The sequence below is a fragment of the Vanellus vanellus genome, assembly GCF_965231255.1.
Source record: "Vanellus vanellus genome assembly, chromosome: 23".
NCBI classification, from domain to species: Eukaryota; Metazoa; Chordata; class Aves; order Charadriiformes; family Charadriidae; genus Vanellus; species Vanellus vanellus.
This window is the reverse complement of record NC_138928.1, coordinates 5634965-5916660: the sequence shown is the minus strand read 5'-3', so window position 1 is coordinate 5916660 and position 281696 is coordinate 5634965. Positions and strand designations below refer to the sequence as shown.

The following is a 281696-nucleotide window of genomic DNA, read 5'->3' as shown; positions in this document are numbered from 1 at the left end:
CCCGGCAGGTCCGGGTGCGGTATTGAAAACCTCCGTTTCTTTGTATATGTTATACCGACGGAAATGGTGAACTTAACTTCCAAGTCCGAGGCTGGGCCACTGCCGGTGTTTCCGTCGGGCCAAACACGGCCCGAGGAAGCGCCCGCGGAGCTGCTGCGGCACTCGCGGCGTTGCGCAAAGCTTCGCTTTTCACTCCGACCATTTCTGCTTTGCAGTTGTCGCGGAAAGGAGTAGTCATGACTAAGTAACTAATTTACCAACCCTACTTTCAGGGGGTTTAAGACTATTTCTAGTGCTTCTTGCACTCTTGCGTTCCGTGAATGAATCACAGCGGCACAAGCGGTTTCAAAGCAAATGGCACTCAGCGCCCATTTTTCTTAATGAGCGGAGACGCATGCGGCAGCGCCGCTGACCCCGCCGGCCGTGGCCTGATTTATAAGCTGCTTCATACTCCGTCACTGAAGCTTAAGGATCCCTTAAGTCTCTTTCTCCTCTGCAAGACAAATAAAAGGCTGTAATTGCAAATTCGAATGAAAGTCAGAGCTGCTAAAGACACCGAACCCAAAACAAACAAAGAAAAAAATGAAAGGATTGTTTGGGGGGTTTTGTTGCTGTTCTCGGTAGAAGAATTATTGTTGATTTTTATGAAAAGTTCATCCTGGAGGCAGTAGGCAGTTGCATTACTTTAGCAAGATTGAGCTGTTTAAAATTTCAGGGTTGTCCGCCAAAAAAATAATAATAGGAAGTTGTATGGAGAGGAATGTGCTGACAGCAGTAATGTTTGGGCAATAATTCATGTGTTGTAGATGATGCTCTGGAAAGCTGCCCGGCTGGCTAATGCAGATTGGGGATGCTCTCGTGCTGATGGCTGTACAATTGATTGGCGTTTCTGCTCCATCATGAAATCAGCTTGCAAATGAGATGGAGCTGCCTTCAGAGGGCAGGGCCGGGCAGAGCGCTCCGGCCCGCGGCTCCCTCTGCGGGGCAGAGTCCGGTTCGTGTCCGAGGAAACCTCTGGGTTGTTGGCCCGCTTCGATGGGAGCCCCTCTCCGCTGTTCCGTTGGCGTTCAGGTGAGGGCAGCTGGCCGGGGCTTGGGCTGGAGGATGAGGTGACATTCTCTGGCAGCAGTGGGGGTGACGGCTCCTCCCAGGAACACTAACTGGAACAGCCTTTGGTGTCAGCCCTGCGCCGCGGGGTCTCTCGTGATACGAGCACGTCGTTGCTCTGAGCACAATGATGCTCTGGGACCTGTTCGTCCCTTTTCTTCTGGCTGTCGCGGGGCTCCGCGTGGTGTTACGCTGCAGGATTCTGCGAACAGACCGTGTCCCACATGCTCTCGGGCGGCCGCACTCCGTCTCGGGCACAGTTTGTGTGTTCCAGGTTCGGTTCAGCTCAGTCCCGGGTTACGCAGCAGCACGACAAAGGCTCCTTCGTTCTCCCACCGCCGCAGTCTGGTTTTGTGCTTCTCCACAAGCCCCCAAACAGGGATTGCCTGTTGTTAACAATTTCTGAGTTGCTCTAAACCCTACCAAGGGGACTTAATACGAGACAGAAGATCTGTCGGTGATATTACATTTAAAATTATTTTCTCATGGGTTCTTTTCTTTAGAAGGGGTTGAAATGACAGATAACTGTTGTGTTATTTTAGCTCTGTGAACAACGCTTAAAAGTCCCAGTCAGCGTGCACACAGCCAACTTAAATGCAAATTGCACACCACCGGCAACTTTATTACACATGAAAAACAAATTTCACTGAGCTCATAAGTTATCAGAGGGAGAACAATAGTCTATTCCCACTCCTGAGCAGCAGCACAAGAGGAGGCAGCGCTGTCCTTGAGAGACCTGGCCACCGGCCATGCTGCAAAACAGGCTCTTGGGTACCTCCTGGCATTGTGTGGAGCATCTTCATTAATAATTAACAAATAAGCAACACCTGAGGAATAACTAAGGCTGTTTATCGACGCGAGTGCCTTGCTCTGTATCGCTGCTTGTTGGCATTTTCGCTGTTTAACCCCAGCCAGCTGCTGGGAACGGGGCTGCCGGTTGTGCCCACTCCCGCGTGAGCTGCCGGACTGTGCGGATTGGAAAAATCAGCATTTGCTGCAGTGCTGCAGGGTTAAGGGAGACCCTACCGCATCTTCCTAAACGATTTACACCCGGGGTTATTTAACAGCATCTGGCCCAGCCGTGCGACCGGGCACCTCTCTGAGCCGCGAGCGGGTGCCCGACGGCGTGGGCTGAGAGCTCATTAAAATGATCTTACTGACTTCGTCGGGTTTGAGGTGAGAGCCTTCTCCAGCAGAAATATCTTGAGGTGTGAATATCCCAATTTGGTGTAGAACCTCAGCACGTTCAGACCATCGGGGGATTAATATTTTTCCTCGCAACTACTTGGGAACACGATTGGGATCAGTTGCAGCTGTGAATGTCTAATTACCGCTGCAAATGGCTCCTCCACAGTCCGAATAGCTTTATTCTGGCATTTGTTGGTTTCCAGATCGTCCAGGCACAAAAAGTATAAGGCCTTTTAAAGCCTGACTGAAAACTTGACTTAAGCCCCCGGAAATAATAAAAAGAAAGTAAAGAACACAGTAAAGCTGCAGAAAAGGATTAAGAGGGGAAAAAAGCCAACAGGGACAAGTCATTCTGGCTATGTGTGATGGGGTGATATAATGCCTATGCTGTCCCTGGAGCCAGGGACTGCTTCCAGGTCTATACACAATCACTTTTTTTTTCTTTTTTTTAAATCTGCAGCCATTCTTCTAGATTTTTGTGCTATACTGGCATCATTTAAGAAGGACCTAAAGTTTAAGAGCAAAGATATTCCTTCTTTTATCTATTTCCCAGAAGTATTTTGTGTGTAATAAAGAGCCTGAAAATGTTCTGCTGCCTCTGAAGTCTTCGCCAAGAAAACAGGCAAACTCTCCAAAACAACAACAGAAATCTGGGTTTGGTTTGGTGAGGGGTTTTGGTGTTTGTTTTTTTTTTTTTTTTTTTTTACAAACAATTTATTCCCTTTCTCTGCTGGTGCCCCCTGGAAGGTAACCGTGGGTGTAACCGTCGCTGTTCCTCATGAGCATCTCTGGCTGCTGTCCTCTCTCCCGTTGGAAGAGGACTGAGTGTCCCTGAGGCTGCTGGTGGCGGTGGCAGCCAACACCCCCGCCCGGGGCACTGCCGCCTGTTCCTCCGCGCACGGGTCTGAATGCGTTCCAATGTCAGATCGTGTTAAAAGGGTTATAAATTCTTCTGGCAGGAGGCTGCATTTTAGAATTGATGAGTGTGATCAGCAAACTATTCAAATAAGTATGGTTATTATTAAAACCCTGCTAGGAACAGGATGACATGCAGAGAAACTAATGCAAAGCAATTTCTCCTTCATTTCTGAGCCTTACCCTGTTTTAATGTAGGCTAATAACATTAGTTTTTAATTGTTTCTTTGGGTAGATTGACTGCTTTTGTATTTGTGTGTTTCCACAAGTTGGGACTCGTATGGCTTGTGTGGGAAGTGGCCGTGCGTGTACAGACGAACACATCGTGCTAGCCAAAGGCGTTTGAAAACCATCCAGGGCTTAGGACTGGGAGGCTGAAATGGGGAAAAAAATCTCGCAGCTTTCCCATTACTAATATCTACATTTTTATGAGCTTGGTTGTAATATAATTCCCACCTACTGGGACAATTCCTGAGCTGTTTGTTCAATATTTATCTGGTTCTGAGTCAGACAAAACTCCCCGATCTCCAGGCAACACAAATTACCATGGATCCCGTAACGCCGCCGTCGGTGACTGGTCTCGGCTCAGGGCAGCATAATGGCCGAGATTTTCCCTTTTCTGTGCAGCAGTTAACGTGACACCAATTGTACTACATGTGTGTCCGAACGTTAGAACGGGATCTAGCTCCTGCTTCTGTAAAGCCAACAAATAACGGAGTAATGTGTTGAGCAAACCGTGCAGCATCGCTCCGGGGACGGTCCCGGAGAGGGGCACAGCCCACACGGGAACAGCCCCGGAACCGTCCTCCCTGATGGGGGAGCGGCAGCACAAGCGCCAGGAGCAGCAAGGACAGTTTCAAATTGCTCAACTGGGCAGAGCGTTTGCGTCTCGGGAAGGAGTTTGTGTGCAGCCGAAGCAAATGCTCCCCCGCTGGTAGGAGTGGGTCTGAGCTGGGGACTGCGACAGAGGAAAAGCCCCAGCGGACACATCGGCTATCAAAAAAGGTCTCTCTGGGCCCTTCTGGTACGTGCTGAGTGTCCTTCAGTCTTGTTTCAACCTTTTAAATTTATAGGCTCACATTTCCTGAATGGCTTAAGGTGTTTTTGTATAACTGCAGTAACAGAAAACCCTCTGGGCAGCAGCAACCAGTTGGGTCCCAAACCGGGAGTCCCAAGTGCCTCCTCCCAAACCCAGGGCTTCACTGCACGCTGGGGAATTCCGGCCCGGTTTTCAGCCCAGAAATCATGAGAAACGTACAATACAGGTCTCTGTTTTCCCTACATGGGTAATTTTTGATGTGATAATAATCTGTTTCCTGAAAAAAAAAAGAAAAAAAAAAGTTAGAGAATAGAGAACTGGGGAATTAAATGTACAACAAAGCGTGAGCGAAACTCCTGAGAGCATCCCGAGGAAGCTCTGGGTCTCGCCCCGCGCAGCTGCGCGCCGCTCTGGCCAGCACGCTCCCCCGCTGCTCTGAGCGCTGCTTTCGTTCAAGGGGGCTTTAAAACGTGACATTTAAAAGGATGAAGCCCCGTGGCACGGGTTGAGAGCCGCCGTTGCCAGAAGGATGCTCTGGCAGACACGTTCCAAATGCGACTCCTTAAAGATGATGGGCACTTTTGTAAAACTCTCCCCATTTATCTGCAAAACTGCGGCAGATCAAGACCTATGAATTATTAGTGTAATGAGATTAGGCATACATTTATGCTACATGGTCTTAAGTTGTTTTAAATTCCGAAGATGAGATAGGGTCAAGCAGGAAAGGGCAATGCGGCAGAGCGCCGGTGGCAGGCTGCGTGAGTGACTTGTCTTCCTATTAACATTGTCACATCCCTGTTGGGTGCGTTTCCCATTTCCCTCTCTCCCTGGGAGTTGGCTGGGAAACTTAATCTCCAAAATTGGCAAGGAGAGAAATTTTGTGTTTGTGAGGACTCGGACTGTAGGAGGCATGGAGACAGAGGGAAGGAGAAAGGACAGAGGAGAACATGAGGTAGAAAAAGAATAGGAAAAAAAGATGAAAAGGAGGGGTAGGGTGAAGGAGGCGTTGCTGTCCCCACTACACGGAGTGAGCACAAGTGCTTTGGGCATTTCCTCTTATAAAGATTTTTGTAGCCTCTGAATATTGGCAGGAGCACGTGTATCCCCAGCACCCTCCCACTCTTCTGATTTTCTTCCTGGAGAAGCGGAGATGAAGCCCCCTGAGGAGAGCTCTCAACTGAAGAGACATGAGAGCATCAATTTTTCTCTCATTAACCAGAACCGCTCGGAGGCTTGTGCCGCGCGGTTTCCCGAAGGTCGTCCTCCGCGTGGCAGGATGGAGCACGGCCATGTGTGAGATGTTCCACAGCCTGCAGCTGTCCCCGAAACTGCGCTGCCAAAGAGAAATAAACATGCAACAAGATAAAAACAACAACACAAAAATTAACAAAACACCTCGAGACTGCTGGGTTTTGCTGAGCAGATCCACTACCGGCAAAGCCGACGTGCTCCAGGTCCCGCTCGTGGCCTTCGCTCGGCTGTAGACCCGCTCTGACCAGGGATGGACCAGGGACCCATCACCATGTGAGAGGGCTTCGGGACCCCCTGCTTGCACGCCTACGCATCGGGTTGCAATTTTACCCTTCCAAATGACAAAATCCCAGGGCAGGGCAGCTTTCCGGCTTCTCCAGGTCCACTGGCTTCTCCCCCAGCTTCTCCCCCAGCTTCTCCCCCGGCTTCTCCCCTGGTCCTCCTGGCAGAATTGCCAGACGTTTGAAAACCAACCCCCTGGAGCTGCTGTGAGCAGCGCCTTGTGGGGGACAGGTTTTGTTTTGTTTTGTTTTCAGAAATTTGCAAATTCCAAAGAACAGTCTCTCTACGAACTAGAGGGAGGGGGGGGTCACTTTTTAAAAAACAAAACAAAACAAAACAACAAAAAACCCCGAAGCATTCTGAATCTCAGCATTAACTCAACAAAAGGCATTTCCCACTCGCTGGGGGCAGAGGGAGAACGTTAGAGAGAGTTGGGTGGTTTTCTGCAAAAGATCTGCCGATTTGCAGTCAATAGATCATCCTTTTTTTAACACATGAGCGTGCATGAGCAGCTTCTCCAGATACTAAACTTTCTGTGAAATGTTTTTATTTATGTTCCTAAACACTGTTTATTAAAAACAAATAAAAACAAACCAGAAGGTCATATTCAAAAGCAGGGAAAATAGCAGCAACACAGGCTCTGGGACAGCGCTGTCACCTTCTGTAAAAGGGAATTGCTCCAACGGGCTCTTACCGCCACCGTTTTGCCTATTTAACGTTAGCAACTTTCGTCGTGATTTTGTTTATTTGCAGTAGTGTGATGATTTCCCACCCCATTGCTGTGGTTTAGGCAAGTCTGGGAAATAAGCGCGAGAACTTCGTATGCTTCAATTTTTCTTGTCCTCTGCTCTTTATTCACCTTGAACATGAGCACTTCTCCGGTTCCCCAATTAAATATACATACGGTAGTGTTCTTGGGGGGATGCATAAGGGGAGTGACAAGGAGGGAAAGCATTTTAAAATGAATTATAGATCAGGATTTTGATAAAAACAACACTCACCGTACGCTGCCTGGCTGCACAGGACTGTATGCTGCTGCAGCCCTCGCAGGGTTAAAGGCGACGACCTCTTGCCTGACAGCGAGTCCATCCACAGCCTGGTAAACGTGTCTTTCCCGAGAGTCCACAGCCTAAATCAGAGCAACCGCGAAGAAAAATGGAAAAGGCTTAAAATATAACAACCTCTAGGATATTTTGGTAAATGATCATGATGTAAAATTGTGTCGAGATGGATTGGTGAAAGGATAGACAGTTATAAAGCTAAAGAAATGATGTCTCTGAAACTAATTCTAAATTAATGACGCCTTGTAGATCTTTACTGCCTTCCTTCTGAGCAACTCAAGCTGACATACCGGCATTTATTAATTAGAATTCATTTTACAAGAGAACAAGCTGAGGATGAGAACGGAGAAGTCGCTCTTGGCCCATCATCAGTCAGATGTCAGGGATGGAGGCAGCAATAAAAAACAGGAACGCCGCCTGCTCGAAGCCCGTGGTGATGCTGATCAGAAAGGCAGGAGAAATAAATTCTGCACAAAGGTGGAAACAACACTCTGGTCAAGTAAGATTTATTTTGCTCAGAGTTGAAGTCAATGGGAGGGAGGAAGGAGGTAACAGATCTGTGCCACGAAGAGAAGCCCAATGTGAAAACCCGCACGGGGTGTAACCCTGTTGCTGAATTAATTACAGTATGATGAACTCTGTAGCTGTGCTGCGCTCTGTTCATTTATCTAAAATATCTCATCCCGACTACACTTAGTAGATAACAGACTCTAATCTTACCGTTCTTCATGTTTATTTGTACCTGTTTATGGGTTTAATTAAAACCAAAATATTTTAAAATAAATGAACATAAATGAGAAGTGATGAAGATGAGACGAGAAACGTGAGGGCAGAGGAAGGCCGAGGTAGGGAGGAGGGCTCTGCACAGCCCTGGCCGTGTTTCACTCAGCTTTGAGGAACCATCAGGTAAAATTAATATTTAACAACGTAGACTGTACAGACTAATTTCTGTACTGGGACCAGACTGGATTCTTTCTTGATCAGGTTTAACAGGAAAGGGTTTAAATTGCGGTTCCTGAACTGAAGAGCTAGGACATTAATCTAAACTATTACACAAGCCAGAAAAAAAGTCGATTTTTTTTAATGATGAAATAGCTTATCTGGTAGAAGATCTCCTCCCAGGCTGACACATTACCCACAACTGAAAGTCTACATGAAATTAATAAAATTATAATAGGGGGGGGAAAAATTGCAGATTGACCAAAACTCTAATTAGCTTCTGTGTCCTCTTGGGATTGAACTCTCATGGTCAGGCTTTCTTTTGATTAAACACTGTCTCGTTGGAGATACCCAACTTTCCAAGACAGATGGTGGGAAACCCGTAACAGAGCTGCAAGGCTCAGAGAAGCACGCTGCAAACTTTTTAATCCCTTACATCAAATCCGCCCTGTCCCTGCCCGCAGCGGCGCAGGCCGCAGCCCGGCCCGAGCGTCTCTGGGGTGAGGGTTTGAGGGGTTTGGCTGCTCCGGGGTTTGCTCCTACGGGGAGGGGTCCTCCATTGGCACCGGTACTCCCGAAGTCAGCGGAGCTGGGTCACCCACAGCCAGTGGGGATCCCGCCGTTCGTTCTCCCGTGAGGCCAGCGCGCGTGCCGCACCGGGGCCGGCGGCATTGGCAGAGGCGTGGGCACGCGGGAACCAAGGCCCACGGCACGGCTGGTGGGACGGCGCGGAGCAGGACGGCGTGGCTGCAGCTTGCCAAGCTGCGCTGCCGGTCACCGCTGTCATAATCCTCTGTTTGGGTAGCGCGCTCGCCACGTCTGTCTTTTGATATGATACGGAGCCACCAAGGCAAGATTTGCTCAGACCGAACAACAGTTCATGCGGAACCAGAGCCAAGAAAGATAAACCCTGCTACCAGCGTTATCCTTGCTTTGCCATAGATGGATCCTTTCCTGGTGGAGACTGGTCATCTGTCAGCCCTGCTAAAGTCCCAAGGAAATTAAGCTAAATTATGTAAATGTTATGGATCACCATTCTAAACACTTCAGTGCTCAGTTCATTCCTTCTTCCCTGAAGAGTGTCATTTGGTAAAACAAAATAGCTCTTAATTAACTGCCTGCCTCTTTCAAATGGGGCAACTACTTGATGGTACGGGAAGGATCAAACAGCAAGCTTGATCTTAAAATAAAAAGGAAAAAAATTGAAGAGCCTTTAGTATAGTTAACCAGATTTTGTCCTCTTCTGCACTAATGGCTCGGATCGCAGTTACCCACTGACTCCTGATGTCTTCCCTGGCAAACTGGGGCAGCATTCAGGCAGGTGCCAAACTACAGTATTAAAATGCAACAGAATGAAAGTGAAATATTAGTTTCCCTTCTCACAGCCAGCCCCAGTCTGCCTTTGAAGAAAGTGAGCCGTATGAAAAATGGATGAAAGGGTTCTTTGGGAGATTGCAGCATTTGCCTACAGCAGAGTCTGATATTTGGGGACAGATTGACAAAAGTGTTCAGGCACTTGGAGGGCTTTACCAACTCCCTGTGTAAAGCTAACGAAGCTTTAGGTGCCCATCTAATGAAGGCAAAAATGATCAGTCTCTGTTATTCCCATCCTTTGTCTTTTGCCTCAGAACGAGCCTGAAGGTCAGATCGGAGCCCTAAAGTCCTTTTTCACATGGAACCGAATCGTGGCTCTGTGCTCCAGTGGCAGATGGAGAGTCCTTGGGCTTCTGGAGCCTGGCTGTGGGGACGTGGGGCTGTGGGGCTGTGGGGACGTGGGGCTGTGGGGCTGCGAGGCTGTGGGGACGTGGGGACGCAGGTGCTACGGGGATGCGGGGACATGGGGCTGTGGGGACATGGGGCTGTGGGGACATGGGGCTGTGGGGATGTGAGGCTGCAGGGATGTGGGTGCTCCTGTGGGAGAGCTCCTGCTGCCCTGCTGTGGGGGGGGGAACTGTTCGAGGAGGGGCTCTGCGGACATGCAGAGCCAGCAGGATTTATGTTAACAGGTACACTTTTTGGCTTAAAAATCCATCTAGTCAGGCGCTCTCACCCAATCAAACATTAGCATGTGTTTGTCTTCGTGGCTGTGTTGTATGACGATCTGGGAGCGCAGACTGCAGAGCGCTTGTGGGCTCATTTTCTTCCCCTATTGCTCTGTAAATCCCCAGATGCGCTTTATTTCTGCAGGTCGGCGTCACTTTAGCACAGAGGAACGGGACGAAAGGGTGAGAGCAGGGGGAGAGGGCGGCCGGCGGTTGCCCTGGGCGGCGCGGCGGGCTGCGGGCGCTGGCAGGAGGGAGCTCCCGCGCCGGGTTCTACAAACCGTTGCACGGAGGCAGAGCCAGCGGCATCTGTCGCTGCAGTCGGTGGCGGAGGCTTGCTCAGTTCTTTCAGCCAAGGTTGCCTCCTGCGCTTGGTTGTGTTAAACAGCGCTTCTTTTTCAAAAATATGTGAGCTGGAGGCTTTACTTCAGGCTGTAGCCGGAGCGTCTGGGCTGCGGGACGGGAGCGCTGTGAGCAGCGCCGTGCTTCCCAACCGGCTTCGCGGTGGCGGGCTGGGAGCCAGGTCCTGGGGAGATCCCCCACCCCTTTTTTGGAGACCTGAGCAGAGCCAGCCTTTGCAGCTTGGGGATTTTTTCAAAGGGATGAAGCCTCACTTCTGCTAGGTACTTCTGTGAGGGCTCGGAGAAGAACAGTCCGTCCCCTTCAGAGAGGGACTACACGAGGGTCACTCACCTTACGAGGTTTAAAAGGGGATTCGGTTATCTGTCCTCCTCTGACCTTAACATCTGAAGCAGCAGAGAATGCCTCCGTTCGGGCATCTGGGAATAACACCGCCTCAGTCTTCCTCCTGCGGGGCCCTCTGCCTTGCCCTTTTTATTGTCTGAGATCTTGTTCAAATCCCGGCTCTTTCACATGTGATCAGCTTCTGCTTTGCTGGAGTCAGACAGAAGTAAAAACAAACAGCCCTCTATTCCCCGACACAACCCCCGTGCTGGTTCCTACACAGCCCTCTGGCCTTTTTTCCTGCGGGGGCTTCGAGCCCTTCCCCTCCCGCCGCCGCCCCCGTCAGCAGCGCGTCCCCGGGCGCTGCGGAGATGCTCCTCCATCACCTCCCTCCTCTCGCTGAGGGGCCGGACCCACGCAGCGCGGGTGGCGCTGAGCAGGGGGACGATGTGGCCGGACCCCATGAGGGGCAGAGTCACCCCCGGGCAGGGTCTGTGCAGCTTCTCCACCGTCTGTGGGGAACGTGCCCCAGGAGCACAGCTCCAGCACTCGGGTATCGATGCGCTGGCGGAGGAACATCCCCCTGTACCTGCAGCGTAGGTCTGCCCGTGCTAACCTTACCTACGGGACAAAGCGATGCGCTGTGGGACACCTTCCTTCTCCCCCAGCAGCCGGGGCCGGAGGGAACGCTCCTCCACCGTCGTGTCCCACGAGGTGGCTCCTCAGGCAGCCCCTGTCACCAACCCTCGTGTTTGGCTGAAAAGTACGTTAAAACTACTCGTGCGCCCAAGAGCTTCACTGAGGCTTTTCACAGCTCTGTGAACGTTACACAAATTGATTAAGTTCTGTAACTAATCTGTGGCTACTTAGGCGCTTCATGGTTGTCACTGTACCGTGCGGCTCTCGGCTCTCGCTGCAGGAGGGAACCATGACATGGACTCACTGATCCTGGGGCAGAGGAGACGGGATGAGAGGAACATGGATGTGCCGTTTGGCTTTCACCCCTTTCTGAGCCCACCCCAAGGTGGAAACGGGGACCGTGCAGTTTGCAGGAAAGAACCAACTCATATTTCTATACCGTTCTTTGTCCTGCAAGATCCCAGCATGTTTTTGGACCTATTCTGATAATAGCCATCTCCAGCGTGAAATATCGTGAAACAACAAAAATTCAGGAAAAAAAAAATATCACATTCTTCTGACTGTAGTTGGAACTTCCTGGAGCAAAATCTCTATGTGGTATAAAAATTTACCAGGAGTCCAGCTAGGAGGTCATGAACAGCACCAGGAAATACTGTGGTCAGGATTTGATTTAAAACATTAATATTTCATTTTAATGAGGCATCCGTTGTACCCATGTGCCCCTCATACACCCCACAGACTGTCAGGAGTAAGTCTTTAACTTAATTTTGCATAACTGCAGAAGCTTCAGTAACGCAAAGCTGCTGTGGCACGTGGGGAGATTTGCTTACGCGCTCCTAGAAATGATGGATCGTGTTTAAGTATTGGCATCCAGCGAAGCCTCCTGCCTGCTGTCGAAAGCATACAATATTTTCTAGGCTACTTTCCATTTTCCGTATTAGCATACAGGAGGAGAGAGATCATGCTTAAACCAGTTTGTTTAGCTTTTCGTAACATTTCTGAATGTCTCTCAAAATCACACCGCCACGGTTGGCTCAGCGATGTATTTCAGGCTTTGATTTAAATGTCTCTCCATTTGTTTGGGGTCAGATTAGATCATTAGCAGTGTGTGCACACAGCTTACCATTTCCATCTTCGGGAAGGCGCACACGCTGGGAGCGACGTTAGCCAGGAATGCCAACAGGAACGCGCTCTGCAGTGCGCGGGTGCTCCGCATGGCGATTTGTTTGCTGAAACGCACCTTCAGTTCTGCGCCGCGCCCCGTTTGGGGATGGTTTTAGCTGGCTGGGGTCCCTGATGAGATTCAGGCACTTTGCTGGTGGGAAACGCAGAGCTCTCTGCTACCTCAGAGTCAAGGCTACAGGGGCACTCCAGTAACTGCAGTAATTCCAGCCTTCGGCTTATCACAGATTCAATGGGTGAAAGGTGGAAGCTAACATCAGAAATTTGGTGTGTGCGTTATTGACATGCTGATTTGGCCCCCATAACCCCATACGATGCTGTTGGCCCCTCCCTGCGCGGCCCCGATGACGTCTGATGCAGTTTGTTCCTGTTGCGGCTCAGCGTTTCTCGCTGCGCAGTCCCGCTGCAGACATTCATATCCGAGAGACAGAATCAATGACTTGACTTCAACGCTATGGGCGTTCCCTATAGGAATGCCCTGCTCAGTCAATTAGTAGGACTGAATTTCGTATCACTTAACGTCTGTACTCCTGGAAGGCAGGAGATTCCAGCATCTCCATCTATATTTGCTGGGATTATTGCTTAGAGGTGGCTTAGCTACTAAGCCACTGCCGCAAAAACTCCATTAACTTCTTTACTTGTTGTACACGTGAGCTGGAAGGATTTCAGTACCGCAGGTCGAACAAAGAAACCTGACACCCGTTCTTCGAGCAATTAAACTTTGTAAAGTAAACAGTGTGTATTTCATTAAGGAAATGGATCCATCAGCACTGGGAATACCGTTTATGAATATTTCCTTGTAATGGAAAAGTGAGCATGTTGACAGGATGAATTATTAGACGTATTTACAAACAGCTGTTAAAAAGCCTATGTGTGTGTCCCAGCTGTACTTTTTCCCTTTTTATGCAGGGTTTATAGCAGTTATACTTTGAAAAGCCAGCTTGATTGGCTTTCTTGCAGAGAGAGGTGAGCTTGATTAATTTATTCACGCTCCACAAGACGGCAGTCACAACTGGGAGAGCAGTCTGTCCGTCTGCAGGTTATTCGCGGAATGAACCCAAGGGCAGACAACCAGTCCGCAGCCTACGTGGTGTTTAATTACAGCTGCATCTGATACTGGAATCAATAAGTTTGAGTATTTCCCCAGTCATGCCGATTCCTCATGGAATCCTTCGCCTTCCCTGCGGACTGTATGAGAAGGGAACGGAGGTCATTCGTGGGAGTTGGGCAGCAGGGAAGAGGGTTTGGGTCTTGGTGACACTGTAACGGGTCCGACGTGGTTCACTGGCTGATGCTCCAGGTTTAATGGGACAGAGAGGAAAGGATTAGGACCACGATATCGCCACTTGAGGTGCTGTGAATGCTACTGCTAAACATGTCAACTTGGAAGCTGTACGAAATGCGAGTCTGTGGCATTAGACAGATTACAAGTACCGAATATGCAATGAGATTATTGCCAAGACTTTCAGATTTTCCTCCTGCCTGCATCCCCTCCTGCTGTCACTTCCCCGCCTCAATCTTTTGCTTCTCTGTCAATGAAATAGATACAACAGCTCTCAGCTGGAGAGGTACAACCAGGACCTCACGCTGCCCCCGAAGAGCTCTGGGACCGTGGCGTAGACGGCACTGCAGCGGGGAAAGCTTGACCTGCGAGTAGCTGCGTCTGCCTCCCGCAGTGAGATTCCCCCGTAGCCCCAGCCAGCCTCTAGCAGATCCTCTTTTTTCTCTTTGACTAGACGCCATGTGGAAAGTTCCTTGTGTTGTTTCCATCTGACTGCAGCAGCATCTGCTGCTGCTGATAAAGCTGCTGGAGGAATTGGGAAGGGACCAGCCTCAGCCCCCGCGCTACTCTCGACAGCATCGGCCGCCCGCTGGGTCCCAGCTAGCGGCGATGCTCTGGGGCGGTCGTCACCCTCCTCGCTGTGCCTCGGCCTCTCCGGGGTCGCCCTAATTGCAACGCCCTCGGGCACGTGCCCAGGTCCATCTCTGTTTACCGAGGCTGGGGATGACAGGATGCCTGTGCTTAAACATAAGCGCAGCTTTGGTGTGTTTTCTCGATAGGGACCCACCGCCGTGCGGGGGTTCCCCTGCCACCCATTGGAATCTCTCCTGGTGGTTTCCATCTTCTCTGCTCCAGAGCCGGTTTCTCCAAGGGAGAGGCTGTGGAGCGGGAATTTGGTGGAGAAATGGAGCTCTTGGGGCTTCAGAGCCGCAGAGGACCGCTTGGAACCAGCTTGACGTCGTAATGATGTATTTGCTGAGGTCAGTTTTCATGTTGTCTGAATGCGGGTCTCCAGTTTCCTTCCCCTGGCTCCACATGGGATTGCAGGAAGAACATTGGACCTGTAGCACAAGAGATGACAACGTAATACAAGCTGGGCGAATTCTCTCTATTTATAGTCATAGTTTTTACAAATGTCTTTAAACAAACAGGCCTAGTCTGAAGCCAGCTCTGTTTCCGTGTGTCGTGATTCCCCCTGAGTATTTCGGGTCTCTTTAAGCTAAATCCATGAAATGGATACAGCATTTTTAAAAGAAGATTTTAAAGTTAATTAAAGAAACGGAATTATGTACTTCCAAAGAAGTTAGATTTGGCGTAGCATCTGTATGTAACACACCTAGTTTCGAAGCAGGTCTGGTGGAAGGACACATTGTCTCTATAGGGTGCTTAGGTTGATGAGAAACCTATTTGTAAGGAAAATTGACTTTGGAAATGGTTGAGAGCAAGCTGCTGCTTTTTTTTTAAGTCTCTGCCAAATGATTGATTTGGTCCATAGGTTCATCAGATCATTGCTTCCAATAATATAATTTTGCTTATTTATTTTATATATGATCAATATGATAAATATTACAGAAACATGGAAGTGCCAACTAGATTATTTCTGGCTGTAGCAGAGTGGCGAGGGGGCACGCTCCAGCCTACACTCTGTGCCTTGTGAAGCAGAAAAGCAATTCAGTCAGACTAAAGGCTACAGATGAGGCTGTATGTTCTCTGCAATAAATGCAAATGATTTGAATTCATTTCACTGGTAAGAGGAGAAGAGAAAAAAATTAAAGCTAAAGATGTTGCAGATCAAGGAATTCAACTTTAAACAGACGCAAAATTAACATAAAAGAAAACATGGCAATAAAGAGAGGGGGAAAAATAGATTTCACTAAAATAATCTGTTTTAATGAAAAGACCATGATCTATTTCTGAAGTACCTCTCTGTGGTAGTGGTTTTATGCTTTTTCTTTTTTTTTTTAGAGCATGTACAATAGCATTATGGCCTAGCTGCAATCAGTCTGCTGCGAACAGCTTGTATATATTTGGATGTTCACTGGCCCATGAGAGCAAATCGTCCTCCCTTACCGTCAAAGACTTTCTTTTCCCGTTCCTTTATTAGGTAACAAATGGTTCCCCTTCCTTTTGTTCTTCACTGCTAAGCACATTCAGCTTTTCTGGCTCTGTTTTATTATTTTTGTTTAGATTTGTTAGTGACTTATGTTTCTGTATTGTTTGCGAGGGATGGTGGCGCACTCTCTTCTGCTTTTCACTAAGAAATACCCCGTAATGAAATAGAGCCCAGAGCGTACCAGTACAGAATATAGACCCAGCTGGGATTCTTCCATGAAACATTCACTGCAGCACGTTGGGGTAGTTCTCCTAAAGCCTCTTTCACACAAAGTAAATTCCTGCTTGTTCATGGCAAGAGCCATAACTGCTGAATGGCTGCCCAGTGTCTCTCGCGTTTGGTGTCCAGCGCCACAGAAGAAAGAAATGATAAAATAATCTTGGATAGTCTGCTGAAACCTCGCCTTATTTAAATTTACTTTGAATTTCTTCTAGGCTAAGGAGTTCTGCAAAGGAGTTCTGTTCTTCTCCGCATCCTGAGCGCGAGAGCGGGAAGGGTCATCCCATCACGGGAAACCCGCTGGTGCCACCTGCGAGCGGCGCGAGGGCTCCCGGACCAGCGCCCGAATGGCCAAACACGAGGTGAGGGCTCTGCTCGTGGGGAAATTACCCCATCGCGCAGAGAAATGGGCTCTAAAACTCGGTTTTGGAGTCACCGTGAGTAACTTGAAATGATTCAAGCCCTGAAAATGCCCTGGGAGGCAGAGCCTGAGGGTGCTGCCGTGCCAGAGGTCCTGAGGAATTCAGAGATGTCAATCAGATATTGGCAAATCTGCATATTTGGTTTCCCCCTGCCCCTTTTCCCCTCTCCCTGAGTTAAACCTCTGGCCCAAGCAACATCGGAAACCATGGAATACCAGAAAAATACGAGTGTTTGTAATTAGAAACAGTCTTTTCCTTTTGTCCGGGCCGGGTGTATTTAACTGGTCCGATTCCGCTGCCAATACATATTTGCCAAGGAAAACTTTCTCTTTTAAACCTTCCACTTATCCAAATAAATAGAGAGGAGCTGGAAGTAGGTCTTGGCACAGCCATGGGGCTGGGAACAATAATATGCTTGGGCTCCTCTGTTTTTGATCTAGTCCGTTCCTATCATTTTGAAATCGTGAGTCGCTTTGCGTAGATGGATGACCAGCAGGTGCACAGCTTGCCCACCACATGGTGTCCTTTCTGGTGTCAGTCACAGAGCACGAGCAGCACAGGGTTTGGACAGGCGTTTTATTCTTGTTTTCATTCCCCAGTACTTCCTCACCGATCCCAATCAGTAAGGGTACGCTGCCCGCCAGGCTGGCACCGGGGAGGTGCCATCGCCGCCAACTTGAGTGGCCTTTGGGGAGGAAAAAACGGTGCCTTTGGGCCTTCTCAAGTGAGAAGGAAAGTGTTGAAAAGCAGAGCAGCTTGCTCAGACACCCCCGCCTCGGCTGAGACCGCCTGGGAGAGCTCCTGGGGCTCTCACTGGAGGAATCCCGGTGTTTTGTCCCGGTCTTGGTGTAAGCTGACGTGGACTGCCTGGGTTTGGGGGCGTAGGTTTGATCCCAGCTGAGCTCGGACTGCGCAGGCTGGAGCGGAGCGTGGGTTCGCCCACTCCTCCCGGGCTGAGTGCTTGGCCCGGCCTCTGAAACGCCGCAGGCAGACCCCACCGAGGGCAGTGGGCGGCCGTCAGCAGAGCTGCCGTCGCTGCCAGCTCCCGTTAATTAAGGCAATGCAAATGGGCTGCAAGGGAGAAGGTGCCAGTGAAAGTAAAAGCAGCTCATGAAAGGGAGCACAGACAAGGAAGGGAGAAATTATTCACGTAGCCCTAAAGTTTACTTCTAAGAGGTCTTTTTTTTTTTCAATTTCATATATTTTCCTTGATCATTTGAGAGAAAAGATCCGTCCATAGACAGATCTCCAAAGAGATTATTTTTTTTTTTTCAGCATTGCTATTGCTTTAATCCGTGGGTTCTTCAGACAGGGAATGTTTAATTGGTGCACCGGTGAAATAAAATGTTGAAATAGATTGAATGGCAGACTTTTTCCCTCTGTTGTGACATTAATCCCCCAATATTCCTGGGCCCCTCGCTGGGTATTGAGGCAAAGAAAGGAACCAGAGGAGGTCCCTCTCTATACATCTGCCTGTGATGTGAAAACTCCCTGGATACACTTATCATACATGATCCAATACATCAATTAAACCGAAGACCTTTCTGCAATAATCACTCACACACATGAAATAAATCGCTCCCTCTGATACATCTTTCCTGACTCGGGGCAGACGGCTCTGCGGAGGAGATGGGATGGGGGAAGCGGGAGTGGGGAGCGCGGGTCAGGCTCAGCGCACGGCCGGCCCCGGCCCCAGCGGAGCATCTCCCCGGAGGGAGGAACCGGGGTCTCCTCCCAGCGTACCCACGCAGATATGCACCGGCAGAGCTAGGAGGAGCAGCTTAGAGGGAAAGGTGTCCTGTTAAATTAGGGGGTAAATTAAAAGCTTGGTGGTCTTGAAGTATTCTTTTTTTGTTGTTTTTTTTTTTTTTTCCTTTGGCAGTCTTTATTCTTCGTGATTGTATCAAAACTGATAATGAGAATGTTTGAAATGAGCCTGTACCTGTTCTGCCTTTCTCTGATTTCCGCTGAACTCCCTGAAGAGAAAGGAGCTTCTATAAACTTCTGAGTTTGCATTTGACTACCAACATCTCCCTCCCCTCCCTTTCCTGAAAAAACTCCTAAGAAATACTGAAAAGAGTATGGAACGATAAGCAGACTTCAGGCTCCTCATTCCTTACTCGCTTACAAAATGCTTTGCAGAATTCACAGCAGCAGATTAATGCTCACAGACCCACAAATCAAAGGATTTCCAGCTCCACCCCCCTCCCACCCATTACGCAGGGAGAAAATCTCAATCTCCTCAGACAAGAGGGCAAAAAGAGATGAAATTGAGGTTTAAAATAATTTAGGTTTGCATTTAATTTAGTTTTACATTGTCAGTAATGCACACTCTCTGCAGAAAAATTAAAAAGATTATTGTAGAATAAAAGGCAGAGCCGCAGCGTGTTTGACAATACGCTCCGTATTTTATGTTCATTAGGACAGGGAGCCTGAAATACTCATTTCTTTATGATGAAGGAATAAAGATTTCCAATGACTGTGCTGCAATGAGCGTGTTGGGGAAATTTATTGCTAAAACTACTTGTTAGTCCCAGCGACCCCTTTTCAGGCTTCACAACACGAGTAACTGAGTTGTATGGACGTTTCTCCCCCAAGACCCCCTTCGGTGTACTGGGGAAACGGGAACCCTGCAAACAAACTGCAGCAGGTCCTCAGGTGCAGGGATTTAGAGCAGAGGTTTTGGAAAACCGCAGTTCCAGCTCACTGTTAAAAGCCTTTCGCCTCGGAGAGCCGTCTCTTAAGCACTGGGCATCTGTGTCGCAATGGGCCCTGCTGCAATATTTGACGATTTCAGTGAATCTTCCCCGAGCCGGGGTGCTAAGAACGTCGAAAGCTGCCCAGAGGGGTCACCAGCAACAGCCTGGGATGGAGGTGGTGGGAAACGGGACCGCGTTGGCCACCAGCATCTTGGAATAAGGGTGGATAATGTGCCTTGGCCTGTGCGTCTCTGCAGTTCAGTGCAATAAAGACTTTCCCCTGTTACTAGAACAAACACAGACTGCATAGCTTCAAAGGCCGCCTCAAGCACAGTGGGCTTGTTTGTAGCTGCGTTATTAGTAAATAATTAATAATGGAGACAAACCAACGACAGGAAAACCCACCATCTCTTTTGCTGCATCTGCTTCAGCCAGTGAAGATGACCTGGTGCTGGTGCACAGCTCAGAGATGACCCCACGAGCCGGAGAACGTCCCTTCCCCGCTGGAGAACCTGCCTCCCATCGATGGCAAAGCGGATGCGCTCGTGTCGGAACAGGATTTGGCGCTTGGGAAATCATTAAGCTGTAAGTTCTCGACGTGACAGGCCGGAGTAGTGTTGGTCTTCTGTTTCGTGTCAAAGGCTGTGCGGAGATTCCTTCGTTAGAAGGTCAATAGCTGACTCAGTGGGCTGTAATCGCTCCCCCCGCTCGGCCACGCTCGGGGGGCAGAGGTGCATCCCACCTCCCCGCAGCCCTCCGAGGCTCCAGCACAGCAGCTCCCGGCCTGGAGCACCGCCTCAGCAGCTGGAGGGGCCTCTCTGGGGGCCAAGGCAGCACAGCTGGATGGTGGGCCAGCGGCTGGGACAGGTATTGCTCCCAAAAGCGATGGATGGATGCCCAGCCCCACGGCCCCTCCCTGGGGAAGGACCCTGCTCCTGGGCACCCGCCAGTCCCGGCGGCTGTCCTGGTGCCTCTGCCCACCTCTGCGTGATGGCGATGGGCTCGCAGATCTCTGTGGTGATGCTTTTGAAAACAGACCAGAGCACCACAAGGAGCTGAAAACCTCTTTGGATGACCTTTTTTTGGACTGTTTTGCTTAGCGTCTGGCTGAGATGGAGACGCTCTCCTTGCTGCTGGTGGTGTGTTGGAAGGGAGATGTGCAGCCCCAGGAGCATGCAACACAGGGATGCAGCAGAATATTTATTTTAAAAAAAGAGATGGGAGCCGCATGGTGTGTAGACCTTGCGTGGTCACACTGTGGAGCCACAGGAAGAGCCAGGAAAAGGAGATCCCGTTACCTTCAGGGTATGGGCCAATACAACTGATGTTCTCATGTTGTGGTTTTCAAAATCGCTAAATACTACCAGTATCTTTGCAGGGTTAATTTTGTGATCTTCCCTGGATGATCCCCCCCTTTTCAGCTGAGGCAATTCTTAGCTGTAGGAAGATGACTAAAAACGGCATATTGTCTGCACCTTGAATTTCTGACACAACCTCAGCACAGACATTGTCGGCAATTGTGTTTTTGACAGTAACAAGACACTCTGTAACTCAGGATTCGGAGACTTTCTGTTCTCCTGCCCGTGCACTTAATGAAAACAGAGTTTGTTTTAGAAAGAAAAAAAAAAACTTTCTGAGTTAATTTCAGCTCAGTTCAAACCAGGGGATACAGAGGCAGGAACCGAAGCTCACATTTATGAGAAAATCTGAGGAGGGGAAAGGATAAAGGTGTGTTAGGAAAAGAAAAATCCTTTTCATTTTTTCATTTTCCAAGAAGGTATTATGAACAGAAGAGAGAAAAAAAAAATTACTTGACAAGGTTCTTCTGAAGAGGAAGAATAGCATAAAGTGCTGGTTAAATTCCCATTGATCTTTCACTCAGCTTCCCATATACATGTGGGTTTGACTATTTGATATTTCCTTTCACTGTCATAGGTAATAACTGAGTGGAAACAATCATTTCTAAATAACTGCCTATGATTCTTCTATTGTAGTGATTAGTGCTGAATAATTATTAGCTCTGCTGAATGTTGCACGGATAGATACGATGCGCCTAAGTCGAAGCTGTCAGCCGCTGGCGGCTGCGCTCTCGGCTGCTGCTGCTCCCGCGGGCGGGCGGCCCGTGCCTATAGACGGTGCCTATAGGGGACGGTGCCTATAGATGGTGCTCTTCCCCACGCACAGCTTCAGCAGCCGCTCCAGCTCACTCCTGGCTGGGCATCAGAGGCCCGCACTGGGCTTTCCTGAACTCGGCGGCTTGTCCTAAATGGACGCAGGGAAGGGGGAAAAAAAAAAAAAAAGGATTTTTTCCTGCTTTAGAAATTAGGAAGAGCAGAACCTATTTTATTACCCTGGGAACGGCAAATGCGGAGCAAATACTGACGTTGGGTCCTGCTGCATCTGCGGGCGTGGAGAGAAGCTCCAGAGGCAATGGATAAAGCCACCTTACCCAGGACTTTTAGCGAATACGAAGAGCCGGGTGCCGGAAGGATTGAAAAGCTCGTCACTTTGCACGGCTCAGACAGATTCATGACCCCTGCGCTCCGAAGCAAGGGAGTTTATCAAAGATGAGGACAGAGAGAGATTGTGAATACACAGGCTAGAAACAGAGACCGATCTTTCACTGGTGCCTTGCTTCACCAGCTGCTTAAAGGCTGCTTTGTCATCTGCGGTCCGGATCCTGCCCCGCAGAAAAGGAGCGCTCGGCACAGCTCCCGGTGTCGGAGGAAACGGGGACGAGAAGTTGCGCGCCAAGAGTTTAAAGATGGCTTTATAGCCGATCCCCCCTGCCTGGCCAGCGGTTGTGGAGCTCCTGGTTTGCTTCGTGGCACAGCTCAGCGCTCTCTGGGGGATGCGCTGAGGGGCTCCGCACCCACACTGGCACTGCCCACACTTGCTTTGCCCGTATCGGTGACCCTGCTGCCGAGGACACAGCGCTGGCACCCAGGGGGATCCCACGCTGCTGTCCCCCAGCGTGGGCCGAGGGCACTTTCTGTCCCCCAGCGCCGGGTGTACGGTGATGCAGAGCATCAGGCGGGGACTCCTTTTTGCGCTGCTGGCTATGTAGTTCGTGTTGCTGTGGGGATGCTGTGAGTGTGTGTAAATACACGTGTGCAGAGGCTGTGTGGAGTTTTGTGGAGAGGACTGTACACGTACGTGTATGTGCATCTCTATACATTTGTCACCATATGTATTTAATTGATTTAGAGGCAGGTCCTTTCTTCTGTTACAGCTCCAGACTTTGATTCCCAGACTTACGCCTGTCACCCTTTCCAGGAAAAGGTAAACGCAGATATCCCCAGAAGGGTTTCTCCAGCAGTTGTTTCAGCACAGACCTTGCTAATATTTAAAGCACACAGACACTCATTAGCCCAGCAGCACATCCAGCACCTGAGCAAGCCCAGGTGAACCTCCACCTGCTTTGTTTCGCTCCCCACAAGCTGGAGGAGCCCTTCGCTCACAGGCCCTGTGCATGAGCTGCACTGCAGCAGGTCTCGGGGCTGCTCCCCAACCGAGCAATCCTGTAATTAGCGTGAGACAGACTCTCCATACAGGAACATAATTGACCATCAATAAATAATAAACAGAAGACAGGATGCAGTCCTGCAAAGAGTAATGGTTGTTGAGACACTCTGACCTGCCTTGTATGGCTTTCTGCAAAAGGAGAAATTGCCTTAGTGGGATGCACACTTAACCAAGGATGGTATTTGTAATAGGATTTAGTGCCATTCGCAGTGAATGCATGACACAGTAAATGTATTAGGGACGGAATAGTGAAAGAGAAAAGCTTGCTAAGGAACCAATGCTGCCATCCACTGAGTGTCTTCTGTTTCCTCTCCTGAGCTAAACAGCTGCAACCGGTGTGTCTTTCCAGGGTGTCAAAATCCCCCGCTCGAGAGCTTCCAGTGAAGTCGAGAGGACCCTTTCTGTGGGCGCAGGGCTGGGCTCTGGGCTGGGATGCGAAGGGAGGGGTGCCCGTGCTCCACTGATGGCTATACAGGCACTATTGGAAAGGAAATCCTTTTCTGAGGGATGGTGAGTGTGGGGAGGATGGGGAGGAACAGAGGGAAGATAACCTGTCATTTTCTCCCTGGAGAGGGGGCAGTGCAGGCTCTGGTTTGCAGCCTCCCGGGAGGGGGGAAAAGTGCAGGATCCGGAGCTGCACAGTGGGATGCAAAGACATTCCCTGCTGGATCCCTGTGCAAGAGGCTCCTGACCCCTGTACACGGGGCAGACAGCAAAGCTAACAGCAATTGTGTCTTTCCTCCTCAAAACCACTCTTGCAGGGTCCTGCTAACATCCACCAAGCGCTGCGTCAGACATGTCCCTCCATGAGATGAACCGGGAGAAGATGCAGCGCGGTCCCTTCTGTGGCTGAGCTAACAGCACTGGAGGTGAGAGGGGCTGGCGGGGAACTGCCCTGGGCGCTGCTTTCCAAAAGTACATTGGGTTGGTTCGGTCGCTTAGGTTTATTCTGAAAGAGGCACAGGAGGATGGCTATAATTTTCTCTCACAAATATTTCAATATGTAATAAGCAAATTGTTAAAAAACTCTTGATGACAAGAAATGGGAAACAGCAATCCATCATGTTATTGATTCCCTCCACCTGTTGCACTCCTCAAAATTGCTCCCATGCCGCCTCGCTGGGGCAGGCTTGGCTGGACCGTGGGGCTGGTGGGGTTTTGGAGCAGTATAGCTGTGCCGTCCTGCTGCATCACCGGGACTGGCTGTGCCTCCTGATTTGCAGGCGTTCCCAAGCCCTCGTAGGCCAATGCAGATCACCAGTGTGGCTCAGGGGTGGTTGAAGATGCTCCTCACTTTGGGTACCCCACAGCTTGCAGGTATTCTTCAAACGCTTGGGCTAGGCCAGCGGGTGAGGCCAGGCGGTGGCTCAGTGGTGAGCCACTCGGTCCCACGGAGGGACCCCTGGTGACTAGCAGTGGGTGGTCGCAGGGCTCCCTCTCCCAGCTGGCCGTGGGCCCTGTGATTTTGGCAGGCGCGAAGGTCGGTGGCTTTGGGGGCTCTACAGCACCCACACAGCTTTTGCGCTGCTGGCGGTGCCTTGGCAGAGAACTTGAGTTACCAACTGCATTTCATATGTGGGGAAACTGAGGAACAGAGAGCTCAAGCGTCACTCTCCCCGCCAGCACTGTGTGCGAGGGGTTGGAGCCGGGAAGAGAAGCCAACCTACCCCCCCCCCCGCCCCGTCTGTCTGTCTGTCTGTCCGTCCGTCCGTCCGTCCTCCTCCTCCCAGAGCTGGCGGGAGGCTGTAGCCCAAGAAATGCGCGACAGCTGAGGGCACAGGTGAGGGCATCTTCATCTCCATCACCGCTCGGCCCCAGCCCGGCTGTACCGGCGCCCGGGCACCCGCAGCCGTTGGCGGTGAGGCAGCCCCGTTCCCCGCTCCCCGCTTTCCTTTGCGGGGGCTTTGTTTCAGCGCGGTGCGTCTTTCTGGGAGGGGGGGGGGAGCGGAGGCGGAGAGTGCGGGGAGAGGGACGGCGGCGCTTCCCCGCACCGCTGTTTGTGCGGGCTGAGCTCCGCTTCCCCGGCGCCGAGGCTGGGGAAGGGTTAAGGCGGGGAGCGGGGGCGGCGCGGGGGCGGGCGGCGGCGGCGGGCGGGGAGCGCGCCCGGGCTCGGGGCTCGGCGGGGAGCGCGCCCGGGCTCGGGGCTCGGCGGGGAGCGCGCCCGGGCTCGGCGGCGGGCGGATGCCGGGGAGGGCGGAGGGGAGCCGGGGCTCGCCGCCGCGCTCGGGCAGGGGCTGCGGAGGCATGAGGGGCCGGCGGAGCTGAGCCCAGCCGCGCCGCGCCGCGCCGGGGGAGGCTGCGGAGAACCGGCCCTGGATTTCCACGGTGGCGGGGGCCGTGTGGATTACCCTTACCCCGCCGTGAAGCGGGGAGACGGCACCCCGAGGAGGCGGGCGGCACCGGAGCTGCGAGGGCTGGTGAGTGGCTGAGGCTGGCGAGGGGGTTCTGTGTGTCCCCGCACCCCCCGGCATCCGCGGGAGTGCGGGGCATCCCCGGGGCTGGGGGTCCCCCGGGCATCCCCGCGGCCGGGAAGGTGCGGGGAGGGGGTTTGGGTTCGTTCCCCCCCGCACCCCCGCCGGCGCCGACCGAGGCCCCTTCCTCGTGGCCGCCTCAGGCGGGTGGTACCGGGGGCGGCGGTGCTCGGGGGAGCGGCGGTGCCCGGTGGAGCGGCCGTGCCCGGGGGAGCGGCGCGGCGGGCAGCGGCTCAGCCCGGGAGCGGCATCCAGAGGTGGTGCTCGGCGCTGCCTGGGGGAGGGGGGGGGGGGGGGGGGGGGGGGGCGCAAAGAAATCCCTCCGAACCCCCCTGTTCTGGGCACCCACCGCCCCCTCCTCCCTCCCCGCGCCGTTGCACCCGCAGGTACGCGCTATACATGTATGTATTTTCTCGTTAATTCTGCTGTCATTTGTTACCGCTCAGTCACGGTCTGGAGCAGTCAATGCACCAAAAGAAACTCATTTCCATAAAAAGTTACTGTTGGCAAGGAGGGACTCTTGTAGAAAACACCCCTGAATCTTGGGAAAAAATCCCCGTTAAAACTTCCCTAAATCCTCGCAAGACCCTTTTTGAAAGGCGATGAGGTGAGGGAAGGCAAATGCACTTGTGCTCCCCTTAGGGAAAGCCGAACTTCTGTGTGATGGTCCGAGTCTTCTCCAGCCCTGTAGGTGCTTGGACGGTGTGTTGATGGCAGCAGAGGCTGCTCGGTGGGAGCCCTGGAGATGCCACGGTGGCTGTCCTCTCTCCGTGACCTCCCTTTAACCTGGCGGGGGCAGGCATCATAGGCTTTGTCTCCATTCAAGCCATGGCCAATACTTTCGTGTTCCTGGAGGTGAAGTGAATGATGTTCAATTAATCTGCGTTCTAAGGGGCATCGGAAAGTCAATAGGTTAGTATTAAGTGAGGTGAATAGTAAGTGGTAGAGGAAAAAAAAATGTACATCTGTGACCTACAGTTCAAGATACTGGCTTGGGGGTGAGAGAATGTGAAGTTAGCTGAGTACCATGGTGTAAAACCTACTGCTGACAGGGTTTCCCTGTTATTTGCTGAGCACTTGATGCTTCACTGGTGGCTTGAATGTGTTTAATAGATCTCAGCTGACTTAGGGAGATGGTCTTGTCTCTCCTTCTCTGGATGGCTTCATTGATATTGTGTCTAAAAGTTAAATCAAATGACCTACTTTACAGCTGAAAGACAGATGCCTCAGAAGAAATCTGTGCCATCTTCAGAACAGATGTTTAGCTTTTTCCTTTAACACAGAGGTGTTAGATCCTTTAAAATGCATTTTTTTTTCTTTATTGCTGTCCTTTTGCCATTTGTTGTTGCTTTGAGGACCCTCAAAGCTTAAATGTGATATTTTGGGGTGGCGCGAGGAACCAGATAAAATAGCTTTGATTTAAGAAACTTGGTGCGAGCAATGAGTAACATGAATGTACAACGGCTGTTGTGAAATGGCTTATCTAGCAAACCAGTCATCTTTCTCAACTCTTCTAACCACAGCGCTTGTTGCAAGAAGATAAAGTAACCCAATTTACTCTTCATTGTCTTTATAGTGTTGTTTGATGTAATTAATTGCAGAGTTTCCCCCCGGCTTATAACAAGTTTGTGCGGTGGAAACAGGTAACAGATGCTGCATAAGATCTGCACACAATCCACCTCCAGTACGGTAGAAACAGCTTTTCCCGGTGCTCTTAGCACGCTGGGTCTCGCTCTCCGTGTTAACCCTGAGCTTCCCCTGCCCCTCAGCAGAAGGGGCCTTCAGCTGGATGCAAAAGGGAAGGTGCAGATCCAGGCTGGCTGCGGGAGCCCGGGGAAGAGGTGGCCGCTCTTGCCCCGTGCTCTTTAACTCTCTTCAGCAAATTGCATTAGTATGTGACAAATTGGCTTGCAAAGCAGCTAAATGGAAATGACATTTGGAGCGGTTTGCCGAGCAGACCCTGTGGTGTCTCAGGGAAACATGTGATTTGCAGTATCTTCCTGAGATCTCTAATTTAACTTCCACTACGAGGCTTTCCAGAACTTACTTTGGGAACTCCTGTTGCAGCTAAAGGTGGGAGTCTGGAGCACGTCTTGGAATAACGGCCCAAAAGCGAGGGCAGATGTAGGTGCAGACTGTCTCCTGCCGTAGGGAGCTCATATGAAGAATTGAAGGAGGAGAGCAAGCAAAAGCTAATACAGAGAAATCGCACGGGGTGTGTGGTGGGAAGGCTTAAGGTGGAAAGCTGTGGTTGCTGTTGGGTGCCAACGCGATGCTCTCCTGCCTCTCGAAGTACCTTTGTTCAGCTGCGGTTGTTGGAGCGACTCTCGGAGGAGCGGACTGGGCTGTGCGGCAGGAGGAACACGTACACCTGCCTCTCGGCCCGCTTCCCCGGGCACATACGCCTCTGTTTGAACGTGGCAGTGATCAAGCTGTTTTAATTGGCCCCTCTGCAGCTTGAACAATAAATATGTAATGGGGGCGAGTGCCCCCCTCTTCCGCGTGGCGTTGAGGCTGTCATTTTTGACGGGGAAGCGTGCGCTCGCTGCTCGCCTCGTCCCTGCGCGCTCGGGCGCTGCGCTCGCTCCCGCCTCCTCCTACAGCGTGTGAAAGCTGCGCTCCCCCAACTGTGTTTGGCATCCTTAAAAAGGAGGAGAAAAAAAAAAAAAAAAAAAGATGAACCTGAGCAGGCAGTGCTCCTGAGACAGGCCCCTTCACATTTCTAAACACTCTTGATTATTCAGCTAATCTTTATTTCATGGGCCTGTTACAAGAAACACAAACGGGGGAGAAAGTAGAAGGCGGTGACACATTTAAAATACACAAGAAAAGTGCTGGCAGGAATATAATCGTTCTTATTCCAGCGATATGAAATATTTATGGGCCTAAGTTGTGGCAAGATTCTCTGCCCCCCCCCCCTCCCCCCCCCCCCAAACTCCTTCGGAAATGTTTTTCCCGTAAAATACTAACTGGGGGGTGCTGGCTGTGCCACGGCAGAGCCCCGCTCCCCCCTCCCCCCCGGCCATCGGCACACAGCCGGGCCCAGCGTCCGTCTGTCCGTCCCTGCGGAGGGGCAGGGAGGCGCGCTGGCCAAGCTGCCCAGCTCCAACGGGGAGCGCAGCATTGTGTTACAGTCTGTTAACTCCAAATAATTCAGGAGCGTCCCCTCGGCGAGCCTGTGAAAAGCCCCCTTTGAGGTGCCCGTGTTTTGTAGGAGCCCACTGCTCCCCCAGGGCATTCTGCTATTAATTCATTAGATCTGAGGGTTTTTTCTCTCTTCCCCCCTCTTTTCTCTCTTTTTATTCCCCCCCCTCCCCCCCCCTCTCCCTGGCAATTCAAACAGTGATGAATGGACAAAAATCCCTCAAGGGAAACATTTTTTCACTTAGTTACAAAGATTTCATGGCTAATTAGAGTAAATGTGGTTTTTAGAGTGTTAATCTCTTAACCAGCTTGGCTAGGAGGCCACCGCCACAACGGCAAAGGGGAGGGCAAGGGGGAACCGAGGGGGGAAAAGGTGCTGCCAAGTTCTTCCCTGGGCTGAGCCTCGAACGCCCATGGCCGGATCCGATGTGCCTTTCTCACCAAGAGCATCCTGCGCGCCACCTCCTCAGCTCTGCTCGCTGGGAGCCCACCTTCCCGCCCGGCGCGGGGCGAGGGCACGGCGAGGCTCTGCCAGACTTTGAAGGCGTTTTGGCCGGAGGAGGCCACGAGCTCTTTGTCTGCAAAAGCGGTGCAGAGGGGAGGGAGCCTCCGGGATGAAAAGCAAAGCGGGAACAAAAGCAGAATTGAGGGCAGCGTGCCGTCCTTGGGCGGCAGAGGCGGCTGCCCGGGGCTTGTGTTCAGATTCTTCCTCTGCGGTGCAAATATATGTGTTTACTGCGTGGGTTAGTGCCGGCGAGGGAGACGGGCTGCGAGCAGACCCGGTGGGTGTCCCGGGCCGGGCCCCCACGTGCCACTGCACCAACCTGGGCACAGGGCGGCCACGACGCCTCCCACTCGCGTTCCCCGTGAGCGGCCGGGCTCACTGGTGAAGCGTGTGGTCCGGGTGGCACGTTATTGTCAAAGGTGGATGTTTTGCTGATGGAAGTCATCATCCCCCAACCCCCCTCCCCCCCCCCTTGGCTGCCGTGAAGGGGATTTATCCTTGATGTCTGCTCTCTTCTTCCTCTGGTTCTTCCCGTCTGTGCCGCCTCCCCGGCATCTGTCTTTCCAGCCTGGGTTTGACTTTGCCCCAAATAGCCCTGGCAAAGTGGGTGAGTAATTTGTGAGCCGTCGCCCCGCTGCAGCCCACCGCCCACCCCGGGCAGCAGGGCCAGCTGGAGCCTGGTGCGGGGAGAGCTCGGGAGGAGATGGGAATGGGATGTGGGCTTGAAATTCCTCCTCATCCCACTAGAGGGGATCCTCTGGATCAGGCTGGCGCAGCCCGACTGAAAAATGAACATAAAACCAGCAACTGGCAAAGCTGCAGCGAGATGCAGCCTCCGGCTGGCGTGTGAGCCCCGGTCCCTCGGAGGATGAGGATGGGTTCCAGTCCAGTCTGACCCACGCTTTGCTGAACACAGCACCTGGGGGTGGGGGGGCAGGAGGATTTTAGTGCTTTTCAGACATTCCCAGCTGAGGCAGGCTGCTGCTGCCTCTCCCCGCTCCTTACCCAGGAAAGCGTGGCTCCCTGGCGTGGCTTGTGGCTTCTCTGCCCACCGTGGTCCGAGCCCACGCGCTGGGAGCTGCGCGGGCGGGGGCGAGGATGCTGTAGCAGGACTTCACCGAGAAAGCACAAGTTTACCAAACACACGAGTGCAACATATGTCAGTGATGTACCTAATCTGCTGCGTGTTCTCCGCTGGGCTTTGAGTCTGCATTAGGATCCATCTGTGCATTTCGGGGCCCTGAGCGATGCTGTCAGCCGCAGGCTGGGTACCGGGATGCGGGCTGCTGCGTGGGGGGGGGGGCTGCCAGGGACAGGGTGCTGGGAAAGGGGTGCCCTCCCCTCTGTTATCAGATAGAGCCCATCTCATGTTTCTCACCGTAATCGCTGCCTCTGTTTGGGTGAAACCGACCTGGGCGGTGGTGATGGGGGGGAATGAAAAGCGAGATAAATGTATCGTATTATGAAAATTTAATCCTGCTTTGCCTGGGCTAAAATTACATTCAGAGCAAGAGATAAAAGGCATCAGAAACACGTTAGGAAAAAAAAAATCCAGATCGTCTTTAAAGGCAGAGCGATAGCGAGCCTGGGCGAGCGCTGCCAGCCAGGGCAGCGGGGAGGGCCAGCCCTGCGCTGCGCGGGGCTGTGGTGACAAAGCGCGGTGGCAGGGGGGCACGCTCGGAGCCATCTCACCACTTGGCAGAGGAGAGATTTCTTCCAAGAAACAAGTCTGCTGGGGAAATTTTGTCATCTGGCTGGTGCGTTTCTACCTTAGCACCCTGCAGCGTGTGCCTTGTCTCCTGTGGGCTCCTTAAAATCGTGGTGCGGGGGGACGGTCCCGCCGTGTGATGGGCTCCTGGCTGGGGACCTCCTGAAGCACAGGGGACATGGAGAGGCTCTGCTCTTCACAGGTCCTGCCTGCCCCTGCCGTTCCCTCTGATGGGGCGGATGGTGGGAAGAGCCCAGAGCCCGTCCCCAGCCCCGCGCGGTTTTGGGGGTGTGAGGGGCCGATGGAGGGCTCCCGCCCCAGATGGGCCCTGCCTCTGTGGAGCCGCTCCGGAGCCGGCTGCCTGTTGTGCTTGGTGTGTCAGTGGCTTCCCAGGCAGGAACATCTCTCACAGCCCTTTTCCTGCTCCGGCACCGCTTCCCCGCTTCATAAAAGTGAAAGGTGACGTCTGAGTAAATATTACACTGACCTCTCACCTCACCTCCTCCCGCCGCCGCCGCTCCTTTCGCAGCGCTCATTACCGGAGCCGCCGGCTGACCCGCGGTGGGGCTCGGAGCGCGGCAGGGGCTCGGCGCTGGAGCACGAGCCCGGGGGCTGGGAGCTGGATGGAAAGGGCGCTCTCCTTCCTGGCCGAGCCTCCTCCCGAGCCCGGTAAGTGGACGTTGGATCAGCCTTTGCTCGGGCTCGGTGGGGAGCTGCTCCCGGCAGTGGCGCGGGCTCTCCCGGTGGGTGCCGGTGCCATGCAATACTGGAGCCGGGCTCCCAGCCCAGCCGTGGGCACGGGTGCTGGTGGGAGCGAGGGGAGGTGCTGGTTGATGGTGGTTCTGCTCGAGCAGAAGCCCCTGTGGGAACAGCTACAGCAGCAAAAGTCCGTGTGAGCGGGAGGAGCGGAGCATGGACCCGGGCACTGCCTGGCCGCGCTGGCTCGGAGGGGCCGGGAGGGCTCCCCGAGGGCTGGACCAGCAGCTCCCGCCTGCCCTGGCCCCAACTGGGGCGTGGGGCTGAGCAATGGGAGTGCTGGGATGCGAGGGGGGAAGCCCTCAGGATGCGCAGGCAAATCTTACTCCATTTTCCCGGGAAAGGGATGGTTGGATGGGGGAGTGATAGTCCGTGGAGAGACCAATCCCCGCGTGTAGGAGGGAAGGTTAAAGGGAACAGCTCATTTTGCTTTCGGCTTCTGGCCGGCTCTTAACAGCATTTGAAAAACGGGGGGTTTAATTCCCGCAGCAGCTCGGTGCCAGGCTCCGGAGCCCCATTTCCCCGTACCGCGTCTCGGGAAGCGGCGCTGGGGAAAACAGGAAACCTGTGGGGCAGCGCTGGGCTGTGGCTCGCTCACTCTGCCGCCCGTGACGCGCGCCGGGAAGGAAGCGGATCCACCGCTGCTGGTCCGGGAGCCGCCGTCAGACCCTGACTCAGCGTGGAACGAGTTCCTCGTGTTATTTCCAGGCTCGGTGACCCTGGGAACAAATGCCTCCCCGAGAATTTATGTGTAGTTTCTCCTCCGTAGTGGTTTCGTGGCAGTGGTGAGAGAGCTCAGAGCCATCCCTGGTGTGCGGCACTGTGTGCTGGAGGCAACTGGGGTCCAGTGAGAGAAGGGCAGAAGTCTGGAGGTGCGCAGGGGTTTTCCTCGGTCTTCGTGCTTAACACCGCTTTGGTGTGTTAACCTGGGAATGAGCTTCCAAAAAGTGAGTTTGAGCTCCAAGGTTTTGAGATTAATTATCTCTCTGGGAACAGTTACAGCAGCAAAAATCGGTGAGAGGCTCTGAATTCTTTTTATTTGCTTCCCGATCGCTGGGCTTTCGGGGTTTGCCTTGCCAAGTTGGGGTTTTTTTATAGCCTGAAAGTGGCCATTTCCCCTCCAGGAGTGGGAAGCTGAGGTTCTGGGAATGGGCTCTTGGAAAAGCAGGTGCTGTAATGAACACGAGTGTGTCAGCAGCGGGATTAAAACTTCCCAAGTCCTGTTACCAAAATGGGCGATTTCCCACTTCTTTGGGAATATCACAAGAGCAGCAGCGGGCTGGTTGCTTGCCCAGGTAGCCAAATCCCAGGGATTCACGTGTAGCCAGTTCGTGTGAAGAGCTTTGTTCCCCGTGGCTGGGTAGATTTATGGATGTCAGAGCAGAGAAATGGTAAGTTGGCTGCTTAACAGGGATGTTACAGTTCAACTCCATAAAACATGCAGGCTGTCTCCTTTACTCGTTCATTTGCCAAGTCCCCAAAAAGTCGCAGCGACAGGAGCCGAGGACGGAGCACTGCCCTCATGATCGTATTTCCTGTCTTTGCCGGTTTATGTCACAGCCTGTAACGTTATTTAAACAACAACAACAGAAAAAAGCCTGTGAATTTCCTTTTCATTTTTAATGGGAGTGCGAAGAGGTGGGGTGGGGAGGAAAAGGGAACATGCCTGTAGGTTTCCGAACTGGCTAAATTAATCTTATGCTGAAGATTTGCCACCTCGCAGGTTTTAAATCTGCACTGAAGGTAAAACGCGGGAGCTCCTGCCCTCCCGGGTGTTGGGAGAGCGCGGTTGGGCGCCGCAGCTCCGACGGCGCTGTGGGAGCGCGGTGGGGTCCCGGCAGCGAACCCCCAACCCGGAGTTGCTGTGCTGCTGCTGAGCTGCTGCCGGTGGTTCCGCGGGATTCGGGGGACACCCGAGTGTGACTGTTCCCGCTCTGAGCAGCTCGGTTGTCCTGGGGTTTGACGAGAAGGGATTTTGTGGATGCGGTAGGCAACCTGCTTTATCAAAATTCACACGGGCACAGGAGCACACTGGTTTGTGGTGGAGGCAGACTTTACCAGTACTGCTGCAGGCCCCTAAATGTTTCTTCTGCTGTTTTCATTTTGGTTAGTGCTGATGCTGAGGGTAGGGCACGAGTGAGAATGAAAGTGCTGGAATCCCTTCCTCGGTTCAGCCGCTGGCGCTGGGGGATGTAGGGGGGCCAGACAGGCACCACTGCTTTGCCTGGTCACGCCGTTAGGCGAGGGCTGGTTTTTCTGAGTCAGTTTGTTGCGAATGGAGTGCTTTCCAAAGATGCTGCTTATATACTTATAGGGGGAAAAGCTCTTCTCAAAATCTGCAGTAAGCACGCTGGGAGTAAGAGCTTCTCAAAGTCCACCTTGGAATGAGAAGCGCTTCTGTGTTTGCCCCAAACCTTCTGAAAATTCTGACCTTCGATGTCTGCCCCTCTGTTTTTCCAAATTGGTCATCACAGAGGCATCACCCGTTGCGTTACAGAAGCTAGAGGGGCCGGAGGAGAAACATCCACAGTGCATAATCTGTTTGGCTGAGGGCTGATGGCAGCGAAAGGGTCGCTGTGGGCTGTTTCTCCCCTCGTTGCTATAAAGTTTTCTCTGCAGTTCACAAGGAGTTAATCGCGGCGGCAGTGATGAGCCCTTCTCTGATCATTGGCCTGTGGTGCGTTTGGCAGATGAGGAGCCTTATGGAGGAGGAATTGTGTTAAAGGCCCATTTGGTGGCAGGAGGTTTAGACTGTCTTTAAAATCTCATAGCAACCACGGAGCGTGGGCAAGCACTCCGGAGTTCACTGGGAGAAAGAGGCAGGAGCCCCTTTGCTTGTCCACTGGGATATAATAAGGTGCCGGTACAAGCGCTTGCGTAACTTGGCTTTTCAAGGCATAAATTGTGTGACAGGGGCAAATCTGTTCCATCGGTTCCACCAAATAAATTTTCTGACTCGGAGGTGGTCACAACTTGTCTCGGGCTGAGCTGAGAAGTGCGAGAACAAATTCTCAGAAGGAAACAAAAGCAGAGGCTCTTCTAAGGACTTCCAAGGCTGTTGCATAACTTGTTTTAAAAAAATAAACCCTGCCCGGGGTCCTGGGTCGCTGGGAGGCTTAACCTCAGGAGTGACAAGTTGGGTGGGATCGGACTGGCTCTGCAGATGGAGTTCTTCACTTCTGAGTGTGAATTCAGCAATATGGGGTTTTTTACCTATTTACTTCCTTGCAGATGTCTGTGGAATGAGCTGTATGTCAGTCCTGTTCTTGATAATGAGCTCTCATTTGCTTTGAAGAAGAAGAGTGGTTTTTGGTAGTCCCATTGAAGGGTTAGCTGCTTTTAAAATTTTCTGGGCCGGGCAGCCCAAAATTCCGTACTTTAAAGAGTTAATATCAGTGGTTTAGAAAACATGGCAGTGATTGCACAGTTTCAAAGCTTTAAGCCGGGGAGCAGGTTGAAGACAGTGGCTGGTGGGGGAAAGGCACCGCACCGCTGCAGTGGAGGGTGTCCCCGGGCACGAGTCCCGCCGGCACAGCGCTTTGGGCCGCCCGCCTTCCCTGCCGGCGTCTGCTCCCACGCCGTCCTTTAGGTGAGCTGCAAAGACCTATTGAAAACCAAGCAATTTGGGCTGAATTTCCTTCTCCTTCCAAGATTTAAAAAAACAAAACAAAACCAAAAAACAACCACCCAGCAGTGTTTTTCCTAGAAACAGTGCAAATTTTAACTTGAGGAAAAGCAAAATATTAACTCATTTGTTCGTCCCTGACAATTCCTGTTACGTTCTCTGCAAGTTTCCATTATAAACATGACACTTTGCCAGATAATCTGCTTTAGCCATCTTGTTACTGAAAAGGACATAATATTCACTTCCTTGTCATTTGGTTTCTGTGATGTATGGGGGACGGTTTGGTTAACCGTGTTGCGAATGTTAGTGTGCATCGGTTGGGCTTTGCTTTGGACCTCTAAAAAGATGATGGAAGCAGCACTGATGTGATCCTGGAAAATGCACCCATTTTCCTCAGAGCTGCCTGGAAACCCAAATTTGGGTGTGGAGAGTTTCTTTTTGACCGAGCATCTCAAGCCTGTCGTTTCGCTAGAAGTTCTGCAGCTCTCGGGCTGTGTATAGCTCGAATCATTGAGTTTTGCCTTGGTTTTGTCCCCCACAACCCTGATGAATTTGATATAAATGTATTGTGGATCTGGAAAACCAATTTGTGGTTGTAAAGGAGATACTTATAAAATTGAACCAGCTGAAAGTATTCCTACAACCTGCACCGGCTCTTGCGTGTTGTTTTGCTCCTGAGTATTTTGTAGAGCAAACTTCTTTGCCATCCTTCGGTCTGCCAAAGTATTGGTGAAGTCCTGCAACAAATTCAGCTGTAGCTTCTCTCCCTCCTGGATCCTCCCTATGTTTTATGGAACCAAGGAAATTTTGTTATCAGTTTGTAATCCGCCAGCCCCTTGGTGATGCATCTGGTCAAGGGTGGTGAAGAGGTGTCACTCCGCGTGGACCGTGGGTGCTGGTCCGTGTCGGGCACCCGCAGTGCCCCGGTGCTGCCCCGGGAGGTGGGAGCAGCAGGGATGGGGACGGCTGCTGTGCTGGGATGGGACTGGGGCCAGGGCAAGACGGCTTCCACCGAGGAGTGTTGAATTAAAGGGTGTGCGAGGAGCTCTCCAAGCAGGCAGGCTTGCTGCATTCCTGTGAAATATGGCCTTACAAGTCCTTGAAGGATTTATTGTTTTCCGGGCACTGCTGGACGCAGTCCGACAGGCTGGATATAGGAAGGAAATGACTCAGTTGCTCTACGGACAAGTGCAGCTTTGAAATCCGAAGAGGCAGGAGACAGCTGAGAGGCTCCAACTCATTCCCATCGGGAGTTGGGTCCCTGCGTGTCTGTTCTCCTTTGTGCGCCGCACTCGGGGGGCTGCAGCGGGTGGGGAGGGGGGAGGCTCCGCTGGGCAGCGGTCACGGTGCCTCGGAACCCCTCCGGCGTGTGCACGCCGCGGAGAGCAGGTGGCGGCAGGCGAAGCTGGGGGCGGTGGGGGGAGAGGGCTGCGAGGTCGGGCTGCGGCGGGGGGAGCAGCTGCCGCGCTCCTCATTTGCCACCCGACGGCTGCGCCGGGGGCACGGCGCGGGGCAGAGCTGGCAGCAGGGTAACCGCTTCCAGGTTTTCCCAGGCATGTTTTCCACCCATGACAGGGTGGAGAAGCGCGGTGACACTCCCTGCGGATGAGCCATGTGAGGAGTTTGGGCACTCCGGCTCCCGGGTCACTCCTTTCCTCTTGCCCACGTTCCCTGGAGCTGCCCCCGCTGCCCCACGCGTTCCCGCCCTGGTCTGAGCTGTGCAGGGATTCGCCCCAGCAAGTGGAGAGATGCTAATGGTTTTGCAAGGCAAACTCGGGTTTTTGGGGCCTCTTGCCCACCAAGGCATCCGGTCCTTCTTTAGCCTCATGGGGTAAGTTCTGGCTGACGTCGGATGTGGACGTAAGCAGATGCTTTCTCCACTGCGTTGCCAGTGTGGTTGCAGAGAGAAGTCTTTAAATGACAGAGAGGTCCTTAGCAAAGAAACAAGAGTTAGTGTTAAAAATAAAGAAAACAAGACAGCTCGTTTCATCTAAACAGAAGGATTATTAAACAGGCTTGAATTAATCAGTGATCTGCCAGAGCTCTGAAATTGAAAAGCGGGGCAGAGCAGCGTGGAGCAGGTGAGTGGGAAGGCGCCACTTTCTCAGGTAGCCGTCGATGTCCAAGTGCTGCAGGAGAGGAGATGATGTTCAGCTGGTGGTGGGATGGAGCTGAGAGGACTCCAGGCTTTGGGGTCCTTTGCCGGAGCCCGGAGCACAAGGCTGGGGGCACCGGGCTGCCAGCACTGGGAGCCCCCCGAGCACCCATCCTGGGACCCACTGGGATCCTACCAGCAACCAGCCACTGGCTGCGAGCTCTGCGATGGTCGCTGCTTTGGCATGCTCGGTGAAGCAGACTGGGCAGGGAATGAAGATGCTTTACATTTCCCAGGGTTCAGCACCTCCAAACACTTTCAAAAACTTCATCGAGCGCCCCAGCGATGCACTCAAAGGGCGGGCAGCCCCGGGTAAAGAGGCTTCGAGAGGTGAAGGCACTTCCTTTGTGTCGCTGACAAAGCTGGCGTTGATTGCAGTTCATAGCACATCCCTCCACTAAGACGGGCCCGACGAGGGCTGGTTAATGGTCCCTGAAGGGTTCTTCAGTGCTGGGTGGCTCTCTCCTGCATCAACCTGTCTGCTTCAGTTCTGTTGTTAATTTAAGGGCTTTTGCAGTTGTGCTCTGCCTTTCCAAATCCTTGTGATCCCACGGCGGCACCTGGATGATAATTTTTTCCGCCTCTGCCATGGGGGTGCCAGCACTGTGACTGGCAGCTGAAACCTGGGGCGCAGCAGTGAGCCGACGGTGCTGCTCACGCACCGGGGGTGAACCTCTCCCCTTGCGCCTTCCTCCGCTTCTCATCCTGCCAGCTCCTGCCCCGGTTTGGTGCCGTACCACCCCTACCCTCCCGCTGCGACGGGGAAGGCGCAGTGATGGCCAGCACGGTGGCCTGCGGTTGTGTAGGCTTGACTTGGTGGTTATTGCTCATAATCAGAAAAGATAATCCCGTTCTGGAGTGGCGTGGAGCATCACAACCAGTAAACACCTCTCGGATGGGGAAACGTGCCTGAATGTGCACGCAGGCAGTGGCGTGCTCTTAATAATTTCAGCGCTGCTGGCTGAGCGAAATCTATAGCTGCACAGTTGGGGATTCAGCATCTCAGAACCTAATTTTAACAAATGTACAATTTCCTGGTTTACTTAGGTAACAGCACTGTGGCTACTGTGTAAATACATCTGGCTGCCGTAGGGAGTGTTGGGGATAACGAACACCGCTCGCTGTACGGGGCTGGCACAGCCAAAGGATTTCTGTTTCAGGATTTCTGTTTAATGGAGTGGCTGGGGACCCATTTAATTTGAAGCTGGGGTTCTTCACTTGCCTGTGGTGCACTTGGAGTGAGGCCAGGAGAAGCTGCTGCTTATTTTTCTCCTCCAGTTCGATGGCCGCTCTGTGATCTTCCCTCGTGCTGCACTGTAATGTTCTCCTGTAATAAACTGCAGCTGGATGTCACCTGGGGAGAGTGCTGGGCTGAGGCTCGGGAGATAAAACTCCTGCCTTTGCCACTGGGACCTTTTGACTAGCCTTGGGCAAATCATTTAATCGTTTAATCTGCTTGCACCCAAGGTCACCATCCATTAAATTCTATTTTGATGGGACTAAAGTCCATGAATAATCAAACGGTGTTCAGGTGCACCAGTGAAGAGGGGTGGATAAATCTCAGTCCATCAGGACTTGGGTAAGAAACTAGAAAAAGCACTTTTTAAGAGACATACTGACCTACATTGCCTGGAGGGGTTGTGGACTCTGTTTCTGGAGGTCCTTAAGGACAGTTTAGAGAGACACCTCTTGAATTATGATGATAGCTGGTCCTTGCAGCAGGAGACTGCATTAGAGAATCACAAATTTGTATGATTTAATGTTATCCAAAGCCATTGACCTGTTTATACAGGTTCGGATGAAACTGAGACTTCCCAAAACTTGAATAAAGCAGCTATGAAACTTAAGAAGTGTTAAATTTTTCCCTTTGTGTCATACTTCAAGGCAACCAGGAAAATAAGGGTCTGTTCTGCTCCGTGCTCCAGTGCATGGTGTTGTCGCCAGTCTCGGGTCTGTCCTCGGGGACTGCATGGTGAATAAAGTCCTCTTTTCCCAGCGCCTCTCTCGATGCAGGGTAATTTATAAGCTATTTCGCAGCAGTGTACTTGAAGCTCAATAGCTGCCAGCTGTGGTTTCTCAGATAGCAAGTGTCAAGTATCAGCACAGGGAAAGAAAAAGGTGTCTAATTTCTGCCACCTAGGTGTCCTAGGTTGATTATGAATTTTTCTGGATGTCTTTTGGGGTTGGTGGGTTAAATGTCTCCAGCTGCAATGCACAGCTGGGTGTAAGCCACGCCGGAGCCACAGCTGCGGTCCTGCTTTAGCTTTGCCAGAGGAGCCAGTGCTCCCTTGGAGACGGTGATGATTTTGTCAGTGTTAAAGAGACGCCTCCTCGCTGCGTCGCAGGGATGTTTCGGTGCCCTTGGGGGTCAGAGGTAGCTGTGCCTGTGTTTGCTTGTCACCGCTGTCAGGGGAGAGCAGCCCTGCTCTGCTGAACAATCCCTGATCAAAGAGTTTATGAACAGGGGCGCACAAAGAAGCGCTAAACCAGTCCCTTACCTATACTTTACCAGAGCAGTTTATGCCTGGAAACTTCCTTTTGAGGTTTCCATCCATTGAACAACCAACTGCCTCCTGTATGAAAGCATTATCCCCATTTCACAGGTGGAACAACTGAGGCTGAGTAGCACGACTTGTCTGGGTCTATTCAGCAAGTCCGGGACAAAGGCAGGAGTAGTGGCAGGTCAGGGCGCTGCGCCGTGCTCGCCGAAATGCAGTTGCCAAGATGGGGCTTACAGCGGTCCCCCCCGGGATTTTCTGTTTCTCTTTGTCCCAGACCTGTTGGGATGTGTGTGTTCAAGGGGGAGATGGCGGGGAGAGGTGGCTTATCCGGTATGCGTTGTATAAACAATATCTGAAGTCTGGACAATATGAACAAATTTTGTGCATAATTCATGCAATCGTGTTTGTTATCAGGGAAATGCCTTTTCATGGCTGGCTTTCGTTCTTCCCCTCCTCTTCCTTGTCCCGGGGCTGGAGGAAGCAATAATCACAATACTGTATTTTGCCCTCTTTACTCTTTCTCAGAAAGCTCTCCAGCCCGTGAAATACCATCCCCGTGAATAAGCAGCTCCAGGGAAGTGGGGACGCAGCTCCCGGCGCGGTCCCTGCCTGCGGCTCCCGGTCCCTGCCTGCGGCTGCCAGCGCAGCCCCGCGCAGCGGGACGAGCACCGCCGAGGGGCGGCGGAGCAGAAGAGGGGGGCACAAAGTTGGGTTTCAGCCTGAAACCCAAAGGGTTCGGTGTTGCAGGTTCTGCTTTAGGAAAGGTTTTGGTATTCGTCCTCCCTGTGGTGCAGAAACCTCAGCCCTGACGCCGGGCAGCTCGCTGGTGATTTACAACTTGCTCTCATTGTTGTTGGAGCCAAAATATTCTAAAAAAAATAAAATAAAACCCACAGGAAAGGTGCTAGGAACCCTCCCCGTTGCTTTGTATTACAAAACTGTAATTACTTCACATCAAGCTGCCAGTAACTTCAGTTGACGTCAAGCTCTGCAGCGGAGGGCTGAGCTGGCTGCTGCACGCTACCCGCGTTTAATACATGGCGCCGCCGCTGCGGTGTGCGACGGGCGCTGAGGCTCCCACAGCCCCGCGCCGGGATGGCTGGGACCATCCTCTGCCCGGGGCCGGGATGTGCCAGGGCTGCTTCTCTCGATGGAGAAAGAGCCGAGGACGCTGAGAGCAGGGATAGGGCTTGTGCCAGCAGGTGTGTGGGTTTTGGCTGGGTGCGGGGGGATGCGGCAGCGCGGCGCTCATCTGGCTGCGGTGGCTTGGCCGCGGAGGCAGGACTGGGACCCCGACCTCCGACCCGGGCTGGAAACACCCCAGAGCTCAGAGATGCTTAGATCAGACCGTTTGGCTCAGAGCTTGTGCCTAATTAAAACAAAACCCTATTAATTATTTTAAGGTCTTCCTCCGTAGCTGACAAATGTGTCCTGAATATCTCTTCTTCAAAGGGGATAAATCACTGCGGCGGCTTTAATGGTTGGAAAGGTTTTACAGAAAAATTCCCAATGGACTCGGGGAGGGATGCAGACCTGGCACGCGTGTTCTCTCACTTGCTACGAAGAAATGGCCAAACTCTCAGCTTTCTTCCCTCATTCCAGCTGGCAGATACGATACGGAGCCAACGCAAAGAGAAAGGGTCAGGCTGGTGCAAGGGTGAGGCTGTTCCAAGGGGTTTGTTCTTGTATTTGAGTTTATACAGTGTAGCCTGCCCCTTCGGTGACCCTTTGGATAATTCTGGGGGATTTCTGACAGCCCGGTGACCTGCAGGGGAGGTCAGCGGCGTGAGCCAGCCCATCTCCCCGCTCCCGCTCTCGGCCTCGCAGCAATGCATCTTCTTTGACTGCAAAAAGCAAAAAGGGCAGAATCCACCTCCAGCGCAGAAAGCCATCCTGGGCCCGCTGTCCCCCTCCCCGCAAGCTCAGGTCTTTCTCAGGAGGGTTCATTCTGTGCGGCGCCTCCCCAAAACCGCGTGGCTGTAGGAGAAAAACCATCGTGGGTTTTATCGCCCTCTCTGCCGCCCTTTGCGGGGCGGTGGGGGACCCCGGTGGCCTCCGGGCTGGGACGGGTGCAGGGACAGTCCAGGAGAAGCCCATGGCACTGGGATGCTGCCAGCTGGGCCGGGAGGGCGAGGTGGGGATGCCGGGGCTGATGCGGGTGTTTGGGGTGGCTCGGAGGTGCCGGGGCTGTGGGAGCCGCCACCGCTGGAGGGGATGGAGCGTCCCGGGGGCGCGGGACCCGGCGGAGCGGAGGCGTTCGGGGCGGGCAGAGCGGCGCTGGTGTGGGGCTGCCTATAAACCACTGCTCGTGAGACCAACCCGACCCCAAGAGAAAAGATAGCGGCACCGCCAAGCGAATGCAGCTGCCGCACTGGTGACATCAAAATTGTAAAATTGTTCCTTTGATCCGTCACTTTCTGCAGGAGATTCTCTTTTTGTTTTTGCTTTAATTTTCCTTTTTCGTTTCTTCTTTTTTTTTTTTTTTTTTTCTCGTGTGCATAAAACACCACTAATGACAAACTGTGGTGCCCGTGAGTGAGTGACAGCTGAAATAAGAGAAATGACTAATCGGGCCTCCTGAAGCCCTGTCGCATGGAGATTAAATGAGCCCTTTTTTCTTCCCCCCTCAATGAGAATCATGGGCATTTGAATAATAATATTATAGTCTCCATTAGGATGACAGTGGGGGAAAAAAATCGGCTCAGACCTGTGATTATTCCTTCAATCTAATAATTATTTAAATACCAGATAACTCCTTTCAGCCTAATTGAGGCCTTTCAGCTGCTGGGGTTTATATTGTGTCCCTGAATTTACTCTCTCTTTCACCTTGCGTTACTAATAGCTTCAGATTGCTTTTGAGGCCATATTTTAAACTCGCTTCCAAAAAAAAAAAAAAAAAAGAAAAAGAGGAAAAAATCAATGGTCAAATAGTATTAAGGATCAGTTAAAATCGCCCACTCTCCTGTTTCCCCGGTGCTTAACTCCCTGGCCGTAGGGAGCCATCCCACTGCGCGCCCTGCGGAGGGGTTTGGGGTCTCTGATGTCTGATATCACTGAACACTGCTTAATCTGGGTCCTGCACCCACGCGTTGCCCACGCCGGCCCCGGGGAGCTGCTCCTGCGGGTGACACGGACGCGGGGATGGGTGGTCGTCCCCTGGCTCCTTCAGGTAGGACGGCCGTGCCCCGTCATCTTCAAATCACGTTTGGAAGCGCAGATTCTTCTTCCTGGGTGCTCTCTCTTGGCTTTGGCAGCGGCTGTTCGCAAACACGCTGCGAACCCTTCGCCGTGGGGCACTGCGGAGAAGTGGGGCTGGAGCTGACCGCTCTGCTGCGCGGTGGCTCCGGACGGGCTCTGAAGGAACGCATTGCTGGAAAAGGTATAAAACTGCTGCGGTCTAAGTGAAGAGCTTCTGCTGTCCCATATGTATCTAAGTATATAAAAATTAATTATTTAAATTTATTAATATCTAGCTCGCACTGTTCTTTTCTCACTTTGCAATGGAACAACTCTTTAAAAATTGGAAAGCTGCCGAGCAGGAAAACTCTTGTGTGCTGAGCTTTACAGCGCAGCCTCCCCGTTCTCTGCAGAGTTTCACTTTCTGGACTTCCCTTGAACCAGAGCCCTCCGCCCCAGAAGCTTCTCGGGAAATGGGAAACGGGGGCAATTTTGGGGTTCCTGCTAGTGAGGGATGCTCAGCCCCGGGGGAGCTGGGTGGCCGTGTCCGAGCGCTCGCTCGGGGCACTGTGCTGCTCGAGGTTCCTTGTGCCTTGACCTGGAGATGCTCTGCCATCAATTCGGCTGCTCCGCGGGACTCCCGTACCTGCAGCTCTCCTGCCAGCCACCCCGGGCTCCTCCTGAGCTCCTCCATGGTGTGGGGCTCCCCGTGTGTTCACAAGGCACCGCGCTGCTGGCTGGCATCTCTGCCAGCGACACAGGGGGACTTCTTGGTGTCTCGGGCAGCACTGCCATGTTATCCAAGAGCAAAGCTGCTCTGAGATCCCGGGACCGGGTCATCGGTGCCCACCACGGGTCACCAGCAGCCCTCGCAGGGGTGGGCAGCACGGAGAGCAGGTCCTCAGGAACCGTTTGATTTGTCCCCTTTTGAAAGATTGCGGATTCAGAGAGCAGTTTGGGGATGTTCACTCAGAAATTTAATGAGAAGAGCCGGGGAGGTCACCCCGGTGCTGTTGCGGCACGTTGGGGTCCGCAGCGCGAGCAGCTGCTTTCTGCCACAATCATCCGAACAATAATAAGAATGCAGCAGCGTGCGCACTGCTGGGCGAGGGAGACTGCTTCAGCCAAAGGTGGAAATTAAGAGACTGGAAATAAGAAGCAAGCAGCCGGGGAAATGTATCCCTGAGCAGAATGAGAAACCCATTACCGCTCTCTTTCTCCTGTCTTGTCAGTGACACCGAGACGTGCAGCCCAGGGACAGAGCTCCTTTGTCACCTTTCAGAAACACCCGTCTCCGGCTCCCGGCGTTAACAAGCCTAAAGAGCGGCCATTCGGTGACACTCGCTTATGAGCTCAGTGTAGGTTTTCAGCAGTGTGAATTATTTTAAATACCAAAACGGAGATCGGCATCAATCAAACCGGTGGCTGCCCGCAGGTGGGGAGAGCGGAGCGCGGGCTGTGCGGGGGATCGGCCTCCTGCCGTTGCGCACAGGGCAGGGGAGGAGAGTCAGACCTGCCAGAGGGCAAATTTCCCCCCGGTGTGTGTGCTTGGGGCTGGCGTGGCTGTGGCAGGAGGTGACGGGACGCCGGGGTGGAGGGGGCGGGTGGGATGGTGCCTCAGCCTCTTCCCGGGACTGACAGTTGGGGAGAACATCCCTCCCCAGCGCAGGCGGAAATGGGTCCTTTGATAGTCCAGCCGGGAGCGTGTAAGGAATGCATGATTTGGGATAAAGGAGAACTTCGTCATGGTTTTCCGAGTCCAGGCGGTCAGGTGCATCTGTGGTGCTGAGCGAAGCTGAGGTCAAGCCAGGAGCCCAAGTCACAGCCAGGTCTGGAGGCGGTAACAAGGATGAGGCACAACCCAGTGACCTCCAGGGACGTCTGTGGTGACAAGGGAGGTGCAGAGCCCTGGTGTGGGGATGCTCTCAGGGCCCTGACATGGTGCCTGCCCCAGAGTTCCGCTGGCCCCACGGCTCCGCTGAGCTGGGCCCTTGAGCCTTGCAGGGTGCTCGGCTGGCACCACTTCCAGCCGCTTTGTGGGGCCCTGAGGTGGTGCTGGAAGCCTGGGGCTGAGCTGGGAACCGAGCCGACACCTCCTGCCCGGGATGGTCCAAGCCAGAGGACCCCCCTTACACGAGACAGATGTGGACGTGCGTGGATTTGGATTGTCTTTAACGTTCGCGTTTTCGCTAGGGGAGTCTGCCGCCTTAGCAGAGGTCGCGGGCGATGAGGTGGAGCCGGCAGAGGGTTATCAGGGGCCTCTTCGGCAGCTGCTGCGTGTGCGCTGTCCGGAAGGGCGGATGGAAGGCTGTGATGTACACATGCCCCGCGCAGCCGGAGCCTCTCCGAGGCGAGTGCCCGCTTCCGAAGGAAATTCCAGTTTGGTGATTCCTGACTCAGCCTGACAGCCGCCTGTGCCAGCAGGGGGGTGGGCGTGAGGACGGGGGTCAGGGGGGGCTCCAGCCGTCCCTCAGACCCCACTGAGGTCGAGGTGCTTTGAGGGCAGCCACAGAAACAAAGCCAACAACGAACCGACCTGCCTGTCTTTCATGCCTCGTTTCCACATCGATTTGGGCCAGAGGTTCCCCCTCCTTGTCTGTGTGGGCGAAAACGTGTGAGCAGTAGCGTCGCCTTTGACTGTTATCCACAGAGCTAGCGGGAAGGGCGCGGGGGCAATTCGGTTGGCATTGGGTCTTCTGGACCCAGTGTCCCAGCTGTCACTTTGTGTAGCTTTTCATCATCACCTGCAGGTTCTGTTAGAGCGGGAAACGCGTCCGAGGCTCCCAGACTGGGCGTCTCTCCCCTGCACGGGGTGCTGCTGGCGGTGTTTGGTCGCTGATCGAACCACGGGTGCCCCCACCCCGGTGGCAGCTGATTTTCGGCAGTAAAGTACCTTGCGAAGGCGGTGAGAAGTTTCTGCCTGAAAAGCACCCGCAGAGGTACTTCTGGCTCCGGGGAGGGGTGGAGGGGAGATGCCGGCGGCTCTGGTGTGTGTAGCTCAATGAACTCGCCTGCATGAGACTTCTTCCTCAGGTTTCCAAATTAAATCGTAGAGTATTTAAAGGTAGAAAACGCTTCTTATTTCCTCTGTTGCTTCCAACAACATACCCTGCAGGAGACATCCTTTTAGCCAAGCTTGCAGATTGATGGTTGGGTGTGTGAGCTGCGGGCTTTGTCTTGGGCTGAAGCTGATTATCCCCTCCCATGGCTGAGCAGAGAGCATTATAAACAACTAAACCACATAACAAATTAACAGGCGGAGGCTGAACCAAGTGGCAAAACATCAAGCCTGAACTGTTTACCAATAAGTTAGGAGACCTCCTTAATTCTTGTTGGGCTTAGAGACGTCCTCACTTTATCTCAAGGACGGTGTAATTAGAAAGCCTCCTTCGAATTTTATCTGCAGGGCACACTGGATCTAATCCTTTCCTCTGTGCGTTTCTTTTCTGTCCCCAGAACCATGTGAGGGACGCTGCTGGGGCACAGGACACGCACGGGGAACACGAAGTTGCCTTTCCCAGGATGGATCAGAGGAAGAACTGGCCTCGGGTACCGGACTCCGATGGCTGGTCGGTGGCTTTGCTCTGTCTCTTCCTGGCATCGCTCTCCCGAAATGTGTCCAGCAATGCCTTGTTCAGCACTTTCCACTCTGAGAACCGGGACTGGACGTTCAACCACCTGACTGTCCACCAAGGCACCGGAGCAGTCTACGTTGGAGCTATCAACAGGGTTTACAAGCTTTCGGGAAACCTGACCATTTTGGTGGCTCATAAAACTGGTCCTGAGGAGGACAATAAATCCTGCTACCCGCCCCTCATCGTCCAGCCTTGCAGCGAGATCCTCACCCTCACCAACAATGTCAACAAGCTGCTGATCATTGACTACTCTGAGAACCGGCTGCTGGCGTGTGGCAGCCTCTACCAGGGGGTCTGCAAGCTGCTGCGCCTGGATGACCTCTTCATCTTGGTAGAGCCTTCGCACAAAAAGGAGCACTACCTCTCCAGTGTCAACAAGACGGGCACAATGTATGGGGTGATCGTGCGCTCGGAAGGTGAAGATGGGAAGCTCTTCATTGGCACAGCGGTGGATGGGAAGCAGGATTATTTCCCCACCCTCTCCAGCCGCAAACTTCCCCGGGACCCGGAGTCATCAGCAATGTTGGATTATGAGCTCCACAGTGACTTTGTCTCATCCCTCATCAAAATCCCCTCAGACACCTTGGCCCTTGTTTCGCACTTTGACATCTTCTACATCTATGGTTTTGCCAGCGGCAACTTTGTCTATTTTTTGACTGTCCAGCCAGAGACCCCGGAGGGTGTCTCCATCAACTCCGCCAGCGATCTCTTTTACACATCTCGCATCGTCCGTCTCTGCAAAGACGATCCCAAATTCCACTCCTACGTCTCTTTACCCTTTGGCTGCGTCAAGGGGGACACGGAGTACCGTCTCCTGCAAGCGGCGTACCTCTCCAAGCCAGGAGATGTGCTGGCAAAGTCCCTCAATATCACGGCCCAGGAGGATGTCCTCTTTGCCATTTTCTCCAAGGGGCAGAAGCAGTACCACCAGCCACCCGACGACTCTGCGCTCTGCGTCTTCCCCATTCGCACCATCAACACTCAGATCAAGGACCGCCTGCAGTCCTGCTACCAGGGGGAAGGCAACCTGGAGCTCAACTGGCTGCTGGGGAAGGATGTCCAGTGCACTAAAGCGGTAAGGATGCTCCAGCTGTTGGCCGTGGTAGCCCTCGAGGACCGCTATCGGTGCCTGCCCCTGTGGCACGTGAGGTTATGGAACAGGATCAGTCTTTCTGTGCCTCAGCTTCCCTGAACACAGAGCAGACATAGCAGTCCTTTTGCTCTTTAATGCCTGTTGTTATCAGGCAGCGGTGATGACAATGAAAGGAAGGGGCAGCGTCAGGGCAGATGAATAAAGGTGTCCAGCTTGCTGGAAGTCTTTGCTGTTCCCAACCTGGGCCTCTGGAAGCCAGAGGAAAGGTTCTCCCCCTTCCCCGCACAGGAGGGTGGTACCAACAAACCAACAAGATAAACACAAATTACAGTTGCTTCTTTTGTATTTCTGTTCAGCTGATTTCTTTAATCTTGATTCACATGCAGATTGTTCCTGGGCTGACTTGAGAATCCCTGGGGCCGCCTTTTGCCGGGCATATTAAGTTTGGCTGGTGGGAAGAGATAAACGTGGGTGAAATGAAATGAAGGGGCAGAGAAGCTTGAGCTCTGGCTCGCGCGGGGGAGACTCATCCCGTCGCAGTTGCAACTAGACGTGCCTGAGCGTTTGGTAGTTAATGTCCCCTGTGGAAGATAAGTGGATTGCAGTCAGTGTGATGGTGAGCGGCCACCCGTGCCACCACCCCACCACCTATGCCATGCAGGAATTCACTCGAGCGGTCTCAGCTGACATGGCTTAATAACACCTAGCTGTCGGCATAGTGATTTTTCCCTCACTTGTGGCAAATGATGTCCCAGGGAGAAGCCAGAATCCATATTCCCTGTGTATTAGAAGGGAAACTGAGGCACAGCGTGGTGGCTTGTGGGAAAGCACAGCTGGGCGGCGGAAGGAGCATCTTCCTGCTCAGCACTCGAGTCATTTACATTGCCAGAGATGGTTCCCTGTGTGGTCACCCCCTTTCCAGGGCAGCCAGGCTGGTGCTTTCCACCAGCCCCGTGTTCATGTAGGGTCTTCAAGGGAAGCCTTTGCTGATGTGGAGGTGCTGAGCACCTTTCTGCTAATACTACTCAGAAATCAGGTCAAAAGGAGGTGAAATGAATGGAGAAAAGAGTTCCTGCATGGGCATGCAGTGGGGTTAAATCCATGAGCAAGCTAGTAGATTTAGAAAATGAGTGGCAGTCCAATAAGTCTGTGGGACTTAGGGTTCCTCCTCAGCCCTGTCCAAACACATTTTGGAGCAGCTGCAGTGTCTTGGCCTCAGGCAGTGAAGGGAACGAGCCATTGCAGAGGGTGGCTGAAGCCGCAGTGTCCCTGGGCAGGAGGTTGGGTGGTGGTGATTCCCACGCTGCTGTCAGCATCACTGGCTCCCCTCCACGTGAGCCCGGGTGTGTGGGGCAGCCCCGTGCTCCGTTTCACTCACGGTTGCCCCAAACCTTTGTCTTTTCAGCCAGTCCCCATCGATGACAATTTCTGCGGGCTCGACATCAACCAGCCCCTGGGAGGCTCGACGCCGGTGGACGGGGTGACGCTCTTCACCTCGAGCCGGGACCGGATGACTTCCGTTGCTTCCTACGTCTACAATGGCTACAGCGTGGTGTTTGTGGGGACTAAGACTGGCAAGCTGAAGAAGGTAAGCTTATTGCCGTGGCTTCAGAGGATCCATTTTTCATCTCTCTTGGGAGTCTCTGATGCGCGTAGCTGCTGCTGTGTCTTACAGATATTTCCCAGTGTGAAACTGGGAGCCAGTCAGGAGGAAAAATCACAAGGTTTGGGTCACAGAGCGCCTTGCTTTGGTGAGGCAAAGTTCATCCATCAGCACTGTCAGTACAGAGTGGTGTTGCTGCGGTTTCTTTTGAAGCGGAGAAGTGCCGAGCCTTGGGAAAGGTGCAGGGAAACTGCTGCAGCCTGGTCCTGGCGAAGGGACCAAACGGGGCCACGGGGTTCCCATTGCTCTGCGGTGTTACAGCTCCAGAGCATCCCCTTGTTTGGGCTGAGGGCACCTTCCCATACTTCCAGCCTGTGGCTTCCTTCAGCGGCAGGATAATACAGGTCTCAACACCCTTGTGTGCCCAACCTGCCTGTATGTTGCAGCCTCACCCGGTTGTTTGTCTGGATTTTTTTTTTTTGCGTTTTATCATTCAGTAAACTACTGTGTGTGTTTGTGGGGCTGATGCTGAAATTATCAGGGCAATAATGGGCTAGTCCGATGAGAGACAAGTGAGGAGCTGGCTTGCAACCTCTGAGTTTGAGGGAATCTCAGCAGGCTGTATCCAAGGTCTCCGATCTTTTTGACACACTGATGGAAATCTTGCGATAGTTTTGAGTTGTGTCCCAGCAATCCTTGTGTAGAAGACTGTGAATTAGAAAGCTTTCCGGTGATGGCAAAATTGCTGGTGGTGGCAGGATGTTTGGTCATGGAGAGAGAGGAATGGGTTAACTTGGCTGCTTTTGGAAACCCAGCCTCAGGGCAGAGTCCTGCTGCTTCTCTCTGCCTCTTCCCTCCTGCTCTTCCCTCTGACAGTTGGATGATTGATCAGTCCTGGAAGATAACATTCCTCACCCTCTGCATCACAAAGCTGGGGCTAGTTGCCCAGGGCAAAGAGATGCTCCCGCTGGTTTCCTCCCCCAGCGAAGGGGGTTGGGGGCTCTGGTGGGTTTTGGGATTTTAAAGTCAAGCTGTGATTTATTCCCCCCCCCTCCCCGTATTTTCTGAACCGCTCTTCATTAAGCAGCGTGCAAAGGCTGGTCAGGCCCGGTCCTACATCTCCTGAGTGTGGTCCTCGCTAGTCCTCTCTCTCAGGAATTCTGTATTTAAAGTGCGTGTGGAAATGGCCTTGGGGTGTGCAAGAGGAGGGGAACCCCCTGTGTTGGTGTTAGAGTTGGAGCTGGCGCTGGAAGCCAACGCTGCTCCAGCAAAACCAGCCTTGGAAACGCTGCCCTGGAAAGCTGAGATCCTTCAAATGAACCTAAAATATAGATTATAACGTGAGGTAAACCCACTAAGTGCAGATCCTGCTTCTTCCTAGCAGGGAAAGGGTTAACAACTGTAATCAACAGCAGGCTGCTAATTTTTTGTGTCCTTAAGCAGCAGGGAATTTCTTCCTCGTCTATCCAGGAAGATACAAGGACAGGCAGATAGTACACTTGAATGTCTGCATCATTTTAATTACATCAGTTCATTAATATTCATTCAGCACTTTACAAGGGCTGAGCAGCGGTAAGTGAGGTGCCTCCCTGGTGCCTCCCGGGGCAGTGGGGGTTGGCAGCCCGGGGGGCGGTGGGCTGGAGAGCCGAGCCCCCTCTCCTCCCCCTCTGGTACCCGGAGGTTTTTCCAGGGAAATGGGTGGAGGAGGCACCCTCAGCTCCTCGCACAGGCGTGTGCTGTCACAGTTCAAGGCGGCCGTGCCGCCTGGTCCTTGCAGTGGTTTTGGGGGGAGATCGGGGAGGTGCCTCATGTGGAGGCGGTTAAAGCACACCAGGTATTTACTGTCACATCCCATCAATTATGTAGGATTACAGAAGAAGCAGTTTTAATTCCTAGTGCTATTCTATGTTGAACACCTATCTTTTTGGTGCGGAGTTGGTCCATCCGTGCCCATCCCCTTCGCTCTGTCCGGAAGGCGGGTGGCGGGGCAGGACTGGGGCAGACGGGACAGGAGGGCTGTGGGAATCCTTCACCTTTTGCCTGTGTTTGAGCTGGTGGTAGCCAGGCACTGAGAAAATCCGGTTCCTCTCCCAAGCAAATTCATCCCAGGCGCTCACTGCAGCCAGCCTTCCACAGCATGTGCCGAGAACCCCCATTTAACGAGCATCAGAGTTGTCCGCAGCCGATGAGACCTCTGCCTCCTCTTATCATCAGCTGGAGCGATCACTGTCCCGTCCGCCGCCGCGTGGGGCTGGGACTGGGACTGTTCTTCTCTGTCTGGCAGTCCTGTCCACAACTTTAGTAAATCTTTTCTCATTTGGTGGGTGGGATTATCTTTTACGTGGCCTAAGAGGGGTCGTGTGAAGCGTAGGAAGCAGCTTTGCATTGAACTGTGGGGCTCCTGGGGGATGCAGAGCGGGCGTCGCAGGCCCCGCGGGAAGGCAACAGGTTGGCTCCAGTTCTTGTGCGTGTTCCAAGACCAGACATGTCTCGACGTCGGCGAGTGCTCAGGATGCTCAGGACTGTTTCCATATCTCCTCTTCCCCCATATGTGAAATGAGGATGGTAAAAATGTGCGCACCTCTGTAAGTGCCAGAGATTTACAGATAGATGCCTTGCCTTCTCCAGCTCACCACCTTGCATATCTGCCTACACAATTAATGTCTGAAAGCTACGTCACACCTATTCCCGCTCCTGCAGCCGTTGATTTACTCTGGAAGCAAGCCGGTGGCTCGGTCTGGGGTTTCAAAGAAGACGCTTTCGTGTAGCTGGAGGAAAGAAGTCAGGCAGCCAGCTCTGAAATCTTTCAAATTTGTCTGTGCTTCCCCAGCGAGAATTCATTACTGAAAACGCTGCGTTATCTCACTGATGTCCTTCTTCCCATTAGCCATTCACCCAACTGCCTCATGCGACGTTCCCTGGGAGAGCAGCGGCTGCTGCTCCTTCAGCCTCTCTCCTCCGAAGGAGCGGAGCGCTGATGGTCCCCGTGTCCCTGCCTGCCCGCCCACACATCCCTGCCTGCGCTCTTCGGTACAGCCCCATCCGTGTTTGCTAGTTCTTCCCCTTCCCTGTCTCCTGGGTACATTTGAAGCCCCTTTTTGCTCCTTTCGGCAGCCAGCGCTGGCTGCCGTGTCAAGGGAAAAGTTTTCTGTTGGCCCGGGAGCAGCGCGGAGCCCCGTGGCGAGGCTGGCAGCTTTCCCAGGCTGAGCTCGCCGCTCGCTTTGCCCGTTTCGGAGCTCCGCGGGGTCTGCCCGGTGCGGGGCCGGGTGACCCGTGGAGTCCGCACAGCTCGGCCGCGGGTTCAGCGTAGCCGCCGCGCTGCACCGGGGGGGTGTTGGTGCCGGCGGTGCTGGCAAATAAGTCAATAATATCAGATAAATCGGCTGACAATGAACTTGGCATCTTTCCTGCGGGGAACCGGAGCATTTGCCGGGGTCAGGGTTTGATTCAGGGTTGAGGATGTGCTTCTACGTGCTGGGGCTGCCCCGGACTGGTCGGCTGCCCCTCGCGCAGCTGCTGCCACACGTGAGTGTGACCCTGGTTACTACTGAAGGGGGAGAAGGATGAATCGATGGATCTATTCTCCATTAAATCTCAGTGCTGGAGGAGGAATTTTCTCACATAGCACTGATTCCAACAACCCCACGCAGTGCTCCAGGCGTGGGGCGGAGTGGCTGGAAAGCTGCCCGGCAGAGAAGGCCCTGGGGGGCTGGTGGCCCGCTGGCTGAACGTGAGCCAGCAGTGTGCCCGGGTGGCCAAGGCGGCCAACGGCATCCTGGCCTGTGTCAGGAGCAGTGTGGCCAGCAGGACGGGGGTGGTGACCGTCCCCCTATCCTCGGCACTGGTGAGGCCCCACCTCGAGTGCTGTGTTCAGTTTTGGGCCCCTCACAAGAAGGACATTGAGGTGTTGGAGCGTGTCCAGAGAAGGGCAACGGAGCTGTGAGGGGTCTGGAGCACACGTCTGGTGAGGAACAGCTGAGGGAGCTGGGGGGGTGCAGCCTGGAGAAGAGGGGGCTGAGGGGAGACCTTCTCGCTCTCTACGGCGCCCTGACAGGAGGGGGTAGCGAGGGGGGGGGTCGGTCTCTTCTCCCAGGGAACAGGTGATGGGACAAGAGGAAATGGCCTCAAGTTGCGCCAGGGGAGGTTTAGGATGGATATTAGGAAAAATGTCTTGTGGAGCACCGGCACAGGCTGCCCAGGGCAGTGGTGGAGTCGCCATCCCTGGAGGTGTTTAACAGACGGATCGACATGGTGCTGAGGGACATGGGTTAGGGGAGGGTTTGGCAGTGTTGGGTTGATGGTTGGACTGGGTGATCTTAAAGGTCCCTTCCAACCTCGCCGATTGTGGCTCGGCCAGCCCGCTGCCCCTCGTGTTGATCCGCCTGCACGCGGGGCCCGGCTCGGGCAGGGGACTCCCGGTGCGCGCGGTGCCAGTACTGTACGACGCGGCTGCGCCCCGCGGCGCCCCCGCCACTCCCTGGCAGCCCTCTCCTCTTGAGAACTGCTGCTCCTCAGCAGTTTCCTCGAAGCGGGTGAAAAGCAAATGTGCTGATGCTGCCGTGACCTTTCGGATAAAGCGCAGGTACGTGGGATGCAGCTCTCCCTGCAGCTCGGTGCTCTAACGCTCCTTCCAAAGCCTCTCAGCTTCGTGGCCGGGGCAGCGAGGGGGAAGGGGGTCATGTTAGAGACGTAATCGTTCAGAATTGTGGATTCTGCAAGAAAACAATTTTCATCGAGCAAAATTAGAAGAGACATTAATGCAACCAGTTAACAGCAACTAACTGCTGGGGGGAGATGTGTCGGCTTGCTTGTTCTGTTTATGGGCTTCATACAATTCCATCAATATTGATGGGTGATGCCTTTGATTTTGACACTAATCATTGCTAGGAATTAAATTTGCAGCCATATAATTAGGACTGCTATTAATAGGGCCTCAAGCTAAGCACTGCTGTGCTAGTTGTCTTTTTCCTGATGGAAAATGGCATCCACGGAACTCAGCTAATGCGGTGTGCCTGTTAGGTGCTGAGACTGATGTGAAAATTACACTCGCTATATTTAGAGGGGCTCCTCTGAAAGGCACACGTATGGGGAGGGTCTGACATGGAGGTTTCCCAAGAACTGCCCTGGAGTTTCCCTTAAAGTTCCTTGTAGTTTGCTGCTCTTCTCTTAAGATATATAAACTGAGTGGGAGAGAAAGATTGCAGGAAGAAAAGAGTAACCGTCAGTTTGAAGGGCCGCTGTCACGAGCCTTGTTTCCACTTCAGCTCCCCTTCCTCGTGCAAATCTCTCCATTTATTTCTCCCGCCCAATGCTGTTTCAACTCTCTCTGTCCCTGTGCGTGCCCGGTTTCATCTCATCAGGCTGAGCACGGTGGCTGGGATGGCAGCACGGCTCACCACTGAAAATCAATCTTGTATTTTCATCCCAAGAGGTGTGTTTCTTATTAGATCTAATAAATCGGTGAAGTGCCCTTCATTCAGCTTGTCAATGGAGGACATTGTTTGTGATCAAGAACAAATATATGTCTGGTCTATGTCTGACAGTGCACCGTCTATGTATCACTTCGCCGTCACTCTGTGTGTGCCGCCGCGGGAGAAGCGCAGTTCCTGCAGCGGCGCCATCCCTCGCCTGCCTTCACGTGAGCTGCGTGCGCTCCTGGACGGCACATGCGATGGCTCCCAGGGAAAAGCGGTAACGGTGACATTGTACCTGGTTTTCACCCAGCACTGAGTTGCTCCGGTGGCGATAAGGCTTTGATCCGTGTGCTTGAGGATGCTCGGAGCGGCGCGGCACGCTTCTCGGAGCCGGTGTGTGGGCGCTGTCCCGGTCAGGTCCGGCGTTGGGCTCTGCATCCAACGGTCCCTTCTACAAAAGGAAACGGAGAGTGCTCGGCATCGTCTGTCTCCGGTGTAAACTTTGGTGCTACAGGCAAGGCCTCAGGTTTGGTTATTTCAGATGCCCTGAGGTGAAGCATAGTGTGCGCATCTCCGTTCATACCCGATCCTCCGGGATAAACGGGCGTCAGACATTGTCGTGAGCCCCCGTGACGCCCTGTCCCACTTGCAGCTTCAGTCAGTTCTGGCGCGCAGGGTCACCCGGGAAGAGCCGCTTGGGCTCGGTCCGGAGAAGAAACGCTACGGAAGAATACGTAGCGCTGTAAGTAGTTTTCATGATTGGAAAGACGTTCCTGTTCACCTGTTGAGTGCCTGAGCGCGGGGTGCGTAACGTCTGGCCTTGCTTTCCACAGAGGCAAAGCTCCGCTTTTGCAAGGGACAGCGGTAACTGATGGGATTACGCAGTCAGGGGAAAGGTGAACTTTAAGTGTGGTGTTGTGCCTTGCTATGTGGTATTTTATTCAGCTTGGCTGATTTAATTTGTTCCATTAGTGGGAATAACAAAGGTCTTTCGCAATGAAATATACGTCCGAACCTGTCCTTATCTGACTTCATTCTGTGGACGATTATCTCATCCTTTTAATTTACCCTTAATTATCACCCCCGCACACGTTCCGTAGCACTTTAGGAAAAAGTCCGTTGCATGAGTGTGTAGAGAGGCCAAGAGGACGTCGGGCTGTTGCTGAACGGATGAAAATCGTCCGTTTGCAGATGCCGTCCAAAGGAGGTGCCTCGCTGGGCTGTGAGGGCGGGGGCTGGGCTGACTCGGGGATCCATCCGTCGCCCTCGGAGCGCAGCCCTCTGTGGGACACAGAGGTGTCCCCGCAGAGGTGTGAGATGGCGGATGGTTCTTGCTTGACCGAAGAAGTTGTTTAATTGAAAGGTCTGAGAAACAAGTCTCTGGTTTTGCCCTAGGACGTGAAATAAGGGAGTATTTATTTGGTACTCTATTGCTGGTGATTTGCTCTGGTGTGGCCGGAGAAGCTGGGATTCTTTTTCTCCCGGAACAAGGATGCTCCAGCCTCAGACAGTAATTCCCCTTCGCTTCCATCTGTGCGTAAGCGGTGCTGTCAAACTGTGACCCCAGAAATGTGTCCCCAGAACGCCTGACGGTCCCTTACATTTGTTATTGTTAGTAGCCAGAAATGGGAGTCTGTCTTATTAATTGGAATTTGTGCAAGGGAATATGGAAAGTGATGGAAACCAAAGGAGAGCATTAAGGCGCGTGTTTCAGGGCTGGAGAGGGGGCAGAGCTGCCGAGTCCCTCTGGACTCTGGTTTTGAGCAGTTCAGGAATGTCCCCACCACCTCTTAATGGCATGAAATTGGCCTCCTCTGCTCCCAGCGTTACTTCTCCAATTCTGTTATCTGTTGCCTGGCAGAGCAAGTGAAATAAGAAAATAAAAAAAAAAGAGAAGTTGGGATGTATTTTTATAGCTGCTGGAGAGCTAAGGGGCAGGCGCCGAGGAGACGCTATGGGTGTGCAGTGGGGCCGGGTGGGCTCGGGGTCTGCCTTAAGCTCGCTCTTGGCTCATGAGGTGCCGATGGCTCTGGTTCTAACTCAGGTTCAGGCACCTCGAAAAATCAGCTTGAAATCTTCGTTTCCAAACGAAGTGGAGCTAGTAAAGGCTGCGAGTGGCGGGACAGCCTTCTGCATGAACAAGAGCCCGCCTCGCAGATCTCGCCAGCTCCACCAGCGGCAACCAGCAACCTCACGGCAAGAGGCTCTGCCCGCCCGAAGGCGTTTCTCTCGGAGAGAGATTCGTCTCTGGGGTTTGGTTCTGGCCCTCCCCATCAAACGCTCCTACTGATTGTCTTAAGCATCCCAAGCGTAGGGCAGGTAGTGCTGGCGTTGCCCGCAGGAGGTGTCCCGCTCCTGGGGCCGGGGCAGGGGGAGGATGCTGCGGCTCCCGCGCTGCCGGGCGTCCCCCGCGGCGTCCGCCTCCCCCTGCACCACCCTCAGCGCCGCGGGGTCCGGGGAGGTTCGACACGAGGTCTCTCTCGGTGCCTCCCTTAGGTGCACACAGCCTTAAAGCAGAAAAACGTCTCACCTCTCGCCTTCCCCAGTGCCCGTGGGCTTTTATACGGGCAGGATGAAAGCTCGGAGCGGCACGCGTGAGGCTAAAGGGGGATTTGAGCTGCATCAGTCTGTGCACTTTGGGACTAGTTACCAAAGTAACTATTGGGAAATAATTACCAAAAAGGCTGTTTTTCCCCCTTGTGCACGTAAGGTTTTTTTTCTTTAACATATTTAGATGATAATTAATCCCCACACCTTTTATAAGAGGTTTTAATCTCCTTTATGAGCATGAAGTGAGGCAGAAGTTATTCCTCCTCCGTTCCATGCTAGAAGCAGAACTACGTTTTCATCTCGTTCAGTAATGCATTTCTTGAAGTAATCTTGGTGAAAAATGTCAGGAAATACCAAACTATTTTGTGAATTCATGTTAGTTTTCTGCCTGTCCCCTGCTTTCCTCGGAGTGCAAATCTGAAGAAGTTGCTGTGTTCTGGATGCTGTTGGTTTTGGGGGGAGGGCGGTGTCAGACTCCCGCCTTTCTATTTATGAGTCAAGAAGTTCATGCTTTCTTTACTATATATATTTTTCTGCAGGCTTTTAAAATCCTCAGAGGTCAAAATAACATGAGTTTTGGTCCATTTGTAAGATCTTAAATCCCTGGGTGGCAAGAAATACTGTGAGAAGACCATGCTATGCTGCTTCTATAAATGCCTTCTTGAGGCAAAAAAAAAAAACACAAATGTGGCAAACAGAAGTGTGCTGAGAGCGACAGGGGAATCCGCAGGAAGAGTCCCGTGCGCTGGCACGGCCCCCACGCTGCTGCTGCTGCAAAAAGGTTGGGATTCGGGGAAAATCAGGGAGGGAAATGCCGTGCAAAGGCAGTGCCGCCACAGCTTGTGATGGGACTTGCCGTTCGGCTGTCCCTTGTGCGTCTCTGACTGATGCCGCCTTTAATATTTCCTCAATCCCCCAATCAAGTTCACCACCCATTGTCGTTAGGGTTGCTTTTTGCTGCTGGCCAGGACGGCGAGAACGTTAGCGGGGCTGTAAAATACTGCATGGTTTGCGAAGGCAAATCCATCACTTGAGCATCTGCCCCGTATTTATGGATGCGCCAGACAGGCGCGGATTGGCCGCGGGCAGTCTCTATATTAGCGCGAGTCCATTACGCCCGTTATGATGCATAGTCTCCCCACCTCCCCCTGCCTTTTATTACCCTCTTTTCATTGCTGCGGAGGTGCAGGGACAGGCAGGTGCCTCCGTTTCTCCGGCCTTCGGGGAGCTCTGGCGGGCAGCCCGGCCTGAGCGGGGGTGGAGGGACAGACGGCTCTGCCCGCGCGCGGTACGGAGCTCCGGGGGCTGGGCGGTGTGGCACCCAGGGGAATTCTGCACCGGAGATGTTCCCCGGGGTCTGTGGTGGGGACAAAGGCTTTCCTGGCCACGACTTGGGGAAAAAGAGCACCAAAACGCTAAGCCTAAACATGAGGGCTTATTACCAGCGATGGCAGCAGCTCTCGGCTCTTCTCCCAGCCCCCACCCCGGCACGCGTGCTGCCCGAGGGGCTGACGCATTCCGTCTTCCCACCCGTTTAGCTTTTGGTTGTTTTTTTTTTTTTTTCCCACTGTCACCTTAACTGTAGGTTGGAAGATTACGGTCATTCATTAGGTGTGTCTCAAAGAACTCTGGGCTGATGCTCATGAGCAGGGAGGGAGCCGCCTCTGGGGACTGGGGGGGTACCGTGAGGTGAGGGGCGCTCGGATGGTTCTTCTCATGTTGGCCACTAGTTTTATTGAGCTGACATTGAATATGTTACTCAAGCTTGCCGTTTTCTGCTCTGTAATTTGAATGTGCACATTGCGATTTACCCCCCTGTCCACGGCCATATCCCACCTGGGGCTCGGGGGGCGCTGGGGACGCTCTGGTCACAGAAAGGTCTGGGACGGAGGAGACGCGGCACTGACCCCCTCTGTCAGGCGGTTCCCCCTTACGGGCAGGTTTCCCTGTGCGTCCACTCCCTCTCTATAAAACGAGGACCCTTTTCCCAGCCCTGTGCTCCAGGGCTCGCTGTGCCATCCCACCGCCGGGGGACGATGGCTGGCGGGGCCGAAGCTGCCCAGTGGTGACCGAAAGCTGTCGGCCCCGTCGGGGTTTGCACAGGGCTTTGCGTCGCGTTCCCGGTTGGGGCTGAGCTGAGGGAGCTCCCACCAGCACCGCCAGTCCATACTGGGCAGCCTGCTGGGGCCAGGAGAGGATGGTGGAGGAATAATTGGCTGAGCGAGGGTTTGCGATTCCTCCAACACACGCAAAGAGCAGAGCGCGGGCAGCAGTGGGGGCAGGACTGGAATAATGAGTAAGTGGGTTTGGCAGCATCCATCCCGTCATCCCCTGCCTGCTCCGCTGCCGGGGACCCCAACACCTTTCCCGATTGCTCCTTCTCCCTTGGTTACATGGCTCTGCATCAAATAGAAACATGTAGATGAAAGTGATGTGCACTTAAAATGAATGTACACATCATACAGCCTAGCTATTATACAGCGTGGGATTTTTTTTTTTTTTTTTTTTGTGGTAAGCTGCTAAATTATTTATTGTGTGCTGGGCTTTAATCTCCTAAACCTGCCTGCAGGCCTTGAGCAAACCAGCCGGAGCATCCCGTAAAGCGCACACGCCAGGCAGCAGAAAGCGCCGCCAGGACTGTAGGTGGTAATTGTTCCTCTTGCCTCGGCCTCTTCCTCCCCGTCATCAGCTCATTAAAAGCAGTGGGGCCCGTTAAGTTGGTCATTGCCACTAACTTAGAGAGTGATTTGCATTTGCTGCTTGGAGCGGATGCCAATCCTGAGATCCCCCTTAGTCAGAAAGAACAAGAGTGGGTCCCTCGAGCGGCTCAAAGTAAAGAAAAAGGGGGAGGAAGAGCGGCCGGGGTAAAACGGGGTCTTTCAAACAAACATCCCTGTGCCTCCAGCTGGGAGCACTTACCTTCCCGAGCGCTGGGAGCGTTCGCAGCCTGCAACCTCCCAGCTCTGAGTTAACATTTGGCTGACTAATGCGATGTTTGCTTTTGCTAGTCATCCTGCAGCCAGTGGCTTATTAGCGGGAAAACAGAGCATCCTTTTGCCTGCTTTCAGTTCGGAGTTTCTTTGATGCTTTTTGCCTGACGCTCGTAAAGCTTCCTGCTCTCAGAGACTTTGTACCGCGAAGGCAAGGGAGCACGCAGAAGTGAAGGGGCTCTCCTGGTCTTATATGCTTAAATTAGTGAATGGCAGAGTTGGAATAAGACCCGAGTCCCCTCCTGACACCTCCTCCTTTCTGTGGACTCTCAGACCAATTGCTCCTCTTGAGCATATTTGGGCGAAATCCTTCTGCAGAGCTTTGAAGCCAAAGGAGAGCAGGCTGACCTCCCCCCGGTTTTCTTCTCGTGCTTTCCTTGTGCAGAGCCCTTCACGTTGGGAACTTGGTGTTGTCATTGAGAAATAAATAATTGGGGTAATCTGGAAGGCATGGGCCGAGGGGCAGGTATATCGGAAGAGAGACTGAGACGTTTGAAAGACGAGCAGGCTTTCTGCCTGCGGCTTTCCCCCCAGCAAAGGGGATAACATCCCTTTCTCACTTCCCAGGGAGTTGTCTGGAAATTACTTTGTGATCCAAAGTGCAAAGAAAACAAGATAAATACTGAGCTTCACTCTTAGTAATCAACTGATAAATATGTTTAAATGTCCCACATTTCATCCCATTGCATAGGGCACAGCTAATATTTGCCCTTGATTTCTGCAAGGCTGCCCACTTCGATGGGGTGCTCCGTGCCGGGGCACCGGCGCGGGCTAACGGCGAGACGGGTCTGTGCCGCGGTTTTCCCAGCACCGGCACCGCACCGGTGTTTGGCTCGTGATGCTGTTCCTCTGAGGAGCTGTTGGAGTTTCTTGCCGCGTTCCTGTTTTCTGCTGGAGATGTGTCCTGCAGCTTGCGCTTATTAATTAAAAGCGAAAGTGGAAATTCCCTCGGCGTGATTCAGCCCAGCTGCTGCGAGAGCTGCCCCCATGTTTCCAGCACTTTTCCCATTGAACTGGTAGGACGTTTAATCAAGGGACAACAGGCATCGTCTCCCGTTTCCCTGCGGTTTGCTAAACTCGGCGCGTGGGATGCTGCAGCGTGAGGAAGGGACTGGGCCTCCTGAGCTCCTTTTCTCACTCCGGGAAGCTGTTTAGGAGCGTGGCTGGGGACTCACCAGCCATAAACTCTAAAGACTTAACTTTGGACTTATTTTCAGCAGTTTGGACTGGATTTACCCCTCCCTGCAAGAAGGAGGCACTGACCTTTAGAAAAGCTGTGGGGCTTAAATGATGACAGCACGGCCAGAGAGGAGGGTATCCACATAACTGATAAAAGCAGAGTGTTCAATATCGGTAGCTGAGAGAGCAGTCAAATCCGCTGTGTACCGGGGAAACCCTATTGCCACTGGTGGGGTTTGACTGGGGTTACACCGATACCAGCAGCCTCAGAGCCCGGATTGCCATGGAAATGCAGCAGCAGTGGCTGCAGAAACCGCGTGCAGATACGGCCAAGCAGCACAAAATGCCAGTTATGGGGTGGGAGAACAGTGGCTCCATATTTGCTGAAGAAAACGAACAAGAGTAATGTTTTTCAAGTGTGCTGCATCGAGACAGTGATTGTTCAGCAACCTGTGATCAGAGGCACCGGGCAGCCCGGGTTCAGCAGGACCGATGTGTTATTCCTTGATGAGCGTTAAAGAACAGTCGATGCCTTCTGGAAAATGTTGATAAAGCTCTCTTTTCAGAATCATTTCTGCTTCTCTAGCACAAATGTACTATTTCTTGTTTGTCTGTGTTGTGTTCTTCATTCATTCTTTTATTATTGGGACATTTACATGAAAACAGCATTTTTCTTGCTCTTGTAGCATATTCCTCAATTGCAGCTGCGCTTCTTCAGCCGGAGATCTTTGCCTTCCCTCGAAATGGGGCTGCCCCTCTCTCCTGGGTGTGATTGCATCCGCACTGGCTCAGGGACACGTGTAGGGGGATGGCTCATCTTCAAGCGAGGCATCCACTGTGTTCCCACGCTCCAGAGAGGGCTGTTACGGCTCCATGTTCAGCCCTCGCTCTCCGCTCTCTTTAAGCCATGTTGTAAGTCGGTTGGGATGCTCAGTGCATTCGTTTTCTCCCGCGCGCAGGAATTGTTTGTACCCTTCCAGCAGAAAGAGGCCAGCGTAAAATCCCCAGGCGGGAGGAGTCCTCTCGGGGTTTGCCAAAGGGACTGGCTCTGCTGCAGAGCTTTCAGCAGCGGGAGAAGCGGTTTTGAAAAGAAGAGCTGATGGAGATGTCTGGCAGGTAGTGAGTATGCGCGATAATGTCGACTAAAGAAAAAACCAAAAGCGGGTGTTCAGGGCATAAGTGATGACACAGGCAACGTGGGATGATATATTCACTCACCCCAGACCCTGCTTGCAAAGAGGCAGCGTGAGCTGAGCTCCCTCCCCTTAGCAGGCACCTGGAGAGGGACCCGAAGGACCTTCGCTTCTCTGGGTGCCTCACGCCGCTCTGCACGTGGAAAATGGAAACTCCAGATGTGTTAAGCTCATCTTTAATTTCCTCTTGCTCCATTTCTGCTGTAGCCTTGCTTTGGGGGTTTGGCGTTTAGGTGCGTTTTTGCTGGCATCTGGATAAGCTTGGGATAAGACGCAAAGAGCGGCGAAGCCCGCAGGGGAGCGGGGGCTGCTCTGCCCGGGGCGGCGGGATGGGCACCCCCCTCCTCGGCCCCCCCCGCCCCGGCGCAGCCCGGCACCCCGTGCCTGGCACTGGCAGCAGCTCTGCGGCTGCTGATTCATGGAAGCAAATGCCTGGGGAGGTGAAATTCCTCCCCTCTCCGCTTCTCTCACCCCTGACCCCGCTACGTTTCTTCCTTCTGACCCCCGAATTTCCAATCTGACCTTCTGTATCGTGCGGCAGGGAGGGCGGGCAGAAGGGCGAGCAGAGGGCAAGATGAGTTTGGCTGTATTTGGGAGGTGGGGGAGGTAAAACCGAAAGCCGAGTGGTGGCTGGAGGGGTGAGGATGCCGTGGGGTGCGGGGTGCGTGCGGGGGGCCGCTGCCCCATTACTCGGCGCCCGTCCTGAATACTTGTGGGTGCATTTAGTTTCCTGAAATATAAAATTTAAGCGAATGGCTTTAGGTATTTCATCACCGCCCTGTGCTTACTCTCACCACCCAGCCGAGCAGCGCTGCAGGGGGGCAGCAGAATCACCGTGTGTTGCCGGTGGTGTGGGGCGATGGCTCTGAGAGCCCCAGGCAGGGAGGGCTGTGCTCGATGCTCATGGCATTCGGTTTTTACCGCACAGGTTGGCGGCAGCTCCTGCTCCCCGTCTTCTCGGGCAGCCAGTGCCGGGGACGTGCGGTGTGGCTCTGCCTCGACGGGCTGTGGCGTTTCTGCATCCAAACCCAAACAAAGGCGATGTGCTCGGTCCGGTCATCCCATCTGAGCTTGCGTCTGCGCAGCCCCGTGCGGCTCCTTCCCCGCTCTGCCGCAGCAGTGGGTTGTTCTCACCCTCTCTTAGAGCAACAAAAGCAAAAAGCGCTGCTTTTCTCCCCCTGCAGTAAAATGGCAGAGGACCCCGGCTCTGCCCCGGCTGAAGGAAGCGCGTTTCCAGTGCACAAGTAGGACTTAATTGTCCTCCTGGGACCTTCACCCGCACCCTTTGGTCCGGGGCTCCGGCGCAGCTCTTGCCCTTCAGCCCTGCCCGCACTATGGGATGAGCTGCCGGTTCATGACTTCTACCCTCTCTGACATATTGCTGGGGGGGGGTGGTTTAAAAAAAGAAAAAGAAAAAGCCCTGCTGTCCCAGGCAGAGGCAAACTGATGCTGTAAAGTGGCCCAATCTGTCTCTGTCCCCCCCCCAGCGCGTTGTTTGCTCTCCGAGACCCCTGGGAGGGCCCCTGTCGATAAGGTGCTGCATCTTGTCGTAGCCGAGGCGAGTCCTCCGGAATGGATGTGGAGGCTGGGAGCGCTCAATATCCTCCCTGACAGGTAGAGTCTCATTTAATAGGATCCTGCCATATTCATTACCCCGGCGAAGCGGCTGTCGGCCAGGAGCGCAGGTGCAGTGCGCGCCCCGCCGCCCCCCCGCCGCCCCCGCCTGCACAAAGGCTCTGTGTGAATAAGTATGCAGTAAATGTCTCCCTCGCGCAGATTTATTCCTTCATTAGGTATTTAAATACATTCTGCTGTATAGGATGCTTCTGTGAGGCCGCTGCCTTTTCTCTCGGTGGAATAAACGTGATGGCTGAGGAACGGCTGTCCCCGGTGCCGAGCAGAGCCGCGGCGTTTTCGGCAGGGAGCGGAGGAGTGCGATGGGAGAGATGCTGACGGGGTGCGGGAGCGTCGCTGCGCGCAGGGAGAGGGTGCCCGGGGGGGGGGGGGGGTGTGCGGGCAGCCCGGGAGACGGGCGAGCAGGAGGCGCGTGAGCAGGGGGCTGGATGCCCCGGTGGGTTCTCGGTGCTGGAAGGGACCGCCGTAGGTTTGTGCACGTCCCCAGTGGCACGGACCCGCTGTCCCTGCCGTCTGCAGATGTGTTGACTCGTGCACGCAATGGCGCGGTCGGCAACCGGCCCTTGGGCCGCCCCAGCCCAGCTCAAGGACCCAGACCCGCTGGCTTTGTCACGGCGGGGATGCGTCCCAAGCGGCTCTCCTTCGCCTTCCCCTTTCCGGCAGGTCGGACCATCCCAGTGTGTAACGTTTTAGGCAGTTGCAGCAAAGTAAACACTCTAAAACCCTACGCTCCTGGAACCAAACGGCTCGGGGAAGAACAGAGAAACTAAAATTAGCAGAATCGCCCCGGGCAGAGAGCCACCTGGGGCTTTGTTTAGTTTCACTCTTAACTTTCATCTCTTTTATTTATAACTTGTGGCTGATTGATTTTTATGGTTGGTTTTTTTTTAAACTTTTTTTTTTGCCCTCCTCTTAAAATGAGGAGCTTTGCTGGCTCATGATGTGGCCAAATGTATTATACCCCTGCGGACTCGAGGGCAACGTTGCCTCCCCTTTGCCTTTCCTGCCCCCGTTCTGCCTGGTTCTTCCCCCTGAGCACCAACATCTTCTGCCACCCAGAAGGAGACGCGGTGGGCAAGCCTTGGGTCCATCCCCTGGGACACGCGCCTTGGGCTTGCCCACCGCGTCTCCTCTTCTCAGTCCTGCCTTAGCTCTGTTTTTGGCCTCAGTGCTGCTCCATCCCCATCTATAACAGGTCCTTCCCTCGGGACGTGGACCTTCCACGCTCTGGAAGACCCTCATGTGGTGATTTAAGACAGCGTCACTCGGTTGTCTGCTTTGCTTCAAACCTCCACCGGTGGTTTAAATTGATGTAACGGGCTTTGTCCTGAGCTGCTGAAACAGATCTATGTCCCTTCCACTAATGTCTCTGGGCTCGGAGCCGGGGATTGTAACTTCTTGAAACCCATCAGCAGAATTTGTTCATTTGTTAAAGTCCTGACCCACAGACCCACCAGGCTTGGGAGATCTAACGGCTAATTCCATTGCAGAACGTCATTAACTGTGCCTGTGTTTTCAAAGCTGCCTTTCCTTTGGCGTGCTGAAGTAGTCAGCAGGCAGGTGTTGGGCAACCAGAAGGCATCTTTTGTTTCCAAAGATCTCCTAAAATCTAGGGGAAGCTGTGGGCAAATGAAGCTCCGAAGTGTGAAAGACTTCAAATAGAAATGCACTGGTTTATATGTGTCCAGATAACGTTGTCAGCCCGTAGGCGCTGATGGGGGGACGTGATGACGCATACGGCTGTTTTCTTTGGAGGTGATCTCTTCTGCCACGTGCTTCCAGCGACACCTGAGTCCTCCCTGTCCTTTCTGGGCTGGCTTTGGGTTTGGCACAGTTTTTGCAGCTGCTGGAGAGGGTCCAGCAAAGGGCTACGGAGATGCTGAGGGGACTGGAGCATCTCTCTTATGAGGAGAGGCTGAGGGAGTTGGGGCTTTTTGGTCTGGAGAAAAGAAGACTGAGGGGGGATCTTATCAACGCTGATAAATCCTCCAAGGGGGGGTGCCGGGGGTGGGAACAGTCTTTTGTCAGTGGTGCCCAGTGACGGGACAAGAGGGAACGGGCACAAACGTGACCATGGGCAGTTCCATCTCAACCCGAGGAGGGACTTCTCTCCTGTGGGGGCGGCAGAGCACTGGCACAGCTGCCCAGAGAGGGGGGGAGTCTCCCCCTCTGGAGCCATTCCAAACCCGCCTGGAGGTGTCCTGTGCCACTGCTGGAGGTGCCCCCGCTCTGGCGGGGGGTGGCACTGGGGGGGCTCCAGAGGGCCCTGCCAGCCCCCACCAGCCCGGGATTCAGGGATTTCTACCCAGGCGCGTCGCCGCACCCTTGTGCTGGAGGTGGCTCGGCTGTAGGGCAGCAGAAGCCTCGAGTCTCTGGCTCATTTTGTTCCTGGCTTTGCTCACAGCCCGGCCCTGTGCCAGCTCTGCTGCTGATGGAAGCAATGTGCCCGCAGTTGTCTAGAAAATAAACAAAATCTCATTCAGCACTGGTCAGCAAGGCGATTTTTTGGGTGAATTCCAGTGGAGTGGAAGCTGGAAAGGATTTGAATCGATGGTAGAAGGTCTAACAGTGCCTCACCAGACCCAGGCAAAGCACCCCCCACCCTCTTCATTATATAGTTTATTCTTCTAATGAGTGTTACTTCCACCGAACTGACCCACTCTGATTTTCTTTGGTGTGAGGTGACCTGACCTCTGTCGCACTGAATCACCGTTACTGCTCTGCCGCCTCCCCCGGAGCTTTCTTCTGCTCCCGGATTCCCGAGCCTTTGGCTGGGGATGAATTCACGACTGGGACCCGGATAAAGCCCGTCCCTGAGCTTGTCTCGGCCGCCACGGGGAGCGGGGACAGCACGCAGCTCAGCCCGAAACGTGCTCGAAGGTGTGTTGGGGAGGTGGCAGCCAGGCTGCGGGGCCCTGCGCCCACCCTGCCGTCGGGCCGGGGAAGGTGTCCGGCGGTTTGGTCGGCACTAAAGCCCTTCACAGTGTGCCTTGAGATTGGGAGCTTGGGTGAGAGGAGGAGTAGAGAAGCAGAAGCCCAGGGCGCTGCCGGGGAAGCGACCGGAGCTGGAATTGGAGGGGGGGACAAAGTCGCCGTAAGTCAGTCTCATCCATGAATCTCATTGAAACACAGATTTCAGTCCACGTCTTCGGTCAGTGTGGATCAGGATTTCCTTTTTCCACTGGGAATGGCTCAGTAACTGAAATATTCATCTTAAACAAAGGTGTATTTTAAAAGCCCAGAAAATCCAGTACCTTCCACTGAACCATTGTTCTTCCCTGCCGCGTCTCTGGCTAAATTAAGACTTTCTTAGAAATGCACAGGTTAAAAGTTTAAAAGCTTAAGGTTTCATTCATAATTCACGTATCAATGAGGCTTTGATTCCTCCCGGGGAAAAAGCCGCCTCTATCTGCGGTGCATGTTGATAGGGGTACCCCGTGCCAGAGCTGAGGACCTCTCTGGCTTTCCTTTCTAAGCTCCTTTTTTCGGAGGCAGTGCCGTGGAGGACGGCTCCCAGGGGCTGCTGACGGGGAAAGCAAAACCTCTCCCTTTTGGGTCATTGGTTTGAATCTGACCCAGGTCAGTAGTTGCCAAAAGTCGTTAACGTCTAATGGCTGCTCAGTGCCCTGTGAAAAATGAGTCACTGGGTCCTGGTCCCGTTCCCAACACGGGCAGGCATCCATATCCCAAAAACCTGCTGTCGCCACTCTCTCCGATGGCCTTGAGTAGGTGAGTGAAAGACCAGCTGGACCCTGTCATCAAACACTGCCTGGTAAGCACCCTCCAGGCTTGCGCGGCTTTTCCTGTGGGCGCATCCCAACCCCTCTCAGAAGCGGTAAAGCCTCGCTGTCCCCCTGCGAGGACGAGGAGGCTGAGCGAGCGGGGGTCAGGTGAGTCGCGGGAGGTCGTGGTGTACCAGCGGAGAACGGATGCTCTGTACTGTGCCTCCAGGATGAAAGAGTTAGGGAAGAATAAAACCATATTAGAATAATGCCGTGTTCCTCATGTCACCCTCATTTAATAGCGGCTCCATCCTGAAAGGTGCCTCTGGAGCAGGCTGGACGGCAGATCAGGTGGCAGTTTTAGGGACTGCCGCAAGGAGCCGAGCTCTCGTCTCCCACGCAGTAGGACTCAGCCCTGACCCCAGCGCTGGCTTGGTGGACAGGGCAAAGAGCAAAGAGTAGGTGGCTGCTCGCGAGTCGTGTTGGCCACCGAGTGGGACTTTCCATGGGTGCCAGTGTGGTGCTCTCCACCCACACACAGGGAACGCTGTGCTTTAACCGGCCCGGGATCTTCCTGGGTTCACCAAAACACGTTACAGGAAGCAAACCTGCACTTCCCATCGGAGACCTGTCACGGCGGGAAGAAGGGTTGTGCAGCCAGCCAGGTCCTCCCCACCAAACCACCCCGCTTGTCTTTCTGTCCCTGAGCTCCAACCTGTTGTTTCATTTTCTTGAGGAGAGGAAGAGGATGGTGGGAGCGGGTCCCAGGCACACAGCTGGGAGGACCTGCCTTCCCATGGCTCTCCTTGGCACCCTGCCCTTCCTCCCCTCACCCAGATGGTCTCTGCGTCTCCTTGTCAGGCATCCAGAATATTTCCCACGTGCTCTTCCCATCCCTTCCAGCAGATTCCTTGCCTGGCTCGGTGCTGTAGCCTTTCAGCCTTAATCTCCTCTTTGTGCCTCCGAGACACCTCTGCAGCGCTTGGCTGGGGTACCGCCTTTCAGCGGCTTCTGCTCTTTCGCTTTTTGGGTGAAGATCCCCCCTCGTCCCCCCCTTCCCTCCCCACGTATAATACTGACAGTTTTGAGAGGGATTAAGAGAGAAGTGGAGAAGCTGAGCAATTTGGCTTGGAACTTGTCCCTTTTGAGAATCTTTTGCCTTTATTATCCAGCAGATAAATCTGCTTTCAGCTGCCGTTCTGTGCTGGGCATGGGAATGGCGTGCTGAGCCCGCGGCGTTAATCCCCCCCCAGGTGTGGTGCTGCTTCCGTGCCGTCCGGCACTGCGGTGACCGTGCTGCTTGGGGGGGGCTGCTCTCTGCCGTTAGCTCCCCAGTTGTTATTCTTTTATTCTTCATAATAAAATTAATTTGAGATATTAATCCCAGGAAGGAGAGGGTTGGGTTTTTTTCTTTTTTTCTTTCTTTTTTTTTTTTTTCCCTCTCCTCCTCCCAAACTTTACTTAAGTATCTGTTGGCAGCAGCCGCTCGGCAGCAGCGGGGCCGGGAGGGCGCTTGGCAGGCAGTGCGGTGGAGGGGATTGGGTTGCAGGAGCAGAAATCCCTCCACACTGTGTGCTTGGGTTTATTCTGCCATGTGGCATCTGGCCTGGGAGCACTGCCTCCCCCCTGCCCCGACCAGAGGAGACGCCTGTCCCTGCCTGCAGCCTCCTCTGCGCCGCGCTCTTCTCTCCGTGCGAGAAAGCACCGCCCATCCCGTGCGCGCTGTGGCTGTTCGCGTTTCTTTGGGGTGGTTTTTGTGTTTCTTTTTTTTTTTTTTTTAACTTGAGATGTTTATTAAAATGTGTTGGAGGATGAACTAAGGCAGCTCCTCTTAGTAGTGAGCCATCTTTAGCTTAAAGAGCCCCCAGATGGGGGGGCACAGCTGTACTGGACCCCGGACTGGGCAGGCTGAGGGTGATGGTTGGGCAGGTTCGGGGTGTTGGGTGCAGGTCGGGTCTTTCCCTCTTCGCAGCGCCGTCGTGGTGGGGGATCGGCAGATGGGGGTTTGCAGAGCTGTCTGTGGGAGTCGGCTGTGAAGATGGCAATAAGTGTGGCTGCAAGACCAGAGATACGGTAACACAAGCAGGTTTTCAACTTTCCACTGGAGTTATATTTGATATATATCTGATATATATATATGATGTAGGCTGATCTTTCCTCGATACAACCCCCAAGTGGCTCATCCTCACCTCCTTTCCCCTTCCCGAGGGGCACATCTGCCTCCCCTCTCTGCTTATCCAAAGCTCACCTAATATTTAAATCTGCACATAGGCTTACGGCATTAACTTACGCAGTACAGCATAATGCATTGATATATACCAGTCCAGTTCTTTGTCGATAATGCAGGTACTGGGGGCAGTGAAAGAAAAACCACTGAATTTCCTCCTAAAGGGGCAGGAAACGGGCAAGCCAAAGCCACCCCCGGGCCATGGGAAAGGCAGCCGTCCTGCGGCGTGCCCTGCTGCTGGGGGGCTTTGGGCTATTTTGTACCTGGGAGGTAACGAAAGCCATTCCCAAAGCCCTCCTGTAGGAAACGCTGCATCGCTCGCTCTGCCTTCCCATGTGCGTTTCCCCTCCAGCCCAGTTCTCCTCGGGTTCTCCCCTCCGAGCAGCCGCCGGCATGGCACGGCATGGCATGGCATGGCGTGGCACGGCATGGCACTGCACAGGCTCCAGCCGGTGGCAGTGCCGGGCTCCCGGCAGCCTTGAGCGCCCACGGTCCCAGCTGGAGTGGTGGAGATTAGAGCAGAGCCCGTCTGGGCTGGCAGATGCTGTGTTAGCTGATCTTCTGGCTTTAGTGCTCCACTGTGAACCTTCACAGCCATTCCTTCAGATTTTTCCAGGGGTCAGGTTGATAATGAAGGGATTAATTTAATTCTCTCTGCCTTCACCCCGAGCTTCTCATGCAGCTGGTGTGTGCCTGTTCATCTGTTAGTGTTTTTATTGGCATAATTCGGTCTCTGGCTGGTGTCAGAGCTCGCAAAGTCGTTGGGTTGTGGTTCTCCCAGCGGACCGGCTGCCGCGGGGTGCAGCCACACGGGGCTCCCCGGCACCTCCCGCTGCCTGTCCCTGGCAGCCGGGATGGGTAGGAAATCTTTGCAAATCCTGATAATGATTGAAAATATTTTGACTTTGATGGAGTGGACCAGTTCAAAATTTGCCCTCCTCCCCCCCCCCCCGCACTACCTGGCAATATATATTTTTATTTCTGTTTTCCCAGCAGAGCGGGCTTTGTGTAAAGCTGGTCTCCTCTGGTATCGCCGTTCAAAGGGACCTGGCGTGCGATAGAGCTGCCAACGTGCGACGCAGCCCCCGGCACAGGGTACCCCTTTGAGAAGGGCCCCGGAGCGCTGCTGGGCTGTGATCCCGGCGCCGCTGGCGTCAGCTGGGACCTTGCTGAGTGCGCCTAAAAATAGGGAAGCCTGAATGTGAAACCAGGGTGGGCTGGAGCAGGGCAGGAGCCCGAGCTGGACCGTGGCTTCCTCCTGACTGGCGTGATGGTGTCTGTGTGGCAGAATCACAGAATGGTTTGGGTTGGAAGGGACCTTACAGACCATCCAGTGCCACCCCCTGCCCCGGGCAGGGACACCCCCCCCCCAGCCCAGGTTGCTCCCAGCCCCATCCAACCCGGCCTTGAGCACCTCCAGGGATGGGGCAGCCACAGCTTCTTGGGGCACCCTGCGCCGGGGGTCACCGCCCTCGCAGGAAAGACATTCTTCTTCTTATCTCATCTCAATCTCCCCTCTTTCAGTGTAAAACCGTTCCCCCTCGTCCCATGGCTCCCCTCCCTGACCCAGAGTCCCTCCCCAGCTCTCCTGGAGCCCCTTTAGGCACTGGAAGGGGCTCTGAGGTCTCCCCGGAGCCTTCTCTTCTCCAGGCTGACCCCCCCCACCTCTCCCAGCCTGTCCTCCCAGCAGAGGGGCTCCAGCCCTCCCAGCAGCTCCGGGGCCTCCTCTGACCCTGCTCCAACAGGTCTCTCCCATGTTGGGGGCTCCAGACCTGGACACAGTACTCCCGGGGGGGTCTCCCCAGAGCAGAGCAGAGGGGCAGCATCCCCCCCTCGCCCCGCTGGCCACGCTTCTGCTGATGCAGCCCGGGATGCGGTTGGCCACCTGGGCTGCGATGGCGCACTGTTGGCTCACATTGAGCTTCTCGTCAATCAGCGCGAAGGTGCCGGGCTGTCCACGGTCCCCAGCTTGGCTGGGGGTGCGAGGTGCAACGCGCAGCCCCCGCGTGGGGTTGTTATGGTTGTCTGTGTGTGTAGAGCCGAGGGCAGGCGCGGTGCATGACGGCTCGGCAGTGGGTTTTGGACAGAACTGCTGCTGTTTGGGCTCCCCGGACCCTGCACCCCTTTCCCTTGGTGCTCCCAGCCATCGCTCGCAGGATGGGGCCGAGCTGCCGCCTCTCGCTGTGCGACTCGAGCACAAGCCCCTCACCGGGGGCTGGGGGTGCCCACGGCCGAGGCCCCTGAGCAGGTCCAGCCCAGCACGGCCTCTCCCGCGGGTGTGCAGGGGTCTGTCTGTCCCCGGCCCTGGGGAGGGGGGGCACGTTCCCACACTGACGCTGGGAACGGAGACGTGTTTGAGAGCATCTCTGAAGCAGAGGGCGGCTGGTAACGGAGAAACGCATTAGTATTGCTGGCTGCAGCTTTCCTTCCTCCGAGGAGCTCGTGTCGGTGGGTGGCTGTGCATTTTTTTCCCTTTTTTTTTTTTTAAATTCTATCCCAAACCTGTTTCAGATTAAAAACAAACGCTGTTGCATATCAGTTTGTCACTCACTCTAGACCTAATCTCTAAAAATAATCTCTTGCCAACCCTCCCTCTCTGCCCCTAGATGGGCAATAATTGTTTCAAGACATGTCAGCATTTGTTTAAAGTTAGATTTGTGGTTTTTTGAGGCTCACGTAGAAAGTGAAGGCTGTGTTTTGTTCCTTTAAGGGAGAGAAAAGAGGTACTGAAGAAGTATCCACTGCAGGGAGCTGTGGGAAGGGAGAGAAGATAAGGGGATGTGCTTGCAGTTAAAGGGATGGTTTGACTCGGCCTCTGGCAGCCCCATGGTGCTGAGGACAATTTACCTGTTGGCGTGGGACAGCACGGGACAGTCGCACGCTGCCGCGTCGGAGCAGGGCTCAGGCCAGCAGCCGCCTCGGGAGGAGGAGAAGGACCTGCTTACTGCTACTCCTTTATAAGTAACAAGATTTACTTCCAATCAGCCCTGGAAAATAAGCCCTTCCGCTGATTTTGATGTATTTTGATTTAATATTAGTCTAGCCCTTGGCTCCCTTCACTTTAGTTCCTGCAGGCAGGTCTGCGTGTCACTGCCCGGAAGGCTCCTCTTGTGCCACTTGCATGTCCCTGCCAGCACGCTCGCCCGGTTGGGTTTTTCACGTCTGCCTGCGTGCACGGCGCGTGACGTGTCTGAGCCCACAGCAGCGTCACGTCAGTGCCGCTCGGTTCCCCTCTGCTGCGGGCGGCAGCGGCGCGGGGTCCGGGCTGAGGCTCGGTGCCCGCAGGGACTGCCCCGCACCGCTCCAGTCGGAGCTCTGGGAGCAGATGGGAACGCCTCGTGGGTGGGTGTTTTCAAAAAGATGAGGGCTTTTTATCTGAGTGCTGCTATGGTGGAGGAGGAGTTTAAATGAGATCAGATGCGTACACTTTAAAGGAATAGTTTTCCAAATATAAGCAGTAACTTTTAGGAAAGAAGAGCTTGCTAGTTTAATTAGGAGAAATAGCTCAGATTCCTGAAGCTTGCGGCTCCTCTGCTCCCATCAGCCTTCTCCCCGTCGCCTCCGCCTGCGTGTGGGGACGCGTGTGCTCACGGCTGTGCAGACACACGCGTCTCCCATGTGCCCAGGCAGATAAATATTGCATACTTGCTCCGGTACGTGACAGTTACCCCAGGGCTGTCGTGTTCTTACCTGGCTATGCCATTTCTACTGGTTTTGTCCATGAAAGGGAGATTGACAGTGCCGGGAATTGGCCACCGGTCCCAGGAGGGACTGGTTTGTAGGTTCTTCTGGCAGCCCGAGCATCTGGGACGCATCAATTCACAAATGCGGTAACAGCTTATCAGGGAATTGTGGTTTGGATTACAGGAAAATCCCAGAATGAGCAAAGCTCTGTTTAATCTGAAGCGCTCTGTCAGCCTTGGGAACTTTGTCCCGATTCAGGTCCCATTTGTAATAATAACGTCAAACATATTGGTGGTCGCTCCCTCCTTATTTTCTTTGCCTCTCTGCATTTGCCTTTTCTATTGCTTGCTTTTCCCGGCGGTGTTGCTCAGTACTAGCGACAGTGCTGCTCGTTAGCGACGAGGTTTGAAACGAGAAGTTCAGCGGTCAGTTCAGCTCCGTGTCCCACCGGGCAGGTCCGAGGAGAGAACCGGAGCGATCGGAGTGTTCAGGTGCCCCTGCGAGAGCCGCGAATTTTAACTCCGCCTTAAATCAGGGGCTGAGGAGCGTTTGAGCTATAATGCTCTGGTGAAATTGCCAACTGGACTGTTAAATAGCTGCGGTTTGTGTTACAAGGAGGGGATATTTTTAATGCATGGACTTGCTGTGCTGAATTCTAGCCGGTATTTGGTAGCGCCGGGAGAAAAGCAGCCCGTGTTTTGCCTTCCTGCACCTCCACCCCCAAAAACTGTACATTAAGCTGCTGGCTTCAACGTACGCAGATAAATGTATGTGGAAGCAGCAAGTTGGCCCGATGTGTGCACTGGTGGGAGCAGGGGAGCGTCCGCGGGGTGAGGTACAGCCCGGGGAGCGTCCGTGGGGTGAGGTACAGCCTGGGGAGCGTCCGCGGGGTGAGGTACAGCCCGGGGAGCGTCCGCGGGGTGAGGTACAGCCTGGGGAGCATCTGCGGGGTGAGGTACAGCCCAGGGAGCATCCATGGGGTGAGGTACAGCCCGGGGAGCGTCCGCGGGGTGAGGTACAGCCCGGGGAGCATCCATGGGGTGAGGTACAGCCCGGGGAGCGTCCGCGGGGTGAGGTACAGCCTGGGGAGCGTCCGCGGGGTGAGGTACAGCCCGGGGAGCGTCCGCGGGGTGAGGTACAGCCCAGGGAGCCCTCACTGCCTCTTGCCATCCTTGGTGCCTGTCCCTGGGGGCGGCCCCCGAGGGGACAAACCCCGGACGTGGCCTGCTGTGTGCTGCTTGCCCGTGCTAGCACGGAGAGCACACGGAGCCGCCATCCATGGCGCTGGTGAGACCATTTGAATACGAAATCCCACAGGGCACCTTTTGACAGGTCCCCGGCAGCTTTAGATACGGGACCTGCGGGAAGCTGGCGGTTTGGATGGTCTAAACAAATTATTTCCCTTGCCCAGCCGCTGCTGAAGCTCTTTGTGCATCTCTGAGCCGGAGTAACCGCAAACGTGAGCTAACAAGCAGCGAGCAGACACCCCACCTTCCTGGGTTGCGCTGGCTGCTCTCCTCTGCATTATTCAAAACCATCGGGGGATGTGATTTGCATTCTTTATGGCCGAGCAAAGGCACCGTGGGATCTCTGATCCCCTTTGGGGGGAGATTACATGAGATTGCCGAGAGACTGGCAGGGAAATTGCTCGAAATTGCACCTATCATACCAAGCGCGCGTGTACGTGCACGTCTCTGGGCGCGCGGCGCCCTGCGCTGCTCTCCGGCGGGCAGGGGAGATGGCTCGGAGCGGGCGAGGGAGAGACACGGGGGTGGGTTTCTGCAGAAGAGATGCGCCTGAGAGAAGGGCGTGTGTGATATGGGGATGTTGGAGATGATCGCGCTCCATCAAAGGGGAGTTAAATTGAGCAGGCGGTGGTGAAGTGAAATGCCAGGCAGCATCTTTTTTTGGGGAAGGGAATTGGAGAGGAAGGTGGAGCGTGGACAGATGGGATTCGACTGTCTAAACCTTTAAGGAAAATAAGTCTGGAAGCACGTAGGATTCTGTTGTGAGACGCTTTACCTCACATCCCAATTAACACAAGCAAATACAGCAACTGTGCTGAGCACAGGATACATGTGTTGATATTTAATTATATACCAAACCCAGGTCTGTTACTGCCGCTCCGGGGAGTGGGAGCGCAGGCGATGCACAGTGTGCCGGAGTTAATTTAAAAATACTTTGATGAATTTATTAAAGAGGCATTGGAACCCCCTCTTTGTCAGCACGGCGCGAGGCAGCAGGTGGGTCCCGGTCCCTGCGCCCGCGGGGAGCCCGTGCCACCACCTACGCACAGCGGCGGCGTGGACAGCCCCGTCCCCTCGCCCAGACCTCGCTGGGAGCTCTGCCCTCAGCGCCGATGCCCAAACTGGTCTGTGTGAGATTTGGCGGTGGTGTTCCCGGCCCCGAGCGCGGCGTGGGCTCGCAGCGGAGGCGGGTGCCGTGTTCCGGCGCGCTGCGGGGACGGGCAGCAGCTGGGGAAGGGGCTGAGCCCTGAGGAATTGCTCAGGTCACTGCTCGGTGTCCCTTCGTGGAGGCATCCCGCAGCTGGGGCGGGACGGGACGGGCTTCAGCTGTGACAGCCCCGGTCTCCTGCACGTATCCCTGACTGCTTCCAGCCCGGTGTATCCTGAGCCCCCAAAATGTTTTCCCAGCGGCGTCAGCAACAGGATAGAGAGAGGATCACAGTGCAGCGGTTTAGGCCGGGAAAAGCCGGCAGAGCTCAGGTACCTGCTGGAACAGCATCTGGGCAGTAATCTGGGAGCTGCGCTGCTCTCCGGCTCCTTTCTGTTTCCTGTTCAGTTTGCTTTTATTGCCCTTCCCGGCTTTAAAGGAACAGGTTTCTCCCGGTGTCTCCCAACTGCTCTACAACTTCCTGGAAGAAAGATCAGGGTCTGACCGGGGCTACTTGCCTTTCAAATGCATTCGGTAGAAGGAACTGCAGTTTTACTAGAGCATAAAGAGCACCTGCGCAAGCTCCTCTTTCACGCCTCCTTTTGCCTTCTTCTGCTCAAGCTTTTTGCTCGGCTCTCAGCAGGGACCTGTGCATTATTTATTTATACCGCAGTAACACAGAGCAAATCCCTCCGCCACTCCTGCGCTGGCTCTTCCCTCCACTCAGCCCCAAAGAGCATACACTAGGGTGGAGACGAGGATAAACTTCTTGTCCACTTTACAGCTGGAAAAGGAGGACAGTGACATGCCCAAGGGCACGCAAAGAGGATTGCTGGCGCTGGGTTGGAGGTCGTAGCCCCCCAACTTCTCTCCTGCTGCAGGGGGAAGGCTGCCGTGGCCCAGAGGTCCCCTTCCATCCCTGACAAGACCTTTGTCCTTGACTTGTGGCCGAAATGTCAAGAAGGGCTTCCGTGTGAACCCATCCCGAAATCGCACAGACTGCCAAACCGCTGTCAGAGCAGCAGCATCTTCCAGTCCGGACTGGACTGGAGCCAGTGGCTTCACGGGCGAAGGCTTTGTGCCGCAGTCCACCGCGCTGCGCCGCCCCCCGCGCTCCTCTGGCACCGGCGGCTGCTGCTGCGGGGCTGTTTCTGCAGATTCCCACTGAACGGTGCCTTCTCCAGAAACTGTTCCTGGCTGTCTTCACTGCAGGAATCCAGATGGCTATTTATCGTTTTTCACACAATCTGGTCCCGCGAGGCTCAGCCGGAGGTGAGCGCAGCTCCGCGCGGAAGGGCTGGCAAAGCCTCGGCTCGCATCAGGCAGGACCGAGGAGCTTCGGGGGATTTGGGTGGCTCGTGGATGCTGCCGAGGGCTTTACCCTAAAGCTGCAGGCCAAGCCGTGAGTCAGGGCTAGCGCCAGCTAACAGCAGCGAGTCGCTGCAGGCCAGTTTTCGCTGTTGAAGTAACATAGAGCCAGTGCAGATGTTTTCACCTGGAAGCAGTGCCAGGAAAGACTTTGGCTTCGATGCGCTATTGAAAATGGTTGGAGCCGCCGGCCGGGTGCGGGCAAAGCTGGACCGAGGCAGACCGCACGTCCTGGGAAGCTGCTTCTGACCTGCTCCCCGTGCCTTCGCCCCACGTACAGGCGGGGAGGCGCTGCCCTGCGAGGGACGTGAAGGATGGGTGGCAGCCACGGCTGCCCTCATGCTACGGGTGCCCCGACGCGGCGCGGGGGGAGCGGTGCAACGCCTGGGACGAGATGGGGCTCTCTAACGTCTGCCCCTCCAAACGATCCAACTGCTTTTATTTTTCCAATACAAGAGTGCCCGGTGCTCTGGGCTAACGGCGCCTTCCGCCTCCCCCCTGCCCCTGCTTCCCCCCCGTGTAATCCGCGCCCCGCCGCAGAACGGGCGCCTCGCCGCTTGCCCGAGAGGTAATTGAAAAAGTCGCGGGGACGTAAATAATTAAGGCTTGTTGTGGTGTACGGGGAGCATCCTCCCAAGTGTCTTGTCGGAGTGGGTTAGTGCCAGCTGATTGATAGGCGGTTGCCGTGATCAATGTCCCTAACTCAGGGACACTCATGTTAAGGTGACAAAGCTGCTGTCCGTGGGTGAAGACGAGCCCGCAGACAAAGGCCGCGTGGTGTTGTCTACAATGAGACTGCGAAGCTGGAGATAGTCTTGTGTAGGCACTCGAGATTTCGGGCGCTTGCTGGGGAGGGAGGAGGTGGTCCCGCTGCCAGCGTGGGATGTCTCCTGTCTCGGCCGGATCGTTCGCGCTGTCACCGTTGCAGCTGAAGAACTCCGGGTGCACTTACAGTTTGTTGAGCATGGCAGTGTTTTGGATAGTGAAAGCAAAATGGAGGCTGTATTATCTGGCTGGCTTTTAAGCGGGCAGCGGAAGCGATGAAGCTTTTTTCGGGATGAAAGCAGCCAGGCCTGCGCTGGGTCTGGGCTGTCAGCCGGTCCTGCTCCCCCGACCCCGGCGTTGCCTCCCGTATCGCTCCTCCAACGCGGGCACGCGGATCACGAGCCCCCGAGCGAGAGACGGAGCCGAAACCACGCGATAAACAAAGCATCTGCCTTCCGCGCCGCGTGCGGAAGCCGGAGCCCACGGATGCAGCCTGGACCAATTGTGAAGGCTTTGCCCCTTCCCCGTGTAAAACATCCCGAGCAAATGTAGAGTGACAGGAAGAGGGTCACTGGTCTGGGTCACCTCTGAGGTGGTGGAGGAGATAATCAGACCCTTTTCCTTCCAGTTCAGTGGCTGCCAAAACCGCCGGAGCGCCTTACAGGAGCGCGGAGCCCAGCCGAGCGGAAGCACTCAGCCGGCCGCGCGGGGAGCTCGGCCATCGCTGGGGAAGGCTGGCGGGGACGGAGGAGCCCCGCTGCCACGTCCCGGCGTGCCACCGCGGCGCCCAGCTCTGCCCTCGCTCGGCGCGTGGGAGCGCGTAGCGTGCGCGGTGCCCCGTGTCGCCGGGGAGGCGGCGAAGTCTTCCTCACGGGAAGCTTTTGCACAGTGTTTTGCGGTCCCTCGGGGACTCGGGGGCATGTTGAAGCATAGCAGCCAGCTTGTGTTACTATTGCTATGAATAAAACTAAATAGCGTATATGCTCCGCATGGGCCCGAGCAAAACCAGAAGACGTTATTTAAGAAAGAGCTGCATCAAATTAGGCGCCGCTAACACTGCTGTGAGGGTTTTTCTATCTAGCAGTCTCACAAGGAACATATTGATAGTTTGCTGCTGTTTAGTTCAAACCCTCCTCCCCAAATACGGCTTTGCTTGTGATAGCATCGTCAAAAAGGCTCCCTGCAGGGGATATTTTGACAGTGTGATAAAATATAATACAGCAGATATCGTCCCATTTGCGATTTATGAGGAATTTTGTAACCCGGGGGGATTAATTCTATATCACGTTACGGCACGTAGTATAGATTCTCTCCTCTCGCTGTTTCTTTGCATACATAATGAGCAAACCTTCTTATGAATTTGCGTGTATCTGAAAAGTTTTGTGGCTGGGTTTGAGCTAACCTGGTTCCCATCTCCAGTGCCTTTTCCTCGGAGTGTCCCCAGGCGATCTCAGGGAGCCGCAGTTATCCCAACTTTCCCGAAAGCGCAAACCAAAACGCTTGCTGTGAAAGCCGCAATTGCTTTTGACAACTCGATGGCTCTTTGCAGTTGGGAAACCCCAAAGCCCCTCCTGGTGTCCCCAGTTCAGCACTGGATCTCCGCTGCTCCGTGCCGTCCGCTGTCACTCCCAGCCCTGCGGAGAGGCTGCGAGTGCGGGAGCGAACGCGGGACGCCGATGTAGGAGCTTTTGAGATACGCGGGGTTTAGAGGCGTCTGGACAATTTGACGGTGAAAATCAATGGGACTTGTATGTTTTTGGAAACCTGTCTTTGCTCGCTGAGCACACGTGCAAATGATCAACAACTCGAGACGGGAGATTTGTTCCTTGCTGCCTCTTTCTGTCAGCTTTTATTTGCCTTCTGTTGCCCTTATGCACAATCTATAAGCCCTCCTCTTTTGCATGATTGTCTCAATTTGCATTTCCAGCAGATCCACTGACATTTGGCTGGACTCTGGGTGAAACACTCCTTGAAATTAGCCTGCGTGTTGAGTTTGTTCTGGGAAGATAAGGAGGAAAGTGGCAGGGGGGCCTGGGGGGAATTATGCATGTGAAACCGCACTGTGAAATTAGCACCGAGAGTCAGACTCCGGGCCAGCAGTATTTCGCTGGGATTTGTTTTGGAAGCAGAATTTTTTACCATGGGCAATAGACTCGTCTCCCTCACCCCACTGGCTTTCAATCCCAGCACAAGCCCGTCTGAGGAAGCCAAAGGATAAATTGTCTGCGAGCTTACTCTAAAGTTGCTCTGTAGTGCTGGCAATGTGATACTGAAGAGGAATTTTAATTTCATGCTGTGTAAGAAGAGTGCATGCAACAGTAGCAGCCGTATGGATTTTCATATGAATAGACGTACAGTATTCATAACAGGGTAGCAGTGTTGTCCCGCAGGTTTTCATTCTTCTGGTTTCTTTGCTGTTTTCACATTTCCCTTTGCTGTCCACCCATTCTCGCACTTGCTGAAATGGAAAGTATGTCCTTGCCAGATGGATGTACAAAGTGACGAGCCTGTTTCTCAGTTATATTGCGATTGGCTTCAGAGACCTTTTGTTGCCTTAATTTCTGTGCAATCCAAGTGCAAGTCTGTTTTGCTTGAGAAGGAACATTTTTTAGCCTCGCGCCTCTCTTGCTCAGCTTTGCGGGTATCTAAGCAAGAGCAGTTTTCAAACAGTAGAGCCCATTAATGCTGCTCTGTCTCAAGGACGCTCTAAAGGACTGCGGCCGACTCGGCGTGCCTGCTGGGGGAAGGCAGGTCGCCTGAACCGCGGATCCACGCGGACGGGGCGTGCGGGGCTGGGCTGGGCACCGCCGGTGCCCGTCAGCCCTTTCTGCTTCCGAGAGCTGGGCCCCGCTTCAGTTTCCACCCAAGGGATGAAGTCACCTGAGCAGCAAGGAATTTGCTTTGTAAAATCATCTGCGTTGCACTTTTTTGGGGGGTGTTTTGTTTTGTTTTATTCTACAATTCTTTCTGCGTTTCTTAGGGAAGGAGCCTGAAGGGATTTTTCTTGAGGTTGCTGATGGAGTGCGTTCTCCGCAGCCATAAAATTTGCTTTAAATAAACTTCTCCTAACGACATCGGTGAGGTGCATTGCTTTGCCGGTTTCCATGCTGAACTGGTCATTAATGCATCTGCACATCCCTGCGTGTCCGTCAAACCCAATCGGTTTTGCCAGTTAGGACAGGTGAATAAATGTGCCCGTCCGCAGACGCTGCGCCTTCTCACCTCCCTGCCTGGTGGGAAAAGGCACCACTGGGGGAAGTCCTTTTCCCAGCTGCTGCAGAGGTGCGGACGTGCAACGGGAGACGAGGGGAGAAATACACGGGACTAGTCAGCGCAGAGCTAGCCCGGCCGCTGAGGTTAGCAACTGAGGCTGGAGGAAGAGTTTGCAGCAATGCAAATGATTCTCACTCCCGTCCTCGTCTTCTCTCTCTGACAGCTGCTGGCAGCACGCGAAGCCGGAGCCCGGCAGCGCCAGAGCTGGCTCCTGGCATGTCTTGCCAGCCGGTGTGAAAGATGGAGAAACCTGGCAGCGTCACCAGATGGACTCTGCTTTGCAATCATTTACAATCCTGATGGGTTTGTCAGGGCACGTCCTCCACTCCGGTCCCACCGTGCCCCTTGCTTTGCCTCGGCCAGGTGAGACGGGAGATGTTCCCGCAGGTGAGGGGAGATGGCAGCTTCGGCCAGGGCCTCGCACCTCCTGCCTGACCCCGGTGACGGATGCGTCCCAGCAGAAATGTTACACGCTCGAGGCAGTTAGATTTAACGGCTTCCTTCACGGCTGTAGATTGATACAGCTGGGAAACACATTAAAGAGTTCAGCAGCAAAGCAGACGCATAATAAATAAAATACAGATTTTCATTTGAAGTCATTGCCCGAAATGGCTCACTAATGGAGGGAGAGCTGTCTGCCGAGTTGAGGTGCCGAGGCCGCCCCTGCCTGTGGGCGCGCGTGCTGTGGGTCTCCCTTCAGACAAGGGTCCGCCGCTGCCCCCGGCACCCCACGGGCACCCGGCGAGGGGGGAGCAGCCCCCAGAGCCGCCACGGAGCAGGGCCACCTCCAGCCTCAGCTCTCCAGGGCAAGTGCCCAGCCACCGCCGCAGCCGGGCTACGTCGGGCAGAGTCCAACCAGCCTGTGAGATCCGCTCTTTCTCGCCAAAATAAGTTAAAAGCAATTTGAAGACAGTGAATTCAAGATTAGGTTGAGCCAAATAACCCCCTGAGCTGCTGCGCTTCCTCTGTCGAACGTGGTGAGCTCTGCTGAGGGCTGGTGGTTTCTCCTCCGGGGTCCGTCTGTGACCTGCTCTGGTGGCCGGGGCCGGGAGGGACTCGCTGCCCGCGCAGCCCAGGCAGGAGCTGCCACCGCCGCGTCTCCAGCGGTGCCTTAGAGGGGCTGTGAAGAAGCTGTTTCAAGTGCAGGTTATGGGGGAAGCTAATGTGACCAAGAAAATATCCCTTCAGAGCTTGTAGAGGCTTTGGGATCCTCTTCTAACCCAAGGGACGCGGGTGGCCTCCAGGGGTGGGAGCACAGAACCACAAAACGGTGTTAATGAGGGCGCGGAGCATCCTTCCCCGCTCTGCCGCGACGGCGACAGCAAAGGCGAGTGTCGTTTATCTCGCAGAGCCTGCAACTAGTGACGGTGCAAGTTCTTCAGAAGGAAAAAGGGGACGGTCTGGGGAAAAGGACCTTCTGGGCTGACTCGTTCCCGAAGACGCGGGAGCGCGCGGAGCTGCTCATGTTGCTCGCCTGCTAATTGGAGTTGGCTGTAACTGATTTAGAAAGTGATGGCCTTAGGGAGCCGAGATTGTTGTTTGTGTTTGTCTGGGATTAAATACAGATGGAATTAAAAGGGAAAAAACTTGATTCAAGAAGGAAGCTTTGATGGAAATAAATTCGCGCCGGTAAGGAGAGAGCGGGTGGATGCTGCGGCCGCCTGGTCTGGGTTTCGGGAGCATTCGCGTGGAAGTGCCTGGGGAAACAATAAAAGGGTAGAGACGGAAATAGAAAGCAAAAAGATAAGTGGACTCTGATGAAAGAAGTCATATTAATAATGGAAACTGGAGGTTTTGAAGCTGCTTTAGAATAAGTTTTCAAGGCATAAAACCTCTGAGGAGCAGGCTCTTCGGAGGCTGGCTCAGCCGTTCGGTCAAGTCACAAATCGCGGGACTGCGGATGCGGAGAACGGGACCCGGCTCCCCGCCAGGCTGCCCGCTCTGCTCCCCGAGGAACACGGCCTGCGGGAACAGGCAGCGGAAGGAACCCCTGGTGTGTCGGAACGGCCGGGCCCCGGGACCCCACCACCAGCAGAACTCGAGTCTCGCGGTTTTAGGTCACTGAAAGATTTCTTCGCAGCTGAGTGCAAACCATGACATAACTAATAAATCATGACGCTGGCAAAATACGAGGCCTGAAATCGTTAGCAGATTACATTATGCAGATGTGTGGATATGGAGAGGGGACTGTGTTGATTCCGGTGCCATAGGAAGAGAAAGGGAAGAAGTAGCTCAGCTCCTCTGATAATACGCAGTGCCGTCGGGCTGTAGGTGCAAAGAGGCTCCTGCAGGACCGGCACTCAGACTCCGGGAAAATCTGTCCTGGAAGGCAGCTTTCCGTACCAGTTCTGTCTCTTGGGTTTTTTGGGCTCAGTTTATAGCTCTTACTCGAAAAGCTTTAGAAATGTTTGATGCCTGGTTTGGTTTTAGGGAGAGAAATTCAAATAACTCACCTTGTTAGGGCCTTCGTCTTCTGGGGGTAGGAAGGTGGAAGCCGGTAGCCTCATGACCCCGTGTTGTCCTTCAGGTCACTAAATAGCTGTCTATGGGTGAAGCTGAGCAGCTCCCTTTCCTTCCAACACCTCTTTCTGCCCCCCTTCACCACCCCCTGACACTTCTTACTGACTGGCTGCAAATCTCCTGCCAGTGCTCGTTAACGCAAATGCAAAGACTCCTGAGAGTCCTGGGTCTGTCTGGAGACGCTTCCACCACCCTCTGGCTAAAAGGCGGCTGAGAAAATACCCAGCTCGCTGGGATTGTAGAATCACAGAATGGTTTGGGTTGGGAGGGACCTTGAAGACCATCCAGTGCCACCCCCTGCCCCGGGCAGGGACACCCCCCCCCAGCCCAGGTTGCTCCCAGCCCCGTCCAACCCGGCCTTGAACCCCTCCAGGGATGGGGCCTCAACATCCCTCAATGGGGATGTGGTTTTGCTGTAGCTTTATCGCCTGTGAGGTGGCAGCAGAAGGTGCTGGGGCGGCTGTTGCGTATCCCCAGTTGGTGCCTCAGTCCAGCCTCCTGCCAGGCTGACCTGGGACTGCGTTCCAGTTGTACGTTGCTGGACGTGCAATGGAGAAAGTGAGCAAAAAAAGCAGCCAGCCCCCAGCGAGCTGCATACAGCTCTTGTCATCAGCCAGCAGCTCTCCACCGACCCCGAAGGTGCCGTGCTTTGGGGAAGGCATGGCTGATGGAGAGAAGAATTTGTTGGATCTAAGGCAAAGAGACCACATACCAGTCAACACACAGACTCACGTGTCGCTGGCGTTTGGTACTGGGGGTTTTGGCAGGAAGAATTTCCCCAAAGCTGACTAAAAGCTGGAATAATTGCTATGGGACAGAAACATGAATTACACCCAGATGACTGCGACCACTGACAACCACAGCGTGCAAACGTGACACCCCATCTGGAATGCGTTAGCAAAGGCGTCCCCATCCGCGAGCGTGACTTGGTGCAGAAAGCGTGGTTGGGGAGGGAAGGGCTGAGCGCATCGCCCACTTGGGTGGCTGGAGATTGTCCCTGCCCGGGGCAGGGGGTTGGAACTCGATGATCTTTGAGGTCCCTTCCAACCTAAACCATTCTATGATAAATGCGACTCGGGACGAGCCAGAGCGAAGGGGGGGAGATGTGCAATTTCTAGCATCGCCTTTTGGAACACGCTCACCAGGCGCCTGCGGGACAGGGCCTCACTGGCTGGAGGTCCTCTGGGAGGCGTTTGAGCAGAAGGTCGTTTGCTTGGCTTGAAGCACTGTTCCCGCGTAAGGGGAGCGATGGCAAAGCACCAGACTGTGCCATATCATTGCTGCTCACTTAAGTCCATATTGATGCGTTGCCATCCAACCAGGAGGCTCTGTTCGCAGTCGATAGTTCATCTACGGTGCGTTCCATGGAAAATAATGTGTGTTTGAAGGGAGGGAGAAAGAGGAATTGGCTTACCAACACAATGCAAGCAAGCATCTGGGCTTGCTCTCCTTAGGGGCTTCTCTTTAAAAGGAGCTTTGAGTTGATAAATTTTCGCTCGTTTTTGTGTAAAGAAATCTCCCTGGCTTTGATACAAAGGAGCAGCTTGCTCCGCTCGCTGCCGGGTTGTTTACAGAGCATCGGTGCGATGAGGAGGGGAGCGGGGAGCAGTGCTGGGGAGACCAGAGCCTGGAGCCCAAACATGGGCAGAGCCCCCGCAGCCCCCCGCAGCCCCCCGCAGCCCCCCGCCTCCCCTCAGCCTGTGGCCTCTGTCAGAATGAAGAGTTATAGCTGCAAAAACATATACGGTTGGCTCTCGCCTGCCACAGCATATAAACAAGTATTCTGTAAGAATTCAGTCTGCAAAGCTGAAGCTGTGAAATGGGTTTCAGCTTTCTCCTTATGGAAAGCGGGCTGGTTGTTTTGCAGTCTCCCGGGCACAGAAATTTGGCCCTTACAGCAACGTTAACCAAAACTAGCAAAACGGAGACTAAAACCAGCCACCCAAACCCACAAAACCTTTGTAACGTAGGATAGGATGAGGATTTAAAATCCTGCTTAGAGTGACCTCAGCCAATGCTTCCTGGAGCAATATCACTTTCCAAGGCTGTGTTTCAGGAGACTATGATATTAAGTCTGAAGATGAATAACTAGTTGAGAACAGGAGTAGTTTGTAATTTCTGTCACGGCCAACGTTTTAAAAGACAACAGAAATATTTCACAGTGACGCAAGTAGTTCGGATCCTTTCCTTTCTGCGGGGGGATGGATTAAATGGTTAAACGAAGGTATCTCCTGGCGGTCCCGTCTTGGTTTCCCTGCCTCCTCGTTGGCACGTGCATCCATGTTCTCTGTTCCCCTCCCAGCTGCTTCCACTTCCCAAATTTCTAATCTTTTACTCTTAAAGTTTTGTCCTTATGTATATGAATGGAAAAGAAAAATACCACTGTAAACCATAAAGGCTCAGTAGCTGGGATGAATTTTGACCTACAAAGTAAAACTTGTAAGCGTTACTATCACCTCCATCTCCTGCGGGTCGTGGTTGTGGTGCTGAGCATCGCTCACGAGGAGACTGTTTCTCCATCAGGGTCTTAATTGAGACTATCAGATCCTGAATTTAGGCAGTCAGGGGGTGGTAATAACTCCATGGCAATCCCTTATGGGTGCAGATGGGGTGGGGGGACCATTCCAAAATCAGCAACTGGTGTGGTTCTCGGGGAGCTGGTTGGCTGGTTTCATGACCAGCCCTTCAGGGACGCAACCGGAGCTTGGTGGAACGGCAGTTTCAGGGGTATCAGTCCTGTTGGAGTCGTGAAACCACTTAGTACTGTTTGGGAAAGCAAACCGGCGCGGGCAGCAGAGGGGGAGTTGTTTCAGTGTGAAATTACTGAACCACACACACAGTATTTGCCTAACCAGCTAGACCTGAATTGCTGTTCAAACAGTGCTTTTCTGCCTGACGTTGGCAATCAGGGAGCTAATTACACTGGATTAGGGTTTTTCTCTTAATTACATGAAAAATTTAGCGCGGCTGATGTTCATGAGGCTGCGGGGGATTAAGGCGGAAGCCATGTGTTTATCTACAGGTCAATTATGGAAGCGAAAGCAGTAATGTGGTGTAGCTTTGTCTCCCCCACCCGCGGACCCCAGCCTGAACCTGTCTCACGATGCTGATTGTGGGCCACGGGCACGGAGAGGGCTTAGCTGTGCTGGCTGGTGTGTGCCCGGGGGAAGCGCTGCCTCCGTCCTTCCAGCGCGGTGTCTCGCGGCTCCAGGGCACGTCTCTCCACCTCGCGCTGCAGAGGAAAGTATGAGCAAAACCTTTTTGGCACCAAACGAGGCAGGGGCTGGTGGGGTCCCGCCAAGCTGTTCCCAGTCGCTCTGCGGAGCGATGTGCTGCTCGCCCCGTTCTTCGGTTTCCCCCTTCAGCCGTGGCACTTCTTTCCCTCCCTCCTCCCAGTCTGGAGATGTCTAATGTTGCTGGAGTGCTTTGCCACACAACCCCGTGCTGTGTTACCGTGGCTGCTCTTGTCTTCACGTGCCCGTGGCACCCGTGGCCTCCAAGGAAGAGCTGTGGCATCAGCTTAGATGACCCCCGGCGTGCCAGCGAGGCAGCGGTGTGCGGCACGCAGCGTGGCCCTGGGCACAGCCACTCGTCTTTTTTTGTGACTTTTTCACCATGAGTGAGGCGGAGAGGGAAGCCCGGAGCTCCGTGTCCCGGGGTGGTGGTGCCAGACCTGGGCTGGGGCTTTGCTGCGGGGGCTCCGCATCCCTCCCTGCCGCCAGCGCCGCTGGAGCTCGGAGAGCTTCGGGTGCAGGGCACCATCCCCGGGTACTGACGCAGCACCATCCTGACTGCTTCCGAGATTACCGGCAGAGCACCAGTCTCCTCCAATTTTCCCCTCCTTCCTCAGCTTGATTGCAACTTTAACTCTGAACTTGGACATTTGAGGACCAGAGAGCTGATCCATCCATCAGGCTCTTCCTCCCCTTCCTCTCCAGCCCCGCGCACAGCAGGCGTTCCGTGCTGTCCCGGCTCTGCGGTGGGTGCCCGGAGCTGCACTGCCTCTGCTCAGATGGGGACGGACGTGTGCGTCGAGCGCGGCCATCGCTCGGCTGTGTTCAAAGCAGCGTTGCATGTGTTGCATACGCAGATTATTCAGAGCCAGTTCATCTGCTTACCTGCTGATTAATTCGGAGATGCCGGAAAGAGTATGTGCCGAAGGCTTAGTGAGTTAGCGCAGAGATGGAAGAGAGATTTTTTTTTTTTTTTTATTTTTTTAATCCTTGGTCTGCCCAGAATAGCATTTGGGGAGCAGCTCACAGGGGCAAAAGCGGTCTTCCTCGGCATGTGCCGCGCGTGCCAGGAACGTGAGCTCCCTCCAGCCTCTGCCTGCTGGAGACCGGGAGATCTGAGCGTGAATGAGCAGATAGGAAAGCATAAGGAGAGATCCGGCTCCCACAGATTTATACTTGTCTGAATCCTATCAGAAGGCTTTAATACTTCCAGTTCAGGGCCCTCTGTAAGCAAATGTCCTTGAGCAGCGTGCCAGCCCGGCAGTTCGTTGTGTGTCCTGGTTCTGCGTCTTGCCTTCCCCGATGGAACCACGCTTGGACCAGCTCCGGTACGCCCGGTGGTGAACAGGACCCGAACGCGGAGCCCGTACGTCCCCTGGTAGGCAGCGAAACACGGATAAGCTGAGCTGCCGCGGTGCAGAGGGAAGGGGATTGAGCCGAGAGCTCCGCCGGCACGGCCGCCCTCCGGGAGCCGCGGGGCAGTGCCAGTTTGGCTGTGGCTCTGCCCGTCCTGAAGCGACCTTGCCTGCAAGGCTGCTGCTTTAGTAAAATTCAGCCTGTGTCCAAACAGCGCGGTGAGCCACCGGCCGGCCAGAGCTTCTGACGCCTTTGTGCTCTGGCCCGTTCCGTAACTAGAAAATACCCGTTTGCTCTCTGCAGCTCCCCTGCCTGCCGGGCACGGGCAGCGGCGTAACCCAGCGGTGTGGGATGTTGCCCGCCGGTGCCGGGGACAGAGCAGCAGGCGATGTGGAAGAGCCTCGTTTCCCGGGATTTGAGCTAAGCCGTGTGCTCTGTAATTTCCTCACATCCTCTGCCCCAGCGAGGTTAGATCTGATCAGTAACACATGGCTGGTTCTGCATGCACAAGCGATACCAAAAATATGCACGGCCTCCTTGTTCAGCTGACCACTCCTGTCGGACCTAAAGCCTGGCAAAACTACCAGGCAGGATTTCTCCACAAGTTTGTGAAACTAAAAGATAACAAAATTCAGATTCTTTTATTTCCTTCTGGGTTTTGGCCTTTAGTGGCTCGCAGTTTGGCTCGTGATGCGGCGTTCCCGGGAGGTGCTGGGCAGGAAGTCTAAGTCATTTGGAACCTTTTACTTACATGATGTTTTTGAAAAGGAAAGAGAATAATATTTCCTGAGGAACTTGCTCGTTCCCACCTGATCAGCTGGAAGCCGTGACTTGGGAGAAACAGGTTTTTCATGTGACAATTTTTGACAGTCGCTTAGTTTTTGCCTCCTTGGGGAGAATTACAGCTCGCTGCTGCTCGTTTAGAGCAAACTCCACATTAGACAATCTTGTCTAAGTGCCTTTTTATTCCATTTTACATGGCCACTCAAGGTCAACAAACCAAACTAAGCAAGACCAATCCCTTCAGCTGTGAAATGCACTGCTGGCGGAGGGCGATGGGAGGGAGGCAGCTCGACAGCGAGCCGCGGAGGATTATTCAGCTGGAAGGGCACAGGTGAGGTGTGGATAGACAACAGATACAGTGCTATTTTGGGGACTTTGGTGAAAAGCTGCAAATGGTATGTGACAAGCAATTCTGAGCAGATACCCGGTGCCTCCGTCGCCCTAAATAATACCACCTCTGTGCTTCCTACTGCCGGTCGCAGGGGACGCAGAGAGGCTCAGCACCCTGCCCCGTTTTCCTGCACTGTGGCCATCGCTCGCTCCCCAAAACGCTGCTCGCAACTCCCTCCGTCGCTAATTGCGTCCTGCAGGCAGCAAACGAGGAGGTCCTTGCTTGAGTCCCTTTGGGCGCCCGCTAACGCCGGGCCCGGCTGCGGGCTCAGGGCAAAGGGGAGGAGAAGCCGGGGCACGAGCCGGGCCATGGGGATGCCCCGGGGCTGAGGGCAGAGCGGGATCAGCCCGTCCTCCGCGCGCCCGTGCGCCTATCCCGGCTGGGCGCCCTGCCGCAGGCTGCTAGCTCCCTGGAGAAGAGGATGCTTTAGCAGAAAAGAATAAACCCCTCCGCCTATTCCCGGAGCTGTCGCCCTCTTTGCCTGACTGTGCTTTCATTTACTTCCCGGCCGTCGGGGAAGGGGCTGGGTTAAAGCCACGTGGAGCGGGAGAAGCCAGGGTAAGTCACGGGAAGAATGGCAGAGGCTGAAGGAGCAGCCTGCGGAAAGGTGAGCGTGCGGTGCCGGGCGGTACAGCAACACCCACCTCGTTCCTTTCTCTTGGAGGCCAACGCGTAGTCTCTTTGATGGTTTCCTTGCTCAGTGCCAAAATGGAAAGCCTGCAAGCAGCAAAGTGCCGCTGACTTAATGATTCCCGTTTCCCAGAGAAGCACTGAGCCATCTCTTTAAAAATAATACGGGAATGTAAAGGGAAAAGGGTGCTTATTCCTGAACAAAAGAAAAGGGAAGTCACTGCACATTGTGGCTCTTTATTCGGGGACAGATGAGAAGCGGATAGGTTTCGTGCCCTGCTGCAGACGTGCCCCGAGCTGTCCTCCTTCCGGGGAGTAAATCCACAGGACACTCTCGAGTGTTTCTGCCTTTAATGGGTTGTACTTTGATGCTGGTGGAAGGTGCGAGGCTGAGAGCCCTGAACCCCCAGCAATTGGCTCTTTGCAACAAGTGCTCCGAAAAAAAAGCGGTGCTCCTTCACAGTGTTCCCTGCCGGCAGCCTGATCCCCGGAGCCCTCCGAGTTAATCGTCTCTGCCTCTCGCTTTTGAATTGGGCCCTCTTCTACACTGGCTTTCCTGAATAGGAGCGAAGGCAATCTTTCGGGCACTTCACTCCATGATTTTTTTCATCTCACAACTGCTCTTAGTTAAGCTGTCGGTGTGCTCTGTGCCGTGCAAGCGGTTGGGCTCCGCACCGATTCCCCGGGGAGGGCTGAGCCTTCCCCAGGGCGCAGGGACGGGAACGAGCTGCCCTCCTGGTGGGAACCCACCCCAGTGCTGGGACGCGAGGGAAGGGCGATGCTGCTGATTCGGAGCACTGTCCGAAGCAATATGACCTCGCCAGCCAGCCACCCCACGTTCCATTCTAATGAATCCGTCCCCGGAAGAATACTACTTAATTAATTAGCAGCTCATTTGCATGAGGTGGCACGTTATTAAAGTTCTGCCGCTGCAAGTAGAGCTGTGACAAGGTGTGAGCTGACAGCTTTTCAAATAAAAAGTCTTTTAAAGGAATGATCTTCCGAACTGGCAGCTTTGTTCTAAACGAGCCTCTCATGCAGTAATAAATTAAAGACACGGGGGCTGCTGATTAGTCTCTGCGTGGTGTCTCTGTACCATCCTCCCTGCTTTATCTTGGAGGATCAGCTCTCCAGAAGGGTGGAGGGAGCAGAAGGATGGAGGAAGGAAATAAAGGCTTAGTGGAGAGAGGGAACAGCTTCAGTGGCAATCTTCTCTTAAGGTTTTGTACCGGTACCTGTTAGGATGTCTGAGCTGCAGCTCACGACCCAGCGATTGGCTTCTTTCACCCCCAGAACCGGCAGAGGCAGCAAGGGATCCCTCTCCCGGGCTGCGCCTTCCCCCAGTGCCTGGAAGGGCTGTGCTGGCGGAGCTCTGCTCCCCGCGGCAGACCCGAGTGCTCAGCTCCTCGCTGCGCTCCCAAAGCGGCACCTCCAACCTTGGCTACCGCAACCGGTTGCCATTAGCCAGGGGGCACGTGGGGCTGCTGGAGCAGCTGAGCCCTTTGGCGTGACAGCCTGTTGCCTGCGCCTGCAGCTTTAGCACGGAAGGAAGGGTGGTTTTCTCTTTGATTTGTTTTGTTTTTTAAAACCTCTCTTGCCTTCCCTGTAGGCGGGTTCAAACTCTTTGAAACGGTAAGACTGAAAACGTTCAGGTCCCTCTTCGTTTTAGGTGCGTGTGCTGATCCCGGGCCGGCTCGCAGCCCTCGCGTCCCACAGGGCTGGGGAGAAAGCCGCGGCTTGGGGGAACAATTCTCCTGCCGGAGCACCGGAGATGTGGGAAGTGAGGGTTAATTTGGGTTGGTTGGTTTGTTTGCTGGGTTGGCATCTTTGTGCTTAGCAGCGCGTGTGGGTGCCAGTGCTGCCGACTGCGAGCCCCCCCCTCCCTGCGGAGCCGCCTGGACCCCGGGGGGTTTCTCTGCTCTTCCCCAATTAGCCCAGCGGTTCCTCCGACTCGCTCTCCCTCCGGGGAGCTGCAGATTCCCAGGTTGTGACTTTGAACACTTAGTTAACGTTTCCCAAGCAGAAGAGATGGGAAACACGTGTGGGTGTGAGAGACATACATAGAGACATTTTTGACATGAGTATTGAATTCGCAGAAACCTCAGATCTATAAATAATGCGGGTCAGGAAGCCTGATCAGAATAAACTCAGGCTTGAACCTGCCCTGCCTCCCCCAACACTGTGCGCGTACCGCTGCCGACCCCGGAGGCATTTGCAGATCCTGGAAACGAGGGATCGCCTGAGCGGAGGGTACCAGCAATGTAATCCATTAGGAAAGCCGAGATCCGAGCGCGACAGGGAGAGAGGAGGTGTGTCTCCTCGCACCTGGAGCTTCCCTTAAGTGGATGGAGGAGGAATATGTCTCCAAAAAAGGGGATTAGGACTCGGAAACCATGAGCAGGGAAGGCGGCCTTGGCTTTGTGCTGCCTCGATGCTTTGTCTGCATTGTGCCCGGCCGCAGGAGGGAGGCGCTGGGGTGCGAGGCTGGGTTTGCTGCCATGGGGCTTTCCTGTCTCTCGGAGGTTCAAAAGGAGCAGTGGATCCGAACACCAGGACTTCGCGGAGCCGCGTTGCCTGGGCGGCCCTCGCCGGAGGGGAGCGGGGAGCTGCGGGGAGAGCTCGGTACCCGCCGCTCGGCGTTGCCTCGTGAAACTGAGCCTTCCGGCAGCGTCCGGGGCAGCGAGCGGTGAGGCGCTGAGCTGGTGCCACCAGGCTGCGTGACGCCCGTCCCACCCGCTCGCTCCCACCGCGCCGAGGGCCGCAGCCCCCTGCTCCGGGCCCCTCTCTGGCTCTTTAGTAAAGACCTGTGTCGGCAGCAATTTCAGGAGTGGTCGCGGTAGCGGTAAGACAGTGCTGGAGGAAAAAACCCTGCGGTGCAACGCAGCTCCAGCGCCTGCGCGCTCGCAGGGCTCCCCGCCACGAGCTCTTTACCAAACTGGTTTCTCTCCCCAGCTGACCCCGTAGAGTTTGGTAAGGGCAACCCCAATGGGGATTAGTGAGTGTATTTAATGTTTAGTCAGACAGTATAATTCTGGAAAGGATGGATTTTCTCCTCCCCCAGAGAGCAGATCGTTCGGTCTTGAGGCGCTGTTTTGCTATCAGCCCCTCAGCCTGGCAGCGCCGTGACCTTCTGGCGTGAACCCATCCACCCGGGGTTCCCCGTGCAATCTTTGGGGTAAAAATAAAGGTGATACCCACCCATGACGGATGTATTCCATCCTAATTTGGGAAAAATGCATAAATAAAACGTAGCAGGAGAGAAAGAGACTGGGATGTGAGGGAGCCTCCAGGTAAAGAAGTTAATTGGATATGCTGATTTGAATTGAATGTGCATGTAAGGGTTGTCATTAACTTCCTCACGGACATACCTATGATTTAAAGGAAAGATACTTAATGGGATTACTATTTCACTTTGATTTCAAGGGGGAGACTTCCCACGCGGCGAGCGGTGAGCTAAATCGCGCTCCTGGTGTTCCTGCCCGCGGAAGGCGCGTGCAGGGGGAGCGGGTCCTGCAGGGCTGGGTTTCTCCTCCCGCGGATGGGCAGGGATGCTCTCCGGCGCTCAGGCACGGCCCCACACGTCTGCAGCAGCACCTTCGGGTCCCGCATCTGCCCGGCACTGGCTGGAGCATCCTCAGCAAACCGCTGGGCTCCCGTCGGGTTTATTAATGACCTGCACATGGCTCCACCCGCACTCCCTGACCCAGCTCCCAAGAGTTAGCCGATGTTAGCAGTGCTCCGAGGGCGTCTGAGGGCTACTTTACTCCCACAAGAATTTCATACAGGGTCTGAAGGGCTCTTGGAAACTTCTTGTATAGAGATTCACAGTTTCTGTTCTGGATTCTCCCCTCCGAAAGATTGCCGTGCTTTTTTCTCTCTGGCTGTCGCAGGCAGAGGCCAGCGTGGGTAGCCCTGTAAAGTGGTACTGTGAGAAAGGCTGTTGGTCGGGGGGACAGCAAAAGTGACAGGTCATCACGTGCGTCTCACCTCCTTTTTAGTCTGGTGTGAGTTTAGACTAGCTTAATTAAATTGGATTAGCAAAAGTAAATCCTTTCTGCAAAGACTATTTGGCAGAGGCACACACGGAAAATCTGGACTGATATTTATTTATCTTGTCCTGTCTTTGGGGAGCTTTTGCATTGCCGAGTCTCTTGCTTGTGGCAACTTCTTTTAGTACCAGGTCTAGGTAGGAAAGGCCCCACAGAACCATGGAGAGAAAGAGGGAGGGAAAGGCTATTTAAACTATACCGCACTCCAGCCCGATTCAGAAACCTGCTGCCAGTAACAGTCCTTCTGCTAAATTTCCAGTACTGAAGGAAGAAATCCATCCTAGAGCTTTATGGGAAGCTTTCGTGGGCAATGCCCAAGAGCTGAGATGTGCAGACGTAAGTGGCAAAAAAGTGGTAATTCTGCGAAGATGCACCTTGGCAGTGAAGGCTGCTCCTTCTCGTCTGTGGTTTCTATTTTAGGCAGTCGATGCAGCAACGCTCCAGTGCGCATTCCCAGAGCTGATACAGTTCTACTTGAAACGTCCATTTTACACAAATGCAGTTATTTGATAGTATTCACCCCGAAGGGCTAGAAATCCTAGCATGAAAGGAGCAGTCGTCAGGCTCCAGGGTTGACTGGGCTTTTCACTTTGCCACTGTTACATAGAGATAAGCGTGTTCAGCCGCTGCCTTGCGCCTCCTGATCAAGAGCATCACTTCAGGAGCCCATCCCTGCCTCCGCGGGCCATTTCGGGCAGAGTGGGGCAGCCAGCAGCGAGGCGCTTCGGGACCCGTCTCCCATCAGGCACCTTCGTACGTGGGGAGAAGCTGTGGTTCTTGAGGAGTTAACGGGTGGCCTCGCGGCTAGGATGCGGGATGGGGAATCGGTCCACGCATGGACTTACTCAGCTGTTTTTTCTGGCACCAGGCATTTCATCACGAGTCAGCCTCACTGAAACGCTCCTAATGAAAGCGGACAGGTAATTTAATCGTGGAAAGTTCCTACAAAGAGATTCGATGTCTTCTAATGGGAGCCTGCTGGGAGGAACTGGAAGGGAATCCAGATGTATCTTAGCTCTGGCACAGGCCGGGCAAAATACCTAACAGAAACTGTTGTACAACAGATGTGTTGGAGCTTCACATCATATTAGGGCCTCGAATGTCTCTTACGCTTCTCGCCACGGCTGCTACACTGCAACATACACATGACACAACACAGTATTTTGCTGTTCTCGGAAGACAGCGCAGAGCTCGTGCCTGCAGTCTGCATCGTGGGGTGTTAGACACACAAACCTGCGCCGTGCCTTTGACGGGCTGCAGCAGCGCTCTGCCCCCTCGCGCTGACCCCGCGTTTGCAGAGTACGTCGTTAGGCGCTTTTTAAACCGTATTTGCAAACATCCATCAAAAGTGATTGAGGAAAGCGCTGTATCCGTCCCAAATGACTTCTCCGATTCAGGTCCAAGCGTGATCTGTCCTCCTGGTCTCGGCTGTGTCTCAGGTGGCTGAACACATCTCTGGTCCTGGACACCTCTGGGTTCCATTGCAGCGATGTGCTTCTCCCCATACGTGCCCGCTCCCTCTTTTGCTGTGCTCCCACCCGTCCTGATCTGCACCGCTTCCCTCCGTGTCTTTCTCCTAAGCCCTTCCTGTACCCCATGGTCATGTTGTGAGAGAAGAAAACCGGGTAGAGTCAGGGGGATGTAAAGAACCATGTCCGGCAGCAGCCCAGCCCCGTGTCCCACCCCTTCCCTCTCCTGCATCGCTGTGACTGGCGCCAGCGCTGGGGGCTGAGCCCGGACTGGGGGGGTTGGTACCACACCGCTGTTCTAGTGATGGGTCAGCAGTTGTTTGGCACCGGAAGGTCACCCATAAGCGAGGCAGAGGAATTATTTCTCTCTCCAAACGTCAACAAGAAGCTTCCTGCTGTGGAGATGATCCCTGTCGTCTTCCGCATTCAGGGGAATCATCATTCTTCTCGTCTGACATCATCATTTGTTGTCATGGAAACCAAACCCTGAGGAAGAGATGTAGTAGAGCATCCTGGTGTGAGTGGGTGCATCTCCTCCCCGGCGTGCCCGGGCACTGTGCTCCGGACACGGGGCTGTGGGATACCCGGGTGGGTCTAACACACACCGCAGCGCGTGGGGCTCTGCTCGCCTCATGCCCTGTGCTCTCTGAGTAACGTGGAGCCATCTCGCCTTGACAGGCTCAGTGAGAGACCCTGCGCTGCTCTTCCTGCCTGCGGGGGAGGCAGGAGGTGCAGGCAGCACCCTGTGTCCGGGACACCCGTGCCGGGGGCAGCTCCAAGCACTTGTCTGGGCTGGAGGAGCCATCACGCGCGTGGTGCTGTCTCCAGCCCAGAGCCGCAATTCCCAGTTGGAATTGGCCTGCACAAGGCTTGTCCAGTGGTATCTCTCTTTATTACCCCTGTCTGACCTCATTACTAGAAAGAAGCTCAATTTAACGAGCTGCCGGTGCCCCGAGGGAACTCTGAAAAACAGTTGTTTTTCACAAAGGCTGCTGATCCTTCATGTCCGGCGTTTCCATTCCCGTTTGGCCATTAATCAGGTGTTTGCATGGGAGCGGCCGTGTGTCCCTGACAGCACAATGTCCCCGCTATTTATTCCTGGGGAGGTTTTGCAGCCGCGTCCCTGTGTCTGCGGTGCGGGCTGGTGCGGGAGGTGGCAGCGGTACGTGCCGGGCGGTGGCTCCAGAGGCAGCACAGCACCCAGCAAGGCACTGGTCTCATATTGGTCTCAACCTGCCTCCAGTTCTCAGTATTTCCCGAAGGCAATGAAGTATCCTAATTCACACAGGAATAATTAAAGCAGGATTTGACCCCCTGCCTTTTTTTTTGATTTTCATTGTTGAAAGTTCAGGGCTTCTGGTCCAGGCGTGGGCTGCCCCCAAAATCCTGCCGGAGGCTTCCTGCATCTGGCGGTGGGTGTCAAACCAGGCCACTCGGACTCACGCCTGGTGCTCTTTTATGTCACTAAAAACTCAGAAGGTAGGGAGAAAAGAGAGAAATCTAGAAAATAAATGTGCTTTTGTACCCAACATGTCTTTACATGGCAGGAGGCATCAGGGCTCTTTCCAAGAAGAGGATTTATCTGGAGGAGGGTGCAGGGGAGCATCTCGCCTCTATGAGTGTGAAGATATCCTTATATTTCCAGCTGGGGTGGCACATTTCTCAGATAAATCTTAAGATGCTTAACAGCCTGCTCTCCTACCTCCTGGGGACGTGAACCAGAAAAAATAGATGTCCCTCTCTGCTGCTCCGTCCTGCCTCTTCTGAAGGCTTAGGCTTGTCCAAAGCCGGTTCTTCATGCCTCTTCCCCCGTACCGCAGCCGGGCAGGGAGTAATCGAGCAGCAAAACGGGATGCGGCAAGACAGCTCGGCATGAGGCTGCAGCAGATGGCATCTTTGTGATAAGAGGTTTTTCCAGGGACGGGCGGTCCCCCGTGCGTCCCGCTCCTCGCAGGGCGGCGTGCACGTGTCGCCAACACCCCCCGTGCAGAGCGCGCTCCCGGTCCCCGTCTGCAGCATCGCTGCGAGCCCCGGGGCCGGCCACGGCTCCTCCGAGCCCTTGGCTCGCCTGACTGCTCTCGTCTCCCCGCCTGACGGTTGCCAGTGTTTTCCGCGATGTAGACACCATGTTGCAATCAAATGGCTATTCAAATATGCAAATCCTGGTAGGAAAGACAATGTAAATTGTTTGTTTATCCTCCTCCCTTCCCCTTGCACAGCCCCCAAGGCCATAAATTATTAACTTTTGGAAGAGATGGCATATCCTCAACAGCATCCGCTCCTGGCAGGGATGGGATTTGTCACAGCTTGGGCAGGTTTTCCTGCAGGAGCGGGGAGTTGTCTTCTGGTGGGGTGGATGGATACCGGGAGCCCGTCAAACTGAAGGAGCCATCTGGCTGCCACGGGAGTTCTCTGCGCGCTCAGCGCTACGGGCTGGACTGCCTTCGCCTCGCTGGATCCCGCAGATTTGAAAGGAATGGGACGGCAGCGGCGTCTCCAAATTTTTAGGCAGCGATGGTGTTGTAGGGGGCTTCTGTGGCAGCAAGAGGTGATGGAGGTTGTCTGAGTCTCATTCTTTATGCGTCTGGAGAAAAAGAAAACATCTCTGCTGTAACTTGGCTTTGTTGTGCTGCCTGTGGAGTCTTGTGGTCTTCTTTCAGGCTTATTTTGGAAAGAAGCTAAAAAGTTTACAGTCTTTGTTGCTCTTGGATGCCCACGGTCAGTCATAGCATGCTGACAGTCTGTGTGCTCCCCTTGCAACCACAAAACTTTCTTCTTATTTCTCATGGATCGGGGAAATCGCACAACCTCAGCGGAGAAGGAGCCTTTGCTTTACCTTCTGTGCGTGCGTGTTGCTTGCCAGCTCTTTGCTCTGTCTCCAGGTTGTGAGCTGAAATTTTGACTTAGATTCCTTTTGCTACCTTGTCATCCTCCCCTCACTCCCCACCCCCGAAATAAAATTGGAATTTGGCTGCTATGAAATCACCTGTAATCTGTTTGTGCTTCTTCCAGATCCGAGCAGATGGTCCTCCCCATGGTGGAATTCAGTATGAAATGGTGACAGTTTTCAAGGACGGGAGCCCAGTCCTTCGAGACATGGCCTTCTCCATCGATCAGAAGTATCTGTATGTCATGTCGGAGCGACAGGTAAGGCATCTGCTTCCCTACCTCCATGGTTGTGGCTTCCTTCCACGAGGAGCGTGGAGTTGGAGCACACGGGGCTGAGGTGGTGTGCTGAGCCCCATGGTGCGGAGATGGGTACGGGTAGAAGGAGACTCAGCAGAAGCTCAGTTTTATCTGCTTCTGACCAGAGATTGTCACCAGCACACGGGGGAGAGAGTTGTGCCGCTTGCTCTTGTCTGCAGGCGTTGGGAACGGAGCTGAGCTGCTGCGGAGCAGATGTGGTTTGGGGCTCTGAACCCTCCCTGCCCCGATAGGGGGGTCCCGAGCCACAGCCCTTACGGGCTCGCTCCCTGCAGCGAGGCCAGCAGGCTGCCGTTTTGCGTAGAATTGTCTGAGCGTCCTTTATGATGCCTTTATTTATTTATTTGCGGGTATATTTGAAGTTGGTTGCGGAGGGAGTGATGCCCGTGCACGGGGGTGGTGTGGGCGGGTGCCACGCGGGCAGCGTTAACGCTGACTCTGCGCTCTGCCTTCCATTGCCGTGCCGCTTCTGCTGCCGCCCTAGAGGTGGTGCCCTCCCTGGGCCACCCCTGCCCGCTGTCCCTGCCTGCTGCCCCATCCCTGCCTGCTGCCCCATCCCTGCCTGCTGTCCCTGCCTGCTGCCCCATCCCTGCCCACCGTCCCTGCCCGCTGCCCCATCCCTGCCCGCTGTCCCTGCCCGCTGCCCCATCCCTGCCCGCTGTCCCTGCCTGCTGTCCCATCCCTGCCCGCTGCCCCATCCCTGCCCGCTGTCCCTGCCTGCTGCCCCATCCCTGCCCGCTGTCCCTGCCCGCTGCCCCATCCCTGCCCGCTGTCCCTGCCTGCTGCCCCATCCCTGCCCGCTGTCCCTGCCCGCTGCCCCATCCCTGCCCGCTGTCCCGCTGCGCCGCGCGGGGTGCTGGTCTGCTGGGGGAGCCTCACCCCTGGCATCACGAATGTCCCTTCTTGGGTCTGTATAATCAGGAAGAAATCCTGTAATCTTTACCATAATTTCTCATTTTAAAAACGGGATTAGTTTTTTCCTATATTATGCCGTGGTATTACAAGGAAAATTCGTTAGTGTGTGTATAGGTTATAGCTCGGGGGGGTGTGAATTCATCCGCACGTCACAGAGCTTTGACCAGGGCAGACCGGTTCGCAGACGTCAGTCCTGAGCAGCCGAAGTCTGCAGACTAAGGGCAACCTCTCGTTCCCGGGAGGCGATCTCTTTGGCGACGGTCTCATCACACAAACTGCCCTGGAGACTGGCGCAGCCGCGAGGCAGGTCTCAAGCGAGAGCATCGTCTCTCTGAGCCGTCCCACGGCATCCCAGCGGGAGAGCCTGGACCGGCCTTGTGCCGGTGTCTCTGGGACGCACCACCGTTTACTGTCCACACGGCCCTTCCTCGGAGCCTGTTTCTGAGCAGGACAAACTCCTGCTCTGCGGAGAGGGACGAGACCGTAGGAAGCAAAACCGAAATGATTATGATGGGAATTTATGGCTGACGGTCCGCAGAAGTCTGTTGCATAGGGGAGGTAGCCCAATGTAAATAATCCGGGACCTTCTGTTCTTCTCTGAGACGAGAAAACACATGAAGTCCCCGCCATTAAGCCGGGCTGCTGGGTTCACTGACTCTGTTGAGCATTTTATTGGCTATTACTCACGACTGTGTAATTCAGATTAATAGAGCCGGTGCCTTGTGGGTGGTGGAGGCAGGAGAAGGGTTGCATCTGAAGATGTCTGGATGCTATTAAATTGTTCTGTGTTGAGTTAACCCTCTGGTCGCTAACAGCTTTCCCCATCTGCCGGTAAGCAAATATCTGTCCTCCCTCCCGCCTGCCCCGAGAGATGCTACGGAAAGGTATCAGCGTAAGTGCTGGAAGATCTGCTGATGGAGGTGGAGAGCGAGCAGCTCTCCCACCAGCTCGCCCCGCGCCGGGGAGCTTACAGCTCCTCCCAACGCCAGCAAAGCCGTTTGGCTAACCTGTAGGAAAACAAAAAAAATTGGCCAATACTTAGCTTGGTTATAAAGTTATTTAAAGCCAGGGAATAAATGCTTCAGAAGAGTGCGGTTTTCTTCCTGCTAAAAGACTTAACTGAATGAATCCCTGTGGTTAAAGAAGGCACCGTATGCTTGCTGTAGCAGCTCAGGGATAGCCACTGCCATGAACACCACAAATTTGGGATCCCATTCCGGCTTGGACATGGGTTAGATGGCATTAACGAGGATCTATGCAAACTTTGAAATTGAATTTATTTTATTAAAATGTTAATGTCGTGGTCATTGTCTCCGGGAGCCGTGTGCGCCGTGTGCTCTCACCCGGGAGGAAATGATCCAGCGCGTCTCAAACAGCTGAGGAACTGTTCTCCTTAGGAGGAAAATCCAGTGGGAATGCCTCCAACTCATCTTTTATGAGGCGAGAGCACCTTAATATTCATCAGAGTGCTAATTTGCTTAATTGTGAAACAAAAAGATGTGAAGAGAATTAGCAAATAATAAAATATTCCTGGAACATTAATTCCATTTCCAACTCAGGCAAAGCTCTGGCCGTGGGGGAGACTCCAGGAGCCCACGGGGGGACGCGATCCCTCCTTCCTCGCTGGACGCACCGCAGGATTTGCCTTTTGCCCTTGCAGAGACGCGTGCTCTGGGTCCAGAAGTCCCGCCGTGCCGTTGCATATGGATTTTGTCAGCTCCTGTGACCCCGCTGCCCTTATCCTGGCAATACGATAGTTCAGCAAAGTGGAGGGGAGAATATATTTTTTCCCGAGTGCCGTATGAAGGAGCCTGAGGATTGAAAAAGGGTCAGTACCAAGAGAAGGAGAAGGGTCCGGCAGCTTCAGAGGGCTGAGGCTGTAAATGGTGGGAAGCGCCCTCAGAATTACTGAGAATACACAGTAAAAAAGTCCTCTGAAGTCTTGAAATCTGGAACAAAATGAAATTCTGCCACAGTAAAACGACGCAGGGAGCAGCTGTTGTTAACCCTGACCTGGTGCATGTTAACGTACTGGGGAGGGTTGTCCGGAGCCGGGGATTTTGAATGTCTGCTGAGAAAGGAACAGGGTATGTGCCCATGGCAAAACACATCTTTCCAGACGTGGGGTTTGTTTGTGGAACTCAGCTAAGAAAGGTGCGCTCCCCAATAGTGATCGGTAGCGGGTCTTGAGCTCTCGCGGCTGCGGTGTCAGGTACAGACCGGCGATGAGACGCGATGCTCTGCGTTGGACCGATTATGCTGAATAAACCGAGATGCGAGGATGCTTCCCGGCACAGAGTAGATGTAACGCTGCAGTACGAAACCCGTCTTCCTTCTGGGCTAGCAGCAGCTCGGATCAGCTTTGTACGGAAACGCATGAGGGAAAGTACTTGCTTCATCCTGAAATGTGGAGTTGTGGTTGTCGGCACAGTCCTTCCCCGCTCCCCCTGGCGCCTGTCCCAGCCCCGTCTGTGCCGCGCTCCAATTTATCCGCAGTCCTTTTGAGCTCCCCGTGAGCCTTTCATGTTTCATTGCCAACTTCTTCCAAAGCAGAATATTTGACATTTGATTTCACTCCCACAAAGCACAGAAGCAACAGTTGCACAGCCCGGTCCGGGGGAGAGAAGGATAAAGAAACTTTGCTTCCAGCCGCTTATTCCGAGTTCTTTAACCACATGATTTAAGAGCGCTTATTAGGAGCTTTTACAGGCGTTCTTCCCGCTGCACCTGGTTTCAAACAGCTCTTATGGCAAAAGAGAAACAATTCTGACCCTGACACTATTTAAAGCAGAAATTAATTTCTCCGCATCGCCCTAGCGAGCAAACACCATTTCTGCCCCGGCGCGGAGCGAGGCGCGGGTACGCGAGGCGCTGCTGGGATGGGGACGCGCTGCGCCAGCGGGGCTGCGGCGGGGGCCGGGCCGGGAACGGCAGCGGAGCCGCCAGCGTTGGCAGAGCTGCGCCCTCCCCTCCTGCCGAAATAGCCGTGGGTGCCGCGGAGGGGTCGGCAATGGGGGTCCGGCACAGCCGTGGCGAGAGGACTGTCGCCCCGGCTCTTCTCAGCCAGCGCCCAGCGTGAGCTGCCTCTTGTTTTTCACGGGCAAATTCAATTATCAGCTTCTATCAGGAAAAAAAAACCCACAAAGTAAAATATTGAAGTGGGATCGGAGGTGTTGCTGCTGTGACGGGCTCGTGGGCTGCTCCGCTGACCTCTCTGAGATGGGCAGACGTGGGGGTGCACCCGGGGTGGGACGCCCCAGCCGTCATGCAGCGGGCGAGGGGTTAACGGCAGTGCAGGGCAAAACCGGTGACAAACGTCTTGTGGCCACCGAAAGCCCCCAGGTTTAAAAATCTTCCCATTTTAATGGCGGATCCATCATGGAGCCGACACCAACAGCCCCTGCCTGTGCAGAAAAGCTCCTCCGATTTCTTGCTTTCAGAGGGAAAGACTGAAGGAAAAGTGCTGCTTGGTTGCATTGAGTAAAGTGGCTTTATAATTTAGTCCCGAAGCATTAATTGTCTGTGCGTCAGGGAGACGGTAGGTTTTTTTAGTGTATGAAAGCTCAGTGCATTTCAATTAAATAAGCCCTGTAGGAGGAGAGGGATTTTATGGCTCCACGGCTGCGACCCCTTCTCGCTCGCCGTGTCGGCTCCGGGCGGGTTCGGGCTGTCGCCGCACTGGTTTCCCATCCGCAGGTTTGACTTTGCTCCCACGTGCGCCTTCCGCCGGCGCGAGCTGACCCTGTGAGAAATGGTGGGCACACTTAGCAGGGAGATGATATAAGCAGCAGCGGAATCGGGGCCAAAGATTTTTGCAGCTCTTTGATAGAAGAACAAATTTTGTTATTTTTAATCCGGGAGTGAGCGGAGGCTCAATCAAACGCGTGGCAGGCACCAGGGCAGGCGCGGCCGGCTCCAAAAGATTTCACCGCCTAATCAAGGGCTATAAACATGAAATTTAAAGTCACAGAGCTTGTCGGAAGGAATAGCCCTGCACTGGTAAAAGGAAACACGGCCCAGCAGCTCTGTTCCGTTCCGACTGCAGAGCTGGAGGCCCCCAGGGCAGGAGGAGCGATGGGCGCAGGAGGTGCGGAGGAGCCGGACCCCGAGCAGGCACCCCCCTCCCTCCTTACCTCTTCCCCCCCTGCAGTCACACCCTGCGAACACATATTTTTCCTCCTTTATTTTCCAACGCTTTTTTTTTCCCCCCAGCTAATGATCTATCTCTTGTTTGCGCTAATCACGTAAAATAGTTTGACGAAGCGCTGAGGTCAGGCGATGCGGGTCTGCTCCCTGATGGGTGAAGCAGCACCTTCCTAATGAGGGACCTGGCCAGGACGTCGCAGATGCAAAATTCATCTTCCATAAGCATCCTCCAAAATCCCTGCGCGTTTCATTGCCTCAGAAACACTGCTGCTCTCAGCTCATCCGTAGTTACTTCGGTGGTTAATTCTGCCACAGAGGGATGATTTCATTCTGTTCTTATACGGTATGTAACTGGGCGGCATCCTGCTCCGTGACTGGGAACCTCACCATTCCCGTGGTAGAAATAATAACTCCTAATCGCCCAGTGAGATGCAGATAACATCAATTAGCACAGCAGAGCTCAGAGGGCCACGGACCTCTGTAGCCTGAGATGTACTGAGGAATCCTGTGCTCCTCTAGTGGGTACCAAATGCCCCGTGGCTGGTCTGCCTGCACGCGTGAAGCTGAGCCGTGCGTGATGCTGAGCCGTGCGTGATGCTGAGCCGTGCGTGATGCTGAGCCGTGCGGGATGCTGAGCCGTGTGTGATGCTGAGCCGTGCGGGATGCTGAGCCGTGCGTGATGCTGAGACGTGCGGGATGCTGAGCCGTGCGGGATGCTGAGCCGTGCGGGATGCTGAGCCGTGCGTGATGCTGAGCCGTGCGGGATGCTGAGCCGTGCGTGATGCTGAGCCGTGCGGGATGCTGAGCCGTGTGTGATGCTGAGCCGTGCATGGTGCTGAGCCGTGCGGGATGCTGAGCCGTGCAGGATGCTGAGCCGTGCGGGATGCTGAGCCGTGCGTGAAGCTGAGCCATGCGTGAAGCTGAGCCGTGCGGGATGCTGAGCCCGTCCGTGCCCCTTAGAGGCAGGCAAGGAGGGTTCAGAGGGTGCAGGCTGACTTTTTGTTGTTTTTAAGCAAGCACTCACCTAAGCCACGGCACCTAAGCGATTTCTTGTGGCCAATGTGACATTTTTATTCCCGGTTGGTGTAGTTCAGAGAACCCTTATGCAGAGTGTTCTGAGCGGAGCTGCGCTCCCGCCCGTCGCTTGGTGGGAGGCAGCGAAGATGAATGCCGGCCCCTGAAGATTCCCCTCACGCCGTGGCGAGAAGGGCAGGGTGGCCGTGGCGAGAAGGGCAGGGTGGCCGTGGCGAGAAGGGCAGGGTGGCGGGGAGGGCAGAGCGATGTAAGCGATGGCCCCGGGCGCTGGGAGGAGGGCAGCGCTCGCTGCTGGGGAGGCTGAAGGTTATTCGGATGGAGGAGGTGGAAGGGGCGGTTTTATGTGCCTGCAGCGGCTTTATCCCAGCCCTGCCTCTTACCCAGCGAGGAGCAGTGCTCCAGACATCGTTACCGATGCATCAACACTGAGGGCATTGACCAGTCTGACCAGTATTGACCCGGCTATGAGCATCTCGCGGGCGCGTGCCGCTGGTCCCTCGCTCCGCGGAGAGCAGAGGGAGAGGGCAGCGCCGCCACAGCTCCCTCAGACCTGTTGCTTTTCCACCGGGGGATGTTCCCCCCTCCCTCTTCCATATACATCATCACGACTTTAGGTAAAGAAACCGTCTTTTACTCTGCTCCGTTGGCTGTGAAATATTTGCGTTGCAAATGCCCCTCTGTCAGGAGCTGCAGATCCACACGAGTCTCTCGGGATAATTTGTGGCGCGGCTCTCTGTCCTGTGACCCCGAGACGTTTAAGTCCTGTGAAAACCGCTTTGGACTGAACTTTGTGGATGCTGATTGAGAGGGAGGCAGGCGGGGGCTGCCCGGGTGATTTAGAAGCGGTTGGAATTGGAGTGAGGGCTGAGGAAAAACAAGGAAGTCCATCAATTCTGGAGCAGCGAGGCTGTAAATACTGAAGGTGTCCTGAAAAGAACTGAGAAAACACAATAAAAAATGCAAGAGATGTGGATAAAAGGGTCTGGAGTCATCAAGAGGGAAAAAACGAACTGATTAAATTTTTAACTACATTATCTGCTAGTTGAACAGCCAGTTAGCTGGACGTAATCTTAGCAAAGTTTGAACCACTGGGAGAGGGAAAATGGCTCAGCCGAATCCCAGAGGTGTCCGAAATCCTCCCTCCCGTGAGCTGCTCCACGCGGCTGTCCTGTGCCAGCGCAAGTCCCTGCGGGCGCCGCGGGACTCGTCGGCCCCGTGCACGGGTGGCCTGGCGGGGGCTGGCTGTCACCCTCGGTGTCACCGGCCTGGCTGGGACCGCCGGCTGCTCCAGCACGGTGGGGTACACAAACACACCTGGAACTCACGTTCCCCCACCACCGCTGCCAGAAAGGCATGAAATAGCCGTGAGCCGGGGCGAGGGGGAGCCCGGGTGTGGGGAGGGAGGAGGGAGCGCGGGACGGGGAGAGCATCCCCCCGGCGCAGCGCGGTCCTTGCTGCAGCGGGACTGCTGCCCCGGAGGGAGGGCTGTGCTCCGCGGGGGGGTCTGCACCGGCTCGGTGCCTTCCTCTCCCTCCACCACCTCCTCGTGCTGCCGTCTCCTAAAATTCATGAGTTGATGCAGGGTTTTTTCCTCACTTTCCTCCCTGTAGTCAATTAGGAATAATGAAGAAATTCAGCCAAAAACTTGTCTGAGATCGTTAACAATATTTACCTGACAAGGAGGATGTGTTAATTAACATCAACTGAGCGGTGGGACCGCCTGCCGCCGCGCTCCCCTGCCGCGCTGGCACGGCGTGGGTCGGGCGCGCGGCGCTCTGCCCGCGCTGCGGCTGATGCGTCGGTGTCCGGGCTGGCTCCCCACGGCCCTGCGGCCCCGCAGCCGGCCGAGACCCGTGTACAAACACGCGTTCCAGCGTCGGAGGGTGCGGAGTCAAGTGCAGAAGCCTTTGAGGTAACGAATAGCAGAAAAGTGAATGTTCCTGGAAGAAGCGGTAAAAAGTGCCCCCATGTAAAAATTCAGCTTTGGGGTCAGTGGGTTTGTTTTTTCTCAATGTTTATTTTAGAAATATTTTTTCTTTTTTAGACATTGCTCATATGTTTGTGTCTTTCAAGTGCTTGCTGGGTTTGCTTTCAGGGTTTGTTTGTTTTGCTTTGTTTTTTCTTTGTATTAGTCTATTTTTTCCCCCGCCAGTCACAGCCACGGGGTTCCCATGTGTTTGCTTCGGCGTTTGCTTCCCTTTCCAATTCCTCCTCTTCCACAGACCTATTGTTTAATTTTCAGGCAAGCAACCACCGTCCTGAAATATTTCCAGAATTTCCCCTGCGTGCACGTACACACCCCCCCCACTCCCCCCCCGCACACCAGTGCATCGGGTGTTTGTAAGGGGACAGTCGACATCCTCGATGGCTGCGGGAAGGTCTACTGTCCCCCCGGATTTGATGCCACCGCCCCCCCCCCCCCATCTGGAGAGCAAGCTGAGGCTCGTGAGGCAGCCCGGCCGGCGATGCTGATGTCCGTGGCTGAGTCTGAGCGGTGCAGGGAGCGGTGTGGAGCTGTGGGTTTGCTGCGGGATTTGCACATTCAGACGGACAGACAGACACAGGTCTCCTGTCCTTCATAGGAGTGGTGAGAGAGAGAGAGAAAAATGTATTCCCAAGAGGGAAAATTGCTTGAAGGAGAAATCTGAAATGTCGCACTGGGTGCTCAGCTCTGAAATTTAAAAGCAAACCTCAGATGCCTCTTTCTCTCTCCCAGAGCTTTTTAAACTTTCTTCCTTCTCCCTTCGACCCCGCTGCAGCAGTTTGTCTTCTGAGCAAATGAGTTTGGCGGCTGTTGAGCCAGTGAGGAGGGGAATTGTTCACACCGGGCGCTAACAAAAAAGAAACATAACTCACAATATGGCGAGGGGAGCTCTGAAATCGCACAAATTATTCTCTTTTATACTTTAATTAGTTTGAATTAGCAATGGGAATAGATGCATAAAATGATCCAGTGAAGGGTGAAATGGAAAAAGGGATACGGTATAGAGTATCGCTTTATTATGATGACGTTTGCAGGAGGTCAGCACAGCTGATGCGCAGGCACTTGCCCAGCTCCATCTTTCTCCTGTGAGCTCAGGCCCGAGGAAGGAGGACGTGTGGCCCCATGTCGCCCTCGCTGCCCTCGCACACGGGTCTGCGCGTGCTCCTCACAGCCCGGGAGGCTCGGGAGAGTGTGGCACCTTCTCCGGTGGTCGCGGCGGGATGGGGAGTGGCTGAGGGCCCCCTCCAGCCCCCGTCTCTCCCCACGTGGCTCCTGGATCCTCCTTGAAGCTCGGTATTGGCACCAGACTGAATTCTGTGGCTCAAAGGTACGGAAGGATTGAGGAGAGTTCAGATCCACCCTGAGTCTTAACCTCTGAGCATCCTCTGCCATTCTCTATTTTTTCCTCTTAAGGCTCTAAAATATTCTGCAAAATCAGACTGGCTGGGTTTTGTCTTCCTGTGTCTGTATTTTTTGGTTCCATTTCAGATCAGTTGGGGGAAATACAGCTACAAATACAGATTCCTATAATAATTTTGAAATGAGCAGGGTCAAAAAATGCAGTGCGGGTCGCAGCCCAAAGCTCTCGGTGCACTAAGCCAGTAGGACGCTTAGGCCAGTCCCGCTGTAACACAAACAAGTATTCAGCTTTAAAACCAGATTCCCACCAAACTATTTGAAAAGTTCGGAAGCATTCAGAAAAAAAGTTCCTGCAGATTCCAGATAGGTTGCAAATGATGGAAATGCCCCAGGGGAAACCAGCTGTAATGGCGTTTCAAGCTGGGACTAAATATAAAAGTTAAGGCTGGTTGAAAGCAGAAAACCAACTGTTTGTGGGGTTTGTTCTCACTTTCCCTCCTCCTTCCTTAGCAAATTGTTAAAACTCTGCTGTAGTGAAAATGTTGAGATTTTTCTAGAGCGTGTTGGACCGTGGGTACGGAGGGGCCTGGGACGCTTCCGGAGAGCAGGGAAGGTCAGCATCCCAAACGAAAATCCTGAGCCCCAAACCCGGCACAGCCCCTGGCCAGAGCTGTCTCAGCAAGAAACCCCTCCAGCCCCGAAGGGTCCCTCAGCCCCAAAAGGTCCCTCAGCCCCAAAAGGTCCCTCCAGCCCATCCCTGCGCCGTCCTCGGGAGCCACTTGATAACTCCGGCATTTCTGGCCGATGCTGGTGAAGGAAAAGGAGCTCCATTAATAATCTTATATTTATTTTAGCAGCGCAGGAATGCGCCCGGCAGACTAAACACGCTGGGCTCCCCTCGGCGGCGGGGGGAGCCCCCTGGGTGGCAGCCCCAGCCCTGCCCAGCGCTCTGCTCCGGGCTCGCCCTGCCGAGTTTGCTGGGCTGCGCGAGGGGAAGCATCGGTGGGGTCCTGAAGGTTTCTGTGCGGGTGTAAAATAAATCATTTTTATTGTAATCAGGCTTAGAAAGTGCTCCTCGCCTGGGGAGTTGTTGTTCTCCCTCTCTCTTTTTCCTCGGCGCCTACCTGCCTGTTCGCTTATCACAGCTGCCGAATTTTCCCGGCTGCTTTGCAGCAAACACCACCAGCCTGTGAACATTTTGCTATCTGCTAACAGATTTATCCTCCCCAAAGCCCGATGAGATGGAGCAGCAATATCACGGTTTAGATGAGGAACTGAAGCATGGAGAAGCTACGTGACCTATCCTAAGTCACACAGGAAATCTGTGGCAGAGGAAGAGATTGAACTGAAACCTCCCAAATCCTTAGTCCCTTAGAGAAGGACCATTCTTCATCTCATCACTGTTCAGTTCGGTGCTCCGTAGTCACAGGGAGGTGAATAGAGGAAGAAAAGGCACCAGCCGTGGTTTGCAGTGACAAATAGTTTACAAAGTCTTCATCAGTGTGAGCATTGCCTTCCCAGCTGCAGTTAGTCATACCGGCTTTTAGAAATATGCCTTTAAAAAGGAATAAATCTTCATAAACAGGTGATTTCAGTGCACAAAGTCCCTTTGAAAGCATTTAACCTTCACCAGTACATCCCCAAGTGCGTGTCACATAGGGGGATGCTCCTTGCGGGCGATGCCGTTGCAGCGGCGGCCGCGGTGCCGCACAGCTGGCCGGGTCCTCGGGAGCGTGTTCCCGTCCCGGCAAAGCAGCTGGAAGTGGCCGTAGCCGGCGGCGTGTTTCCAGGCTTGACTGAGCAATAGGTTGATCCGTCGTGGCAGCCCTCGAGTTTCAAATGAGATTGCGTGTGCGTTGCAGCTGCCAGGCTACACCTGTGAGTATTAATAGAGTCTGCGTTTTTCTTCTTCCCAGGCTGGGAAGTTTTTTTCTTTTTCCTCCAAACCTCCTTGAACTCCGGCGCGGCCAAACTGCTGGTTTCAATGGCAAAAAAAGCAAAGCTCAAGTAGGATTTTGCCATTTCTGTCTTGAAGTACCTGTGTTCTATAGAGCATCCCTGGAGCTCCGTCCTGCCCAAGTGCCTCCAGAACAGCGCCTCCGATCTCAGCTGCTCCGTCTCTGTGCGGACCGCGCAGGGCAGAGTGTTTTGTGCTTAAAACTAACCCGAGTAGGGGCTCAACCGGTAGGTTTCTGCCGTGTTTGCAACGGGCTGAGCAGAGAGACAGGGCCACTCTCTTTAATCCAGTCTTCCTACCGTGACTGCCCACCTTTCTTTGTTAGACAAAACTTGCTGGTGTTGGGGTTTGGGTTTTTTTTTTTTAAATCTAAGAGGTGGCAGGAAAAGATGAAGCTGCAGATGCTCGTTATCCTTATTCCCGGCGGCAGACTGCAGCCCAGAGGGCTGCTCAGTTGCAGAGGAGTTGGCACGGGTGTTTCGGAGCGTGCTGGAAGCTGGCATGGAAATACTGCTTTACCCGCCTTCAGATGGAGCAGAATGTTGTTGAGATGCGTATTACTGAAGTCAGGGCAGCCATGGGTGTCGCACTGGAGGAAGAGGAAGGTTTGAAGGCAGTAAAGGACATCCAGCACGCTCACCTAACTCCAGGTTTGCCCGGTTATTGGAGTATTTTAAGTGATGAGCACTATTCTGAAGTTGTGCCACCAAAAACAATGACACATTGCCTCCTCCCTCCCTGGCTCCACTTCAGAGTGTGTCTCTCCAGTTTCTCTTGCAACACATATTTATCTGCTCTGTGCCCTTATGGCTGTTTAATTAGTATTCATGTTTCCTTTCAAATAGAAATTGAGTTGAGTGCTGGGAGAGCTGGAGCGAGTTGCGTTGCGAGCGCGTCACGCGGGCGGGATGGTGCCTGCTGCTCTCCCGCCCGCGGGACTGAAAGACCTGGAGGAGACCAAATTAGGTTGTCAAGACATCAGAGATGCTTTTCAAATAATTGAATTAAAAGACCCGTTTGGAATCCCAGAGCAGCAGTGGAGGAATAAGAAGGTTTGAGTAGCACGGGGGCCCAGAAACAAGACCCGAGCGCTGAGGGTCTCTGAGCAGCAGAGGTGGATGGAAGCGTCGGTGGGCTCCGTGCTGCCGCGGCCCGGGGTCACAACGACCCAGAAGACTGTCGGAGGCGGGGACGTGCCCTTTGCTCCGTTAGTGACACGCTTAACGATCCTGGTCAGTGCTGTGGACTCCAGAGCGCTGCCACGATAGAAATCAAAACCCAAATAGGCAAAGTCAACTGCCATTTAGGGTAGAACCTGAGGAAGGCTTGCTGCCGGCCGCTGCTTCTCGGGATGGTTCTCCGGGCAAAGGCTCGGTGCCGGAGTCAGCCCCTGGCAGACCCACCTGCGCTGGACACACGTGGGCATCCTCCATCCGATCTGCCAAAATAAGGATATTTAGTTCATGAAGGATATTTTCCTTGTCTCCTAACAAGCCGCGGTTGTTGCAGGCTTTTTCCCATCCCTTTAAGAAGTGACTCACAGGCAGGCAACTGTCGCTGTCTTGGGTGCTATTAATATCTCCATAAGAACATGATGATAAGTACTTCTATTTTTTTTTTTTTTTTTTTTTTTGGTGGGGGAGGAATCAGAGGGGAGGATGGGTGTTAAAAAAGAACTCCTCCTCGCGTGGCTGGGCCTTTGTGCGAGCGAGCCGCCGGTCCTGCCCACAAACAGAATTTGCTTAAAAAGCCTTCCATCCAAAAAGAGCTGACCACGCTAGAACAGCGTTGTCGGAGAAACTGTGCCAGAAACAGCATTCCTGTGACTGCCGAGAGGAGTGTGCAAACTCCAGTTGTTCGTCAAAGACAGGCTGGATTTTTCCATTTTAGGTCTTTGCTCTGGGCGCGGGTGGTCCGGGCTGGGGGGGCCGGTGCCCGGCGCCGTCCCTGTCGTCTCGTCCGAGCAGGACGCTGGAGGAAGTGCGGAGCTTGTGGGAGAAGCATCCCAGTGAGGCAGCAGCGGGGCACGGGGGGGTCCGGCTTCAGGCTCTGTCAGGGTGGGGGTTCGCCGCAGCAGAGGATGCGCCATTCCAGCAGAAACTGCATCCCGTCCGACGGAGGACCTTGATCCACCGACGTGCCTGAGGGATCGGTCGGCTTAGGGCTCTCCCTGTCCTTCCAGGGGTGCAGCGGGGCTGGGGAACACCGTTCCACCCACCACCACCCCACAGGCAGAGTCAGCCCCCTGAAATGCCCCCCGGCCCCCTCCCGTGACGTCCGCAGGGATGGGGCGCTGGAGCGCGGTACGGGAGCGGTGCTGCTCGCCCCCGCCGGGCTCCCGGCCGGTGGGAGGAGAGGTGAGGATGTCATTTAGATCCCAGCTGGCAATTTCCTAGCCTTTCCTAATGGACTGAATGTGGTCCCCATAACTATAAATTTTCCTGGCTTGGGTCAGTTGAAATCGGAGACTTAATGCTATAGAAGGGCAGGTTTTTATTTTATTTTTGTGCTCTGTGTAATCACATTGATGGCAGCAGTGTAACAGTCCTGAATTATGGGTGACCAGAGAAAAAGAAGGCATCTCCTCAGCTCCCTGTTGTTATTGTCTCTGGGTGCAGAGCACAATGTGTAGGCTCCAGGCTAGATTGTGTAAATCTCGTTAGAAAGCCATTCCCAGCTAATGAAACCCTGGGAGAGAGGGATTTGGCTTCCCAGCCTTCAGCCTTATAGCAAAGGCTGGAATAAATCCATCTTCAGTTATGTGTAGGCTGTTCTCCCCTCTCCCCCATTGCGTGTGTGTATTTATTGGTGGAGTCGAGATATCGCGGTCGGCGTTTGAGATCAGCCGCAGGTCAGCAATTTGTTGCATCTGCACCTGAATGATTTCAAGTGACAATTATCTTCTCTTAAAAAAAAAAAAAAAAAGAAAGAAAACTAGTGTGCCGAGAAATCTCACCTGGTCTTTAATCCTTCTCTGGAAACGGCGATCAGACATGTAAATAATTATACCTCCCCCACTGCGCGCCCGCGCTGCAGCTCGCTTGGCAATGTGTATTAATTCAAGGGGGTAGAGCTGTTAAGGAAAGCTGTTGAAACGAAGTATCTGAGATAAATGCATCTCATCTTTCGCTGTTTGTGTAGGCTGAGAATGTGCCTGCCAGAGCCATAGATCCCACTTGGGGTCATGTTTGTTTGGCTGCGACTTTGTCGCTCTGAGCACGGGTTTATACCGGCTCCTGCTGCGTGAAATACGGTTGTCTTTGTCCTCCTTCGCTTGATGGCCGTTACGGTGTTTGCTGAAGTTTTGAGCGCATCTGCTGCATTATTGCTCTTATTAATACGCAGACGTGGCAGACACCTCGCACCGCCGACTCCGGCTTTCGGCTCGGGGCGGGTGTGTGCCCCATCGCCTACGGGGGCGATTTGGAGACCCCGACATCCAGGGGTCTGCCACCCCCATACCTGCACACCTCTCTCCTCCCTCCTGGTCCAGCCCACCCGTGTACCGTGCCTCCTCTTCCCGCTCCGGCGTCTCGCTGCGCACGCCGAGGCAGGGGTGGTTATTGTTCTGTTCTCTGCTTTGTCGGGTTTCATCTATTTTCTCTCACCCGCCTTCCCCTGTACATACAGACCCAGGGGAGCTGGATGCTGATATCAATATTTTCCCCTCCGTGTCTAACTGGTGTAGACCTCGCTCAGAGTTTGCTGTGCTCCCTCCAAGCGTCTGTCGCCTTTCGCTGCTGCCAGCGAAGCCGTGGCCAAGCCGGCAGGGCTGGGGGACGGTGCCCAGCGCCGGGGACGTCCCGGCCCCTCCAAGGGGATTGCCGTGGGCGTCCCGGGCCGTGCGCAGGCTGCCGGCGCTGGGGAGTATGTTGGGCCACCAGCGTTTGGTAAACGGGCGCCTGCTTTAAGGAAACAAACTTTCTGTGTTTGAAAACATCCTGGGAAGTTTGCTCCTGTGACAAAAGGGGCTGGTGGAAACGCGCAGCCCTCAGCAGGGACTATGTGCAGCAGCCGAGATGAGAGTCCCGTAGTGCAGAAGCATCCAGCCCCCCTGGGGCGGCGCGGGCCGCTGGCAATATCTGCCTTGGTTTGCATTCGCTTTCTCTCCTGCCTGTCCCAAAGAATAGAGGGCGTCCTGTGCATATAATGAAGTCTCTGAAGGGTTGAATGCTTTTTTTCCCCGACTCTAACTAATCTGTTTTAATGCTTCACAGCCTCGTGTTCTGTAATTGAATGCATTTTATTTAGAAAATAACATTTAGTGCCACTTTGGATTTCCAATTATTCTTCAATCGGACTTTGAGGGCCTGATGTCTTTGTCATTTCGATATGCGCAAAAGATGGCAACATCAGAGCGGCCAACAGCAATTTATTTCCACTCCTGATTACTAGGCTTGGGAGTAAAATTCGCAGGGCCAAATTTAGTCTCGGTATAAATCTGTTGAAATAAAATTAAAACATTACACCAGCAGCAAATTGGTCCCACGGCCTCCGAGGGTACTGGAAGAGATTAGAGCGGCCGTGGCCATCAGTGAGAGCCACCGCGACTGTCCCCTTGCTGCAGCTCCCAACGCGACCAGCTCTGGGGTTTCGCGGGAAACGCCCGGCGTGGAGTTGTGCTGCCGCGCTGACGGTGCCGACGTCTCGTCTCTTCAGCCCCCGGGGCACGGCGGAGACTCAGGCTCTGACCCACGCGGGTTTTGGGGCATCCGAAGCTGCCAGTGCCGGGAAGGGTGGGAGGGCGATAGCTGCCTGTGGTGACCTCCCCGCTCGGTGACGTGTCTTTGGCTGCGCACCTCGGGGACGTGCGCAGCGCTCGCAGGCGCGCTGTTTGCTCGATACGGGTGGGATGCGCCAGCCTGGCTCTGTCCCGCGTCGGCAGCTTTCCCCTACAGCCGGAGGGTGTTTGGAGTCGAGGGAAGGGGAGAGACTCGGTGATGGTGGAAAAGCCTCCAAAGAATGGGAGCTGCAGCGATGCCGACTCTCTTACTGTTTGTGATGGACTGTAAGGGCCTTGGCGACACCTTCTGTTGCAGGAGGAAAAGATGAGCGCTATACAACAGTCAGTGCAGGATAATAATGACAAATTTTCTTGTAACTTGTTGCAAAGGGAGACGTTACTCCCACGTAACGGGTGTCCTTCGGCGAGGACACAGCGGTTTGATCTGCATCTTGGAGAGCTCGAGCGTTAATGCTGGCCTGTGATGAAACAGCTAATTAATGGCATGTGCCGCTCTGCCAGAAGAGAGAGAGAGTGTGTGTGTTCGGAGAGGGAGGCGCAGGATCCGGGCCGGACTGCTGGCTCCGAGGCCGAGCAGCGCTGCAGCCCGCGCAGGGCTGGTGTTCCAGGCTGCCTCTCTGCCCCCAGAGCCGAGTGCTCCGAGGAGCTGGAGACCGTGCCCGGTGCTGCGTGAGGCTTTTCTGCAGGACTCGAACCCAAGGGTTGGACTTTTACAGGAGAGATGGGGTTGACCTGAACCTCGCTCCATGGCACGGAGCAAGGTTCAGGTCGACCCCATCTCCTCCTCCTCACCTCGTGGGGTTTCCTCTGTGCACTCACCCAACCTGTGCTATGACGCCCCTGTCCTTTGCAAGGTGTGTGTATGGACAGAGGTGCATCCGTCGAGTCTTGTGCCCTTTCCCCGCCGGCGTGGCTCCCTCCCACACTGCTGCAGCACATCTCCTCCATCCCAGCCGCCCGGCGAGGCAGAGCGGTCCGGCGGCCACTGTTTCACAGCCTGGGAATCAAGACAGAGGAGTGGTGACATTCTTGTTTGTATAAATTCGCTCTTCCAGTCTAAACTGTTCCTTCAGGGCTCCTCGCTGGCCTTGAGCGAGCGAGTCGGGCGCCTTATCGTAGAGCCAGCCACCCAAGGTTACCAGCAACGGCGCCTGGGCAGGGTCCGCCCCAGAGGGCGGCTGGCGCTTTCTTCATGTGCATCCCTACGGGAAAAGGAAAATGCCTCGTTCAGAGTAGTAAATGGAGATAATCCACGTGTGTTGTCTCGAGGCTTCACTGCAAACAATATCTCCAACTCCAGCCCATCCTGGTCCCGCAGTGGTCTGGGTGGAGGCTGTGCAGGGGCTGCAGGGGTCCGGCCGTGCGGGCACACTCCTGGCTCGTGGTGGCAGCAAACGTGATGCCGTCTGCCTGGAGTGAGCAGACGGCGTGTTTCGACAGCTCTTTGTTTTCCTCCATATTGATATGGCCCCCGACACTTTGCCGTGTTGTCTCCTGAGATGTTATTTTTGGTAATCATCCCCCCCGGCGGCGTGCCTGGGCGCGATAACGGGGCCGGCGTGCTACAAGCGCCGTGGGACAGTGGTTTTCGCCTTTGGGGTAAAGGCCTTATAGCTCATTTTCTTTCAGAATTAGAGAGTTTGGGCTATACTTAGGAGGGTTCATTTCTCACACTGGTGGTCAGGTTCCTAAATTATATTTTTGACAGCCCTATGTAATGATATACAAATGGGAAAGTGATGGAGTAGCAGAAAATTGACTGGCAAGGACAGCGTAATGTAGTTAGAGAGCAATACTCACCAAAAAGCCGTGGAGACTACGGCAGCGTTCCTGGAGCAAACGAGGAGTAGGACTGCGGTCAGGCTGTGAAAACAGTAATGATACGACTCTGTGACCTTTAAAGCTACTTAGGGCATTCAGATGCTTTGGATTTTCAAGGCTCTATAAAATTACGCAAACCGGTCATGCCTCTGACTTTCCTCCTTGGTTTCTGCAGCATTTAAACAATTTGAAGGACCCTGAAACGGTTCACAAAACGGGGAAGTGAGGGCTGCCCGCGTCGCAGCGTGCAGCCATCCCCCATGACCGGCTACGGAGAAGAGCCGAGCAGGGTCTGGGGTGCACTGAATGCCCCCGGCCCCGAGACTGCCCCAGAGCTCACCGTCCCCTTGGAAAGCCAACATCCCGTGGGACGTGGGTGTCCGAGGGATGAGCCCCGCAGCCCTCCCGGCCAGGCTCCCGCTCGCCCGGCCTGGGACGCGTGATGCTCTCCCGGGAAAGCAGGCGGAGAGGTAAGCGGGCGTCGTAGGAGCCGGAGGGGCTGGAAGCCGTCGTCTTCTGCTCAGCCCATTCTCTGGGCAAAGCTGCTGTTGAATAATAACGTCGGTCACACGCGAGGTGCAGGGCAGAGCCGAGGTTGGGCTATTTAAATGATACTTGCGTGTGCCAAGAAAACAAACAGAAAGGGCCAGTCAAAGCTTTTCAGTGTCACTGACACCCTCGGACGTGCCAGAGCCGGGAACAAAGCCCGCATTGTCGCGGAGCACAGCCTGCGAGTCTGTTCGGAGCGGGCAGATGCGGGGTTGCCCACCCTGCTGTGCCGCGGCCAGTTGGCCACGTGGGGTCCCTTTCAAGGTGGGTGGCGAGACACCTCCTCCCGTGCAGCCCGGGGCTTTCTCCTGAGCGAGGAGGGTAAACAAAATGTGGCCTCCGTGTCCCCGTGCGTGCCAGGGGTGGCAAGGGGCCAGGCTCTTGACGGGGGGATGCAGTACGGGCAGGGCTGGGGAGAAGCCGTATGGCAGAGGGAGCTCCGGCTCTGCCTCCGTGGCGGGTGGGAGAGGGGTGGCATGGGGACACTGCCCCCCCCCGACACAGGCTGTGCCCCAAGCGTTTTGGGGCAAGTTGCTGCGGACGTCGCCTGCGTGCCCCGAGCAAGCGCCGCGCAGAGCCCTTCAGCCGCGCGGGCTCTGGAGGAAGAGCAGCAGCGGTTTGTCGAGGCAGCCCGGGACGGGCTGCAGCCCTCGTGCTGTGCCCCGTTCCGCTGCTCTCGCCAGCGCTGGTCCCTCTTCTGTAAACTGAGGGTAATGTTTCATCTGCTTCTGGGAGCAGCTGTGGTCTGCTATTTTGTGTTGTGTTGAAGGCCCATTCCAGCAGGGCTACGACTTCTCGTAAAGCTCCCGGGCACGCCGGCAACGCAGGGAACGCGCTGCCGTTGGGGGGCACCGGGTGTCAGTGACCGTCAGGTGCAGCCCCGGGGTCCCCGGGGGTTTGGCTGATTCGCTCCATCACGGTACGTGCCACGACGGAGCAAGGCAAGGGTTAAGCACGGGGCCCCACCGGAGAGAGGGAAATAACCAGAGTGGCGGGAGGGAGCCGTGGGGTCCCTCGCTCTGCAGCCGCGCTGGGCTCCAGCTGCCTCCCATACATATGCTGCTCATTTTTCATACTGAACACAGCTGCCGCCAGCATCTCTTCCCTACCCCTGTTCCTGCCAGTTTTATGAGAAAAGAATAAAGAGGGGAAACAGATAACTGCAGAGGTTCATTTGCCAATTGCCGGGCTGCCGGTGCATCAGAAATAGAGTCATCGCTCTGCTTCCTCCACCGCGCCGGGGCTGCGCAGGCAGCTTTTCATTAGCAGCATTATTTATTCATGCCCCCCCTAAGCTGGTCTCTTTTTTTTTTTTTTGGAAGAAGGGACCTGCTGATGCTCCCGTTTTTCCCAGGGAGGCTTTGGCCTTGATTACCTCGCTCCGTGTGCGGGTGGGATGGGAGAAGCTGCCTCTCCCGGAGACCTCAGCCTCTACCCAGGGATGAAGCCCTTGCCTTTGCCGGCGGGCTGCCATCGATCGGACCAGCAAGGGCAGGCGCGGGCGGTGGGGTCTGGCTGACGCTGCCGGCTGCCCCTCTTTTGTTAGCTTGGTAATTAGAAGCTCTCAGAGAGAGGGAAGAGAGGTCACACATGGAGCGGGCCTATTACCCCCGTCCCTTGCCAGATACCCCGCGGAGAAATGCCCTCGGCGCAGCTGCGCCGGTGCGGGCGTCCAACGGGACGGCAGCTGCGGGGAGGTGAGATCCCCTTCCACCTCCGCTGCCCTGCACACAGGTGGGGATCCGCCTCCGGGGAGGGGGGGCATTGCAGCTGAAAAACATAATGCCAGGGACTAAATTTTGCCTAGAAATTGTTTTGCCTGGTAGGCTCATCTCTCTCATACGGCAGCAAGAACCCCCGGGTGGTGCCCCGTGCCCTGGCAGAAGACGGCAGGCAGGTCGTATTCCCACCAGTCCTTCTCCTGGTGCATCCTCACAGATTTTTGGCATTCCCAAGTTGGCCCTTAGTGAACTGATCTTCCGCAAGTCTGATCAATGCCATCATCTGCTTTCAGCCTCCTGAGACAACGAGTTGCACGTTTCGATAGCTGGGAGGACCTTCCCCCTCGTTTCCAGCCTCGCTGGAAACTGAGGGCGACCGATTTTCCCGCGAGTCGGTTTGTTTTGTGATTGCAAAGTCCGCTCGACCCATGGCTTTTCCTGGAGCAGATCTGTAGGTGGACTCAGCAGCAGTCTGCAGGATGCCCCTCGCAGCCTGTCGGGTCTCTTGCTGTACTGACGGCAGTGATATTTATGGAAATATATGCAGAAGTTCCTCAGGCTCTGATGGAGCAGAAATAGTTTCATGGCATTATTTGCCCAAAATGCCACCGTTTTGAGTGCTGTATCCGGACAGTGAGAAGCTGATGTCAAAGTAACTGTTTACAGCAGGAGCTGATATGGCTTCTCGGGAGGAGTGACTTAGCGTTGCAGCGCCGGGGGCATTAATGCAGCAATTCTGAAGTTTATGTATAAGCTCTGAGCTTCTATCACCTCTGCCTTTCGTCAAAGCAGAGCCGTAGCCCCAGAGCTGCTCTTTGATTCCGCTTCTCTCATGCCGCGAAACAGCGGCCCAAGGAAAAGCAGGTAAAGATGAAAGCTAAACTCTTTGCCCAACCTTCTCTGGCTACAAAAACTGTTCCACCTTTTATTTCAGGTAACGGGAGGCCCTCGGTTAGTTTTCCCAGTTTCCCAGGGGCCCTTCCAAGCCGCAGGCGGCGGTGTTTGCTCTGCGGTGAGCAAAGGGAGGGGAATTGGGGGTTTAAAGCGCTGACTTGGTGGTGGCACTGAAAATGAAGTCATGTCCCGAAGGATGGGAATGTTGTGGGGAAGGTTTGATGGGTGAAAACCACCATGTTGTGACTTGTGACCCACCGAAACCCCTAATTGTGTGTTTAAAGCAAACCCCGGACTAGCGCTGTTTCTTTTGCCTCCGTCTTGGCACGTTGCCTTTGGCTTCGAGGGCTCCTGTGGCTCTTTTTGTGGTTAGCTGGTCAGGAGTCACCCTAGTAGTTAGGAAAGGAATGTTAAAGGCCTGTTGTGTAAACCAACCGCTGTCTGAACAGACTTTGTTTTCAATGTAAATCTGCTGCAGGGAATGATTTAACCTTCATTTATTCTTTTTTTTATTATTTCATTAAATAAGATTTATACAGGTATAGTATTGGAAAGGTCATCCGTCCCCTGAGCTGTGGGAAGAGCTCTGCGCATTCCTCCCTCTTCACTTTCCGGCTTTACCACTTGTTTCAGGGTGGGAAAGCACAAAGACTGGGTTTTGTTGCCTTCCTGGAAAGATAATTTATATCTGCATGGTACACACAGCCCCCTCAGCCCTCCTGCCCCCCATTCCCACACTTAATGAATCCTCCAAGCTCAGCAGTACTTCAGCCGGAGTAACCGCCGGGCAGCCTTTCCCCGAGGGGCTGCATCCCAGCTGAGGGGAAGCAGGGGGGGTTATTCCACTCCTCTCACTAAGAAAACACGAGATGACGTGTATCTGGTGACTGCTGGTTTGGGCTGGGGTCCTGCGGCTGGCTGTGCTGCTGGCGCCCCGCTCGGCAGACTGCTCTTCGTGTCCCTCTGAAATGAGATACTTGATGTCTTTCTTGTTTACTGATTATGAGGCTGAATGGGTTGGGGTTTTTTTTGTTTTTTTTTGGTTTTTTTGCAAAGATATTTAAGATCCCGTAGCAGCAAAGCATCAGTGATTTGACACACCAACATGGGTGCGCTTACAGTCGCGCTCTGTTTACCCCCTCAGCCGGGCTGCCCATCCAGCCCGGAGCACTGCAGCTCCCGAGAAGCGTCCCTGGCCGCGTAGAGTAGACTCCATCCGGGCGGGAAGGTCGGCCAGGCAAGGCGGCAGAGCTGCAGAGGATGTTTTGCAGCTTTCCGAGCAGCAACCTGCTCTCCAGGGCTTTCCTGAACCCCGAGAACAGATGGTCGGGCCGGAGGCTGGGATGCAAGGATGAGGGGCTCTTGTTGACATTACCTTTACCAGAGTGCCTTTGTCGTTGGCATGTAAATGCCACCAAGCACCAAGGAATTATCCGTCTATGATCTCTTCATTAGAAGGGGCCTCTGATCAGGTTAATCTTGCCTTCCCCATGCGGAAAGGAGGACGCTGAGCAGCTGTGTCCTCCAGGAGGTGAAGGCAGAGTGAATTTCTGAGACGGAAGGATGCTGCGAGCATCAGGTTTTAAGTGAATCGGCGGTGATTGCGTTGGCTCTTGCACGGAAACGCAGGGGCCGAAATAGCGGCGTTGATGGTAGTGATTGAGACTAATAGGACGGGTCCTCTGCAGCAGGTGCCCTGGAATACGTGCGCGGCGGGTGCTGGCCAGCCCGGCTCTCCCGCAGAACGAAGGGCAGCGGAGGGAGGAAGCTTCCAGCCTGGGGCGTCTTTTCAGCCTCTGGATGCTCTGCTCTCCCTCCTGGGAAGCAGCAGCCAAAGCCAGCATGGGGGAGGGTGGAGGATATGTGTTTTAACGGTAAATACGGCCTTGTTATTTATCAATGCAGAGTAATTGAAGTAATTTCATGTCGGTTTTAAATGCAGCGCCTAGGGATCTAATCTATCTGTCTAATATTAATGGGTAATATTTGGTTGCCTCATTCATTCATTACTGTTTTCATTAAGACTCTAATCCCATTTAGGAGTCTGTTTGTCATTTTAAACTCCTCTGTTTTATCTTAGCCTGCCACAATCCTTTTTAACAACTTAACTGAATTCATGAGTTCCAGGCTAGCAGCTTGGGGGAAGGGGCCTCCGCTGTCTGGCGTGTGGTTTTTATGGGGCGAGAGGAAAAACAGACGGCTGAAGGCAATTGCAAGCAGCAGGCACTGAGCTTTCCTGTGATACACACCACCGAGATTTAGGTCTTTCATAACAGATCTGGATGTCTGCGTTTCGGAGCACGGAGCTCCCTTCTCTGACACAGAGAGTGCATTGACACCTACTTTGAAGCCTCCATCATTTCCAAACCGGCGTTACGGTTCCCTCTAAGGCATCCCCGCTTCCAGTTGTTGCCGCGGTGCTGCGGGGATGTACGCTGAAATGTTAACCCCCAGAACATCTGTGCCGGTGCAAACTCTGAGCAGCGCAGCCTTCGATTTCAAGGTGGAGGAAGGCGCACCGCTGCGGCTGGTACCTGCCGGCGCAGTGCGGTACCGGCGCCGCGGCCCGGGGAGCGAAGAGCCCGCGGGAGACGGGGCCGGAGGGACGGCAGGAGGGGAGGTTTGTCCTGCTGGAGCTCATGTTGTGAATCTTCCCAGCTGAGCATCTCCTGACCGTACCGGGACAGCCCTACGGACGGTGTGGCTGTTTACTATCCGCGCTGGGACAGTGTCAACACAAACCTGGCCTTTTTCCACCTAAAGCCCTGCAGAGCATTGCACGGAAGAAATAAAGGGATTTCTGTAAAGTGAAGTGAGATCCCGTCTCCGAGGAGGCAACAGCCTGACGTGCCCCTGCCTGCGGTGGCTGCAGGCGAAAATAATCACCGACTCAGAGCGGTGACGGGGGCGTCCCCTGTGGCGGAGCAGCTTCTTCCCACCGCCTGATGCCGGGGGCTCTGTCCCCTGTCCTGGCTCTCCTCCCGGCCGGGTCCCCGCAGCCCCGGGCCGCGCAGCCGTGGCGGGGTCCCCGCGGCGCTGCCGGGCATCACCTGTAGTGCCGCGCGGGCGTCGGAGCCGGGCATCCCCGGCGCTGCCAGGCGTCCAAGTCTAATTGGAATCCCGGGGAATCGAACCATTGTGCTGTTAATGACTCTCTGGCAATGTTCTGACTAAAACAGTAATTTTAATAAGCGCAGCCCAATTGTAAGTGTTCGTTGAACACCTAATTACATTGGTTATAGCTCCAAAATTATTCAGAATTCTATTTTTGCCGTTTCCTTGCAAAATAGAGAGGGAAAGACGCGCGCACTTTATAATTATTCACCTTAATTAATTTTCTCAGCTTCTGTTAAAACTTTTAACTGGCTGCAGGGAGTGTGCTGTGAGTAGCGTGGCAGCAGGGCAAAGCGCTGCCGCAGAGGCTGTGCACTGATGCGAGATGAAAGTTTGCTGTGTTGGATTCATCCCCACCTGAGCCCGGAAATTTTGGAAAGCTGCTCCCCTTTTATCCTTATTAATGAGTTCCCCCGAGGCCTGGACTAATCAGTGCTGCACAGGACGCTGCTCATTGGCGGGGTGGCCGTGGCAGGGTGGTCTCGCCGAGCAGCGCGCCACTCCTCAGAAGACGGTGCCAGCGCTTCAAGAAGCCACTTGTGATGGCAGCAGTGATGTCCCCAGCAGGGACCGCTCGCGTGTGCCACGCGGCCACTCCGGGCACATCATCTCCTCATCCTGAAATCCAGAGCAGCCCAGAGGGACGTCCCGGGGGCAGCGTGGAGGCTGTGTCACCCCCACGGAGCGGCTGTGGAGGATCTCCTGCTCGGTGGCAGTGCTGTGCAGAACGCCTGGAAAGAGCCTGGTTTCCAGAAACTCTTCTGAACTTATTTTTGCCGTCAAGAACAAACATGCAGCTCCCCTGAGGCGTGGTGGTTTTCCCGGGGAGGAAAGGTGTGGATGTATTGCGGCATAACCTCATTTCCGTGGTGGAGACCTTTAGCATCTCATTCCTCGTTACTGGTGTGTCTACACATTCATCACGCTACCCGCCTTTCTTGTCAGGTGGAGTTTCTGTGGGTCGGTTCTGTGGGAGAACAGAGCAGTTTAGTGTCCCAAATGAGAGAGAGACCCTGCTGAGGATGCCGTAGTCCCCAGCTGCGGTGCACGCTGCCGGCGGGGCCACCGGGCTGCCCGGCCGGCACCGTGCGGGGCAGGAGCCAGCGTGCGGCTGCGCCTCTGTGGTCAGCCTGGACCTCGTTCAGGCCATAAATTTTGCTGCGCTTGCTGATTCCAGAAGCCTGCATAAATACATCAGCCAGTGGTTTTATTTCTACACTGGAGGTGAAAGGATCGGTTCCTGGTCTCGTACGTGCACGAGGTTTTCCTGCTGGCCGCTCTCCGTAGCCGTGGACACGCGTGGCTGATGGAGGCGGCCGTGCGTCCCCTCCCCTCGCTTCCCACATGCAGATGGTCCGTGCAAAGCCGACGCTGCCGAGCCCCTCTGGAGCGGGGGCTGTCGCCCATCCGCTGGAGCCGGCGTGCCAGGGGCTAACCCTGAGCACGGGGTGGGCACGTCAGCGGCAGCGCCGGATCCCGAAGGCTGTGCGCACCCCGGAGGGCCGCGCTGCGATGCACAGCTGGGGCCTGAGGTGGTGCGCTGCCCCCGGGCCGCCTCCTGCACGAGTCCGCTCTGCGGTGAGGGAGCGGCGGCGGCGCCTGCCGAGGGCAGAGGAGGAGCTGCCAGGCTGAACGGACCGGTGAATGGTGAATGGTCGCGGGCGGCCCGTGTTCAGGATGAAAACCCATTTCTCCTCCTCTGGATTTACATGAGGCTGAGCTGCTCCTGGGAGCGGGGATGGCATCTCTGCCTGGCGCTTTGTTATTCCAACAAATCTCGCTCAGCTGTTTCATACTGATGCAGTGATTAACTCGAGTCGTGGTAAACCACGGGAAAGCGCTAGTCTGGAGCAACCCGTGTGCCAGAACACAAGTCTGCTCCGAGCCCGCGTCCTGCCGCCTGCTGCTGGGTTGGACGGAGGAAACTCTGGCTTGAGGATGATTTTGCAGCTTGATTAAGCTTTACACTGGGGCATTTGCTGGTTTTTCGTTGTCTCTTGCTTCCCAGAGGAGGCTGCCCGTGCTCCCATCACCTCCCCAGGAGCCTGGCGCTGTACACGGGGGCAGCGGGAGCCAGGGACGCAGGTACGCTTGGAGAGGGCTCATTACTGGCTAAGAAAGCTATCCGGTCTCCTGTGCTCAAACACAGCTTGTCCTCGTAAGATGCTAATGAGGTTCTTACAGCAGCAAAGCCAAACTCTTTGAAAAGGTTGCTTGGATCAGAGTTTAAGGGACTTTCTCTGTATGCATCTGCAGCGCTGTAATTAAATAATCCCTTTGTAGTCATGGAAACATTGTCTCTGTGTCCTCTCCCACTCGCTGCTTTTCTGCCAAAAGTTACAGGCGTTGATTTGGTTCTGACAGCCCTTCGGTAGCTCTGATAATCCTTTCTCTGCCGAGCGGTGTGGGAGAGGAGAGCTGGGTCCTCCAGTAGCTGCCGTACCTGTCAGGAGAACTCCCCCTCATCCGCTCCTTGCCTGGGTGCGTACCTTCATCTGTTACAGAGATTAATGACTGGAGCAGGTAGTCCTGCCTTCGAGGGCTCGGCAGCACTTCGGGGACACTCCTCAGTGCTTTTCAGTTAAAACACTTCCCCTTTGCCTTCTTCCCCGTGTCCTGGCTGCTGCCCCACGCCATGCGCCGGCTGCATCCCCCTCGCTGCCGGCTCCTCCGTGCTCGCCGCCGGCATCGGCCGTAGCGTGTCCGAGATCTCCCCCGGCTCTGCTCGAGTCGAGAATAAGTCATTCCCAGGTGGGACTTCTCATACAGTGTGGGGCGGATTGGACCCACAGCAACAAGCCCTCCACAGCCCCACGCGCTGGTTTTCCCTTGGCAGAAACGATGTCACAGGAGGACTCCAGATTTGAACAGTTCTGCATGAAGACACGGGGAGGAGAAACAGTGGCAAGAGTAGTCTGTCAAACTTTTTACAAGCCTCTGAGAAAGTTTGACTTTATTTTCCCCAGCTCTGTCACCCTGACACGTTAACGGCTGGGGCTGATGAGCCCTCTTTGCTCCTTCCCACACTGTCTCGTGTCTCCCGCAGCAGCACAAAGTGGCGTTTTTTCATGAATGAAGGGAAGAATAAAATCTCATTGGAAAGTTCATCAACTTTGGGCTCCTGCTCACTGAGTGATAGATAGCTTTAATTACATTGAACTAGTTGGCATCTCTACTACACTCCCCAAAGTCATTAAAAATAGATTTTCTGTTTGAACTCCGGCCCGCCGAGGGGGCTGCAGGCAGCGTGCTGTGGCCGTGGGCCGCCCCGGGGGCTCTGCAGCCCGGGGGGTCAGAGCCCCGTGCTGGTAGCAGGCATAAGCTGTGGAAACTTTGCTTTGTTTGTTTATTTTATGTATATATTTATTTGGAACTGAATTCTCACACTTTATTTTCTCTGGGGACTGGCAGAGTTTGAGTTCACGTGTTTTGGAGAGTCTGTATTGATTTTTTTTTTTCTTTTGTTTTTTTTTTTTTTTTCTGACGTTATGGGTCAGGCAGTCAAGGAAAGCAGTAATGAGGCTATCATTTGATTATTGAGAAGCAGGTTCATAAATAGGGAACTGAAAAACTCAACAACAGGGTTTTGGCACGGAGAGAAGGAAGAGAGGTAGCAATGGGGCTGGAGGGAGGAGCGCTCTGCCCTGGGCGGGAGGGAGATTCCCCGAGAGTGTTGGTTTCTTGGCTGTTGGCCTTCACGCAGATGCTCCTCAGCTCTGCTGAACTGCTTTATCGCTTCGCCGTCGCTGTGACCGCACTGATGCGGAGCGCCCACCACCTTTTCTTATCCCCGAAATGACGTGCTGCTGCTTCGGCGGGGTATGGCCTCGCGGGTGTCTCGGGGCTCTGCAGCGGTCCACCGCGCAGGAGAGGAGCGGCAGGATTTGAAGGCACATTTGGAAAATTCCTGCGTGCCTCTGCTTGGCTTCAGGACCTCCTGCCTCCTGCTTCTGGTAGCCGGAGCAGAAATCTCAAGGCATCCAAAACCGGCACCCGCTTTCCCAGGCTGAAGCTTCGCCGCGAGCGCTGCGGGAGGGGCGCTGAGCGGGAGCTCTGCTCGCCGGGTGCCGCAACACCTCGTGCTCCTGCTCTGCCGATAAGATCATCAGGTTTCTGATTTTCTGATTCTGTTTTAAGATCAACAGCTTTCTCGGGGCTCGGTCTGGGGTGGGGAACGCACCCCTGAAGTGCGGATAGACCTTCTCAGATGTTTGCGCCGAGTGCCAGGAGCGGTCCTCCGACCTGTCTTCTCTCACGTAAACAAAGAGAAGTATTTGCATTTAAGACCTAAATACTGAAAACCAAAGCCCTTTCCAAATAAACCGTTCTGCTGCGCACAGAGCTGCCCCGGGGCTGGCAGGGACGAGAGAGCAGAGAGCCCGGGCTGTGCCAGATGGGAGTCGCGCTGGTTGCACAGAGCTGCCGGGTGCTGGTGCCCGCCGGGTGCTGGTGCCCGCCGGGACGGGGATGCCGGCATGCGGATGCTGCGAGTGCCTGTGGCCATCGGAGCGGGGCCGGGCAGGCGGGACCCAGCGGCGGCCGCGCTTTGGGGTTACTGAGCCTGAGGGCTGCCCCCGCTCCCCTCCTGCTCTCGGCCTTCGGGAAGCCGTGGCACTGCCCAGCTCCAGGCGGGATCTCTCCTTTCTCCCTCGCTGCCCCCTCCGCCGCCTTGCCTCGCGGCTGCGGGCAGCAAACCGCTCCAGACTTCGTCGGTTCTGCTGTGTTTGGTTACTGATAGGACCATTTCATTCCTCGCCTGAGCCGCCTGTGGCCGTAAAATCTGCCGAGACGGTTCCTCTGAAGCCTCATTGCCCCTTTGCTGCGGCGCTGCGGCGCGGGCGGCGGGAGGGGATGCGGACAGGGACGTGCGAGCGTGTCTCGCCGGACGCCTCCTTCCAGGCCGAGCAGGACCCGCTCCCATCATCAGGAAGGTGGGCGTGCTGCCGTGATGCTCGACGGCCGGGGACGCGGGCGGCTGCGCTTGTGACAGCCGTGGCCTCTGCCCTACCGGGGACTGTCAGCAGCCCCTCTGCTGCCTTCTCTTTTATCTTCCCCTCTGGTTTTCTTTTCGGTGCTTTTTTTGTCTCATTTTCTTGCTGTTTCCTTCCTATCCGGCTGCTGCTTTGCCTCCACCCTCTCTTTTTTCTTCCCCTTGATGGCAGTCCGTGGCTGAACCGGGGGAGGTTCTTGGACTGTCCCCCACCCTGATCCGTGTTGGTCTTCCTTCCACCTGCAGGCATCGGTGCTCCTTGTCTTCTCTCCTCTCCCCAGCGCAGCAGTTCGTACACGCAAATGCTTTGGTCTCATAATGGCAACTGGGCTGGCAGAGAACAATTTAAAAATCCCTAAAGCCAAGAGAGTGCTTCCAGCTTGCCGTCAGGAAGAGTAAGGATATCCGAGCTTTGCTTCTGTACTGTCTCTGAAGGAAACAGAGCTTTCAGTTTTCTGTGTTCATGATTGGTATGGGATAGCACATGGATGTATACTATTCTTAAAGGCATTTCTCTTGTTTTTCCATTAAAATGAAATATATTCTTTAGAGCATTGGAATAATTTTAGTATTTGGATTGTGGATGGTTGATTGTGCATTAGTACTGCGAGAGCTGGACAAGTACTGCAACCCCCCCCAACCTTTTTCATGCACACAAATATTTAAATGCCTTAAATATTTAAATGCCTTCTGTTCATAATCTTTTTGAACATCTTCATTTAAGCATTTACTTGGCTATAGGAGCAATGCGAAGCGAAGGGGTGAAGTTACCTGCCCTGCGTCTGTGGGCACTACAGAGGAAGGATCCAGTGGTCCCATTTGGACCACAAACCTGCGACTCTAGGCGTTGTCCAAAATTTCTGTGTGATTTTTGAAGTATTACCGTGTGCAGAAGCCACAGCTTCTAAGCAGGAAAAGAGCCCAAATGCCTAATGTAAAATCATCTGTAACCAACGCTTCTTCATGTAATTCAAATCCTCCGTTATTTATAGAGCACCACGAGAGCACCCAGCTCCTCACAAACATGAAACACGCCCTGAGCTGCATATAAATCGCAGGGACGGATGCTGCCGAGCCTCGCGCTGTGGGCTGGAGGTGGGGGATCGGCAGCGCCCCTTCAGGGCTGTCCTGGCCTTCGGGGCGGGTGAGAGCCGTCCCACCAACACGGCTCAACACATTTTCGGAGAAACCCAGTGACTTCCCTCACCGCATCCGGGGGTGGCTGGTGACTCCCACGGGGGCTGCCCGGAGCCACCGCAGCTCCACGGGCTGCTTGTTTGCTTTGGAAAACACAACGTTTGCTCCTGCGTTCCCATCCAGGAGCAGTGCGACGTCTGCATCTCTGGTCTGCGCTGGGGAATTTGGGCTCGTCGCCAGCGATGGGGAGGGCGCGGGCATGGCCGCAGCGCCGCGGCTGCACATCCACGGCCAAGTCCTGGGCCGGGCACCGCGGGGAGGCTGCGCCTGCCGCCAGGCTGGTGGCCTTGTCCCACCGTGGTGGCTGTAAAGTGCTTTGAGGTCCTTCAAGAGAAGAAGCAAAGCGGGTAAAAGCGTGTCACATGCGGCCACCCGAGACACAGGCGAGACCCCAGGAGGGCACCCCGGATGCCTTTGGCAGCCAAGAATGACACCCGAGCCCTTTCTTTACACCTCTGCGCTATTCCGTCACGCTGCATTTCTCTTCTCTGTTTCTGAAGCTCTTTACAGCCATCACCTGCTAAACACATGCCCGGCGTACCTGGCCCTGCCTCTCGCACCCCCAGGTCCCCGCTATTCCAGCTCCGGGGCCGCTTTGCTCTCAGCATACCCCAAGCTGAGCCTTGTGCCCATCCCACGGAATTCATCTCATCAAAAGGAAAAAAAAAAAAAAAAAAACCAACAAAAAAAACCCCAACACCCAGCCCCGCACATCCATGCACAATTTTTGTTTTGGGAAAAGCTGTTGAGTAGGGCTGAGGAAACAAGAAGAATAGCAGCCCTATTGGTGTCGTGTTTAGAGAGGAACTGGGTTCTCACTGTGTCAACAGCACTTGGCGTGAAAGTGGCCGTTGTTTGGTGAGACACTGCTCCTTTCACCCCGCGCGCCCCAGCTGCCGCCAGCCGCGCGCTGTTTTGACGGACAGAGCGAGTGCGATGCCGACAGTTGTTTTAATTTTCAGCCAGTTGCAGCATCGCTCCCGGGGCCCGAGGGCAGCGGCCGGCACTGCAGGGTGGCTGCGCCGGGGACGGCGATAATTATTTACAGTATTTGTTAGTGGAAACGTAAATACGTTGGAGAGGGACTGGCATCGGCAGGGGCAGCGCAGGCGCACCACACTGCGGTGTCGGGACAGGCGACGCAAACGTACGGTGCCCGCCCGCGGTGGCAAGGGACGGGTTGGGAAGGATGAAGTGGAATTTCTTCATTGGAGTCAAGCAACAACCCGTGGTTAAAGCTTGGTGTCATTTTGGAGCCTTTGGGGTTTGCAGTGCTGATAAAGGGGTCAGGACCGTGCTACCCCCGGGCATCGCGCGGGGACCTTTGGGGTGGGCGGTCAGTGCGAGAGGGGGTTCGCAGCAGCGACACGGGTCGGTGTTCCCGCGGGCGCTTCCCTCTCTTCTGCTCTGGCATCTCCTGCCTGGGAGAGACGCGCACCCCGGGGGGACGTGCCTCGTGCGACCGAGTCCGCGCTGGTGCGGGAGGGGCTCAGGGTGGCCAAGTGGGAGCAAGTAGTGACGTACCCATGTAGGCTAAATAAGCTGCCAACCTGCGACATCCCAATGAATTTTATTCCCCGCCAGCTTTCCTCCCTGAAGCAGCTTCCCCCGCGGCGAGCGTAACCCAGCGAACTGTGAATCAGGGAGGAGAGGAGGCAGTTTTCGCCTCAGGGCGGGGGGTCGGGAGGGCTTCGGGCGAGCTGGCGCCGGGGTCCGGCCGGGCTGTGGGCTGCGGCTCTGCTGCGCCCGTGATTCATGGCATGGCTGCGCCCGAGGGATGGACGGACTTTATGACTCGGTCCCCAATATGTCCTCTTCTTGGCTGACTCCTGCATGGATGTTGAAACAAATTAGTTTGTGAACTGCCGGTGTGTTACTCGAAGCAAAGCAGCAAAGGAGGACCCGGAGCTGCTCTCGCTTCACTCCCCCGCCGTGGGGTGAGGAGCTCTGAGCCCGTGTGTTTGCTTCCTCTGCAGGTGTCCCGGGTGCCCGTGGAGTCCTGCGAGCAGTACACGACCTGCGGCGAGTGCCTGAGCTCGGGAGACCCCCACTGTGGCTGGTGCACGCTCCACCACACGTAAGTCCAGCCTCGGCCACCGCGTTTGAGCTGCTGGTGGTGATGGCAAAAGCGGCTTCCAAAGCCACCACGCAGTCTTTGCCAAAACGAGTGAGGGTGAAGTTCCTTAAATCCGTTCTTCCCTTCCCTGGGTGTTCGCATTGCAAATCCCTGAGCTCCTCTGAAGAGGTAAAGGAAAACAAATTCCTGCTGTAGGAGCGTGGGTCCCCCACCGCACGGAGAGGGTGCCATGGACACGATGGAAAGCAGAATTTAAACCAGTGGGGATGAAGGCCTCGTGTTTTGCACGCTCCTGCTTGCCCCAGCCGCAAGTCCCTCGCAATTAACGGGAAATTTTTAAAGGCAAGAGTAGAGTTGATTATACGAGCGGGACTTTGCTGTCAGAGAGGTTACAGCACTGGCACGGAGCAGCGCACCGAGATCTGCTAAAGGTATCGGGGAGAGAGGTTTAAATTCTGCGTGGCAGGTCGGGGGCTCGGCGCTCCCGCCGCCCCCATGGGGCAGAGCCGGCGGCGCGGGGCTGGGAGCTGGCGGCCCCCACGCACACCGACAGCCACAAAGGGCGAAGGGTTGGGGTTGGGGTTGCTTTCTTTTTTCAGGGGAGCTCCGGGAAACACTCTCTTCATTCAGGAGGTGTCTGTGTCCTTCCTTTCTCTCCCCTGCCATAACAACCATCACTTCCTAAGGCGGAAGGGGGACCACCAGGCAAAGGCAGATCGGAGGAGGAGGGGAAAGCCTCGAGGAGAGGAATAGAAATCCCTCCGGCCGCGTGCCAGCTTGCCGAGCCGCCCCGTTAAATGCAGGGAGAGAGTTGAGGGAGCGGCGAGCAGAGCTTGGCCACATGCCTGAGGAGCAGGTGCTGGAAGGGGAGCGGGGATACGGCAAGCTCCTCCGCAAATCCGGCCTGGATTCGGGACCCGTGGGCTTTGGGGTGCGAACCGGCTCCCCGCAGCTTGCTCGGTTTGCAGGGGGTCGTTGCCACGCTTGGGGAGATGCAGGAGAACCATTGCAGCCGCTGGCCCTCAGCATCCCGCGGGCGGGCCGGGGCCAGGGCCGGGGCCGGGGGCAGTGGCAGAGCAGCCCCCGCCGGCAGCACAGCAATGTGGGGCACAGGTGCCCCGGGCATCTCTTTTTTTTTTTTTTTTTTAGCTTTTTCCCTCTCAGAGAAGCTTATCCAGCACTACAGCTAAGCCACCATATGGGCTCTTGTCTCCGAAATTTTACTTTACTGTCCCGTCTCTGTCAGAGGGCAGCGATTTCCATCCCTCCACCTCTTCCCTTGGGGCAGCCGTCCCCTGCGCCTTTCCAGCGGTGGGGACAAAAGCCACCACAGCCTTTTGATAGGAAGAAATTCTTTGCTGTGTGGGCGGTGACCCCTGGCACAGGGTGCCCCGAGGAGCTGTGGCTGCCCCATCCCTGGAGGTGCTCAAGGCCGGGTTGGACGGGGCTGGGAGCAACCTGGGCTGGGGGGAGGTGTCCCTGCCCACGGCAGGGGGTGGCACTGGATGATCTTCAAGGTCCCTTCCAACCCAAACCATTCTGTGATTCTATGATAGGGAGGGGACAAGGAAGCGAGGAAAGGGGACGTGCTGTACTCAGCATCTGGCCTGAGCTGCAGGTCTGCAGGTGCTCCCAGGAACCCGCTGTGGGGGTACGAGAGCATCCGCTCACCGGGGCACAGCGGCCTTTCAGTGCCCGGGGCTGCTGCGCCGTGCGGCAGGAGGGGGCGGCTGCGTTAAGTGTCTGTGGGTGCGGGTGTTTGGTGCTGCTCCTCAGACCCCTGCAGCAGATCACCAAGTGCTCGCCTAATGCTAATGAGCTGAATCTTCATAAACCACCTGGGAAGCAGGTAAAGGTTGTTATCTTCATTTTGCAGAGAGAAAACCCTCAATGTCAAGAGGAGAGAAACGTGTCATTTCCTCTGCCCTTTTGGCCATGACATTTCGGCATTAACCTATTCCCAACGAGGGTTTCTTCCCTGATGGTATTTCTCAACCCTTCCTCCGAGCGCCTGCCCTTTCCTGGCCCACTTGGAGCAACGATCATTTTTTAGCTTTTGTCTTAAGCTGTAAATAATTGAGTTTATCTTGCTGTTCCTGAAGCCTCTGTCATATTTGTTTGGAGGCCCCAAGCGCCGGAGTGTTGGTGTTTAATTTGTCATCTCTCTCCTCTAATTCCTACGCGTCCCTCCTGCCAGATGGACCAGCTGCTCCTCTGCTCAGTGGAAGGGTTGCGGGTCAGGGCGCGATGCTCACGCTGGGGATTCCGAGCGCTGGTAAAAAGGGTGAGGGGCAGAAGAGGAGACGTTCTCGTCCTTGAAAGAGCAAGAGGGTGGCCGGCCACCTGGGCAAGCGCGGCTATGGCAAACACCAGCACTGCGCCTCGGTCGGGGATTGAAATCCAGTTGCTTCTCCCCGCTGCTTGTTGTGGGGTTTCGCTCCTTGGGCTGGGGGTCTGTGTCCTGGGGGCAGCGAGGCCCCGCGGCAGGTCGGGGAATCTCTGTGCGGAGGAGCGGGGCAGGCCAGCGCGGCAGGCAGCGCCGCTCCGGGCACCCACAGCCGCCATTGGCAGAGGCTCGGCCGAGAGCGTGGGCGTGCGGGTACTGAGCTACCAGGGAGCCAGAAAAAAAATCAGAATTTTAAATGGTGTGTTGGATGTCTGAACAGGTACGGATGAGAGAGAGACGGATGGACAACTGCCCCGACCCAGGTTGCGTCAGGCAGTGTGTCCTGCCTTCCATGCTGCCAGGCAGAGAGGGATAATAAAGGAAAAGTAAAAGGATCCGAGTTGTCCTGGGCTAAGCTTTCATTATCCAATATTACATAAAGCTTTCCTTGTGTGCTCGTTATGTGTTATGGAATCACAGAATCACGGAATTTTCAGAGTTGGAAGGGACCTCTGGAGATCATCTCTCCAGGGGAGTCCCACTCCCCTGCCAAAGCAGGATTGCCTGAGCACATCGCTCAGGACTGCATCCAGGCGGGTCTTGAGAACCTCCAGAGAAGGGGATGCCACCCCCTCCCTGGGCAGCTGTGCCGGTGCTCTGTCACCCGAACCGTAAAGTTTTTCCGTGTATTTGAATGGAACTTCCTATGTTCCAACTTGTGCCCATTGCCCCTCGTCCTGTCACTGGGAACCGCTGAAAAGAGCCTGGCTCCATCCTCCCCCAACCCACCCTTTAGACACTTGTCCGCAATGACAAGGTCTCCCCTCAGCCTTCTCTTCTCCAGGCTAAAGCGTCGCAGCGCTCGCAGCCTTTCCCCGTAAGGGACGCGCTCCAGTCCCTCATTGCTGCCTCTGTACCCTCATTACTGACTCATTACTGAGTCAGGGCTTACAGCTGTGTTGCGCAGTGGGGTGTTTGCGCTCACGTGTGCCTACCTGGAGTTTGAGGGCAATGGTAGGAGTGACGCTCGTGCGGAGCTGTCTGTGAGGATGGAAGCGGTGAGCCCTGGGGGCGGGGGTCGGGCCGGCCGGGGTGGCTCCAGCGATGAACCCCCAGCCGGGAGGGAGCCGGCCGCGGGCTGGGCGCAGGCAGCGGGGCAGACCCGGAGCTCCCGCCCCAAAAAGCCGTGCTTGACGAGGTGGTGGCCGTGGGCAGCGCGTGGCTGGCACCGGGCTTCGAGGAGTCCTGGGCGCGGGGCGTTTGAGAAGGGGCTAAAAACCAGCAGGAAGGGAAAAGCGCTCGTCCTTCGGCAGAGCTGCTCTGCGCACCCCGGGGACCCTGGAGCAGCGGCGCGATGGCCGAGCAGCCCGTCCCTGCCCAGCGCCTCCGCCACGTCCTCCCGGCCAGGGGTTTGCTCCCCGTGCAAGTTCTTCCTCTCCATGTGAGATGAAGGATCTTCTGCTCCTCCTCTTCCACAGACAGCGCTCTTTGGGAGCGCGCGGAGGCCCGGAGGAGGTTGTTAAAGAGTCTCTTCAGCCCAGTGGGATTTGAAACCTGCAGGACTTCCATATGCTGCTCTCTGCAAGTGTGTTATTGTCTACAGACCTATTTATCTCTGTTAGGGCTGTTGCCATAAATAGTATGATAAAAAAGAGCCATTCCAGCGAGTCAATGAGATAAAGGCTCCAGTCAAGAGCTCACTTTAAAGCTATCTTACAGATTCACTTAAACCTCAATAATTCTTCCTTTGGCAGCATTCATATTTAGCTCCCTTTTACTCCAAATGAAAAAAAAAAAAAAAGGAAAAAAGACCTGGGAGGGTGAGGAGGACAGCGAGACTGTTTGCTGGGCATCACGCGGGGGGTTAGGAGAGGGAAGGTGTAAACTCCGCTTGTCTTCATCCAAAGCAAACGGCCTCGCAGGGAGGGTGCGAGCCCGCCAGTTCGGCGCGGGAAGCTCCGGTTTTGCCGGGAGCTCGTCAGCGGGTCAGAGCGAGACGTGCACGGCAGAGTTCAGCCTCTGCGTGGGCAGGAGGTGTTCCTGCTGATGCCCGCGTGTGTCTGAGGCCGCCCGAGCCGCCCCCCAGGGAACCAGGAGAACAGGCGGGTTGACAGCAGCACCTCGTTAATTCCAGTAACATACACTCAAGTGACTGTCAGAAGGGAACTTGCTGGTGGCATGTGGGGCTGGTGACAGCGTCTCGGTCCTCTGACCTTTGCGCCACCGTTTGAAATCGGGTCCGAGATCAGCAATGAGTGAAAAGTGATAAAGTTTGCTGATACCTTGTTAAGACCATTAACACCAAAAGGCCAATGTGTCATCTGTGCCCGGGGGAGGGGGGGGGGGGCTGTGGAAGAAAAAAAAATCTCCCAAATGACATAAAATAGAAGCTCACTGAGGGATGGCAGTGCTGTGGTGCAGTCTCTGGTATCTGGTTTGAGACAGTGATAGTTCTTCCTTGGTTTCCTGCTGGGCGCTCCTCTGCCTGCGGGAAGCAACTTAATTTCACACCGCTCCAAGGCCACCTGCAATAGAAAAAAAGGGATAACGAGCCATCCCGGAGCACATGGCATGCTAGGAGCAGTCCTAGTCACTCTGGCTTGCTGGGTGCTTGCATTCCTGGTGGTGGGAATGGGAGAGAGCCGGGAGCCCGAGGCGTGAAAACCAGCCAAAGCACGGCCGGCGGCTGCCCTAGGGGAGGGTCCTGTTCCTGGCCCCGCCACGCTCCTCGGCTCCAGGAGGAGACGATAATTGAACTATGGGGTTTTGTTTTAATTGGAATGGAAGCGTCATCTTGTTACTGCCTGTTACTGCTTTATGGTTTAGTTTCTGTGGAGATTATGGATTTATGGCTTGCAGGGGCCCTGGCCAAGCAGCGGAGCGGCAGAGCGCCTGGTCACCCCGCACCCACAGCGCCCGCTGTCACCGCCGGCACACGGCACTTGGCAGCTCTGGGTTGTGTCCCAGTGCAGGCGGGACTGGGAGCTGCTCCTCAGAGGCTTGTGGTTTGCCTTTCTTCTGGTCGCAGAATATTTTTCCGTGCCCTTTGACCCTAACCTGGAGCCTGTGCCCCATACCTGGTCCCAGTGCAGAGCATCGCCCCTAGTGCTGATCATAATGCCCCCTTCCCCTGGCCGAGGCTCTGCCCTCCTGTTTAGCTCACCCCTGGTGCCGTTTGACATCTCCCCGGGTGCTTTGTGGGCTCTGATGTGCGCTCGTGTGCGGCAGGTGCTCCCCGAGGGACAGCTGCGAGCGAGCCGACGAGCCGTACCGATTTGCCGGCAGCATCAGCCACTGCATGAGCATCACCGTGCAGCCCAGCAGCATCTCCGTCTCCGAGCACAGCCTCCCGGTAGGTGCTGCCCGCAGGCGGGGAAGGGGTAGGCCTGTTGCTGAGAGGCATTCCCAGCATATTTCAGGTTCAGAGCGAGCACTCCGCTCTCCAGCCTTTCCCCCTGCCCGTCCGTACAAATGTTTTCCCATGAAGTCAGGCTCGCGGAGGGACTGGTGAGGAAAGGGGTCACGGAGCCGGGGAAGCAGGGGGTGGGGATGGCAGCAACAAATTCCCCTTCCCCGTGGGCCTCAGCTCACATTTCTCTCGGTCTGGTTTCATTAGCTGTTGAAAGGAAAGGCTTTGTTTCCCAAAAAGCTCATCTGCGAGCTGTGCTCGGGCCTGGCTCTCTGAAGCATCCCAGCTGTTGCCCCCCGAGCCCCCGGCGCCCCGCGGCAGCTGCCCGTGCTGCGGCCCCTTCCCGCTCCCCCCGGCCCGCCCGCGCTCCCTGTCGGAACGGCACGGGGCCGTTGGGAGGGCACTCACCCCTTCAGGCACCGCTTTGCCATGGGGACGGTCCCCAGTCGTGGTGGGGACAGTGGGGACAGGTCTGTCCATCCCACGCGGGCTGTTGGAGCTGCGATGCGGGGAGAGGGGTGTTGGGGCACCCGCGGCTGCTCCCGTGCACGGGAGGCAACGCACTGCTGCCGCTGCCACAGGTTCCTGACGCGGGCACTGAGGGGTGGCAATGCTTCTGTAGGGCAGCCAGGGGGACAAAAAACTGCCGTGGCCACCTCTGCTGAACTGCGGTGCCCAAAGGCTCAGCAAGGTGTTTCTGTGTCGGGAAAGAACCCGCATCCTTGGCTTTCTTTCTCCTCCTCCGCTTCCCACGGAAGGGCGGCTGGCCTGTGGGCGGGCGGGTAATTTCAGGGGGTCAGTATTGAACGGGAAAACAGCAGGTACTGGGAATGCGGGGGAATCTCGGGCAGCTCTGCCTGCTAACAGATTGCCGGCTGTGTCTCCCTTCCCCTCCGCCCCCCCGCTCCCCGCCTGCAGCTCAGCCTGCTGGTGAGCGATGCGCCAGACCTGGCGGCTGGCGTCACCTGCCTCTTCGGGAACCTGACGGAGGTGGAAGGGAAGGTTTCGGGCAGCCGGGTTGTGTGTGTTTCGCCAGCAGCAAAAGATGTTCCTGCCATACCTGTGGATCAGGGTAAGTAACGGACTTCTGGACAGCAATGCGATGTCTGCGCCACCAGGAAGTGCGGCGTGGGTTTGGAAGTATCTGCTGGGTGGAGCAGACCCTTTGGGGCTGCTGCTGGAGAAATTCACGCTCCTGTCAGAGACCGCTGAACCCAGGGAGCTAAATGCACTTCGTCCTTAAGGAACGCATCCCACACGGGGCAAGATAGGCTGGGAGCAGGCAGCACCGTGTGCTTGCCCAGTCCCGACACGCTCCCTGCGCTGCCAGACCCGTCCCCAAGATAGCACAGGAGCCATCTGTCCCCCCCAGGACGGCTCATGAGTGGGACAGGGGCTGGCAGCCTCGCCACGCTGGGTGGGTCTGGAGGGCAGGAGCCCTCCCCTGGGCCCGGCTCAGCACCCACGAGTAGGCGGATGCAGTTTCTATTTTTCAGCCCCGATCTTTGGGTTGTTTCTTCATTAATGTCACTGCTGTCATACTTTCTCTTCCCATAACCAAAACGCTACTTGCTTAAAACTCGTTTTCTCCTTGGCATCCCTCCAGGTGCCAACTGTGCTTCCCTGCCGACACCTCTGTATTTCGAAGGCATTATATGGAGCCTGAGACGCGGTGAACACTGGGGGCCGAGAGCCACCGTGGTAGCAGGGCTAGCGTGGACTTCCCTGCAGCAGCTGGGGAAGAGCAATCTGCTCTTAATTGACCCAGTGCTGAGGCTCCTAAGGAGCTTCGTTAATGCCCTCGTTTCCAGCATTGTCTCTTATTCTAGTCTTGGGCTGCTTCTCAGTGTAGACTGAATTTGTGGTTTTATACTGGAGACAGAATCCTTTAGGGAACGGGATGGGATCCCAGACTCATTTCAACTGTGGCCCAAGGCAGCGTGTAGACCCTGAGTCTCCAGTGCTTTTTGCCATTGAGCCTGGTTTGGTTTGGAGGCAGTGCTGGAGACAGTCAGCCCGGCACCCCGGGGTGCTCGAGGGCCGGGGGGATGCTCAGCCCTCGGCTTGGGGAGCTGCTGCAGACTCACCAGGGGTGGGGGTCCTGCTGGCGGGGAGACGAAAGCAACCTGACTTCCACCTTCTACCCCAGAAGCAGATGGCTCAGCACACTGGCAGGCGGGGAATGGGTGCCCCCATGTCTGCTGTTACTTCCCTCGTTACTGCCGCTGGGACTGACTGACGGGCTCTGGTTTGCATCCCCAGACTGGTTCGGCGTCGTGCTGCAGCTGAAGTCGCGGGAGACGGGGAGGACGTTTGTCAGCACGGAGTTCAAGTTCTACAACTGCAGTGCCCACCAACTGTGAGTGCTCCCTCCCCATCCCCAAGCGGAGCCAAACACCGGCTGAAAAGAGAAAGGGCTGGGAAATGGGTACTGGGCTCCAGCACCAGCCGGGAGGGGGTTACCGTGCTGCGTGGCCCAGCCAGCAGACACGCGCGGTGGAAGGGGACCCCACCAGTTCCAGTCTTCTCTGAACTTCTCTGGCTGCCTGTGCTGCTTTCTCTGCCTCGGGAGGCGCAGGCGGAGTGAGCCTGAAAAAAACCTTAACCTGCTGGTGCCCCCAAGCTGCGCGATCCCGCAACTGTGAACTCGCGTGTGTCTTCACAGGCAGCTGGGGAAGGCAGCGGAGGGGCTGGGAGGTGGGCTGCAGGCAGAGGGGGTGGGCTGCAGGCAGAGGGGGTGGGCTGCAGGCAGAGGGGAGGTGGGCTGCAGGCAGCAGGGGGGTGGGCTGCAGGCAGCAGTGAGGCAGAGCCCCCCCAGGCTGCACCAGCAGAGCAGGGTGCTGGCTGCTGCGAGGATGCTCCCCGGGGCGACTGAGGAGGGCACGGCCAGCGGAGGAGACCGTGGCAGGGACTGACCTGGCAGCCTCCAGCCCTGGGGTTGTATTTTAGATGGGGTGAGTGGGAACGCTGGCGGCAGGAGCTCTGCCCGCGCTTGGGCAGAGCAGCCCGCAGAGCCCGGCACGGCTGCCCAGGAGTGTGGCAGGGGCAGGGGGCTGCTCCGTGGAGGGGCTCCAATGGGGGACTCAGTGCTGCTGAGCATCATGGAAACACATCCCCCATGGGCACATCTGCTGCTGGAAGGCGGCACGCAGCTGGCTGGCCTTAAAAACACATTTACAAACCTGAAGCATTTATAGATTTCTCTCTGAAAACACAGCAAGCCCCAGAGCACCAAAATGAAGCATGGGCAGGACCTGCCAGAAGTTGGATAGCCAAAGGCAGGTGGGAGCCGCGGGGCTGGGCGGCATCTCGGGCTGCCGGCGCTGCTCCGGGAGCGTGGTTTGCTGCTGGAGCTGCCCGCGGGAGCCAAGAAGTGCCGGCACAGGGTCGCTCCCCATCTTCCTGCACTGGATTTGAAACCTCAAGTCACGGCCTTCCCTGCTTGCACTTGGAAGAGGGCTGCGTGTGCTGACGGGCTTGGCTGGCCTGCAGTTTTTCTAGGCATTAATTCAATTTTTTTTAATTTTGTTTTGAGCCGTAGCACAGAGCAGAGGTACCGTGATGAAAGGCGCTCTGTGACCCCCTCAGTCCCCCCATGCTGCCTCTCCTGGTGGTCTCTGTCCGTTACCTCGATGATCTCTGCCTCCTGTTGTGCCACCCCTCGTGCACAGCTCTGTCCTTACGTCCCCGTCCCTCAGTCGGGCTGTACGGCACAGCCTCTCCTCCGCCTGCGAGTGTTTGCAGTCCGGCGGTTCCTCTGCATTCTCGTGGGTTTGAGTTTGCGTGAGGGATGGCATCACAGGGAGCCCTGTTTTCACTTAGGAGCGGAGGTTTGAATCAGGAGAGGCAATGCGTCTTTTCTGGGCTGTCATTTGGCTTCATCTGACCGTGCCTTTCTACCAGCTCCTGTTTGGAGACAAAGTGCTAATGCGGTGGTAAATTCTGCGGCACTTACATCATCCCGGACTCGTTATCAGCGAGTTCAACAAGGGCGCGAGCCAGGCGGGCAGGGATGAATCACGGCATGCAAAAAGGAGGAAGGAATACAGGTCCAGCCAGCGAAGGAGAGAGACCTATTGATCCTGAGACTCTTCCTTGCCGGGGCGAGGGTGTCTGGGGGGAGCAGGGAGCGGCTGTGCCCTTTCTGGCTGCGCGGCAGCACAAGAAGCGGTTGTGGTGTGTGAAGCACATAGGCCATGGGAGGTGGCGTTAGGCTAAGAGGGGGTGACCTGGTGTAAGCCTCTGAGAGCTGTCAGGGTCCTGCCGGGAGGGAGCCCCTTGTCCTGCTCAGCCGGAGCTGAAAGCAGCAGCCAGAAGACCACGGAGCAGTGAGAGGTGCCGAACCAAGCCCTTGGCCTGGGTGGTCAGAGGGGTCCCCCTCCCTCGCACCCAGCGGCGTGGGGGGAAGCAGAGGGCTCCATTGGCCCCAGACGGGAAAGCCGGAGGCCAGACTGGGTGAGGGTGGGCGGGAGGAGGGCTACAGACCGAAATGGAGACAGAAATGGGTCAAATGAGTAATTGAATAAGCTCGCAGCACTTGATATTATTCCCCAGATTTGTAGATGCGTGATTAGAATAAGTTTCCTTGGCAATTGAAGTCACTACGAATGCATCAGAAGGAAAATACAATTGAGTTATTAAAACACACATTCTGGTGGCAGCAGCCCATGAGAGGCATTGCCCTGACACCGCTGCCCGGCTGGCGGAGAGGCTCTGCCCGGAGACCCGTTTTCCTCATTTTTCCAGCGTTTCCTACTGAAGGCCACACTCCCGCTTCCCTGGTGATGCTCCTCTCTCTTCACTGCGCCTGCGCTCGCTCCAGCGCATCCCCCCCGGGCACTGCCGCTGCGGGCAGCACCCCGTCTCGGGCGCCACAGGTCACGACACGGAGCTGAATCCCGTGGGATGCAGCTTATGCTTACGCCAGCGGACGGCCGCCAGAGCGCTGCCCCGTGGCACGGAGGGTTGGCCTCGGAGATGGAGGAGGTGGTTACTGCAAATATTAGCGGCTGCCGTGGGCCGTGCGTCTAACTGGCAGCCAGTTAGCAGGGAATAAAAACCACCCGGGCGGTTTGCTGGCAGCTGGGCCGCCCCCTGTCTGAAAAGGGCCTGCGTTCTTTCAAAAACATTTCATAAACAGTTAATTTCTTCCAACAGGAATCAAAAGCGGTTGCTGAACTCTTTGCACTCTGAGGCCAAGCAGAAGTGTTACTGTTGACTTGAAGCATTCTTGACTTGTAAAACAACCACTCCGATTTTTGCCATGCTTGCCTTGTTTTCCACTTTCTAGAAACTAAAAATCAAGTCCGGTGTCTGTGCAATATTGTGCTTTATTTTACGCCAGTGCAATGGTGTGCAATAAATCCCAGCTTGTATTTTATTACTGAATGAATTGGGAGGTTGTTTGGAGGCTGTCTTTTGGGTGTGTGTTTTCCCAAACCTGTTACTGTTGTTGTACCAAAACATCCCTCCAAAGAAGTTATTTTCCCATGAAGGACCCTGAGCTTGGAGTTGTGGCTGGGCCCGTCTGTTAGCGTACAGACCTCCCGAGGTGATAACCTCCTCCGTAACTCCTCCTTTCTCCCACCAGGTGCCTGTCCTGTGTGAACAGTGCTTTCCGCTGCCACTGGTGCAAGTACCGGAACCTCTGCACCCACGACCCCACCACGTGCTCCTTTCAGGAGGGACGGATCAACGTCTCTGAGGTACCAGATTGGGGTTTCAGTACTCCTGAGCTCGTTCTCCTTTGCCTTTCCATGGCTCAATGAGCATAACCAATGCTTACTGAGGTTTTTCAGCTTTCCATGGGCCGGGGCTGGTCTCTTTCTGGCATCGAAAAGTACAGATACAGCTGTAAAGGACCGTAGTAAGAAAGTGTCAGTTTAGCAAAAGCGATGTGTCTCGACCTGAACACCAAAGCGGATCCCACTTCTGATACGTGGGTATGCTCAGGTTTGGTAATAGCCGTAATGGCCGCGGTGCTTTCCTTCGGGGCTCTCAAAGCCTTCTGCAGACCAGCGCGCTTCAGTGGCTCCGCTTTACGTACGAGGCGTGCAGGGATTTGCCCGACGGCAAGTAACAAGTCCGTTGCGGAGCTCTTGGTGGGACTCGTGCAGTGGGTTGTGTTGGCAGGGCTGAAATTTATGGCAGGAGCCTGACTGTAAACTGATTAAGAAGGGAATTGCAGACGTGAACAGCCCCAGACTTTGGAAAAGAGAAGTGATTCAGGTTCCAGCTGTATGGACCAGGAGCCATCTCTCTTAGCAGTTAATAAGAGGTGTGGGGCTCAAGTCCAAAAATGCTTTTAACAGTTGGAAGAGGGCATAGCCCTCTTGTATGTCCCGAGGCAGAGGGGTCCACGGAGGAAAGGAGTTTGTTAGCACAAATTCCCGATTAAAGGTTACCACTAACCCCTTGGTTTGGGGTTTCTGCACCCACTGGCTGGTCTGATTCCCACGCTGCTGTCTGCTCCAGGTTCACCAAGGACGGAGCACATACAGCCGCTGATGCTGGTGGAGTCCCGGTCTTGGCCCCTTCTGCCCCTACGCGTAGCTTTGTAGACCCTGAAATGAGTGCAGGTCCTAAAGCTGCAGGGAAACGGCAGGTTGAAAAGGTGCTTTGAAAATCCTGAGTGTATTGGGAAGTGGGAAGGGCAGCAGTGAGGACGTACACAAATATTGGAAAAAGACAGGAGGGTAGGGTTAGCCAGCATCAAGTCAAACCCTTATCGGTGAGTGAGGGAGATAGAGAAAAGCAGGAGGGATCGCTCAGTAGAGTACAACACTGAGCCGTTAAAAAGAAGCGGCCGAAGCTGTCCGGCTGCTGCTACACCAATAGTAAACTTGACACTTAACTCACGGGTCTTTCTGGTTAAAATGCTGCCAGGAGGCACGTAGACACGAGGCAAGGAGCGTTAACGCACTGCATGTGTACGTAGCTCAGTGGGAATCTGCAAGAGCAGCCGGATGGAGTGGCAGTCCCCTGTCCCCTGCCGCCTGCGAGGGACGAGGAGGGGGCTCACGCCGCAGCCGCAGAGAGCTGCCCCACGCGGCAAAGGGAACAGATGCCCAAGGAGAAGTGTCCGCCCGAGGGACAAACCAAAAGCTTTCTCAGTCCAGTTCAAAGTCACGAAACTTCCTTTCAACGTAACAAGAGAAAGCAAAAACCTTTGCTTTTCCTTCTCTCCAGAGATGGGGCGGGGGGGTCTCCTTCACACTCAAAGCATCACTGTCTTCCCAGGCTTTACAGTTGTAGTTCTCAGTTTTATAGGTCTTCAACCCCATGGTCTCAGAAGTGTTTGACAAGTCTCTGGTAAAGTAGGACAATCCCATTATCTCTGTTTTTCTCCTGGGAACGCACAGGACTTGCCTGAGATCACAGAGAGGGAGCGAGTGGAGGAGTTGGTATCTCTGCCAGTCCCTGCTGGGATCACAGGACTGTCGCGTCTCCAAAGAACTTCCTCTGTCGTCTTCATCTCGTAGAGGTTGTTTCTTACCAGGGGATGTCATGGGATATCTAACACCTTCCTGGTGATTACTTTTGATAAGGTCTGTTGGTATCGATACAGATGCTCCAGTGTTTATCATGACTTCCCTGGACCTGTGAACACACAGGCAAAGCCAGACACCAAAACCTCATTTGTTTGCTTATTTAAGGCAAATAAATTGCCACCTGCATACACAGCACAGCGCTAATGCCTTTATTATGGGCATTTCACTCCGGCTAACGCAAGGCATCACATAAATGCCTCGTAGTTTCCTCTCTTAAAACAATTCGGATCACAATGTTCTCATTGTGTCATGGCCTGATGTGTTAGCAAAATGTTTGTGCTCACCAACCTCGCTGCCTTCCAGCAGAGTGGGCTGTGTTTGGAGCCCGAGCGGTGCTGCCGGTGCTAACCGTGGCGGTGCCTGCGCCGCGGAGGGAGCAGCGCCGGCGCGGGCTGCCCTACTTTCAGTCCCATGTGCCTCTTCTCATGTAAGATTTGCACATGTGTTCACACGGGGTTGGAAATTTTCTCGTGCCTTTATATTTAATTTAAGAGAAAATATCTTGAATATTCCCTTTTACTCCTGGCCCATCAGAATTTGTGTCCCAGTGGGATTCCATGTGTAACGAACTCCCTTTGATGCTTCTAGGAGCCGTCTGTCTTGAAAAGGGAAAGGAGCTCAAAGCCTCAGCCACTTTACAAGGTGATGGGGAAAGCAAGCCCTTCTTCGGGAGCTTGCTCCTTGCAATCTTCTGGCTGTATTGACCGAGCTGAATGCTGCCTGTTTGCCCTGCTTTCCATGCAAATACAGCCGAGAGAACGAGCTTTGTCAGTCTGTCTGCCTGCCCTGTCACCAGGAATTGTTTATCAACGTCTAAGGGCAGAGCTGAGCGGCCAGCGCGGGTGATGCAGGGCCAGGCTCCCAGGGCGGGCTGGTGCGTTGTCAGGGGGTAGCAAAGCCATCGGTAAGTGATAACCACAGGCGTTTGTGATGCTTGAGAGGAGATGCCCCTTGAGTGTCAGATCTCTGTTTTGCATCATGCTGTTGTATTTGCAGAAGTGAAAATGTGCAAAGCATGTTTGCTTTGGAGTCCTTGGCAGATAAATACAGAACCCTCGCAGCCTTTAAAGCAGAGATGTCCTCCAGGACAGAGGTGGCTGTTCTTGATGTCCTCCATCTGGTGGGAATTTTCTGACGTGGGGTAAGCCCGACGCTTTTGAGGCCTCTGTTTCAGGTGGCCGGTTCTCTCGGAGTTAATAATGAGATAAGCAGCTGTTTTCTCAGCCTTTGCTTGGCCGGAGGCTTCATTTATCTGCAGAAAGTGCCTGCTGAGACACTGCTATCCAAAGAGCGATGGGAAGGCAAAGGTCTGGGGCTGGCTCGCACCCACAAAAGCAGGGTTCCTCCTAGAAGAGGTCTCGTGGGTGCGTAGCACTGATTGTCTCACTTTACAAAGCTTCAGACAACGCCTATGGTATCATTTTAATGTGTCCAATGTGGTTGGGTTTGTGCGTGTGTGAGGCTATAAGATGTCTCTCCCTAAATGCATAAAACATGCAGATGAAGCGCAGTGTAGATACATAAATATATCCTCACACCCCATCCCAATGGAGAGATAGAACCAAATAAATCCTATTAGTTTCCCAGAATGTGGGATCCCGTCCCTCTTTGATGTCCACTGTGTGTAGATAATGCCATTTCCATGTGTCAGGTGCAGAATCGGGGACGCGGCGTTGCAGATTCTGGGAGTTTAGTGCAGAGCCAAATTTCAGCTCTGCTCTGACTTCTTTAAATTCTCATTGTTTTTAAGGCAATGCCTTTGGCCCTGGCTGTGCCCTTGGATGCTGAGTGCTGCTTGATGCACCTTGAAGGAAATAAAACAAAATCAAACCTTCCCCATATCCATCCTTACAGTTCCCACCGCTGAATACCTGAATGGGAACTGTGATGTGTAGGAGACAACTCAGAACCACACCTAAGTCCACCAAAGTCAGCGAATGGCTTTGCTGGGTCACGTCTAACTTCTGGAGAGATGTGTTTGTCTGGAAAAGTACCAGCGGTAACAGAAAGCCCAGTTGCAGCAAGATTAACTCATCTCAGTTTGAGAAGATTGGTTTGAGCTTATTGGCGACACTTTTTTTCACCCGTAGATTTATGGTGTGTATCACCTGCGGTGTTTGGAGGGGGAAGGAGCCACGCAGGGAGCCAGAGGGGGATGCTCCCACCTGGGACCTGGCCGTGGCTGAGGGAATTGCTCCCGTCCTCACCGCTGGGACACAAAGGGTTGTTTGTGGGCGAGAAATAGGCTCTCCAGCCTCCCGCGTTTTGCGTGGCTGTAAATATCACACTTCATAAATTAACGTGAAAGACCCGGGTTACGGCACACACATACAGCACGGAGCTCAGGACAAAAGGGCACTGGGTAGGAATTTACCAGTGAGACCAGTCTCGCTTCAGTTGCCTTTCTTTTCATGTTTGGTTTCTAAGGAGCAAGGTCTGCTCTCCTTTCCAGTAGCATAAATGAAGAATAATGTGTTTCCATGAGTGATGGGGACCGTAATTTATATCATTGGGAACACAACTGTGAGCCGGGGATTTACATTCACATGCCAGATTCGTTTATATTTACAACTTTAAAATGTGTGTCGCAAGTTAACATTTGTGGAGGGCTTTTTTTTAAGATGAAAAGTATGAAAACATTATATTTTCTTCCATTTGGGCTAAATCCCATAGTCAAAAGCAACGCCTGCCATTTCTAGGCATTTTTTTTCCAAATAAGAGCAAGAAGATTTGACCTACTAAAACTGCTCTGTTAAACACAAATAATAACCATGGGTGCTCTGTTCTGCTCCAGAGACGGATGTGTACTGCGGGTCTTTAAGGTATTTATAGACCTTGGAGTCTTTGAGGCTAAAAAGTGTTGGAGAAGCATAAAATGCCTTTGTAAATTGTGTGTGATGATACTTCATACGCAGAATATTCCCCCAGAGTCTGTGTCACTCATGCGTCGGAGTCTTGTCTTTCTCCAGCAGATCTTCTGATTTGCGTTTATTCTGGTGTACAGAAGTCAAGAAGGATAATGAGAGGATTCAGCGTGTGTTTGTTTAGCGAGAGGAGGCACCAACGGCCTTTCTAACTCACTGCAGGATTTACTTCTCATGAATTAAAAAACAAAGTAAACTGATTATGGAACAAATTGTATATCCCACTGGCTGCGGTCTCCCTTTTTACTCTGTATTTTCTGGATGCTCAGCTCTTCCTGGCAGTAGCAGGGGAAAGTGCCGAATCGAGCCCCCAGAGCTGAGCCCGACAGACCAGGGATGGTCTCGTCATTCACCACCACGAGGGGACCTTTCCCGCAGCCCCCCGGCTCCGATCCCAGCAGCAGGACTGGTGCTGCCAACCGCTTCCCAGTTCATCACCAAATTCCAATAAAGTGAATAAGCGTCGACAGAGGCATTGCTAAAGCTGGCAATGTACCTCTAACGGAATAATTTATGTTAGCACTGGCTTTTAGATATGGTAGGAGGTAGAAGGGGTGGTGGATGGACAACCCAACCTGAGCTTCCCTATGATGGCATCACCCGCTCAGCCCCGTGTGCGCAGCGTGGGACCGAGGTGCTGACGCGGCAGCAGCCACGTGGTACCCGAGCCCACTCGCGCACGCTCCGTGGGAGGGCCGGTGTGTGCCGGGACGGGGCTGCGCATCGCCGCGGCAGCAATTTCAAAAAACGAAGACAAAGAAGAAGAAGACCTGAAGGCTGAACAATGGGCCTGGATGGGCAATGGCACGAAGTGGGGGGAGAGGGGCCTCCAGCAGCGCTTCTGCAACGCGTGCGGCATCTGAGCGAGCCCCGCGCCCTCCGCACGCCCCCGCAGCTCCTGCGGCTTCGCTCACTCATCTGATAAATTCCGCAGCAACCGCCAGCAGCACCGCGGCTCCCCACGAGCGCCCTGGGCTCTCGGTAGTGTGGCGTCTGCCTACGTATCGCTCCATCCCAAAATGTATATCCCCTTATTAGTGTGATCACTGTAGCTGTCAGCCAACACGGAGGGGCTGCCTTTCGCGGTGTTCCCCCGAGCGGCGGGCGCTCGCAAGCTGCATTGCCTTTTTTTTCGCCAGAATCTCAATGTGACATTTTTCTCCCACTGAAACCAAAGGAAAAAAATCTATTATGTCCTACTCATCACTAATGATGGCAGAACAATTTTTGCTACCAGCGCTTTCAGCACTAGAGAGCAGATTTGAAAACGTAAGCCCTCTCCCATCTCTCTAAAGGAAGAAGCGTTTCTTTAACAGTCGTCTCACGAATGGCGGTGCCCAGGAAGGATAATGGTCCATAACATATTCATTATTTTCAGGACTGTGCGCTGAGGTTCTCCCACCGGTGGTGTGGCTGGAGAGTTTTTGTTTTCAATCATAACGTGGTAAAAGATTCTGCGGCTCCAGGACGCCTTTCCTCCCAAACCCGGGCTTTCCACAGAGCTGGGGACCTCTCCGGAGCGGAGCCATTTGTCTCCCGTTGGTCCTCGATATGTCTTTGAGGTTAAATGCAAAACCTGAAATGCAGCCAGATGTGGAGAAGGAGGCGTCACAGGTGTGCGGTGCATAACGAGGAGGAAGGAACGTGTGTGCGGAGCTCGGAAGAGCTGGCGGCTGGATGGAAAGCGCCACGAGTCTTAGGAGTATGCTGGTGGTAGTGGAAAGGCTGCGCTGGATCTGTGATACCCGGGTCTGTGGGAACATCAAAGCTGAGCTTCACGGTGGCATTCCCTTCCAGCCCGTAAACTTGCTCCACAGCAGAGAAGGGCTTTCCTTTCCCTCCCGGCGTAGCCCGCTCTCTGGCTGTGGGAATTTAAAATCGCTCTTGGCTGTTAATCCGTGAAAGTCCCCGTTAGAAATAAAATAAAAAATATATAAGGAAAAGTGCCACTAAAAAGGTTTATGAGGCAGCAGTTTAAGCTACTGCCTTCTCCAAAGCGGGGGAGCATCTGTTCCTCATTTACAGCTTGCCTGAGCCAGTAGCGAAGCAACATCCCGTCCGCCCGGCTGTGCGCGGGAGAGGGAGCGCGCTTGGCGTGCTTAATGGTCATTAGTGAGAGAGGGGGATTTTCTCCCTGGATACACCGTCCTAGCGGGAGCCTGGTAAGGATGGCTCTCGTTGCGTTGCCGTCCGGATGATTTACGGTGATTGCTAGGCAGGGTGGCGAAGGGCTTGGGGGGCCGGTTTGGGATGTGGCAGAGGGGAGGGAGACGTCAGTCCATTTTTTTCTAAAACTTCTACTTTAGCTTGGGATTAATCATTCAGTGTCAGATACTTACAGGTACTCAGGTACCTAGTTCCATTAGATCAAAGCAAATTGGAGCTAAACAGAATGTAAATGCTTCTGACGGTCAGAGCCTTCGTCTCTGCGTGTTGCAGTTCCCGGTGTATAAATTGAGGAGAAACTGTATCTCCCAGTGTGTTACGAAGAGATAATGTTTAGGATGTTGAGATCTTATGGGAGGAGTGTCATACAATTACCAGGCACTGTGCTTCGCCTCAGAGTACCATTTAGAGATCTAGTCTGTGCTAGTGGGGAACTGGAGATCTGCTCATCTGTGGAATGGTGTTTGCAGGGAGAGTTTCCTTTTGCTTTGCATACGGCATCTTGCGTAGTGAAGTCTTGAGCCACCGCAATATTAAGACTTGCTGTTGATTTACAGTTGCAATATTTTGGCCAGATAGTGGCAGAAGTGGAAACAAATCACACTTCTCTTTACTTGATGTTTTAATTGCTGTGCTCAGTTTTCAGAATATGTAGTTTTGGAGGCAGCAGCATTTTGCTCTTTTCTTTGCTCCTCTATTGCAATCACACGGATGTTTGAAATATTTTCACGTGGTTTTCAATGGAAGATTTAATAGGCTGCTTCCACTTTCATGGCATTTTGCACACTCAAAAATCAGGGACTGAGGAACTATCCTTACCCGTTTTTTCGGTCGCAGGAGCAGGACCTGTTTAATCTCCTCTTTCATGCAAGAGGCTTCGGGTCCTAATCGGGAAAGGTCTGAAATGAAACCTCTCTGTGCTGTTTTGTCTCAGCCCCCTCCACCCCTTCTCCTCCAGCCTGCTGCTGAGCAGCCTCTCCCCACTGCTGGACCTCAGCACCCCGCGTTTTTCCTGGTTCTCTCCCCAAATGCCTTTGCCGGGGCCGGCGGGGTGATGGGTAGTGCTGTGAGGCTCTGGCTGTCGCATACTGCTGAATTTGCATTTGACTCAAAAATGCATTCCTGGAGCAGCTCCCGACAGCATCCCAGAGGTGCAGAAGGACTTTGATGCTGCCCCTTTGGTTGAATCGCTGAGCCGGGCTGGGACATCACCTTCCTCCTGCCCGTGGGGCCGGCAGGTCCCCGCGCAGCCTGGGGTTGCTCTTTCCAGCCTGATGTAAAAGGGCTTAGGGCACCCGAAGGGACTGTGTCCACAAGAGTGGGACACTTAAGGTTTTGAAGCCCAAAGGGTGCTGTGAGGAAGGCAGAGACCTGGTGCCTCAGATCCCAGGGGCATCCGAGCTTGTTTGGCATCCTCCGGGCTGGCCTTCCTCCTCGTCTGGTGGTCTCTCCAGTGGCCACCCAGTGGCAGGAGATCTGCAGGTGCCATCGCTTGTTGGTAATTTTGCTGTTGTCGGTGTGTGTGATGGGACGTGTGGCACTGCCAGTCACAGCCCAGCACCCGCCCCGCTGAGACGCACTGAGATACAGGTGTATACAAATTAATTAGGTTTTATTTCAGTCCTCCCTCCTCTGGGGGAGATTCCTCCTCAGATCAAAGGACAGATGCTCTTTTGAAAGCCATAAGACCTTTACAACTGCTGTTTGCTGGAGGAGGCTCCAAGTTTACTGCAGATGCCAAACCCTTTGCTATAATTCCTAAGAGAAAATGTCAGTTTTGCAGACTAGACAGAATTTCAGAAGGCCCAGAGGAGACAGGATTAGGGTGCTTAATCCCATCAGTGAAAACCCTGTCCCTGTGGTTCTGGGTACTGACTGCAACCAAATCCTCCCGTCCTTGGATGTCCTCCACTTCCCAGGACGGCAGAGCAGGGCAGAACGTTGATTTAGGGACAGAAAGGGGGATGCAGTCCCGCTGCCTTGCCCACCCGGCCAGCGCAGGCACGTTTCACAGAATCCCCGAATCCCAGAGTGGTGGGGGCTGGAAGGGCCCTCTGGAGCCCTCCCAGTGCCACCCCCCGCCAGAGCAGGGGCACCTCCAGCAGTGGCACAGGACACCTCCAGGCGGGTTTGGGATGGCTCCAGAGGGGGAGACTCCCCCCCTCTCTGGGCAGCTGTGCCAGTGCTCTGCCGCCCGCACAGGAGAGAAGTCCCTCCTCAGGGTTAGATGGAACGTCCTATGGTCACGTTTGTGCCTGTTCCCTCTTGTCCCGTCACTGGGCACCACTGGAAAAGGACTGTTCCCACCCCCCGGCACCCCCCCTTGAAGGATTTATCAGCGTTGATAAGATCCCCCCTCAGTCTTCTCCTCTCCAGACTGAACAGCCCCACGGCCCTCAGCCTCTCCTCGTAAGAGAGACGCTCCGGTCCCCTCCTCATCTCCGCAGCCCTTTGCCGGACCCTCTCCAGCAGTTCCCTGTCCTTCCTGACCCGGGGAGCCCCGAACTGGACACAGCGCTCCAGATGTGGCCTCCCCGGGGCAGAGCAGAGGGGCAGGATGACCTCCCTCCACCTGCTGGCCACACTCTGCTTGATGCCCCCCAGGATTGCATTGGCCTTCTTGGCCACCAGGGCACATTGCTGGCTCGTGGCCATCCTGTTGTCCCCCAGGACTCCCAGGTCCCTTTCCCCAGAGCTGCTCTCCAGCAGGTCAGCCCCCAGCCTGTACTGGTGCACGGGCAGCCCCCAGCTAAGGAGAAACCAGGACAGCGAGGGCGTTTCAGAGAGCCAGAGGCATCGGAGCATGGGAAGGGGTGAGAGCAGATAGAGCAGAAATTAATGCCGCCTCAGAAATTAATGGTGCACTGCCATAATTTTGCTCAGATAAAGCAAAGCGGAGCAGTACCTGGTAGCGAGCACGTCTCACGCTGATCAGTGTCGCTCTGAAGTGACACATGGCTGAGGGGTGTGAGGAGTGAAATGGGATTTGGAGGAAGCCTCAGGGAGTGCAGCAGGGCTGGGAGCATCCCATCGCCCTCCCAGAGCAGCGGGGCTCAGGCTGAGCCAGAGCAGCCGATAATGCAGTGCCGCGGGAGGGCAGGATGAGGGCTTGTGCCTCCGCGGATAAAACCCAGGGCGAGCTCAGAGCGGGGAAGATGCCTTCTGTTTATTCCCCGAATAGAGGTGCCCCTTCTTCTGCGACCGCAGTGAGAAAATCAGCGCCAGTCCCGGAGCGGGGGGACTGTTGTGGGGGTTTATTTCTGCAGCTGCGCGGGCGGACTGAGAAGTGGCCGGTCCTGCGCGCGGGGGACGTGCCGGGATGTCAGCCCTGCCGCCAGAGACCTGGCCAGACCTGCGGACACACCGCCACCGCTGTAACCTCCCCCTCTCTTTTATTGCCCCCCAGGATTGTCCCCAGCTCTTCCCCACGGAGGAGATCCTGATCCCGGTGGGAGAGGTGAAACCCATCACGCTGAAGGCCAGAAACCTGCCCCAGCCCCAGTCCGGCCAGCGCGGGTACGAGTGCGTCCTCAGCATCCAGGGCGTCATCCACCGCGTGCCCGCCCTGCGCTTCAACAGCTCCAGCGTCCAGTGCCAGAACAGCTCGGTGAGCGACCGGGCAGGGGCAGAACCGGGCCAAAAGGTGCCCAAAATGGGTGTCAGCGCCGAATAGCTGCGGAGGGGGTGGGCTGTGCCACGGGGAGTGTGAAAAATCCCGGGGTTAAATGAATCCCCAATTCCCGGTGGGAACCTGCCGCAGGCGTGCGAGGTGTTTTATCGTTCCAGCCTGGAGAAGACCCTTTATCTGGCGGTTCCCTGCCTGACCGCGGGGGGTCAGCGAGGGGAAGGGGAGGAGGAGGAGGAGGGAATGCGGGGAAGGTGTTAAGACGGGCTAATTCACGCGGGGGAGATAAGGCGAATCACAGACCCCTTATCGGGGAGCTGTCGAATTCCAGGTCACGGTAGCTGGATGAATACAGTAATGCTGAAAGGCGGCGTGGTGCAGGCAAGGAGGGGGAAAAGGAAAACTGCCCGGGGAGAGAGCACCGCGCAGCAGAGAGAGGGAAATGATCGGAGTGCGGCCGCCGGAGCAGCGGGCAGGGGAGGAGAGCTCTCCTCTGTGGGATGGGACTCAGCCCTGCCAAAGGACCTGGCAGGATTGTGCCCCAGAACGCCCCAAGTCACCGTGGCGGGTGCTCGGGGATGCTGAAACCCGTGTGGCAAATGCAGACCACCCTCCGAGCCCACGTTTGGGTCCCGCGTGGCACGCTTCAGCCGGAGGACGGGCAGGGAAGAGCGGGGTCCTTCCTCTCCTCGCCGTGCCTTCGAAGCGGTCCACGGGCAAACAGGGCACACGCAGTTTGTTTTAGGCAGCAGAACAGGGTCTACTTTAATATTCAGCACACATGGTCTTAAATTGTTAATGAAGCTTTGAATTTTTAAAAATTTCACTGGATATTTATATATCACTGGCCATCTTTGGGCCTTGCAGCTTGGTGGATAATAAATGTATTAATATTATATAGTACTTTTCCTATCCAAAGCGATTTATAAACATTAGAGAAGTACTTTTATTCCTGTTAGGCTAATAGGAAGTGGTAGGCAGAGGATGTCAGGGCAATAATGTACTCAGAGCTTTATCGCTTGCACGGAAGATCTAGTTTCATACCAACTTAGTAAAACCCAGGCAAGGTGAATCAGTGCCACCAAAGGTAAGCTAAAAGTGTACAACTATTGCACAGGGACAGCTGAAGCAGTCTGCTCTGGTTTAATCATCATTCCCTCGTGCCAAAGAGGATGGCAGTCTTTGCTCACCTTTTTAAGTCTTCTTAGCAACTCTCAATTGACTTAAAGAGAGCATCAGAACGAGGTCTCATTGGTGCTAATTGTGATAATGGGAATTTCAGAATACACTGGGAACTCACCTAAAGCATCCAGATGGACTCTGCCAGGGCCACCGGGCCATGCAGGAGATGGTGAATAATTCAAGGCAGTGCTATCCTTGCCTAGGCTGAAGCAGAGACTGGGAAAGGACCTCTCTGCACCATTTATTTTTTCTCAGCTGTTGCCTATTTCATCAGCCAAAGCTCTGCAGCGTGGTTTTTAAGCTCCCAGTCACACTAGGGTGCGTGGTGGCTGTGTAAGAAGATAGCCTGAAGGCAGCAGTCCTTCCAGTATGATTAACTAGAAGGGCTGTATTGATAAGCTAGAGACTGAGTGACAAGAGCAACCACTGTGAGTGGAATAATTAATCTATTACCTCTCACAAGGACTAGATCTGATTTAATTATCTCTTCCTGGTGAGGAGGAGGGAGTCAAAGCGGGACCCTGGAGATGAAGTGTAGTGGTTCAGACATCAGCACATGTTTTTAAGCAGAGAAAAAAATTCTTTTCCTATTAGTGTCTCCAATATATCCTCCCAAGCATTTCATTCTCCATCTTCTCCTTCAGTATCTCTACGACGGGATGGACATAAGCAACTTAGCAGTGGACTTTGCTGTGGTTTGGAACGGGAACTTTGTCATTGACAACCCAGAGGATCTGAAAGGTACCATCTGCCCGAGGTGGCTTTCGAGTCCGGGGAAGGAGGGGGGGGGGGGGAGGGGGGGGGGTAGGAAGCGGGAAGCGGCTCCTGGGGCAGAGCGGCGTTAGCTGCCATCACTGCAGCTGCCGGCAGAGCCATCGTGGTGCCGGTGGATCCTCTGGGTGAGAGCAACTCACTGCCCCACTGACAGTGGAGCTCACTAAGCAGCACCGATGCAGCCCTTTGGGGACCGCTCGTGCCGATGCGCTCCGCGGCTCCTTAAATCAGAACTCAACGTGTGCCTTCGCTCGGAGTCCGAGAGCAGCCGCGGTGCGTCCGAATACTTCGGTTGCTGGCTTGGTCCTGAGCGCCCGTCCCCTCTTCCCCGCAGTGCACCTCTACAAGTGCGCAGCGCAGCGCGAGAGCTGCGGGCTCTGCCTGAAAGCCGACCCCAAGTTCGAGTGCGGCTGGTGCAGCGGCGAGGCCAAGTGCACACTGCGGCCGCACTGCAGCGCACCCACCGCCCAGCCCTGGCTCGACTGGTCCAGCAGGAACGTCAAGTGCTCCAACCCTCGCATCACCGAGGTAAGCGCGCGCGTCTCCCACCCCTTCCCCTTACTCCCTCCGGGGTGGATTTGTGTCTGTCTCCCTCTCCTCTGAAAATCCGCCGTCGTCCATCCGGCGCTGAAGAACAGGGAATAAAACGCTCCGTTACTTTCTGTGGAGTTAATGTGTGGCTCTGCCGGCACGTGGCCGGGGTGCGCAGCCCGCGGCCCCGCTGAGCAGCTGTCGCTCGCCGGCGATGTGACCGGCGTTGGGGTGACCGCTATGGACCGTTGCAGGAATGCTAATTAAACTAGGGAGCTAATTAGTCTATAGTCGATGCTTCTGATGTTTCTGTTCAGACCACTGAGGGGTGCAAAATGTCTCCCAGGAGCATTTTTACCAGTAAAACTGCACTCGGTCTGTTAACGTTACTATTAGGAGTGACACTTGTATCAGGTGGGGGTGAAAGGAGATTTTGGTTTCTCACTTAATTAACTCCCCCCAAAAGCCTCCCTTGCCCTGAGCGTGTGTCCGCGCTGCAGCAGGCGGAGGCCGTGCGTGTAAAACAGTGTTGGATCCACGTGGCCGGTGTGCGGCGATGCTCGTGGCAGGGCAGGAGCAGGGCTTCTCAGCGCACGAGCTTCTGCCAGCTGAGTAAGGAGCCCAGTACACGTGGACATTTCTTCTTAACTCAGATTAGTTCCTGCACCAGCGTAGCCAAACTGGCTCGTGCTCAGAGCCCCCGGGAGGACGGCATCAGCCTCCGTTTTATGGAGGATGGAGGGAACCCCAGCGGTGCTGCGCCGGGGCTGGGGCTGACTGGAGGAGGATGTTGCTGAGGAGATTCCGTCCATCCCACAGGGACGTTCCCAGCCCTCCTGCCTCCCCGCGCTGTGCCTTTGGGCAGGTATTTCTCCTGGGCAGTGTTTTGTAAGCTGCGGAGTGGAGGCTGTGAGGCTGCGGGGGAGCGGAGGCGGCGGTGGTGCTGACTGCGCAGAGGGGTGAAAGCGTTAAGACATGTTGAGAGTCTGTCCTTTCCTTGGATGGTTGGTTGGTTTGGCAAGTCATAGCTATCTTACAGAGAGAAAATGAGCCTTAAAGGCTTGCCGGGGTATTCACCTTGTCCTGCCAGTAGCCAGAAACCAAAGTTTCTTGTCCAGGTGCTGTTCTGCTACAAGATGCAAAAAGCAAAACAGCCTCTGCCTGAGATTCTCTTCACCGTAAACCATTCAGACAGTTGTAACATTGAAGAAGTCTTAGATTGATTTATTTACCCCTCCTTGAGCTAGGCAGGGAAGGCGAAAAACGGTCTGCTCCAGCCACCAAGTGACTTACATCTAAGCAGTGCCAGGCTGGCTCTCGCGGCTGGCTGCGGGCACGGCGCTGCCACCGAGTGTTTTATCACTGTCCAACTTGAAAGCAATACTTTTGGTCTCCGTCCAAGGAGAAAAGAGCAGAGCTTTGCTGTTACAGATTTCTTGTCTCCATAACCAGGTCTGCGTCTCAGCCTTCAAAGCGGGAAGCGCGGGGTGCCTCGCCAGGGGATGTTTTGAGCCTCAGGAGATTGCCCTGGGTGGATTTGGAGATGAGAGAATTGAGTCGGAAATGTCTGTGCTTTAGTTGGCAGATTGGCTTATTCCACAGTGAGGGGCAGCGATAGAAAATACAGGTTTCAGGGGGGTGTATTGTCCCATGGCCTCCGCTGACTCTGGCAGCGCTGTGAGCTCTTGTGATTTTATCACAGGTCTTGCAGTGTTTGGTGTTTTTCCTTGAACTCCACCTCCCGCCCTTCTTCTTATGAGTTCACAGATATTATTATTTTTTTTTTCTTTTCATGAAAGCCAAGTTTGCAGTTTTCACTGTTGTAGAAAAAGAAGGGGGAAAGCAGAGGGAACCAGTGGCCTTTTTCATGTGCTTTGAGATCCACTGATGGGAAGGGCACTCTATAGGGCTCAAACTCTTACAGAATTTTGCTAAGTTCTTGAGCGGTCAGGTCTATAGAAAATAGCAAAGCCCGAGTAGAAGCCCTGCAGGGTCGATATTCCTAAACCCAAACCTTTCAACAGCGCAGGTTAACTTCCCTCATCCCCCTTCGCCCCCAGAAAAGTGTATGGGATTGTCTCGGAGACCATGAGACCTTTACAGCCTTCGTTGCTGTTGGGTCCTTTTCACTGAGATCCGAGGGGTTTTTCAGTATTTTTGGGTAGCGTTTCGCACTGCCCGGTGCTGCAGAGCTGTGGGCTGACAGCTGGGGAGGGACCCCGCTGTCCTGCTGGGACCGACCTGCTCCTGGCGGGTGTACAGCAGGCGCTGGTGGGACGCTCTCCATCCTGCGTGGGGAGCGGCGCTGGGTCTCATAGCGGGGCTCGCGTTGCAGCCTGCGTCGCTCGGACTAAAAGAGCCTTTAAGAGGGGCCATTTTCCACTCCTTTCACATCATCTGGCCAGGTTCACTCTTTCTGTCAAGCCGGAGGTCAAGGGCCTCGCTCCCAGGCGCCGGTGCCTTCGGGGGCTGCAGAACTAGTAAGAAGAGATTGTGTTTTAATAGTCATAAAAGCAAATGAGCAGTAGGTTGTACGCAGTCCTTTTCTTTTCCTGAGCGAGAGGCCCAGCTGTCACCAGCGGTGCCCCTTGAACAGCATAAAACTTCCACGCGGTCTGTGGTCTTAGCAATAAATAAATAAAAATCAGTTTTCTCGCGAACAAGCGGCACTCTGATCTCCTATTCATTTATTTGCAGGCCTCATTAATATAACATCAGTGCAACAAACAGCTGAAGGGGGGGCAGTGTCAGGCTGAATAATGGAGTTGCTCTGCTGAGATAACAATTAGGCTCTGAATGTGCTATCAGCGAAGGCAGAGACAAGGAGGGATCATGCCGGGATGACAATGCCTCTGTGCTGGCTCCCCGCTGGGCTCATCAGCTGGGACCCAGCCGGCTCCGAGCAGGAGGAGAACAGACAAAGGGAACCAAGGGGGGGGACATTTTGGGAGGGGGCAGGGGTTCTGCCATTTATTCTGCAGGCGGGGCGCTCACCCCGCGCCCGACCAGATGCCGAGGGGTTATTGCGCAGAAGGGTCTCAGGCTCGCGCTTGCCCCCAGCGCCAGGCGGAGGGCCCCGTCCTGGGTCTCCGTCTCCTGCACAGACCTCGTCTGGAGGCTACATACTGCCTGGTGTCGGAAACGCTGAAGCGTGCAACCGGCGAGACGTGAGGCTGAGGACGTTTATCCCGCATCGTTAGAGCAGTGTCTTCTGCAGGCTGGGGAGGGAGGTGGGCTGGCGCCGTCGGGGGGCTCCTGCATCCCCGGGGGGCTCCTGCATCCCCGGGATGCCCTGGATCCTACGCTCGGAGATCCCCGACGCCCCCGCCTTGGTTCCGAGTAAGAAGCAGCAACAGCAGAAGTGCAGCGGTGCATCTGCATCCCTTGCGGGATGCAAGGGCAGAGCGTCAGGGTAACCGAGCTCCCGCCACCAACCCCTCATCTCTGCGCTTGGATCCTCTCTGTGAATAACACAGTGCTTCGCGCTTGCTTGAATCCTTTTCCTGAGCAGCAGGAACGTGCTTTACTAGAGGCGGCGGATTGCTCGTTTGTCTCATGCAAGGCGAGGCTGATGCAGAGGGGAGAGGTGACCGGCTCATGGTAATTCGGGGGCTCAGCAAAAGCAAAGGCCCTACCTCCCGACCCCCTCTGCATCTCGGTGACTTTCACACTGCTTCAGTTTGGCAAACAACCTAAAAACCTCCCAGCAGAGGTACAGACCCCTAAGCCGTAAATGTGCGATTCTTGATAATGGCCTTGGTTTTCTTCACATGCCCTTTGCAGGTTCTTTTGATCCTCTGCAGACCTCTGAGTGAAAAGCCACTGTACTACAGTGCATTTCTTGAAAGTGGGGAATATTTCTTCTTAAACCTGTCTGTCTCGGACCAGAAATCTGGACGGTCATTGCAGCCGGAGCAGCTCCCCGGCAGGACCCAGCTGGCGTTAAGGCAGACCGCGGGCTGGGTTTGCTGGCGGAGCTTCGGCCGAGCGTCCGCCACGCGTCGAGGTGACCCAGGGACGCTGCCCGGCCGGGTGCTGCGCGGGGGGTCGCCAGCGCTCCGTGCAACGGGACCTTTAAGACTTATCTTCTTTCTGCGATTTTGACTGAATCTCTCCAGCTGTAATTAATTGAATGCATCTGTTCTAACCCTGGGGCTGCTTTATGGCACAGTTACTTCAAAACTGTTCAATTAGCGGCCACTAAAATCTAGGTCGAGTGGAGCTCCATATTGGGGATTTTCCAGGTCAGGACATTTTCAAAATACAGAATCAGCTCTGCTTTGTTCGGGGAGGCCGGTTGGCTCCGCCGGTTGTGGTAAGGTTGGGAAATGGCAAACTGCGACTTCTTTTGCAGAGCAATGAGAGAACGAGCCTGGCGGTGTTAAGTGCTCCAGCAAACACGTTTTACCGTAATCTGGAGCTGCAAAGGACAGTTGTAACTGTCAAGTACGTGAACTGCTGAGTTCAGGTGATTCCCAACTTGAGATGTAAACATTACCAGTGGAGGCCTTCAGGACTCGGTGTAATGCAATACAACTTGATTTTGCAGTGTCTTTTATGGGCACATAGTGCTTCACGGAGCTAAATGATACAAGACGTGCTACGCCGTGTGAGTTAGAGAAAACAGCAGCACAACAGGCAGTGTGCGGTGAATTAATTAGAAACCTCAGTCGCGCGGTCGAGGGGAGGGGGAGGTAGAAATTAAAGCGTACACAGAGGGAGGAGGGGGTGGTTTGATGTCCGGGGTGGCTCGTGGCTCCGCTGGGTGCGTGGGGCAGGCTGGACCCCGCCACCTCTGCCCAAATTCCCCTACAGCGGGAGCAGGGAGCGAGAAGTGGGGAGGTGCAAGCAAGGGAGAAGGAAAATGGCTTCAGCCGGGCTTTGAGATGCAGGGGGTGCCACAGGAGTGACAGGGCTGCCCTGATGGCATTCCCAGTTTGCGCGGGGTGGGAGGGCGCAGACGTGCCCCGTGGCACTGGCAAGTGCAGGGGGTCCCCCAGAGCTGCGTTGGGGCGCACTCAGCCCGCGGCGTGGCAGGTTGCTGGGACGTGCTCTGGCGATGGGGCTGGTGTTTTGCCGCCTCCCGAACCCGCTCGTGTCCGGGGAACGGCGAGCTCTGAAGAAGGTGAAAGAAAAGCAGCCAGCCATCCAGAAATGCTAAGTAAAAGGTTTTGAAGAGCTCAAGTCTTTTGCCAAAGACAAGGGTGGAACAAACATGCGTAAACAAGATTTAGCCATTAAATTAATTAAATTGCATTATTATGGATTATGTTTATTTATTAATAACAGCTGTAGCATGGAGAAGATTAGTAACTCACCCAAGAGCAACAACAGACCGGTGGCTGTTTCAGGACAACTGTTTGAGAGTCTTAGGTCCAAATATTGTGACTATACATTATTGTAATTTATACTCGTAATTGAAGAGGATATTGTCCTTAATGAAAGTCTATAGAAGCAGAGATGATTATGGCTGCGGCAGGCTATAAACAGGCGGCTTTAAAGCACACACCTCGCTCTTTTAACATTTGTAAGTCATTTGAGGTGCCAACTTACTAATAAAATGTGACATTAACGTTCAGAGAACAGCCAAGGCAGAAGTTAGCAAAGTTCTCCAAAGCAGCAGGCAACTTCTGGAAGGTGACTTAGTGTCTTCTGTGTATATAAAAAAGGAGTCAGTCTTATCCTTCCACGAGGATTTCTGGGGGAGGCATTGCCCACGCTTCTTGGGCAGCTCAGGGACCTTCGTGTCCTCCCCTGGAGCTCAGCACAGACGGGTTTCAGCGTCCTTGGGCTAAAATCCATCTGTGTTGGATCGGCCTGGGTATGGGCTTCCCCAAGACATCTAGAGGGGTGAGGGGAAGGTGGTGCCGGCTTTGGCAGCAGGAGCAGGTGGAGGCTGCAGCACTCAGCCTCCCTGGGCAGCCTGCAAAGGAAAAGCGTGTTTCCACGCCAGACGCGGGGCTGGAGAAGCGCGGGTGCTGTGGGGACACCAGCTCATCTTTCCTGTGTTTTGTTTCCCTCTAGATCCTGACAGTGTCAGGCCCCCCAGAAGGAGGGACGAGGGTGACCATCCGTGGCGTGAACCTGGGCCTGGATTTCTCCGAGATCGCCCACGGGGTGCAGGTCGCGGGGGTGCGGTGCACGCCCCTGCCCGAGCAGTACGTCGTCGCAGAACAGTGAGTGGCCTCCAGGACCTCACCTGTCCCCGCTGCGGGTCCCCGGGGCTGGCCAGCCTGCCCAAAGCCTCTTCCCTCACCTCCAGCGAACGCGCGGGAGGCCAATAACTCATCCAAACGCCAGGCATCACCTCGCCACCCTTCCCAGCCCTGCAGAGCTGCAGGAAGGGGTCTGGAGGTGGATGGTGCCTGGAACGGGGATGCCATTCCTACACCAGAAGGGATGAGGTGCTTGGATGCTCTCTCCGGGGGGGGGTGTTAAGCAGCCCTTTAAGCTTACATTAAGCATTTTGTTTCCTTCCACACCACGGTTCCTGCTTTGCTAAGCAACTTTTCTGATGAGCACCTTGCCGTTGATGCTGAGCCTCTCTGCCCCCTCCGCTCCCCATCGCACTTTAAATTCAGCCGGCGCTGCGGGCTACACGCAGCCATTTGTTAGGCGGGTGAGGCGGTGACAGCCGCTTAATCCGAATGGGCCTCCACTGGAGTCAATTCATTTATTTCACTAAGAAAAATGTCAACCGAAAATTAGAAAATAGGCATGTAACAGAGGATGGGCGAATAAACCTCCCAAAGTGACACTCGCTCCTGTTGCTGTTTCGGGGGGAGGTTGTTCTGGTGTAGCCGAGGTGCTGGAGGGGGTGTTGGGGGTCGTTGGTGCAGGGCAGGAGAGGAGCAGTACGTGACGTCTCCCCTTGGGTCGTCTGATCTCAGCTGCTGGGGACGGGGACGGTGTCCTGTGTTAGCAGGGCCGTGGGTGCTCGCGGTGGGTGTGGGGGAGCCCAGACCCCCGGGGTGGTCCCCGCAGCACGGATCTGCCCCAGCTTCGGCAGCAGCTGAAAGCCGTTGTCCTCTGCTGGTGAACTGCGTTTGGTGGGTCCCAGTCTGACCGCGGCGTAGTGGAAGGACCTGTCACTAACGTGTGTTGGCGTTGGTTTGTTTTTTGCTCGCTCCTTGTCTTTGTTTCCCCACCTGTAAGACAGAAATGGCGTTAGTCTCCTCTTCCGAACGGCGAGGATGTGTGGGGTGTATCAGTTAGGACGTCTTTTCCGATCACTGGATGAAGGGCGCTCTGGACGTGTGGGTGTTATTGCGGGGGTGGCTCCAAGCACCGCACCGATAGTACTGTCACTGCGAGCCGATCGGGCTGTTCTGCTGAGCAGTGTTTTGTTTTATTTTATTTTTCAAATAAAGGATGGAAGATTATAAAATTATCCTCCTTTGATGGTATGAAACTCTGATTTTATAATCATGACTCTAATTACGGCTCTTGAGCTTTCAAAGTTTGTTAACATCATTAAAACATTTACCCTGGGCAGATAACAGCAAGCGTTTGCATGAGAGCTGCCTTTTAAAGATGAATACAGATAAAAGGACCCTCTTAAGGGTTCTGTGGGCAGACTGAATTCCAAGACTGTAATGACTCACCATATGCTCCAGCCACGCAATCTATCAGCCAGCAATTAGGTTAATGTTGGTGAAAGGGCCACTTAGCCCAGCAATCAGCACCCTACAGCTCTGCCGAATGCATCATTTTGTAACAAGGTACCTGCTGGGAATTTGGCTTTTATCAGGAATCGGGATCAGGTGTACCAGGTCGCTTGTGCCCTGTCCTGCGCCCCGCCATGCCTGGCAGTGTACGGCAGCTGCTGCTTTACTGGCAAATAGTTGCTTATTTGGTGTTTCCCCCTGTAGGTAGCGCTCGGTGTATCCTTGCTTCTTGTGGGAGAACACCTCCGCTCTCTTCTCCTGCCCGTGGGGTGTCAGGAATCACTTCACCCACCGTCCTTGGTTTGCCCGTGGGCTGGCAGGAGCAGAGGGCACTGGTCCCCAGTGGCAGCCCCGCAGCGCAGACCGGCCTCCTGCCCCGCAGCCCGTTGGCGGGAGGAGGAGGAGGAGGAGGAGGAGGAGGAGTGAAGTAGCAGAGGAGAGAGGCATGGGCGATGTCTGGTGGAAGGCAGAGAGGAGCACATGGCAGATTAATGCACACAGCTGAGATGCTTCAGTTTCTGTTCTCCAAAGACCGCGTCTCTCTAGGCAACCCGGTTTGATGTGCAGTAGTAAGGACTTGCGTGTTAGAGCTCTTTACTACCGTGTGTGTGTTTCATTAGGCCTCCTGGCATCACCTGTGCTCGCTGTCTGTAGGTTCTTTTTTCCTTTCGTCTTTTTATTTTATTTTATTTGTAGTGAATTTAAAGCCGCTGAAGGCAGCTGAAACGCTGCCTTCGCAAATCGGAGCGTTTCATGTATTTGCCCGTGATCAGCAGAAGAGCGAGCGTTTCCCCCGCTGCTCTGCAGAACCCCTCCCGCCTCGCCGGGGCGGGATGCTCCGGCTCTGCGCCTGGTCTCGCTCTCAGGGCCGGACACCAACAAGGGTCGCATCACCGGCGTTACTGCATCCCCCTGCCCTGAGACAGGTTTCTCCTTGTCCTGAGGTTTCCCGAGCCTGGCAGGATGCTCTTGAATCGTTTTTTCCAGCGTTGCCGTGGGAGCAAGCAGCGTCCATCCCCTTTAGGTGCAGCTAGAGAGCCCTGCCAGCTGATGTCCCTGTGAAAAACTCCCTCAAAACCTGCCGGCGTGGCAGGCGTTCGCTGGGTCTCACCTCCGGTAGGCATTATGCATTCCCGGTGCCCTGGGATTTGGGGATTGAGGGTTTCCTCACCTTCCAGCCTGGCCCACTGCCGTTAACCCCAGCAGCTCTCCCTGTCCTTAGGGCTTTCCCTGCCTGGGGACGTGCCCGCGGGGCTGAGCCGGGCCACGCGAGCAGCACCAACTCGGTGTCTTTTGGTGCCGCGAGCCCCTGTTACCAGCGTGGGTATGTTGTGTTAGGCAGCCCTGTCTCCCCCGCAAAGGCTGCTCTCCGCGGCTGTCTCTATCGTCCCCGAGCAGGTTTCTCCGTTTTTGATTAACTGGGAGACTGCAGTGTGAGCTGTTCCCTTAATGAACTCATCTGTTACTCTGAGGACTTCGCACTCACTTTGCTACTGGCTAATACATTGCCATTAGTGCTCTGCTTTGCTCTGGAGTTTACAGCTTGTAATAATTATGTCTAATTTTGATTTTTTTCTTTAAATTACTACATGGGGTAAAAATAGACTCGGTAATTAACTTCTTCTAAAGAGGCAGATATCAGAGTTAAAGAGGGGGCGGGGGGGGAAGAAGGCAAAGGGGAAGGCAGCCCTGCGCGGAGCTGCACGGAGCACCCTTGGCACCCCCCGCCAAAGCCTCACTGCGGCATTTCTGCTTCCAGGATCGTCTGTGAAATGGGGCAGGCGCTTCCAGGGATCAGCTCCGGCCCAGTGCTCCTGTGCATCGGAGAGTGCAAGCCGGAGTTCACGGCCAAGTCCACGCAGCAGTACGTGTTCGTGGTGAGTGTCCTGCTGAAGCCGGGGGGGGGGCGGGGGGGCCGTGCGCATCCCCCACGGGAACAGCCGTGCTCTACGAGTGCATGTGTCAAATGGATGGGGTTCAACAGCAGAAGACAATCCCAAACTTGCCATCTTTTTCTGATGCTTTCCCCAAGGTATTGCACAATTTCTTGGTAGCCCAGTCACTGAGCCCAGTTCTCGGGACCCGGAGCTCGCACAGGTCTACGGAATAAACAAGATTTACGTGGGAACCTAAACCCGGGGTTCCCGCAGCATTTGGTTTCAGCTTTGCACCTCCACAATAGTGATAACCTCCCGAACTGCTAGGCTCGGCTACTCCTCGCAAAGTGCATTGTTGCAGTCCCAGCAGGAGCGTTACACAAAGCGGAACTTTGTTCTGTACCCAGGGACCGTCTGTGCACGAGGAATCGTCGAGGAGTTGGAATCGGCACTCAAAATTTTCCTCTCTTTGTAATGGACGTTGTTACTTTGGTGCTTAGTTAATGGGGCTGAATCTAGGGTGCTGCTTCTTGCTGGTCTCGAGGGGGTTTCTGCACATAAGTGTGTACACATATAGGCACCAAAGGGCCTTTTTGCGTGAACGCAGAAACCCGCACCAGGAGAGTGCACCCCAGAGTCCGTCCTGCTGCAGCTCAGGTGCTGCGGTCCTGCTGGAAACAGCTGGAATCAACTCCCTGGGAAACCTAAACATACCTGAGTTAGTTTCTGGGTCTATAGATTTCATTTTTTCACCATGATGCCCTTCAGGATGGAAGGGTAATTCTGCATCCAAATATTCAGGGATTTTTTTTCCCCTCCAGGGGCGCTGGTTCAGCATAGGCTTTCTCTGTCTGCATAGCGGAGAGCTGCTCGTCGGGCTGGTGGGCTTCCACTGGTTGAGTGGGTCATTTCTTTCTGTTGTTTAATTAGCAGCCTTTTGATTCAGAAACTTAAAAGCCACAGCCGGGGTTTCTCATATCTCCAGTTTTGCCTAAACGGGGCACTTCATCCACCCATATTGATGTGCTTAGTGGGATCTGCATGCAGGGAAATCCCAGCGCTTACCAATTGTCCACAGTTTGTAAACTAATTGAGAGACAAATCAGGCCAGCCCCTGCCACCCTGACGGCGTTGTAAGCGACACCCTCCCCTGGGATTTCGTTTATTGAACAGCATAGCAGGGGTGCAAAATATCACCACGTTTTGCTCAAATATGCCAGAAACCCCTCTGCTCATCGCAGGGCACTGCCAGTACGGCGCCCAGATGTGCCGTCACGGAAAGGCAGGTCCCATGCGACACAAGGAGGGTGCTCTCTTGCTCTGTGTTAAATCGTGAGCGGGAGGCAGTGGAAGGTAATTGCGGAGATGAACCTTGGAGTAGTACCTTGCAGCAACCTGGTGAGCATGTGCTGAGCATTATCATCCTCTGTATTGGTGCTTCTGATTTCCAGCACTTACCCTGATTACATCGTCTCTTTTTCTCAGGCATCTAAAACTCCTAGCACATCATTTCCTTTTGTTAGTTGGCCTCTATTTTTCTCTTTAGCGCCGCCACAAATTCCATTACAGCTGGTTTATGCCATAAAGTCAGTAGTAAAATTGATTGGTACCTTAAAGCAGAGCTCTGTTCCGACCCTGAGAGGGTTCATGCCTTGGTGAGCTCATCTGGCGCCTGACTCCGCGCAGGAGCGATGCTGTCACCTTAATTACACCCGTTTTATCTGGGGAGGTGGAACCTTGGAGCTACATTGCATCTGTAAATCTGTCATAATTATCACCAAATCATGAGCTGAAGATGGAAAATTCTTATTCAGCTTTCAGGCCCTCGTGCGATGCTGACCTCACCCCAGCCCTGGGAGCTTTTGCAGGTCTCTGGGATGAGCCCTCAGCTCTCCTGCCTTTTCCTTCTTTACAAGAGTGACTGCTCCGGGTTACAGCCTGAGTTTCTATTTTTGGCAGCACTTTGGATTTCCAGGGACTGCAGCGCTTAGACGAGGTGATGCTCCCACCAAAAGCGTCAGGTGCTCGTGGCCGGGAGGTGCTGAGGATTCACTCTGAATGCAGAGGAGGGCTGTGCTGCCCGGTACGCGTGCAGCTCCGCTGGTTGGTGTGCGGAAGCGTGCCAGACCTCACGGACGTGTGAAATAACTGCTCCTTTCTGTCCCTGGGCTCCCACGGGGGCTGGAGGAGGAGGAGGAGGGTGGCTGGTAGTGGGCTCTCGCTGTCCGGAGCGTTCACAGCGTTGCAGCTCGACCCTCATTCACCTTGGGAACAGCCGCTGGGGTTGGGCTGGAGGCTGAAGGAGGTTTTTGATGGGCAATCATACATTGAACATCCTTTGGAGGTTTTTTGCATTTTGGAATCACTCCTCTTGGTGGTATGAAACACTCCCAAGCGCGCCTAGTGTAAATGTTGCTTTTTCCATCCGCATTGTCTAGTATTGCCGTTAGCTGGGATAATCACAGAATATCCAGAGCTGGAAGGGACTCTCAAGTATCATCGAGTCCAACTCCTGACCCCAGCTAGGATAAGAGCTGTGAGCTGACCATGAGCAGTTGAAGGACGAATCTCTCCCTCCTGTAATATTATTCCATAATTATCCCCAACGGTGTGGATTGCGTGTTTTTTCTCTGGTCTGTTCAGGAGTCGGGGTCAAACAGGCTTTTGGCCGAAGCTGCTTTGGCAGATGCTGTGGCACCCAGAAAACACGTGTTGCATTGTGAAAACAGTAGAGAAAACAGGACAAATTCCCCGAGCTGCCAAGCAGGTGGTACCGGGGGAGCGGAGCTGGGAGGCTGCCAGCCTTTGCAGATGAGAGCCGTAAAGAGGGTAATGTGAAAGCATTAGTACAACAATTTGGTAATATCCACTGATTGAAAACAAATAAAAAGGTACCTGCTTTCTGCAAATTCTATTAAGGGGAATAAATAGCTATCGTGGTGCAAGGCAGGACAGAGGAGTGGCGTTGCTGCAATAATATCACCAATGAAATGTCGAGTGGGATCTAAGTTCGCCCACCAAGGATGTCTTGCCATCAGCAATGGGAAACAGGCTCTGCCCCCACAATACTATCACTGGTGGTTCATATTAAGCTGGAGCTGATGGTACCGCCTTTTGTTAAAGTTGTGCAAAACCCTGGTGGGGTTTTTCAATGCTTTACCGCATTGGCAAACTTTGAACATTTGGATTCAAACTTCCACTGTGGCAGTTTGCTTGGCTTGGGATATATTTCGGTTTTGAAGCTGTGGTGCAAACAGCTTACCTTTGTTTAAGAACGAAGTTGAAGGTAAATACTCAATTTTGCTGAGGCTAAATTTGCAATCGGTTTGTTGAGGCGCGTCTCCCTTTCAGAGCCGGGTTCCAAAATTCAGCAGGAGACTTGCCAGGCGTCCAGAACACATCCCTGTTTTGGTTTTCCATTTTAAAAAGGGTGTCCCCACTCAGCCAAAGCGTGAAGGTGCTCGGGGGCGGCGCTTCTCGGGCTGGCACGGCCCCCGGGCAGCCCCTCGCCCACAGCTCCCCTCGCAGCATTCCGGAGCGCTGAGTTTGTCCTTTTTTTTTCCCCCAGACTCCAGCGGTGAGTTTTCTGCATCCCAGCCGCGGGCCGGAGTCGGGAGGGACGATGGTGACCATCTCCGGGCACTACCTGGGAGCCGGCAGCCGCGTGTCGGTGCTCCTGGGAAACCAGACCTGCGAATTCTACGGGTAAGGGGCCGAGCCGGGCCAGCGCGGGCTCCTGCCGTGCGCGTCCTGGCTAGCAGGGCAGCGCCGTCGCCTGTCTGCTGCAGCTGAACACGCAGCCAGGGCAAAAATTCATCTGGGAACCCCCGCAGGCTCCCCTTCCCTCTCTTATTACGTGAAACCATCTTCTCTCTTACGGTGACTGAGCCTTGCTGGGCGAGGGAGGGGTTGCATCAGAATCAGTGCTGTCCGCTATTTCGTTTTAATGCCATTACAATGTCAACTGGTCCAAAAATCTCCGGCAAACATCACTGCCATTGTGAAATGTTTATAGTAGTCATCAGTACCTGCCCCCAGCCCAGCTGATCTGAGGAAAACGTAACATCTGTAAGAAAAATCTAGTTTCTCTTTTCACAGATCAGCAGCTTACGCTACGTTTCTGCAGCCGCGGCTGCAGGTACCTCAGCCTCCAAGAAACGGTCGGAGCGAGGGGCGGGCTTCTGCGCGGCAGAGCGAAGCACACACCCTCTGCTCTGCTGAGAAACCTGCCCAGCCATCGGCCTCCTCTGGGATTTTCTAGGGCAAATTTGCTTTTCAGCCAGCAGTGTAAACACAGGGTTGACATTTGCAGGGTTTAATGGGTTTTCTTGGGGCTTAGTTAAAAGAAGACAGATGCAGTATACATCTGTGTGCACGCCGTGCGCAGCCCTGCCCTGTACCAAGGGCGCAGCAGACGGGAGGCGTTTCATAGCGCGGGCGCCGCCGGTGCGGGAACCTAAGCGAAGCGGTGTGATGTGCAGAGGGATTCTGCCTCTCACATCCTCGCTCAGGCTTCCCAGGAGGAACCGAGGCCGTTTCTGGGAAAGTAAAGACCCCGGGAGGTGAATTCCTCATCTGGAAGGCTGAGAGGTTCTCCGATACGGGAGCTGTGGGCGTTCAGACGTGGGAGCGTGTGGGGATAATTAGCAGTGCTTATTCTAGGTCCGTCCTAGAATGGTGCTTCGGGAGGTCTGGAGGGGCTGAGGTCTTCAAGTGCAGATGAACTCTCGAGTGCTAAGCACTGCAGCTGATCCATCAACTTTTCTTCCCCATCCGGAGCAAAGATGCCAGATTGCTTCCTCAGATGCACGCGGGTAACGGCGTTACCGCTGGCAGAAGCAGCCCTGAAATGTAATCCCTTAAATATATGATTATATTTGGGCAACCTGCAGATACTGACCTGCAAAACCTGGAAGAGTTTTGAATTCTCTGTATGTTCTAATTACAGCAGGAAAGTAGAAACTTAAACAAAGCAAGCGGCAGTATATGAACGGCACCATCCTTCATGTGGGGTCACGCTGTGCACTTTGTTTTGCTTCGACTGTTTTGAGGCAACGAACTTCAATTGTACTCGAGGGTGGGGGGGAGCCTGATTAGATGAAGCAGTTTCTAATGAGATTCACTCTAATTACAGCTTCCCCCATTCTCCCCTCTCTGATCGGAGGAGTGGGTAGATTCACCATGACGACATAATAATAGCACAGAAAGCTAATTAACTGATCACAGGGAGCTGCGAGCAGCTCTGCCAGCAGCGGTGCGTCACTCTGGATCTCACGCCAGAGCTAAGCAGGCGCGGTGGAGTCTGGGGGGGCTGAGCGGCTGCGCCGGCGCGGGGAGGCAGAGCAGGCAGCAGGCAGGCAGCAGGCAGGCAGGCAGCTCTTCAGCTGCACGGGCATGCATGGAAACACGCCGAGAATCAGCAAGGAAGGTGGAGAAACGCACTCCTCGCACGAGGACGCCTTCATGGTTAAATTAAACCTAGGTGGAGAGTGAGAATAAGATGAAGAAGGGAGGAGGAGGAGAGCGGGAAGGGGGAGACATGTAATCGCATCCATACAAACAGTCAGGTCCAGTTTGTTTCAGGTATTTTAGGAGGTGGTCTCTCTTCCCTGGGTTGCGGTGGATGGGACTACTGAGGTGTGAGCTGAGAACATGGTGGTACCCACTGTTTGATACCCCCTGGAACGTCCAGAGCTGAGCGATGCACCCGTACTCCTTAGGGAGGAGGGGGGGGGGTGTGTGTGTAAGGGCCCTGGAAGGGGACCCCGCAGCATCCCCTTGCCCAGGTAGAGACACGGGAGCTTTGCTGGAAGCTGAGCGGGGCCACGGCTGCGCTCAGCTCTTCGGGCACCCGCAGGTTTGGGCAGGCAGGATGCCGGGCGGGTGGCCGTGCAGGGCACTGGCCTTCCAGGGGTGTCACTCCAGCGCTTTCTGTCCGAACAGTGTCCAGGCTGCCCGCAGAGCTGTGCAGTTCCTCGCAGCTCTGTCCCGGCAGCGGGAGCGATGCCGCTTGTATCTCATTCCCCTTCTCCATCCATCCACCCGCCGGCGCCTTTGTGCTTTGACAGCGCCTCGTTACCCTGCCGCCTCGACCTTCTCCGGGGCTCCGATGGAAGCAGATGGTCTGTTGTGTCCGGGCAGCCAGCGCCGAGGCCGAGGTCACCCCAGCTCTGACGGGCAGACAAAGCTGAAGGCAGCGGTGACGGTGGCATCGCCCTTCCCAGGCGGGGGCTGCCCGCGCTCCATTATGCTGCTCACAAGGGCCCGTGTGTGCGGTGGGGTGGGGAGGGGAAGAATTTGGCTTTTGAGTGAGCTAATGCCTCCCGTTTAAAAAGCAGCCATCTGTTTTCACACGCCCGACAGAAGGCGGCGGGTTCACAGAGGGATGCGGGCGGCTGCAGTTTGGCACAAAGAGTAATTCCAGGGAGCCCTGCGCTCCTCCCCTGGTGGGCAGGCAGAGTCCCCTCCCGGGCAGAGCTCCGTTCCCTCCCTCCTGTGCCCGTGAAGCCCTCCTGATCATCTCGGGGGCTGACTGACGGCTCAGCCTTTTTGTGAGCTGCCCCGCTCCAAGGCGCTTGCCAGCACCAAGGGTCGTGTTTTGCCCCCATGCCACGACCGCCCGGTAACGCCTGCCCGGCTTCTCTCTTGCACAGGCGGTCCATGAACGAGATCGTCTGCGTGTCGGCCCCATCAGCCCACGGCCTGGGGGCTGTTCACGTCTCCGTCAGCGTCGACCGGGCTCAGCTGGAGCGCACCTTGGTCTTCGAGTACATCGACGACCCGAAGGTGCAGCACATCGAACCCGAGTGGAGCATCGCCAGGTAACACGAGGCTCTGAGAGCCGGAGAGGAGCCAGCTCGCCTGCTCTGGCTCTTTTCTCGCGCTCCGTGAGGGCAAAAGAGGGTCCCCGTGGAAATGCACGTCCCATCCAGCGTCCCGGATTTGTCGGTGCTGGGCGTCTGTGGCATTTGCATTTACCGAAAATCAGGTCCAGAGTTACTAAAGTAGTTGTGATTACGGAGGCGATTACAGCAGTAGCAGTCTGCACTGAGATTCTGGGAGCACAAATAAAGCCCAAGATCACTTCCATCTGCTCAAGAAGTGCACAATTGCTCATTAAAGGCTCCTTCTTGTAGTCCTGGAATAAAACAAAACCCACAACCACCAAGAAAAGAAAAAGCTGATGCTAATCAAAATGTACTGTTTGTCCCAGATTCACTGCTCGGAACGGGGCGGCCGGTGCTGTCACATCGCTGTGACGTCGTTGCTGCTAAAACCCTGGGCCGTACTCGTCCCCTGGTGTTACTTTAATGGTTGTGCTCACAAGGGCTGTAACACAGCTATTTGTTTCAAATTCCAATTATTTTTTTAACTTGCCCACGAAAGAAGTAAGTGTCTCGCTGCAGGCTCTGCGAGATGGCCGCTTTGAGTCCCAATTCAAGGTTGCGGCTGGTTGTGGGTGTGCTGGGGTGGAAGGGCCGGCCAGGGCCGCGAACAGGGGTGGTCTAACGGGGACAGCTGAGCTCTGCTGCGGAGGTGCTGGAGACGGGTGAATCTGGGCTGTGCTGCTCCAGTTAGCACAGGAAAGAAGAAGCCAAGAGGGAAAGACTTTGCTCGGGGGCATTGGCTGTAGGAGAATGGGGGTACTTTAGCCCGGGGGGTTGTGTCCTCCCTGGCCCTGATGGCACCGGGTGCTCTTCATCCCTCCCCTGCTCTATGTGACAACTTGCTGTGTCTGCAGTCCAGATGCAAGCGCACGTCAGTTCCTTCACTGCACGTACCATTTATCATGTTCCCTAAAAACATCGCTATGTAAATCATTAAACACTGTGACTAATTTATTGTCTTACGTATTTAGTCTCAGCTCAGTTGATTTCTTTGGTCCCATTTCTCATCCTGCTGCCTTGCAATGCCGTTAGGTGGGAGAGGGTGCAGCTGAGAGTAGAGAAGCTAGCTAACTTGTGAGCCACCGCTCCCCAGCAACTCGGGGAGTGGGCATTAATCCACTCTGTCGCCTGGTGCCTGAAGTGTCGGCAGAAAACATCTTTCTGAGACCAACAAGCATCCTTATTGTCAGGCAGAGCCCCTCGGCAGAGCCCCAGCCCCTCCTGCCCGATGCATTAATCAGGTGTCTCTCGGTTCTCCACAGCGGACACACTCCTCTGACCGTCACCGGCTCCAACCTGGACGTGATCCAGGAGCCGAGGATCCGCGTCAAGTACAATGGCAAGGAGTTTGTCAACGTAAGTAGCTGCTGTCAGCGCGGTGCCACCGGGCGGTGCCTGGGAGCATCCCACCGGGCTGCACACGTACGGTTACTGGTGCCCGTGCTCTCTGCGTGGTGACACTTGCTGGGGGCCAAAGCCACTCTGGGGGTATTTCCCTAGACTTACCTAAACTGTTAGCAGCAAAACCTGGGGACCCTGGAAAGAGGGGTGCCAACGCACACACATGGGAGAACGCAGTAACTGCCAAGGAGTTTTCAAAGCATTTTAGGTCATCTCCATCACCTCAAATTCTGTCTTGGGGCAGATAAACCTGTTTCACTCCTGGAACTGCCCCTTTTGTCCGAGCCCCTGAGCCCCGAGAGCTCTCCTCTCCTCCGCATCCTTCCCTTCCCTGTACCTAGCTCAGCCCTACAGGCACGCTGCGATGGAAAGTCCAAGTGTAGCTGTCCCCATCCCCAGCTGCTCCAGGCTTCCCCTTTTAGTCCTGCTCCTTCTGTAAAAGCCCGGAGCCGGGCGCCGAGACCTGCCAGCTACGAGGCTGCTATGTTTAACCGGTCTCTCCCTAGCTGCCTCTATAAATAAACCTCCTATTGCTGCAGCTCTGGGCCTGGCGAGCCCGTACCGTCCCGGGGAGGGAAGCAGAGAGGGGAACCGCTTCTCAACAAGAAGCTTTAAGGCCACTTTTGCAGGTTGGTCACTGCGGTAAGGCAGGTGCTGCTCCCTGCACCCTCCTCGCCGTGCGAAGGATGCTGAGCGTGGGGCTCCGGGTATTCTGGTGAGGCTGGGTGTTACTTTTCTGCCTTCTTCCCCTCCTCCCTCCTGTCACCCTGATGTTCCTGAAGCACGGAGTTGGTAGCAGAATTTGGGGTTGATGTGGAGTGCCACCTCCTTCCCCTGTCTGTGTGTTTTCAGTCTGAGAGTGAGAAGCTGAAATGCATCCTCAGCTAAATGGGAACTAAGCGGTGTTCTTGTATGCTACAAATAAGAATTGTACCTCCGGGACCCACAGAAATTATTTTGACCAAGTAAAACTGAAAAATATTGTTTCTATGCAGTGATCTTTCTGACTGAATCTGTATTATCTTGGAAAGGGCAAACCACTTAGCAGTCTTTTCCTATTCCCTTTCTCCCTTCCCCTCTGAAGACCTTTTTCTTCCGAGCTCTTTTTAAAAAGACATCTAATTTTGTTGTTAGCGGTTGCTGTTATAGTGCTACAAAAATAATTTTGAAGGCACAAAATTGAGTGAAATTAAATCTTCCGCATACGGAGGGAGGCCAAACAGTGGGGCTCTTGCTGCTTTATAAGGCGAAAGTCTCATAAATCAGCCAGCTCCCTGCTTCCACGGCTGGAGGAGCTGTGGGTGTCCTCGGCCCGGCGGGAGATGACCTTCATGTTACCTCCAGCCCACGAGTGTCAGATGGTCGTTCCTTCCCCTCGCTGGCGTTAGGGAATTGCCTCTCGGCGCCAATTTGTAGCAGGGACCAGGTATTCGCTGTGGGTCTGTTTCAAAGTTGGCATTGCCATGGAAAGAAAAGAAAAAAGAAAGGAAGGGCTGAGTGATGCGCTGTGCGAGCCTCTACCTCCTTTAAAACACGGCTCATTCCGAAGCTCGCTCTCCGTCTCTGCACCCGTGCCTTTGCACTGGCCGGGGCGGGGGGAAGCAAATTCCCCCAAACTATGGCTATAATGCATCCAGCCTGGATTAAATATTTCCAGCTAAACTTGAATCCTCTGGACTTCTCAGGGAGTATTTAAGGAATCATTGTCCAGGTCGGGGTAAGCTTTTCCCCGCCATCACTCAAAGCATCGCCTTCCCCACAGGTCTGCAAGGTGGTGAACGCCACGGCGCTGGCCTGCCTCGCACCCCCCCTCGCCCCCGAGTACCGGCCCGGCCTGGATGCCGTCGAGCGGCCGGATGAGTTTGGGTTTATCTTCAACAACGTGCAGTCCCTGCTGGTCTACAACGACACCAAGTTCATATACTACCCCAACCCGACGTTTGAACTGCTGAGCCCAACCGGGGTGCTGGAGCAGAAGCCGGGATCACCCATCATCCTGAAGGTAAGGAGACCGTTAGCTGGTGGGAAGTAGAAAAAAAATCCCAGAGAGAGGAGTTTTATAACCCCCTTGGAGAACGGGGCACGCCGGACTCAATCCCGTCGTTTGCACAAGCTGGGAACGAGACGAAGCTCTGCGTCTTTGTACAGTCTTCTCTCCCCTTGTCCCTAGGGCAGAAACCTGTGCCCACCCGCTCCTGGGGGAGCAAAGCTCAACTACACCGTGCTGATCGGAGAAACCCCCTGCGCCGTCACCGTCTCCGAGACCCAGCTGCTCTGCGAGCCGCCAAATCTCACCGGGCAGCACAAAGTGATGGTGAGGGACCAAAAGCTCCTGTCAGCATCCCTTCCCTCCCTCCCTCCCACCCGTCCTCCTCCTCCTCCGTCTCCCCGACTCACTCAGACGCTGAGTGCAATTTCTTGTCCGAGCATCGGTAGGATTTTAGATCTTTATGGCTGTCTAATTGGAAGCTTAAAATATTGATGTGGATTAGCGTGGAGAAACTTCTTATTCCCTCCTTGAGACTCACCACCTACTCTCAGAGCCTTCTAGAAAGAAAAGTCTTTCCAGCAGTGCCTTCAGAGCCCAGTACCATCCTTTCTCTGGTGCTGCGTGCCCTTCCTTTAGTAGGCGAGACCCTTTTCAGTGGGCAGTGTTCTCCCTCCTGTAGGGTAGGAAGAAGGGATTTTATCAGTCCTTGTAGCCAGAGCTGATCTGCTAAGTGGATGGAAAGGTTTTGCCTTTTCCTGAAGCAGAAGCAGCCAGTGACATCTGACCACCGGACTGGTTGGCTCAGTGGTCTTGTCCAGGACAACAGTCGGTGTCTTCCTCTGCTCTGGTTTTGGGCACCGCTGCTTCCCCTGATCCACTCACCGACCAAGGACGCAGCTGCAGAAGTGCTTGAGTAGAGCCCAAATGAGATTGTAATTGTGATTTATTTCCCTTTAAGTTCGGCATCCAAAACATATTCAGATTATCACAGTGTGATTCACAGAAGCGCAACCTGGCTGAGAGCTGCTTGCATCTGTGGCCAGGGCACATCCAAGAAAAGCCCGTCCCAGCATTAACCCCCGGCGTGTTTGCTCTGGCGCTTCCTCGTGGGGCTTTCTCTTCCCTTCTCTGGTCTCTCTTTCCAGTTGCTCTGGCTTCTTGTCAGTGGAATTATCGCTGGGTGGCTAATGTCCACGTTTTACAAAAGGGAGTTGAAAGCTTATAAAATGAAAGTCAAATGGAGCCATCAGATAATAAGAACGAAGCCCAGATAGTGAAGGGCTGGCACATTTATCATGACTTGAAGCCTCCCTGTGTTCCCGTAAGCTGCACCCTCTGTGTTTGCAGGCGACCGGAGCTGCTGCCGCCTTGTAGTGCTGCCTTAGGGCCCTGTGCAGCCCGGGCAGTGCGTGCCCTGGCCGGGAGGGACAGGGCTGTGGGACAGGCTGACACCCTTACCCGAACTGCTGGTTACCTCCGTTGTGCTTTGCAGGTGCGTGTTGGTGGTATCGTCTTCTCCCCTGGCTCGGTGAGCATCGTCTCGGACAGCCTCCTGACCTTGCCGGCCATCGTCAGCATCGCGGCCGGAGGCAGCCTGCTCCTCATCATCGTCATCATTGTCCTCATCGCCTACAAGCGCAAGTCCCGAGAGAATGACCTGACCCTCAAGAGGCTGCAGATGCAGATGGACAATCTGGAGTCCCGGGTGGCCCTGGAGTGCAAGGAGGGTCAGTACACACCCATACACTGGTCCCCAGCATTCCCCACCGGAGCACCCCGGTGCCCCGGTTTTCGCAGCGAGGAGCAGGGCGCGTGGCCCCGCGGGGTTTGCACGCCCGTCCCGCCGTGGGAGGGTGGGCAGCGACCAGCGTGTCAGCGCAGACACAGCTCCGCTGCCTACTGTGCGGAGAATAGGATTAGAGCTTGATCCTGCTTAGGCAACATGCCTGGATCACACTGCGAGGACGGCGCGAGCCCCAGGGCGCCCGGCGCAGTGGGCCCCCTCCTCTGATGGCCTTTTAGTAAAGAGCTTTTAAAAAGGCACAGAGTGAGAGAGGGAGCAGAGGAGGTTCGGACCCCCAGGAAACAGCGTGTATCCCAAATGGAAGGCAGTAGGGCTGGAAAGCGGGTCCGGTCCCTCCTCCAGTCTCTAAGACGTGAGCCCAGGGTGGCAGGAGCAGGTCTGAGGGATGGGAAGAAGCTCCTTAAGCACCCGCTTCTGGGAAATCTTGTGTGCTATTTGGGCTAGCTAGACCTGCTGCTCGCGGATCGCAGCACACACCAGTCTTGTCCCTCCTTGCACAGAGGTGGCGGAGCCTGGCTGCTCCGCGGGGAGCCGCGGTGGAGGTGGGCAGTCATTTCTGTGGGTGGCGGGTTGAGACAAAAAGTGTTCTGGGGAGAGGGGCTGCTCTTGTTTTGTACCTCCTTCCAGCTGGAAGGGAGCTTAGTGGATCAAAGAGAAATAAATAGAAAGCTGCAAATTTCATAGTGTGACCTCTGTATATATAGAGAGAGTTGCGCTGGATTTGTTCAGCTGCCGTTAAGAGGATAGCCTTGAGAGCACAGGACAAAAAATGAGATCTATGCAGGAGAGACCACAGCTTCAGCGTGGGCACAGCCTCCTGGGGTACAGAGACCTCACCAGGCCAGCACGTCGTACTTCGGAGAACGAACACAAGGACACACATACAGCTGTATAACGTGATGATGTTATGTGACGAGAGGAAGGATAAATTCCTTCCTGACCCCTGCAGCAGGCAGTTTCTGCATGGATTTGGTCTGCATCAGAATTGATTATTTTGGCAACTGTTGATAGAGGAGGAGAAGAAGAAGGAAAATGTGGGAGTTACCAAGTTATGAAAATAGATCCTCATTTCTATCTGCAGCCTTTAAAGGTGTTTTAGGTGTGTACACACAGGAGTGAGCTGCATACAAATTAATAAGCATCTTTTGTTCTCGGCATCTGCTCTGTGCAGTGTGTGCTCTCTCGCTCTCAGCTGCTGAGACAGTCTCCAAGGGTGAGGGTCTGTCTGAGCTACATGGCAAGGGCTCCTCCGAATCGTTTCCTGAGCTGGCCCGTGTAGGGGTGCTGCTGTGCGCCCGGGGAGAGCAGGCAGGCAGCCCTCCCCGCGGCCTCTGCTCCCGGCGCTCACCAGCGTTTCTCTGTCTTGTTCTGTTCTCCCCGAATAGCTTTTGCAGAGCTGCAGACGGACATCAATGAATTAACCAGTGACCTGGACCGCTCCGGGATCCCCTACCTCGACTATCGGACGTATGCCATGAGGGTCCTTTTCCCCGGCATCGAGGACCATCCTGTCCTGCGGGAGCTGGAGGTAAGGAACGGGCTGTGCTCCGGCCCTTTGAAGCTTCCCTGAGCCCTTGGGGAAGGCAGCGTGAAACCCTGAATCACCTTTATGCCTTCCACACCAAATCTTATGAGAGGCCCTGGGGTTAGCAGGACGAGCCCTGAGTTTATTTTAACAAAGAAGCCGGGGTTTTATTTCCATCACACATTGCTCGATTCCTCTCGGTTTCTTCTTCCTGGTGTTGCTTTACTTTTATTTTATGGGTTTTCTATTGCTATGGGCCAGCAGCAAAGCATGCCAGATCAGCTATCGGTGTCCTTTTAAAGTCCTGCTGAACCACCATACCGTGCAGGGGCCGGCTGTGCGCCCGGGAGCATCCCGCCTGGAGCATCCCGCCTGGAGCGTCCCGCCTGGAGCGTCCCGCTGCTGTTCCGTGGCGTGTCCACGGGAGGGCAAACGCCGTGCCGAGGCATGGCCACCTCCCGCCTGGCTGCCAGCGAGCCCCTTCGTCTCTCTGGGTTTTCCGCCAGCGTGTGTAAATCTATCAATAAGATTTTCACTGAGGGTTTAGAAAAATTGGTAACAGAAAAGGGTCCCATCGGATCACCTTGCAGACGAGCCCCGCTCCTCTGCGAGAGTGCCAAAAACAATGATGGTGCTTCAAGAAAAGTTATCTGCCACCGCGCGTGGGACCGCCGTCTCCATCCGGGATGCCCAGAGGTACCGGGCTCGGTGCTCCCTCTGGGAGACTGACGTTGCTCCAGCGAATCCTCAAAGTCCTGTTGCCTTCACACAGACCAGGGGGCGAATCCCCAAACCCCAATCCCCAAACCCCAGAGACGTGAGAGGACAAAGCGTTGATTGCTTATGCTCCACACGGCTGCATTGCTTTTCCAGGCAAGCACTACTTAGCATTAACGCATCAAATTAGATTCCTTTCCAGCGGGCCAACAACCTGGAGCAGGTGCCGTGGGGTTGGTAAAACTCAGCAGACTCTGAACCAACCTCGCCCAGCCCTTTCCCATGCCCTGAGTTTTCCAGTCCCACGCATTGTGTTCGCTGTTCAAATTGCCAGATAAACCACTGCTCTAGCAAACAAATATGAAGGCTTTTTATTTGTTTTACTCATGAAAAACAGAATTGCAGAAGTGATAAATGTGTTGCCAATTACACAGTTGCTTAATTATGTAACGTTAGTAAAACCAATACATAAGTCTCCAAGATGTTCGGTAGAGAGTTGCTTAATGCAGTTCATCATTTTCACTTGTAATGAATTACTTGAATCTGCAACTGGCTGAAAGCCTCAATTAATTTTTTACACTTGTCCCATAATAAAGCAATAGTCTAAATTAGTATTTAATTTACTTACAAGAGTGTCACTTTTTGTGCAGAACAAGCAAAATTGTATGTCATTTATAGGGCCGTTAGCCTCAAAGCAGCAGCTTTATGGCATGCAGAGAGCACAGCTCGGAGCGACAATTAAGGCAAGCCGTGCTGAAGTGCTGGGGGGGGACAGAAAGGGTGACACTTGGTCAGGACTGGCCAGAGACCACGTTCAGGGATGCTGAGACCCTGAGAGATGGGGTGCTGGCTTGTGCACCCAGGGCTAAACCGTTCACCCCAGCCCTAGGGATGGCAGAGTGACCCCCCGGTGGTGCAGGGCTGCTCGCCCATCCCTTGTCCTCCCGTGCCTCGGCTGATGGGCACGCTCTCCTCACCGCAGGTCCAAGGGAACGGGCAGCAGAGTGTGGAGAAGGCCCTGAAGCTCTTTGCTCAGCTGATCAACAACAAAGTCTTCCTGCTGACCTTCATCCGCACGCTGGAGCTGCAGCGCAGCTTCTCCATGCGCGACCGCGGCAACGTGGCCTCGCTCATCATGACGGGGCTGCAGGGCAAGCTGGAGTATGCCACCGACGTGCTGAAGCAGCTGCTCTCTGACCTCATCGAGAAGAACCTGGAAAACAAGAACCACCCCAAACTGCTCCTGCGCAGGTAACGGGGGAGATGGGGAGGGGACGGGGCTGTGGGCAAGTCAGCGCGGTCCCCTGGGCTGGCACGGCCACACTGCTGGTGGCCTCCGGGGGCTCTGTGGGACCAGGGTGCTGGTGTCGGAAGGAAAACGCTGCTCCCCATGGGTCGCTCTGGGTGACCCATCCATCTCCTCACCTAGCTGCAGGACACGGGGTTAACTCCGCCGTATGATGCCACAGATGGCTGAACAGGGTCTTAAATTGAGTCCAAGAGAGCTATTACCTCTGATGGGTCTCTTTCTCACTCATAATCTCTTACCTCGCCCCAGCCCCGGCAGCCGCATCCTCCCCTGGCTTGGCTGAGAGCAGGTGATGATGGCACTGCCACCTCTGCCACCCAGCTGCCTGCTCCCTGCCCTGTGCTGCCTGCACCCGCCTGACCGAGCTCCTGCTGCTCTCACCGGTGTGTGCAGAGATGCCCCAGCGGTTCAGCACGGGGGGTTAGCCCCCACTGCCGGTCCTGTGCGGGGCTGCCTAAGGGGACCATCGTGGCAGGGAGGAGAATAGCACGAAAACTGGAGCTCTCCATCACCTGCACGTTGTTGCTGGTGCCAAGCAGTGCCCCGTGCATCCAGGCAGGGCAGAGGAGGCACCAGCTCAGGTACGGCGCGGGGTGGAGGAGCAGAGATACAGCTCCTTCAGTCATTTGGACTTGATGATCTTAAAGGTCTCTTCCAACCAAAAGGATTCTGTGATTCTAACTGGACTTCAGGCTCTTAAGGGCAGGAGTCTGATTTCTCACATGTCTGTACAGTACTTGGGGTCCTTGTCTCCCATGAGCTGTGGTATCATGGTGGTGAGTAAAGCATTAACCTTGGCAAAGTGCTGCGAATTGCCCCTGGAGCTGTCAGGGAAAGGCGGGCTGCCCGGCAAGGCTTGGTCCCCCTCCCGGTGGCAGCCAGGGTGCCTGCGTGACCTTCCCCCTCACGTGGCTGGGCTACCTCGCAGGCATGTATGGGCTTTATCCTCGCAGCATCCCTCTCTGCCCGCGCGGAGCAGCAGCGGCGGTGTTTCACAGCTGGGAAGGAGCTCAGGAATGGGTGGAGTGACTCACCCATGGCCATGCAGGGAAACAACAGAAAGAAAAAGGGGGAAAGTGTGTATTGATGTAGGCCGGATCAGCGGCCACAAGTAAAAGGCTTCCCCTGTTCTCCGTGTCGTGAGCCGCCTCTGTCCCGTGTCCCTTTGGGTCTTGGCCTCGGCCGGCGGCAGGAACGCGGCTGCACCCGCAGCTCTGCCGGCACCTCGCTGGAGCGGGCGGACAAAGGAGAGGGGAGGATTTCACAGCTCTAGGAAAATTTCAGGGATTCCTCCAGCCATAATGAATATACTTGACAGGAAATTGCTTTAAATCTGGCTGTGTTTGTGGAGGCAATAACTCATCTCTGGAAAGGAAGCCGTCTTAATTTCCCCCGTGGTTTGACGAGTCGCTGGGAAGGCATCTTCTGCCTCAGCCATCAATAATGACTTTTCACGGTGCTCCAAAAAATAGAGGGCTGGTGATCAGAGCTGTGCCTGCTCCTCCCCGCAGCACCCGGCAAAGAGACGGGGCCACGGGCACCGCCGGCAGCGTCCAGGCTGGCTGTCCTGCGCCGGGGCTTAGCCATCCCCTGGGAAACCTGACCTTGAATATTTGCAGGGATGGGGCATCTCCCACCTCCCTGGGCCACCTGTGCCGGTGTTTCACCACCCTCATCATAAAAAAATTTCTTCCTTATATCCAGTCTGAAATCTACCCTCTTTTAGTTTAAACCCGTTACCCCTTGTCCTGTCACTACAGCCCTGCTAACCTGCGGCCGGAGCCCCGGCCGGCGCCCCACGGGCTCCCGCGGGCTGTCGGTGCCCAAAACAGCCCGGGCTGGAACGTCTTGCTCTCACTTAATAAGGAGTGATCAGCCACAAAGCGAGATACTTTTTATTTTTGATTTTTTGAGCTCTCTGGTGGCAGCAGCTGATAATTGGCACTCAGTTCTTTCTCTCTTTCTTCCTCGTTTTCCCCTCTCTCTTTCTTCCATGACTACCCCTCACGGGAGGCAGCAAAAAAGCTGACATTAAATCAAATAGCTGCTCTGGTTCCTGGCACAGAGAGCAGCACACAGCGGTTCCGAGACCTAGATAGAGCAGGGAAAATTAATAAAATACATATTTATTTGGGGGGCTCTCTCAGTTCTTTTTGTTTATTTTTTTTTTCATTCCCAGTGCCTCAGAAAGCCGGCGGAGCAGCCGAGGCTCTGGTTGCTTGCTGGCGTCAGATGCCTTCAGAAAGTCATCTCTGGATCGTGCTTTGCCCTCGTTATGTGGTCAATAGGAGAAGGGTTTTCTCCAAGTCTAGGGATTCTCCCCTGCCATGTTAATCTTCAGGAGCTTAGTTTTCATTTTTAGAGACGGCTCCGTAGCAGCGTTTCAGAGCCCGGCGCGGCCGAGGCGCAGGAGCGATGCCGGCCGAGGGGCAGCACGGAGCCCCGAAGCGGCTGAGGCTCAGCGGAGCCCTCCCAGCGCGGCAGAGAGGGGCCACGTCGGCCCCGTGGTGGGTGGCAGGCAGAGTGCGAGGGACACGCTTCCCCCGCCACCCAGCTCCGGCCCCACTTCGAAGGCAGAGGCGGCCAGGGAGAGCGTGCTCGTGGACCGGTGTGCAGGGAGCCTACGGGGCTCCCGCGGCTGCACCCGGCAGCGGTGGAGGCTGTAAGCAGCCCCTTTCCTCAGCCAGGGTAGGAGAGTGATGATTGACTTCATTGCTGGCCGTCCCCAGGACCGATGCACTGCAAATACCTCTCGGCATCAGTGTGTGTCGAGATGCAGCGAGACTGAGGTTCAGTGCTTGAAGGTAAAGAGAAATGGGATTTGACAGAGATGCTCCGAGGCGTTCCTTTTTGCTGTTCCGTTCAGCTGATCTTGTATTGCTGATAAAGAAACAAAAGGGAACAGCTAGGCACGGGAGTATCCGATACCCTTCTCCCACACAATATACCCCAACTGCTCTGTCGCTCCATATTGCAGTTATTTTTACAGTGCTGGTGTCGGTGTCAGGCCACCAGCAACCAAAAGGGACAGGACGCAGCATTACTTCACCGGTAGGGCTAATCGGGTGGCTTGCCGATTCTTAATTTAATATCCTACTAACAAAGTAGGTAATTAAATCAATATGCACCCTGAAGTCCTGAATGTATCATTTTCTGAGTTTTTCACCTATTCTTTAGTTTGTATCACCGACTCGGTTCTCCGTGGCTCGCTGGCGCAGCGGCGTGCTAGTGCTTCTCCTCCTTAACTGGGTGACTGAAATATTTTAAACAGGAGAACAATGTGTGTGTCAATTTGTAGGATGAATTTTTAGGCAGTTAATCAATTCAGGCTTAAATTCTTTGGGGATCTGCAGACATTTTCACAAATTCCTGGCAGATGTTGCGATCCTAAGAGATGATGGATAATGCGACCCCGGGCCCGTTTGCCGACTGGCGTCAGATTTTGTTTGCTGAAATCTGTGCCTCCTGTTTATACGTGATCTGCTTGACTTTGGGATCAAACCCTGTTGCTTCAATAGTGTGTGTTGTTCATTAAATGCCAGAGTTTTGAAACATGCGGGACGCCATATAAATACACACCAAGTGGCAGCCCTTAATTCAAGGCAGCAGAGCGGATGGGGAGAATGGGGAAAAGGGGTCCGGAGCGGGATGGTGACTCGCTCGGGGCAGCGGTAGCGGCTGGGTGTGTGGTCGTGCCCGCTGAGCATCTGCTGGGCGGTTTGGTGGTGCAGTGGTCGAAAAGGTGGTTGGCAGGAATGGCAGTGGGAACAGAGCTGTTGGCCGAGGGGATGAAGGTGCCCAGACCCGGCGGGACTGCTGCCTTGCTGCGGGCCCGGGGTGACGGCGGAGGGAGGCACGGTCCCCGGAGGAAGGGGGACTGCAGAGGTGCCGGATCCACCCCTCTCTGCTTGCTGAAATTATAAAATCATAGAACGGTTTGGGTTGGAAGGGACCTTAAAGACCACCCAGTGCCACCCCCTGCCCCAGGCAGGGACACCCCCCCCCAGCCCAGGTTGCTCCCAGCCCCGTCCAACCCGGCCTTGAGCACCTCCAGGGATGGGGTCTCAAACAAATTTGGAGCAGGTCCTGGTGTCGCAGGAGAAGGCTGGTAGCGATGGCAAAGCCGGTGGTGCAGAGCCAGGCTGCCCGGGGGCACGCTGGCAGCAGGCTGGGCTGGCGGCAGCCTTGCCTGTGTTGCCTGCGTTGCCTGCCCGCCCCCCCGCCTCAGCTGCCTGTTGGGGCTCAGATGTGGACTGTGAGACCCTCTGCCACCAGCACAGCCACCCTGTCCCCGGGAAAATGCATTGTGGTGCTTTAAGGGAAGTCTCCAGGTCCTGCAGAGCCAGCATTAAAAACTATGATTAGAAGGTATTGTATTTAAATTAGAGATAATCTCGGGCACAATGTGGGGAGAGGAGGCTGGGTGGGACTGGGGAGAAAGCTGCAATTTCCCTGCCATTGTCACTCTGCCGTCCCTGATTGCCAGCAACCGCTGCAAATCCCAGTGATTTACTGAGCCAGGCTGTAATTTGCACCACGTGTGAGGAGCCGTGGTGTCACCAGGCTCCCTGTCACCGTCCCCGTCAGGGCTGCGACGGGCTGTCAGCTGGGCAAGCTGCTGTCAGCTCGGTGCAGGGGGGGGACACAGCGCTGGCCGCATCCTGCTGCCTGCCGGCTCCGGAGCTGCGACGCCGGCTCAGAGCACCAGGCTGCAGCCGGGTGGTGCCACCCAGGGAAGATTTGGGGCCTCTGATGTGTGGTTTGGTTTTGTATGTAATGTGTGTGTCCTCCTGGCTTCCCTAGGACGGAGTCGGTGGCTGAGAAGATGCTGACTAACTGGTTCGCCTTCCTCCTCCACAAGTTCCTCAAGGTAAGGAGGGATGGAGCTGAGAGCCTGCTGCCGCTTTGCCGCCTCCCCCGCCAGCCATCCCCAGGGCGAATCTGGGCTTGGAACTCCTCAGTCAGGCTCCAAGCCAGAGGACGCGGTGGCGAGGCAGGGGAGGTGGAGATGCCTACAGCGGGGGCTGAGCCGCGCTCTCACGGCCCCCGTGCTCAGCCGCCTTCAGCCCTCACATCGCCCGGTGTAATGCTCATGTAACAGAGTTTCTGTCGCACCTCTTTAGTACTTGGGAGAAATTCTCACTTGCATCTCCATGCCTGGGCTTCCATATTTTTTAACCTTGTGGTTTTGGAAGCCCCACAGGATTTGCTTCATGGGAGCGAACAATGAGATGGAGATCTCAAATTCCTTTTTTACTGCCATAAAGATTCAGTAGAGATTTACTGGGCCAAAGACAACATACCCAGTGAGCCACGGGGCTCATGGTTTTGGCTGTCCTCTCCAGGAGCTGCTGGGGGCTGAGCCTGCATTGCACATGTGCTGAAGACTGAGTCAATGGGACTATGCCTCTGGTGAAACGCGTCATGTGCAAAGCCTGTCTGCAGCCCGTGGCCCTGGAGGAGCTGCACCTTCACCTCTGTGTCAGCTTGGCTGCCTGTCTCCTTGTGTAGGAATGTGCCGGAGAGCCGCTCTTCATGCTCTACTGCGCCATCAAGCAACAGATGGAGAAAGGTCCGATTGATGCCATCACAGGAGAAGCCCGTTACTCCCTCAGCGAGGACAAGCTGATCCGGCAGCAAATTGAGTACAAGACTCTGGTGAGTGATCGCTGTAGAAGCTGTCATTGAGTTGCTTCTGTCCTCCCCGCTTGGATGTGAGCTGTTCTGACCTCTAGGCCGGTGATCAGGACACTGCCGTGAAGCACAAGTGTTGCCCGTGCAATAAAGCCTCGTGCTGCCAGCCCCGCGCCCAGGTCAGGTGTGTCCCTAATTTGCAGGTACGAATAGTCTGAGCTGAGGTTTTGAACGGCAGCGTTTGAGGGGAGCGTTTCATCTCCCTGTGCACGGAGCGTTGCCCTCCCTCTTCATAGTCCTTCTGAAGATGTACCGGATGCAGCAGCAACGGTGCAAATGGGGATGCGGTGGGTTTTTTAATGAGAACGGGTTGTTGTGACGGATGCGGTCACAGTTGTCCTGGATGCTTGTCTGAAGCCCTTTAGAGCATAGTGTGGTTCTCCTTCTCTTCCAGATCCTAAACTGTGTGAACCCGGATAATGAGAACAGTCCAGAGATCCCCGTGAAGGTGCTGAACTGTGATACCATCACTCAAGTCAAAGAGAAGATCCTCGATGCAGTATACAAGAACGTCCCCTATTCTCAAAGACCAAGAGCTGTTGACATGGACTTGGGTAGGAGCTTCCCTGCCCCGTAGGAAGGGGAAGAGCAGAGAGGGGGTTATTGTCAGTGACTCTCCGTGGGGTTTGCAGAGCTGCAAAGCTAGAGATCAGGCTGCACAGCGCCGCAGGTGTTTCTGCCCCTAGAGAGCACAAGTGCTGCTCCGGCCGGGTGGGTTTGAACTCTGAGGGTTCAGCTAATTGTCCGTTGATCACGGAGGCTTCAGGAGTCATTTGCTCTTCCGCTCTGCTGAGCAAAGCCTCTCCTCAGGGTTGCGTGTCCTCCCAGAGCCAGGGAGGGGGCAGAGGGGCTGGGAAGGTCCCGCGCCATGCTTTAGCTGAGCACCGCGTGGGAATGGAAGTGCTGCACTGGGCTGCAAGAAAGCTGTCAGTGTGTCCGTCCTTGCAGTGGTAAGGTTTAAGAGGAGAATTTAGCTTCCTCTGGGTGCCTCTTCCCCGGGGGGTGGGCTTTTCCACAGGCTCCTCTCTCCGGCGGCCGCTTGGGCCAGGAGCGGATGGAGCCGGTTAGTGCCTCTTCCCTCTGAGCATCGCGCCTGCCCGGGTTTTGCCTCCCCTGCAGAGTGGCGGCAGGGCCGCATAGCTCGCGTGGTCCTGCAGGACGAAGACATCACCACCAAGATTGAAGGAGATTGGAAGCGCTTGAACACCTTGATGCATTACCAGGTAAGAAAGCAGCCCCGGCAGACAGCTCCCGGAAAGCTGCCGGGAGGGACGAAAAGCAAAGAGGAAATTTAATTCCCAAGTATCTCGTCTACAAAGAGAGACAGGGAGGTCACATTTCTATGACAAACCAGAAGGGTTCAATGTGCTTATGCATTAGAGGGGAAAGCAACCTTGACATGGATCTTAAAGAAACTAGCAGAGTTGAAAATTGGCTAAATTAAAACCGCCAGCCGTGCTAGAGAGATGGAGGGAGCAGTGGAGAGGGCTGAGCTGCTGCTGCCGGAGATGCGGGACCCGGGGAGGGATGGCCCGGGGGGGGCCTGGGACAACCCGGAGTGCAGCAGAGGAGTCTCTGCCTTCCTTCAGAGCTTTGCAAACACCGCGCAATCAGGCGATGTGCGGCGAAGCACCGGGCAGCAGCTTGTCTCTCCCGCTCCTGGTCTTCTACGTGTTGACTCTTGAGCATCGTGCAGGGCGCGAAGAAGGGAAGCGGAGCAAATACTTCAAGTGTTGTCACATGGGAGGGTCGAGGGAGTGCTGCAGGGACATATGGGATCAGGTAGGGTCAAGTAAGGGTGAATATCAGGGGCTACTTCTTGACAGAACGACATCAAACCTCCTAAGTCCCAGACCGTGGCTCCCGCGCCACAAAACAGGAGTTTTGCCACTAAAGTCATATAAATCGAAGCTAGGCAGTGAGGGTGCTGTGGTGCCTTGGCCAGGGTGGGCGAGGTGACCTCAGAAAGCGTTGCCACCTTCAGCTTTTGCAGCCTGCGTGCCCCGGTCTGGCCCGGCTGCCCTGCATCGGTGTGCGTCCGTTGGAAAGGGCTTCTCACGGTGTGCGAGAGGTGGAAAGAGAGGTAAAGATGGAGCTGAGGAAGGTTTGGTTGAAGAGAATCAAAGGCTTTTACTCAAAGCCTGTCTGCAGCAGAGGATAACTGCATTAATTGGGACCTGTAACCTCCTACTGTCCATCACTACCTACACAGAAGTGTTTAGTATTTAATCTGGCATCTTTCCCCGTTTATACACCATCTCAAGTCCATCAGCGTGACAGCGTGACATCAGCGTGACTCACGCTGTGTAAGTTGACTGTGAGCCGGTATTGACAGGAGCCATATAATCAGGGAGCGGGGCAGAGAGAACGGCATAAATATGCAAAGTGTGTGTAGAAAAGCACCTCGAGGGTCAACTTTTCCAAGCAGCCCGAAGGATTTAAACACCGATTACTGTAAAATGTCATAGGAGTTGTGCAGATGAATTCCATTGTTTCTGAAATCTGTTTTACCTGACAGTTGCGAGGGATTAACCAACACGCAGGGAAGCAGCGAGGCTTTATTATGCCTTGATCTTTAAAAGTCATCTTAAGGAAGCGGCAAGGGAGAGCCGCCTTTGTCTGATGTGTGTTGGGTGCGAGGGGAGGGAGTACTCTCATTTTAGCGCCTGTGGGAAAATCTCAGCCACAAGTTTACCCTTAAAATAAACAAAATCCTTGCAGCACTCAAGATGCCGCAGCTATTCCTGCCATTTGAATGTCAGTTTTGCTCTGGAACAAAGTAGAAGTTCGCTGCCAAACATCTGAAGAGGTAGCGGTAGCACATGGCTCTCCCGCGTCGGCCCAAGCTCTGCGCAGCCCAGCGGAGCCGTTTCAGCCAGAAAAAGAAGCCGAGTGCTCTGCACTGCAACAGGAATCGTGTCAAGGCAGGGCTTTTGCCAAAAACAAACAGTGATTTATTTTTTTTTTTGTATTCTTACCAGGTTTTTTTTCTGTTTGAGTAATAAGTATTTTTATTAGGTATCAAAAATACAGATGCTCCAGGACTCTACAGGAAAACAAACATGTGGGCAAAGGCACAGCTTAGAAGAAGGTATAAAATCATTTGAGTTTCAAGCGCTGCTGTCTCACCATCTCGCCCAGGAGTGTTACATGTGAAACAGGTGTGGTTCCAGCCATAAAAATGAAATCTAGATTTCTCCAGCTTCCGGAGGACTAGTGAAGATGATTTCTAGATTTCTAGAAAAAAATAAAAGCTAGCTCAGTAAGGCTCTCTCCATCTTTTAGTCAGAGCTGTCTTGTCTTTATTTTTTGGTCAGATGCCGTCTCCTTTTATCTGCTGATCTGAAGGCAAAGCGACCTCTGGATTTGCACGCAGTAACTGGAGACGCACGGCCCGTGTTCCCACCCGATAACGCCGGGCACGCGGTGGCTTTTCGGGCAGGTGCTGTCACCTGGCAGTAAGCGCGGAAGCAGGGACCAGAACCTGCCCGGTCCTCGCAGCCCCGTCCCCGCTGCCGGAGCCTGGGGACCCTCAGCCCCTTCCCTGCGGCTCCGGCGCCCGCCGGGACCGGCCCAGCCCCCTCCTGCCCACCCCGCTCCGGGGCAGGCTCTGCAGAGGGCACTTATTGAATTCCGAGAGTTTCTCAGCTCCACGCCTGGCTGCTGGATTTTGACACTCTTCCATGTGTTTTCTAGGTGTTTAGGGTGGTAAAAGTACAGTATCTACCTGCATCAACCGATAAAATGTGTTTTTCGTGGGAAGCCTTCTCATGCAAAAGCCGGGTTGCATTTAAAAAGGAATATTCATCTTTCTGTAATATTTTTGAACCTCTTTATAGAATTATATAGAGAACTGTCCGCCTGCTGCTTATTTCTTCATTTATAAAAATAGACGCGTAGGTCATATAGGTGTAATTCTTTGTTAAAGTCTCTGGAAATTTTAAACTATGTTGTAAGGAATTGTATTACATTTGCGTAGTATCCTTTTGGTTTCGTGCCTATTAAACTCCGTGGGAGAGTCTCACCCTGCATGGCTTTACTCGAGAAAAATGAAACACGGAATTTAATATCAAATGATTTACAGTGGCTCATGCGGGGTTAACTCCGAGGCAGCAGAGCATGAATACCTGTCAGCCACTGTGAGTCTGGAAAGGCCGAGAGACCAGAAAACTATTTTAAATGAAAAATTAGAAGCAGAGAGGGAAGGTTTGTGTGGAAAAGGAGACTTAGGAGCGGAGGGTGGCGTGGCGGCGGGGGCAGCATCCTCACTGCGTCCTCGCTCCCCCACGCAAACGCGGGATTGTTGTCTGGGCTTCTGCACGGCGGCTGTCCCTGCTCCAGCTGTTATTTTTCTTTGCTTTTAAGGTGTTTTGTGCAGCACGTTTCCAGCTCATAGAAGAATTGGAATATTTATAAAGTTGTAAACCAGCCAGCCAGCTTCGCGGGCGTCTCTGGGGCTTTATGGGAGTGTGGCAACAGCAGAGCGAGATGGGAAACGAATGTGTGTTACATCTGATGCTAATTTGCACGCTGGTGTTTTTTAGCTGACAAGAGCCATTCAGCCCGAAATTTAGAGAGTGAGAGTGCTCTGTGTGTGTGTGTGCGCGCGCGTGTGGAATTCTTAATGTCTCTCTCCCGGTTAACCACAGCCCTGGTGGAACTGGGTCCCGGCGCAGGGCTGGGGAGCCGCCACCGCTGCGGGAGCAGCCCGGGCTGCCCGCGCCCTGGGTTTCTCCCTGGTGAGACTGAACCCAGGTGGCAGCTAATGACAGCCTAAGAAAATAAAATCACTGCTGATCGTTTCTTTCATTGACTTAATAAATTGGATGAAGTGAGGCGGGAGCAGAAGAGGGAAATAACAGAAGTGTTTGACGTGTTTTGCTTAGAAATACCTCGCTTTTGTACAGTGAAACACACGGGACTGTTATTTCCACGATCACTAGCAATAATGACAACTCGCGGGCACACGAACCCTTTCGTCTGAATGGAGCCCAGGGCCTCGAAGGCAGCGATGATCGTGGTCTGCGGGACCCCCGTGGCAGCAGCCGTTGTACCAACGCCCCTTCTGCGGGGAGATGCCGGGGGAGCCAAATCCTGGAGCTTCCCGGTGCGAGGGGACATTGCCGTGTCCCTTGCAGGACTCCTGGCAAGTAATGGAGGACGTAACCCCAAACGCAATTTCTCCAGCACGTAGAGGCATTTCTTTTGTCCGGCTCCTCTAAGTGAGCTGTTGGCTGAGCCCCGGCGGGTCCGTCAGCCTGCGAGATGCGGTGACTCCGCTCTCCGCCGCACCACGGGCCACGACTTCAAAATTAAGAGACACTCAGGCCCGTCCCCTGGAAACCTGCAGATTCTTAATTAAGGGAAATGAGTTAAAAAACTTCCAGTGACTACTAGATTTATAGGGAGGATAAAATTAAACATGGCTACTAAAATCTGCTATAACAAAATCTTGTTAGCACTAATGCTCATTTATAGTTTGACTTCCCAGCATTTAATTCCTCCTCTGGTGTAGTAGAGGGACTGGCAATTTAATACCCTGAAAGATGGCTTTATGACTTGCTCAGCTGTAAATCAAACTTTTAAAGTTCGTAAAAATTGCTAAAATAAAAAATGGCTTAATAGGAATGTTTTATGGTCCATAACGTTATTATAGCCATTTTATTCCCTCTGCATTGTTACTTTAATTGGATCACAACAATTCTTGAGATTCTCATTTTTACTGGGTAAAGCGTAACCTTAAATCACAACGACCAAAAACATCTTCGGTACGTCTTTTGATTTATCGCTCCTTTCCTCCGGTCCCTTGCCGTAGAGCCGCTGCTCGGCCAGGGCAGGAGCGCGGCTCGGCCAGGGCTGCCCGGTGGGATCGCTCCCGCAGCCCCGTGTCCTGCCGGCAGCTCCCTGCCCGCGCTGGGACCTGGCGCTTCTGCTGCCCGCTGGCCAGGCACTGGGGGCGGCAGTGCGGACGGTGGATCTCACTCATCTCCTCTCTTCCTTCCCCTCCCCAGGTGTCAGACCGCTCGGTTGTGGCTCTCGTTCCCAAACAGACCTCCTCCTACAATATCCCTGCCTCTGCCAGTATATCCCGGACGTCTATTAGTAGATACGGTAAGAAGCATCTGGGACACGATGGCTCGCGGGCATTGCTCCTGCTGCGCTGGGCGTTCATAGCCAGCCCGGAGCTGGGCATGACACCCGCCGTCCTGTGGCTCCCAGCTCTAAATGAGAACTGTCCGACGGGGCTGCTATCGAAGCCGCCTGTGTAGCAGGAGGGCAGCGCCTTAAGGGAATTAGGCGGGGAAAAAGCAGCAGCTTCCCCCAAAGAACCGCACCACCTCAGCCAAAATGAAAATATATTCACGTGCCGAACAGAAAAATGTCCTCGGCTACTGTTCCTTTGCAAAGGCTTTTCCACCTGTGAGCGGAACAGCAAAGAGACCAGAGAAGGTGAGAGGAGGGAAAAGGAAATGCCAAGCACGACGTGAGCGGCCTTTGGAAAAGTGGGTCTTGGAAAAGCCCAGGGAAAGGCGTTTGGCTCAGGGGATGGATGCTGCGGAGCTCCCGCTGCAGGAAAGCAGCGTTGTGCCCCTCGCACGTAAGCAGGGCTGCACCAGGGAAAAACCCCGTTCCATCATCTATTTCTTCTCTAAGTGGAGGATCCTGAATTCTTAGCTAATGGGTCAAAAATGGGTAACGGCAATCTCAGCTCGGCGTGCTCGGATGTGCACCCCTGGGAATTCTTTATTTGCATAATAGCGGGGCTCGGCACTTTACGGAGGGTCCCTGAAGACGCTGCAGCCTGAGTAAATGAGTCTGCGAGGTGCCAGGTGTGCGTTTATAGCACTAAATCCACAATAATAGTCATAATATACTTCCATAAAAGGCAGCAGTGGCAAAATCTCTGGTGTGCTGATCTTTCATTATCTTTCATTTTACAGAGTGTTTTACAAATGAGAGGTCTCCTGACAAACCCGCCTCCTTCTCCTGTTTAGAGCTCCCAAAATAATGTTGTTTTTTTTCTCAAGCGAGGGTTCTGAGGAGCCGTCCACAGGAGAGTCTTTAGGCAAAAGCCGGGAGAAAAGGCATTTCTCCCTGCGAGGTGTAATCCACCCCAGTGCCCAGCGCTGCCGCGCTTCAGGTGGTGGACGAACCGGGGCTGGGTCACACAACCTGAGTCCTCATTGCTCTGCGTCAGATGGAAAAGCTTTTGCAAACTCCCAATATGAACCGTCATTGCTCATGTTAAGATTAATACTTCTAATTGTGCAGACAGAATTTAAATGAGATCCTTATTTACTTCCCCCATTATACATCAGTACAGAGCTATGTTTAAAAATAGAATTACTAGATGCTTCCCTAGCTGTCCCCCTGTCTGTCTCCTTAATTATATCAGTTGGAGTACTCATTTATCTAAGCCTTAATCAGGGATGAAAATCTAGCTAGTTTGGTAATGACTTGCGTATTTCCCTTGGCTGATTTATGATTGATCCCCTTACTCTTGCTGAGGAGGCTGAGCAGCAAAATTGGAGGCTAAACTTGAGAAAAATGCACGGGGTTCCCAGAGAACAAAGAAATTTAGTGAGAGGAAAAAACCCAACAGCGCACGGTTGTGCTGTTCAGCCCCGTGTCTCGGCTTGGAGGCACCGGGGATGGGATCCAGGGAGGGACGTTCTTTGGGATGTTAAATACATCTCACATCTCTCCATGGTTTCCGAGCAATTAAGGGTAAAACCTTTGTCTGCTCCCCTTTGAGCTCCCCGTTCCCTGCCGGGGAGGAGGGCGGAGGCAGGGAGGGCAGGGATGCCGGACCCGCGCAGCCCCGTGGCGGCACGGCCGGGATGCAGGACTGGCCTCGGGCGCTGCAGTCGGTGCGCAGCTTGAGCCCTCCGTGCTCTAATGAAGGCCTCAACAACAAGAACAGCAGTTTCTTCTGCCCTTTGCGCTGGTTGTGGCCGGCAGCTTGTTATTATTTGCAAAATACTGGTCTCGGGAGTCGGGTGCAGCGGGAGTTGGTGCCCGGGGTTCACGTGCATGAGCTGTGGCTCGTGGAGCCGTCTTATGTGGACCTGTGTATTGAGTTCATGTAAGTAAAGGATGTGAATGAAGCAAAGTCCCACATCCGAGTGTGAAAAGAGAAAGGCTCGAGTCTGCGGGGCTCTATTCTGTAAAGACCAACACGTCTCTTTGGCAAACAGCAAATTTTGTTGGTGCCTGGCCGGTATTACATTTCAGTACCCCATCAAAAAAAAAAAAAAAGCCCCTGCAGATGATTTGGGTGTTAGTGAGCATCACTGAGAAGAGTCAGGGAAATGAGAAAGGCGGTTGCTTTCAGCGTGACCGACTTCTTTCCCCATCGTTCAGACTCCACCTTCCGCTACACCGGCAGCCCCGACAGCCTGCGCTCCCGGGCCCCCATGATCACCCCCGACCTGGAGAGCGGCGTCAAGGTCTGGCACTTGGTCAAAAACCACGACCACGGAGACCAGAAGGAAGGAGACCGGGGCAGTAAGATGGTGTCTGAGATCTACCTGACCAGGCTATTAGCTACAAAGGTAACTGCCGTGCGGGAAATTCCCTTGGGAAATGCACAGGGAGGTCCATCTAGACGCACTTGCTGGGTGTCCTGCGCAGTCCCTAATGATGCTCAGCTCCCGGGGGGACTGTCCCTGCCCGGCTTTCCTGGGCCCCCAGGGTTGGGTGGCTCCTGGAGCAGTAACAGAAACACAGCCCGCATTTCCTCACACTGCAAGGTGGTCGCTGCAGTACTTCAGCCTTCTCACGGCAGTAAAGCAGAGCTGGGGAGACGCAGCGGTGCCCCTAAATGTTGAACTGGTTTCCTTGGCCAGAGCGAGCTTTCCTGCCTTTTGCTGTGTGTTCATCACTGTAGATAACACAGATTTGGGTTTGAAAGAAAAAAAAAAATTGTTTCAGGTTAGAAATAAAGAGTGAGTGCAGCCGTGAGTAGCTGCAGGCTGCAGCATTCCCCCGGGGTCCTCCGGCAGCGCAGTCAGCGTTCGTGGAGACCCCGACCTTACTTACCCCTGTGGGGTCCGTGGTGGCACTTTGCGGGGCCGTGCGGAGCTGGCGACACCATCTGGCGTCCCCTCCTGCCACCGCTGCTTAGCCAGGCGTGCGCCCGCCCCCCCTTCACCCTCTCGGTTGCTGCTCCCATTAGGGTACGCTGCAGAAATTTGTGGATGACTTGTTTGAGACGCTGTTCAGCACGGTGCACCGCGGCAGCGCGCTCCCGCTGGCCATCAAGTATATGTTCGATTTCCTGGATGAGCAGGCGGATAAGCACGGCATCCACGACACAGATGTGAGGCACACGTGGAAGAGCAATTGGTAAGGATAGAGGAGGAGGGGGAAGGGGGGGAAGGGGGGGTAGACCTGAGTACTGCGCAATTACCCATGTCCTGGGGAAAAACAAAGATGGGGAAGAGCTTTGGGGAGGCTGGGAACAACCAGGTCCCATAGCTCCAAAGCATGAGATGTACCACGACGCCGTGCTAACGTGCACACAGGAGCTGAAACCCCGGTGCAGTGTTAAACCACGAGCGCGGCTGTCTCTGAGCCCTCTCCCCCGGTGGGAGCTGGGCAGCGGCCTCAGCCTGTGGATCCCCACACCCGGCGTTTGGAAAGGGCTGGGTTTGCAGAGCCGGTCTGCTGCGGAAAGCAGGGCTCTGTGCCCCCAGCACCGCGCCATCGCGGCCGCGCTGGGGCAGGAATGCCGGCACGGGCCGGGAGGGGAGAGCTCAGCGAGCGGCTGCACCTTCCCCATCACTTCGGGCAGCAGCTGGAGCATTTGGGCAGCGGGAGGAGGGGGCACGGAGGGAAGGAGCCAGCCCCGCGTGCCGCCGGCACGGGCTGCTGCCAGGTTCAGCCTTCGCCGAACAATGGGAGTTCTCACATCTCTGCCTCTGCTGTTATTTTAGGATTAAAAGCTCCGTGGGTTAGAAATTTACCTCTGCAAGGAAGAAAAAAAAAGCACAACAAATGGTTGCTCCCTGAAGACTTTGTATTTTTCCCCCCCGAGTCCCTCGTGGTTTAAAAGGCTTCTAATCATCACGGCTGCAAAAGCCGGGTTCCCCGCTAAGGCTGTGGGAAGCTAAAAACAATTTATTGAAAGCCTTAGAAGAAGGAGTTATTAGGATAAAACCTCTAGAATCACAAAAAAAAAAAGAGATGAGACTTCTTAAAGCAGTAAGAAAGAAAGCACCAACCAGCAGAGTTTGCTCTGTCAGAGCCATCAGACCACACCAGCCCTGGTCTGTCCTTCTGCCCCGGGGGCACGGGCGGCTCTGGAGAAGGGCGAAAATCTGGGCTGTGAACTAACAGCTCTGCCGAGCGCTTTGGTGGGCTGCAGCGTTCCCAGCGAGGGAATTTTGGTGGGGAGATGGGAGAAGGCTCATGCCACTAGAGCAGGTCAAGGCAAACGGGGGCTTGGACGAGACAGAGGTGGGTAATGGGGGGTCCGGGGAGCTGGCACGGCCGGGGACGGGGCTGAGCATCTCGCCCGCAGGGCGGCAAGAGTTAAGGCTGAAGCCTTCCGTGCAGCTAGCTGGATAGACTGAGCGAGCAGAGACTTGAAAGGTAATAGAAAGCAGCAGCTGTTTTTTTGATCCTGCTATACAGCCAAAGAAAAAAGGAATAATAATTCCCCTTTGATTGCAAAGGCCTCGGGATTTGGGGACAAAGCCTCTGATGCCTGCTGCACGGCTCGCAGATGAGGGACCGCGGCGTGGCCGGGCAGCGGCTGATTAGCGTGGGGGCGGCAGCACCGCTGCCCCGGGCTCAGCCCCGCGCCGCACACTCCCACTCTAACGAACTCGGTTTAATGGGCTCCTCGTGGAGCCGCTCACCCGGTGCCACCGCGCGCTGCTCGGCTGCCCTGGCACAGACAGCCGTCCCTCGGCCCCCGCTGCCCGCCCGGCTCGCGCCTCCTCCGCCTTTCCGGGCAGGATCAGACCCCGCGGTGCTCAGCGCAGCAGTGTCCAGCCCAGGCATAGCGGGACCCATCACAAGCCGTCCAGGCAGGACTGGGCTAACTGGTGTTTGAGGGACCTGGCCCCGCTCCTATTCAGATTATTGCTGCTTCCCACCATTCGTATTCTGCCTGGGAACACAAAGCGCAGCCAGCGGCCCTTCCTGGCCTTCGTCTTCACATTTAATTCTGTTTCTCGATTTCCCTCCAGCCTCCCTCTCCGATTCTGGGTGAACGTAATCAAAAACCCCCAGTTCGTGTTTGATATCCACAAAGGCAGCATCACGGACGCCTGCCTCTCCGTTGTGGCTCAGACCTTCATGGATTCCTGCTCCACCTCGGAGCACCGCCTGGGCAAGGACTCCCCCTCCAACAAGCTGCTGTATGCCAAGGACATCCCCAGCTACAAGAGCTGGGTGGAGCGGTGAGCGGCAGCGCCCGGGTGGCAGCAGCGTGGGCACGGGGCTGGCCCGAGCGCCCCAGTCCTGCCCGACCCCCCCACCGAGCAGCCTGTCTCTCGGTGGCCGATGATGCCAGCCGGGGGCTCTTGCAGTGAGCCCGTGGTGCAGGTCAGCCCTGCTGAGCATCGCTGCTCTTATTTTCAGCTTAGAATCACAGAATTCTCAAGGTTGGAAGGGATCTTTAAGATCATCGAGTCCAACCATCAGCCCAACGCTGCCAAACCCACCCCTAACCCACATCCCTCAACACCACGTCTGCCCCTCTGTTAAATCCCTCCAGGGATGGTGATTCCACCACGGCCCTGGGCAGCCCGTGCCAATGCTTGACAACCCTTTCTGTGGACAACTTTTTCCTAATGTCCATCCCAAACCTCCCCTGCTGCAACTTGAGGCCGTTTCCTCTTGCCCCCAAGAGGAGCTGGTTGCAGACCAGGATCCCATTTTGCCAGATGTCAGCATAAAGCCAAATGATGATGTCCTTTCCCCTGCGGAGCTTAGTTTAAATCCCGAGGAGAAGGGGGGCACGCTGAGCCGCCGTGTTTCTCATGGCCCGCCTTGGCCCTTCCCTCCCGCAGGTATTACGCGGACATTGCCAAGCTCCCCGCCATCAGCGACCAGGACATGAACGCGTACCTCGCTGAGCAGTCGCGCCTGCACTCCGCCGAGTTCAACATGCTGAGCGCGCTCAACGAGATCTACTCCTACGTCAGCAAGTACAGCGAAGAGGTGGGTGTCCCCCGCGGCGCGCGCGGCGTGGGAGAGGAGCCGCGCTTGGGTACGGCAGGGGGGCCGGCAGCGATCCCCATTGCTGCCACCCAGAGCTCCTTCCTCCTCCCTCCCCCTCCATGCGGCACCACCGCAGCTCACGCCGCTGCCGCCCCTGGCTCTTTTCTACTGGTGCACCAGTTGGTTCGGGTCCTGGCCGTGCCTGTAGCGCGCTTCCCGGGGGATTGAGAGCTAAAATATTGTGGGAGCAACTGCGTTCCTCAGCCTTGGCGTGCGCCCAGCACAGCCTGCTCCTAAATGCAGTGGAAAATCAGCATGACCCAGTGAGGCTCCCCAGAAACATCCCCGTCTTTTGGGAACGGCGTGGTACAAATCCCATGTTGCGGTGACGCAGACTCCTGTTTGCAAAGAGTCCCTGGCAGCGTGAGCTCCTTTAATGAATGCATCACTTGAAACCAAGTTCTCGCCATCTGTTCCACCCCTTCATTTCAGTGTAAGAAGAACCTATTTTGCAATTACGTCCATTAAAAGGAAGGGTTTTGTCATTTAATTGCATGTATGCATTTGTGATACAATGCAACAGCTATTTTCCGATTAGGGTTTAAAAATCTCATAACTTTCCTGCTAAATGAGACAAGAAATGTGGAGTCCGAGGTAGGAGAGCGGGGATGGTTGTGTTGTGCGGGTAACGTGCACCGAGCGGTCCCAACAAACCCACGTTGGCCACGGCCGCGGCACGGCGAAGCGCTCGTCGCGTTGCTCCGCCATCCGTTATGGAAGTTTCACACATCCCCAGCCCAAGTTGCTCACATCTTGCTGCCCACCCACCTCTACCACCCCCTCTCGCACACTGACTTCTTTCTCTGTATTTTTTTTTTCCTCCCTTTTTATGTTTCCTGTACCAGCTCATTGGGGCTTTGGAGCAGGATGAACAGGCACGTAGGCAGCGTCTGGCATACAAAGTAGAGCAACTTATTGGTGCCATGTCTATCGAGAGCTGAAGAAAGGCTGCGGCGCTCGCGGACGGCGAAGGGCAGAGGATTGCACGGACTCTCGGGAATTCAGAGGGAGGACAAGCAAGAAAGGCGCTGGACACATACACATACCAAGGCTCTTCTGGTGGGAGCAGAGACTGGCCCAAGGACTGACTGTGTTCAAAATCATACAGGATCTGGTTTGAAAAGGCGGGAAGAGAAAAAGATGAAGCATCTCAATCAACTTGGAATCAAGATGGATCGGTTTTTCGAGCATACATGGAAAGAAGGAACCTGGAAAGTCTGGATGTCTCCATGACTGCTGCTTTGCATGAAAATTGTTTGATGTATATTAGAAAATAAAACTTTATTTAAAGGGTTTTTTTAAAAAAAAAAAAAAAAGAAAAAGGAAAAAAAAGAAATAGAGCAAAACCCAGAGGCCACAGAGAAAAACCTGGCAACAAGGTCCAGCTCTGAATCCTGTCCTCGAGGACAGCCGCTCCCGAGGACGCGGCTCAGGCGTTCTGCGAACGGACTCTTACGACAATTGGAAAGTCTGGAAAACCGAAATTTTCTTCTTTTTGGGATCTTACAAGAAATATGAGCACAAGTTTGCACCACACCTTTTTACACAAGTGAAATAGCAGTTTAGCCAGAAAATAGTTCAGTGGCTGAGTAACTTATAGGCACTAGAAGGAACTTTACCTGAATTGCAAAACCATCAGATCATCCAACCTGTCTTGAAATCCAGCTTTATCTATGTATTTATATAGTGTCAATATATATATATATTTTTTAAATCCCATTTACTGTTGAACGAGGGAAGATCTGATTTTAAATGCTTTCCCCTTTTCCACCCCCGTTCCTCCTCGCCGGGTGCCAGTCGGGCAGCAGCCGGCGCGGCGGCGTGGCCATGCCGGTGCCCGTGCCCAGCCACAGTCGGCGCGGTGCCGGTCCCTGCGGGTACGGTTTGAGCAGACACGGCCCGTTGCCCACTCCCCGTGGGCAGAGCTGGGATGCCCACTCCCCTGTTGCGTTTCGGTGGTGGTTTCTGGCAGCCGCCTCCGATTTCTTGCAGTAAAAACCAACGAACCCCCAATGTTTACAGTGAGCGATACTTGAAAAGACTCGACGTCGCGAGATGAGATATTTATTGCTTTTCTGTTTGACTTGCAGGGTTGATCAGCACAGGCTCCCTCTGAGTTTCTCTGCCAGCATTCGCGGTGTCGCCCGGGGTCAGGCGCAGGACTTGTATTTCCAATGGGGAGGGGAAAGAAATCTTTGCTGTAGGCAAGAAAAGACCTTAACCAGCACTCCACGGGCCGGCTGGCGCTGCTGTCTTGTCTCTGTCTCGGCGTCTCGTTCTTCTATTCGGTTCCTCGCTGGCCCCGACGGCACGTGTTCTTGCGGCCGGTGACAGGCAAATGTTTGTGAGTGTTGTTTCTTTCAAAGACACCAAAGCTTATGTGTGTCCCTTTGTAGAGCGCCAGGAGGGGAAGGAATGCTGTAAATATTTCTCTCTGTAATAAATATTGATACTTGTGCGGGCTGCAGTGGGAGGACAGGGTGATTAGGTCTGATGGAAATACAAGTATTGACTGCATGAGCTTGGCAGTGGCGGCAGAGCAGCTCCCGGCGTCTGCTCAGCCGTGCCCGGGCAGCGCCGCCCCCCACGGGACCTTGGTTTGCAGCTGGTGTGTGTCCAAGGAAAGCCCATTTCCATATCCGTCCCCCTCCTCCACCGTTCCTGCCCAGAGGGGCCCGGGATGGTCACCGCGGGCTCCCCGTGCACCGGGGGAGCTGCCGGCTGTCGGTCTCCAGGCGCCGTCCTAAAGGGGAGCAGCAGCAGGAGAGGGGAGAAGCGCGTAGAGAAATACTCAGGAAACTTGTTGGTTTAATTGCCGTTCAGTAAAAGCCATGCCAAGTCCGCTTTCTTTTTGGTAATCCACTTCTGTGAGTTTCTCTGGGCCCTATTAATACTCTGGAAGAAAATACTAACGATCAACCTCGTGCAATAAGTTCTTGACATTTACCACAGGCTGAGCTTTGCAACGGGAGGGCTCCGATTTACCGAGACACGGGGAGAGCTGGGGGAGACAGGGACTGAGAAGCAGAGCAGGATTCGGACTGCCCGTTACCGGGAGAGCGCCCTTCCCAGGGATCCTTCTCCCGCACAGCGCATGTAATGTCAAAGACAGAACGTGTGCAAAGGTCCGGGTTGTCCTCTGAAAGCCTGGGGACGCGCCGCCGCCGCAGCAGCCGCCAGCCGGCCCTGCTCTTTGCTGCTGGTGCTACAGGGGAGGGCAGAGGGGCAGGTCTTGAAACCCCCCAGGGCTCCTTTTTTCACTGGTTTCTGCTGTTCGCAGTGATCCGGAGTGCAGCCTACCTGCCTGATTCCCAGGTCTGTATGCTAGTTGTGGTCGGTGTTTTGGGTGTTCGTATTCGGGTCGTTCACCAAATGCTTACGGTACTCTGAAACGCGAAGAAAGCACTCCAAAAGGTTTCCAAACACTTCTAAATATTAGTCCGAATAGTTATTTCTGCAGGATTCACGGAATATGAATACCGCCCAAACAGAGACCTGGCTTTTCATCCCCTGGCTGCTGGTGGATGTGCACTTGCCCGTCAGCCCGAGTCAGGCCCTCGTGCTCCTCTTCTCTTCACATCTATTGGAGGGGCTTTGCGTAGCTGCTTTTAAGCCTACTTTCCTCCTCCTGCTCTCTACCTTCTGGCCAGGAGCGCTCCATAAGCAAATACTTTGTCGTTCCCCCTCCCCCAGTATTTTCTCAGCAAAGGTGGAGGTCCCTGAGCATCCCCCGGGTCCTCAGGCAGTGGGTGCTGCAGAGGCAGCAGAAACGCCAGCGATGCTGTGACCGGTCTCTTCCACGTGTCCCCCCCGGGGCAGGCAGCAGGAGGGGCGGCACACGGGAGGTCTCCCTGCTCGAGGTGCTCCACGTGCGGCGCGATGCGCTGCCAGCCCTGCTGGGGGTTTGCCCCTTAGCGGCCTCTCCCCCTCCGCCGCCAGCAGCCTGGGAAAGGGCCCGAAAACTGGGATTATCCTGGAGGGTAAAGACGAGGTGGGGAAAGAAAAATAATTGCAGCGTCCGGAGGGATTGGTTTGTGAGCAAGGATTAAAAGAATCCCACGTGGCCGAGCTGGCTAAACACGGGGTCTGTATTCCACGAATACAGGAGAGCGCTAAGGAGCGAAGAGGACAACTGAGTTTATTTTCAGTGCTGTGGGAGGAATTTGAGCAGAGGAGGAAAGGGAAAGCTGCAGGAGCACTTTGCAAACCAGTAAGCTCTTACACTTTGACTGACTTCCGAGGGAAGCAGCAAAAACGTCTCTTCTCCCATCACCCGAAAAGGCGTCAGGAGGATGGCGTAGGGAACCTGGCTGGAAGGGGTGGCCTATAAAATAACCTGCCAAGTGTCTGCTCGTGATGGTTGACATCAGTTGTGGATCTTTACAGGAGATTATATGGAATGCAGCAACATATCCCCGTGGGGCAAAGTGCTTGTAATCTATAGCCCTGTCTGCATCTGACTTTTCCGTTACTCCTTTGGGAAGAGGAAGCTTCAGATCTCAAAATACCATTTTCTTCTCACTTGCAGCAAACTGGACTCGAGGTTGGGTCAGGAGGGGGCAGTGACTTTGCCTTAGATGAAACGCTTTCACATCCTTCTCGTTGCCCCCTTCCTCCTGCAAGGCCGGTTGGTGTTTTGGTTCTCCAGTTCACTTCGTTTCAGGTATTTCGACATCAAAGTGGGAGACGTCATTTTCCGGAATCTCTCTGCCTGGTGTCACTGCTTAAATAATTCCATTTAATCTTCTGCTCACGAGCTATCAAAGCACCCACTCCAAGGGGGAGCAAGGTGCTAATCAAACGCTTCTCCACTTTGAAAGCCTTTATTAAAAACCCATATACAAGCATCTGACTTAGAGGCAAGCTTGTCTCCGCACGAGCCCCGCTGTGGAGCATCACAACGCTGCAGCCCACCAAAGTACAGAGGATGTGGACGTCAAGTGGTCCACGCTTTGCCATAATGGACCAATTTGTGTTTAAAGGGAGGCAGGAGAGATCAGCACGGCCAAAGAGCTGGAGCCCCTGTGGGATCCAGCATGGACCAGTCCGCAGCTGCCTGAAGACCCACCACGGGAACCAGAGCTGAGAAACAAAACCGCTGCCGCGGCCTCGCTGCTGGCGGGCAGCATCCCGGGCAGTGCGCGCGTCGGGGAGGTCTGTCCCCAAAGGATGCTGGAGGTGGCCGTGCTGGACGGCGGTGCCTTCCCGCAGGGTCTCGGTGCTGTGGCACAGTGGGGATGGCGAGTGCAGCCACTCAGCGCGGTGGCAAGAGACCTTCATCACAGCAGTGCCTTCAACACACTGTCTTAAAATCCTAACGGCCCGTCCCCACGTAAGTTCTCTCCTACCTTCAACTGGACTACACCAAAAATGTCATAATGTAGGAAGCAATTTGGGTGGGCATGTGGAGGCCAAAAGCAAGAGGGCTTAAAGCTCTGGGGTTGCGTTCCCGCGCGTTGCGGGCCCCGAGCGCCTGGGTGCGAGTCATTTAAGTCCGCGTGGAAAGTGTTGGAGCGCTTCCCTCCTCCGGTGGGCACGACCTACAGACACGGTCTTATTTCCAGAAGTCCCGAGCAGCCAGCGGGGATGAGGAGCGCCGACCTGCCCGCTGCCCTTGCCCCGTCCCCAGGGCAGCAGGCTGGCACAGGGCAGAGCAGCTCCCGGCACGGTCCCCGTGATGCTCCTGCCCAAGCCCGCGCCTCCCGCCTGTTCCCTGGCAGCAGCCCAGCCGCGCTCTCGCCCGTCGCTGGCTCTCCTCCATCCAGTTTGCAGCGCTGTCAGAGCTCCCCTGTCACGGGGACTCACCTCGCCAAACTAAATGAAACTAAAATAGACTGGCTGGAATAAGCTGGGACATCAGGGAAAGCTCACGAGTGACTGTACCCTGGAGAGAAGAAAAAATGTTCAGAGAACGAGAAATAACTGACATCAAAGATGCATTAAAATGCCACAAAGCTTCAGCCATCCGATTTCAGAATTGCATTTGTACCATTAACCGCAAGCCAGTAACGCAGGGAGCTGCGACGTTGTATATAGTTGCGTACTTGGTAGAGCTAGGTGAGCAGTCCCGTCTGTCTAGTGAACGTGTCTTCGGTGAGAACTCCCGCATCGCCCCGGCCTTCGCCCAGGGCCGCCAAAACCAGTGGGTTGGAGGCCAAAGGCAAAGTGCTGGCGACAGCTACGAGGCCACCCAGCACCCGTGTGGACAAGATGCTTTTTTTTTTTTTTATAAATTAGACATTTGGTGGGGAAATAATTGGAGTAAAAGGTGACAGTGTGCACTGCGAAGAAGGTGCCGTTCAGGATCTGCTGAGCTGAGCGACCCCGAATGTGCAATTTAAATGTAGGTTGGTCCGATAAGTATTGAAGGGGAAGAGGATGGGAACCTCTGAACCGATTTTCGCCGCATGGAAGGCTTTGTGCAAAGCCTCTGTTGGCCATGACGAATCCCCAGCTTTGGGTGGTGGTGCCGCTCTGGGCAGGGCAGGGCCGAGCGGCCGGCGTCCCCGCTGCGGGCGGCCCGTATTGCCCTCCCGGCCTCGCCAGGGACCCGCCTGCGGCAGAAAGCTTTGGGTCTCCGGCACGTGTCCCGCAGCCCGGGATGCTTCCCCGGGGGGGCAGGAGGTGGGGAGGCGAAGGGAGCGGGGCAGCACGGGGTGGCAGAGACCGACCGGTCCCTTGCTGGAAAAGCAGCTCCTCGTCCCGCCCGGGCGCCTGCGCCGGTGTCGCCGCGGCGGTCGCAGCTCAAACGCAGCTGAAGGTGTTTTGGCCGTGCCGTGAGCGTGGCGGTGTCTGTGTGCTTGTTCTTTCAGATCCCCGTTTGCCCCCGTGTTACTCATTTCTCTCCCTTCTTTGTACAAGTGGAATATAATACTGAAAAAGTAGATGTTCCTGCAGCGCGTAAGAACGCGCTCAAAAGACCTGCAGGGTCCATCCGATTGCACGGACAATTTCCCAAACTCTCTGGGCCTCCCAAGGCTGCCAAATCTAATACGAGATCTCCTGTATGGCCTTTCCTTTGAGATTTTTAATACCTCTGTTTCGAATAAGCTTGGAAGTTTATGCAACAGCTTCTCCATCAGATGTTTCCGTCTCACGGACTGGACAGCAGAAAGGCGCACCTGCAAGAGGAGCCGACGGAAAGTAAAGGAGCTGATGAGCTGATTTTGCCATGTTATTTCATAGCTTCAGAAGATACTGCAGTAAAATGTCCTTCTCCTACTGAGGAGTGTTTCTGTGTTAATGGCACCTCGGGGGCCGTTACGAGAAGCGGTGGGAAGCAGCAAGGGGAAGGGAAGGTACAGGTACTAAAGCTTCTGGAGTCCCCGAAAATGTTGCAGAATGTAGAGATATCAGCTGTGGAACAGATTCCGATTTCTTCTGCCCCCCTCCTTAAAATAAACACGTGCCATTTGGGGGGATTTGTGTATTGGCAGGAATGATGAGTTGATTTGTATCCGTACCCATTCCACCGTATCGTTCTCTGGCTCCTCCCCTCCCCGTTATACTTGACACACTGGAGTTCTGTATTATATTTTTTTTTAAGATGATTGTCTGTTTTTTGTTGTTTTTACAAGTGTTGTGGAAAAAATGTAAGAAAGTTTAAGTATTTAAAAATGTTCCAAGGAAAAAAGGGGGTTTTGTTATTATTCTAATATATTATTGTGTACCTATTGTAAATATGAAACACTCCTATTTTGCAAGCCAAGGACTCACTTTGTACTGTTGTTATATATAAATAAAGTTTACTGGTTAAAAAACCCTTCCTGAGTGGGTCCTTATTTCTAACATGTGGTGCGTGGCATTTATTGAATAAGCTGAGTATATTGGTGAGAAATATTTACTTACAGAATCACACCAGCCATAAATGGGTAACTGGAACTCGGGCAGCGAGCCCTGCCCAGCGAAGCCGGGGGTGCCGCTGGGCTGGACTGGGGGGGACTGGGATTGCCTCCAGCCTTTGGAAAGCAACTTCTGCCATTGCAGCGGGGTGGAATTTTCCCGTAGTCACTGAAAAGCGAAGCGCGGCGGATGCGGGGAGGCTCCGCGGGACTGAGCGATGCGGCTCCGCGGCTCCTTCTCCCGCCGAGCGGGACGGTGGGGCTGCTCCTGGCCCTGCCGCCCTCTCCGCTCTCCGAGAGCCGTCAGTGCCGAGTCTCAGCATCGCTGCTGAATGGCCTCGAGCTCGGAAATGTCCCGTGAGACGCGGTCGTTCAGCACCTCAGAACAGGGGGCTGCAGCGCTGAGCTGCCTCTGGGAGGAGCGCGGATCCTTGCAGGCAGGAGAGGGCTCGCGGCAGCCCCGTGGGCTGTGGGAAGTACCGAGGACTTCCACGCCGGTTGGGGAAGGAGCAGGGAAACGCTGTTTACAAATAAAAGGTCTGGATGAGTTCTTCGTGTTTTGCCCGCCTTGAAATCATCGGTCCTCAAGGTAAAATGCATTTGCTTCCATTTCATAAATTCAAGCTAACATTTCAGCAAACGCTGAGAGGCATCTGCTGAGTAGTCGGAATCAGCAAGTGACTTCTTCAGCAGCTGTCTGTCAACTTTAATGACCAATATGGTTGCAATTACAGCAATGAACTTTCTCTAACAGCCCCAAATTACTCTGGATGATGATAAGTGACAGAAAAATGGAGACCCTTAAGGAAGCATTAAAAAAGAAACATGGGGATCTGGAACAAGAGGTCTTACCACTTTTTCAGAAGGATCTTAGTTTTTGCCTTTCTAAATTAGGTACTAAAAAGGATAAATCTAACCCAGAAGGGGAAGGCACGGCACACTGTGGATCACAGCAGGGAGTTCAGCGCTGCCCCAAGATGTAGTTTTTATGCAGACATTTGACACTGAGTCCGCTTGTTTTAGCGTAGCGCTAATAGGGTGGCGGGGAGCTACTCCTGTTTGAAGCTAATGCAAATATATCATGTCAGTGCGGCAGTCTGCTCCTCAGGCAGGTCATTTCATCTTATTTTCCTCAAATTGAGAGCAAAGCTTGACATGAACCTTAGGAAGGCAGTTGGGCCACATCCTGCCGTCTCCCATGTTAAACCAGTAGATTTCAACCTCAGCGGATCAATCCCATGGACCCCCTTAGCTCTGACGCCGGCGGCCCTGTGACCGTTCCAGTGCTGAACTGGGGTGTGTCAACCCAACACTGAGTGAATTTTTACATGATTTGCGAAGTTAGGGACTAAAAGAGGAGATGATTGTTTTTCACTTGCGCCTTGGGTTGGTCTAAATTTATACCAAGAACAAAATATGAACAGAACTGAGATTCCCAGAGCTTCCCTAAGGGCTGGAGGAGCAGGGTATGGTATTTTACAGGGGACTTCCCGAGACGCTGGTCTCCGTGCTGACTGGCTCGTGGCCATCATGTTGTAGTGGTCACTGGAGGCAGGCGGCAGGACGGGCGCTGGCAGGAGGTGTTTCCACTCCATGTGCGACCTTTGAGAGGTTATTGACTCCTTCAGCTCAGCAAAGGCGAAAGACATTTCAGTGTGAATCAACAGCGTTGACCATGGGGTCATTTGTACTCATCTGCACCTTGTTAATATATTTAATATAATAAGTATACTCAATTAAAAATTACATTTTATCTGGCCTGCGCTTCACAAAGCTTTATTGGCACTGACAAGGTCAAGTGATGCTTAATAAAGGTTATATAAAACGCAGACGGCTCAGATCCCGCTCTCATTTTCCATGTCCGATGCAGAAGAGTGAAGACCCACAAAGACACGCTGTGGACGCATCACTGAAACAGCAGCTTTGGACCTTACTGGGGTAAGGCCGTGGGTCTGATCAACCGTTCCTCTGAGAGGCTGCTCCTCCAGCACGGAGCTGGGGCACCGCAGCCCCCCGGACCGCCCGGGGCAGCTTTTCTCTCTGAAACAGCAGCGAAACGGCTTTGACTTTATCCTCCATTCCCCCATTTTAGCTTTGTCTGTGCTCACCCTCCGCATCCCCTAGGCCAGTTTTTCTTTCACCTTCGGAATCTACGGGATTGCCCTGTCGCTTACTAATCGCCATCGCTTTGTAAATAGTGGAAAGGATTTTGGCCATCCTCGTGCTGGCTTTTCAAGCCTGGTTATCGGGGCGAGCTAATGGAGGTGACACTTTCAATTATCAAATACAATCGCGGCATTAATATTGACCTGTTTAAATGCCAGCATCTTTTCTCCTCTGTGGATGCTTAGCTAGAGGGTGACATATAATTGTATGTAATCAGACAGTAATCTTAAACTGGCAATGATAACCACAAAAATCTGCTTTTTATTCCAATACGCATGCACGGCCTTGCTATGTTTAAGCGGCTAACTCGCACATTTGTCATGGAATTTTAGCTTAGTGTTGATTGGCCACTTCATTGCTTAAAATGGAGCACATCACTAATAACCATGCTAAAACCTCTCCTCCCTAATCCAGCATTGCTTCGTGGGGCACTCGGGCCCCCTCGCCATGCCCGCACATTTCCGGGTCCATCTGGAACCTGCAAAGTGCTGATGGTGCTGTTGGGGCTACTGGTCTGACATCAAAGGGATGAAAGGCTGCCCATTAATTTAGAGGTCTTCCAGAAAAGGAATTTTGTATCTGCTCCAGTATATAGATTTGTTTGTGCAGACAAGTGTATATAAAATACTGTGAAAGTATTATAACGTGATATAAAATAGATGTACAGCATAATACTACATGAATGTGTCTGTATCTATTTATCTCAAGAGTATACCCCAGGGTCCATGTTAAACTTAAAATTACAAATATCAGTGCCAAAACAAAGGATTTGTTCTTTGTTCAAAATAATACTTAGGAAAATGGAAACCACTCAGGCTTTATTGTCACTTCATAATTAACTCCAGCGAAGGAATCTAATTATAAATGTTCAATGGTGCCCTATGGCAAAATGTCTAAGAAAAGGGAAGGAGAATGGCCGGGCTTGAACAACTCAGGTAAAAATTAACTCCACGGTAATATTTGATCACTAAGAATGTCTCTATCAGCTTGTCTGGGTGTTAATGAATTGGGCTGTTCCTTTCACATTTGATTACCGGAGTTTTACGGCTGCCATTTCGCCCTTATTGCTCCTGGAAATAGGCTTGTCTGTGGGCTGAGCACCGGGAGTAATGTTTGGGGGTTTATAAATAGATCCTCTTCTTTCCCTAGTAAAACTTGCTTTCTTTTCTTTTTTTTTTTCATCCAGACTTACTTCAAGGCAAATCTTGGAGCTCCCCAGCGGGGTCCCCATGGGGCTGTGCATGTGTCCTTCCTCCACGCTTCAAGCTTATCTCACAGCATCTCGGTTTCGGAGCAGGAGGTTCTCTTAGCAGTGTGAAATACAAAACACGGGGTGTCTGCTTTGTAGCCCATTTAAAACAAACTCTTTGAAAATGATCCTTTGCCATGGCTGCTTTGCTCAGCCCTCCCCAAGAGCTATGGGGACGCGCTGTGCACCTTGCGATGACCAGGCACCCCCCTCCATCCCCTGGTGCTGAGCACTGGGTCCCCTCGGGGCGGTGATGGGGGCTGCTCGGGGGCTGCAGAGCCCCTCCAGCTCCCCCTGCCCCCCCCCAGCACCTTCCAAGGGCGGCTGATGGCTAAAGCAGAGCCCAGGACTGGGACCTCCTGCTTCATAGACACAAAAGCTGGAAATACCACAGCCTCCTGGTGCTTCACAGCAATAAATAACCTCCATTTACTCCTGCGGTGGAGAGAATGATTCTCCCCTGCTGTTCACTCCCAGCTTTGCTGCTGCCTTGCCATGTGAGCAAGCGAGCAACCTGCTCCTCAGGCAGGTCATTTCATCTTATTTTCCTCAAATTGAGAGCAAAGCTTGACATGAACCTTAGGAAGGCAGTTGGGCCACATCCAACCGTCTCCCACGTTAAACCAGTAGACTTCAACCTCAGCGGATGGATCCCATGGACTCCCTTAGCGCTGGCCAAAATGTCCAACCCAGCAATGTCCCATCTCTGCCGTTGTGTGAACCTCCATCCCCTGCTTCCCTGAGTCAGCAGACCGAGGGACCTCACTGGCACCCCATCCCATGGCCGTTAGCCCCCAGCCTTACTCCTGCAGAGCCTGGGCACTGGTGTGTTCCCAGGAGAGCCCCATTTGGGAAGCTGCTGGCTGCAAAGCCTGGGGGGGAGCGAGGCAAGGCTTTCCGCCGGGTGGCTACCATGGCTCCTTGGTTAAGCTGATAGAGCTTTCTGCACCCTTCCCGCACACACTGCCGCACACACTGCCGCGCAAACAACTGCTGCACAAACTGCCGCCCAAACGACTGCCACACAAAGCCTCAGCAAGTTTGCCGATGATCCCAAGCTGTGTGGCGAGGTAGACACGCCGGAGGGGAGGGATGCCATCCAGAGGGTCCTGGACAGGCTGGAGAGGTGGGCCCAAGCCAAGCTCATGCAGTTCAACAAGGCCAAGTGCAAGGTCCTACATCTGGGTCGGGGCAATCCCAAGCACAAATCCAGGCTGAGTGGGGAATGGCTGGAGAGCAGCCCTGAGGAGAAGGCCCTGGGGGTGCTGATTGATGAGAACCTCAACATGAGCTGACAGTGCGCCATCGCAGCCCAGGCGGCCGGCCAACTGTATCCTGGGCTGCATCGGCAGAAGCGTGGCCAGCGGGGTGAGGGGGGGACTCTGCCCCTCTGCTCTGCTCTGTGGACACCCCACCTGGAGTGCTGCCTCCAGCTCTGGAGCCCCCAACGTAGGACAGACACGGAGCTGTTGGAGCGGGGCCAGAGGAGGCCCCGGAGATGCTGGGAGGGCTGGAGTCCCTCTACTGGGAGGACAGGCTGGGAGAGGTGGGGGGGTCAGCCTGGAGAAGAGAAGGCTCCGCGGAGACCTCAGAGCCCCTTCCAGTGCCTTAAAGGGGCTCCAGGAGAGCTGGAGAGGGACTGTTCACAAGGGCATGGGGTGATAGGAGGAGAGGGAATGGCTTCAAACTGGAAGAGGGGAGATTTAGATGAGATATGAGGAAGAAATTCTTCCCTGTGCGGGCGGTGAGCCCCTGGCGCAGGGTGCCCCGAGGAGCTGTGGCTGCCCCATCCCTGGAGGTGCTCAAGGCCGGGTTGGACGGGGCTGGGAGCAACCTGGGCTGGGGGGGGGTGTCCCTGCCCGGGGCAGGGGGTGGCACTGGATGATCTTCAAGGTCCCTCCCAACCCAAACCATTCTATGATTCTAAACAGCCACGCAAACACCAACCACAGTGCTGTGCTCCATCTGCCCACCCTGAGCACTGCGCTCCCTGGGGCTGCCCCCCATGGCAGTCGGGGGATGCCACTCCTGCTGGCCCTGCTCCACCTCACAGCAGCCCTCCCATGGGCTACCAGCTGCTGGGAGCCACTTGCCCTCCCCCGGCCATGCCCCGGCTCCGGGAACCACAGGAAAAGCCCCTTTTTTGCCATGAGCCCCTGTGCCCCTGCGGACATACCCGCACCGGGGCTGCCGCCTGCCCGGGCAGCAGAGAGCATTTTCTCTTTTGTTATCACTCAATTAGACTGAGCTTTGAGGAGAAGATATAAATGCTTAGAAGTTCTTTTTTTTTTGCCATGTTCGGCTTCCACAAAGGGATGATCTCAGGGGTGGGAGTGGGAAGAGTTGCTCTTGCATGAGGTTTTAAGCATTCTTTTGACGTTCATTTGATTTTTGCAGTGGGAACCGGCAATCTCTCTGCGCTCACCACAAAGGCATTGCCTCAGGCCATACAGGAGCTTATAGACTAGGTCACAGGCTTCATGCATATTTTATATGTGCTCAAATAACATTTTAGCCTTTGACAAGCACAGGTCAGTGTGCCAGCCCCCTGCGCGGGGGGGACGCGGCTCAAGGCTGGTGGCACAGAACAAACACACCGAACAAACGGATCAAGCCCCAGAAAGGCTCAAATCCACTTTGGGAGAGAACTCAAAGGGTTGCTCTGTGCGTGGTCGGGCCTTTTTGCTGACACAGGTAGGAGCAGGAGGGTGGCCCAGTGCTTCCAGAAGGATTGCACACGCCGCTGGCTGCCAGCCCGGCAGTGAAATAACAGCCCTGGCCAGTGGCTCCTAACACGCTACTGGGTGCGAGTCACCTCTCCTGCTACAGATAGATAAAAGACATGAGTGCTTCTAGAAGATGTCACCCCAGCTGAGCTAAATCACCCTCTGGAGATGCCGTAATTCCCTGTCTGGCACACGAGAGCGGTATTCCTCCTGCCCGAGCAGGAGCCGGAGCGGCAGGGCGCTGCCGGGGCTGGGTGCCTCCTGGCACGGTGAGGCTGTAGGAAATAGCCTGCAGTGGTCTCAGCACTGTACTAATTGCAGGTCTCAAACAAATGCCTCATTTACACACACGCTAATAAATGGACTGCCTTTTGATACAGGGCTGTGGAGTGGGGAGCTCGGCGGGGAGCTCACCCCGAGGATGCACCTCGGAACCAGCACAGACTCTTCCTCCATCCGCAGAGGAGCAGCGAGGAGCGCGCCGGCGGGGAAGCTCATAGCCCAGTGCACGGGCTGGAGGATTAGCAGGTTGGTAACGGGTATGGGTTGAGTAATAATCTGTGGAGTGATTAATATGGATATCATTTTTGGATTAATAAGGATGTAGCAGAGCTGTCTGCTCTGGAAAGATGTTTGCACTCACCAGTTTGAATGCAGTGACCGTTGCCTTAATGCTGTGATTAAATCCACATTTAAGACACCTCATTAAATTAGAGTGTAAGAGTGAATTCTGATAACCAGCAGCAAGAAATATATTCAGGCCTGGTGGGTGAAGAAGGCAAGAAGATCCCTGAAGAGCCTCTGGGAATGTGTCTTACAGCCGCTGTGGGCCAGCCCTGGGCCCAGCACTGCCCGCAGGCGTTTCGGTGCCGCCTCCTTCACCCCACTCTTTGGAGCTGCCACCCTCCGGCGCAGCTCCTGGCCGCGGGCACGCAGACACCAGTCACTTCTCTGTGGCTCTGTTACCTTCAGTGAACTCAGTTCAGCTGCAGGATGACTCGAGCAAAAGCATCCACTGTGCACCTCAGGCGCGGGGTGCCTGAGATGTTCTGAAGCGGATTGTGTTTTCCCATCTCTGCTGAGCCCTGAAAACGCCGGGTGTCCTTCTCGCTTCAAAAGCGGGTTAAACGTACAGACGGATCCCTGACCTGTCTGCAAAGCACTGACCTAGAAGCGAAGGAGACTTTCAACTGCCTTATTACCTACCCCGCGGCTCAAAGCTACAGATCGTGTCCCCCTCAATTGCCTTTCATTGCTCGCAGGATGAAAGCACTCTTCGGTAGAGGGGATTTGAGAACCAAGGGACTGCAAATCCTTTCCTGCCTCCGCCGCCCTCGCTCCAGCGCAGACGAGCACTGCGAGGCATGGAGGGGACCCCGGCTCTGCCCGGAGCTGGGGCCACCCCTGCACACGTGTGGGCGCACACGCACACGCCCTCCGCGTGTTTGTAAAACAATCTTTTTAATTTTCTGGTTGGCTTGGCAAACCGCAGCTGCTCCTTCCCCAGAGCTCCTGCGCACATTTGCACAGGTTCCCATTTCCATACAGTAGGGCTTTTAATTTCCTTCTCGCCGCACGTTTCCCGGATGAAGCCATCTGAAACCTCGCAGATGGCTGGGACGGGGAGCGGGGTGTGGGGTATGGGGGGAGAACGGAGCCAAGCCCGCAACACGGATAACACACGTCTCGCCTCATGGCAGAGCCCAGGTTCGCTGTGGCTGCCCCGTGGGGGAGGATTACGCGAGGGTTTGCTCTCCGCTTATTTTTGCTTTAACTTGATGGCTTCACATTTACCAAGACGGAGCCAAGGTGCTTGAGTATTAATTGATTCCTGCAGCTGAGCGGGGCTCATTAAACGGCAGCTTTGGGGTGGGAGCGGCAGCTCACAGGGGCTGTAATGAGCAGGACAAGAGGCGCAGGACAAACTTCTCTCCTCCAGCATCTGTTATCACAATTACAACCCCAAATCCACAGCCGCGGCCACCAAATGCGCACAGAAGAGCCTCATTAAAGCCAAGGGCTCTCCCCGCCGCCGCCGGTGCCGGGAAAAGGCGGGGGCCGCTGGGCCAGCAGCATCCCGCAGCCGGGGGAATCCCCCCTTCCCCCGGGGCCGCGCTGCCCCCCGCAGCCCCCCGCAGCCGGGGGAATCCCCCCCCCCCCCCCCCCCCCCCCCCCGGGGCCGCGCTGCCCCCCGCAGCCCCCGCGCATCGCCCCGGCGGAGCCCGAGGGGGGGACCGGCTCCGGCAGCGCGACCTGCGGGCTGCCCGGCGGGGGGAAGGGGGAGGGGGGGCTGTCCCCAGGGCAGCGGGCAGGGTAATTAGCATGCTATAGTGATTAATACAATACAATTTGTGCACATGGTGTAATTACGGAGGTAATTTATGCAACGCAATTGATGATAGCGGAGCCTGCTTGCTGCCGGTCGCGGGTTCCCGGAGGAGGGCTCCGCCGCGCCCCGCTGCCCATCGCCCCCCGGGGTGTGTGTGTGGGGGGGGGGGGAGGGGGGTGTCCAGGGGAGGGGTACAGAGGGGGGCACCGGTGCGAGGCTGGCGGGGGCGGGGGGGGGGGGAGGCGGGGATGCTCCAGGTCCCGCCGGTCCGGCTGCCATCTAGTGGCTTTTCCTGCTTTTTCTTTTTTTTTTTTTTCTTTTTTTTTCCTCCTGGATGCGCAGTTCCTACGGCGCTGCGGATCCCTTCCGAGAGGGGGTGGAAGTGAGGTGCTGGGCAGGTTTTGGGGGGAGCAGAGGGACGCGAGGTAACAGCAGATGGCACAGGATTGGCGTTAGGTGGGGAGTGAAGTCGGACCTTTCCATGTGAAGCACTTTTCTGTTCCTCGGCTGCTTCAGCCTCTCCCTGTTTATGCCTTTGAATGTGTTTCTGACCCCGTGCGCACAGATAACAAAATGCAATCCTTTCTCTCCGGTTAAGATGTCAGTGATGAACTCCAGAGGTCCAGCCTGACTAATTATCTGAGATGTCCTGTCTTTGCAGGAGTCGTGATCTAGTACGCTGATTTGTAGCCGTGTAGCAGGGCAAATGGTAAACAACAACAAAACCCCAGTCTATATGTAGAGACAATGGATTGTAAATGGAATGGCTTTAAAGTGCCTGAAAAGCTTGTCCTGTTTGTAATGCCAAACTGGGGGCTGGGACATAGCGCTCTATTTTTTCTGCTTCTGAGCCTTAGGGCTACTGCCTCGGCTGACAAAAAGAAGTGCAAAAAGAAGTGAGAACTTACAAACTTGGTGCCCAGTTTAGAGGGCCTGCGGTGCGGTCCTTACCCCAAAATGCTCTGGGGACTTTGCATCGGTGCTCTCAGGTGCCCCGCAGCATCGGGTGCCCTGCGGCATCGGGGGCCGGGCAGACAGCCTGCCAGGGGCAATATTTGAGAGGGATGAGCCCGCTCCAGAGCACAGCACTATAGCCACGATGCTGTGAGGACCGACTGCAGAAGTGAGACTTGTTAAATGAGTGGGATAAAGTGTGTTTCAGCAAAAGGCTCTCCGAGGGCCAGTCTGCTCATGTATGAGCACAGCGATCATCCAGCCCATCACTGCCCTGGCGGGGGCTGCTTTTCTCTAGTGAGTGATGGGACCCTCTCTATTGAGCTTGAAACAGCTGTATAAAAGTACAAGAATCTTATTTCCAGTCTGGCTTCGTGGTGTTGTTAGCGGAGGCTCTGGAAGGCACAGATGTCAGAATAAATGTGACCCTCTTAAAGACGGCTGATGATGCAAAGGTCAAAAAAAGTGATTGACGGGGAGAAAAGTACATGCTAATATTTCTCCAAGAGGAAAAAGAATTACATATAATGGGTGTAATATTCAAAAGGAGCTAGCGCATAGAGTGAGTGATGCCAGCGTTTTAAAGGCACTTAAGCCTTAAATTTCCCCTTGATAAAAGTTATGTCACTGTTACACAGTGCACGACACTGACATGTTTTATGGGCAAAGTGTCACACAAACATACTCGAAGGAGCGCAGAAATGCCAGCGTAAACAGCAGTGCTGGCATAAACCAGCTCCTGCTCAGGGCTTGGGGCTCTCTCCCATGGAAGCCTCTCCTGCTCCTTGGGATGTGGCCATTGCATTAGGTTCCTCCTGAAAGGTGTGCTCCTCGCAGGTCTGGGCAGAAGGATTGTGCCTTCTGCAGGTTTTTTGTTGTCTGTTTTCCTACAATCAAGAAAAACCGTATTCCCCTTTCTGCTCTGCCTTAGGCAGTTAGCAGCTGGTTTTGATCATTACCAACAGCATCACACCCTCAGCTTGGACATGTCCAAGGGTGGGACCCTCATAAATCCTGAGCTTGCCTTTTGTCCAAGCTCAAAATGTTTGTTGTCTCAAAGCTCCGTATTGCGAAATGAGGAACAGGGGCTGCTACAAATGCAGTGCTTTAGGCAGGGAAGGGCACAGGACGGAGGGCTGAGGATGCAGCAATGTGATGGAGCACCAAGCACCCGCCCCGGCAGGTCCGCGGTCTGTGTCCGAGCAGGTTCCAGCAGCAGAGACGGAGCATCAGAAACCCTCCTGATTTATTGGTCTGTAAACTGGGTGCACAAAAAAATCAGGGTAGTAATCAAAGCGATAAACTTTATGCTTCTCTATCACAATGAAATAATTGTTCTGCCTGAGCATCATTATCCTGCCATTTTTCTGCTCCCATGTCACTTACTGAAAATAAAGGCTCACTCCTTCCATTATAATGAGCTACAGTTTCAATAATTCACAAGGATTTTTACTGGGCTTTATTTTTTAATCTTAACCACAAGGTTATAAAATTTGTGCCACTCTTCTAAGTGTTACTGAAGTCTCAGCAGAAGGGGAAGGCAAGCACAGAGTTGCTGCAGTTCATTTAGTGGGATTTTCCTGTGCTACATTGGGATCTCTTATTATTTTCCCCAGTAGCTACTACAAAATGGACCTGGCTTGGGATGGAATCTGGGGCACAAAGATACCATCCAGGCTGCTGATTTAGACACATTTTCTATTCCTGATTACTTTGTTACCTGGAGAAGTTTCTGAAGCAGTGTAATCCTTGCACACCTATTCTAGGCTAAAGAAGTGCTAATTTTTTTTCCTTTGCCTCTTCTATTGTTTCTTACTGGTTTTGATATATGATACTTCCATATATGCTCTGTACATACATGTTTAATTTTCCATATACAAAGTTCTGTCTGTCTTCAGGAAAAGGATATGGGATTTTTATGTCATTAATCTGGTAGTATCTTGAATTATGGTGCTATTTCTGAAAGCTTTCTTCATATATATGAAGTGATTATTTGACAGAACAGCATTCAATATTGTTGGCATAATTATAATGCTCGTTTAATACATCAATTTAAACTGTTATCATGGGTTCTTTGAAATGCTGGATAATTACATAAATAGTTATGAAACATTCTATCAATGCATCAGTGCAAAGTATTGCTGCTGATCTTTTATAAACACAGAACTAAACACTGCATTTGTGAAAGGAAGAGGGAATCCATGGCACCACGCGGCATAGGTTGTTTCCCTCGTGCACGTACCTGAATGCCAGGCAATTCAAGCATCACATCAAGAAATAAACCGTCGCCGCCTCTCTTGCTTCCCTTCTCTCTCCTTTCGGATCCGTAGCTGCCGCTCCTGGGTCCGTGGCCAAGAGCTGGCCCAGGCTCCGTCACCTGCAGGTTGCTGAAAATTTCTTTTCGGCTGCAGAGGTTCTCAGGCGTAGAATCGAACCGATAATCCGGTTGAGCTGATACTTTTCTCTGAAGTTGGCCATCAGGGTGACGATTCAGAGCAGCATACCAAAACCTTGACCGCAGTATCGACATCTCTGCTGGCGGTGGCCGGGCACGCCGGGCGGCAGGGACGCGAGGGGGTTGTGGCGGGCTGCTCCGGTCCCCGTCCGCAGGCTGCGAGCGCCGGTCGGCTCCTCCGCATCCTCCTCGAGCCCCAACGGCACAGCGCATCCTCAAAACCACAGGATCGTCTGGTTATTTCCATGACTCCCGTTGAAATGAGCTCGCTTAACCCAGAACGGGGTCGTGTATCTGGCGTGTGCCCAGGGCAGGTGCTGCTTTCTGTAACCGGGAGTCTCACGACCGATAAAGCCGCGCTTGGCCCTTCCCTCTCCTGGGCTGCGTCTGCTGCTGCTGCCCGGCGGGTTTCAAGCGAGGCCTGGGAATGCGACAGCTCTATCGATCTTTATTCTTCTGGAGGTTTATTAACACGTTATTAATTAGCACATGAGGCCAAGGGGAGGTTTGTTAGCACGTTCATCTGCCATTTCCAAACTTGTCATCACTCTCCTCCAGTTGCACTGGCACCTACGAAATGGCTTTTTTCTTCTTTTTAAGAAACAAAGCAGAAATGTGTATGAATGTTGGTGTGAGCATTCAGCAAGCCAGGGAAGATAGGTCTTCTTAATTTGGGAATGGTGGGGGCAGGATGCAGTAGTGCCACCTCTGCCGTGTCGCCAGCCCAAGCAGACGACAGACAGGAGAGGGTCCGTTGGACGCTGGAGCTGCCGCCCAGAATGCCTCGTCAGCACTTCTGGCAGATTTCATGAGAACATATGAGCTTTGAATCAGGGACTCCTTAAACATTTGAGTGAAGATCTAGGTTTTGACTGAAATTTTCTTTCCTTTGTTTAAACTTCTCCATGGCAAGGGGAGGCGGGAGCCCACCCTCCCCCCCCCCCCCCCCTCCCCAGGCAGTGAGACCCCCACCAGTGCTGACCCCCTCCCGGTTTGGGAGGGAGCATCTGGTGCTGCCGGCTGAGCAGTCCATCACGGCTCGGCACTGCTGTCACCGGGAGACACGGTGGAACGAAAACAAAAGACGTGACAAATTTGTCCTTTTCTCTTTTATAATTAACCAAAATATCTCGTTGTGTAGCAAAGCATGGCTCCTAATTAACAGACAGGCAAGAGGCTATTTTTAAAATCCAGACCCCCAGTAATTATATTTGCAGCAGAGAATGATATTTCAGTCAAATGCGACAGACAGTGAGCCAAGCTCCCATGTGAGGCAATTAATATTTCACACCTGCCAAGCAAATCAGCGGCGGGGAGAGGAGGGGATGGCATTGAGAAGGGGATGCTGCGCTGGGGGGGGGGGGGCGCCACTTCCAACACAGAAGACCAAAAATCCTTTACAATGGCCAGTGAAGTAGCACTTGCTACTGTTGAGACTGACAAAGAGGAGTTGGCCAAAACTCATCAGCAAAACAGCTCTTGTTAGGGAGAGGGTCTAGGGGAGGGCTGTGTGCCGCCCCAGCCCGGCAGGGGAGGAGAGGGAGGGGAAGTAATCAGAAATGCTGACAATAACTTGGCCCGTTTGGGAAGGAGACTCCAACATCAGGACGTTCAGCTCTGTCCTTTCCACCATGAAGTTATTTTCCTTTTGCTGGTCCCAGCGAGGCGCTGGGCAGCTGGATGGAGCCTCACGGCTGCACGCGGCTTCCAGCGCCTCTGGGCTCTGCCGGTCGCTCCGTCTGCTCGTAACGGATGTAACTGCACCTCTCCTGTGAGTTGTACATATTAGCGTGTTCATTTTCCCTGTTATGGAGACAAAAGCGTGTATTTTCCTTCCCACTGTTTTTGCTGTTCAGGATTAATCTGCCCATTAATGGATAATCTGTCAGCATTTAGAGGCATTGAAGTTGGGAGGAGATTTACAGCCTTGCGATACCATCTGCTTTATTAGAATGGTTTGAAAACCTGACGTTCAATTTGTTCTGCAGGATTTGACGACAGATTATTCTCTGGATTCCAAAATAATTAAGAAAACCAAAAAAACCCCAGAGAGAATGGTGACAAGGAGGATGGGCAGAGGGAGGGGAGGCAGCTCTCGACCTGTCCTCTGGGTAGGAAGGACGGAGGGACCGCGGAGAAGCAGCCCGGGCTGCGGCGCCGTCCTGCTCGGCTTTGTTCCCCTGCGTGGTGATAAAACGCCACCAGAAGCGTGGCTGGGAGACCACTGAGCCTGAGCCGGGGGAACAGCACAGCCACGATTTGTCTCTGACGCCTTGGTGGTAATTATAAAGCTTTTGTGTTTAACGCAGAAGCCGGTAGCGGGGAGGAGGTTGTGTGTTCCATAGCTCACTCTGAAACACAGGGCAACACGCTGGGGAAGGTACCTCGAACGCTGCAGCTCTGAAAGTTTCCCTTCCAAATTATGGAGGAATCTCGCTCAGGCAGGGGACCGTATTGACCTCCCGCCACCGTCCTAATGAGAAAAGATGATGGTAAAACTCCAGGGGGAAGAAAAGCAAACAAATCTTCTTTCTTCCATAAAAACAAACCAACAAACCTGTAACAATTAATCTGAAACCATCCAGGAGAGGTCCCAGGAGAGGGCTTGCGTTTCCAAAGCGCTCTCTGAAACACTTCTGATAAGTAATGGAGCCTCAGCCTCCACGTATCGATCGTGTGCCCTGTGTCACCAGAGCGCTTTAGCTAAATGATGCGGCGTCACTTCTCATCACCGATGCTCTCCCTAAGATTACAAATGCTGCTGAGAGGGGCTGCGTCCCAAAGGGTCAGAGGAAAAGTTCTTGCTGGTGGAAAAAACAGTCGATTTGTAGCATTCCTCATCTCGAACTTACAGCCCAAATTCCCTCAGTCCTCCCGCTGCCCCAGCCAAAGCCGCGCTGAGCAGCACTGAAAGCCGTGCCCGTTGCCATCCTCCTTCCGCGTGGGATGTCACGGGAAACAAACACAATTCCTGTTCCAGCAGAGGCTGTGCGCTGACGGCCTTCTCACGGAGCTGCTGTTTGCTCTGGCGCCTCCATGTATGCGCGTGTACCGTCCCGCTCCCCGCAGTCCCCACCACAGCATCTCCCCCAGCCCCGCTCCGCAGCATCCCCCAGGCCCCCCCCTCAGTCCCCCCTTAATGCACCCCCGGGTTCTGTCTGTATAAAATTAAGGTGCTCTTTGTTCATCGTAATTGCTTGAGATCCTTGCAAAAAAGATTTTTCTAAAAGCACAAACCAGAAATATTCCCATATTGGAGAGTTCTGCCCTTCACAAAACAGCTGACGGAGGCTGTTCTGCATCGTGTCAGGACCTTCAGCAGCAATAATTCCAGCGCGGTACCGCGGGGGAAAAATGCATTTGATGGAGCTAAGAAGAAAAATATCCGAAAGAAAAATGTAATTGGAGAAACTACGGTGCTTATTACTAGCGGGCAAAGGGGAGCGGTGGAAGGATGGCCGTGTCTCGGGGCTGCGGCCTGGGGCCGGCGGCACGGGGAGGTGGCAGCCCGTGCCCGGGCTGACGGCGCGGCGGGAGCCTGCTCTGCCAGTGCTCAAACATGGAACCGGGAGAGCAACAGGGGTGGGAAGATGTCTGGGGCCCGTGGAGGGACCGGAAATAACGAGCCTTTTTTCTCATCAGCTTTGGCTTCCGTGTGTGAAATCCCTTGCATCTCCGAATCAGAAATGGGAGGATTTAACCACAGCCCCGTGGCCGGTCCGGCCGCGGCCCTCGGAGGGGACAGGGCAGAGAGGGCTGCAGCGTTGGCACCATCGCCGCTGCGCCTGGGCACGCGGGCTGCCCGCGGCCCCGCCGGGGCTGGGGACATGCCATCCGGAGCATGAAGGGGATGACGGTGCTGTGCCTGGAAAGCTCTGCTCCAGCCTGAAATCCTTCCTGCAGCTCTGGGAAAAAACAGAGTCATTAACTCTGTTACTGTGGGAAGTTTATTCATCTCGGTCATTTCTAATGCATCTTTTATTATCTCATAAATAGATTTTTATTTTTTTTCCCCTCTAGATCATCATAGTACTGAGAATATAGGTTTGGGATTGCATGCACAATTTGGATGTTTTTCTTACGCTACTTCTTTAGTTAGACCTTATCAATAGCGTTATATGAGGTATACACTACAATTTGTATGGTGAAGTAGCACTGTAATTTTAAACGCTAATACTGGTGAATGCTTATATTTTAATGCAACTGTCCTGTAACGCCCCCTCCTTCATGGCAAGAGCTGGGCTCGCACGATGCCCCTCGCTCCCCTTCCCAGGAGGTTTCACTGGATAGCATCTGATTGCATATGCGCTTTGATTTTCAGTGATACTGGAAGCTTTTTGTTCTATTATTCACTGTAGGTCTGTGTTGTCTGTGCTTATTATGTGCCATCAGAAGGTACCTGGGAGTCTGCAGCCTTCGCAGCCACTCCTATTGTACAAACACATCAATAAATAAGTGGTGTCTGAATTTAGCTGTGCGCTCATAACTGTTAGCCGAGCCCTGTCATTTTTTCAGGTCATCTAGCACTGAAGTTGAAATAGTTTTGCTGTTGCATCCTTCTCTTCAGGAGACAACCAAAGAAGTGGCTCTTAGATTTCTATTTCGTGTTATTTATCCCTCCAAGACCAAGGACGCGACTTTAAAATCAAAACCAAAGGGTATTTCGAATGCGGGCCGTTAGAGTTTCCAGTGCGGTGGGTCAGTAGCGCTTGGTAATGACTGAGGATGCTCCTGCCTATGTATTTGAACAAACCCTCCTTTGAAAAATGGAGACACTCGTACCTCTGGGACCTCATTTCCCAGGTAGAAAACAGCAGCACTTTATTATCAGCAATTGCCAGGGTGGAGATGAGAGCCCTTTCCAGTCCTTTTCCCCTGGTGCTTTTAAAGATGCCTTTCACTGCTGCCACTGATGAGTTTTACATCTCATCTGATGCTTCAGTAACACCTGGCACTAACCTGATATTTACTCAGAGTGAAAGCCAGTCCTTTATTTCCTAATTACAGTTTTGGTTTCTCTCTGAGAAATACCACCATCATTTTGGGGCTGTACTTGCTTTACATAAATTACAGCCGCACGGGGTGTTCTCCCCGGAAATAAAGGCAACGGAGACTTTTTTTTCAGTAATCTTGGTCAGCGTTGCTCGACCAACCACCTCTTGCACCTACCGAGAGCAGCTCCTACCACCCACGGCTGCCCAGCCGCGGGGGTCCCTGGCTGACGGACCCCACGTGCCCCCCAAGCCCCCCCGCTCTCTGCAGCCACTGGCGCACAGCTGGGCAGAGGCGACGCGCGGCAGGAGCCAGACCTCTTTCTAGCAACCACCGTGCGCAGCAGACTCTCTATGCACTTGGAATAGACAAGGCAGCCCATTAGGTGGCTATATTTAAAGCGTATTTGCAAACACAGCAAATTAAAAATATAAAAACAGCCAATAGGAAAAATTTCTCCACCCAGAGGGGTGTCAAACACTGGAACTGGCTGCCCAGGGCAGGGGTTGAGTCGCCGTCCCTGGAGGTATTTAAAAGACGCGTAGATGTAGCACTTACTTAGGGACATGGTTCAGTGGTGGACCTGGCAGCGGTAGGTTTAGAGTTGGACTCAATGATCTTAGAGGTCTTTTCCAACCTAAACAATTCTAGGGTTCCATGATTCTATAATTTCATCACATTTAAGATGAACAGCATTTATTTGGAATTAGAGTTTAACTTAAGCATCTCGCGTATCTCCGGTGCTGTTCGCTTGGTGCATCAACAAGACGGACTCGCTGCAGCCCCGGTGATGGATGGAAGGCCCCAGCAATGAATCCAGCTCGCATGTTTATATGACATCCATAAATGGGAGAAATAAATTGCAATCAGCAGGCTGCAGATCTGGATGGAGAAGCTAATCTTTGTACTAAATTACGAGACTTATGCTTTAATGATTTTTATTGGTGTTTTGTGGTGCTGCTGTTTATTATAGTTAAGTACTTTGGACGGTGCAGCAATGAAAAGCAGTCAATGAAATCAGCCAGGTTAATGAGACTGCGGTACAGTCCCAAAGTAGTGAGGGATAGGAACAGGAATATGACTAGTCCATCTCTGTCCTCTCCTGTTCCTTTTCTGAGGTTCTGCAGCTACTTGTCACTCTTTGTATATTCAAATGTGCATATTTCCAGAAAAACAAAAAAAAAACAGAACTTGAGGATCTCTCATCACTTCAACACAGCAACAGCAGCCACCGAAAGTCACCCTTCTGTCTGCTCGGCTGTTCCTAGTGCAGGCAGAAGTCATGGGGCTGCACCCTATAGAGGTGCGGAATTAGCTTATTTGCTCTTTCCGAGGCATTATCATGACTTTAGTGCGAGCTCGTTCTCTTGCACTGACAAAAGCACTATTTGAAAGAGTTTCCAGCTGGGTTTTATTGCTGTTGCTGGCTTTCCTGCTCCCTGAGGGGAGCTGGCAGGGTCCCTCTCCACTGCCCCTTTCCCCAGCGATGCTCCGGTGCTCCGACCTCTCCGACGTTGCTCTTTCTGTCCGGTGAGTGGTGAGATACCATCTCCATGGAACTCCTTCTTCCCGTCCAAAGCCAGGAGGAATTACTCTCAAAGACAACAAAGGTTTTTATTTAGCACTGGTGCTGGGGCAGCCGGAGCGGTTTCCCGCCTGCGGCATTCAACGTGCCGCTGTCCCCAGGGCACACCGGCAGCTCCGGCCGAGCGGCTTCTGGCTCTTTGCTCCTCCTGTGCCAGAATAACTTTCTTCACATTTAGCCCCCCCCATTCTTGCAACTTAGAAAAGCTCCGGCTTTTTGCAGGCTTCTGATTTTGCAGATCTTGCCTCGTTTTTCAAGGCAATTCCTTCTGACTCGTTCAACCTCCTGTACTGCTGTGGAAAAGATGCATCTGGGGAACAGTTTTGTGGAAAAATGCTTAAGTGACTTGATTTACATTGTAGCCTGCCCCTTAAAACTAGATTAAAGACCCAGTAATATCCTACAAAGTGCTGAACAGACAGACGGTAGTAAATGAGCATAGCCTTGATTAGATTTGAACCAACAATCTTGAAGTAAAAGTTTAAGGCATAAAACTGTTAAGCAGTCTATCCACCATATGGTTTGCTTGAATGTAGTCATGTGTATGCTTCATATTTGCGTTATTATTTGAAGATATTGATTCTAGTGGAATAATCATACTAAGCAATTTGTTTTAATATACCACTTTTATTAACAGTACACTATAGTTGCAACAACCATGCATCTTTTTTCTTAAGATTTCCAAAAGCTTTTTAAAAATACAATATATGACCTACAGATCAAAAGTCTGATGTTCTCGGTTTTTTTCTGCTGTCTCTCTCTGAGGAATGACTCTGCCGAGTGTAAATGAGTAAGCAGTAGCTGTGCGAGGGGGTAGTAAATAGCAGGGCACCCGTTAAATGCGGTTGCAAGGATTATGAAGAGGCAAGACTTTGCCCGAGTTAAGAAACAAAAATCTTTAGTCTTTAATTCTGAAAACCGTATTTAAATAAGACTTAGAAAAAGAATACAAACACCTAGATAAACAGTGGTGTAGAAAGGCAGCGTTCTTTCATAAATGATGGTCATTAAAGGCTCTGCACATTCCGTTTGGAAGTAAATTTAAGGGCCCAGACAAGTTGCGTACTTCTTGCTGAAGCAGTCGGTTTTCCTTTGAGATTACAAAGACGGGAGGAGAGGGGGAACCTTCATTGAAAGCTGTAAGTCAAGGTGAGGTGAAGGGGAAAGAGGTCTCGCCCAGCACCCTCCTCTAACGGAGGGCAGCGAGCCCCCGGCACACGCAGGGACGGCCCTTCGGGGGTGAGCGGCTCTTCCAGGGACGGCAGAAGCAGACGGCTCCGGAGCAGCTCTGAGGGAGAAATGGAGGAAGTAATCTCTCCAGAACAGCCTTCGCACGAAGGATGCCTTCACAGGAGTCTCAGGATGTAGTTTCTGATACCTAATGAAGGAAGCATTTCCTGCCCCAAGAGTTACAATAGCAGTATAATAATGTGCAAAACCAAACACACTAAAACAAATAGATGACAAGTTCTTAAGGAAATCGCGATAAGGCTGATAATATTAGGGAAGCTTTCGAGCTCTTTGCCCTTTCTTAGATGAATCACAATCAGTTCGCTCCTCAGGAGCCGTCTGCTCGGAGCAGAGAGTTTGTGTCCTGCATTAGCAGTGGACAGGGGTTCCCCTTGCTCAGCCCCGGTCAGGATTTGGTACCGTTCCTCCTGTTAGCGCAAAGGAGATGTCGTCCCAACAGCATCTCAGAAGCTTTACTAAGAGAAATAACCCAAGCTTCACTCGAATACCATTTTATTTGCAGCTTCATACTCTGCTCTGCCTGTCCCGCCCCGCCCAGGCGTGGGGATGCTCGTACCGCTCCCGAAAGCTGGACCCGCCGCAGCGGCTCTGCGCAGCCCCGAGCGCGGCGCACGTGGGAGATGGGCTGTGATTTCCAGATCCTGTCTGTCTGGGAAGGGGAGCGGTTCGGTCGCTGAGGCTGCGGACTGAGACACAGCACTTTTGGCTTTTGGGGTTTAGCTGTGGTGTGGCGTTGCTCCAGGCGCTGCCACGTGCCTCTGTTCTCGCCCGTGTGGTGGGAGCGCTGTCAAGCAGGAATGCTCACTCGCTTTCCATTTCTGTGGGAAAGTTATTGAAATTTTTTGAAACTCCGGAATGGCAAAGGATAGGTGAGCGTAAAGTTTGATGTATTTTGTGGGGTTTTCTACAGAAACAGTCCTCTACGGCAGCACATCCTCTGGGTCAGCAGCACTGGTGTCTTGGGAGGATGGTGGCAATCTAATTATTTCATCTGTCCAAAATAGCAACTTTTAAGAGGTGGGGAAATGACTACACCAAAACTATTGTATGCCATCTGCCTGCTAAAATACTTATAGAAAACATGTTTCCTGGCATATAACTTCCTAGCCATATGTCTATTGCATCATTCACAATTAAATTAAATTACCCTTAAATACTTGGACAAATTCCCAGTCTATGTGAACAAGCCTTCATCGCCGTGCTGTTTGAAATTTGGACACTTGATCCTGTAAATGTTTAGTTGAAATTGGCTCAGCCGTTGTTAACCTTGTACAGCTGATACAGGCTGCTTCAACATAATTCAAGTGCATGTTTCTTATTTTGGTCTTTAAATCTTTAACTACAAAAACTTGTTATGAGTCTGAAAGGGGGAAATAATTCTACGATATTTGCTTGCAACGTGCTTAAGTCACTTTAAACTGAGGTTTAAATGGAGAGTCGTATCAATGAGAAAAAGTGTTATTTTCCGCTCGTTGAATAAACGGACGGAAATAACTGAAGAGCCCGGTTACAGCTGGATATTCGGAATATTCAGAACATTCTTGGAGGTGTGTACACACATACACACACCCCCCAACCGAAGAGCTCACCTGCTTCACAGCATCTCCGAAGCACAGTTGTGAACGGCCATCAGACAACCAAGCCCGAGCTGCCCCAGTGAGGCCATGCCAGACTGGTTTAAGCTGTGCTGGCGACAGGCAGGGTCCCGCCACCACCGCCCTCTGCCACGCGTCCCCGACGGGGACCACGGCGATGCCTGCGCCAGGGGAACGGCTGAGGCTCAACGAGCAGAGTGGTTGGACGCATCTCTAGGGGTCTCTTCTAAAATCCTCTGAAGACAGTGCTTTCAATTAAAGAATAATCTTAATAAGTAACTGATTTTTTTTTTGTTTGCTGGTTCCTCATTTGAGGGTATGTTAGATTTACCGGCTGTGCCATGCTGGGCTGAGTCACTATCCTAAAATGAGTTTTAAGGCATACTGACATGCTCAGATAGTGCACGTAGGGGACATAAGCAGTAACGAAACCCAACATCTGTGACACAGGGAATGGCGTTTAGATGCAGCCCGACTTCCACTGGAAACCAAACCCGGGAGCTTCCCATGCTGGGTGTCCGGCAGACCCGGTCAGCCTCTATTTTTAGCCCAGCGCTCTATTTTTAGTCCCTTTTTGAAAGGTGAAACAAAACCGGCCGCCAAACCCGGATGATTCCATTGGTTTCTTTCATTCAGGAGCGCGGAGCAGCGCTGGAGGAGAATGGCAGGAAACCCGGCCGGGCGGAGGGGACACCCCGGGAGCGGGGGGGGACCGGCCACCAGCGGGGACCCACCATGGGGCCGTGGGCCGGAGGTCCCCTGCAACTCCCGTGCACACAAGGAGCTCAGTGCGAGCTGGTTTGTTTTATTCTTTTCCTACAGTTCACTCATTTTTGATACCGAAATAACATTTCTGAGCATTTCTAAGGGGTTTGCCTTTGCTGTAGAGGCGCAGTCCCCAGCCCTGTCCTGCCAGAGGCAGCTCGGCAGCTTTTCCTGATGATTTTCAGTGTGATGGGATGTTGGTCCTCACCAGACAGTCTTCTGTCTTCCTACTGGCTGATACTTGGAAATTTCAACTTTTTTTCTTCAGTTGTGTTACACAACCCAAGTTCTCACTTTAATGGCAAAAAAAATCTGTTATTTAAATAAGACCTTTGTCTCACTCTCCTTTTCTTACTTCATCTTTCGAATATATTTTCTAAACTGATATGCATGCAAACCTGTGTTATGTACTGTCACGTGTTTCGCAATGTGTCTGTGCGTGTTTGAGAGAGGAAAAAAGAGAAAATGGTTGGTGGGAGCTGCTGGGGACAGCCGGGCTGTGGCCACGCTCAGGTTTTATACCATGTGGCAGACCATATTTTACCGGGATATTTTGGTCTTTAATAGAGCTGTGTAGCTCTGTCATTCAGTAATAGGTTACTGAAATAATAGAAATCTTTATATAGATGTTGGAGCGCATTTCTTAGCTACAGATGTTTCCTTCCAAGAGATATTTTCCTGTCACACAATCACAGACTGCTTTGAGTTGGAAGGGACCATTAAACATCATCTCGTCCAACTCCTGTCCTATGCTAAAAACAAAAGCTACTGGAATTTTGTCATACCAACAAATGTGTATACTGGAAATGTTATTTACAGATTTCTTTGTACGTAATACTACCCTATCTTTTTTTTCTGCCTTTTAATCCTTTCACTGATTGTAGCCATATGACTGTAGAAGTGTAATGGGGGTGTCCACATAAAGATACTACATTGAGTAAGTGCTTTGTTGTCCTTCCTTCCATAGCTATTTTCTTGGCCACCTCATTTTTTATTTCCTGTTAGCAATGATTCCTTCAGCGACTGCATCATTTAGCTGTAAAAGAAAAGGAAGAATTAGGACATAACTAGAGTTTAGTTTCCCAAATGATCATACCTCTTTTTTTTAATCCCCAAATGCCAGAATGATTGCTAATCCATTTCTGTTGTCTTTGGTGTCCCCAGACAAAAAATCAAGAAATAGAAACATCAAACTATTTTAAATAAAAAAAAAAAAAATGAATATTTTTTTTAAAATTAATGAAAAAAAATATTTTGGAGATACTCATCTCTCTTAAGGCCCTATTAGGCTATATTCACTCAGCCCTATTCGCTGCCCGCTGCAGAGCATCCCTCATCCTGCCGGTCCCGGAGCTCGTCCCCCGCGCACCCATGGGGGCACCGCAGAGCCGGGGCTGACCATTTCCACTCGGTCAGGTTCAGGCTGGTAATAAAACTGAAGTTGGTATTGCTATACGGTTTCTAATGTCTCTGTAATGCGTTATTAACGGAAACGAGCTCCAGAAAGTTATTTATTAGTCTTGAGTCCCTCTCCTGCTCCAGGTCTTACGCACAAGTGTTTGCCTGTGGGCTTTGGTCTCCCCCAGACCTCCTCTAAACCCTTTCATTCGTGCTCGCTGTTTGACCAAAGCCAATTTAGTGAAGCTAATGGAGTTACTTCTCTTCAGGTCAGCGATGATTTCGCATCCTTGAGTTCCTTGCTTAATTTGCTGAGAAAATTTCCGCTTCTGAAGTCAGTTTTCAGAGTTTTCCCCCTTTCCACGGCACTGGCCACAGCCCGGCCCGGGCACCGTGCGCGGGGCTCACCGCCGGTGGCTGGACCAGGGGTTCTCCACTTCTCTGCTCCCATCAGATTGTGTTTCCTTGGCTTTGAGGGACGTTTAGCAGCAGGCTCCCCTGTAATCCTTCCTTCCAGCTGGAGCTCGTTGTATCCCTGCCTTCACTTTAACGAGAAAACGAGCAGCTCTCAGGAAAGAGTTAAGCCCGGCGAGGCTTTGGGCTCCTTCGCTGGGGAGAGGGTTGCTCTTTTGTTTGTTTTGAAGCGCTGGCAGGAAAGCGGGGAGGAGAAAATTACCTAAGTGATAGTGAGGTTGCCATGAACTATATAAAACTGTGAAATCAAATCGGAGAAACTCCCCCTCGCAGTCTTGGACCATAAGCACAACCCCTGAAGAGAAACCCACCCCACAACCGAGTCATCTCAAAGGCTTGAACTGAACCCAAGCTACATGAGCTCAGAGCTGCTGCGGGACTGAGAACCCAAGAGCTGTCACAGCCACATCCAGTTTTAGCGGGAGCTGCGAGCAGGAATGCTGTTCTTGGGAAGTTTAAAAATAATGAAGTGGAGGCAGCTCTTCTGGATCGCGTTCTGCGCGGCGGAGTTGTCTGGTGAGTATTGACTGCAGCAAATACCAGGGCTGAGCAGTAGAGCAACGCCAGGCGAGTGCATGGGGCAATTTCTGTATAACTCCTGAAACAGCAGCCGGGGGGTGGGGTGGGTTTTAAGGAGGGTTTAGCGGAGACTGCGATTTCACATCGCAGGGACGTTTTTACAGACCAGTACTGGGTCGGGTGTCCCGACCAACACTCACAGCGATGCGCTGCAAACTGAAAATGCTGCTGGCTTGAAAAGGGGGGGAATCGAGATCTAAGGGCTCCCTATAATATTACAGATAACACAAGGGGATGCAAGCGCAGCATGCAAAGCTGGAGAGTGCAGCCACAGTTCGAGCCGTTTCTCAGTCTGCATTGGTGTAAATTAGCCTTGCTTTTGTTTTATGGCAGGAACTAAGCATTTTCTGAAAATCAAATGAATCTCTATAAATATTGAAAGCTCTTATTCCATCTCTTCCAATATTTGTCATATGAAGAAGTGAATAATAATACAGAGATTTTCTCTAAGTTATACTTTTTAAAGGGGTATGTTTTAGGGAAATAGTATCATTTTTGTCCCAAACCCAACAACCATAAAGTAATAAAAAGGGACTAAAAAAAGTGAAGCAGCGCTCTGTGCGCTGCACAGTGTGCTGGGACCGGAGCCAAGAACCTGCGGGTGTCTCCTCAGATGTAATTTTTCCTTACTCACATGAATGTGAGCGACTAGACCTATTGAAAGAATTTGCTGTATTTTGTTCTTCTGTTGCACGGCGCTCCTTTCATGTTCCCTTTGCTGCCAAGGTGTATTGCTCACCGGAGCTGTTGCGCCTGACCCTCCCGTCTATGTTAATTTTACAGGAAGGAAAAAACCCAAAGCTTCTCTAGTAAAATTCGGGTCTGTCTGGTTGGGCAGGAGCGAGCAGCGCGCGAGGGTGGGAGACAAAAGTGTTTACCTGCAACGCGAAACCCGAGTTCCTTGTAGTACAAAGCAAAAGCGATGCAAAAGTAATACAAAAGTGATAAAAAGCTTTGCCTTTGTAAAGATGAAGCAGCCAGGCGACAGGGGGTTTAGTGCTGCAGAATGTCGTTCCTTCTGCCGGCACAGCCGATGCTCCGCGTTTCTGCGGGGTCTTACGGGGCTTTATGGGCACGTGCTGAAAGCGGAGGAGGTTTATTTCTGTTCGACGTAGCTGCTGTGCAGAGCAGAGAAAAAACGGGGAGCTCATCCTTGGGGCTCTGCACGCTCTTCGCCCCGTTGGGGAGTCCCAGTGGATTAAGTGAAGGTTTGAGTTGTGCAACTCCCGATGGAAATCCCAGTTCCGGGGGTTTGTGCTCAGGTTGGCTCCTGGCAGTGCTGCCAAGGGTGGGATGACCGGCCTCCCCACCCCCCCCAGGACAGCTTCAGCTAAACCCAGGGGTTTTATAGGGGGAAGAAACCCCGTGCCACGCTGGGCCGGGTGCCGATCTTCTACATGTGTGGCCATGGCGCGGGTACCCAATAGCTGCTACTGCAGTGCGACCCCACAGCACCGCGCAGCCCCGTCCATCCTCGCGGGGAGCAAAGGGTGGAGGAAATGCTCCATTCTGGGCTTTGCCTGATCCTTTGGGGACCCGCTGCGTTGCGATGAGCGTGGGAGAGGTTTATGCCCGTCCCTGGTCTGCAGAGCAGGATGATGCTCTGGGGCCGCTCAAGAACCCTCTGCCGGCGCAGCACCGCGACGCTGCAAGCGGCTCATGGTGGCAAAATTGGGTATTGATAAACCACGTGGAGAGCTGTCCCGGGCTTCTCTCAAAACTTTCATGGAAAAGAGAGTATATATTCTATTTGTACCTAGTATATATTCTAGTTATACCTAATACAAACACTTCCCTCTTTTTTTTAGTCTTTTATCTTGCTTTTTATATCTTTTTTTATTCATCTCTGCGAAACTTGACTCTTAAAAAAACCCTCCTTTCTTGTCATTTTAAAGCCTTCTTTCTTTCCTTCACTCCTTTTTCAAGATCTAGAAAACCTCTAAAAATGAGGGAAGGAAAAAGGAGCTTTTAAAACTCACAGCCACGTGATTTTTCACGTCCTTTAGAGGGCTGCCCATCGGAACTGCACGAGCCAGGAGCAACCTGAGTCCCAGGGAAGGTGCCAGGCTCCTGAGCAGCGCCCAGCGGCCGGAGGGGCTCCGAGCCCAAGGCAACCCTGGGTCCGGCAGCCGGGCTTCGGCTTGGGGGGCTCCCGGCAGCCCCCTGCCCGGGGGACCCTGCGTGACTGCGGCCCCACACCCATATCCTGTCCGGGAGGAGGAAAAGGGGGAGGGAAGGGATTTTTATCAGATATTTCCAGAGGGAAGAGGGCTCCGCCCGCTTGAATTCCTGCCACATGGCTGAGAGCGGTGGAACTGGGAAGGCGCGAGTGAGGCAGGCTGGAGCCCCCGGCGCAGCCTGGGCTGGCTGCAGCTTCGGGGCCGCGTGTCCCGCCGTCCCTCGTCCTCCTCTTCGGCAGCCGCTGGAACCAGCGGTCCCGCTCACCTGCAGCGCTTCGCCGTAGCTCGGCCGCGCAGCTTCTAGAGCGCCGGCGGAACCTGGAAAAAGACGTAGTTAAACACAGAGAAGAGTTCCCGAAACTATCCCGGCACGGGGTGTGTGCGTCAGAGCACTGAAGCAGGCACCCAGTTAGCAAAAGCTTTACCACGAGATTCCTGTATCAGCATAGGAGGTGCAATTTCTGTCTCGGGAATCCCCTGCGGGTTCCACCTTCCACCCCGCAGGGACAGCGGCGCAGGGAGAAACCCCCGTGTTTAATCTGCGGCGGGTGCAGTCGGGCACAAATTACGGAAAGTTTTCTCCTGTTTCCTGAGTCATTCCTGCTGCAGAGTTTTGCCTTCTATGGTCCTGCTTTACTGCTCGGGGATGAGTGTTGGACCAAGTCAACTACGTCAACTACGTATTGTTGCTTTTTTTTATTTGATTTGAACTGAGACACTTCCTAAGCCCCATTATGAAAATATCTTTAAAAATCAGAGGCATTTTCTTTTTAAAAGCTGGATAGGAGAGTACAATAGGTACTGTGAAGTACAGTTCTCTTTCACGTATCTACATGCTTTTCCTCCTGCACGTGCTAGCACTACCAGGTGAAGATTTCTCCAAGGTTAATAAATGGCTTGGCTTAAACTCTCAAACCCTTAATACTAACAAATTGACAAAGTTTAGCAAAGCTAGTAAAAATGTACGGTGCAATAAATGACTCGCTTTAGCTGAGCACCGTGTGGATTATCCAGCTCACATCTGGATCATTATTTATCTCCTGAGTCCTAAGGTTTCAAAAAACTTGGCCATGTTTTCTATAAAAGTGCCTGCCTATGCTACAATAAAGGGAAGGAAAAGAAATACTATGTGACAAGTCTTCTTGCAAATTGCACTGAGCAATAATCCAGGCTTCAATTTAAGATATTCAGTGGTGAAAAGACTTTGATTAGAAATACCTCTGGTGCTTTACAAACATCTGGAATAGTTCAAAGGTGCTTGGGTGGCTGTGGCACTTGGGGAGGTCAAGTCCAGGCGCTACATTGTTCTGGTGATGTAAAGTTTCCTGCTAATGTCCACGCAAAAACAAAGCTGTACGCAAAGCGCGGATTTGACTTTGTGCTAGTCATTATTCTGGGCATGCACTCATGCCTCCTGCTTTTGATTTGTTAAAATTGATCAGAAAAACTCAGTGATTTAACCAGTTGGAACTGAATTGTCTTGGAGAGAAGAGACTTCTCCCTTAAATAAAAGCAGTGCCAGAACCTAAATCCCAGCTCCAGACACCTGCACCGAGCCCTCGGCAGGGCCTCCGCCTCCCCCGGTGCTCCTGCGCCCAGAGCAGCTGCAGCCCTGCCTGGATGGGACGGGATGGGATGGGATGGGACGGGACGGACAGGACAGGATGGACAGGACGGGAGGGGATGGGACGGGAGGGGATGGGACGGGAGGGGATGGGACGGGAGGGGATGGGACGGGAGGGGATGGGATGGGACGGGAGGGGATGGGATGGGATGGGATGGGATGGGATGGGATAGATGCTGCCCTGATGCCAGTGCCGGGCAGCTGATCAGGACCTGTCAGTGTTGCTCCATCTCAAAGGGTTGTTTGGGAGGATGAAGTAACTCTTCTTGGAGCTTGGGCTCCCCTGGGCAGAAATACAAATGAAACAACGTATTTTGCATGATTTTGTCTTTAGTGTCTGGATAAGAATCTTAAACAGCACCAGCCCCGGAGTAGAGAATGAAAGTGTTTGTTAAAAGTGGAAATAGCTCTTAAGAATAGAAAAGAAATGGGAAGAAATGCATTTTCACTGACTCGTATAGTTCATTTCAGAAGGAAAAGCTGGAAGTGTCATCCTTGTAACATATCAGGAAGCAATATATAAACTTTAAGTTAGAACAGCAAACCGTTCTCCAAACATTCTGTTTCACCTCCAAAGATGTTTTCGCTCATGAGTCAGAGCTGATCGCGGGCCAATGGGAATGTTTCTATTTACTTTGAGATTGTGCCTGCAACTGCAAATCCAACTTATTTTTCCTGAGGCGCACAAAGTGATCTCTTCCAAGGCCTGAGTCTTTCCTCCAGGGATTATAAACCCAAACTCCTATGAAATCCGGCTTTGTGCAGAGCTTTGTGCATCCCTCGGTACGCCCGAGGATGGGGCAGGACGAGGGCAGGAACGAGCCCGTCCTCCCCCAGGAGCCTCGGCGCCTCTGCAAGGGCTGCGCCAAACTTTGGTACCCGCCCCGCCGAAATGTTTAGTCTCCGAGCTTCTCCCATATGAGCTCGAAGGCAGCCTGCCATTTTGGGGCAAGAAGAAAGTAAATTTGTGAAAGCAGCTAAAGTCCGCCCTGCCCTGCCCTGCCCTGCCCGCAGGGACCCTCGGGGGCAGGCAGGGGCTGGGGGCTGCGCTGGGGGGACACCGGCCCCTAACACCTTCCTCTGCCCCCAGGCAACGCGTCCGGGAGCCCGACGGACACCCCCACACCCACGGCCACCGCCGCGGCAACGAAAGGCACCAGCAGCGCGGCAGCCACCGGAGCCACCAGCAGTGCCAAGCCAACGCCGGAGACATTCGGTAATCACTCCCCCGGTGACTCCCAGTAGTATTTGCATTAATAATCAGATTTATTAAGTGCGCAGGCACTTAGAAACCGCGGTCTCAAAAAAGAGCCTGAGTAAGGTCAAAAGCTTTAATCCTGCCCAGAAAATCCCACCTGGGGCAGCCTAACGCTGCTGGCTGCAGGAGGGGCGGCTTACACCCGTCCTTTTCAAAACGCCCAAGAGATGATGGGGCAAAATGCTCGTTAATCTTTTACCTCAACATAGCTCAGCGGATGGCGCCTGTGAGAGGTCTGCCAGCCGTGAGGGTAAGCTCCGAGGGGCTGTGGGGCAGGGAACCTTGCACAGACGTACGGCGCCTTTCTTTTCTGCTGTTTGAGATCAGTACAGATTTCGGAAGGCTCTGGGTCGAGAGGGAGACGAGGGCGATGCAGGGGGGGTCGGGCAATGGCATCCTTGCTGTGGTGCCACGTATGCCCAGGAAATTAGCCCATTGTAAACAGATTATGAAGCGCATGTAACAATTAGGTAACTGAAGCAAGTCTAATGTGCGTTTCTCATACAGCCAGTGACACGTTCTGGTACCGCTGGCTATGACAAATCAATATTGTACTTCAGTCAGCGCAATGCCACGCATTGATTTTAGAGGACTTAAGCTTTCTCGTCTATCCTTTTCATTGCGTTTCTTCCCAACCGAAGCTGCGGCCGGGTCCCTGGCAACCAACCCCACCTCCCCGGGGCTCAGCACCGCGCCGCCGAGTCCCCAGCCCAGCCGAGCCCCCATGCAGCCGCCGGGCACCCCCTCGGAGCCAGACCACTCCAGCCAAGGGGTCCCCGCAACCCAGAGCCCAGCGTCGCGACCCAGCGTGATGGCAGAAACCCCAGGGTCCACGTTGGCTCTGACAAGCTCTCCTGCCACCTCCGAGCATCCTCACGTCTCGGCTGCCACCACGCCACAGCACACGGGCCAGGACAGCCCGAAGGTGAGGATGCGGTGGAGCACTGCGGGCTGTGGGACCACAAGGAGGTTGGACTCGTCTTATAACCCCCTGACAGTTCATTGATACCACCACCATGTTTTTTCCCTTCCAGCCCATCACATGCCACAATGTCAAAGAAGTGAGCGACACTGGAGCCATCTGCTTGCAGCTCAACGAGTCCAACACTTGCGTGAGTTGCAGCTCGGGGCAGCCACGCGGCCCCGAGGCGGGGGAACATGCGGGAGGTGGGGGGGGTGCTGCAAGCAAACAGCCGAGGGAAGGTTCCTGCAGCACTGTCAGGCTCGCGGTGATGGGGTCACCCACCGTGCCGGGGGTGGGGTGGGAGGGGGGTTGGGGTGGGATCCCTGGGGCAGAGCAGCTGAGCTGTGCCAAACTGATGGAGGTGGGGCTGATCACAGCAGTCCCAGGAGGATCCCAAAGAGATGATCACAGCAGTCCCAGGAGGATCCCAAAGGGATGATCACAGCAGTCCCAGGGGAAATGCAACCTCCTGGCTGCATAAAACCTGCTTTTTCATGATTAAGCTCTGGGGTCAGTTTAGCTTCTAAAGGATCTCCCACCTTGTTTAACAGGAAATTGCCTTTGTTCTTCTTCTTCCTCTTCCCTGTTGGGAAGGCGAGCGCCTTTTTTAGTCTTGCCAACTGCTCTAGGAAAGAAATCAGGGCATCTGAAGGAACACGGGCTGATCAGCGTCCCCATCTGCACCGACTCCTAAGGGAACCCCAGGCTCTGCATAACTCCCTTGGCCGTGCGCACCACAAACGAAGCATTTGTTAACAGCCGGAGAGGGTCGGGCTGAGACACTGTTGTGGGTGGGAGGAAAGAAACCTTTCACGCAGGAGGTACAACCTGCAGCAGAGGCCAGAGCTGTTGGATCTCGGGGGACAGCGGGTTTGGCAATGCCCTGGGTATAAAATGACCTTGATTAATTTTACTTGTGCTGGTCAGCCCTGCGGCCACCGCTTTAGAGGAGTGAGTTCTCACTCGGCTTCTCTCTGCAAATTGGCACGTAAATGGCTTTTAGACTCGCTCCTGTTTACACTTTGGCGAGAATTCACATGGAAACTCCTCCGGGAGCGCGTGATTCTGATCCCAGATGCCATCTAGTGGGCAACGGCCCCTCCTGGGCACGGGGTTTGTGCACGCTATGCATGCGTTGCATACCTGCGCACGCATCAGTGGACGCGTATATGACAGAGAGAATATCCTACAGAGCCGTATCCAATTGCACAGACTCTTAACCCTCCCTCCACGTGAACCGAGCCAAGCGGCCCCGCTGCCGGCCGTGTTTTTCTGGGAGCTCTGGCCCTGCAGCAGACCTCTCCCCTGCCTCCACCTCAACTAATCATCCAGTGGGAAAAACCAGCTCAGGCGCAGCCGCCGCTGGACCTGGGAACCAGATAAGCGTGTCTGCGAGGAGAGAAGATAGGAGGGACCGTGCCGTGTCTCGCTTTCCTGCTGGCCTTTCCCAAAGCAAATGAGCAATACGCTGGCACCCAGCGCCGCTAATTGCAAAGGGAAATTCTGACACTCCGATGAGTTCTTTCCACAGCAGAGAAAGGAAAATACACACTTGGGTCTCTTGTTCCATCTTGGCCTTTCTCGCCCCGAGCCAAGCTCTATAGAAACAGCTGAAAATGATTTGTTTGTTATTCTCCCATGGATAAGTTTCTGCATTTTTGAATGCTAAGAGGATGTGGCGATGGGAGCGCAATAGTGAGGCAATTCTACGGCAAAGAGAGGAAGGCGCTGAGCTGCCTGGCTCTGCGCAGCGCTGCAAGACAAGAGGGTCTTCTCCTCTTTCGCAGCCCCACATCGGTGGGTACCTCCGGGGAGCGAGCGGAGGGCAGGGGCAGAACCCGGGATTCGGCTGGAGCCCGTCTCTGTCTCCAGGGGGTGGGCACAGCCACGATGTCCCCAGCTGGGAGGATGTTAGGGAAGCTGATAACGTCTTTTAGCGACTGTGGGCTCTGTCTCCAAGCCTGACTGTGGCTGAAAATAGACCCGAGGAGAAAGCCTATCCTGTCTGACACAGAAACTGGCCCGCGGAAGGGAAAGGCTGCAGGTCCTCACTCCTTTTCCTCTTCCACCCAAGGGTCAGTTCAGCTCTAAAATGTGAGAAATTTGTGTTTTTTTGCCTAGCCTTTGATCAGCAACCTAGCAAAAACATTGAAGACATTTCCTAAACAGGAAGGCTCAATGCTTCTTTGTTATTTCCCTCCTTTCCCAGCCCCTGCCTGGGACTCTGAAACAATAGGGCTCTTCAGGCGGCTGTTTCAGTCCAAAAATTGGAGAGACTTGCCATGCAATTCAGACCCTAAGTTTAGCTTTGTTTAAATGCCATTTGCAAGAGTTGCTCAAGATATCTTCATTTAATTTAATCTCATTAAGTTAAGATGCAAGAAAGAAGCACCTCCCTTGTCTAGGTGTTGGTGTTGGGGCCCAAAGCAGCGGTGCAGCGGGAGGCGAAGGGCTGACACCCGCTCCAGCGCCGTTCGTCACTTGTTCTTGCTTCTGCTCAGCCTCGCACAGCACAGATGAGCCACCGAAGCACAAAGGGTGAATGCACAACGCTACACGCAGCCGCAGCAGCATAGCCGGGATGGAGAATTAGTCGGTTTGCTTGTTTCAATGGCTGTTTGTTTGAAAATTTTGCAGAAACATTTTCTAGAGAGGAAGGGATCAGACTTATGGAGTGCAATCTGTGAAGAGAGCGCCCACCGCGTCCCCTCCCCCTGCCAGATTAAACTCGCTAAATCCGAGGTGGACCGCGACTGCATGCTCCTCATCCTCGTCGGTGAGAGAGGTCAGTTCAGCTCATTCCTTTGGCTGTCATTGATACCGCTGGAGAATGACCTCGACGTGCACCACAGGAGAGGGGACTGTTTGTGGGGAGAGGCTGCGGGGCACAAATCCTCAGTTACAGCTTGGGAGGAGACTTCTCTCTGCAATTGCGATCACAGCCCAGAAGGCCAATCGTATCCTGGGCTGCATCAGCAGAAGCATGGCCAGCGGGGCGAGGGGGGGGATTCTGCCCCTCTTACTCTGCCCTGGTGAGACCCCCCCGCAGTGCTGCCTCCAGCTCTGGAGCCCCAACATAGGACAGACATGGACCTGGTGGAGTGGAGCCAGAGTTGGCCACAAAGATGCTGGGAGGGCTGGAGCCCCTCTGCTGGGAGGACAGGCTGGGAGAGGTGGGGGGTTCAGCCTGGAGAAGAGAAGGCTCCGGGGAGACCTCAGAGCCCCTTCCAGTGCCTAAAGGGCTCCGGGAGAGTGGGGAGGGACTTTGTACAAGGGCATGGAGTGATAGGATGAGGGGGAATGGCTTCAGACTGAAAGAGGGGAGATTTAGATTAGATACTAGGAAGAAATGTTTCCCTGTGCGGGTGGTGAGCCCCTGGCGCAGGGTGCCCCGAGGAGCTGTGGCTGCCCCATCCCTGGGGGTGCTCAAGGCCGGGTTGGACGGGGCTGGGAGCAACCGGGGCTGGGGGGAGGTGTCCCTGCCCGGGGCAGGGGGGGGAACTGGATGATCTTCAAGGTCCCTTCCAACCCAAACCATTCTGTGATTCTATGATTCTATGAACTACTGCTCTTTCTGGTGGGCCTTGCTAGATCCACAGAGCCATGGCTTTGCCTCCAGACGGCGAAGGGGCTCACGGCTCCTCCGTGTTCAGGCATGGCCAGACTCTTCCATGCTGGCGTTGGCTGCAGTGTGACTCTCTATGTAACATGCCTCTCCTGTTTTAAACCTTGCAGATCCTGCTACAGACATGCTCCAGGAGTCTCACTGGGAAAAGGTAAATTCCTTAAGCTAACTTGTCTGCAAAAAATGGGTAGCCTGAGTGGCCGGAGAAAGGAGATTTTTAGATGGTCAGTTGAGGCTGGGGCAGAGGGCTGAGACCTGAACCTGCCTCCGTCTCGGAGGCATTTGTTGAGCGTTGGCACGGGAGGTGGTTGGAGCCGAGCACCAGCAAGGCAACAGTGCACCGTAAGGGAACTAATTCACCCACTGAAGACAGAAATGCTTGAAATAGATACTGTAAAATTTGGTAGTATTTTCTTTAAAAAGTCCTGGATCCCAACAATGACTCTTAGGATGCAACTGGCACTCTCCTTCTTCGCAGTACCACGCTGACGTTAATTAATTCCTCCTCTCAGCACCCCAGTCAGGCTGCCACCGGCTCGTAAAGCCGAGCACCGGGTACCCGTATAAATGGCAGTCGGCAGAGCTGCAGCAGCAGTGCGCAGGGAGATTGCAGCCGTGCAGACGCACGCTCTAAACCCCAGGGCATGAGCACTCTGGTCCAAGGGAGAAAATTCCCCGGTGCCACAGGAGACATAGGATGGACATGCGACTGTGAGGATGGGAGAGCTCACAGGGCAAGCGCAAAGCTCAGGAGTTTGGGTAGCAAAGCCCAGCTTTGTTTACGTGCAGTTTAACAAGGAGGTGAAGAGCAGCATTGTTTTAAGCCCGGTGCCTGTTCAGCAGATGCATATGTTTCCTGTTTGTCAGAGTCCCGGTTCTCTTTGGTGTTTTTTTTTCCAGTTTGGAATAAAATCCCTTAAACGGGGGAGCGTGAGGAACCATCAGGACTTTTCCCAGAAGACCCTGATCGCCTTGGTCACATCTGGACTCCTGCTGGCGTTCCTGGGCTTGGCCGGATACTTCCTGATGAAGCGGCGGAGCTGGAGCCCGGCGGGAGAGCGCCTGGTTAGTGCGTACAGATGGCAGAACCACCGGCAGCGCGGCGCCGGGCAGTGCCCCAGCCGCGGGGGGTGGCCGGGGGGGAGAGGAGGGGGCTGCTCCGCACCCCGCAGCCCGGGACCCTCCGCAGGGCTGTGTCCCCCCGGGTCGATGGGACGGCTCGGCCGGTGCGCGGGGCATTGTGACCCGGCGCTGGGTCAGCCCGGGCAAGGCGAGGGGCAGGAGCAGGGAGGCCGGACGGTACAGGGCGAAGGGAAACCTCTCTTGCCTTCTCAAATTAACTCCTAGCTGACTGCGCCCGGGGGAGAACCGCCCCTTTCTCGCTCGTACTTCTAGGTCTAACACTTATTTTTGCTCATCAGTAAGAACTCATCCAGCAAGACCCCTCCAGAGACACCGAAACCTTATGAATTTGTCATTAAAAGTGACACACGCACTAACTTTCCATTCGCTGCGTTTGAGTTATATGTCTGTCTTGTACCGATGCTGTAATAAACGCTATTTCTCCCCTCACTTAACAAGTGATGGTAATAAAATATATCCAGAAAGAAAGAGAAATAAATTTCCTATTACCGTTTTCCCCCTTCCAGGCAGGCTGACCGTGGAGGACTCTTCCCTACCAATGACTTTTGGGGACGTGAGCCCTCTGTAAAGCAAGGACGGGCCATGCTTTTCCCCCATCGCTGCTCATGGGCACGTGAACAGTTGTGTCCTGGGAAGGTTATTTCATTGCCTGAAAGGATGCTCTCAAAACATGCAGATGGGAGGTCAAGTACACGTGTCAGAGGCAGGGACATCGCAGCTTGGGTACCCACTGCCTCCGGGTACCGTCTCCTGGCTGCTGGCAGCAAGTGAAAGGCAACGTAAATGCGTGGCTGGGAGCTGCCCGGGTAAATGCACAGCAGTCGCAATCCAGTGTGTAGGTGAGATGTATCCATCACACCCATCTTGCTGACACGGACGCCTGCTGAGGGTGCTGAGTGCTGCTGAGCAACCGGAGCGGGGCCAACTGCTACCCACAGCCCGGGACCATCAGCGCCCGCTGCATTGCCGTCAGACCTGCCGCGGTCCGACACTTGGGGAGTTATCGCGGTGGGGGACAGAAGCGGCTCTACTGTTGCTCTGGATCCTCCAGAGGCATCTGCTCTGTACAGCAATAGTCCCGCAACACATCGTTGCATTTCCAGCCCCACACAGCTCTCCAGGCTGGCGTTGCTGGAGCGCAGTCCTGCGCTTCTGCTAGCACCGTGATGCATGCTGTATATCTATTTACAGGCCAAAAGAAAGAAGGATGGGGAAAGAAAAGGAGGTAACCCATAGCTTTCCTTCAATGGTGTGTCTTACTTGACCAAAGGGGAAAGCAGAGGTGCTCTGTCACGGCAAACCCAAGGCAGGGTCAGCTCCAAAACCCGGTTATGAGAAAACAAGAAAACCTGACGGTTTCTCTTTTCAGGTCCAGGAGAGAAAAATGCAGTTCCTGGCTGGTTTTCTTGCTTTGTCTTGCCACGGTGTGGCTCCGGCCCCCTGCTCCCTTCTCGTCAGCAGGAGCGGGTTCCCGTGCCCGCAGTCGTTCGTACCCCCTGCCCGGGCAGCGCGGGGGGCCAGCCGAGCCGCTGCCGCAATCAAAGCCGGCTGCCGTCAGCCCTTTCCCTTCCCTAACTCTGCCTTTGTTATTTATGTACCTGTTTAGGCTGAAGACCCGTATTACACGGAAAACGGCAGCCAGGCAAACACAATGTTGATGATGCCCCCCCAAGAGCAACCAGAGCTGCAGGAGAAGCCAAACCTCAACGGTGGGACTCAGGAGAACGGGACTGGCCAAGCGTCCTCCAAAAACGGCCACTCGGGCAGGCAGCACAGCCCCGCCGACACCGAAATGTGAACCCGGCGGCGAAGTCCATCCTTAGCGTGAACTAAGAGGGGAGCGGAAAGACAAGGGAGGGCGAGAGTTTCCTATGGACGGTTAGAGAATTGCAGACCTTTTTTTTTTTTTTTTTTCTATCGTCATTTCTGTGAAGAACTTCAAAATCAGCCTAAAGCACATTAAGCACCACCAGAGCTGCCAAAGACCCGCTTCTCTGCCTCCTCCTGTTGACCACACAAGAAACCTTTTCGCAGCTGTTCTCTGCTTCTGTTGTTAGAAGAACACAATGAGAAACGCAAGTGCCCTTAGCCCTGAACAGCTTTTAAGCAGAGGCAGAGTGAAGCCACGGAAGCCTTGAGCCAGACTGCAAAAATGCTTGGTGGCAGTGTGTTAGGCTGATTAGAATAGTTAAATTGGGATTTCAGTGACAAAAACCTGTCGGGTTTCAGCTAATTTTGGTTAACAGAGTTGTTTTTTATCTCATCTCTATGCTTGAGTGCAGGATTTTCTTCCTCTTTTAAGAACATCAGGCATTTAATCCCTCTTCTTGTGCTTTAGGTCTTCTTTAGTATTTTCTACTCCAGCAGAATTTGCTGAAGCTCTGTGTAAAACTTTCCACGTGGAATTGAAGGCTAAAATGTGAATAGACCTCAAACTTGTCTCTTTGTTAATCCTATCAGTACGCAGGTAGTTGTTTTAGAGTAAAAATCTTCCCCAGTCTCTCCATGTCGGGGGCTGGAGAGGGCGTTTGACGAGGCAGAGGCAGTAATCCATCACTCGAGCGGGATGGAGAACCTTTGATGCGGCTCTGCAGTCCCGTGGCCCTCCCCACACGTCGGGGTCGTGCCTCGGGCGGGACCTCGGCAAAAATGATGCCAAAGGGCTCCCAGAGGCACAAGCGCTCGGCAGAAACCTGGCTGCGTGACGGGTGTTCCTCCCTCCGCATCAGCAGTGGGTACATGAACAAAAAGAGGTATTTTCGCTTTGGTGAGTGAAGGCCAACGCCGAAATCCCACCGGCAGGAGCGGGTCCTACCCAGCTCTGCACGCATCCTGCTCCCGGGGTTGAGCCCCGCGCAGCTCGGTGAGAGCCGGGGGCCAGGGGCAGCTTTGTGCTCAGTCCTCAGCGCGTGCAGGTCCTCTGCCGGGAGCCAGAGCTGCTGTCGTGCGAGCCCGGGGGTGCTGGTGCCAGACCACAATCTCCGCTGGCACCACCAGCAGCTGCCACATCCAAAATAAGGACAAAAATGGCCCTTGAAGCTGCTCTACCCTCTCACTAGTGAATTTATCGCAGCCTTTTCTCGGTGCTGAACACCTGAGGGGAAGGCAGAGATTTTGGTACAGCACTTAAAGGAACGGCAGCAACGCCCGTCACCGCCTGGGGCTGTCTGCACGGGTGCAAGCCTCATTTAAACACGGTTTGAAATATTTCAGGTTTTGTTTCTTTCGGTGTGAATTGCTTCTCCCAAATCTCATTGTAAATAACCCCAGTTGAGCAAAAATTGAGTATTAAAAATGAACTTCTCCTTCGTGTCCTTGGAAGAAGGGCGTGTTTCCCCCAGCGGGACGCGCGGCTCCGGCTGTGCCGTTCGCCAGCGCGAGGAGCGGCCGGCGCCTGGCGCAGGGGTTGTTCCCAGCAGAAATGCCACGACACGGGGCTGCGGCTTCGTCTGTGCACATTTTCCGTGTCTGTCAACAAACACGTTTGCAGGACAAGTGACGCACAGCGCACTGTTAAACCTCCTTTGTTTGATTTCCTGATGTTTAAGATGCCCGGCTAATTCTGGGATAAATAAATGAGACTCCCGTCTCATGGAGTGATCCGCAGGGCTGGGGTCTGACCTGACATCGGGGGGGTGTTTGTGTGTGTGCGTGCGTGAAGATGGAGATAAAGATGGAGATGGAGATGGAGATGGAGATGGAGATGGAGAGGAAGATGAAGATGAAGATGAAGATGAAGATGGAGATGGAGATGGAGATGGAGATGGAGATGGAGAGGAAGATGAAGATGAAGCCTTCCTCACTCTGTCCACTATGCACCACCAGCAGCAGCTCCCACCTCAAAGAATTCACAGGGCGATGCACGGCAGCCCTTCAGCGCCCCTTCTTGCGGAGATGCTGGAGCTGCACGGAAAGCAGGAGGTTTGGGGCTGGGGATCTTCACTGACCCGGCCCCCTCCTCCGTGGGGTGCGCGACCCATCCTCCTGCCCGGGGCTCACGGACAGAGGCACACCGGGAACTTCTTGGGGGGTACCAAATTACGCTAGAAACCTCCGCTGCCAGTTTTGTTGTAGGTTGGGGCAATCTGAGCTCCACGGCCTGGCCACAAGGGCAACACGGGCAGGAAAAAGAAATTACTTTCTTTCCTGAGAGCCCCGGCCGCTGCGGAGCGCAGGGGAAACTCTCCCGGAGGGCTGATGTGCGCTGGGGGGTGGCATAGGGAGCTGCGGTTGGCTTTTCTTTTTTTTTTTTTTTTTTGGCAGTTGTTTATCTGATGAGTAATACTTGCTGGATCAGAAGTAGGAGATCTAATCAAACATCAGGTGCATTTTTCACAGCTCAGGGTATGTCCCCGAGCCAAGCAGAGACAATAAAGTTACAGTCAATCGCTTTGGCAAAACAAAAGCTTTCTCTAAAACGTGCAGATTGAGGGAAACGCGGCGAGCGGCGGTGGCCGAGCAGGGCCGGTGCTGAGCCGGCGGAAGAGGCTGCGCTTCCAGCTCAGGAAGTTTTCTGCCTGTGTGTAAACACCGGCGGGCTCAGCTCTGGCCCGGCCGAAAAGGCTGTTATTATTATTCCTTCCTTATCAACCCCCTTGCATTCCTTCCTTGCCGGCCCCACCGTCTGCCGGGCAGCCTCCTCCTCTCCCCATCCCGCACTGCCGGCGGGCGCGCAGCTGCTTTTGGGCCACTTTTGGGGGGCTTTTGGGGGAGCTAAATCCATCTCAGCCTCCACCAGTGGCCCGCTGCCCATAAATTTGGTTTGAGGTTGATGCTCTTGCCCGGTTCACGCTGTCATGTCCCGCGTGTGCACGGTGCATACATAGTCTGATTAGCTTCTATCAGCGTGACATGCCCTGATGAGAATAATCGGCACGGAGGCATCCGCTGGGGAGGAATGGTGGCGAATACATACACAAGGTGTTAAATATAACTATAAATGTGACACAGCCGTTAAATGACATGTCCATGTCCCAGCCTGAACCAGAAGCAGGAGCTCTGACACCCCTCCAGGCAGACCCCGAATCCTTCTGCGGGGTGAGATCGAAGACTTTTTCGGAAATGAAGGAATACTTCTGAACTGCCATAGAACACTACTGTCAGCTGAAGGTGGCTTGGTCTGTGCATTGCTGAAACCAATTAAATTTAGCAGAGCAAACAAGTTTTAATTAAGTCTCATTAGCGATGTCCCTCAGTGAATCTTCCATCCCTTTCATAATAAAAACAGGTGAGGAAACTCTGTCCCTGCAATATCACAAGCCCTCCACAGCAAAACAGCACGTCCCAGGGCAGAGGAAAGTTGCTCCTTTCTCTGTTTGATGGTTGTTAATTTCTTTTTCATTGATTTGGCGCTGGGAAGAGCTGCCCCGATGCCCGAGAGCCCTCAGCAGCAGGATCAGTCCCGCACGAGCAGCAAGACGCCCAACTCCTACTCGCGGCCCTTGGAAGATACCGGCGTTTTGCCTTGTGTTGAGCCTCGGAGGCCTCCAGAAACAGATGAGCTCTCCGGCTGCTCTCCACGCTCCAGACCAACAGATCTACTTGAGCACTGTGCTAAACTTTCCGTTTCAGGGTGGGCGCCTTGCATGCCTTGTCGCCCTGTGACATTTTCACCCCCTGTGAAATTCCGTTCAATGCTGTTTAGCTTAGAGGCTACAGAAATCCTCCTTAATTCTCTCAGACGAGTGCTCAGCCCGGCAGCAGAGGCTGCAGCCCAGCTCGGCGCCCGGCGTGCCCACCGCCCGCGGCACAGGAGGGGCGTCACAGCCTCAGACTTAAATGCACTGAGGTTTCTGCATGGCTCTGAAACTGCAGCACAAATAGCCGAGGTTATATTATGTATAACAATGCTGCTATCTGCTGGCTGTGCTTCGCTAAAACATGGAACGCTTTGCTGGAGAGGGAAGCTGGGTGGTGGTGCCCAGGCAGAAGCGGCACCTGAAGAGGGGTTCTGCTCCACCACCGTCCCCTCCTGCACCCCGCGGTGCCAGCAATGCGGCCACGAGGCTAACAAACGAGCACGGGGAAATTACAAAAGCAGCAATCCATACGGTGGGCTTTGAAGCTCATACTCTAGGAACAGGGACCATGGAAAATGAAATTTCTAAACCGAGTATTTCCCACCAAGCCACTTCCCATCTGCTCGTTCCGTGCCCGATCCTGCAAAACTCGCGTGGGAGTTGTGCAATATTTGCTGCACCATCTGCCGTGAGGCCGCGCGGGCTTTTCGGTCCAAGCACGGGGAACGCAGAAACGCAGGCGGGCTTTGCCAACGTCCCGCGTTCCGCTTCGGGTGGCTGATGGAGGAGCAGCCGGCAGAGCAGCGTCGGTGGAGCCGGGGCACGTCCCTGCGGCCACAGCCTGGGAACCGGCACTGCCCCCAGCTCCCCCCAGCCAGTCCCGCCGAATTCACAGCATTGTACCAGTTGTGCACCAGTTCGGCACCGGTTTTGAGTCAGCCAGAAGCTCAGTCACCATCAGACGGCCACAAACATGTCACCCAGTGCTGGTAAAGGGTGACGGTCAAGCTCATTACCTTTTCTGACCATAGAAAACCAACTGCGTCACATAACGCCCGTGTACATCATCCGTCTGCACCCATGTGGGATTTCTGCCTTTGCTTTCAAGGCAAAGGGAACAGCATCTGTGCAGGGCTTTTCCATCCCTCAGAAAAAAAACGATATTTACAACTATTTGCATTACAGGCACTCCACAGGTGTTTTAATTGTAAGTCTTTAATCTTAGCCTTCAGATCCATTTAATTTGCTGGCATTTTGATTTGTAGTAACAGACGTAAATGAGATTATCTGTCCCCCGAGATAAACTGTCAAAGGCAAATGCTGAAGAATTGGGCTCTAAAAATATTTTAATACGCTCGTGTTGCAGACCCTGAGATGGAGCCGTAGATGAACGTAGATTAGCGTGAGCCGAGACTCGGGTCTCAAACACAACACGCCGCGCGAGAAGGAGCTTTGGGCTGCTGCAGAGCTGCGTGCGGGCTCACCTCCTCTTTTCATATTTAAGGACCCACAGGGGCAGAGGGAAACACCTTCGCAGCGCAAAGAAAGTGCGCTGAGTGCAGTGAGGCTTCCAGTTTTTCTTTTTTAACCTTAAAAAAACAGGTGAGACAAGAACGGGTAAGCCTGGGACGCTGTTTCTGGGGAAGAGGGTTGGTTTGGGGGGACGATGACTGTGGAGTCAGATGTGGGAATTGCATTGGGTTAAGATTTTCCTATCAAAAATTGTCCGTGTTTTTCTTCTGGATGAAAAAAATACAAAACACAAAAAGCCAAACCATTTTGAACAGCTTTTCAGTTAGTTTTCTAATGGAAAGTTATTTTGGTGGGAGAAAATTAGACTAGTTCCAGTTTCTCACTCTAACTGTGGAAGAAAAAGGTCTGAAACCAGTTATGTCTCTTTTTGTCTTGCATAAGACATGGCAGACGTCCCAAGGGCCTCTACCTAGAAAGCTCATTTTCAGGGTACGTATTTTTTTTATTCCTGTAAATTAAACAATACGCTGCGCTACCACCCCTTGGCTATTTGTTTGCTATTTCTGATACTTTTACTTGTGATGGTTTTTCTTCATTTTTTTGATCTTTGTGTTTGCATCTTCCTTCTTTTCTTATCTTCTGCCTGCCCACAGGCTTACTGCTGCTTTGGTAACACGCTAACGTGTTTAGGAACGATAAGACGTCTAATTAATAGTTTAATTAGCAGTACAAGGTCTTAATAGCTTATTAAAGGAAATACATTCAGAAAATTCTCTTTTCCTTTTCTTGCGTTGGTACAATATAATTTACCAGCAAATGATAAAACAGTTTTGACTGGCGTTCATAATTTTTAGTAAGGAAAGCGGTGCCGGATTCGTGATTTCACGGGGGATTTTGCACCACTAATACTATTATTTTGTTGTTGTTGTTTGAAAACAATTTAACAGATTAGCAAAAGCAATTGCGAAGAAACAATGTCGCTGTGGTGTGGCAGGCAGGAGCCCGAAAGCGGAATTAAGTAAAACTGCCTTCCCTACTTCTGCGTATAAACAAGTCCCGGGGGACGGTAAACTTGCTCTTTAAGAGGCTCCGGCTGAAATGTCAGGTCGTGCTGGCGCTGGGGCAGCCCGGCCGCTCGCGGGCTACCATCCTCCCCGCTCCTTTTCCACCAGTATTTGTTAAAACCGATTATTTTTATATGAAGGCATCCTTGGCTTGTAAACCCCGGCAGAGTAAGGACCACCTATAAGCCCCCTGGAGCCCTCGTGCAGGCGTTCAGTCCTGCTTCGCAGCCAGAGTGCGGCAGAGGGAAATCAAAGCGCCTCGCTGCAGCTCGGATTCCCCGGGCCGCCGTGTTTTTCCTCTGACCCACACAAAGATTTCTTTCTAAATTTATCGCGGCGTTCATCGGCAGTCCCACTTAGTGGCAGATTACGAGGCTGGGCAGGCAGGGCCCATTTAAATGAGGGCAGGGGAGCCTGAAAAAAAAGAAAACCCACGCTGTGGCTGACGCAGGCAGCGAGGCGAGGGCCGGCGGCGGCGAGGGGGCAAGTGCAGCCCCAGCTCGGCTCCCACCAGCCTCTCTGCTCCAGATTATCCTTCCCCAGGCTGGCTGCGGCGGGAGTGCTGCACCGAGATGGCAGCGTCCCAACTCCAGGCTGGGTCCAGGGGAGGTTTGCCGGGCTCTGGAGGCCCCGGCGCTGGCGCCGCTGGGGAATTTCCACTGGGCTGCGGAAGGAGCTGCTGGCCTCTGCACGGGTGGCGAAGGCAAAGCGGCATTTGGCTGCAGCGGTGCATGCCAGAGCGGGTGCAGCTGGGCATCCCGAGACAACTCGTTCCCCCCCACCTCCCAGTTCATACCTGCATGTCCTGGGCTCCTGGATCCAGCAGCCTTTGTCCCCCCACCCCAGGCTGTGGGACCAGAGATGATGTTCTGTGCCCTGCAGACCCCCACACCGAGGACACAGACCGGTGTAACCCGTCCTGCCGCGACTGCGTGGGTGCCGGTTGATGTTAGCCGCACGCTCTGCAGAGCTGCAGCCCTATCCAGGGAGTATGCGCCGTGTTTGGAGTCGCACAGGGAAATTATGCAGTTCCAAGGATGGTATAATTGAGGGAATGCTTGACTAGCACAATTTTCTTATGTGCCTGTCAGCAAATCACTTAATCTGTGCTGTGCCAAGTTTCCCATCCGTTAAATGGGGAATGATTATCCCCCCGCTTCCTAAGAGGGAGCGAGAATAATACCCACTAATGACTGTGGGGGTACTGGAAGGTGGCCACGGAGATGCGCAGTGACACACGTAGAGGCTGCAGACCTGGCAGGAACACGGCGCGTTTTCAAACCAACCTTTCGAAATTAATTTCTCCTCCTGCTGCTTCTTCTTTTTTTTTTTTTTTTAAACGGAAGCAAATCCCGACATAGATTTGTCTCTCCCGTGTAGGATTTTAAAAGGTTTCTCAGCCATTCCCCGGGGTCGGGACAGCCCAGGCCCCATGGGAAAGAAGAGGAAAAAGCACCTGGGGGGAGCCCGGAGCGGTTCTCTCGCCCCTCAGCCGGACCCCCCCGGGTGTCGCCGTTCCTCCCCCCTCCGCCCCCCCTCCCCCGGGGGACACACGCTGCCTCCTGGGACTTGTAGTCGGCGCGGGGTGACCTTGGCTCCGCGGCGCTGCGCCGGGCGGGGGCGGCCGGTCCTGGCCCGGGGAGCCCGTGGGGGGGCCCCGCCGCATCCCCCGCCCCCGCTCCGCCCCAGGCAATGGCCGCCGCTGCGGCCCCCCCGGGACCGGGCCGGGAGCCGCGGGGATGCTGCGCGCCAGGCAGGTACCGCGGCGGGGGGGGGGGGGTGGGGGGAGGCGGGGGGAGCGGAGCCCCCCGGGGCTGCGGGAACAGCGGGGCCGCGGCTGTGCGCATCCCGTGGGAACCCGCGCGCATCCCGGTCGCATCCCGGTGACATCCCGCTCACATCCCGGTGACATCGCAGCCGCCGCCCCCGGTGACACACACACACACACACACCCCCGCCGGCCGCTCCTCGCCCCCCCCGACCGGGCGCGCTGCGCCGGGGAGAGGCGAACTGGGCTCCAGCGGGAGACGGACCCCAGGGCTGGGGGAGCAGAGGCTGGGGGGGACTGGGGGCTTCCGCACGGCCCCCCTCGCCCCAGGCTGGTCTGCTTCCCCAGAGCGATGAGGATGCTTTGAAATAGTAATATTCATATCAATAATTATAATTATAACAACAATAACGATGATGATAATGATAATGATAATAATGATAATAATAATAATAATAATAATAATAATAATAATAATAATAATAATAATAATAATAATAATAATAATAGCAGCAGCAGCCCCCTCCAGACTGATCTGCCTCACCAGAATGATGAGGATGCATTAAAAAAAATAAAAATACTACTAACAACAACAACAACGATAAATAATAAGAAGCAGCAGTGGCTAATTCGGTTACACTTCAACAAAGGGGCCCACACGGATCAAATCTTGGGCAACTCTGCCCAGGCTCACGCCTTCCTGGTGGATAAGTGGGAAACGACTGTCTTAGGCCAAATGGGAACAACGGGTGGAATTTAAGGAGTCCCTCCCGTATTTCTGTTTTAACACAAGGCCACGGGGGTTGAAAGTGTTTGTTTGCTTTACAGCTTCACGTTTTCTCTATTTTTATATTTAGGGATAATTGCTCCATATAACATTGTAACTTCCATGCGATAGATCGTTATGTTCTTGCTCTTTTTTTTTTCTCACGGAATATATGATGTAGTTTCTGTTTGTAGACTGTTTTAATAGCGAGGTGGCTGAGACAAAGTTTACTCAATAAACTTGCCTTTCCCCTTGAGCAGCTTTAGCTTAGATAAACGGGCTTTAAAGTCCTGGTTTAGCGTGGGACTAGGACTGTTTACCATTCATCATTGTTAGTTAATTGCTATTTGGTTAAATATTTAGTTTGGATTAAGTTCTTTTATGCTCTTTTCGTAAAAAATAATAAATAAAGGTGTGATTAGTAATGTGGTAAAAGGCTTTCTAGAAGGCCTTCTAAAGATATTCTGCAGTAGGGAAGCTCCATCAAGTTTTTTTCTATATTTTGTGTGTAAATTTTCTTACTTGTAGTTTGCTGCGGCGGTATTTGTAATTAGCCAACGCAAAGCAGCAGCGATATCCGACCGTCCTCTGGAGTGGCTGCAGGCTTCTCGTCTTTTCTTATTCTGAAAAGAAAAAAATATACAGATTGCATCATTGTTCAAATCCACAAAATGCAGCTCGTGGCCTGCAGATTGACGGTGTTCGGTACGGGGACAGTGCAATGGAAGGACAGTTTTGGAAAATGCGCTGAGGATGGACTTCACTTAACACACTTGGCGAGAAGTTAGCAGCAACCCCCGCTTTCCCCCCTCCCCCCCCCCCCCCCGTGGAGGTTTAATGAGCAGCAAGGATGAGGATCAGAGTTTCGGGGTCAAGTCTCCAAGTGGCCCTTTGCTTCCAGGTACCGGGATCCCTCTCCCCGCGGAGGCGAATGGCACCAGCGCCCCGGAGCATCCTCCATCCTCGCTGCGAGGGGCTCCCCGTGCCGCAGAGCCCGGCCGGCGGCTGGCAGCTCCCACGGCAGCTCACCCCGTGGCTGCCCGGGACCGCGCCGTGCCGGCGGGTGGATCCGGGGGGGATCATGGACGGGGGAAGGCCTGGGAGAGCCCGAGCCGGGCCGAAAGCCCCCACGGCAGGCGGCAGTGCGCTGCAGAGTGCTTCTGCGGGAGACTCGTGCCCTGTATGAAGGTCTGCGTTCCGCAGGGCCTTTTTTGGTACAATGCTGCAAACTCCCGTGTTCTGCAGCAGTGACCCAGTCGCTATATAAACAAGGGTTTAATTTTGGAACTTTAATACATAAGAGGCTAAAGTTTCTTTTGCTCAGACGTATTTTCATACACTGTCCGTTTGACAAAATACTTCTTACCTACATTATCGGTCACTAAGTGTGTCCTGTGGCTGTGCTCACGGTGCGTTTGAGTGAGCGTTTGTACTCAGATAATTCCTGTTCGCGGTACCGCTCTGCCAGACGGGAGCAGGGTTTTCTAAGGCGGCGTGGCCCTGGGTGGCCCTTCTGAGGTCTCGCCCTGGTTAGCTCTGAGGCGAACAGGAAAGACAACGCAAAAGGGGGTGTGGACGGATGCTGAGAGCAGCAAAAGAGGGGACAGAGCAGTGTTGATGCTCTCCTGCTGTCTTCTGCACAGAAATTGCCTTTGGCTTTTTTTTGCGGTCAGGAATCGTTCCGCACACAGTTTAGTGACAATAACACCGGTATCTCCTTGGCGGGGACAGAAGCTCAACTCGTCACTTGCTGTCAAAGACAAAGACGTGGTTTCTCATCGACAGTCCTGCTGTAGGTGTGCCACCAGCTCTTGAGCCTCTGAGCTCTGTTCTAAAGCCAGCAAAGAAGTTGGAGGAACAGGAAACAAACTGCATTAAAAGTGCTTTGGAGGAAGGAGGTACCATGGAGATGGCAGGTCAGGTGGTTGGGTTTTGCCATGCTACTGGAAGGCAGTAGGTCCTTCTCAAACCAACTTGTGTGGTCTTGATAACGGGACTTCTGTCTCTCTTTCTTTGCCGTGGTCCAAAGTTGTGAGGCAGCTGTGTGTTGGTTTTAGGGGTTTCCATCCCTGCCATTCTCTCCAGTCACTGCATTACTAAACCTCCAGCATCGAAGCTCACCGACACGTTGACCCTGGGCCACTCAGCGCAGCTCCGTCCAATGCCAGTTACCTCCGCCCCATAGATTTCCCCATCTCGTGGTCTCTGTGAAATGGATTTACAGAAGGAAGTTTATGTTCTTCGAGCCGTAGGAATTACATTAGTATTCTGGAAAAGAATTATCTGCCTTGAAAGTATGATTTAGCATTTCTGTTACAGACCTATTCGCGCTTACCTGGCTCCCCTTTCATGTGGTGGCCCTTCCACAGCAGCCCAGCGAGCTGGCCGTTTTCATAAGCACTGACAGGAGGAATAATGGAGGCTTTGCACCCTTTAAAAATGTTTTAATTGTGCAGCTTTCTGTGCTGGCCATACTGGGCTGTGAACTGAGTAGGAACTGTGGTTAGATACAGTACAAAACTTCTCTCGGTGTGTTTATCTCTCTGGCATCCTCCAGTCTCGCAGTGCTCTGTGATTGCGGACCGTCACGCTGCCTGCTCGGTACAGTTTGTCACTTAAATGGAATGATGCAAATATAAGAATTAACCCTGCCCTGCGCAAATCCATCGTGCCAGGGACCTGCCTTTCCCGGTGCCTGTAGGGAGTGTGCGGGGAAGGAGCGCGCGGGCACGGCGGGCAGCCGTGGTCCTTCCCACATCCTGCAGCCAGCACTCGGGGAACTTCTGGCGAGCACCACATCCATCACTTGAATATGTTCAGTTACAGTTTGTGGTTTTTTTTTAAATTTTTTTTTAACCTATCACTTTGAACCTACAAACTCTGAATTTAATCAGTTAATTTTTTCCCCAGCCGCTGCACATCACGAGATCCTTCCTTTACTCCTCACTGTTTTACCATGGATGCGCCTCGCTGATTTTGTATCATCTCCAAACGCTGCCAGCTCACTACGTACTCATTTTCCAGAACATTTGCAAACACATTGAGTGCTCAAGAAGCTCCTCGCATCCCGGCCTGTGCGTCTATGTACATTTGAGCATCGAGCACTTCGGTTTTCACCTGTACTCAAAGTTCAGTGCGGGCAGCGAATCGTCCCCCCGAGGCAGCTCTCATCTTGGACAACCTCATTTTAACCTCACTGTTTCCCGGCAGCAATGGCTTCACATAAGCCAGATTTCATCCCTGGGGGCGGCGGGTTTGGTGTGGAGGTTGTGCGGAACCAACTGCACGAGTTGGGGCGTCACGGACTCTCCTGCCGGCGACCTCGTACACGTTTCACCTCTACCTGCAGCGGAGAGCGGTGAGGAATTGCTCCACCTCCAGCAAAGGAGCTGCAGATCTCCAGAACGACGTGACAGAAAGAGTCTGTTACATCTCACCGAGGGAAACGGTAACCAGAGAGGCTGAAACGCAACCCCGCGGGGACGCCGGAGCTCCTGGGAGGCAGCCCTGGTGACAGAGCACGTGTCAGAGGGAAGGCTGCGATTTAGGTCTCGGTCATTCTTGGCTCGTTGATGTGCACATCTGATGGCCTTATTTTCACCTCTCCTACCCAGTCTGCCTCCCTGTATTCCTGTATTCCCGGTATCGAGCGCCTCTCTTCTCACCCTGCCGATGACTGAAATGAGGTACCCCAAATGCCACTTCCCCGCACCAGCTCCCCTTTCAGGGACCCCTGCATTCTAGCGGATATCCCCGGCCTTCTCCCCTGCCGTCCGGGAACCTCTTCGAAAGCTGAACGTCCTACAGACGTGGGCAGAAATACCAGGCGGCGTTTTCAAAAGGGAAAAAGCTCTATTGCGGGGTTAGGGTGGGTTGGGGACTGTAAAAGAGCAGCCAGGTTAGCGCACGCCCTGCTGTCGGAATCACGGCTTCCCTCCCCACCCCAAACCGCCCAGCAATGCTTTGTGCCTTTGCACGGGGAAGCAGAATTACCACCGTAATGCCCACTTCTGGCTTTTCTGTGCCTCACTCCGGGCTCTGCCGGGGCTGCCGGTCCCTGGCAGTTCCCAGCCCCTCTCCGGGCGCCCATCGCATCTCCTGAGCACCTCTGTCCCTGCGGGGAGACATCTTGATGGCTCGTTTACACCGGTCTTCGCTTTCCTAGGCAATTCCTTTCCTCAGAGATGAAACTGAGCCCTTTAGTACTGTTGTGCAATACCGAAATGAGTGTGGAAACCATGTTTGTATGTTTACAGCAGAATCTAGCTGTGTTTTCTGCCTTCCTTCTTGTGTGAGGTGAGATGCTCCGTGTAAAACTAATTGGAATTAAAGTCTTGGTGCCTCTGTGCAACCCGAATTCTCATAGTTCAGTGTAGGACTGCCAGCGCAGCCGTCACGGACTGCTTGGAAATTACTTTTCTTCTAATATTGCTAAGTTAGAAACCATTCAATAATATTTTTAGAATCCAGATATTTTTAATTATTTATGATACAAGCATCTCTCTCCCTTATCTTGGTTTTAAAGACTTCATGGGAATCTGTTGGATCTCTCTGGTTTTGATTTAACTCTTTAGCTTCTCAGTGCTGCTAATTTAGTGTACAAGTGCAGCAAAGGCTTGTAAAAAAGACAGCGAAGTCTTGTAACACCTTTGTAACAATTCAGGTTTCAGAAGATTTGGAAGCCTATTCCTCTTTTGAGGAATAGCAGTTGTTCTGATCGAGCACCTCCTGAAGAGTGGCAACCGTGAAATCCTGCAAGATAGTCTACGTGGCTGATGCATTTAGGTTCATAGGATGGTTTGGGTTGGAAGGGACCTTTAAAGATCATCCAGTCCAACCACTGAATTTGTCCTCTCCTTTCACGGTACCAGCCACCTGCCCTCTCCGTGCGAGGAAATTCCCACACAGGCAGAGGGTCAGCATAGGCAACTTTCTTTCTCTTGAAACTAAATGCTGTTGTATGAAAAACATTTCATAAAAATGGGCAGCAAAGGACCTCACGCTGCTGCGTAACGCACTCAGTGGGAGGCTGTTACTTTATCCTCTCTTCTTAAGTGCTCCGTGGCAAAATGAGACGAGCCGCCTGAGCGGGGATGCGCTGCGCCGGTGCCCCGTCCGCCCCGATGCGCCGTCCCCCCATCGCCACGGAGCCGTGCCCGAACCGCTCCGGCATCCCCGCTCTTCCTCTGCCTTCTCCCCACCTCCCGCTTGGCCTCCGCCAGAGCTGCGCTACGAAGGGTGGTCCCGCAAACGCCGCCTCGCTTTTGGGGTCGGGTTTGTTTGCAGTTTCAGGCAGTGGGGCTGTGCACGCGGACAGCGGCGGGACTGCAGGTTGGGCTGTGACAAGCAGGGCGTTACTACCACGGGGCGACAGGCACCTCTGCAAGATAACTCGGGTTGCCATGGTTACGGATGGAAAATAGGGCTACGGGTTAACTCGGGCCAGTGTCGCATGAAGCACAACTTCCCACGTCATTTTGCGCACACCTGAGAGCGCGAACGCCGGAGCGGCGGCCGCCCCAAAGCCCCGAGTCCCCTCCCAGCCCCGAGTCTGTAGGTTAAACTTTCCAAAACTTCCAGAAACGAAATCATAGTGCGCAACAGCCTCAGGGATGGAACTGGGGTCGGGGGGAATCAGCCTCCGGCAGAGGAGCCAGTCTCAGCCCTGTCACCTGAGTTTTTATTACTTATTGGTGCACCCCAAATTTTAAGGCCGTATGTAAACGCTGATTTTGGGGAGCTTTCACGCTGTGGATATTGAAGAGGAATTCCCCGTCAGGCACGTACCTGGCCTCTAGGCTGTAGCTGCGTCTCGGGGGCGAAGCGGCTCAGTCAGTCCCTCAGCGGGACCGGGGCGCGGGAGCGGACCCCGACTCGGATGGACCCGTCAGCCATGCGGCACTTCTGGCAGCTCTGAGCGTCCCCAGAACCTGATCATCTTCAGGACTTGGCGAAAACTTCCCAGGCGAACAAAGGGACGAACGAAGCCTGGAGTAGGGAAAAAGAAGAAGGAAAAAAAAAAAAACAGAAGAAAGGGCACAGGTATCAGCGGAGGGGGGATAAAGGGCCCACTGGAAATACCACTCTGGGCTTTGGAAGCATCGCATCCCTCGTTTGGACGGGGCAGCCCTCAGGAAGGAAAAGAGACAGTGTGGGAACGGAACTACAGAGCAGGGGCTCGTGTCCAGCGCAGTCGATGGGCAAAGAAATTGTGTTCACACTATTCATCGCAACAATAGGGCTGATCTTTAGTGCGCGGTTCAAAATATATAGTTAAAGAAGTCTTAAAAGTTTGTACCTTCATGGCAATATATGCTCATTGCCTTGATTTGGGGGGAGGAATGGCATCAGAAGGTGGCTTAGAGGCTTACCGGCAGCCGTGCCGTAGGTGCTGCCCCTTCCAGCGGGCTGAGCGCTAATCCTCCGCCGCCGTCCCCTGCGAAGGAGCAAAACCATCCCGTCACCTACGGGCTGAGAAGGAGCTGTACTGTGTGGTCTTTTTTTTTTTTTCTTTTAAATAGTTGGCAGGAACATGAGCAAAGCTGAAAGTATTTTCATCTGTTTTGTTTTGTAATGTTTAATGTTTTGTTTTCTACTTTACGAATTATACAAAGGAATCACTCAAAACAGAGGTCTCCCACTCTGGAAAGGGGAAAAAAAAGCCTACAGTGGGGCTAATGTGACTAATCAGAATTGGCCAAGTAAGAAAAAACCCCAAATATCTCGAAAAATGACAATATCTATTTTTTCTTAGGAAAAAAAAAAAAAGTAGAAGAGCTCAACCTCAACCTCTAATTGAGATTTGTTTGCAAAATAATTCCGTGCTGGGAAGAGTAATCAACTCGTGCATAAGACTATTTTTTGAGATTAATTTTTATTTTGTTACTCACTTGGATTTTAGAACTTACTAGTGGCTTTCAACTGATTATTGCTATCCAAGTGCAAAATAAGCTTTAAACTGGTGTGTACCCTTGTTTTATGACAGGCTGCAGAAGAGAACTGACCAAAAAGACACAGTTTAAAAGGAAATAATCCTGGCAGTGTGAGGAGAGAACAGCTGGGGAAGGAGTCTCTCCTTGCTCCCTCTTTTTTACAAGTATTTTTAAAAGGGAATAGCTTATAATTCCGTATTTTTAGAACCGCCTCGAAGGCGCAGCCGAGACCCAGAGGCCAGTGGGGCTGAGTGCTGTACAAGCAAAGAGGGTTTATCCCCGGGCACAGTCATGGCAGTTTCCAGGCTGAGAGCAGAGAGGGAGAGAAGCCTCAGCCGGCGCCAAACCCAGCGCGAACAGCGCAAGGCCGCGGCGGCGGTTTACGCAGCTGAGCCGATTATCACCCGAGGAGGATGATTTTCAGTAATAGAAATAAAAGGCATGTCAGGAATTTTTCAGGTAAGAACGAATAATTTGTGGCAGCGAGTTCTAAATCCGCCGGGAGCGCGTCGGCAGGCGCTGCTGGCTGAGGAGCTGCCGGCAGGCGCGGTGCTCGCCCGCAGCGCGTCTGGCAGCTCCCGGGCGCTGGTGGGTGCTGTGCCGGGGCGGGAGCGGGGATCAGGATGAATCACAGCAGATTTCCCAATCTCTCACAAGGCTTACAGAAGCAGCGCTCCAGGCAGGGGCTGGCAGAGAGGCGCCTTCCCTGTGATGTGCCCTCCTATCCAGAGGGGCTCCCAAGGCACGGCCGCGCACCGCCGGCAGCGGCAGCAGCACCAGCCCCCTGCTGTGCGCACACCCCGTAAAGCAGCGGGCGAAGGGAGCGGCTCCGCTCTCGTGGCGGTCTGCAGGAGGCAGAGAGCTAACCAAGCTGCTTGGGAACGGCTCGTCAATTTAGGTTTTTTTTTTTTTCCTGTTCATTCATTTCCCAGTTGGAAAATGCCGCTTTGTCGTATTAAGGTCGGTGAAATTTTTAATGGGAGATTTTTCTCGTACCCAGGGTGTAACCGCGGGGAGTTGGGCGGCAACGGCAGGACCGGCAACCGGCGCTGCGGGACAACCGAAATCTCTGCTGCGCCGTCAGACGGGATGCGGGAGACGGGAGCCACAAGATTGTCTTCTGCGGAGATGGAAGCAGGGACGCGCAGGCGAATGTCGGTCGGCCCAGGTGAGCGCCCATCGGCCCAAAGGTACCGGCTGCTCTGCAGCGCGTCGTTCTCGTTTAATTAAAAATACACAAAGCACGCCCCAAATCCGGGATCTGCCTTTCACCTGGGAAACGAATCTCAAAAATGTAAAATGAAGTCTTTCCTGATGTGCTGCAAGTAAAAATACTGTTTACTGAAGCGACAGTCCTGCGCAAAACTACCAAAGTATTTTCCAGACAGACACCCTCTCCTCACCTCTCCTTCCCCCTCCCCCCTCCGAGCCCCCCGGCCGGGCTGGCGGTGTCGGTGTTCCCGGGGGGACGCAGCCGACCCCCACGGTGCCACCCAGCGCGGCCCAAACCCTCCCGCAGGCGGTGCAGCCGCCGGGCTGGCAGCCCCAGGCACGACGCTGCCGGCGTTCCCGGTCCTGTCCTCCGGGACGGCCGTGTCCCAACATTCGTCGGGACTTGTTTTATTTTTTTCTAAAACATCCGAACAGGCTCAGTCGGCCGCTTTTAATGAAATTCACACCCTTCCCCCCTGCACTTGCGGGAGAGTTGTTCCCCCGTGAGGTAAATCCGGGCTACGGAAGGAGGGTTTGATGGATTTTCCCTTCGTTTTACCGGTTGGACGGAGCCCCGGTCGCTGGCTGTTTCTCACAGCAGCAGCGATGTGCGCAGACCGAGACCCATCGCGAGCGGAGGGGCTCTCGTGCTCACCTACCCACTGCTGCTACCGAGACGAAAAGAAAAAGCATGTAATTAATTCCTGGTTTCTGATGAAACAAACCTAAGCGATTATAGCTGAAGTGACACGTTTTCTGGCTAAATATTTAAACTGGTAATTAAGGTACATCCTTTAGGGTGGGAAGACAGTTGTTTTCCATAGTCTCATAGGCTTTACGGGAGAAATAAACTACGGGAGTTTGGAAAAGAAGAGGCTTAAATACGTCTATTTCAAACTAAACATTGTGTAATTCTGCTTATGAGATAGTAGGTCAGCTCTCTGTGCGAGTCTCCTCCAGGAGGAAATAAAACCCACAGGGATTCATGGCAGTTCCTACGGGACGCACGGGCGCAGGGCACCGCTGCGGGGGGTTCACGGATGGAGCTCCCGGGGCTGCCGGCCCTGCGGGGAGCCCGGAGGACGGTGGAGATGTTTAAATCTTTCACCAGCGAAGCACACGTTACCCGAAATCCCGTTTTCCAGCGGTTTAGTCTGGTTTTGCTAACTGGGGAGAGCAGATTGCCGGGGCCGGGCGCTGCGTTAAGCCTGGAGCCGGGCAGGCGAAGGCCGGCGAGGCGGGACGCTGCCGTCACTCCCGTCGTGCCCTCGCTCCCGTCGTTCCCGTCGCTCCCGCCGGAGGACGGCGTGTTCCCGGGGTTACACAACAACGGGCGGCGGCGGGCGGCCCCCAGCCCCTCTGCTGCCGCCATGGGCACCGACCCCCCGCTCCGCTCCCAGCCCCCGCGTCCCCCCGTGAAACGGGAAACCTTGAAAAAGCAGAAGTGTGGCTGTAATTAGGATTAATCTATTTTTAGCAAGCTGCCTGGTGCCCTGTCCGTGCTCCAGCTGAGATGTTTAATTCTATCTAGCTTGACTCTTTCTGCGGTTGCACCCAGGACTGAGACAAAAATTTTATTTTAAACCTTGAATTTGTTGGTTTTTTGCTTTTGTTTTGGTTTTGTATGGTGGTTTTTACAAAAAAAAAAAAAAAATATTCTTTTTTCCCCCATGTAAAACAGCTGGAAAATCCAGAACTAAAGTAATACAAAAGTTGCTGAATAAAAACATTTGTAGAACTTTTTACTATCATTATTATTCATTTTACTATGTAGTTTGGAAACCTAGCCACAGATCAGGACTGGTTTGTACCCTGCGCTGCACAAACAGCTCGGAAAGAAAACTGCCTCTTCCAAATTATTTGGAGTAAAAACACTTTGTGATACCGATACAATTTTTGCCAGATAGCGTCAGGACAAGATGTTAAAGCCATCTATGAAGCGGAGTGCGTTGTCATGCACTGATCCGTATTTAAATACTCGCTGTTCGTATCTTTAACCTTTTGTAATGCATTTATAAAGGGAACTTCAAGTAAGATTAGCAGTTAGTTAGGAAAACCCCGTGAAACACAGTTGGATGGGGATCAGTAGATTCCTCTGTCCCGCTGCCCCCCCTTCCCCCCGCGGTGTTTGTTTGGCTTTTGCAAATACCCGTGTCCATGAGCGTGGCCGGAGTGCCGGGCGCGGGGCCGGGGGAAGGACCATCCCAGTGCCCCCCCAGGGCCACATCCCTCCCCGGGGTGGGGGCTCAGTACCTTTAAGCAGCATCAGGTCTATCTGACGTTGTCGGTGCAGCAGCCGCGCTCTACGCGGGGTGGGATGCACGAGGGTGGTCCAGCGCCTCGCCACTGGGAAGATGCTCCGCTTCGGAAAAACCCCAGGCTGCTCGGCAAAATGCCCGTTCTCTCCCAGAAAATACAGCAATCGGCCCCGGGGCATGTTCTGCTCCACATGCAGGGGCAGGGTCTATTTTCCTCTACACCCCGCCTGTCCCTGTCCGTCCCCCCCCCCTCCCCCCCGCCGTGTATTTTGGTGACTCATGAAGCTTCAAAGTGCGGAGAACGGCTATTTCTGTGCTCCCGCTGCGATCCCGCTCCCTCCGACTCTGCTGTCAGTGCACCTCCGCCCCGCGCAGCACCCCCGCCGCCTCTATTCTTAGCAGCTAATCGCCGAAATAATTACTTTTGTCTCAGCGCTGTCGACTCCTTAGATTTGGAAGGGAGCAAATCCTGCAGCTGGGGGAGCCTGGCCGTCCCCGGGCCCTCTCCCGAGCCACGGGCAGCGTTCCGTCCCTGCGCTGACCGGGAATGCCGTGGGACAGGAACGGCGGGACCAGAGCTCTCGGTTGAGGATGCTCCGTACCGCGACGGCGGCTCCAGCACGGGGCAGAAGCTCTGCTTGGAAGCGGCTTCTATGTTAATGTGGGGCCACCTCTTTGCAAAGGATCTCAGCGATTCCAGCTGGGATTTTCTTAGACTTCGCGGGGTAAATTCCAGGACTCCAGGTTTTCACCTGCCGGTTTCCATCTCAGCGCCCGCTTTCCCGCGTGGGCTGGGTTTGCACAAAGCATGCGAGCGTTTTATGCAAATGTGACCACCCAGTGCCAACACACCCCCGACAGCTCCTGGGAAGGAACCCACACCTCTGCCTTTCCAGTCTTTTCATCTCAACACCAGCTATTGCCCCCGATTCCCTTCGACCGCCCCCCAAAGAGGACTGCGGAAAAGCCCCGGCCCCACCTTCGTGCAGGGTCAGCTGTGCACAGCCACGCAGGCGCACAGAATCAACTTTAAAACCGTTCCAGAAGGGGGTTTATTGTTATCGATATGCCTGCCCGCTCTTCCTCCTGTTGGCTGGCACCCCAGTGGGAGCAACGGCGTGTGGACGCACTGGGCTGGCAAAGAACTGGAAGCGCTGGCCACTCCTCTGGCATTCACTAAGGCAACTTGTCTGGAAAACAATAAACCTTCCCCAACAAAAACTGAACCTAAACCTTCGTTGTGACTCTGTAACTTTTCTGTTGTCGCAGTGGAACCAAACCTGCTGTGCAGTGCACCACGCGGAATATCCCTTCACAGGCTTTGGCAGCTGCCGTAGCAAATATTCCTATTTTGGAGTTGCAAGTCTCCGGTTTCCTGGAAATCTGCACGTGCGGGAGACTGTCGGGACGGCGCTGTAAGACCACGACTTGACTGTTGTTGTCCATGTAGGTGTGACAATAGAAGGAAGACTTCAAAGTCTTATTTCTGCTTTTCTTTGAAAAATGAAAGGAAGAATCTCCTTTAAAGAATTTCCTATCAATTTCCTCTAAAAGCCGCACTGTTCCGGCAGCTCCTGTTTCAGACCACAGTTCAGTCTCACTAATTGACTGAGGGCTTTCTGTGCAATAAGGACTATAATTAAGCAAGAGGCGCAACTTGAGTAAAATCTGGGAACAAGGAACTCCCGAATTTCCATATCAGCTTTGACCCTGATTCCTCATACAATGTGGGTCAAATTATTTAACCTCTATTTAATTCAGCAGAATTATATTAGTTTTAAATAAGCAAACATTAAAAACTTGCCAGTTTCTGTAAGTAACAACTAACATTGCTTTTTTATTTGCGGTCAATGTAGACAATTGTTTTACTGTAACAAAGAGTTCGGTGAGATTTTTGTTTGAGGATGATTTTCTATTACAGCATTCAGATTAAAAGAAGATTTTACCAATTCCCCCCCTCAGACTGGGGAGGGTTAGGGGAAACAGCCCTGGCAGATGGACGGGCGTGCTACTGTTTCTGCTGGTATTCCTTGAATGGAGCTGGCTGGGAATTCTGTGCCAAAACAGATTTTTGTTGGAAAACATCGTTTTGCCGAGGTTGTGAGCGTTTTGTGAGGAGGGGGTAGCGCTGAGAAATCTCACATTTTGCAAAGAGCTCTCCCACCTCAGCATTTGAAAAACGTACCGGTTTGCATTTTAGAGCAACTTTCAGGACTTTTGGCTGGGAACCTGCCGAAGGTTGTGCTACGCGTCGTGACCAGGATTTACACTCCCCTGCCCACCTTCGCCCGATCCTCTGCTCCTCCCGCGCGCTGCAGCCGCCCCCCGAGCCGTCGCGCCGAGCCGTCGCTGACACGGACGCCGAGGCCGAGGGTTACAGATTCACAGCTGCACAGACCTGCTGCGTCTCGGGCAGGAATCTGTTTGGCATAGTCGAGGCCCTTTGGATCGATCTCAGCCTTTTAGTTCAACAGGAACGTGCCCTGGTTTTAACAATGGCAGTTTCCTGCAGTCGGGAGGAAGGTGTGGCCGATGGCATTTGAACCAAAACCTGCGCCAGGGCTTCGCCAGCAGGAAGCTGCGAGTGCGGGCAGCACCACGAGGGTTTCATTCGTCATTAAAAACACCAAGGACCTTCCTCACTGGATGGCTGAGGTTATTTTATCACCCACAGCACCAATGATGACGTGTATGAGGGTTAGATTTTTGTAACGTCAGACCTCATATGTTGTTGGAATTAAGGTCACCGTGGCGTGACAGCAGAGAATGGCATGGGGGATGCCAGAGCACCGAGGATGCGCTTTTACGTACAGTTTGGCATATAAGCAGTGGGAAGTCCAAATTTCCTCTGCTCCCCGAGGAACTGCTCCCTGATCCTTTCATGATGCCGAGGGACACTGCCCATTGATGGCAGAGGTGGCAGTGACACAGTTGGGGGTTCAATCCCGCCCACCCTCCTGAAGAAATTTCTTTTTTCCCCCTAACATGCAGCCTGAATCGTTCCAGGTGTAAGTCCCGATATCTTGCTATATTGTCTAGCACTATCAAAATTATTTTCTTATTTTTAATCAACACTGTAAGCACCCGCAGCACAGTTGTAGGCAGCCCTTAGGTCACCCCTCCCTTGGGAGTGGATATTCTCACCGCACGGTGAGACTGAGCTCCCTCCCTCCCTCTTACCACGGCCGTGGATTATTCCCATGTACCAAGCTTGTTTTCTACCCTGGGACTTTGCTCCTCATATTCAGTTCTTACAAAACCAAAGTTCTGCCTCCTGCTTTTAGAAAGAGTTTGGAGGTTAAAAAAAAAAACGGAAAGAAAAAGAAAAGAAAAAGAAAAGTAACAAAACATGCACACGGGCTCCAATTAAAACAGAAAGGCAGCCTAGATTTCTACCATGGAATCACGGCCTCTATTTCCTTACTTCAGTGCACAGAAAATGCCAAAGCCTGCCCAACATTTAACTGACTCAAGTGTAAGAAGACAGCTCGTTATTCAGCTCCGAGTGCCGACGCTTTCCACTGTGCCGCGTTCCCTTACTCACACACCTGAGTGTTTCCCAGCGCAGTGCGGCTGCGAGTCTCCCTGCGAGCCCCAGTGCCACCACGAAGTAAATACTTACAGTCAGGTAAAGGCAGAAACATTCCATTGCTGGTCATTTTCAAATGAAAGTAAACCATAAAATAAATGCTGCCTTTCCCCTGAAAGCAACCAAAAAGATGTAATTTGAAATAAATCAAAGCTCCATTTTACTTTCTTAATATAACATAAATATGACAAAATCGCTGTCAGTTAAAAGCACCAGTCAACTGTCCCATTTCTGAGCCAGTGAGTCTTTTATCTCACTGCGGTGCCGTACGCAACCGTGTCCAGAGCTTTGCTGGGTCTCGCGGGTCCAGCGAGCTGGGCTCTGCCTGGCCTGCGCGGAACGGGGGTGTTGTACATCACCCACGCCGACAGGGAAACCGGGAACGTGGAAAATCCGCTCTGACCCTGCGCGTCGGTGGAGCTCCCGAGATAACTCGGGGGTAACTGAAACCAGCACAGGCAGCTTAACATCACGCAAAACGCTGGCCTACTTTGGCGAGCATCACTGCTGGGTGACTCATTTAAGTAGCCGTAGCGCTCTTACAATTTTACCTTCATTAACTGAAGTAGTTAATGCTTGCAGCTTTGGCCACAAAGCGTATACATAAGGCTTGAAGTCCCACGGGTTTGATTGCATAAGAAAGCACGTCTTGTGGCATTTAGTTGATCGAGCACTACTTCTTTTGGTCCCAGGGAGGTTTGATTTCCCCTTGCATCAGTTACAACAGACCTTTTACATTTTTTTGTACCGGTGCTCAGTTCACAAGGGTCATCCCCTCCACCCCACAGGGACAGCCCACGCCGCTCCCCAGGTCCTGAGCTCAAAGGAACTTTTTTTTTTTTTTTTTGGTAGAATCATATCTGAGAAACTGGGAGCTTGCAATTCTTCTCATTTGTGTCTGTGCGTAACAGGTGTCATTTTCAGTGTAGTACAGACAAATCCCAAAATAGCTCAGGCTCTTCAGACGCTGCGAAGAGAAAAAATAGTGGTTACTTCAGCTTTGGTTGTAGTGAAAAACCCAAAGCTCGCAGCCAGCTCTGAAGTCTGGAATTAAAATGGCAGATGTAGCTGTGTAGTAGTGATCTCTCCCTTGATTCGGTGTTTTTCCTATGGACTGCTGGCTCTCTCGCTTGCTCTTTTGTACATGCAGACTGACGCACGGACTCCCTCACACAGTGCTGGCTCTCCATTAGCTTCTCTTTGATTCCCAGATGCTGTATCTACCACCCATCCTCCTCCACGTTTTCCGGTTTTGAGGCTACAAGCTGGGAGAGCGCTGCTTCCCCTGCCTGCTGCTGAAGTGGCTGAAGGCACCAGCGTTAATGCCAGGGGCGGTCTCGGGGGCAGAGGCAAGGAGAGACTGTCCGTCTGCAAAAATGCTTCACGCCTGGTGACGCCTGCTGTGCTGAAATACATCGCTGTCCCTGGACTTTCTTTGACAGAGATTATTGGATTCTGGTGACTCCCGGAACGCAGTTAGCTCCCCTGCCTACGCTGAGCATTATGAATCTGTGTGTGTGGTAACACTTATTAATGCTGTTCAGACTAAGAGCCTATCGCTTTCCAGCACTTTCGGTACCTGATGTCACACCCCGCACCTGCCCGGTGGCCGAACCGCATTCAGATCAGAGCCTTGCGGCCAGCACAGCAGCCCCGTGTGGGTCCGGCGGCGGCCTCATGCTTTTACACCCAGAAGACCTGCGTTCGTTCACGGGAGCAGTTCCTTTTCAGTTGTTTTGTGCTCCGGGGTAACCGCCTGCTGAGCATTTGCAAGACGTAGGCCTGAAATATTTTATTTTAGGAAGTCAAGTAGTGGCTCCTGTCACCGAAACAGTTAATCAAAAAGCACTAACTCTCTACTGGAACGTGTGTGTGCGTGCGTGTGTGTGTGTGTGTTTTTGTTTTTTAGAGCCAAGAAGATTTGCTTTGGTTTTTTTAAAGCAGAAACCACCACAAAGTTGGCTGTGGTTTCAGCTGCGCTTGTTCGAGATTTGTATTGCTGACTACCAATCCTAAAAGAGTTAACCTAGTAAGCATGACTCAGAAGCAGAGAAGGAGATGCGAGGCTGAGAGCCGTGGAGGAAGCACAGAAGCAGAGGTGAGGAACATAATAATTACCAAAAAAAGGTGCAGAGTCCAGGAGCGACGTTCCCCTCGGTTTGCCTGGCCCTGGCACCGCTGGCACGGGCTCCCTGGAAAGCTGCAGTTCCGCTCTTATAACACAGGGAGCAGGCTGGAGAATTTAGAGCTGCGTCACAGAGCTCAGCGAGAGAGTGAGAGAGCAAGCTCCGTCGATAGGTCTACCAGCAACAGCCCTGCTGCAGCAAGAGGGGAGAGAGGCAGCAAGAGAGGCAGAGAGGGCTCCAGAAAGAGAAGTAACACCAACACCAGGGACTGGGCTCCTGCCACCCTCCAGTCTCATTTTAAAATCGTATTTGGGCTCGGTTGGCGTAGGAGGCTTCGCCCATTGACGATGCTGGAGACCCGGCGCGCTTAATCCCGCGGGGAGGGAGAGTGGGCAGACACCGAAAGGGTTAACGGAAAGGAAATTTCTGGAACCTTCTATTCTGCGGCGCTACACAGCGAGCGGAGGGCTGAGGACTGCGCAGATGGTGCACGGGCAGAGCTCTTCGGTCCGGTTCGTCTTTCCCACGTACGTACCCTTTGATCAGGATGGGGCTCGAGCTGCATCTACGTATTTTAATTATTTGCAGGGCGTCCCTTTCCCCCGGCGTCCCTAAGTCCGGATCCCCAAGTGCCTGTATTATTATTTTGGCTGGGTATGATTGCTCTGTTCTGCGTCAGAGCTGTTTTCTCAATGGAACGACGGCACAGGTTGTACTAATGTCACTCTCGTCGGCATTGCTGTACTGCAGAGGAGGGTAGTAGTCGTGGGGGAGAGATGACAACTTTGCAAAGACTGCTGTTTTCGTGTTTTGTCTGGGCTTTTTATTCCCCTCTGTCTCTCTAGAGGCTGGCACGGTGGCGAGGGTTTGGTGGAGGGGTTAACAGGCGCTCTGCGTTTCAGAGCTTGGAGGTTTGTCACTGCGTAGTTCGGAAAGTGGTAAACGGTGACGCAGTGATCATTGCAGGGCATGTCGGCCAGTTTTTAAAAGCACTGGGGACAGGTAGACGGTGCCTTCCAGACGCTTCCACGCCAGCTGAAAGGGGTTAAGGATGAGTCGAGACGGGAAGCTAGCATTTAGGGATTAAATGTCATCATTTTGGCGTTGGAAAGTTGTTTACCTTGCTCTCTCCGTGTCTCCATGTTGGCAGCCGTCCAGCTCACATGTGATAGTCTTCCCTGTACTGCTGCATCATTAACTAAGTGGCGGAGCCGGCTCCCCATTGGCCGGGGAGGGCTCTGGGCCCAAAGGCGCCCTCCCATTGGCGGAGGAGGTGATGGCAGGTGAAAAGCCCTCCCGGATTGGTCGAGGACTGGGTGTCAAATCTCAACCTCGATTTTCACTCGCTTCAAAGTGCCGGCAGCTCTCTGCCCGCTCGCTGCCTCTTCCCTGCCCGCTCGCTGCCCGCCCGGCTCCCGGCAGCAGGCAGGACAGCGGCAGCCCCCCCGCTGCCCGGGAGCCCCCCACCCCGGGGCGCCCCGTGCGGGTGCCACGGAGGTTTCGTTTCACCCAGCGGTCGTGACGGTGACGTGTCAGAGCTGCAAAGCACCGGGAAGGGGAAAGTCCAGGGGTTTGGGGCTTTTCCTCTCGCTTGCTCGCTTTCCTGCTTCCCCCTTATAAAGCGGTTAAGCGTCAGCAGGACTGTAAACTGCTCAGGGCAGGGATCGCACCTGGAAATTATGTCGTGGGAATAATTAAAGAAGTGAAAAAGTCTCTTGCCCAAACTCCGCTTTTGTTTGCATAAGTGTGAGTTTGCCACAGGCTCGGTGAGGGCTGAAGACAACCCTAAGTGACGGGTCTGGAACGGTCTGCAAAAGAAATACCGGCGTTAGAAAGCAGGGACTGAAGGAGGATTGGGAAGGACGGGGTAAGGATGAACGGGAGACTGAGGGCGGAGAGCAGCTCCAGAGAGAGGATGAGGAAATAAAGGGGAGAACATTTTTCTCTCTTAACCATTTACTATACTATTTTTTCACCTCTCTTCTTAAAGCGACCAGCAATGAAGATGGCAACTCTGCCTGGAAGTGCTGAGGACACAACCTGCTTTGAGTTTGGTCCTTCTGGCCGAGGAAGTCTCCCGATTATGCAGTGGAGTGGTAACTTTGCTTTCTCGTACAGCAGGGAACATTATACCATAGCCTTTCATCATATCGAGGCTTAAACAAGTTTAAGGATATGGTAGCATAAGCATTTAATCTGTATTACTCACTCGCTGACATCTCAAGCATCAGGTCCGGTTGTTTAGCAACAACCGCTGGGTTCGGAACCGGCTCAGACATACTGCGTCCGCCGTCTCCATCGCTCCAGCAGCAGCCTGTCCTCTGACCGGCAGCCTGAGAGAGAGGCAGAGAGAAGGGCTGTATGAACGCACGGACACCCACCCCGACCGAATTTTGCTTGTTCGGTTACAGAGGCCGTAGGCACTGCGGATTTATCCCCGACGCCATTCCTTTGCGCAGTGCCGTAGAGGGGAGGATGCCATTTCCAACGGCAGTGCGGCGGTAGGAACAGGGAGGGAAACAGAAAACAAGACAGTAGGTGCCACTCCCCACTTTTTTTCCTCTTTCCCATCTCCACCTGTCTTGCCTCCCCTCCTTTTCTGCCAGATTCCATAGGGAATTTCAGACTCTTACTGCAGTCGTCACAACCCCTCCTGACTCACTGAGCCTTCGCTGGCTGTAGCTGGCTCCCTTGGAGCATCCTTGCCTCCTGCAGCGCCAGTTCCGCAGAGCAGGGGAACAACAGGAATAGCAGCAACAACGGTGGTCCCTGCAGCAAGACAGACAGACAGGCGTAAATACACACACATATAGCAACAGTACAAGGCAGCTGCCGAGGTAATTCTGTACAGCCAGGAGCTGGACTAAGAAACGGTGCGTGGTTGCATGGAAGACAGGTGGGTTGAGTCTGTTTTACAGAGTGCTGGCTGAAGGGACAACCCTTTGCATTTTTCCCCATCACGCTTGTGGGGTGGAGGACCCCGTTAATTTGCAAAGGTAGTGCTTCGTAATGGCATTTCTCGGTCCTTTGGAAGGAGGTGCAACTGGCAGCCAGTATACTTGCTCAGGCATATGCGTACTTTTTGAGTATCTATGTTCAGCGCAGGGATGCATTTGGTTTTATTCCTTTTGCTGCCGTCCTTTTGCCACAGTGATAGTTTAATTGTGACTAGACGCAGGGAGGTTAAGGAGACAGAGATAAAAGAGGAGTTATTTCAATGTTAAACTTCAGCTGTAAATCTCATTACTCAGGAATTGAGGTTACTGTGAGCGGGTAAATCTGTGGGACTGGCAAGAAACAAGGCTAAGAAGGGGACATGGCATATTTCTGTAGGACGGTCGCGATTTTGCGCACAGGGATGGTATTGTTAGTGTATGTTAACTGTACATGGCTAACTGTTCCATAATGGTTTTCTGCGCATTGCCGCAAAAGGACTTGGGAAAGCTGCGATTTCTTCCTCCCCCTGACACTTGTGTGTGTGACATTGTGTAAGCTGATTCATTTTTCTGTATTCTGGTTTCCTTCCTTTGAAAAGTGGGGTTTATTATATCTTTCAGCCTTAGTGCGGCATTATGACGCAGTGTTCGTTAATGCGTTGGGTCTGTTGGCAAAATACATGCGATTTTCTTGGGAATTTTGACTGTTCAAGGAACGTAAAATTTGGTAAAGAAAGTTAGGGATTGCAAATACTCAAGACATAAATTTAAAAGCATTACCATCTTATTCTTCTTTGTTATCGAAGGAAGGCTCTCTGACTGACGAGGCAGCCATGATCTCTTTCTGCACTTGTTTTGCCGATGGTCATGTTACATCTGTGACGCAGTCCAATTTTGCTGTTGGTTCCTGTCTGTGCTTTACGGAGTTGAGCTGATGAGGGCACAAGCTTCAATATGGTTAGAAACATTAATTTAATATTGATGTTAAAAGGTCGCAACCATACCTGAAGTGGCAGGGATATCGGCATCCACCTATTTCACCACCCACAAACGGTGAAGGAATTGGAACGAACGCAGCAGCACCCCTAGCCATTTTGTTGCTCAGAGAGTAGACTCTAAGCCTGCAGCGCTGCTGCTGCTGCTGCTGTTAATTTCCATGTCATACAAATACAGCGTTGGGCTCTGTGTCAGGAGCTTTACTGATGCTGTGAGAAGCTTAAAGTCGACAAGCAAATGTTTTTCTTTTCTTATTGGGGAAAATTCATTAAAATGTCCAAACGCCAAGTATTCTACCCTCATTCCTCTTACAAATCACTTCCAGACCTACCCAGAAAATTCACTGCTGCCACATATTTTTTTCTAAAACTTGTTCACAGTGTTTCCTTACAGTTTACTATGGGTGTGGCCGGGGGACAAGGGTAATATTTAAGTTGGTTAAGTAGCTGTATTGCTGATGCTAACGGACAGAGATGTAGGTAAGAGATATGAGTTGCCCACATCCTCTATATATCTGTATATAGATATAGGTAGTCCTAAGCCTAGGTTGCAAAGATGCCCTTGCTATGGAACAAGAAGAGAGTACTCTATTCTATTCTCACCCACCCAAAAGTTTTGGTGCAAAGGCGGCAGTAGAAACGGCCAACGCAGGAATCTCACAAAATGGTTTCAACAGCATTCAGAGATGGCAGTGCCGTTTATACTGGCACGGCTCCGAGAGAGGTGCCATGAGCTGCCTGCTGCAAGGTCATTCCCCTGACTCATTGTCAGTGACCAGTTGGTTCAGGAACTCCCAATCCACATTTCTTGCAAGACTGGCAGTGTTTGAGTCCTGAACCTGGAGGTGAGGCTTGAAAAATTAATGCTACTGCAGTGGTGGGCCACTGAGTCCAAAAGCATAGATTCAAAAAATTCTGCATCTCCAAAGCGTTTTGAAATCCCTATCTAGAATTTGTTTCTTGAGCTAAGTATGAAAACTTTGCATTAGTTCCCTCATCTCCTTTTCCCCAAAGACTTCCTCTGGACTGCTGGGCATCAGGAGTGGCGTGTATTTAAGGAGTAGGCATCAACTTACATTACGTTCCAGGAAAAAAAGAAAAAACGTCCATATATATTCACATTTCTGTTCCTGTAGCCTTTCTCGAGTGGGCTCCGCAGGCTGCCCTAAGTTCACCAGGGTCTGTCAAGCTAGTGCTGTCTCTCGTGTGCTTTCACTTTCAGGTAGCTCAATAGCTGTCTTGTCCCCTCCCAGGTTTCCATGTTTTTCTCCGGTGTTCCCATTCATCCATGTCACTAGTATTTTCAGTTGACTCAGGGCACCCAACCATGGGTATACTAGGGCTGGCTCTAGTCTTCTCAGCTTCACAGCCGGCAGTGGAGTGCTTAATGCCTCAAGGATCTTGAGCTAAATAACTTATTTTATCCCCATCTTTGCAATAATAAAGCTCAACTTGTGGAATGTTATCTGGCTCCTTTAGAACAGAGAGGAACACAGGGGCCAGTGCAAACCAAGCATAGATAGAGCGGACCCTTCCTGCTCCCAGTTTTGCTAGCCCACCTTCCCCAGCCTCCAGCCCTGGGCCGCCTCCTGCCCTGACTGCACTTAAAAGTCAGCCGTAGCCTTCAGTATCGTTATTCTCTAGTTTTCTAAGGGAAAGAACCTGGCTGCTAATCCTGATGCCAGTGACGACTCTTCACCTACAGGGAGGCATATGTGATAGCTTGTCTGCTAAAAACTGAGCCAACACAGTGTGATTCAGACCTTAAGCTTTCCAAGGAAGAGAGCTATTTCTGAGTTAAGCACATCTCCTCAGCTCCCCACACAAACACTCTTTATCCAGTGCAAATGGTGCATAGTAGGTGTCCAACAGCAGCCACTGGTTTTGTATTTGGATATACAGCTCAAATGCTTCTTAAACATTGACGATGGCTCTCAAACATACAGTGAAGTTTCAGCGATAGACAGAATGATGGAAATCCTGGGAACAGGTACAAACCAAACAGCTCACGTGCTCAGGGGACTCAGCCAGGAGTTTGGTCAATGATTTTCTCCAGCTGTTTTGCCAGGTCCTTCTACTGCAGACAGTCTTAAGATACGGCAGGGTACCGAAGGCATGTTTTCAAATGTCTGGTTTAAGGGCAGGTTATACTTCAGTAAACATCTGGCAGTATTTGTTTCCTTAATGCTCTTCACTGGCACAGGACATTCTTTTGTCTCTTGAACAACACACAGAAAAATACGACTTCCCTTGACATTACCTAAAGCAGCTGGAACGGTAGTATCGGGAGAACACCATGTTCCTGAACGGACTATACAAATCACAACAATCATCTTCCCTGTGACTGCTTGCAAGACCTGCAATCAATACTTTATATTCTAAGGTGATGCTTAGGTACAGAAGTTAGGAACAGAAAATTACTTTTCTGGTTTTAGCTACTTTGGTAGATAATATTTTTTAGTGCAATTAGTTTTGTAATGTGCTGTTCAGTCACGCTGTGTATGGCTAAATTTGATGAATTTTCAGTGCTGCACCTTCCTACTGCTCATCCATGACCCAGGTCATGTAAGCGCAATACTTTTCTTCCCCTGTGTACATTTGCCCAGTTTCACCTCGTCGTGCCTTGTGAAATCTGAAATCCTCAACAGGATTCAGCGGTTCAGTAGTTCCTGTGCCCTCCAAACAGGCTGTGGCTTTGCCTAGGAACTCTAATGAAAGCAACGGTGGAAGAAAACTGCATGACTCCAGGCAAGTCCAAGCAATTTCAGATGAGCAGACAGGAAGGAGAAGATCAGAAACCGTAGCCCTAATATCTAGCACTCCTAGAACGGTCACTGTGCTAAAATCGCTCCCTTCAGTTCAGAATAGCTTTGGGGCAAGGAATAGAAAATAGCAAGTAAGTGTTATATTTTACTTAGCAGTCTGAAACAAAGTTCTGGGATTAAAAAAACCCAAGTCTTGTGAATAAATCCTAATTATTTTAGTGATGTTTTTAGCCTCTTCTGTTAGACCCAAGCACCACAGAAAACATCAGTGTGGCAGAACCATAAAAAGGCTGCTGGTGTGGCCCATCACATCACGCAGTGTGCCCTGGTCAATGCTAGTGTTGAACTATCTTACCCTCAAAATGAGGTTTGCCAGTGCTGATGACAGGCTCTGTCAAAACTCAGCCAAAGCAGCAAGAGTTAAACTAGCGTGCTGTCAGGGAGGCCACCACGCAAAGAGAAAAGGCCAAGATGCACCTCTCAGACCGCATCACGAGCCCAATTTCAGCCATCGCAGACACTCCCAATCACCTGGCCTGCCCTAAATGATCTGGAAAAGCTGCTTCTCCCCACGTCAAAACAAACGAGCAAACAAAAACCTGGCCTCCCCCTCATCCCCAAGCCCTTGAACAATTGCACCATTTTAAAAAGCGGGTTAGAAGGACAGGCAGCTCGTTGACAGTTCAGCACGGTGAGACAAACGCTAGTGAGTGCTCTGACAGATTACCCTTAACAGCAATTGAAATTAGCGACTCAAAACCTCAAGCAGGCCCGACACTCCCATTGCGCACAAAGAGCTAAATGGGACAAAAGGCTCTCCAGGCTTTTACCCGCAGCGTGCCACAGTCCGATGTTCAGCCACCTTGGGGTTTTGGGGGACAGAGGGGAGCAGACAGCACAAGGTTTGCAGACCCAGAGTGCCTGGCTTTTAACTTTACTATTTATGCTGCAATTGCAAGGCTACAATAGCAGGGCTAATGGAATAGGCTATGTTCACGCAGGAATGCGATCTGGAGTTTTTATTCTGGTCCTAAGCAAGGCAAAAACATCTCCGTTATGCTTTAAGCTCATGAGGGGAGCACATGTTTTTGCTGCCCATAATAGCAGTAGCATCTCTAGAGCCATCTTCTAGTCACAAGCACCAACTCCACTAAGCAACGCAGCATCTCCCCGGCCTTTACTCAGCCCAGGTCAGCGCTGCTGCTGACACCCAAAGCGTTACATGCCACCGACGGGCTCAGGCTGCAAGTTGGGGCATATTTGTCCATACCTGACCTACGCAACACCACACAGTAACAGAACTGCACAACAAACAGATGCAGTTACACGCTCCCCCGGGCTGAGGAAGCTTTTTTGAAACCTTAGAAGTTCACTCATTTCAATTCCCCTTACAGGTCACCACTTGTACTGTCACACCCCTCTGTCCTGCACCTGGCCCTGGTCTGACTCATTCCTTGACTGTGAGGATGATGCATCAAGCTCACATTTTCTGCATGTAAAACAGGACTATTTTCTCCAGGGAAGAGCAGAGTCTGACGAACCATGAGTTTGACTCCATGATTTGAAAATGGAGGAAAATATTTATGATGCACACAGGATCACGCAGAGATCTGTTTTGCTTACTGTGGAAGCCCCAGAAATGCCTTAATTTATAACCTGCAGGTTGTGAAAAATCAGGTCTGTGACACCCAGGCTTGCCTTGTTCCTGCAGACTCGATTAAAGGTCTTAGGCTAGGAAGGAAGTTCCCTTTCATGGGGGAGGCAGGGATTTCTTCCCTTTTTGCCTTTGTCTCATGCACAAGGTACAAAGCAGTGTGGAGTCCACGAAAGGCTTTGAGATGTTCTTTCTGAAAGAAGCTACAGAACAGCACTGCTACTAAAACGTGTCTGAAAAAGGAGGAAAAAACCAGAATGATAATATTGTACTTTTTCTGCTATTATTTAGTGAAAACTCCAGAACGTTTTGACAAAGCAGACTATAGCTGATAGTATTTGCTTGTCTCCGCACACACATATGTGTCCACACGTACACATTCAACACCCAGCAAAAGCTCGAGACAAGCACTGGTTTAGTTTTCTGCATGTGTGCATGTTAATAGCCAAACGCTGTGCATCACAGCGTCTTGAACTGCTCTCTTTTTCTCTTCCCCTCTGCATGCTGCCTGCCCAAGCATGTTACTAGGTTTGGAAAGAACAGCATACGCTCTCACAGATGTATCCCTCGTAAAAGGCATACCTGCAGTTTGGCAGAAAGGGCTGTTTGGAGGGAAGGGGCATAGGAAAATCTTCAGGTAGTCTGGATGAGAGGCAGCAGCATCTTAATTACGCTGAAGTGAAACCTGGTTTTATCAAACTATACATAATGATTGAGCCATTGGTCTTCAACTGCCACATGGTATTTCTGGAAAGGCTAGACTGCTTTGGAGAGGGGAGGGGAAGGTACACATAGGTGGTCAGACCCAGTTCAGACGCTGGAAGTCTCTTCCTCTAGAGGAGGTCTCCTTTTCAGCAGCACAAACAGAAGTGACATTTCCACCAACGGTTTTTGAAAACCCTATTAAAGATGTCTTTTTACTGTTAAGGCACAAGCTTAATACTGAGACAAGAAAAAAAAAAAAGCAACCCTCACTTTGAGCCTGTTTCTCAAAGATGTGGTGCTTCATCTGTGCTGCAACTGACCTCTCGTCAGCAGTAACTCTCGGTCCAGCTTTTCAGTAGTAAATCTTACACTGATAATACAGGGTGCCTCACGAATAACTGTGCCAGCAAGACAGACACTGGGGAGGGAACCTGCTTTCCACTTGTCTTTCACCCTGTTGCCCCAGATAATGGATTTAGAAACTACAGTAAATATCCAGACACAGTAATCTAGTGCAGTTCTTTCCCCTTCCTCCACCCCCCTTTCTTGGAAGGACGTGCTCTTTTTCTCTGAGCTTTTCCTCTGCTGCCTGTGGGTGCGCATTAGGATGTAGGCACTGAAGCAGGTTCTGGTTACAAAACTAATGCAAAGCGTTGCCAAAAACCCAGGGCATCAATAAGTGAAACTCCCAACTCCACTTCTGCCACACTTTATGCCATTTTACATCAGCTTCTGCATAAGGACAGGTTAGACATGGTGCCTGAGGTTTGACAGTTCCTGAATTACGCATGTGTGTAGTCATTCACCGGCTTCGAGAAGCCCCATCTATTCCCACCGTACTGAGACACGTACACTGCAGGTTAGCTACCATGGCTGTGCTGCACTACAGCACTGCTCAGACCTATTCCATTTCCAATAACCATCAGCCACTCATTTTCACACTCTCCTACTTCCTCAACAACTTCAGTTGAACCACTTACAGTAAGATTTGCAAACGCTCCCTTTTTAGGTTTTGTTCTGACCCACACTCAAAACAGTTGCCATGCGATTTATTTTCATTGTCCCTACAGAATTTAAAACTTGTCTCACAAAAATCTGCAACTCCTTGCTTATGGAAAGCCTGCTATTTGCAGGCCGTGTGATACAGCTGACGAAGGAAGTTCCATCGTGATAGTCACATTTCCTTTCCCTGTCACAAAAAGCACCTGACTTGTCCTGTCCTCTCTAGTGACGCCAAGATCAGTAAATGATGAAAAGCCAGAACACTCTCTACCTTGGACAGGATGACTGTTATAGCCTGGTTCTATCTGCAATGGCATGAAAAAAGTGTCCCTGTACAACACAAGCTCCGCCCCGCCCCCATCAGTACCATACCCTGCACTACAAAATCGTCAGACCTTTTTCACTACTTGCTGGTAAGAGCTTCAGTATATTGCACCCGGCTATGAAAGGAAATTAGTCATTGCCAGAGTGGTGGGTTTCTTCATCACATATTTCATTTCTCCTACATCAGCCTCAACCATTCACAAGATGCCAGAAAAATGCGTGTCGATAAAGTAACTAACCCAACGTTAACTGTCTTATTTTCTAATAAAATTAAATAAATGAATTTTTCTCTAGGTACGGTGGAGATGAAGGATTTTCTCTCTCAGTCTGCAGCCATGCATGAGATGTGTCTTCCTCTGGAAGCTGGTTTCACATGGTGGCTTAGATTTTCCCACTTTGTATCTAGCACCATTTGAAATCAGTGTTCTAGGAGCAAGAATTACAGCGTGGGAGGAGATCAAGCAGCTGCTAACTTCACCGACGGCCTCTACAACTTAAAACAGCTTTTTTTCCAATGGTTCTTTTTTTTGCCAGCCATCCACTTTGTAACATCATCTGATTTCTAGACACTTATACAACCACTGTATACACCTTCTCAAGCTAGGGCCATGACAGGAACAGCATCCGTCAAATGTATTTCTACTTAATAAACAATGGATATTGAGTTAAAGTTGTCCAGAGTAAAGTGATCCGAAAGCTGCATGAGAACCAACGTAGTACTTCTTGCATCCTGACAGGCAGAGTATGTTTCCTTTATTATACAATCACTAGGATCCTAACATTTAATTTACTAACTTAGAGCAAATATATTTCCACTCTGTGCTTGGGGACTCTATTGCCATAGAATTATCGCTCCATAGCTCCCAGAGACTTGCTCTGCAAACACAGAAATTCCCTCCAACAATCCGATCTCAGCAGTTAAACACAAAAGTGCCTTCAGCAATCATGATGATGTCACACTGGTGCACACAGAATCCACTCCTTTTTCTAGAATTATTTTTTAAGTTTATTGCTGGTAACCTCCAGTAATGCTTCAGACGACTTCTACACCCTTGTATCCAAACCACTAAAAGGAAGCTAAACTATTTTTGCTTGACCTCACTACTGTCAAACGTTAATATACACAGAAAAGATGATCGCTGTGTGGATGAAGCATTTGATCAGACCACTTTAAAGAATGCGTAGCTGTCATCTACAAGAGGATTCTTCTCTGAGCCAGGAAAATGTCTCTTACACAGGCTGACCGATTTCTCTTGGTGTTCAGAGTCTCAGTTTTTGTCTAGCACCATTTGAAATCGGTTATGATGTAGGGGGAAAAGCAACAGTAATGGAAAACTTCATTCCCCCACCCCCCAAAGTCCTTTTAAATAAACACCATCAAAAGCACGATCCTGCTCCACAAACACCTATGGTATGCTTTTTTGTTCTCTGACCTGAAGTTACACCTACAGGCCGAACATCCTGCACAAAAGGAGGACAGTCAGCATCACGTTCAACTAGGAGGGATGCTTAACGAGAAAGCGAAGCATCTGTTCAAACACCTAACTAAGAGTCTTCACCTCCAGCAAGCCAGGGCCCATGTGTGAGAGCACAGCCACCTAACCTCTGACCAGTGATATTCCATGTGCTATTTGTTTGCCTTAACCTGTTATTTACTCAGATATTTCTTTTCTTCCTTGTAAATAAAATTGTGTGCTACTTGGTATTGGGCTCTGTCTCAGGTAGACAGATTACATGTTTCCCTGCTGGACCATATCTAATCGCTGCAAGTCTCTTCCTTTCAGGCCCCAGCTCCATTTTCACCACCCCATATGAACCATGCTCCAAAGTGAGCATTTACACTGATTTTAAGTGTAACACTGAGAAGCCTACCCTCCACTGACACCTCGCACTTAACGCAACATCAAACTCGGTAATGCTCTACCTCTGTTTTGTTACTCCCACTGCCAGAACATCACCTATTTTACCAGTAGATGGCAACAACACATTTTTATTACATGCAGCCTTTTTCTTAGCACAAAGTTCACGTGTTTATGACTCTTAATTATCAGTTCCAGATTCTAAAATGAAATAATTCATGTGGGACAGAGTTTTAGAAAAATGGTGCAGAATTCACGACAATTAGGACAAATTAATTTGTAATGTTTAAGGCAGATTGCCTAGCAGCTGCCTATCTCATCAATGCTCGCTGCAATCCCAAAACTTCATAAAAGCTGTGTAGTCTCCACACTGTCATCATTTGCAATCCACGCCAACTGATTTTGAGTATCACAACCACAAATGTAAAAAAATATGGCATATTAGTTATT

The 281696-nt window shown here is 53.6% G+C and overlaps 2 protein-coding genes and 1 long non-coding RNA gene across 4 annotated transcripts; 2 read left to right on the top strand and 1 right to left on the bottom strand.

Annotated features, from left to right (window-relative positions):
• Positions 1 to 46153: 46153 nt before the first annotated feature.
• Positions 46154 to 200938, top strand: PLXNA2 (plexin A2; the record flags this gene model as incomplete). Its single annotated transcript, XM_082494522.1, has 31 exons — positions 46154 to 47341; positions 48765 to 48947; positions 98800 to 98934; positions 131394 to 131494; positions 137109 to 137232; positions 138208 to 138361; positions 139552 to 139648; positions 142880 to 142994; positions 153336 to 153536; positions 155381 to 155477; positions 155845 to 156038; positions 162066 to 162217; positions 165468 to 165585; positions 169154 to 169290; positions 172239 to 172406; positions 173735 to 173828; positions 175636 to 175875; positions 176044 to 176187; positions 177356 to 177590; positions 179053 to 179195; positions 180892 to 181160; positions 186022 to 186088; positions 186730 to 186876; positions 187307 to 187466; positions 188032 to 188135; positions 192924 to 193023; positions 195277 to 195467; positions 196091 to 196260; positions 198111 to 198323; positions 198936 to 199086; positions 199992 to 200938. The coding sequence occupies 31 exons, from the start codon at positions 46154 to 46156 to the stop codon at positions 200085 to 200087; spliced, it is 5688 nt and encodes a 1895-aa protein (XP_082350648.1). The 3' UTR covers positions 200088 to 200938.
• A 30282-nt stretch (positions 200939 to 231220) lies between these two features.
• Positions 231221 to 245842, top strand: CD34 (CD34 molecule). 2 transcript variants are annotated; one of them, XM_082494631.1, is made up of 8 exons: positions 231221 to 231442; positions 236400 to 236525; positions 237209 to 237492; positions 237602 to 237679; positions 240169 to 240316; positions 241267 to 241307; positions 242057 to 242221; positions 243906 to 245842. In XM_082494631.1, the coding sequence occupies exons 1-8, from the start codon at positions 231364 to 231366 to the stop codon at positions 244095 to 244097; spliced, it is 1113 nt and encodes a 370-aa protein (XP_082350757.1). In that variant the 5' UTR covers positions 231221 to 231363; the 3' UTR covers positions 244098 to 245842. The 2 variants fall into 2 exon arrangements, with proteins under 2 accessions (XP_082350757.1, XP_082350758.1); XM_082494632.1 differs by lacking the exon at positions 243906 to 245842 and adding an exon at positions 242578 to 242650.
• An 11561-nt stretch (positions 245843 to 257403) lies between these two features.
• LOC309680741 lies at positions 257404 to 261137 on the bottom strand. Its single transcript, XR_014269986.1, has 4 exons — positions 260818 to 261137; positions 259261 to 259325; positions 258677 to 258877; positions 257404 to 258226 (listed from the first exon to the last, which is right to left on the bottom strand). It is a non-coding gene; the product is annotated as an uncharacterized lncRNA (long non-coding RNA).
• Positions 261138 to 281696: the final 20559 nt, after the last annotated feature.

Coding starts and splice junctions, on each gene's coding strand:
- CD34 (XM_082494631.1), top strand. CDS start 231,364: ATGCTGTTCTTGGGAAGTTTAAAAATAATGAAGTGGAGGCAGCTCTTC. Junction 237,493..237,601: donor CGGGCCAGGACAGCCCGAAG/GTGAGGATGCGG, acceptor TTTCCCTTCCAG/CCCATCACATGCCACAATGT. Junction 241,308..242,056: donor AGGAGTCTCACTGGGAAAAG/GTAAATTCCTTA, acceptor TTTTTTTTCCAG/TTTGGAATAAAATCCCTTAA.